The sequence below is a fragment of the Urocitellus parryii genome, chromosome 7, assembly GCF_045843805.1.
Source record: "Urocitellus parryii isolate mUroPar1 chromosome 7, mUroPar1.hap1, whole genome shotgun sequence".
Lineage (NCBI taxonomy): Eukaryota > Metazoa > Chordata > Mammalia > Rodentia > Sciuridae > Urocitellus > Urocitellus parryii.
Window position 1 is genome coordinate 112,882,641 of NC_135537.1, and position 282,687 is coordinate 113,165,327.

At 44.4% G+C, this 282,687-nt stretch overlaps 3 protein-coding genes across 3 annotated transcripts; 1 reads left to right on the top strand and 2 right to left on the bottom strand.

Annotated features, from left to right (window-relative positions):
* Positions 1 to 34,390: 34,390 nt before the first annotated feature.
* LOC144255704 (interleukin-36 receptor antagonist protein) lies at positions 34,391 to 37,252 on the bottom strand. Its single transcript, XM_077800487.1, has 4 exons — positions 37,224 to 37,252; positions 35,588 to 35,673; positions 34,846 to 34,973; positions 34,391 to 34,561 (listed from the first exon to the last, which is right to left on the bottom strand). The coding sequence occupies exons 1-4, from the start codon at positions 37,250 to 37,252 to the stop codon at positions 34,391 to 34,393; spliced, it is 414 nt and encodes a 137-aa protein (XP_077656613.1).
* A 19,367-nt stretch (positions 37,253 to 56,619) lies between these two features.
* Positions 56,620 to 60,999, top strand: LOC144256111 (interleukin-36 beta-like). Its single transcript, XM_077801231.1, has 5 exons — positions 56,620 to 56,665; positions 57,333 to 57,413; positions 57,917 to 58,024; positions 59,744 to 59,883; positions 60,790 to 60,999. Exons 1-5 carry the CDS (start codon positions 56,620 to 56,622, stop codon positions 60,997 to 60,999), a joined length of 585 nt encoding a protein of 194 aa, XP_077657357.1.
* A 24,811-nt stretch (positions 61,000 to 85,810) lies between these two features.
* On the bottom strand, positions 85,811 to 203,914 carry LOC144256112 (interleukin-36 gamma-like). Its single transcript, XM_077801232.1, has 5 exons — positions 203,753 to 203,914; positions 89,397 to 89,451; positions 89,145 to 89,249; positions 88,147 to 88,286; positions 85,811 to 86,020 (listed from the first exon to the last, which is right to left on the bottom strand). Exons 1-5 carry the CDS (start codon positions 203,912 to 203,914, stop codon positions 85,811 to 85,813), a joined length of 672 nt encoding a protein of 223 aa, XP_077657358.1.
* Positions 203,915 to 282,687: the final 78,773 nt, after the last annotated feature.

The following is a 282,687-nucleotide window of genomic DNA, read 5'->3' on the forward strand; positions in this document are numbered from 1 at the left end:
CATACAAAGGTCTTACAGTATATTCAGAGAGTAGCCACGGACTCCCCATGGAAGGATTAGCACTTTTCTTTCCTTGATGTGTCTTTATCTGGTTTTGGTATGAGTGTGTTACTGGCTTTATACAATGAATTTGGAAATGTTCTGTCCCTTTATGTTTCATAGAATAATTTGAGGAGCATTGGCGTTAGGTCTTTAAAGGTCTGGTAGAATTGAGCTGAGAATCTGTCTGGTCCTGGACTATTGTTTGTTGAAAGACTTTATTACTGCTCTTTGTCATCACAAGTTATTGGCGGGTTTAGGTTTTCTATATTCTCTTGATTCAGTTTTAGCAGATCATATTTGTCTAGAAATGTATCCATTTCTTCTAGGTTTTACAATTTATTGGAGTAGAAGTTTTCAAAATAGTCCCTAATGATCCAATGGATTTCTTGACATGTGTGGTGATTTCTCTTTTTTTTTATCTTTAATTTTGTGAATTTGTGTCCTCTCTCTTTTTTCTTTTGGTTCATTTGGCTAAGGGCTTATCAATTTTGTTTATCTTTTCAAAGGACCAAATTTTTGTTTCATGGATCCTTTCTAATTTTTTTTTTTAAATTCTCAAGTTAATTGATTTGGCTCTGATTTTAATTGTTTTCTCCTACACATTTTGGAATTGTTTCATTATTATTTTTCAAGGGCTTTAAGATATATCATTAGGCTGGTTTTAAATTTTCCTCTTAGAACTGCCTTCATAGTATTCCACAGGTTGTTGTTTTATCACTATTCTTATTTAAGAATTTTTCATTTTTTTTTTTGGTATTTTCTAAGAGGTGCTTTGTGACCTAAAATATAATCTACTTTGGAGGAGGTTCCATGAACCATGGTCAAAAATATTCATCTGATGTTGGATGAAATACTCTATAGATCTCTGTTCAGTCCATTTGATTTATAATATCTTTCAGGTCCTAAGAGTCTATACTGAGTCTGTGTCTTGATGACCTATCTAATGGTGAGAGAATTGTGTTGAGATCACCCAGTGTTACTGTACTGGGGTCTTACTAAGGCTTTGAGTAGTATCTCTTTTATGTAATTAGTTGCACCCAATTTGGAGCATAAATATTTGTTACTGTTATATCTTCTTGCTGAATTGTCCCTTTACCAATATGAACCGTCTTTGTCTCTTCTGATTAATTTTGGTTTGAAGTCTGCTTTGTCAGATATAGAGTAGCTACTCCTATTTATTTTCAGGCTCCATGCACATGGTATATCAATTTCATTGTTTACTTTCAGCCTGTCTTTGCCTATTAGGTGTGTCTCTTCCAAACAACATATAATTGAGTCTTGCTTTTTAATCCATTCTGCCAGCTATATCTTTTAATTGAAGAGTTAAGACCATTTGCATTCAATATTATTATAAAGAGATGTTTATTAATTCTTGCCATTTTGATTTGTTTATAATGTTTAATTTGATCCTGTTTCTCATTTGCTTAGAGCTACCCTTCCAGTGAGATTTGTTTAATTGTGAGCTCTGGGGTTTGGTTATTCTGTGGAGTATTTGTATTACCGGTTTAGTAGTATTGAATTCTTCTAGTTTCTGCTTATCTTGGAAGGTTTTTATTTCTCTTTCAATTTTGAGGGATAGTATTGCTGGTTCTAGCAATCTTGTTGACATTTAATTTCTTTCAGAACTTAGACCACATCATTCCAAGACCTTATGGCTTTTAGAGTTTGTTAAAAAATTAGAAGTGATTCTGATTGGCTTACCTCTAAATGTGACCTGATTTTTTTTCTTGAGACTTTTACAATTTTATCCTTGTTCTCTGTGTTAGTCGTTTTAATTATATTATGGCATGGATAGGTTCTTTTTCAGTCATGTCTATTTGGGTTCTGAATGCCTCCTATATCTGGATGTCCGTCTCATTCTCAAGGTTTGGAAAATTTTCTGTTATAATAATTTCCAAATTATTATATTAATAATAATATAATGATTTCCCTGAAAAGATTATCCCCTTTCAGGCTGGCCTCAGGTGACATCCCCCCTCCCACAGGCCCTGGAAAACCTGCCCACTCTCCCTCTCCCCTGTGGGCTGCGAAGGGTCCTCAGAGCCATCCCCGTCCCTAATGCTGAAGCTCGCTCCAAAGCTGCCCTTCTGACATTCTCGGTGCCTTAGGAAGGCGCCAGCATTCAACATGGACAGGACCTGAGCCATGTCGCTGTCCAACTCTGTCCCTCGCATGCAGTTATGGAGACCTAGGAGGAGAGCCACCTGACCTGAGCGATGGAGGGAACCGGAAGCATGGTCACGCTGCATGGCGGGAGGCGCAGATAGATTCCCCCGATGTCAGTAAGAATGAAAGGGGCACCCACAGTGAACGCCTGGCCAGGAGGAGACGCGACAGTTAAACCACTTCCATGGAAACTGGATTTCCTACAGGAGGGATTGGAGGGCTGGAAGAAAAGACCCACGAGAACACAGCAGGACAGGGACTTCCCTGGCTTATGTTTTCACCAGGGCCAGCCCCAGAAGGAGCGAGAGCCACACTGAGGGTCCTGCCCATCACTCCATGACAGATGCCTTCCCCTTCCCCAGGCACTTCAGGGACTTGTGCAGGGAGAGCCCCACCCACACTCTGGAAGGGCTTTCTGCTCAGAGCAGCAGGGCTCCATCACTTCAGCCCCAGGAACCAGGCAGATCCATAACAAACAGGACGCCAGAAAGAAACACAGGTTTTCCTCCACTGCAGCATCCACACAGGCAGAGAACTGGCACGTGGAGGGTACGGTGATGCCAACTGCTGATCACCTGCCTCTCCTGTTTCCTGCGGCCAAACGACGACAAGCGTGCTTGGGAGAACCCACCAATGCTCCCCCCCCCCAAAGACAGAGCAGGCCCTTAAATCAAGACTCAGAGAAGATTCCAGAATAGAAAGTGGGTTCCAATACTTAAGAGCAGAATATCTAGATATACCTCTTGTAGCTTTCCATTTTAAAAGAACCCGTCTAAATTTAAGCTACCATTACTGTCAAATTTTATATCCTTCAATGCTTGTACAATAAATATGATTAAACAGCAAGTCCGCCTTTTCCCTCTCTGAGCAATGCTCTGTCAGGAGACAGCTGCTTCGTCTGTCTGTCTGTCTGCTGGTTGGATTGTAGGCACATACTGTCCTTCTGGATGGTTCAGCAGGAATCTGCTAGGTCCTGATGGTTGGTAAGGTCAAGGTCAGAGAGAGAAAGATGGGCAGAATTACAGCCCCAAGGATTCTATCCCTTATCCCTGGAAGTGTATAATCTATTTCTTTTCAGACAAATGAGGAGTTTACAGATGTAATTCAGGTTCCTAATCAAGTGACTTTAAAAATAGGGAGGTCACCCTAGATGACCTGTGTTGGCCCCATGGAATCCCAAGGGCTCTTAATGTCAGCAGAGGACAGAAGAGGAGGTGAACCACTCCAAGCCGACCAAGGACCCTGGGCAGGTTGGAAAGCTGTTACCTCCACCTGCAGGGGCAGCCCCAGGCCTCCAGGAAGGAGCAAGGCTCAGCCCGTGCATTTATGGGTGCCTGTGAGACCCCACTCAGAGGATGCGGCCTCGCCTCACGGACCTCTGGCAATACAGCTGTGTGAGAAAGTACTTCAGTCTCCTCAGTGTGTTAAGTGGAAACCTGGCAGAATGCTGGCCTGCGCCTCAGAGCTCACATCATTCTCCAGTCACAAGGCTGGCCTGCAGTGCCGACTGTGTGGCCTCCGCTCCTTGGGCGGTGTTGACAGGAAGCCAAACCGAGACCAAAGGGACAGAATAGAATGCCCAGAAGTAAGCCCTGGTGTATGTGATCAAATGACTCTTGATAAGGGACACAAGACCATTCAGTGAGGAAAAGAACAGTCTTTTCAGCACATCATTTTGGGGAAAACTGGACATACATATGCAAAAGAATGAAGTTGAACTCTTACCTAATACAACACCTACAAAAGAAAACATAGGGCAGTAGATTCAGGACACCGGAGTTGACAATGATTTTTTTTTTTTGATAAGATGCCAAAAGCACAGGCAACTAGAAAAAAATAGAAATATTGGACTTCATGAAAACTGAAGTTTTGTTCATAAAAATATAACATCAATCCACTAAAAAAAACCAGTCCATTGGATGTGAAAAATAATGGCCAACCACATATTTTTTGCACCACCACACCAGGTGGGAAGCGTAATTCTTACCAGTAGACTGTGTATAAAACAGGATGTTGACTTTAAAAACCCCAATGTTTTATAATGGTCATTAGTATGCCTGCTGTTTTCTTAAGCAAGGCATTATCTTTTGATGTTTTCCATAATATATTATTTAAAGATCCCTCTACAACAAATACAGATTTCTTTTATGAGGGGTAGAACCATAGAGACGCGAGGAAAATTATAAGAGTGTATAGGAAGTAACCTATAAAATTACTAAAATTTGAGTATGCACCCTATCTCCCCTCTTTTGCCCTGGGGAAGAGGTTTTGTTTCATTTGCCTTTGATGCTCCCAACACTAATTAGTTAAATGTAATCTGTGAATGGTGACAATCTTCACACACACACACACACACAAACACACACACACACACACACACACACACACACACACCCCTACCCTCCCCTCAAAGCTTGCTTAATCTCAGGCTACACATAAACAAGTAGCTAAATGACAGACTCTGGGAGGCCAAGGCCAGGTCTGTGCTGTATCCCAGAATGTTGAATAGTACCTGACACCTAGTAGGATCTCAACATCTCTCTGTCCAGTGTATATAGGACCAGAAATACCTGACTCCCTGTAGAGCAATGTGTTCAGTTGGATGCACCATTTATAAGTGAGATTTCCAATCCATGAAACTACAGAAGGCCTGAGGGCTGACAGCTCAGGAATACATCCTATGAGAAAGGGTGAGGGTACAGATGTTTGTAGCTCACAGATGTGATGGTTTGTTGGTGTCCCTCAAAAGTTCCTGTGTGAGACAGTGCAAGTGAGGAGAGCCTTGACCTAATTAGTGCATTGAACCCCTGGTGGGGACTAACTGGGTGGTAACTGTAGGCAGTAGGGTGTGGCTGGAGGAGGTGGGTCTCTGGGGACTGCCCCTGGGGTTGCTACTCTGTCCTGGTGAGGGGAGCACTCTCTCAGCTTCCCGGGTGTCCTGTCCTGAGCTGCTTCCCTACTCCGTGCCATTCTGCAGTGATTTTTTAAAATAATAATATAATGATAATAATAATAATAATAATAATAATAATAATAATAATTGTTATTTTGTGTGTGTGCAGTGATGTTCTCAACTGTGAAGAGGTGTTTGAAAATCAACTCAAATACGCCGCCCCCCACAGCAAGGAGAATGGCAGGCGCCTTTTCAGCGGTTAAGTGATTTTCAAAAGGGTGTCCCCAGAGTTTTTATTGAAAACCCCGATGTTTCCTGATGCATGTTGTTGTGGGAGATAGGCTTCCGTTCTCCTGTGACCAGGGATTTGTATTCAGCTTGGCAGAGAATGGGATGGTCGCCTGTAAGGAATGTGAAGTAGCATGTGTTCTGACTGCTCAATGGACAGTTAGATCAGAACCTAGGACACGTGAGTGTGTAAAAAGAGTACGTGTAAGAGGTTGTGGTTGCATGTTGCCTAATGCAAGTTATTGAGTTGAAGTTGCATTTGTTAATTCTAAAATATGGAAGGAAGTATGGTGTTTGGTCCACTTGAGGATTCACTCAATAGAGTATCAGACTTTGTTTCTTTTTTGGGGCACTGTGGAAATGTGAATGAGAACAAGTTGGTGACATCTTTCAGGTGGAAGCATTGTCCGAGGACACACTCATCAAGTTGGCCAAGAAGCCATTTTGTCTCAAGAAGCCCCTGTTGTCTCAAGGCTTTGACAATGAATTCATGTATGGAGACGGCAATTCTTCATGGACCTTTGCATTTGGTGAGTCACGGAACGTATCTGAGTAGATAATCATTTACCAACATGTCCACAGTAATCTCACATATTATGCATAACAGGTCATGGCTGGGTAAATATTACCATTTCCTTTTTTGCATTTAAGAAAAGTAATAATGACATTGTATTTTCTCCTTTTTTGCCTTGAAGTATGTCAGTGTCTTAACCAAGCATGATTGTTGGTAGGTAGGCTAGCAAGAACTTGAACTCAGGGATTTTACTGTCATGTAAATCTATTGTTTTTCATTGATTTCTATTAATATATCCAGGTTGGCATCCATTACCTTTTAAGCATTTCACTTTCCCAATTGTGGGCACCCTGACAGCCCTCAACCTTCTGTAAGCACAGACAACTCTATAAGGAACCTGAGGATAAATTTCCCTGTGCATGTCCCCTTGTGAAACTGCTTAAGCACCACCTGGTTTACACACAGGTGGAATTTCTAGGTCAAAGTGTGCATGTTTACTTCTTTGACTAAGCACTGCCAGGTGGCTCTTCTGAATAGCTCTACCTGTGGCCAGGATTGTATTATCTAGCTTTCTAACTTTTGCATGTGGAGTAGATACATAGTGGGAGCACACTGTTTTTGTTGGTATTTTTCTTGGTATCTATTCTGATGCTTTTCACTGGGGGATTTTCTCCTGTGAAAATGGGCTTCCTCTGGATGCCTCTGCCCATTCCTCTACTTGACCTTATTTTCTTCTTCTTTTTAAATTTTTTTTTCGAAGTGACTTTTTAATTTTAGTTTTATTAAAGACATTGTCCCTTGCTTGCATAGTCTATACCTGAAGCACTAATCCTTGCTCCAAGGCCCAGCTTGCTCTCAGCTGCCCCAGGAGTGGAATGGTCTTTGGTGATAGCCAAGAGACACCCCTACAGGGGGCACAAGTGCTCTGGCCCTCTGGTGTCTTGTCAGCAGTGCTTCCCATGCTCACAGAGGGTTTCAGACATTATAAAATTGAATGAGTTCATTCAGAAATTAGAAGTTCTATTGAAAGATATTTGTGTGAGCCAAATAAAACCTATTTCTAGGCATCCTAGTGAAGACAAGGTTTTATCTTTATGTCTATTTTTTTTCTATGTTTTGTTGTTGTTGTTAGAATGAAATTCATATGTTGCCAGACCATTCTATCAGATGTGTAACTAGATGCCATTTAAATTACCCACTTTTAAATGGCAGACATTTTTTTTAATGAACACTGTCTATCTGCACCTTTTTTAAAAACAGGACTGGGCTGAGAAGCCCAAATACCAATGGTTAGCTGGAACATATTTTTCATTTGGCCTGTCAGTATTCCCTGAGGTCATCTGTGCAATCAGCTTCATTACTCCTGCTCCCTCACTGGATTTCATAGAAACCATATGCTATGTATGAATCAGGGACACCAATCCCTATTTAGATGCTACCCTACTTTCCAGAAAAGACTGGGCACACCATGAGTCACACAATGTTGGGACCAGGGTCCAAAAGCTGCTGAGAAGGAAGGACTGGTTGTGAATGCATTTTTGAAGGCTCCAAGCTGGAACTCTAGTGGCACCAAGCAGGGCAGATGCTGGTGGGGGTATTTGGGTAGTTGTTGGTGAACACCTGCGCACCTGAGATGGGTAGGCATGGAGGAGAAATCAGCAGCCCATAGGGCTTTTGAAAGTGGTCTTATGTGAAAAGAGGCTCAGGTATGGGCACAGGAAATGACATCATTGCCTTGACAATGGATCAAACAGAACATAGAACCCTGGTATCCAGGCACCCACTTCACTGACCAAGCCATCCGAGCTCATTTGGATGGAGACACTGGAGTGAGAAGGATGTTCCCCTGTCCTTGCAAACAATGCCGAGCCTCAGACTCCCAGGAATCTCAGGGGGGCCAACTAGCCCTTTTGTGGTTACACTGGGTGAGGCTTCATCTTAGACACCAGATCCTCTGGCAATTGTCGCAGAGGAGCTCAAGAGTAACAGTGAGTAGCACAGGGCAGGTGAGCCCAGCAGGCCCTCTAGTCTGATCCCTGATGAATGGCAAAGGACTCCTATTCTTACTCTGTGTGTGTTTGTGTGTGTGTGTGTGTGTTTGTGTTTGTTTGTGTGTGTGTGTGTGTTTGTACTGATGGGAACTGTCCCATTGTGCTTTGACTCTAGTGTATTGGCACAAGTCATTTTTCTGTTTGTCACCATTTCCATTTTGAACCCACCATTCTTGGTTCCAACCCAGGGTGAAAATGATCAGAACACGGAGGAGCCCTTCAGGGTACAGAGCCTTGAACCTTACAGGCAGAACCAGCTTAGGAATGAGCTCCTGCCTGTCATCGGTGGGAGGAACCTACATTTCAGCAGCAACATGGGGTTAATCTCCTGGGATTCCATCCCCACCCAGCAGGTGCTGGATCTCTTGTTCCCAAGGTAAGCACCAGACCACCAAGCCCAAGTGTGCAGCCCCCTTATGCCTGGGTCTTGCGGCTTCCATGTACCTCTCAGGGACCCAAAGGTGTGTGATACCTAATGAGATAGAGGACAACACTCATAGTGGAATGTCAGCCCCGAATGGGACGAGTCCTGGAGGTGCCTGCCACAGCCTTGCAAGGGGAGTGAACTTTCCCTCTCAGGCAGAGAAACCATCCTGACTCCAGCTGATCCACAGAGGTCCGTGGAGCAGTCCCCACACACTGGGCACCACAGTTCAATGATGTGCACTGAGCTCATTCCCAGGTGGACTCAGCGAGGCCAGGTGGCCTTTCTGGTTGATGTTGGCTTTGTGAAGAACGTAGATCTGTGCCAGAGGCGTCTCAAACCTCAGGCCTTGGGAAAAGCACTTTTGGGTTAATAAAGACATGTTAGTATACATAGTGGGACAGAGCGTCCTAGCTGGGACATAGCTGGACAGGGGCTTTGGACATGGCAGCTCCCACACCCAGAGATATGTGGGAATCAGATATGTGGGCTCATTCACTGATGAACATGGAGAAAGCACCCACTGTGTGAAGACACGTTTCCAGTCACGTTTCATAATTCAGTGAAAAATGGGGTGCAAATGACTGCCATTGTGTCCCTTTTCATGGGGGTCAGCCTAAAACCGCAGGTGCCATGAGTACATATCCTACATGTGACTGCATACCTGACTCCATGAGGCATAACTGCACGTTGTCCTCTTCAGTGACTATGGTGGACCCCTGGACCAACTTCAACATAGAATGGGCTTGGGGTCAAGAGGGTGGGCTCCTGTTTCCAGAATAGGGACCTGCAAGGTGATTTGACTTGGGAAGGCTGAGGAAAGACTGCTCTCCCCAATTCAGTTTTCTGCCTGCAGTGTAAGGTGTGGGGCTTCAACAGTAGGAGGGGTAAGGCGGGGAGTTGTAGGTGGAGTCATGGTCCTCTGGGAAGCCCCTGGGACAAGGGATCCCCCCACACTACACCTCCCTGTCCTCCCCCAGGGCCACAGAGATGTGGTCTGCACTCATGGGAAAAGAGCTGTCCACCGCTACTCAGGGGGACTCAGTGATAGCTCACAGAGAATGAGGTAGCATTGCAGCCCACGCCAGGGGAGGAGGTGTCTCTTGAGCCCCGAGAAGAGTGGGCAGGAGGACAGACGCTCCCGGAAGGTGCATTCCAGGTTGGAGAGCACGTAGCCAAGGGGAAGAAGAGTGTCAGGCCTGCCCAGAGGAGGGGAGAGCTGGTCATACCATGGATCTAACGCTCCTTGGTTGAAGGTTCTTTGCCTGTAGCGACCTGTCCTGTCCCTGCCTGTACAGCCACTGTGTCTTGCCTGAGGTGGACTGGTGTGTTCAGAACCAGGGACGGTTCAGAAGTGTAGGGTCAGAGGTTCTCTCTGAAGGCCATGGCGAAGGCAAGGCCAGGGTTTTGCTGACTCCACACCTGCCTCCCCACAGTGCCTCACCTTCCTTCCTGGGGACCTGGGTGAACTTCTACTCCGAGGCTTCCCATCAGCCTTCAGGCTCTCTGAGTCTGCAGCAGCTGCTGCCATATATGGGGCTCTTGCTGGTTGGCTTGTACCTGGAGCATCAAGCACACCACCTGCTGGCCCCAACTGAAGATGGCATATCAAGCCAGGCAGAGCCTGAGAGCCAGGCGGACCGGGGTGAGTACCTAAGGGTATATGAGGAAAGGTCCGACTCTTGTCCCACTGCGGGGAGTCTGTATGCCTGGTGTTGGGCTGGAAATTAGGATAAGCCTTTGTCCATTCAGGGAGTGACCCCAGTCTGCAAAGAGGTCCTGTGTGGGCTAAGGGCCTGAGTCCTTCCTGGCAGCAGGGGTATTGTCTGTCTGTGCGAAGCTCAGGGCAAGGCAGCATGTTGGCATCTTTTCTCCTCTAGCTACAAGCTCAGTTCCTGTCACGGCTCCTAAGCCAACCCCAGAGCCAGAGCCTTCTCCCTGGGAAGGGGTAGAGCCAGAGTCCAGGACATCAGGGGTCTCCACTGGGTACTCCCCACGGCCCCAGTACAACAGGCGGGTGAGAGGCAGGTGCCTCATTCACGTCTACCTGGAAAATGAAAGGACGACACAGTATAAGAGCATCCTGGTGAGTCTTCGAGCAGGGGAGTCTCCTGGGAGCCCACACTGGGGAAGACTGAGTCCACAGCAAACACCTTGGACTAGGCCTGTCTTCTTGAACTGGAGCTTATGGAAGGTCAGGAAGGAGAGCATAAAATGAGGAAGAGACAGGCGGGAGAGCAGCACCATGCCAGGTCTGGGTGCAAGTGGGCCTGCGTGTTTTGGGGTGTGCAGGTCAGAAGTGCAGAAGTGAGTGCTGGGTTCAGAGGAAGTCAGAGAAATATTGAGGGTACAGGCCATCCTCTACTGATTTTGGTATTGAGGAGGAGTATATTGAACCATGGAGGTTGAAGCAGAGGAGTTGGTAGTCATTTTCTTGTGTGTGGGAGGGGATATGTTGCTGGTTGTTGAAGGGAGCTATTGTAAAATGATTAGGGTGGGTAGGTGTGGGTCACAGACAACTGGGTGCCTTGGAGGGGCCCATTAGTGTCCTAGTTTGCATGTATGTGAATAGAGATTTAGCGGGTCTCTCTGCAGAATTTTCCTGGGTGTGGAGTATCCATCCTGAGACTCTGGTGTCCACCTCCAGGGGAGACTTTTTTGAACCACTGCACCTGCTGGGTCCAAACCTCCTGACACCCCAGCAAGCACTGACACTCTCGAGCCCAGCAACTTCCATGCCTATCATTAAAGAGTCCTAGTGTGTGTTGTGCCCTGGCTGTCAAGACCAAAGCACCTAGGGTTTGTGCCTGGTCCACACAAAAATGCAGCTGCATCCCAGACCAGAGCAGGGATATGGAAGTCCACTGGACCATTCCTCCCATCTTGATGGGACTAGAGTGTGTCTGTACAAAGCCTTTTGGTCCTTATTCCCTTGACCCTGTAGGGCATAGCAGGTTGAAGCAAACTCTTGTACCAAGATTGGACTAGAGGCTCATAGGAAGACCCCACATGATCACATGAAGGCCTCAGGTAGCAGGGTAACAAGATGGTGCCCTTGTGTTGAGAGCTCTCTTGTCTCTGATTGTCCTTGAGCACTGTCCTCTGGGTAGCTACTCCAAAATTCCCTCTCTGATGAGCTTTCTCCAACCCTGCTCAGGTGACCTGCCAGGACAGCACTCCAGTCATCATCCGCAGGGCCTTAGATGCACACTTGCTCCAGCAGGAGGATCCAGAAAACTATGAGCTTCTGCAAATTGTCTCAAACCATCAGAGTAAGTGGAACCATCAGAGGGTAGGGAGCAGTGAGTCACAGTGGGCTCATGATAACTGGGAGCCAAAACACAGTGTGCATTGACCCAATGCCCAGTATGGTGGGACTTGTGCACAAAACAAAATGTAATGATGAGGCATAAATCTGCAGGTTCTTCATGTTCCCCAGGGTCTGTGGACCTGCCTATCATGTGTTCTTACCTTGGCCTGAGGAGGCATTGCAAAGCTATTATCCACATGGGGCCAAGAAGAGAGGCTTCTTTGTCTTGTGTCAAAGAAGACAGACAACCACAGGGTGCCTACTTTGGCAGCCTTTCCTGACTAGACGAGTACATGAGAAAAGCAGTTCAATGAAGAATCATTTCTGGCTTCCAATCTTTCTATTCATTGCAAACTGAGTCCACTTAAGACCAGAGGCCATTTCTAGAGAGAAGTATGTAGTAGAATAGAACCCTTCACAGCTTGTAAACCCGAGAGAGAGAGAGAAAGAGAGAGAGAGAGAGAGAGAGAGAGAGAGAGAGAGAGAGAGAAAAGAAGAAGAAGGAGAAGGAGGAGGAGGAGGAGAGAGAGAGAGAAAAGAAGAAGAAGGAGGAGGAGGAGGAGGAGGGGAGGAGGAGGAGGAGGAGGAGGAGGAGGAGGATGAGAAGGAGGAGAAGGAGGAGTAGAAAAATGAAAATAAGTTGAAGGAGGAGACCATGAATAAGAAGGTCAAGATGACTATAAGAAGAAGCATGAGGAGAAGATGAAGAAGAACAAGAACAAGAAGGAGAAACACAAGCCGAACAAGAAGTATAACAATAAATTGATTAAAAATGTGAATGAGACTTATATTAATGAGGAGGAAATGCAGAAGTGGGGAACTCAAGAGAAATATATTGCTCTGGATGGCACAGCCCTGCTGTGGACACCCTCCACCCACGCTCAACAGACCTCCAAACCACACCCCTCAAATTAGTGTAGCCCTGTATGAGTGGATGAATCTACTGGCAAGGTGGAGGCACCCACCATCAAGTGCTTTTCCCCAAACCCACCTGTGATCATTGCTGCAGTGGGGAGAAAACCTTGAACACATGAGTCTTTGGGGACCAATCCAGATACAAAGTCTAGCTGTTTCTCTTTGGTGGGTCCAACATGAACTAAGAGGTTCTGGGGTACAAGGGGCTATTTCCTTGAAAGGTGTTCCTGTAGTGGACCTCCTGTGCATAGAGGGTCCTCAGGGAGGAATCAGTGGGGAGTCTTTGGTGGAACAGTAGCTGGATTCGGGGGCTCTCAGGTCTGTGCGTGAGACCTGAGCTGGCAGAGGCTCTCAGTTTTGGGGGATGTTGGGTAGTGTATTCCTTGAGTGTCACCTACCACGCCTCTGCCCCTGCCTCTCCAGAGCTGAGGATCCCTGCTGATGGGAAAGTATATTACGACCTGGATGGAGGAGTGGATTATAACTTTCTTCTTCAGGAAACAGCTGCCAGCAAGTCATTGAAGGTCAAGCCAAATGAGGTAAACAGCCACCTTCTTCACTCTTTACTCCTGGTGCCACTCCACATCCTCCAAGGGGACAAGAACCTCAGGTTCTGGATGGATGTTGTAGAACGCCCACTGAACCAACTGCCAGGGTGGGTGGGGTGCAGTTTCTGGGCTTTGCTGATGTTGTCATCCCCCACAGTTCTTGGAGCCTTCTGTGGCAGTGGCATCCATGAACCCAGCAGCTGTGAGCAGCAGCTCTGCAGTGGCTGCAGGATCATTGCCCCAGGCCACCCAAAGCAATGAGTGCTGCATGAAAAAAGTCACCAGTAGCAGCTCCTCACTGCTTCACTCCAGCGAGCAGGTGGAAGACAGCCACTTTGTTCACGTCCTCCTAGAGGGACAGAGCCTGAGGGAGACAAAGTGCATCCTGGTAAGCCCGACAGCAGGACTGCCTCCTGGGTGTCCACACAGTGGAAGGCAGGAGACACAGCCAACCCCGGGGCTGTGGTGGGAAATAAAGAAGAGAGAAGTCCTTCTTAAGGGCTTGACCTGAGGAGGGAGAGCATCAGCATGCCCAGCTCCAGTGGTGAGTGGGCCTGTGTATTGTGGGTTTTGCAGGCCAGAAGTGCAGACGGAAGTGCTGTGGACAGATGAAGGCAGAGATATGTCCAGGGTGCAGGCTGCAGTGCCTAGAACTTGGTATTCTCAATGAGTGAAGTTGGAGCAGAGGAGGTGGCAGTGACTTGTCACATGTGTAGGAGGGGATGTGTTCCTGGTGGCAGGGAAGAGAACCTCCTTAGCACGACTAGGTGTAGGAATTTGGGGTCGGGATCACCTGGGGGGTCATGCCAAAGCTTCGGAATGTTAGCCTTTGCATGTATGTAAATACGGAGCTAAAGGGGTTCTTGGCAGAATTTCTATGGATGTGCAGTAGACACGCTAATGCTGCAGGTGTCCAGTTGCAGAGGCCAGGGCCTCTCAAAGCTATCATGAAGCACTCAAGTGCACACTCTTGTATCTGAGTCTGTTTTGTGTAGTGGCAGTCAGGACCAAAATTTTCAGTGCATCTGCCTCTTCCACCCACAAAGGCAGCCTGCATCCCAGAGCACACTTGGTGCGCAGATCAATGGCCCATTGCTCTCATCTCAGTGAGATGAGAGTGTGTCTGTGCATAGGCAGTTTGGTCCTTTGACATGAGTGGAATGTGGCTCCCCAGGGGGAGGGGAGATGGCAGGTACAGGCAGATATTTGTACCAGGATTGTTCTAGTAGCACATGGCAAGAACCCAGGGGGTATATGGAGGACACATTCGGGTAGCAGGATAACAAGATTGTGCCCTTGTATATGTAGCTGAGATTTCTCCTAAATGTTTGACCACAGGCTTCTGGGTAGCTCCTCTAAAAGCCATTCTCTGATGACATTTGTCCCACCCTGATCCAGGTGACCTGTCAGGAGACGGTGACAAGCCTCATCCGCAGGGCCTTGGACCAAAATTTGTTGCAGCATGAGGATGTGGACAACTTTGAGCTGCTGAGTATGATGTCTGAGGATGAGAGTAAGTAGGACAATCAGACAGTGGGGAGACATGATCCACAGTGGGCTCAGGATAACTCACAGCCAAGAGAAAGTGGGCCTTGGCCCCAAAATACCAAAGTGTCATGGGCCTGGCGGAGACTCTCAGGGGTTGTGGGTGTTTTGTGGTATAATCCTTGAGTGCCACCTAACAATTCTCTCCACTTCACTCTGCAGAAATCAAGGTCTCTGACCACTCACTCGTGTGTCTGTCCATGAATCCGGGAATAAAATATTTCATCTTGAGGAAATGCCCCCAGGTCAAGGGAAAGGAGGTAAACACCTACCTTATTCAAGCTGTACTTGTGCTGCCATTCCACTCCCACCTGAGGAAATAAGAAGCCTCAGCACCTGGACATATGTGCTAGAAGCCCATAGAGCCAACTGACAGGCTGGGGTGGCTTTCTGTTTCTGGGTTTGCTGATGTTCCATCCCCCACAGTTCTCAGAATCAACCTGCAAGTCCTCCAGGCCGCTTTCCCACAAGCAGGTGGGAGACACCTGCTTAATTCGTGTCCACTTAGAAACACAAAGTCCAAAGATGGCCAAGAGTGTTCTGGTAAGCCTGGGAGCAGGGGTGTCCCCTGGTGCTTACACCTGGGTGGGGAGCAGACACTGGTCCAATACCATGAACTACTCATGCCCTCTTGAAGTTGGAGTTTCTGGATGATCAGGAGGATAGATGGGAATCAAGAAGGGAGAGGTCAGTGTGAAGGGCTGGAGCTGAGATGAGGGAGAGCAGCAGCTTGTCCACTGCCATGTCTGAGGGAGTCTGTGTGTCAGGTGGCAGCATGCAGTCCAGAAGGGCAGGGGCAGATATGGGTGACAGATGAGAATAGGACAGGACCTAGGTTGCAGGTTCCCCTGTATGGGATGCTGACGTCTATGGAGGAGGACAGCAGTGTGAGGTTCTCCATGTTCCTTGAACAAGGAGCTGAGAGAGTCTCTCTGCAGAGTCGATATGGATGTGGAGCAAGCACACTAAATGTCCAGGTAACCCAATGACCAAACTTGCCGGATGAGGTGACCTCCTACATCCCAGCCAGCACTGAGCCTCTGGAGGCCAGGAGCTCTCGTGGCTATCTTTCAGCACTCCTGTGTGTGGTCATGTTCCTGGGTCTGTTTTTGGCCCTGGCAATCCAGACCAAAGCCTCTAGGTTTTGTGCCTAGGCCATTCCCAATGCCGCCTGCATCCTCGGGCAGACCTGGGATCCTTGAGGCTATTGTCCCATTCCTCCCAACTTGTGGGATGAGATTGCATCTGTATGCAGGTAGTGGGGTCCTTTCACTCCGAGAGGAGTGCAGCTCCACAAAGAGCAATGGCAAGCCCAGGAAGTCCTATGTACAAGGATTGGGCCAGTAGCCTATGGGAAGAGCCCACACGATGAGCAGGAGGTCAGCCTCAGGTAGTAGGGTCATGGATGTTGCCCTTGTATTTAGAGTGGAGGTGCCTCCGGAATGCCCCTGCCCACTGTCCTTGAGTAGTCACTTCAAGGCCCATTTTCTGAAGGCCTATCTCCCATGCTGCTCCAGGTGACCTGCCACGATAGGGCTCCTGTCGTCATCCGCAGCGCCCTCGACCTACACTTGCTTACTGAGGAGAAACCGGAGGATTATGAGCTGGGCCAAATCATCTCTCGCCGTCAGAGTAAGTGAGACAATCAGATGGCAGAGAGCAAGGGTCAGGATGTGGACTCAGGTCAACTCTTAGCACCAAAGAGTAGTCTCTGATCCCCAAGAACACTCCAACAGGTGTGTTGGGTTCGTGCACAAAGCCAACTGCACTTCTGCTGGTGGAAGGTCTTGAGGTCCAATAGTATACCCCAGTGGATATTGCAGCTCCCCACCAGGTGCCCTCCCCTGGACATGAACAGGCATACAAAACTGACATCATTGAGGAGTGAGGAGGAAAGCCTCTTTCCAGGAGCAGTATGCTTTCATGGTCTGTGATAGGAGTGGTTTCAAAGGAACATGGGAATGCATGGGCTAAAGATGGAACTGGCATTTTGTGGACTGAAGCAGTACTATTGAAAGCCTTCTGTGTGACCAGAAATCCACTGCCTGGGCAGAGCATTGCCAGGATTCTAGCAAGCAGTAACAGGAAGAAATTGGGAAGAAAACACAGCCTGGGAGACAGCCTGAATCATTTGTTTTTGCATAAATTCCATGGTCTTCTGCACCTGAGTCCACTTGCCAAGGAGTGATCACAATAGCCAGGTTGTGAGATCCCTAACTAAAGTCAGATGAGGGCTTCCTGAGCACTTAGCCACAAAGCTCATCTGATAATAATGCCAGTGCTTTTTCTTTGGTTGGTTGGTTGGTTTTTGTGAGCCAAACACCACAGCAGCCATTATCCCAGCCTATGTACCCTGAAGACCACCATCCCTATGATTTCTAGGATCACTTGTCTCCTATCTTAACCTACTGTTAGGTTAGTAGAGTCTATGGAAGAGGAAGTCTGTCTGGGGCCTTGGTAGCCTAAGAAATTCATAGCAGAGATCCCCACATCCAACCCAGAAGTGATGGAGAACAGGCTCTAGGTTAGAGGAGGGCAACAGGAAACAGGTGTTCAGAGGAAGGAGAAGCAGGCTGTTGTATTCCCCAACTCGGGGTCATGGCACCACTGGGCCATACACCATGTTGGAGGGAAGCAGTCCGTTTGCTGTTCTTTGGAACCATTGTTCTCAGTAGGGCAGCATTTGGAATGTGGCCTCCATTCTCAGAAGCCTGGTTCACATGGAGGCGGCCTCCACCAACGCAAAAGCATGGCTCTAATGTGGTATCCGTGCTGGTCAGCCTGTCCTCACTGTGGCCATACTTGAGGAAAATAACTCAGAGGAGGAATCCTAGGCCTTTTCTCTGGGTTTCATAGCTTTCTCTTTGGTTGTGCACTGAGGCTGTCCTTAAAGCTCTAGTGTGTGGCAGTGGAGAGCTCCTCAGCCGTTGCCACACAGGCATAGACTGGGAGAGAGAAAACGAGGCTGGCAGAGAGGGAGAGAGAGAAAGATGGAGAGGAGAAGGAGGACCTCTACTTGGAGAATGAGGATTCAGTGGAGCCAACAGGAACAAGGTACTGTTGCCCAGGGTGCAACCCTATTTAGGTCTTCCTCCAACCATGCTCAACCTTTCTTCCAGGCCCTCCCACCTCCCAGTAGTGTATTCATCTTGAATGAGAATTTCATGTTGACATTAGAGCACTCACCATCCAATGCTTCCCTCCAAACCTACCTATGAAGATGGCTCATGTGGGGACTGAATCTTTGGCACAGGAGCCTCATGTGGGAGATTTCAGATGTAAATCTAGTGGTGTGCTTTGGCAGATGCAAGAGGACCTGAGATGTTCTGGAGTCCAAAGCCTTTGGTAGGAACAGACATTAGGTCTGTTGAAGTGCTCTGCTTAGTTCTTCCTCAGGGAGGACTGTGGAGGCTGTCTTTGTTGGTATTGGTGCTGAATTGGAGAGCTCTCAGGTGTGTGGCTCTGGCCTTTTCTGGCACAGGCTCTCAGATGTTGGCGTGTCCTAGGGAGCACCTCCTGAGTGCCACCTTCTTTTTGTACACCCCTCTCTCCCCAGAGCTGAGGATTCCAGCGCAGGCCAATGTATTTTATGCCAAGAATCCTCACAAAAAATCCAACTTTGTGCTGAGGAAAAGGAGCCTCTCCCAAAAGAATGATGAATGGATCCAGCCTCAACCTCCCTCTCATCCTGCAAAGAAGGCTCCAGCCCTCCTGAGGATGCTTGCAAAACCATTCTGCGGCTGTGTGCCTGGGCGGGGCTGAGGCAGCCCAGGAATATTTACATTGATGATTATTTGCTTCAAAGTTTGAATCTATAGTTTGCCATTGTCCTTGACCTTGTTTAGTAACACAGTTGTTACTCTATCCTGTATTTGTTGTTTCCATTAATATATTATTATTTTAAAATATATATGTTTTTGTTACCTGATCTACTCTGATGATTTGAGTATACTAAATGTAGCAGTGATTCCTAAAGGACACATCCAAACCAACAGGAAGGAATGTTTCATTCTATCAGCAAGAACTTTGGTTTTTAGGAGTTTGGCAGATGGCATTATCTGAGTCAGTTTTCCAATGGGGGCAATGAAGTATCGGCTATCATGGTACAAACACAAACAAAGACACACAAACACACACAAGAGCACACACACTCACTGAAAGATAGATAGACAGATGGAGTTGGTCTCAGCTGAAATACTTTGGAGACGTGGTTCTGATTTCTCCCCTTTTGGAGTATTTTCAAGTGCACAAGGTGTCTTGCAAATGAACCCATGTCTGAGGAAGACATGCATGTGTACTTCACATGCCACTTTTCACATAGCAGGAAAGTCATGTCATGTAATATTTTTCATGCAGCTGTCTTTTGACTGTGAACCATCCCATGAGGTCAGCTGTGGAATTTCAACTTGTAGCATCACAATGGGGATCCACTCTTTGGATTTGGGGATATTTCCGATTTTCTTGATTCAGATTGGAATGATATATATATTAGTTTCTGATGAAAATTCTGCATTTGATGGTAATGAATGCCATGCATCTAGGAATCTGTAGACTGCAGACAATGAATGGATGCCTACTGTTGCCTGGACTGGTCTGAAAAGTCCTGTATCATCTGAGCATGTGTGAGGGCTGTACAGGTCTTGCAAAAAGTCCAGGTCAGATGATCCTGCACAAAGCTGAACTCATAGTGGTCTCCACAACAGTGTAAGGGCCAAGGAGAAACACACTTCCACACAGAAGTTGGGAAGCTACCTTATGAAGGTGATCATAGATACGGGATCCTCTTGGTAGGACCCATTTTCTATTGGGCCAGAACTGTGCTCTGAATGTGGTTGCTAAAAGAACTTGGAATTTTCTAACTGAAGCAGTTCGTGCAAGCTGCTTCCACTTTCAGGAACAAAGTGTGTTCTCGTTGAGCACTTTAGGCTGTCCCTGGTTGAACTAGAGTGTCAGAAGCACTTGTAATGATTGGCATTCACTGTTTCACATTGAAGCCTCTGTGCCATCTGTCAACCAGTGATGGCTGCAAGTGGGGAATGGAAGCCATTTGCTGCAAGCAGTTTCAACTTGCAGGACTAACTTTGTTGTAAGTGGGCACATGGTGTTTTTCCTGTGTGAGCTAGAAAAAAGCAAAACTGCTTCTTACAGGTGATAGGCATGCTTTCACATTGAAGCTTTGGTGCTGTTGATCCAAAACAGTTCACTCATGTGGGTACCAGCAATTCAACTGTATATTGTAAACAAGTGTGACAAATGGATGTCAGTGAGACTTTGGAGAACGGACCTTCTTAGCTGGTCTTCTTTCCTCCTGCAAGTTGGTGATCTCTTTCTGTCACACTTTGTGTTTCATGCCTGAACTGTGCTAAGAATGTGCTTGACAAGAACAGTTTAGAAGTGCAGAAGTGAAGCTGTTTGCAGAAGCAGCTTCAAGTAGCACAAGCTAACTTGTTCTCAGTGAGCACATGGAGACTTTTCCCTGGTTGAAGCAGTGTGAAGGAGAATGGCTTCTCAGAGCTGGTAGGCATGTTTGCTTTTGGCAAACATTGCCATCTGTCACCCAGAGTTCCTTGCATACAGAAACCTTCTTTTTAAGTGTTCTCAGAAAGGTCTGATGAGTGGATTTCCATGGAATTTCATGGAATTGATCTTTTCAGCAGTCCTCATTGGCTTCTCAAAATTGGTGATCCTGGGCGCAAGGACTCTCTTGCCAGCCAACATTGTATTTTGGGCCTGACCTCGGATCTGAATGTGCTTGCTGAGATTAGTTTGGGAGTGCAAAAGTAAAGCAGTCTCTCAGCAGCTTCAACATTCAGGAGCTCATTTTGTTCTCAGTGAGCACATTGGGGTTTGTCACTACTTAAACTAGCATGAAGAACCACCGCTTCTCAGAGGTGGCAGTTTCCCTCTGAAGCGTCTGTACAATTGGTCAATGTGAGTTCAATGCAGGCAGGCACTTGGATTTCAAGTGAATTCTGTGACAAACAATTGAGCAATGGATTTCAATCAACCTTGGGAAATTGCTCTTCCCAGTGGGCCCACAGTTCTCCTCTAGTTGCTGAACCTAGGTCCAAGGGCTCTCTTGCCAGCACTCTTTGCATATGGGCTGAAACTGTGCTCTGAGTGTGCTTCCTGAAAATATTTTGGAAGTGCAAAACAGAAGAATTTTGGCAAGCAGCTTTCATATTAGGAAATGACTTTTTTCTCATCGTGCCCATTGAGCTTTGTACCTGGCTGAAGTAGCCTTACATCCAATGGCTTCTGAGAGCTGGCAAGCCCAGTTTCCATTGGAAGCAACTGTGCTCTTGGTCAATGGCAAGTTGGTTACTGTCAGGTACCTGCAGTTTCAATGAGTTTTTAGAAGAAGGAGACCAAGGGGATAAGATGAAACTTGTGTAATTTATTTCCTAATCAATGTTGGTGATGCTAGACCAGAGTGGACTTTTGCAATGATACTTTCTCATGTTTTTTGCAGGAAATGTGTTCTGAATGTGCATCCTGAGATGCATTTGTAGGGGGCAAATAGAAAAAGTTTGTGCACAAAGTAGATTTGTTCTCAGTGAACACATGGCGGGTTTTCCTTGGTTGAACATGCAGGAAGCAGAACCTCTTGTCAGAGCTGATGGCACCATTTCACTTGGAACCATCAATGCACTCAATAAAGCAGAGGTCATTGGAGAAAGGGTCATGCAACCTCAAGATAGTTTTCAGAATCCGTTTGAGGAATGGATTCCAAAGAATCTTTGAGGTATTGACCCACCCATGAGGCCTATCACTTCCTATCTGAGCAAGTGCTCCGAGGTACAAGGGCTCTCCTGCTAGCACACTTTGGATATTGAGCCTGAACTGTTCTCTGAATGTGCTCAATGAGAAGAGTGTGAAGTGCAGAAGAGAAGCAGGGTGTACAAACAGCTTCAATTGCATGATGTAAAAGTGTTTCTAGAGAGCATATTGGGATTTGGGCTTGGTTGAACTAGTAGGAATTGGAATCCTTCTTAGAGCCAGCAGTTACGGGTTTACTTAGAAGTTTCTGTGTCTTGTATAAAGCAGAGTTTGTTGCTCATGGGTACCTTCGTTTCCAGTGAGTTTTCAAAAAAATTGAGAAAAATATTTCAATGAAACTCTGGGCCATTAATCTTGTCAACCATCCAATGTTCCACGTGAATATTGGTGATGTCCCAAGGGATCTCTGGGTAGCACAATTTGCACTTTGGGTATAAACGTCGTCTGAACGTGCTGGCTGAGAAAAGCTTGGAAGTGCAGAACAGAAGCATTTTGTGCATGCAACTTCCAATTGAAGGAACGGTCTTGTTCTCTGTAAGCACATTGAGGTTTGTTTCTGGTTGAAGCTGCATGAAGTGGAACCGCTTCTCAGAGCCGGCACTCTCAGTTTCTCTCTTAAGTATCTGTTCCATTGGAAATGTAGATTCCCTTCAATAGGGCCTCATCTAGGGAGCCTGCCCATGTGCCTCCCACTTGATTCAAACTTCTCCAGTGCACTTGTTGTCAAAGCAGGGACTCTGAGGAGAGAGGGGCTCTCCATTCTCCACACTGAAATCTCTCAGCAGGGAGGACTCCTCCATGCTTGGATGGCAGGGCTGTGATCACCTGGGAAGGTGAAATAGGAGGCTGGTGGTGTTCCTAGCCAGGATGCTGGTGACTGCAGTGCATTTAATCTATGGATCTCAAGGAGCCTTATGCTGCAGATTTGTGTACTTCTGCATCTGTATGCACACAGTTCTTCATGTGGGGAAAAAGCAGTGTTCTCAAAGTTTGCTTTATATTATACTTAACTGGTAATTTACAAACCCCAGTGTCCCATCTTAGCCCAGAACCATTCCATCAGCCCAGGGCCAGTGGGTGGTCCAGCGGTCAGTACTATGCACAGCTCCCAGGTGGCTCCAGTGTGTATGTAGCTGAATTTGACAGCCAGTGTACTGTAGGATTTTCCCTTGAGGTTAGAATTCATTGACTTCCTCTTATGTCATTTGACTAGTCAGGATGTCTTATTAACTATTTGTGAAATCTTCAAGTTAGCAATCTCTGGTCATTTCTACCCTCTGAGGAACCTGGTTCAACAGTTGGTCATGGTCATGGGTAGTCCTGGGTCACAATGAGGGAGAAGAAGACAATAATGTGGAATGGTGGTGTAGAGAGTCAGGGTGGGGCCAGAGCCCACACTGTGGTTAGGGTAGGGAAGGGATCTGAAGAGACTACCTTGAAAGCGAGCTCTGGCTGCAGTTAACCAGGAATCAGGGCCTGGAATTGGAAGCCATGACAGGGCTTCTGACTAGAAAGGACACATCCTTCTGGGCTGAGTTGGAGGTCCATCCAGGCAGAGGCAAACAGAGAGGATGCAGGAGAGCGGGGGATGATCTAGATCACAGAGCAGCTCCGCCATCATATCTTAGAGAATGGATTTTTTTCTTCCAGTTGTTGGTAAATGCTAATTCATTCACGTGTTACATTCACATCCACCTCGTCCATTGGAAAAGTTGTTCAACTACCACAGGCAGTGATATCTTGGTGGATGTGTGCATTCTAAAAGGAGGTGAGGTTGGCGCCAATAGAGTGTGTGGGTGCTCAGGCATTGGCAAGCTTGCTTTGGAGAGTGAATCCTGTAAATGTTATTGGGATGGCTTTTGAGAGCACCTGTGGTTTGGCTAGACGTAGAATTCTTCCACACAATTTAGCATGGTGTATATTTTAGAGAGCATGATCACTGAGAAGCAGCTTGCCGGTTTGAAGCCGTGAGCATTAACATCTATCAAGTTTCTCACCTGGAGTTGACTACCTACAACTGGTGACAGTGTTTTGCTACTGCTGAGCAATACTGAACAAGTCTCTGGGCCAGTAATCCATTGCTGAACTACATCACCAACAAAAATACACTGAGTGAAGGTGAGGACCAGAAGAGCCCAGGAACCACCTGACAGCAGCCCTGAAGTCCTGAGCTCTGGCACATCATATGCCAACTCAACTGGGTATCAACCTTGTCCTCCTGGGCTCATTAGAACTGTGTGCTTCAACTTTCAGAAGCAAATGCAGAATGACAGAATCTTCTCTGAGGACACTTTTCTAAGACTTGTTTGCAGCATGTCTTCTAAGTCTTATTTGCAGCATGTCTTCACTGGAATGAGTAGGCATTCGGCATTCTGTTGTACTTAAAATTTCATGAGATTCTACCCCTACTTGGTAGGTTGTGTGAAAGTGACTCGGCCTGAATGTATTTTACATCCCAAAATATGGCTTGTCTTTCCTCCTAAACCTATCAGGGCAGTCAGAGCAGCCAAGGAGTACTATAAATTCAGACATAAAATGGCCAGATAGACTGGGATCACTGTACATCTTTCTAGAACCTTCTTTCATGCTCTGGCTTCCCTGAGGTAAAGTGTGGGGACTCTAGGATCCATATTTGTTAGAAAGTAGTTTCCTTGGAAGGCGATGCTAGAAAACTCCAGGTGGGAACAGGAAGTGATTAGGAACTGGAAGACAGGGTGTACCAGCCAGTTGTTGTCACTGAGTGACTAAGCACAGTTCTGATAAGGAGTGCTGGGGGTCCATGTAGATCATGCTACTAATAGAAGCCTTCCTACAGGGTGAGAGAGCTGGGGTTCTCCACCCACTCCTGCCAGCCATGGCAGGATTCTGCTGCTGGCCTTCACTGTAGGCAAATGGGCCATGGAGCTGGGGGCTCTAGGTCAGCTGGGGTGTGAAGAAATGGCATAGTGCTGGACAATGTCATCCAGCTTTAAATCCCCAGACTGGGATCTTTAGCAGGGCAAGGTCAGAGACTGTACTCCATGCAGCGTCTACTTCTCAGCATAGTGCCAGGCACACAGCAGGGGCAGCAGGCAGGGGCACGCATCCAGGGTGTAGAGTCACCCAGGGGCACAGAGTCACCTGCAACAGGCTGCAAAAGCCACCTAGCTCTAACCAGCCTGCTGGAATCCAGCAGCGCCCCAGCCCAGCCCATCCAGCTCCAAGGAGCTCTGTGTCTTCCTCACTGGGGATCAGGAGGAGCCAGCAGGGTTGTGAGCCTAGAGGGGGTGTGTGCCTGTGCGTGTGCACATGTGTGTGTGCGCACACACATGCGCTCACTTATGCCCATCTCTGGTGCTAGCTCTGGGAAACTTGAAGACAGCTCCCCCAAATAACTTAGCAGGACGCTTCCTGGCTGAGAGGGGCTGTGTGACTGAGCCCCACAGCTGGAGATGAACCTGAAGCAGGTCCTGTCCCACTTCCCAGCCTGGAGGTCACCACATTCCTGTCCCCTGACCTAGCAAGGGCTTCCATGTCCCAGAGCCGGAGCGCAGAGGGAAGAGCAGCATGGCTATGAGGCCTCTCCAGCCACCGGCCAGGCAGGGTCTTCCTGCAGGGCTAGGCACACCCTTCCCAGGGACTCATGTTGCTCTGCAGGGCCTTAAAGGAGCCCACCCCCCTGTCCTGGTGTGCTCCCTGTGGAAAACGGGTCAGCCCTCAGAGTCAGAGGCTCCTGCAAAGAGACTGTCCCTGTGAAAGCCCGGGTGCAAAGCTTCACAGGACCCTGCTCCTTCCTCAGGGGGGGTCATCCTACCCCAGAGTGCCACCAGGAAATGACCACCTGCAGAAAGGCCAGCCCAAATTCAGGCATGGAAAGCAGCCAACCGTGAGAATGGCCAGGGCTGCAGTTGGCCAGGGGCGTCTGTGGAGTCCCTGAGCAGCCTTCCTCCCTCTCCCCATGTGGGCCCAGCTAACTGAGAAGGGAAGAGAAATGAGACAGGAAAGAAGACAGGAACACAGGAAATGAGACAGGAAAGAAGCCCAGAGGGCCACCAGAAGGAGCAGGGCTAGAGGGGCAGGGTGATACCCCGGGCATTGGGGCGGCGGGCGAGGGGATCGGCTGTGGCTGTGAGCTCAAGCCCCATGGCCTGGGAGCTGAAGAAGTAGGGCCGAAACCAAGGTGTCCTTGGATCCTGGATCTGCCACTGTCCCCTTGGGCAGGTCACTTTGGATCCCTGGGCCTTGAGGCAAGAGTTGGGGGTTGATGGGAGTGAAGGAGAGCAGGGTAAGGGGGCAGATGCTGGCTGGACACGGGCGTTAGGGTCATCCCACAGCTCTGAGTTGGTATGAGTTCTCCTTGGTCTAAATAAAATGACAGATTGCCCAAATGTCCAGTTATTACGATGCACACTGCATCGCTTTTTATAATATGGTGAAGATGGGAAAAGCCTAAGTGTTCTCAATGAACCTAACAGGCGATTGGTCAAAAAAATTACAGCAATTGCAGTAAAGAAGACGTATGTGTACACTGAAGGTGACATCATCGACGAAGGTTTAGAAGGTGAAATTTTCAAATACACCTGGGAAACACGCAGGTTATGAATAATACGTACATGACAGCACGTCCACACACATACAGAGATGCACACGTGTTAATAAAGACAGCTAGTGTTTTTATGACACTTGTCTATGACCGATAGGATTATGAGTGACTTTTTAACAGCTTTCCACATTTTTCCTATAATAACCCCAAAGTTTCTTTGTAATATAAAGTTGTTTTTTTAATTAAAAAAAAATGTTCAGTCAAAAATCATTGGCTCCCAAACATGCTTGACCACCTGGATCACCTGGGGGACTTTTTTTTTGGGGGGGGTACTGGGGACTGAACTCCGGGGCACTTAACCACTGAGCCACATCTCCAGTCCTTTTTTATATTTTGTTTTGAGATAGGATCTTACTGAGTTTTTAGGGCCTCACTAAGTTCCTGAAGCTGGCTTTGAACCTGCCATCCTCCTACCTCAGCCTCCTGAGCAGCTGGGATGACAGGTGAGCGCCACAGCATCCAGCACCTGGGGACTCTGATGGAGATTATTTCAGGGGCTGAGGGTACTGAGTGAGGCCTGAGGCGGTTCAGTGATGGCCAGCCTTGGGCCTCGGTGTGCCAGCTCCGTCCTTCCCACTGTTCAGTGCACATGCCAGTCACCTGCAGCTCTGGATAAACTGCAGACTGGTTCCCTGGGTCTGGGACAGGGACCAAGACTTTGCCTTTCAAACATGCAACTGGGCAGTTTTCACGCTGCTGTTCCCTGGACCATACTTCTAGTTACAAAGTACCAACCAACACCCAGTCCAGGTGGTCCAAGAGCAGTGTGGCCTAGAGTCCAGCCCACGATGTGCTCCCACCTAGCCACACTGCCGAGGCACCTTTGGTGGTGGCCTCAGATGTGGACAGCCAGTTACGTGCACTGAGATCCAGAAGGGGCGGGCCTAAGCAAAGGGCCTTGTGTGCGGCTGAAGACTGCCCCTCCTGGTCAGTCGGCTCACAGAGCAGGCGGAAGCTCAGTGGTGGTCCAGCCCCACTGAACCCTCTGGTTCTGTAACCCACCCTAGCGGGGGTCCCATGGACTCCATATTGGGCCTCTCTGCCTGGGTCCTGGCTACACTGAGAGGTGGTGAGTAGGGCTGAGAAGTTGGCCGCTGGGAGACCCCTGGGTTGCCCCTGTGCCGAGGCCCTTCCCAGTGCACCTCGAGTTCCCTCCTCAAGCCTTCGCTTCCCTTTAGGCCCCAGATGACCTTGCACTGAACCTTGGCCTCTATCCCTCTTTCCTCCTTTACTACTCCCTGGACATGACCTCTAGCTGTCTCAGACCTCCTCACTTTTCTGCTGGGTCGAATCCCAGTGACCAGTGGTGCTGAGCTCTGTCCATGTCCACCTGCACATCACAGCTGCCCTGGCCTCTCCTCATCCCCCTGCACATCACAGCTGCCCTGGCCTCTCCTCATCCCCCTGCACATCACAGCTGCCCTGGCCTCTCCTCGCCCCTTGCACATCATCTACGTGGAGTCTGTTCTCTCCGAGATGGTGTTAGCTCCTGTGGAGCAACATCCACGGGGTCTGCTTTGACCTCTTGGCTCCCAGGAAGGCTTGACATTGGGTGATGCCCTTCCCACCTGTCCTCTCTGTCTCAGGTCCATTGGAGATTCTCCCTCCTTCTGGAGCTGTCCCAAAGGTCACCACACCATGTCCTGAGCACTTCTGTGCCATGTCCTGTGGAGCTGCAGTCCATGGCTTCCCACCGCAGTGACCTCTTGATCTAATGTCTCCACACCTTGACCTCCAGCCATCTGTAGTACACCCCGCCATTACACTTTGGGTATCCCACCATTGCACTCCACCACCTGTACCTAAGCTTGTGGTGGTCAGCTTCTCCTCCTCCCACCCACTTCCCTCTCAGTTCCATTCCTCACACCTCCAGAATAGGCATTGGGCTCATCAAATTCATTATCAAATTCAAAACCTGAGGAGAACCAAACCTGGCTCCCACCTCTCTGTGTGTCTGCCTTGTCCTCAAATCCCAGTGGATGGCTCCTTTGACAACTCCCGGCTCTCAATGGCCACACAACTCCACTGCATTCCTGCTCTTCTGCCTTCAACCCAGCCCAGCCCTTGTGAGGCCCCTGGACTTGTTCTCAGCTCTTCTCTCACCACGTCCCACCCAGCTCTGGAATCTGAAGTGGCTCCTCGTTTTGCCACCACTTGGCCCCATCTGACTGTTATCGGTGGCACGAGTCACCTCTACAGGCAGCAGGCTCCTTCCTCACCTTCGCAGAGGGCATCCTTAACTTGCTTCTCAATTTCTCTCACCGCTGTCCATCCAGAGCTCTAGTATTAAGATTGCTGGACATTGGTGTCCACATAGAAGAGTATCCAGTTCTGTCCCATTAACTATTCACACAAAGAACCCAGACATGCAGGGTCATGTCATCTAAGGAAACCCAACTGTGACAGCCAGTGCTCAGGTTAACAGCCCGTCTTCAGGGTCAGTGTCTGTAAATCCCAGGGTTAGATGACAGGGCTCGGGTTCTTTCTATGTCAGATTCTCTTTGGTTCCGTGACTCAGAGTTTAATGACCTTCCTTGACTGCTGTAACCCTGCTCTGAAGGCCTATTAAGTGTCACTGTGGTTTAATGTCCATTAAGACATTTGTTCCTCTTGTAAAAGCCGGTAAGCTCTTGAGGTCACGAAGCCTGGCACCCAGCTCTCCCGATGCTCTCCCCAGCCGCCCGGCGGACAGACCCGGGTGCTCATGAGCAGGACATGGGAATGCACACCCCAGGCTGTGAATGGCAAGGCTGGGTTCCAGACCTAACTCGGCCAACTATTTGCCTTGCTGCCTTTTGTGCCTAAACCTCCAATTTACCTCTCCTTGGAATGAGAGGTTGGGCAAGGTCACCAGTTTTCACAGTGAGAGTTTACACAGAAACTACTGAACATACTGCTTTTGCTGAACAGGGTGTGACGAAGACGCGGGGACCCTGCTGGTGTGCCTCTTGTCTACCAGAGCAGGCACTAGACATCCCCAAGGTCTCCCGAGTTCACCAAACACTAGACTTGACCTCACTGGCCTAGATGCTGCCTTCTGGCATTGTCTTGGAAAGTCCAAGGTTCTCAGTATTTAAAAATCTAGACTTGATTTAGCCTAAACCATTCCCCAGATCCCACCATGAGCTGCTAGATCTACCGACCGTCCCCCCAATTCTATGAAGGGGATTCTTTGTTAACCAGATGGCTTGACAGGGGGCACTAAGAAGGGGACATTTTGGGGACATAGAAGAAAAAGAAGAAGGCAAGACGGCCAGCCCACCACTGACCTGCAGATCCGGGCACCTGGAACCCTGGTGTCGGAGCCTCCAACTGCTCTCTCCAGGGCCTCGGCCCTGCCTTTGTATGTGGGTGAGGGTGGGTCGAGCCTGCGGCAGTCGCTGCCATTGATTCCAGGACAGGGAGGAAGAAGAGCCCAGAGATTTCACAATGCCTTTGACACAGTATGGATAATAAGAAGGTGGGGAGATTAATGAGTATTTATCGAAGGGGGCGAGAGTCACCCATAAAGCCCTGACAGAGGCCAGGCACTGAGCCCCACTCTGTGGCTACTGTCATTGGCCATGTTATTATTGGTTTGGCAGCCGGGGACACAGTGTGGGGTCAGACATCAACGGTGACCCACGGGGCTCCATCAAGGCTTGGGATGTGGTTACTTGGGACATAGGGTAGGTCTGAAGATTACTGAAAGCACCTGAAAGGGACATCAGGGGCTGAGAGCATCATGAGTGTGTGGCCCTATTTGGAAAGGTGGGGGGGTGCCTCTGCTTTTCAATAGGTTTAATTAGTTGGCATCACCTTGATGAAACAGATCATTTAAGGAAACCCAACTGTGGAAGCTGTTGACCTTATTATATTCACCCTGGGACTGGCCAGGTGCTATGTGCCCCACACTAACAGGAAAGATGACAGTAAAAGAGGGCAGCACTGAATACCCAGTTCCCTAACTGACATTACCTAACCCAGGCTGTCCACCCATCCATTCATCCATCCACCCATCTAATCATCTATTCATTCCATCATTCACCCACCCACCCATCCTCATATTTCTCTATCCATCCATCCATCCATCCATCCATCCATCCATCCATCCATCCATCCATCCATAGATCCACTTTCCCATCCACCCATCCATCTATGACAAGGGGCAAAGAGGTTGGTGTCATGCCCACTGGAGACTAGCAGCCTTTCTCTAATTCATTTCTCTCTCTCTCTCTCTCTCTCTCTCTCTCTCTCTCTCTCTCTCTCTCTTATCATTTGTAAATTTCCATAGAGGGCTTGATGGGGAGATTGGAGGGGTCCATCCAAGACCCAGACGGTTGCAGGACGAGAAGGGAGAGAAGATGGGCAGGAGGGAGGCCAGAACATTGCTTCTACAGCCAGCGCTCGCTCACTCTCCACTCCTCCCACTCTCCCTCCTCTCTGTGGGAAGGAGTAAAGCATGGGTGTCACATCAGGCAGTAAGTGCATGTTTACCAAGCTTCTATCTGTTCTATGACAAAGACATGAACAGTGCTCAGTTCCTGCTGTTAAGCAGCTTCACAATTCAGCTGGGAGCAAAGTCATAAACACTTGAAAGATAATTTAAATGACCAGAATCTCTAAGCTGTGGACCAAGGGCATGTTGGAGACCACAGTTGCAGAGAAACTCCTTGGTTAAAAAAAAATCTTGAGAAATTAAAATGATCTTGGACATGATGTCCTGGTGTCCCTCCAGATGGAGAGGTCTGTGTTATGGAGCTCTGGAGATGTAGGTTGATGAGACTTTTCCTCCACATCTCTAAGGCCAGGGACTGCACAACCTCTGGAAGAAGCACTAACAATGTTTGTGGAGTTTGTGGTTAAAAATCTGGGCTCATTCAGGAAAAACCGTCTCCACATCATTTCCACCCGTCTATCCTATTTGTGCTTTCTGGAATGACACAACAAGGATATTCTTCTACTCGGCAGAACTTTGGGTATCTGCAGGGCTCCCTGTGTGCTGCTTCTTCAGCATGAAGACCCTCAGCAGCTTCACCTCTTCCCTTGTGACCTGCCCTTGGGACCTCCTCTGCTCTTCCATTTCTGGAGCTGGCATGACCCCCACATGATGTGGAGATTGTGTTTCTGTGACACTGGTCCAGGCCTACAGTTTAATCAGCAATTGCAGAAATCTGAAACCACCAGGTCTTTTTCACTTGAACACCCACGGTGCTAGCACCCACGGCCACACATACCCCAAGGTAGTGTTTAATGTCCTCCTTTTCCTACTGACTTATAAATGCCTGCTCGTCTAGGCAGAAGCCCTTGTGAATCCTGTCATCCCGTAAATGGTGAAGCAAATCACTTCAGGCTGGAGAAACCTTCAAGAATGAAGTGGAATTTAAGCTCCACCCTTAGAGGCTTAGATGGGTGGAGGAGAGGGAGAGAATGTTCCAGGGTGGAGAGAGAGTGGCCACATTCCATGCTCACTAGATTCCAGTGTTTGCCAAGCAAACTTATGTTCAGAAGCCCTAACCTTGAGGTCATCCTGGGGCCACAGACTCCAAGCCAACTTACTGCAAGGGGGTGGACATGAAGCATTGCCAGAACAGATGACCAGGGCTCTCAGTTCATCAGAGGCTTCCTGGAGGACGTGACATCTTAGCAGGGTATGAAAGATGGGCAGTTTCTCTAGACAGGGATGGTGGTGAAGAGCCCCAGAGCAGAAGGGCATCCTAAGACTGTGTCTGGACCCACAGAGAGCGGGAACAGGAACAGGTGTACAGAAACACAGCCTGGTACCTGGAGCCCATGGAGACCTCAGCAGTGCTGAGCTGGAGTTGCTAAGGCCCATGGAGGTCATCCCTCCTGTCCTGACCCTGTACTTGCCACTCCCTCTGAAGGCTTTGAACCTGCCAGTCTGGTCCAACAGGTGAGCTGCATGTGGAATAGCTGAGGCTCAGATATGGGACCCTGTTGTGGCTTCTGTGTTCAATCCTCAGGATACTGGTAGGGACACTGGAACAGACCCTGGCTTGTAGAACTAGATGTGTGCAGCAGTCAAGGATGATCTAACCCTTCCCGAAGCAGAGAACATTTAGCAAATTTTGCACTATAGGCATTTAAATAGACTATTTGGATCAATAAAGGGTCGGAGTTCATTTTGAGAAGGAAAAAATTGGAGAAATTACAATCATAATCAAATGAATGCAGTGAATCCCCCTTCCTTGGGCCTTTATTATCTACACTTCAGAACAAGTTACTCCAGAACCGAGCAATGAGCTCACACAGTCTCTGGGGCAGAACTCTGGACGGCTCTGCTCTCTGTCAGGAGGCTGCAAACCAGCTGTCGGCTGGGCGGCTGTCATCACTGAAGGCCAGACAGGCTGCAGGACTGGTTCCATGCCTGTGGCTGTGGTTTGGAGACTCTGGTTTTTCACATGGGTGTACGTAGGAGGCTACAGAGCCAGCCGGAGAAGAGGAAGAGAGATGGATAGCGAGAGAGAGAGAGAGAGAGAGAGAGAGAGAGAGAGAGAGAAGGCATCTCAAGATAGAAGGCCCAGTGTCTCCTATAACTTACTCTCACAGGCAGCAAGCCATCAGTCACTTTAGCCACATCCCACTGGCCCGGTGTGGGAGGCAGGCATACAGGGTGTGAATTCCAGGAGGTGGGGTCACGGCGGCTGTGCAGCCAATCACCACACACTTCATGCGTCAAACAACAAAGATGTATTCTCTCACAATCCAGGAGGTTGCCACTGTCCTGATGTCCTGCCTTGGCGAGTGGCAGCCTCAGTCCAACCTCCCGGTGCTTCCTCTGAGTCTCTGGGTCCTCTTCTTACAAGGACACTAGTCACAGGAGAATTTAGTCCACGCTAATGCAGCCTGACCCTGTGGCAACCATCCGTAAAGACGCCATCCCAAAGGAAGGCCACAGGCTGAGGTCCAGGAAGGACATGAACTCAGGGAGGACACTATTCATTTGGTACAGCAGCCCTCTTGGGAGCTGATCCCAGATCTTGGACTTCCAGGGACTGTGGGCCATTCCAGCTCCAAGCACAGGATTTTAAAAATTATTATTGACATTTTATTGTTGTTGTGATGATGATGATGACGATGATGGTGATGATGATGATGGTACTAGGGATTGAACTCAGGGGCACTTAACCACTGAGCCACATCCCCAGCCCTTTTTTGCTATGTTCTTTAGAGACAGGGTTTCACTGGGTAGCAGAGGGCCTCACTAAGTTGCTGAGGTTGACTTTCATTTTTTAAAAAAGTTTTTATTATATAGGCTTTTTGTTACTGTTGTTGTTTTTTCATTTGTTCTGTCTGTCTTTTGTCTGGGGTTTTTTCTGCAACTCCCTCACCCTGGAGACTCCAGCCACACAAGCCCATCACATTCCTCTTCTTGGCGCTTTGCTGGGGAGGTTTCTGCCCCTGCATCTGCCCCCCAGAGCAGCTGGGCTCAACTCAGCTTGAGTTTCCGTCCAGGGAAGCAGAGGCTGAGGACAGTCAGAAAGGGTGTCTTTTCCACTTCCCTCAAGGTCCCTCCTAACATCTTTTTTATAATGACAATGGGAACCCATCCTCATGATGGAAAAAGTAGGAAGCAGATTAAAAATAAAAATAGAAAAGTCGCCTATAGCACCACCACCCAGACCCTGCTGCTACTGCCGTTCCTTCCAGAGAGGTTTGATTCAGAAATATATACTTAGGTATTTCTTTTAAATTCAAAAGAAATGGCAAGAGCTCTGACTTTGTAATATGCTCTTCACAACGTGCTGTAAGCATCTTTCCATGGGAGGAGAGACCAGCACTGGAGGTTTTCTTTGTATCTTGGGTTTCTAAAAGAGATGGGATGCCCACCTCCTATCTTCTGAGATGAAGCTGCTTCCCCAGTGACACCCTCCCAGGCCCTCCCAGGCCCAGGGCCAGAGGAAGAGGCAGAGATGGAAGAGGAAGGCCATGGCAGGAATGGGGAGGGGCTGGACCAGCAGGGGATCGTGGTCCATCTACCTGTGGCCACCTCCCTCTCCTGCACCCCGGGGGGTGACAGGACCTCAGTGGGCACCTGGGCGCTGAGTCAGGCACCTTTAAGCATGAAGGAATCCCACATGGTGTTTTAAGGTTCCACAGTAGGACCACCCCGTGGGCAATGAATGTGGGTACTGATCCCCAAACTGAGGCCAGAAGAAGGGAGCATGGCTGGGTGCCCTGAATTCTGAGAGCAGGGACGGTCCCCCTCAACCCTGCCCCCACTGGAGCTGGCGCTGCCCAGGGAGTTGTGAGGGCAACCATGGCCCTAATCATAGGGCTGGAAGTAGAAGTCCGTAATGGGGGCATCCCAGGGGGTGTCCCAGGCAGCGTCCTAGGGGATCTGGGTGAGCCTCACAGGCTGGTCAGCCTCGGGCACTATGCAGAGGAACCAGCCTGGGTAGGCGGCCGACTCGAAGCTGGAGGTGAGTCCCATGTCCCTCCGGTAGAAGGTGAAGCTCTTGGACTCCTTGGCACTGCGGTAGAGCTCCATGATGTTCACCGGCTGCCAGCAGAGGGGCAGGGGTGAGGGGCAGGGGCAAGGGACAGGGGTGAGGGGCAGGGGTGAGGGGCAGGGGCAAGGGGCAGGGGCCAGGGGCAGGGGCAAGGAGCAGTGGTGAGGGGCAGGGGCGGACAGTGGGAGGTCAGAGCTAGGCAGAGCCCTTAGGGAGCAGGCAGAGCCGCAACCAGCAGCAGCTTGCTGGGTCCCTAAGGTGCCCAGAGGCAGTGCCCAGCCTCAGAACTGGCCGGCTTAGTCTCCAGATGGTGAGGACAAGGGACAGGGCTCACCTCCAGTTTCAGAGTTGGTTCCTTCTCTGTCCCACATGACAGGCACTGACTCCCTCCCTGGACACCCAGGATGACTGGAGACAGACTGGCATCCAGTGACCGATTGGGGACAACACTGATCTCCTCACCTGTGGGCAAGAGTCAAGGTACGGGCCTTTGGGGGCCTTTGTTTCCCTCTCCCCATTCTTGGACTCTGGGAGCAGGGCCAGCATGAGGCCTCCTGTCCCCACGCTGGGCAGAAGGGGAATCTTTCAGCAGTTGTCACAGGGGGAAGGCCACCCTCCTGCCACTGACCCAGAGTGGACATCAAGGCACAGAAGCACCTGGTGCCACCTGACACTGCAGCCCCCACATTTAGAGCTGTCTCCAACCTCAAGAGACCCTCCCCAGCACCTCGTTTGAAGCCCAGGCCTCCGTTCTGAGCCCTGTCTTTATGAGCCTCCCAGAAGTGGATTAGCTCCCCCTGCACCCCCCACCCCATGCACACACACACAATGCTCACACACGCAGCAGCACACATGTGCACACTACAGCAGAGGGCCCACTGGCTCCAGTGACCCTTAGGAGTGCCCAGGTGGACAGGTGGACACTGTCAGAGAAGATCCACCACAGCATGTGGGTAAGCACGAGGCCACACAGTGTCCCCTGCTGCTGAGGTCTGCAGGCCTGCTGGGAAGCCTCCTCATGTGCCTCCCGCAGAGGGACACGGATGGGGACCACTCAGGTCCTGCTCTACACCAACCTTTAATGACCTTCCCCGGGTGCAGCCCTCCGGCCAGAAGCTGGTTGTTGTGCAGATAGAGCACCTTCAGGGCCGAGTCCTTCATTCTGAAATGTGAGGAAGGAGGAGGCTGTGAGGAGCGGGGCTCCTGCAGCTTGCCCTGGCCCAGAGTCCCCCAGTCTGAGAGTCTTGCCACCCTCTCTTCCAACAATGCTGGGTACCACAGCCCAGCCTTCTCCCAGGCCTGCTGGGCTCCTACCCTACCAGGGGATGAGCCCAGGCCCCCACCTGAGTCTCACCCTATCCAATCTTTCCTATCCACAGTCCCCACATAGTCTCTCAGAGAGAAGTGACTGCAGCTGCCGTCCATGCTGCTGAGCCACAGGAACAAGTCACCCACCCTCTCTGGGCTCATTTAGCAATGAGTCTCCTCATTGCTAAAGATGGGTTAGGTAGCACCCAGGTCTCTTCCTGATTAAAATCTGTGTCTTCAAGTATTACTGAAGACTTCAGTGGTCATTTACTTCCACTTGGCCATGTATTCCTTTCTGAGTGAGGATTTTCTCTAAATTTAAAATTGATTTATTTTACTTTTCTTAGTTATTGCTTGTATATGAGTTGATTGGTTTTCTGATATACTGTGAGGTGAAAGATGTACTCTGAAGCAGGTTTCTGCAGATATTAACTGGGGAAAAGTCTGCAGTGTAAACGTTGGCTGCATGTTTGCCCTTACATGATTAAACAAGCTCCATTACTTAGTAAGATCCAAAGTCACTGGCATACTGAGTGGCACGGTGAGCTCTTACCAGGACAGGAAAGGCACCACTTGCCGCATGTACTTAATCAAAGAGCTCTAATGTACAAAGAGCCCCATGGGACTGAGGCCCATAGAACACACTTTGAAACATGCTAGCCAGTCGTCCCCCAAGTGCCCAGGCTGCTGGTCCCACAGACGCCGAAATCCACCAGGCTCAAGGCCCCAACACAGACTGGTGTAGTGTTTGCATAGAAGCATCACACGTCTTCTGCCATACCATAAATCATCACTAGATGACTTACAATACCTACCATCATGCAAATGTATGCAAACACTGTCATACTGCATTGTTTACAGAATAATGACAAGATCATCTGCACATGTTCACCGCAGATGCGATATATATGTATATTTTAAATCTGTGGATGTGGAAACCAAGGATATGGAGGACCAGTCAGACGAGACTCAAGTCAGAGAGGGCTGCTCTCCCCCTTCACTGTGAAGTTCACACACAGCTGAGATTCTGGGTCGCTACACACTTGTGGGTGGACAGACCTCTGGAGATTGTTTTTGTTCTATTCCCCCACCCCCAGGGCTGCAGGGAGGAGGTGGCACAGTGGCTGGAGTGACATGAACTCATGGTGTGGGGAGCAGAGCGGAGCTTGGAGGGGGCTCCTGGCTCCCATCTTCCCCATGGTTACTTGTCCCCTGAGGCGGGCTGCCGGGGCCTGTCCCAGTCTGAAAGGGTGGAAGAACGGCAGGGGCAGTGACTGTTGGCCCTGACTCCCAGCCGCCTGTCTTCCAATGGGAGCCCCCGCTGGGGCAGCAGGTCCTTCCCGCCCTCACAAGGCTGGACAGGTCCACCCAGATCGCACTCCCCTCGGAGGCCCACACACTCACCGGAAGCACAGTGCCCCGCTCAGGACCATCTTGAATTCCTCGATGTGCAGATTCCCCTATTTTGAAACAAACAGCAAAAAAATTTTAGGTGCAGACAAAGGCTGAGGGCTGTCAGGGGCCCGGGTAGCAAGCAGGCTCTTGAGCCTCCCAGCAGGTGACCACCTCCACTGGGCCAGGGCTTCTGGGGCTGGGGTCAGGAGAGCCTGCCCTGCCAGCACTCAGAGGACACCTCAGTGGCTCCTTTCCCTTGGCGGGAGCCTGCGGAGTCTGCGGCTCCTTGAGGATGCTCCAGCTTTTTAAGTGCATACTTGATTATTTATGCACTCCTCCCAAGTCGCTGGGAGGAGACTGAAACTGCAAGCCAGGGAGGAGCAGGGTGATGTGACACCCTGGAGCCTCCTGAAGCACCTGCTGCTCCGCCCAGCCTGGGAAGGGAGTTTCTGGAGACAACCTCCCTGCAGCTCTGAGCTGGGCCCTTGGGGCTCTGAGGAGCACACAGAAAAGCAGCTTCTGCAGAGAGCTCTTCCCTCCTCTCCCCTCCCCACCTGCCTGCCTTTGCCAGGGCCATGGAGATGCAGGCCATGGGGAATTCCTACTGGGGGAGCGTGTAGGCTACAGGTCCACTGCAGAAAAACCTGAAAATCCAGAAGAGCAAACCAGGAGAAGAACGTGAATGCTTCCGTGAATGCACCATCAAAAATCCGGTGAGGGAGGACACTCTTCCTCCCCCACGTCACTGCAGACAGCTGTCCTGCTGCAGCGTCACAGAGGCCACTCTCAACCTGCTGCTCTCTGGGGCACCACAGCAGACTCGTTTCCCACACTAACATGAATAATGACTTCCTAGGTTTGAACAGCTCTGCAAAAAATTCCTAAGGGTCTTTTATCATTCATTTATTCCAGCCCATTATTATTGGTCCTTATTTTGTTGGGTTGTGTTGGTTCATTTTTGCTATTGAGCGCTTGGTTGTGACAAACATCTATGATTCCACAGTTGATCTTTCTTAAATATCTCATTGGCAAAAAAAAAAAATCATGATTGTGAATCCATCAATATGCTTTTAAGACTCTCCGTGATGGCTCTGAATTAGTACCCGTCAGTGCAGAACAATTTAACAACATCTTGACCACCATCGGTAACTATTTATTGTAAAAGCATGAATTTTAAAGAAACCATATTCAAACATGTGGGACAAAAAAAATCCTTAAGGGGTTTAAAAATAAATATTGGGTTGATTGAAAGACAGAAAATAACCTCTTATTCACATAAGACTACCAATGTGATAAATAGCATTCAGAAATATAAATTTAATGTAGATGCTGCTTATGCAAAATAATTAAATGCACTATAAATTGGCCAGATAGAAACAACTCAGAAATTACTGCCAATTACAAGAACAAATTCCAGAGTTAAGCTATTGACAAAGTGGTTTTCGAAAAATAGGCTCTTGTCTGCAAAGTGATTGTAGAGGTGGACACCGTTTCCCCTAAATGCCAGGGTGCCATTCTCAACAGTGAATTAGCCCTGTGTGCCCACGGGCTGATCGAGCTCCTTCAAGTTCTGCCCATTCAGAATGGAGCATGCACGTGGCTGGCCCTGCAGAGACGCAGCGAGCTGGCTGGGGTGCCGGGGGTGCCTCTACCAGCTCTGTCTATTACAAAACGTGCTGAAATGAGAATCCAGACAGGATGAATGAATGGGCAATGCACCAATGAGCTCACATGTGGTGCACACCTGTGAGCCCGGTAGCTCGGAAGGCTGAGGCAGCAGGAGGATTGCAAGTTAAAGACCAGTCTCAGCAACTTTGTGAGACCATATCTCAAAATAAAAAAAATAAAAAAAAATTAAAAAAATGGCTGGGGATGTGGCACTGGGATATATCCCTAAGCTTGAAAATAAGACAAAACGACCACAGTGTGGGCTTTCACATTGTCAAACAGGCCCCACTAACAGTTCCCTCAGAAATGGGTCCTTGGTTTGTCTCACTAATTGCTATTGGTTGGCTCCCAGTGCATCCCCACCACTGATTGGGTTAAGGCTCTCATAACCCAGTGATTTCACCTCTAAGCCTTCTTGCATTGTCTGACCCCTGATATTTTGGGGGTCACGTCCAAACCATAATAGTGCTATTTTTTACTATAAAATGCCCTATACTGCCTTGGGACTCTGCAGAGTTCTCACCAGGAACAAAGACCTCACCAGATGCAGATGCCAATCTTGAACCTCCCAGTCTTCAGAACTGTGAGCCAAAAACAAAACAAAACAAAAACAAACAACCAAACAAAACCTCTTTTTCTCACAAATTACCCAGTGTCAGGTATTTTGTTTCATCAACAGAAATCAAACTGAGACACAGATTCTCTGAAGTTAGATGTGAACTAGGAGAAGATTGATAAATTCCAACTTTTTTTTGTCTGATAAACAAAATTTCAAAGGCAGTAATTTTTAAAAATTGTAACTGAGCCAGCCTATTCCAGCATTTCTTTCCCAATGAATACTAAAGACCTTTGTTCCTTGAGCCATCCTTAGATAATCGGTTTTATAATTGTGATTCCCTCACATATTAATAGTAAGCCGTTGACTCCTACTCACTGCATGTGTGTATGAGAGTCAATTTTTTAATTGGGGTAATTTAAACTTTGTCTCCTTTGACAACGTGAAAGCCCACACTGTGGTCATTTTTTCTTATTTTCAAGGGTGGTGCTACTTTGCCCTGACCTCACAGCCTCCGTACGGGGGTTTTGAAGTGTGTTATGGGGTATTAATCCTATAACAGGCAGCACTTCACACCTTCCCTTCAGTGTGGCCTGCCCTTGGCCACTTGCTCCTGATGAATGTGATACCTGGTGGGAAGGGACAGTGTGTCACATCTGAGCTAGGTCACCCTGATCGTGGCTCACCCAGTGGAAGCTAGTGGCCATGGGACGGACCTCAAGCGGCCCTGAGGGGCCCGGGTGGGGAGGAACAAGGCCTTGTGACAGCACCCTGGGAGTGAGCCTTCTGGGGTGCAGATCCTCCATCCCCACAGACCTAGCATGCTGCAGCCCCTGCTGACCCCCACCTACACGTGGGAGAACCCTGCCAGGTGGGTCCTCCTCCTCCCAGGCCCATGGGAAACCACAGGCGTTTCTCATTTTCAGCTGCTTGGGTTGGAGTCATGTTAAGCACTGACAGCTTCCTGCAGCACCTGGGCCCCCCAAGCTTCACCGTCAGTGGGGATCCTCCCTTTCCAGCAAACGCCTCGCTTCCTCATGGGGACCGTGTCCCGGGGCGACTCATCACCACATGTGTGAGATGGGCAGTGTCCTGGGCAGAGGTGGAGGGGAGGACAGTCGGTCAGTGTATCCTCACTAGGAGTTTGTAGGCTCACACAGCTCATGACCCCAGGCGGGAAGCTCTCGTTGGGAACCCTGATTTAATAATGATTAAAATGACCAATATCCTCCAGCGCTCACAGTGTACCTGGAATCATGTTTAGGGGCCTCCTGGATTTTTTCTTTGTACATCTGTTTAGTTACTGATCCGATAACCACTATCATTTCTGTTATGCGGAAGGAGAAATCAGGCACGGAAAGACTAACTACATCACCTGATGGTTGACCACTAACTAGGATTAGAGTCAGACCCGAGTCCAGGAAACCTAGTCCAGAACCAAGGCACTCAGGGTGACCCTTTTGCTACCTGAGTCAGTCCTGTCACTCCTCTGTCCCCACACCTCTGTGAGCAAAAGGCAAGTCTCCAAAGGCCCATGCCACTGGACTCCCATGGGCTCTCAGCCTCCTCCTTCCCCACTAAGGGGACCAGGAGCCAGGTGGACCTCTTGCTCTTCTTGAACAAGATGACATGGTCCTTCTTGGCCCCTCGCTCTTCCTCTACAAGCCAGCGTGGTCCTTCTCAGGGGCCTTCCCACTGGCTCTGCTCCCCACCCGGAAGCTGGCGTTGTCCCCACCTCCCAAGGCCTTTGCTGCGACACCCCTCTCACCGAGGCCATGTTATCCCCTTTGTGCGTCCCTCCCCTGCTCCCACGCCCCCCACCATGCCTCACTTCTTTCCGTGGGGCTCACCACTTAGCAGACTGTGTAATCCACCCAATGTGCCCTGCGTGGTATCTACTGCCTGCTCTCGGTGGTGCCAGGTGCACAGGATGTCTTAGTAAATAGGAGCTCAGTTGTCCACCATCCTTGTTTAAGAAGCCAAGGAGCTGATGACTATTTTTATCTCCGTTGTTTTTATTATGATGATTTCATTTCCCAGAAAGTATTGATGCTTGTGAACCCTCCTTTTTTTTTTCCTGGAACAGTTAAGACCATGGGTTGGCAAAGATTGGCCTGTGGGCCAAGACCAGCCCACAGCTTGGTTTATGAATAAAGTTAGTGGGAGCACAGCCCTGATGACTATGCCACTTTTGCACGGTGATGTCTATGGCAGAGACTGTGTTTACTCCACAGCCTTTTATAGAAAGAGTTAGCTGAGCTCTGGTCAAGACTGTGTGGGTTCGAGTCTTACCTCTGTTGCTTACTAGCATGTACATTTGGTCGAGTTACTTAAGCTTTTAGCTTTTGAGTTTTCATTTATAAAAAGGGAATAAAAATTCTGCTATTGTTATGAGGACTAAATGAGTTCATATACATGAAATGTTTAGGATGGTGCCAGCACATAGTAGGTGTGTACATGTCAACTTTATCATCATTACGCGACCCCTCGCCAGCAAGGGAAACACGACACAGGATTCTTCTTTCAGCAGTTTATTCAGGACCCTTGAAGCATGATGAGAAAACAGGAAAGAGCACGAGCGGTCGGTCTGCCCTAGCTTAAGTACCCAGCCCCGCCAATGAACTAGCACCACGTGGAAAAGTCTAATAGGTACAGTGCAGCGGAAGCAGGCCAGAGCCCAGCCCCACAGCCTTACAAGGAGTTGTTTGCCTCTAACAACTCTAACCGCTAAAGAAGCAGAAGCAGGAAACCAGCGCCATTTTCAGGGTGTGGTCGCCAGCTCCCAACAATTACCACCATCACTGAAGCCAGATTTAAAGTTAGGTAGTCAGTGTAGTTAGGTAAATCGGGTCTAATACCGAGTGAAATCTAAAATGGAGGCCATGCTGGGAATGACTCAGGGAAAACAGGACAACTCATGGAGTGTTAATAAAGTTCCGAAAAGGCCCTAGGCCAAAGTCCACCTGGAAGAAATGTTAATGAACATCCCCCAACAGATTCTCGAAGACAGCCCATCCCAAAGAAATGTTAATGAAGCCCAGGATACAGCCCCCAACAGATTTGGAGATAGCTCATCCCAAAGAAGTGCTAATGAACAGCAAACTTGACGACTAGGGAAATGACCAGATTACTCCTTTGTCCCAAACCCTTCCCACCTACATTCCATCACCAAACCTATAAAAAGGGGAACACATTGCCCGCTAACTGGATTCCACCTTTTGGGTCCCCTTCTTCCTCCGGGAGAAGTCTTTTCTTCTGTCCTTTAATAAATTTCTAATTTCTACTCTGACCTTGCCTCGGCGTGCTTCTTTGGTGTTATTCTTCAACATCGGGGAGCAAGAACTCGTCACCGGTCAACAGCGGTAACATATTGGAGGTCCCATACCGAGATTCTACACCGAGGTAAGTACATGCACCCCATGTCTGTTTGAGGTGCATCTTTCTCTCTTTCTTTCTGGAGGGTAAGATGGGCACCCGTCGGCTACTTAAACGCAACTAGTGCAGCCGCCACTCTACAAGACTCGGGTGAGAGGTTTCTCGGCCTAGGCAGCTCTCAATCACCTGTTCGGTACAGAGCAGGCATGTTGGGTTCTGCCAAAGCCGCTTCCAACTTTTCTGTCTGAGGCCCGGAGAGCAATTGGCGTGAGTACACAGTGTCCGGAATCCCGATCTGCCTCGGATGCGTGGAGGTGGAGGAAGGAGTTTGGAACAACTGCGGAATTCCGGTCTGGGCTACTCTCAGACGAATTCTTAAGGTTCCTTTCTCTTGAGCCCCCTTCCGACAGCCCCCAGGGGTATCTAAGGTGATCGGTAGATGAACGGCATTGAGGGAAAGCCCCAATCACATTTGCCTCCGTATGGGCCATGCAACACTCCCAACCCCGCATCCAATCCCTCCTGGATGCTCCCCTTCCTTCATGGGTCAGAAACGTTAGCAATTCAGGTTGTAAGGCTGAGAGAAAGGCATAGGATAATTAGTAAGATCTGCCCAGGTTCCCTAAGGTGCATAGGTAACTATCACTAGTCTGTTTTACCGCCCAATGTTTAAAATGAGCTGTGTTCCTTAAGCTACCAAGAGAGGCATTTTTTTTAGAATCAACTCCTCCGGTAATCTGCTAGTCTACAGAGCAAGGATGACAAAAGAGCACACAAAGGATTTTAGTGGTCGGGAGGAAAGCAGTAAGGCCCTTAAGTCTGAATCCTCCCAGGGTCTCTGGCACAGGGCAAAACTGAGACCCTAGCACTTTGCTAAAGGGGACCAGAAACCCCTTGGCAAAGCCAGGTGAGAGACGGGTTTTCTGGACCGTTTAGGAGGCTCAAGTATTAGGGAGATCAACAGTTTTCTCCGGCGCGGGCGCCTGAGTTCTGTTTTTTCTCTCCACACTCAGATGGGAGCCTCACTCTCTAATACGTCAGGTACGCCACTTGCCTGCGTATTGAAAAATTGGGATAAATTTGACCCTCAAACACTCAAGAAAAAGCGCCTCATTTTCTTCTGCCGCCAGGTCTGGCCTCAATACAAACTCCCTGATGGAAAAACCTGGCCACCAGAGGGAAGTATCAATTTTAATACTATTTTACAACTTGATAAATTTTGCAAAAAGAAAGAAAAATGGTGTGAGGTGCCATATGTTCAGGTTTTCTTTGCTCTAAGGGAAAATCCTAAATTATGCCAACAATGTAAAGTAGACTTAGCCATGGTATCTGCCATAAAACCTAATTACCCAACTGGAGCACAGGCAGTTCCCAGAAGTGATCCTGAGTGGGACCCAAATGATGAGCAAGACGCTTGGAAAATTAGATATTTTCAGGTATTGATCCTTGAAGCCCTTAGGAGAATCAAACAAAGGCCCATTAACTATTCTAATATTTCAGAAATTATTCAGGGCCCCCAGGAAAGCCCTGCTCTTTTCATGGAGAAACTCAAAGAGGCAATAAGAAAACATACCACCGTGGATCCTGAATCCACAGAGGGCCAACTACTTTTAAAGGACAAATTTATCACTCAGTCAGCCCCAGACATCCGGAGGAAATTACAAAAATTGGCATATGGCCCTGATCAATCTCTAGATAACATCCTCCAAATTGCTACTTTGGTTTTCTACAATAGAGATATAGAGGAAAAAAGGGAGAAAGAGCTTAGAGACAGAAAAAAAACTGAAACGCTGGTATTTGCTCGCAGAGGAGTAAGCTCCCAGGGTGCAGGAGGACGAAATGGTCCTCCGTCCACAAGAGGGACTTGTTTCCAATGTGGAGAGGAAGGACATTTCAAACGGGATTGCCCAAAGGCCAAGCGTCCGCCTCCACGGCCCTGCCCTAGATGTCAAGGCAATCACTGGAAGAATGACTGTCCCCAGGGACGTAAGTCCTTGAAGTCAGATCCCTCTACACATGCCTGACGACGGGTCCCAAGCTCAACCTTGGCTCCCGTGACTCCTATCACCGCATGTGAGCACTGGGTATGCTTCTTCTTAGGGAGCCAAAAGGTCAACTTCCTTTTAGATACTGGCGCCAGTTATTCTGTGCTCACCTCTCATCCTGGACCTCTTTCCTCTAATACTTTAACCGTACAAGGGGTGTCTGGATGGCCTTTTACCAGAAGGCTTACTCCCCCACTGAGTTGTGAATGGGACGGGGTGATGTTTTCTCATGCATTTCTGATAGTCCCAGAATGTCCTAGCCCCTTATTGGGAAGAGACATACTTTCAAAACTTCAAACTGAATTTAAGACCAAGAGGACCATTATGTCTGCCTTTATTAGAATGTGATATAAACACTGAAGTGTGGGCTACTGAAGACAAAATTGGACAAAAAGTGCAGTTCCTATCAAAATAGTTTTAAAGGACCCTTCTGTCTTTCCACATCAGAGACAATATCCCTTACGCCCGGAGGCAAAAAAAGGGTTTATTGAAGATCATTCAGAACCTCAAAAGACAGAAACTTTTAGTGCCCTGCAATAGCCCATCACCAAAAAGTGATACTTAGCTATGATATCTTGGACTCACTGAGGAAAAGAATCAGAAAATTTGGGCTGATCAAAGTACATACACCCTTCCCCCTTCAAGACCTAAGGCAGATAAAAACTGACTCTACTGGAAGGTTAGGAGATATGCAGATTGCCTAGGATTGGATCTATCCAAAGGAGCTAATCTTGCAAGTGAAAAGGAAAACTGAGGAATTCCCAGCAGCTGACAGAGCCTTTTTCGCTTTGGGGAAATTTCCTCATTCTTTCTCTACACTGTAAGGATTACTCCACCCAAATGCAGTAAAGTCAGTCACACTGAGACCCTTGATTTTACACTTATAGTTGCCCCTATGTGAGAACATCTGGTCCACTCATGGGAAATCTAAGGTGCCACTGATAGGAGTCATAATTAAATGGAAGTTCAAAACCTAGAGAGGTATTTTCTTATCTGGTCTATTTTAAAGGTTATTATAGATTGTTTCTTGGGGATAATCTAGGTTAAATGTGTGTCTAAATGATGTTTCATCTGGTATCTAAATGAGTTTGAAGCATTGCATAATCTTGCAGTTAAAAGTTAGGGTTAGGTAACTGTTTAGTTTGTGACAATTCATGCCAGAGAACTTAAATACTTAGGATGGAAAATTAAAAGAACTCTACTTCCAAGTTAGCAAGTAACTCCCAATCAGTTTTATTTTTTTATCAATTTTTGAACTGGGTAGCCTAAGGAGATTTCACTAGGTATACAGTGCATTGATTTAGGCAAGGATAATAAATTATGATTTGGTATCTGTTTCTCTCTGTGTGTAAGATTTAGGAAAAAGTGTTGAATTAAAACGTTGATCTGGCTTATTGAAATGACATTAATTAGCAACAGTCTTGGGAATTTTCAAAACTTAATTTAGATATACATGGTAGTGTGTGGATTTTTTCCAGGTGATTTAATGTAACTTAATACTACTTTAGGAACTTCAGAAAGAAAGTAGCTTAATGATCCTGAAGGAACTTCTTCTGATAGTGGCTTTTATATTATCAAGAAGGATCCTATTTTCAGTTGTGTGAGCAAGTTTTTCTAACATAGGAAGATAAATTGTGACTTATGGTTAAAGTACCTCAGGCATGTGGTTTCTGGTCAGAATTCCAGTTTCCCCAGGTCCTTCCAGACCTCAGCCAGGACTTAAGTTGGTATGCAAACAGAAGCAGCTTGGAGCTCAGGCCCAAGTAAAAAAAAAAGGGGTAAAAGTGTCTTTTTTACCTAAACTCAAACTAGACCAAATCAAAAGGTAAATTGTATGGAATTTACTAATTACTGGCCGGTCAATTTTTTAGGACTTTTGCCTTTTCTTAGATTCTATGTTTTTTTGAGCTCATGATTTTGTTCCTACAGACAAGTTAATGTTTTTCTGATAAGTTCTATTTTTGATCAACTGGATTTAAAAAAAAAAAAAAAAAAAAAAAAAACATTGCAATGAGATTTCACCTGAGAAATCTACAAGGCCTTCACCATTGTGTTATGTGTTACACTTGTGTTACGTGTTGTTTGTATGTCTATGTCTGTATGTGTATGTCCATATATCATGCAGTGATTGACAGACAAATGACAGATGAGGAGTGCTCATGAAAAATTAAAAATGGATCCAAATATCTTTGATTCACATGGTTCAAATGACTCAATTTAAATTTGGTAAATAGATAAAAAGGAGGTCTTAAATTTAGCTTATAAGTTTTTCTAGGTGTTCAAAAAGGCCCTAATAAAATGTTGATGTCTATGAAGTAATCTGCTTAGATTCAAAGGTTTACAGGTATTGTTTCAAAATGTGAACAGAAGGAGGTTAACAGATAAAAAGAAAAACTAAAAGGTTCTAGGTATGGATTTAATAGAGGGAAAGTGTGTTTCTGGATAAGAGTATATGATTAAGCAATTAAGAGGGTTTAAGTAAGTGATATAAAAAAGGTCTATGCAAGTTGTAAGTTTTTGAGCAAGTAATCAAAAATTAAACAGCTGGTTGAACAAGTGCTGTTGTTTTAGAGAATTGTGCTAGGTTATTTCTTTAAAAGTTAAACTTGGTTAATATAAAAACATCAGTGTAATTGGTGCCATTTTTGTGTTCATACAAGTCTGTAAGGTAAAAGCTTTAGAAAGAACATTATATCAAACTGGTGTTCTAAAATCGTATGGTAATTTTAAGCTTAAAAGAAACGTGTTGGAAGTTTATTTATATCATTTGTGTTCTATAACTGAACTTGTTATCAATAAGTTATGTAAAGTTCCATGTTACTTCTTACACTGAGATACAATTTAAATGTATTTTTAAGTTAATGAGAGCCTAATCTATGTAAAGGTTTTATTGCAAAACACAAAAGTACTTTGCTACTTTTCTACAAAAGGTTAAAAGCTTTCAGCCTTTCTTTAATTCTTGTTTTAGATGTGACATTATGTTATGTTTGCTCAAGTTCACAACAATTTATGTAGGCTTTGTAAAATGATGTCCAAAAAGCAAAGATCAGCTTCAGAGCTATAGCATTTAAGACTTATGATGAGCCCTGCCTTACTTGAGATAAGGCTCTATGTCCCATTTCATGTAAAAGTGACTATGAAAGAAGTAGACTAGATTTCAGTGCATTTAAGGTTGTGTCCAAAAGTTGTTTTTTTGTCACGATTGCCAGGACCTCAAACAGGGGATTATAATGTATAACTCTGCCAGAATTCAAGGTAGCTATTACGTAAACTAAATATGTTTTTATCCTAGTTAGTTTTGTAATTTGCTTTTAGATGGTCTAAGGATTGCCTGTTAATGTTTTAAACAGGTACTACTTTAAGAACTCACCCTGGGTTAACTTAAGATAAGAAGTTATCACCTACAAGATAGAGAGATAGGTACTAAAGCCCAGTACTTAGTATAAGACTGCTTAAACTTATTTGCTAGATGTTTAAGATTAAGTTTTAAAATTAAAGTTAAATTAAAGGGCCAAGAAAACCAATATTTGGCTCTTGCCCTCTGAGTCAGTCTGAATCAGGGATAGGGTACTTCTCCAAAGAGCTCTGCAACTCTAGGCCACTAACCTCCTGATTAGGGAGATTAATGAGACCAGTGGAGGACAGAAGCCAATCAGTGCATTTGCTGTAAAGAGGAGGTTCATCAAAGAGGGAGACATCCCTGATGCTTCTGAGGGAAGCCACATGGTCAAGCAAGGCCTGAACCCATCCTAGCGCAAATGGCACTAGCAGAACTGAGAAGCTGCTGTGAAGTTCCCGAGGACTCCCAGGAGAGATTCAGCTGACTGTTAAATAGGTAGTAACAAAGGTCAGTTTGACTTGCTTCATCTTAAACACTTAGCAAAAACAGTTAAAAAGCCAAAACACAGCTATTCCTACACATTTTAAATGATAATAATAGTTAAATGTAACTTCCAAAAATAAGTAGACTAAAGGCTACAAAAGAGATTCTTAGACAGAAATGCCTGATAACTGTCAAAGGGACTGTTAGAGTAGTTTTAGTTTAAGGCCCACAGATATTCCTAACCTACACAGGCAGGCTTGATGTTTGCTAGTATGAGTATCCAGCCCTAAGTAACAGAATTAAAGATTTCTCTATTAGACACAGAGGTCAAACTAGTAAAAGGATTTTGCAAGATCAGATGACATTAAATTATTAAACTATACCTTAAGGAAAAAGACATCTGTAACCCTAAAAGTTAAATGTTGTGTTTACATCCCTGACATTTCTGGTAATGTGACAAATATCCTTAAGGATTTACATACTCAGATAAAAGCCATGTCCTCAGCAACTTTGTCATAGAGTCAATATCTTAGCTTCTGGTTCTTGGTACTTCCTGGTGGAAAACATTGTTAGTCTCTGTCTTTGGTATCATACTTATTGGCATATTCCTATGCTGTGGTATTTATTGCTGCATCAATATGGTTCCAATATTAATGAATTCTTGTTTCTCTTATAGACCGCCCATCGCCCAAATGGCCCTCCAGCCTATCATGGACCACTCGATAGACCCGATTTTTAAAAGGGGACTCCAAACTGCTTGCCCCAACATCGCCCCTTTTGTCAGCCTGAAGAAGCCAGAAAGATCTTCGCCCCCATTCCTTACAGCAGTAAGGAGCTTCCCAAATTAGAGGGGGGAATGAAGCCAGATTTAAAGTTAGGTAGTCAGTGTAGTTAGGTAAATCGGGTCTAATACCGAGTGAAATCTAAAATGGAGGCCATGCTGGGAATGACTCAGGGAAAACAGGACAACTCATGGAGTGTTAATAAAGTTCCGAAAAGGCCCTAGGCCAAAGTCCACCTGGAAGAAATGTTAATGAACATCCCCCAACAGATTCTCGAAGACAGCCCATCCCAAAGAAATGTTAATGAAGCCCAGGATACAGCCCCCAACAGATTTGGAGATAGCTCATCCCAAAGAAGTGCTAATGAACAGCAAACTTGACGACTAGGGAAATGACCAGATTACTCCTTTGTCCCAAACCCTTCCCACCTACATTCCATCACCAAACCTATAAAAAGGGGAACACATTGCCCGCTAACTGGATTCCACCTTTTGGGTCCCCTTCTTCCTCCGGGAGAAGTCTTTTCTTCTGTCCTTTAATAAATTTCTAATTTCTACTCTGACCTTGCCTCGGCGTGCTTCTTTGGTGTTATTCTTCAACATCGGGGAGCAAGAACTCGTCACCGGTCAACAGCGGTAACATCACCATCACCACCATCATCATTTTCACCATCACCCACATTACCACTATCTTCACCATCATCTTCATCACCACCACCTTCACCACCATCATCTTCATCACCACCATCTTCATCACCACCATCTTCATCACCATCATCATCACCATCATCACCACCATCTTCATCACCACCATCATCACCACCATCTTCATTTCCACCATCATCACCACCATCTTCATCACCACCATCATCACCACCACCACTGTCATCACCACCATCTTCATCACCACCATCATCACCACCATTTTCATTTCCACCATCATCACCACCACCATCTTCATCATCACCACCATCATCACCACCATCATCACCACCATCATCATCACCACCACCATCATCACCACCATCTTCATCACCACCAACATCACCACCATCTTCATGACCTGGGAAGTTTATTTCACTGCTCTGATTTGAGGATTTGACCCACTCGTTTCCAATTCCCTGTGAAGAGGACAGTAACAGCCCGGCCCCTGGGGTGTCATGAGGCCTGCATGAGGCGAGGCTGTGCCAAGCCAGCTCAGTCACCCATGTGCATTGTGCTCTGTGCCTTCAGCAGTCCCTGCCTCCCTCCCCCTCCTGGGTACAGTGAGCACCAAGTGCACACTGGCGGAAGCCCACGGCAGCTCAAGACCCAGTGCTTTGTCACATGTGCCTGTGACTCATCCCCAGAGAGGGAAAATGCCAGACTCCATCGCTGCAGGGTTTGCTGTGGGGTCTTAGTGTCTAACGAGGACAGTTAACTTCTGCTACACATTCACTGTGTCAAAATAAGTGTCGCTTTCGTCCCCTCTTGTTGTGACATCAGTCCCACTAGATCAGTACAATTTATATTCCTATTTAAACTGACTGAGGCCAAGGAGGCTTAGAGAGGGTGAGCGACTCCTGCAAGACCACAGAACCAGCAGGAGGTGAACTCTGGCAGTTCAGTCCAGGCCAGGAAACCCCAGTCCCCCTGTGAAACACAAAGGGCATCTTGCTTACAGATGCAAGGAATGAGGGCGGAGCTAGAGCAGGGACCTCCCTGCAAGACTCTCTTTCCATGAAGGACCAAGGGGCCACTGGAAGAGAGCTGGCCCAGGGTGGGGACTCGTCACTCACTGGGGTGACCTCGATAGCACAGAGCACCCAGGAGGGCCTTGCTGGGCACCAGAGATGGTGGCCATGTGCAGAACACCTCTGGGAGCCAGCCGCAGAAGTGGGCCTCCAGTTAAAGCCACATCACAGGGTGACCTGGGGTTCACAGAGAGGGCAGGGCCACCTTGGCTACTAAGACATTTGAGGACCACAGAATGCCATGAGGTCAGAGAGGCTGGGACAGGGCAGGGCACTGTGGCCAGTGCTGGGCAGGGGCCCCGCTTTGCTGCCCTTGTTTGTCTCCACCTGGTTGTGTTGTCCTGTGGCACCTTTCAGCACCTGGGTGGGGGCAGGGGTGGGGGTGGAGGCTGGGGGAGTAGAAATGGCCAGCTCTGCAAGGAGAGCGGGTGGCAACCAGGAGGCAGGTGGGGCCCCATGCATGTCACCCCCACAGGCAGTTTCTCTTGACTGAGTCACCAGGGGCAGGTCCAGAGCCACCAGCAACCTCCTTACCTGAGATCCAGGTGAGGACATCCAGAGCCTGCCCAGGTGCCTGCCTCATCTGAACCTCAAGGCTCCAGAGCCTGACCCCCCTCCCCTGGGGTGTGTGGGTGGCCACTGATGGAGGGGACGAACATGACATTGGAAATAAGTCCAAATGAGAGAGAGCCAAGGGTCAAGAGGGTGAGGGCTGGCTCTGCTGGCCGCTGGGGCACCATCAAGGCACCAGCAGGGACCACTTGGGAAGGCAGTCCCCGCCGCCTGGACCAGAGGACACACAGGCTTCCCATGTCTTCACTCCCTCCACAGGTATCTGGCCAGCTCGTCCAGCGAGCTGATGCAGTTGCAGACAAGCCTGGGCACCACAGCTGCTCCCAGAGGACCCAGGGGGCTCCGCTTCTCTAGGCTCCATCTGGGGGGCATGGCACCAAGGGGATCACCCTCTTTCAAAAGTGCCTCAAAAACGGGATTGTTGTAAACGAGGCTCGTCTCTTTATTATACAGGTCTCTGTACATCTGTCTTTTTTGATAGATTTTTAGTTATCATTTTTAATTACAGGGAAATATACGTAAGATGCAAGTTACCATTTTAACCACATTTACATGAACTACTCAGGGGCGTCATTCAGACCATTGAGCAATCCCCATCAGGCCTCACAGGAACGCTTTCCACCTTGCAAAACTGAAACTCTGTGCTTAGTAAACAATGACTTCCACTGCCCCCACCAGGCCCTGGCCACCACCCTCCTTCCCATCTCCATGACTTTGACTCGCCTGGGTATCAAGTGGAACCTCACAGCACGCGTCCTGATTTGTGGCTGGCTTATTTCACTTAATGTTCTTGGGTTGTGGTTTATATCCGGACTCCAATTCCTTTCCAAGGGTGAGTAATATTCCCATGTATATATATGCTCCATTTTCTCCATCCTTTCACCAGTCAATGAACACTCTGGGGTTGCTTCCACCCTCTCATGACAGAGAATAATGCAGCTATAGCCTGTGGGTATGCAAGTAACTTTTCAGGTCTCTGTGTTTAATTCTTTCTAGTGTACGCCCACAGGTGGACGTGCTGGGTCATGTGGGACTTCTCTTGCTATTGCCACTGGGGTGTTGTCATTGAGCCCCAGGTTCTCACAGCATTGTCCAGCTCTTCTGTCCTGTACCTTCTGGAGACCTGAGTCTGCTTACTTCTCTATCAGTTATAGAGGAAAGAGTACTGAACACACCAGCAAAAATTGGAGATGTGTCTACTCCTCCTGATGGTGCCACCTATTTGGGGCACCAGGTATTTGGAAGCTCTGTTTTGGGGAGTACATGCATAGAAGATCCTTTATGTATTTTTGGCCCCTTTATCATTAGGAATGTTCCTCTTCATTCCTGCTAGTCTTCCTGGTCTCTAAATCTGCTTTGGCTGTCATCCATGCAACTCCAGCTGTCTTCTGTTTAGGGTTTACATGGGACATCTTTCTCCACCTCCTTACCTTTAAACTATCATCGTCTTTAGAACTACATAATTAGATATTGTATGATCAGATCTTGTGTTTTTTAATCCAATCTGGAAAGCACAGTCTTTTAACTGGTGCTTTTGCATCATTTACATGTAAGTGCTGATATGGTTAGATTATTATCTATCATTCTACTGCTTTCTATTTATTCCATGTGTTCTGTATTTCTTTTATCTTCTTCTTCCTTCTCCCGAGTTAAAATATTTTGATTCTACTTTACCTATTATATTGTCTTATTATTTATACCGTTAAATAATTTTTTGCTTACCCTAGGGCTTGCATGTCCTTAATGAATAAGACTAACTTCCAATAACACAACACCACCTTATGGTAAAATAAGGTGCACAACAGTATGTTTCCAATTCCTCCTTCTCACCCTTTGTGATATGGTTGTGACTATCCCTAAAGCTAAGGATAAAAACTTTTCAAAGAATTAGACAGAACAATACCTGTTCCCACCGCTGCTCTGGAAAGACTCATCATTCACAAGGCCTTCACAAAGACTCATAATTCAGAAGGACCTGCTTAAGCAATGGAAAGTAGCTAGGTCCAGATCAAATGCTTCTCTGGTTCTACCTCTCTCCCTGATCTCAGTATCATGCTCCAAAGGATCAAAACCTTTCCAAGTACCTCAGTTGCACCAAAGTATAAAGATGGGGTTCATTCATAGTGATATATAAACACTCAGCACCCTTGGGGAAATGGCTAAATTGGGGCTGGGGCAGGAAGCACATCAGAGTGGCCTATGACACTTGTCATGACAGAAAGTAAAGAAATACCTTAAAAAAGTAAAAAGGAAAGAAATCTGCACTGACGAGGTAGATCGAAGGCAGGCAGGAACTAGATGAAAAACTTCAAGGCCCAAATCAGAGCAATCTGGGAGAACTGGGGGGTCCTGTGGGGGCAAAGCAGGGGAGGCAGAGGGGCTGAGTGTGGGAGGTGGGCGTGGGATCCTGTGGGTGCCAAGAGCCACACCAGAGCTACTACACTGGGTACAAAGTGGAGCCACCAGTGGTTCTGAGCAGGGAGGGTGTGACTGTGTCCATGTCTCTGATCCGGGTCACTGCTTGGTGGACACTTAATTCCAGGGAGGTAAGAAAGACACAGGGTTACCATTTGGGGTTATTGCAACGCTCCAAGGAAGAGAGGTAATGGGGGAGTTCAGAGAGTAGATGCTTGACTACTCATGGAGAGTTGTGTGACAGCAAATTTTGGTACACAGTGTTTGGTACTGGTGTTGAGAATCAGGTCCCAGACTCGCTCCCCAATGTTGAAGATTGAACACCCAAGAAACACCGAGGCAAGATCAAGAGGTTTTATTTAAAGAGAGAAAGACACAGACTCCTCCGCAAAGGGGGGGTCCGAAGCTGGTGCCAGAGGGAGTGGGGGTGTCCTGACCTTTTTATAGATTATTTTAGATTCCCTTTGTTCTCATGCGCACTCCTCCCATCCTGCCTGGGTGACCCAAATGTGGAGTAATCCAAGGGCTGAACGAGCCACCCAGGGGTACAGGCAGGAAGGGAACCACCCAGGGACTACTCATAACAGCTCCTCGCAGGGAGGAACAATTCCCCGGAGGCAGGTAGCCTTGGCAACAGGTGGAGGAGGGAAGTGCTCTGGAAGTATTAGCATTTTAATTTCCTCTAGATTCAGCCCACATCGCATCTTCCTGACCCAATCCCTCTTTATATACACTAACTGTCCTTTTGTCTCCCTGGCCTCATAAGGAATAGGATTTTTTTCATGTCTCCGGCTGAGCAGCAATGTTATGTTTCAGGGGTGATGAGTTCCTTGCATTGCCCCCGCTGAGGCTGCAGCTGATTGTTGATTCAGAGTTAAGGAACCGCCAACCTTCAAGACCACTCCTGCCGTGTCAGAGCTGGGGCCTTCCAGGAAACTGAGGCAATGCAAAGACCACCCACCCTTCAACCACGATTCATGGGACCAAGTCAGAAAGATTTCAGACAGGTCACCCCAAGGGACAGGCATGAGCTTATGGAAGGGATTAGAAGAGGGAAGGAGGATATCTCAAGGGGGAAAGTGGGTCCTCTCAGAGAGGAGAGGGACAACCTGCCTCTCCTGCTCTTCAGTTCTATTAGTGATCCCAGAGAATTTTCCAGAAAGTTCTGCCCAGGTCCACCTCCTGACATCTGACTGATGACAGGTGACATTAGACTTTTCAAGTCCCCACTGCAGTAATTCTAGATCCCCTCTGCCCATGCTGACCAGTTCTAATTGGATTTTTAATCATTTTTACGGATTGCATGGTTAGGAGGAGCTGTCCTTATCGCCCAGGATCTGGTCCATGAAAAGGGTCTTAAAAAATCTTTCCCTTCTTGGGCTCCTCTTATCAAAGTTATTTCCTGCCTGCATTTCCTGACTGATAATGGGTAGTTTGCTGAGGAATGTGGCATACCCTCCCCACTTAAGCCAGGAAGGGCTACAGGTAAATTGCTTTTTGGCAAAGAAAGCATGTGGGGGTCATGACAGTGGGGTGGTTTTATAGAATTTCTCTCTTACCCTTGTATTCCCACCATCCTCATCTGTCTGTCCCCTGACACAACCACGTGAGCCTCCTCCCCTGGACACATAGCAGGTCCTCAGTATCCAAAGCTAAACACAGGACCACCTTTTTCTCAGCTAGCACAGTAAGCAGAGGACCAAGACCTCGAGGAAGCGCGTCACGTAGTGCCTAAGGACCCAGAGACTGGCTTCCACCGTGCTAGGTGTCTCTGGCCGTGTGACTTGGGTAAGTGTTTTCATCTCTCCGGGCCTCTGTTTTCTTATATAAGAAATAAAGATTAATGGCCCCTAAGGGTTATTAAGAGGATTAAAAGGTTAACCAGTAAAGCTCTTAACACTCAGTAACAGCATAAGCTTTTGATATTTCTACAAGTGTGGCATATTTGGTGTGTAAATCCCCTGAGCGGAGGCTGTGATTTGCCAGGTTGGATGTGGCCTCACGCCACTAGTGCGTCAAGAGGGCCATACCCCTGCCTCCAAGGCTGTCTAGAAAGTTGCTCTCCTCCCTCAGTCCAGCATCCAGCCCCCGCCTGTCTCCTCACTCTTGTTTCCTGGTGTCTCTTCTGCTCATATTTCTCAAGGAGCCCAGACCTGACACACCCGTGTTGCTTCCCAGCCACTCATCCAAAGCCTCTCAGGACCTCTGTGCCAGCCCAGCTCCCTGACCAAAGTGGGACACCTGGGACCAGAAGGTAAGACTCCCTCCTTGCTCAGTAGAAAGCCTGGAGGTCCTGACCCGGCTTCCTCTGCCCTTAAACACAGCTGGAGCTGTGACTTTGAATCCAGGATCAAGAATACTTCTGGGCAAAAGCAACTTCTGCTGCTCAGAAGCCAGGTGTGGGGAAACTTCTCTCACTGCTTTGGCTATCTGGAGATGCCCGTGGGCTCCCTGGCCCAGGCCCAGGATGCTGGAGGACCTGGTGCCATGTTTAAGAGCGTGGTTGCTGATTTGCTTGTTCACTGTGTAGGGGTAACTGTGGAGTCAGGCCCTGAGGATCTCGAGGCAGGGAACGTTGAGAACAACTGGTTCTCATTTTGAAGAGTCTGTGATCCTCAGGGAACTGTCCTGGGGCCCTAACAAGAAGCAGATGTCCCTTGAGAGTCAAAATACCTAATGTGGCTGTGGATGGCCACAGGCAGGATCCTTAGAGATTCCTCCTTGAGAAAGAGCAGAGGAAGGTGGGGGCCAAGAGGCTTGCTGGCTGCCAGTCACTCAGGAGGGTTCATCTTAAACATAGCAGAGGAGGCTGCTCAGCAGCTGAGGGAGGCCTGGGCTGAAGACAAGACATGCTCCCTTCCCTCCTCTCGACAGAGGGTCTCGCTGCACAGAAGACGTCCGGGTGATGTTCTGGACCCTCCTAACCCTCCCATGTGTGATGACAGAGTCCCCAGGCATTGCAGCCTGGGCAATCAGGGTTGGCCCAGCCACCAAGGGAATGGAGCTTCCATTCAGGATCTGCTGGCCTCAAAATATGCTCCTTTCAAATATGTATGTGAGAAGCTCTCTCTAAAGAATTTTGACCACGTTCCAGGTGCTGAAGAAGAAGCGGCGACATGTCTTCCTCCTCTCCTTCTCGCCTTGAGCAGCCGCAGACAGGCAGCTTTCCACCACCTCACAGCCCATCCCCAACACCAGCAGCTCCGAAGACCCCATGTTCACCCCGGAGCGTAAGTGGAGAGCCAGAAACCACCCAGCCCCACCAGAGATAGGGTGCAAGGACCCTGAGTCATTGGCTCAGCTGTAAATGTACCTACTCAAAATCTCAGAAATCTACAGTAGAAAATCTCTTTTCTTACTGTCTCTGTTCCGAATTGCTTGTTTATTTTAACCAAGAGGGTAAAAGGGGAAAGAAACCAATGTAACGATGACCAATTAAGTAGTTTTTGTTTCTATAACTACCCAGAGACTTTATCCATCAAGAAAAAATAACCCGAGAAAAAAAGGGGGCGGGGGCAAATCTTTAAATTCTCTTGGCCCCATGAATGTGCTGAGATCCTTTCTGATGCTTTGACCCACAAACTGGTCCCTCCTCATTTCCCTTTTCTTTCTCCCTCTTCTCACAACACTCAGCCTGTCTCGAGAAGCCAGAAGCCAGTATTATCAGGGTGCAGCTGGGGTCCCAACGTTTGCAATAACAGTGCCTGTGTTCTGTGATTCTGTCTTCCGGCAGTTCAGGATATGCCCGTATTCTACACCATTCGTGACTCCCAACAGATGGTGTGGGTCCTGAGTGGAGATGTTTTAATAGCAGCTCCTTCAAGCAACAACGTGCAGCCTGGTAAGTGACATCAGAATCCACAGTTGCTCTGGCCTGGGCCAGGAACACCAGTTCCATGAAGTGGGCTCTGGTCCTCACCAACTTCTGGGCACCAGCCCAACATCCAGAGGAACGGCAGGAAAGAGCAAGATGGTCACCTTCTGTAAAAGGAAACCCATAACTAGAAGCAGGGGTGTAGGGATTGGCAGCTTTCTTACCTGAAGAATCCACTTCAGGTTACTGGGGGACTGTCCTTTCAGGTATGGCTGACCTTGGAGTTTCTCTCCTCTAAATTCCAGCCATCACTCCCTCTGTCAAGCTTCCCCATCTTTCCAATACACATTTCTCTAATTTGGCATCATCTCCTCTAATAATGGGGGCATGTTCCCTCCTTCCACCCAAAGCCAGCTCCTCTCGGCTTCTTTCCCTTTCTGCAGGACTTCTGCGTTGGATGGAGTCCCTCTCTCAGCGGGTACCCCACCTGTGTCCCCTGCGTCATCTCTACTGCTGACAGACACACTCCAGTCTTAACACCTGCTCTTGACCTTCGCTGTCTCTTCCTGTTGCTGTTCCGTTGCCCTGTGTCCTTCAGAGGCCGATTTCCCTGGAGAGTTGCCCACACAGCTTCCTTTTCACAGCAAAACTATCTGACTTCTACACTGCTCTCTTCTCCCCCCTAAGGTCCCTCTTTCCAAGTGCACCTTCAAATGCCAATCCCAAGGGCACCCTTCTCAGCTGTCCTCTGTAGAGCAGTGCAGGTTACTCTCCACACTCCACCTTCTTCTTCTGTAAGAACGCTCCTGGTCCTCAGGTACACTGGCTCCTCTTCTGGGTTCATCTTTATGACTCAACTTTCTCCCCGAAACCTCCAAATCATGAGGTTCTTCAGGGTCCCCTCTGCAACCCTGCAGGCCCTGTGAAGGGGTGGGGAGCAGGTCCTGTGGTTGGGTACATGGCTTCTCCTCTCTTCACCTGACATTTGTGCTCCTGGCACACATCTCTCTGAACGATCTTCTCTGGCCTCTCTAACTTCACATGCCCTGGGGTGGAACTGTGGAGACCTGGCTTCTCTAAACGGAAGACGGCCCCCACTAGGGGCACTGCCCCCTGCTCTACTGGCTTGGGCCAGGAACACAGAAGGCATCTGGATGCCTGACCCCCCTCACACCTTATCCATCCACCAGCAAGACCACTGAGTCTGTATTTCTAAGTCAGTATCATCTCCGGCCCCCGCCCCCACTCTCCTTCCCACTTCATTCATGGAACCTCCAATCCATTCTCCGTAGAGCCTCAGGAGGGACCTTCTTATGTGTGGAACTGAGCAGAAAGGACTTTCCTTTCCCTGTGAGCCCTTCTTTCAAGCCCCGATTTCTCTCTCTTCACTTAGTGGCCTTCCCTGAACTTTAAGGAGCATTCTTAGAAATCCCACCCAACATTTCCACTTCTGGCTCAAGGTTCACAGCCTAAGTGTGTGGCCACATTTATCTGCCAGAGGGGTAGGAAATCTTATTTTTTATTTGGGGAAGCTCTGTGCCCTGGTGAACAATTAGGGTTCTGATATTCAGGAATAAAAAGGAAATGAGTTTCAGAAAAGCGACAAAGGGACCTGCCATGGCTAATGGGAGGAGTCATCTGGGGAAGTCCCTGACAGTCCCTGTTAGCCTCCTGAGTGTCAGGCCATAGGCCCAGACTCCCCTCTGCTGGAGGCCTGACCCTTCTCCGTTCTTCCTGTGTTTCCAGTCACTCTCACCTTGATAGCCTGCAGGGACACAGCATTACACGATGAAGAGAAAGGCAACCTGGTTTTCCTGGGAATCAAGGGCAAAGACCTCAGCTTCTGCTGTGCGGAAGTTGAGGGCCAGCCCACGCTGCAGCTGAAGGTGAGTTGTGCAGTTGATGAGGGAAGCATAGCAAGTGGGCTTTAATCTTAACGGGTGACCGTGAAACAATCTTCCTGCAATCCTGGGTTGTCTCACGCAAGGAAGGAAATCTAACCTGGCTGGTCCCCAAGTCCATCAGTGGTGCCATTGGAGGGGGGGTACCACACTCGGGTCCATGCACAGCATGGCTCCTCGGAAAGCCAGAGGATGCACACGGGGATGTTCCTGAAAAGACAGGGGACATGGCTTCTCTATTCTCTGTCCTGATTTGCTACCCCCTAGAAGCCCCCAAGGGAATGGGAGGCTCCCACTTCAACAGACTATCACATTGACAAGTGGAGGGAGAGGGTTCATCTGGATTTCTGACAGTGTTTGTTTATATCCATGTACCCAAAGGAAGATCAGTAGGTACAAAGCTGAGCCTCTGCTCATGATGGGAAGTGTAATGTCTGAATCCACAGGGAGGTTGGGACTCCAAAGAGTGCCAGAGTCTGCAGATGAAGATACCCTGGGAGCTTCAGGGAAGAGAGCATGCCCATCCCTGTTACAGAGAAGACAGCACCTGTGTTGCAGAGCCAGGCTCCTGGAACCTGCTAGGTCCATGCCCTGACAGCCTGGTCCTACCCGACACCCCGGTGCTGGGAACTGACCCTGGGGAGCTCTATCACTGAGCCACATCCCCAGCCCTTTTTTAAATTTTTTGTTTTGAGACAGGGTCTCACTAAGTTGCTGAGGCTGGGCTCAAACCTGCATTCCTCCTTCCTGGGCCTCCTAAGTTACTAGGATGATAGGCCACCATGCCCTGTGTCCCTAGCCTCCGACCCTCCCTGCTGTGCACAGAGGGCTGAGTTAGCTTAGCTCCCCACTGCAGTCCTCCTCACTAATGAGCCTCTTTCTCACCCCCAGGAGGTCAGTATCATGGAACTGTACAGGGAGAACAAAGCTCGGACGCCATTTCTCTTCTTCCACAGCCTGGAGGGCTCCACCTCTGCCTTTCAGTTGGCCTCCCACCCGGGCTGGTTCATAGCCACGTCCTCCACAGCCAAGCAGCCCGTGACGCTCACCCAGGAGAGGGGCCTCGCTAACACAAACTTTTATTTAGGTCGTGAGAATTAAATGCAGCCTGGTCGGAGGGTGACAGATTTCAGGATATACAATCAAGCTGTCAGAGAATGCTTCTGCTTGAAAATACAGTGCCATCTGACCAGGTCACCATCCCCTACGAGGTCATCCGCAATTCAGCATATCCGTGGCCCACCTCATTCTGTCCCCCCTCAAACCTCTGCCCCTCTGGACATCCACTTCTTCCCCATGTCCCTCGCCTGAACACCATCCCCACAGGAAACCTCAGAGTCGCTTTTTATTCTTTCTTGGTCTCGACCCACTGTCCACTCAGCTGCCACATCCAGCTAAGTCAACCCCACATGCTTCTCACGTGACACCCTCCACCCTCTTCTTTCTGCCAATCATGGCCCGTTGATAAATGCCATCAGTAAATCCCATCAATAAAAGAACGCCATGTAATGATTTGGGGCATGTTTATTTAATACATCATATAATATAAACATTCTGTTTATGCTATAAGTGTTGTCATAATATTAACATTACATCATATAGACATTTAATATAAACATACTATTCATATAACATGTTTACATTATAAACATTATGTTATAATATAAACATCATAATGTTTATAATCTCAAAAGATAAATTGAAAGGATGAGATGAATACATATCTTGATAAGCATGATGGATTCATAATCTAATTGGTTAATCATTCAATACACAGTGTATAGTTTGGCAATGATTAATTATTAACCATGATGAGATTAAATTAATCCACATTTCAGATAATCATTCATATCAGTTAGAATTTCTTCCAGGCAACTTCTCAGAGCTAATCGCACTGTCTTTTTTTTTTCTTTCTAAAGCAGTTAGAAATAGAAGAACATATTAATATTTCCTTATTATCTCCTGGAATTACAGTGGTCTTTTTCAATTCACAGCTTCTCTTGAGGGATAGTTTCAAGCCCGTTGTTCATTTTGTGAGGCTCCTGCAGGTACAGCCTGCACATTCTCTACCGGAGTACATTTAGGGTGCCGTGTTCTAGAACACGCAGCACACGGACATCCGTCAGCATCACAAACCCTCCTCCCTCAGAAGGCCAAGCCCTCTCTGCACAGGACGTGCAGAGGTATCGGGTCTTGTGACATATGCCCACTGCTGAATTCAGTGCCCCAGCCAGGCAAGCTGGGTCCCCTACCCTGTCTTCCAGCATCAACTCCTGTTGCTTCCCTGCCCGGAGCTGTTCCAGAGACTTCTGATCCCCCTTCACGTCCTGTTAGCCTCCCTTTTGATGTGAAAAGATTGGCTCTTCCAGCATTTCATGGCAGCCCCACTGAGCAGCTCTCCCTGAGCCAGGGCTCCTGAGACACCTGGGGAGGACACTGGCAGGAATCTGCCTGGCACTCTCATAGGCATAAACCTAGAAGTGGAAGGGACCAGAGGGACCTCTTGACCCATGGGGGTGGGAGCAGCTGTCCTCCCCACCAGGACAGTCCTGAGTGGCGCAGCAGGGCTGGACTCGAGACCCACCCCTGCAGAGGCTTCCCCCATTTCCTGCTCAACTCCCAGGCCCCTCTCTGGGTCCCTGGACTCACTTTTGGTCACACTGCATACAAACCCTTGTCTCAGGCTCTGCTTTCTGGTGAGACTGATTCTATCAAAGCCAGACCTCTCTGCTCGCCACCCCCATGTTGCACACCTCACCTCTGTGCCCCTGTGTGTGCCTGGAACACATCTGCAGCCCATCTGCCACCATGTACCCCACCTCCCCCAGCTTCTCATAGCCCAAATCTGCTTGCAGGGCTTAGAGGCCTCTCACCTTCCCCATGTCACTTTCTTTTGTTTTAAATCACATTTTTGCCTTTTCATGGGACAATTTCTTTCCTTAGACTTTGTGCCATTCTTGCCTCAGAATAACAGTTTCCACTACTACTGAAACAAATGAATCCTCCTTGCGTGCCGTGAGGTCTGTGATAGCATCTGCCCCCTGATAGGGAAGCATGTCAGGCAGGATCCTGAACTGCAAAAGCAGAAGCAGCCATCGGCTTCGAGGAACATCTGAGGGACTGAGATTCCCTCAAAGAACATGCAGTGGGGAAGCACAGAGAGGTTCTTGGGGCTTGCCTCTTCTGTTCCTCCTCCTTTCCCCCACGCCAGTGTGACCCAGGGACTGTGAGGTGGCTGGGACATCTACTTGGGTGTGCTGCAGAAATGAAGCACAGCCCAGAGCATCCCCCAAGGTTGCCAGCCAGTGTGCACCGCCTGCCTCTCAGAGGGCTCAGCACAAGAGAGTGTGCACTTTTCCCAAGCCCCCCCCCCCCACGCATGCATGCCAGGCACCACTGCATGGGCACACAGGAGAAGAAGCCGGCGGGATTCAAGGCTGCAAATTTTTTCTCTGACTGAGTCAGGACTCAGCACAGGAGGACCCTAATGATGGCTTGAAAGACTCATGACAGTGAAGTTGGGCACATAGTAGTCACAACTGCAGAGCATGTGAGCCTGTAAATAGTGAAATCTATAGGAAGAATGGCGGGTGGTGTTGGAAAACAGTGTCACAGGGATGTGCTTGTAAATGTTTGCTTCCCAGCAACTCCAGAGGCCCTGGAAATGGGCAAGAGACTGGCACCCACACTGCCCCATGGCCTCCAAGAGAGGGGCAAAGACACAGTGGTAGCGGGAGGGAAAAGAGGAAGAGGATGTGGAACCACAGAGGAGTCGGGATATCCCCCTCCCTGGGTTAAGGTGTGGGATGCTCTTTGCTTGAACCTAAGCTAAGAACCAAAGGAGGACGCCCAGGAAAAGGGATTTCTGTTCCATGGGTATCAGAAAGCACTTCCCAAACATTGTGATTCCATGATTTGGGCATCCTGCGGAAATGCTTCCTTTGCAAGGAGCTAGGTGAATCCCTTGTCCATCTGCAGCATGGAGAGAATCATGCCAACATCAACACACAGGAGAAGCAAAGACAGACAGTGGAGAAGGTTGTTCAGTCTCTGAAGCATGGACTCCTATCTCTCTTTCCTCCAGTGTATGATTGGACACAGAGTCCTGAATCTCCCCCAGTCAGCAACCTGGATGCAGGCCCGAGTCCACTTCAAGTGCTCCTACCATCCTTCCTTTCTCCTTTGGGTCAGCTCCATGTCTGCTCTTTCCTTCCCTCAAATCCAGTTCCCTTTATTCTTTGAAAAAGAAACTTTTCAAGAATCTACAAACTTATAATTGAAAATCTTTGCTTCCTAGTCAAGAAGTTTGTTTTTATTTTTTCTGTGACCTAATGTGAACAGGGAACAAGAAAACACCTGTACTGCCAATGAGAAGGAAAGACAAACATGCCAAAGACAGACGGACGGATGGACCGACCGGGTGCTGAGTCCCTTACAAGCAGAAGGTTCCTAATTATGAGAATAACACTGAGCAGTCAGCCTAGGCCATATGGTTGGATGTGACTCTGGAAATAAATGGACATTAAAAAATGAATACATTTACCCAAGTGTCACACTATGGCCCATAAAGACGTTCAACTACTATCCATTAATAAAAAATTATGGCAGTGGAAAGTTGGTGGACCCCGCCTGGAAGCCCAGTCAGTTACTTCTTCCAAGGCAGGATCTCCCAGGCCGAGCAGAAAGGGGTGGCTCTGGTTAGGCCTCTTACCAGCGGCCACCAAGTGGCCACCCTGGGCACTCATTCTCTCACCCCTCTGCTCGTTATCTTGCCAGAAGAAGTCCAAGTCCAAGGACATGGCCAGGACCCCAGCCTTTGAGGCCCTCAGAGCCCCTGCTCACACTCCTGTCTTGACCTGCCATGCATTCCTCCCCCTTCAGAAAATGTTGATCATCAGCTGTCACTAATGAATTGGTTCATTTACTTTGTAAAAAATAAAATAAAATAAAAACTTAAACCATATCAGATAAATCCAAATTCCTTTCCTCCAATCCTGGTTCCTCTCTCCCCACCCTAATGGTAATCATTGTTATGTGCTGGGATCCCTCTGATCTATTTCTCATACCTGGAATGTGAAAATACACAGGGTGGTTCTGTTGGTGCCTCTGTGCATGTATTTACATGTGCTCGCATGTAATCAGTACACATGTAAATCAGTACACCTCCCTGATTGGTGTAACACCACCATGTTTTTCTCTGTGCAATTTTGCATTCAGCATCACGGCTCCCTAGAGGACTCTCTCAGGATGGATGTCCTGATCTTGTGTTTCTACAGCAGCTGCCAGTCATTCCTTCCTACATAGTTAGTTTCCATTTTCTGGGAGTTTCCCTTATAAATAATGTGGCAACAGAGGTCCCAGCGCCTGCCTCCCCCACACACCCACGACTTTCCTTACAAGAGAGAGCAAGTTGCCTGACTGTGGAGCATGCACGTTCTTTATTTTCCAGCCCTCCCTGTGTCTAGGACAACTCACTGTCGTTCCAACTTGCTCATCCCTGATTACTAATAAGCCACCCACCCCTCAGCACACTGCAGTCTGACGCTGACTTCTGACTTCTCCACCCAAGCCTGTCCCGGGAGCATCACAGTGACACCTCTGTTGCCTAATCCAGGACACGGTGCTTTAGGCCCAGCCTGTCCTGTCCTCAATTTCCACGCTCACCTGCAGGCCGTTCTGCAGCAAGCTGCTCCTGGGTTTTCCCCATCTCCCTGGATTTCCCTTCTGGCTCCCATTTCCTGGTTCCTTCCCAGTGACCTCTGAAGGCTGAAGTTACTCAGGACTCATCCTTTAGTCTTTCTACCATCTCTCTGGCTGACACTAGGGATGCTCATGAATTTAAATTCTAGCTGTAACCCAACAAATCAATCTCTGGCCCAGAACTCTCTCTTCACCCCAGATTTGACTGGGGGGCTGCCAGTCTGGACAGTCTCAGAACTTCCAGGATGAATGTGTCACACTTGGAACCCTTAATTCTGCCTCTTCCACCCCCCAGGCTTCTCTATCTCAGCTCCTCGAGACAGACATCTGGGGGTCACCTTCTGTTCCTCCCTACCCTGAAACCCCTCAGTCACTCCATCACACCACCATAGCTGCCACCAAAGTGCACCTGGCCTGCAGATCTGCCTCTCGTCACCTGTCAGCAGTGCCCACTGAATCGGTCCTCCGCGTGGAGCAGGGGTTGCTCCACAAGGGAAATCTCAACCCTGGCATCCCAGTGTTACATGCCCTCCGTGTGGCCATTTGCACTTGGAAAGCAAAGCAGATTCTTCACCACAACTCACAGCTAGAGGACCTGGCCCCTGCACCAACCCTGCTCCAGGTGACTTTCTCTCTGTGACATCTCAGCTATGCAGTCTTCCCTGGAGGTGCCAAGTTCTCACAGCCCCAGGACTGTCACCTACACTGATTCCATTCACAGTCCTTGACCTTGATTGGTTTATTCCAATCTATGGCTGCCTCCTTCAGGTCACCTCCTGATATGTCCCCACAGTGTCAGGCGCTGTGGTCTGGAGATGACTTGTGAGGCAGCAGAGTATGAGAATGAACTTCCTCTGTATTTCCTATCTCCTGCCTGCACAGTTCATTATCAGTGTATTCATTTCCCTTGGTCCTTCCCCACTTGACCCATTGCATTATTCCATTGTTATTTTCTCTCTTTTATTTTGGGGGCTGCTGGGAAAGGAACCTGGAACCTCCCTGGGGATGTGCCCTTGCTTGAAGCCCATAGGCCCTTTTTTCTTCTTGTCTCCAGCCAAGGGATGAGCAGTTTTGCTCTACCATGCCCTTCCGCCATGACGTGTCACTTGGTCACAGGCCCAAAATCATTGGCCCCAACTGACCTTGGATGGAAACCTGCAAAATTGTGAGCCAAAAACCACACTTTCCTCCTAATAAGTTGATTATCCTTCCCTTACCTTCCCTCCTACGCTAGCTCTGTTTTCCCAGGTGGGTTGGCCCTCTATTCCCATGTCCTCCCTGGTGGGGTAGCCCTCTATTCCCATGTCCTCCTGGGTGGGGTGGCCCTCCATGCCTGTGTCTTCCCAGATGGGGTGGCCCTCCATGCTATGGACAGTCCCCCTTTGGAAGTGTCAATGAACCTGACTTTGTTGGGTCACAGAGTAGTCCCTTGTGGTTTCAGTCTAATGGGGCTAAAGCAGCGTGAGGGTCAGGCATGACCCTTCACAGCTGGACCCCAATGGTAGACCCAAGTGTGCGTCATGACATCTTAAATCAATGGGCACACAGGCGGCTGCCCAGCGATGTGCCAGGTGCCCTCCACAGTGCTGCCCTGCCCCCAGGTTCAGCTGTTAGTCCAGCTTAACCCCAACAGTAGGCCTGTCCGGCATGGGGAGCATCCATCCATACCAGTGGTGTTGGCAGTGAACCAAGGATCGGGGTCTGCCATGTAGATCATTAGGTTTTGAGGGGTTGTGTGACGGGTAATGTCCCTCTTCCCCTCTTGAGTATGCACCAACAGAGAATTAAGACAAGGCTAAGTTTATTCATTCATTGATTTATTACAGTAGGTGCTGGTATTGACAGTGTGGACTTCCTACAAACCAACAAACAGAATAAGGCTGTGAGAGTGGCAGGCACACCCAGGCCCAGTGGCTCCACAGTGCCCTGGCCTCCTCATGTGAGGATGGTCCTCCAACAATGACAATCACAAGGGAGCAGGGTGGAATGGACGCTTTCTTCGTTTCAGGTGTCTCCCAGTGGCCAATCCCTATTTTTCATAAGTAGCATGAGCACATCGTTTACCATATTACATGGCACTTTCAAGAGTGGAAGGTGGCCTCAGTAATTATGCTGGGACAGCAGGTGTGCACCAGGATGTATGGACATGCCTCCACTTGGGTAGAGTGAGAAGAAGAAAGTCAGATGTACAGCAGAAGGAAACACCAACAGCAGAGAAGAACTGTTCTCCCCTTATGTATTCTACATTTTAATGGGATCAAGGAAGAGTGTTGGTTGAAGAGGAGTCTGTGTCAGGCCAGGAGCAGGAAGTGGGTCTGGGTCTGTGTCCCCAAAGGTGCACAGGTGAGATGGACGTGGAATTTCACATCCAGCAACCTTTTATCTGAACCTCTGCACCCAGACTGGAAATTGAGGCTGCTTCTTGGTAACAGGGATTCGTATCACTTTAGCATGAGATGCTTCATCCTTCCTATTATAATCCAGACAGTCGAATTTCTGATTTTGTCTGTAGTTTTAAAGAACAAATCCTCTCAGTGAGAACGTGGTAGTCCCTTCACGAAGGAGGTGTTGTGACTCCTTACAACTGGCACGTCCCTGGGAGAAGGACTGCTTCCTGATACTTGGCAGCTGGTCCCCTCTGTGCAGGATTAGTCTGGCCCCCTGAATGGCCTTCCCGTTTTCACTTTCTCTCCAAATGCAGTGTCCCCAGTCCTTCCCCGGCCTCAGCACTGCTGTGAGGTGCAGGGAGCAGGTCCCACCAGCTCGGCTCAAGGAGAGCAGCTGTCCCTTGGTTCCAGCCCAGACACTCCGTCTGTGGTCAGGCCAGGGGCATAGCAGTGAGCTTGGGATGGCAGCCAGCAGCTTCCCAGCATGAGCAGGACTTGGGGGACGCCAGTGTGGACCGGGCCTCCTTGTTCCTGTGAACACCAGGTTGCAGGATGTGACAATCCATATCTATCTCACCTGTATACTTTGGGGGACACCTGGCTTCTCTTCCAGCTCCCTGTGCTCTGACCAGCTTAGAAGGGGCAGGGTGGGGGGCGGTTCAGTCTTTGGCCAGAGGAGCACGTGGAGGTACCTCTCTCTAGAGAGCTGCTTCCTGGTGGGGCAAGGACAGGTGGGGCAAGGACAGGTGCAGCACTGGCCAGACAGCTCAGAGCTGCTGAAATCTCCAGCACTGCAGGAACAAAACAAGTGACAGGAGCACGTGGTGGGACTCTCCCAAGCCAGGCGCCTGGAAATCGTCCCATCTAGATTGTGAGCTCCCTGGGGTCAGGGAACACCCCTCGTGGGGCTGAGCAAAGGAGCTCCAGTAAGCACAACCCCTCCCTACAAGTCCCAGGGAAGGCCACCGGGCGGACACCCAGGTCTCTGAACACTCATTTGGCTGCCTCTTTCAGGAGTGCAGAAAGGGATGCCTCTCCTCCAGGGCCAAAGCTCCAGCTCCCAGCTCCTCTCCCTGTCCTTCCCCAGTGCTGGAAACAGAGGGGAAACACGGAGGCAGTTCTGAGCATCACCTTGATGTATGGACTTTGGGACTCCATTCGGCAGCTGTGCGTTCAGAATTCCATGTCACTACCTTCCAGCTGTATGACATCTGTCAAGCCTTTCACAGCCCTGAGCCTCAGAGTCCCCTTCTGTAAAATGGAGACAACTTTCAGGTGTGGTTAAGGAGCACAGCATGTCAGCTCATTATCCCCGCAGCAGAAAAAGCCCAAGGACCTGCTACCCCGGGCCCCCGCCTCTGTCACACTCCATCATGTCTCTTTCCCACTCTCTCCTGGACACTGAGGCAGCAGCCACGAGGCCCTGGCTCACCTTTTCCCCCCAGTAGGTTCTTCCCTATGGAAACCATGTTTTGGGTAGCAAATGGACTGCAAATGACAGAACAATCAATCATGTCATTATATTAAATTAGAAACTGATGACACTTTCCCAAGCCATTCAAAATCCAAGTGAATTCCCAAATAGCACCAGGTGCCCTAAATCTCTATGCAATACCACAGTGCTTCTGTATTAAAAGGCTACTTAGCTAGTTACTTAACAGTAATGAACTGTTAGGGGGTATTCTGTGTGCCAAATACAGTTCTGTAGAGTATGTCAGACTTGAGTATCAGAAAACATACAAAGTTGTCAGTGTTTGTTCCACATGATGCCTCTTCATTGCCAACGAGGACACAGGGGACAGCACTTAGTGGTGGGCTGTCCACCTTGTTCCCACACAGTGCTCCACAGTAAGCTGGGGGCTGCTGGCCTCCTGTCCACATTTTTGACCATGCTGCTTTTGTGGACCTTCATGAGGTGTCAATGGAAGATTCGTGAACAATAACCAGGATTGTGTTCCTTTAAAAAAAAAAAAAAAAGGCTTTTTGGCCAGGTACGGTGGTGCACACCTATAATCCCAGCAGCTTGGGAGGCTGAGGCAGCCTCAGCAAAAGCATGGTGCTAAGCAACTCAGTGACACCCTGTCTCTAAATAAAATACAAAATAGGGCTGGGGATGTGGCTCAGTGGTGAAGTGCCCCTAAGTTCAATCCTCAGTACCAAAAAAGAAAATAAAAAAAGGCTTTTTGATGATTTATTGAATGAAATATCAAAAGGGGAACATTGGTCCAAACACGTACTTGCACACATGACAACCAAGGCATGACTGTCACCTAGCCCACTGTATGCAAGATGCCATCTACTTTAGTGAAATGCTTCATGATTACAGAGATGCTAAGATGCAAAAAAGCAGATGTGACCTTTAAATGATGAAAAGATGGTGTGCACGGACGGCCAATAACAGACTCAGGAAAACAACCAGAGAAGATACGGCACGTGGGAAACATGGCGTACCCAGCAATTTAGAGCCCAAAGTAATTTAAACAAACCGTGAAAAGTAGTAAGATAATCTGGCTAAAAAGTCATAAGCTAAGTGGAGTTGCCTATGTCTATAATCACAGTTGTTCAGGACCCTGAGGCAGGAGGATGGCTGGAGCCCAGAAGTTCAAGGTCAGCCTGGCCAAGATAGTAACATTCAGTTTCCAAAACACAAACCAAAACAAATGCTATCATAGTAGCATAATTTAAGACCCCTTTCTCAGCAATTGATAGACTGAATAGACAAGATAACATAAATTCAAATATAAAAAGAAAATAACAAAATTCATTTATAAATATATTATATATATTCAATATTTAATAGTAGGCATGATATATCTGTTAATATTAAAGTACTTATCATATAATATACAAATATATAATTCTGTATAACATAATTTTATACCATGTTTATATTACACATAAATAAAAGTCTACATATGTGTGTAAATGTATGTACTTCATACCTAAAAAGCATGGTACTCATTTTTTAGGCTTTCATAGAGCATCTATAAACTTATACACGAAGTCACAAAGGAAATAATAACGAGTAGCCCCAAATCAATATCATACAGGCCATTCTACCTGACCATAGGTAATAAGAGACTAATAGCATTAAAGCATGACCCCTACCCACTTAGACATTTAGAAATAATGCATGTGAACTTCACATAATGGCTGGAAACAGACCACAGTGGAGATGAACCACAGTAAAAGCACATGTCGTAACAGTAAGAGGAGCACGGACAGCCCTTCAGGTCCCGGTCTTGGTTAGGGACCATGCATGCCCAGAGGAGGGGCTTCCCACCATACAGTGCTGCCCCCCCCCTAACCTCTGTGAGCTCTAGGCTGTTTCCTGCAGCGACTGCACCCCGGCTTCCCTGCCCAATCTGCGCAAGCTGCACCCCACCACATCCCACCAAGGCTCTGCGTTTCCCTGGTTATCAGTAAATGTTGGGAAGCTTTTCAAAGGCCGCTGGACACTTCTGTGTCTTCCTGGGAGAAGTGTGTGTTCAAGGCCTTTGCCCATTTCTAAACCGAGTTAACACTGGCCTTTAGTTATTGAGTTGTGTGGGTTTGAGGTCTGAGCCTCTTACCAGACCCAGGGTTTTCAAGTATTCCTCCTGCTCCATACATTTCCTTGGCTCTCTGACCCTGCTTTGCTATACAGAAGCTTTTCCCTTCAACCTGAGTCTCACTTGGCCATATTTGCGTTGGTTTCCTGCCTTGGGGTCAAGTCCAAGAAACCTCGTCGTGCAGATTTCCCCTATGTTTTCGCCTAGGAGTTTCCTGTTTCCAGTCTCCTGCCAACTTCTAAAGATGTGTATTCTTCACTCTCAAGTTCACTGCGGCCTGATGCACAAAGCCACATCATGGAACAACCTAAGTGCCTGTTGAGGGTGGGTAAAGAAAACGTGGCATACACATGCCATGGGATTTTATGAAATCTTAACAAAGAGGAAATCCTAGCCTTGGGGACAGCCTGGATGAGACTGGAAGACATTGTGCTAAGTGAAATGGGCCAGTCACAGACAGTCAAATAAGGACCGCGTGATCCCCTTCAAGACAGGAGCCTAAGTCAGAAAAACTGGTGGAAACAGAGAGGAGACGGTGGTGCCCAGGGGAAGGAAAACAAGGAGCTGCTTTTCCACAGTATCAGGCTTTAGTGCAGCAGATGATGAAGTTCTGGAGACTGTCTGGACTACAGTGAGCTTCAGGTAATGATGCTCTGACACCTAATCATAGGCAGGTGACCACGTGTCAAGGGCTCTTGCCAATGTAAAAATTACAGCATGTATCCCAGGGGGCACTAGAAGGAAAGGTCGTGAGTCCTAAGCATTTATAAGAAAACAAAGAAGAAGAAGAAGAAGTAATAGAAATTCCTAAAGCAATCAAATTCCTTTTAGAAAAATTCCAGGTGACGTCCAAGGTGGCCCAGCTCCTGCACAGCTCTGTCTTTAGGAGACCATCTGCCTCAGGTGGTCCATGAGCATCTCAGTATGTGCCCATCAACCCAGCTAATTATTAATTATTAACCCAGCTAATCAATACCCTTAAGTGTCCTGGTCACCCCACAGCTCCAGGGAAAATCACACAGGGAGAACTAGCCCCTCTTCCTGAAGGAATCCCAAGAAAATAAAAACTCAGAGAGCTCTGTGCCGAGAAAACTGTCATCTCCAACAGCAACACGGCTGTTCAAATGCCAAAAAGAGATGATGCCTGCCAGGCCCAGGGGTCACCAATATCCCCACATCCATGTCCAATGCTTGGGGAAAAGTGAAAACATGATAGAAAGTTAAAAAAAAATAAAGATAAAAAAATTACCATGGGACTATTCAGATGATTTGAAGAATTGTCCTATTGCAAAGGATAAAGTTTCAAGTGATATTCTATAAGAAGAAACTGTGTGTTTAAAAAGACACGGGAAAGAACAGGCCTTCATCCTAATAAACACCTCACAAGGAGGGACAGCCCTATTTGTTTGTGGCTTGTAAGTTCACAGGAAAAGCCCATGGGAGGCTCCCAGACACCCTTGCCAGGGCAGAGAGGGCAGTTTCCGGTGGCTGTGTACCCCACCGTGCACAGAGGTATAGAGTATGATTCTGTGGGTGGAGCCTGCTGTCCCAGCCACCCAGTGTGGGGCCCGGGAGAAGCCGGATTATGAACTTATCACCCTCTCCAACCATCTCGCTGGTCCCTGACTGCCACAGGAGACTTCGTGTGAGCCTACCATAGCGCCTAAAATGCCCTGTGAGGCAAGGAATCAATGTCACAACCAGCTACTCCATTAACGTCACCCACTCGCAACACAGCACCTGCGTGAAAAGACTTTATTCCACAAGTTTAACTCCTGGTGAGGTGGAGCGATGAGACTTCAGGTGAGGACTTTACAGACACCAAACCAGAATACAGACTTCACGGAGGGGAAGCCAAGCCCACGAGGGCTCGGCTTCCTTCTGATCTCTCCTCTTTGTGGAAACTTCCATAGTTGCTTCTTCCTGTCGGGATCCAAAAGGTCTTGAAACAATGCCACAGAGCGACGTATCAGAGAATCCAGAGATCTGGAATTTAAGGCAAAAGAGTTCCATCCTCATTTCTTGGTTGGAGCATCACTAGCATGTACATTAAGAAGAACTTTATGTATTCTCTTGGTGTATCAGCTGTATGGCTGTGGCAAAGGCCTCGATTTCCCCTGGTCATTTTCCAAGCAACCTAGGTCATTGCATGGATGTATTGGGGGGCGCAGCCAGAAATCCTTGGATGGAAAACCCAACCTTTGATTCTCTCTTCCTATCCCAGGCTGAGGTTGTACTGTCTCTCTCTTCCCTTCATCCTGATTTCCATCCTTGAAAACTGGGCCCAGTAGTGGCAACTCTACCTCTCCTTCTTGAAGGGGTTGGTGTGACAATGTTTGTGTCAGAAGCACTTTAGAACTAGACTGGGGAAATCAACCCAAGCCCCAGGCTGACCTCAATTCTGTCTAATCAACTCAAAGTCGGTGAGGTAGGTTTTTCCCACTTCCTGGGTCATAAAGAGTGGACAGTCTCCTTTGGAGCAGACGGCAATGAACCAGCCAGGGAAGGCCACAGACTTGAAGGTCGAGGTCCTGCCGGTCTCACTGTGATAGAAGAGAAAGGGCTTCACAGGCTCGCGGAAGGCATGCAGATCTATTATGCTTCTTTCCTGAAGAGTAAGAAGAGGGCCCCGGGAGAAATGTCACCTCTGGAACTGTCCCATGTTCCTTGCAGATTGGTATTTCTATAATTGCATTGCCCATCTACATTTGCATCCCCAGTCTCTAATACAGGCCTGGAGAGCTTGGTTTCACACCAGGGAATGAGGATCATGAAGACCCTGGGGACTGGCCTGGCCATCACTGTTTCTGAGCTCTTCCCAGAAGCCAGGGGACAAAATCATCCCTAACTTTACAACCACTGTCTCATATCTTATCATTGAATTGAGTGTCTGGTATACTTTTTTTAAAATAATGGGAAAAATCACAATTATTGAAATATTTGTTTTAGAGACCTATCTTTGTTTACTTAAAATGGCAAACAATTTCAAAAAAAATTTTTTTAATCAAGTCATGCCCTTTGTGATAGGTTGGCTAAAAATGTCCTTGGTGATTTTACCCAGTGAGAGAGAGAGAGAGAGAGAGAGAGAGAGAATGTGTGTGTGTGTGTGTGTGTGTGTGTGTGTGTTGGAGTCAGGAACCACTTTAAGAGCCTTTCTCCTTGTCAAAATCCTTTTCCAAAAATTCTTTTTAGTCACATGTAACACCAGGATACACCCTGACGTCATCACAAAAGCATGGAATGCAATCAGCTCCCGTCCAGGCTCAGCCCTCCCCCTGCTAAATCACTTTTGTAAAATAAAATGAGTAATTTTAGCGAATGGATTCAAAACACCACTACCATTTATTTCTTATCCTTTCACAATACACAATACCTTTCACAATACCTTTGGCAACCCCAAAAGAACCAAAAATAAACATGCATAAGAATAGCGAGCTGTCTTCTGAAAGATTCTAAAATCACAGGTTCCTTCAAATGAGCACCTTGAAAGACAGGTGGGCATCTTCTCCCTGTCGGGCAACGGTAGACCCTCGCTTGCTGGCCTTACCTCAAGCTGCAACACTGGTTGCTCCCCGTCCTTTTTACAAAACAGGCAGCAATTGGGCTCCAACAGTCCTAGGTACATGGGTTTCCCTCTGTCCTTCTCAAGGGTCTCCAGGTGTCTGCATGGCATCAAGGTGACGGTGACTGGGAACAATGCAAGAAGTGTGAATCCATTGCCCCTTCCACAGATGGCCTCTCTGTGTAGAAATTGAAAGCAGCAGAGGCTGCAATTGCCTGACCATCTCTTACAGAGTGGCCACCCTGTCCCTCGCCACCCCCTTGTCCCTGAGGAGTTCCTTCCCTTATAAAAGTCAGCCTCTGGTGGATTCAAAATCGAACCTTCTGGTAGATCCCACTCTTTGGTCTAACTCTTTGCAGTTTCACAGAGAAGGTCTTCCACCCTCTCCCTTCAGCCTGCCTGGACTCGTTCCTGTAGTCCCAGACAACCCCAGGACCACCCTCTGTCCATCATTGGCCACAGGGGGCCTTCTCTCTGGAGACCCAGAAACCATACCAACACTGAAATGCAAGGCTGTCCACAGCAGCACTGGCCAAAGGGGCTGCCTGCACCAGGCCTTGGCTACTCACTTGGAACCATCCGTTCCTTCCTTGGGACTATCATGAGGATCTGGTCCTGAAGAACCCATGCACGGTGGTTGAGATCCTGAACATACCTCCTGGATGGTACTTCCGAGGCTAATGCTGAAGAGAAAGTCAAATGCCAATGTGTGCAGCAGAGAATTCAGGGTGCCCCCTTTCCAAGCCCTTGCCTTTTGGTGAAGATCTTTACCTTTGGCCATTATGGTGGTGTTGCTTCAGAACTGCTGAGCTCCAGAACTGTTTCTGTGCTGAGTGAGTCAGTCCCAAGCTACAGTGTGACCCAGGGTTGGAGGGCTGCCCAACAGAGACCCCAGTCAAAATCTGTGCTCTCATAAAGCACCAGGCTTCCTTAACTTCTTGGATTCAGCAGAAGCAGTCACACCTACGACTCCTGCTCCACCTGGGCCTAGACTCCTAACAGGACAGAAGCAAGAGGAAAGCAGAGGTCAGCAGATTTCCCAGGGGCTGGCTATCACTGTTCCCTGCTTATGCAGGACCCTGTGTCCCTGCCTTTGTGAGTTGTGGCTTCTATTGCACTCGGGTGCTTCACCAGGGTCAGGTCTTTTATCCACCCAGGGAAGGAAGAAGGTTCTGCATCATTAGAGCCGGAACTACATGGCAGGTTAGGTAATCACTAGTTCCTGGTGTCCTGGGATTTGCTTAGTATTTATATTAATAAATATCAATTGTAGCATAGTCATGACTTATCCAAGCCTTCTACAAAAGGAGGAGACTTTAAGACCAACAACCAGGAAATAGTGTCACAGAAACTGGCTTTGAGGAAAAGAATATGATGGGACTGTCCCAGGGCAGATCACTATCCTCTTGTGATGTCAAATGACATGCAGCCACATTATTCCTGACAGCAGGATCCACCAGCGGGTGCAAGGTTGCAAGGTTGCATAGGTCTCCCAAGACCTCTACAGCTGCTAGCCAGCCCTAGACCACGGTCACTTCATCTTCTGGCAATCTCAGACCAGGCAAATGCCGACTTCAGTGGGCCCTCTTCCAGCTTCTCAAAGCTACCATGCATGCCGCTTCTCCACCAAAGGAGCCTCACCCACAGCAAGGCCAGCTCCTGGGGCTTGTCCCCCTCAGTGGACTCCTGGTCACTATGCTGTTACAGGGGAAGGGAGCCAGGCTGCCAGGTGCCCCAGTGCTCTGAGCCTGCAGTGCCTGACATCAGGTCTTCCCCAACGAGAAGCTGAGACAATGCTGTTGATGTCTCCCAACCTTTCTGGTGGGTCCCAGCACCAGTCTACTGGTGCATGGACAACTTCTGACAATAGGTGAAGGGACTGGTGGATTAATATCCCAGCCTCTCCGTCCTCTGGTGGGACAATATGAGAGCTCCTCAGACAGCCCATGGGGATCCCAGGACCAGTTACCCATGATGGTAACTATTAGCATTCCCTTTATTGACATTCCCGAGATCATCTCCCAAATGAGATCCCCACACCCAGAGTCTGCCTTGGGAGCAACCCAAACTAACATAGTATTCAGGATGCAAAAGTAAGAGGCTTATATTAGAAAGACATGTTCAGATTTAGGATTTGCAGCCTTCACAATTGTGCACATCCTCGAGACTCAAAGTGTGATCTGTGGGTGAGGCATTGGCATCATCTGGAAGCATGTCAGAAATGCAAAATCTCAGGCCCCAACCCAGACCTAAGAAATCATGATCTGAAATAAAGGAGCATCAAAACTGCTGTATGTTCTGCACACACTCATGCTCAGTAATGTAGTCACACCAGCACAAGAAAGAGGTCAAGGCTCAGGGTGTGCCTGAACTGGGACCGTGACAGCTCACAAGATCTGGACCCGCCTTTGCCTTTCTCCAGGGTTCTGGGAACTGTGGAGTGGGCTGTCCCAGCACAGAACAAAGGGGAAAGATTCAAAGAAGCTATCGCTGGAAAGCTGTGGCCGTAGACACACCTTCACAGGGATTTTCACCTCAGGACTCACAAGTTCATTGAGTCAGGAACTCAAATTTTATTTGGTTTAATGTAATCCAAACTTATTCCATCAAAAGCCAAAAGAAAGCCTCTTTAGAGGAAGGCAGAAACACTCAGATTTTAAAGGGCACCAGTCACAAGTAGTTAAAAATTACCAGGCATACAAGCAAATAAGATCATAAGAAAGAGAACCAAAGAGGGAGAAAGGAAAAGAAACAAACAAAAGGAAACAACAGGTGCATACCCACACAATCTTCAGAGTTTGTAATGATTATGCACTGAGCTTAAAACTACTACCCTAACCACATTGAAGAAACAAATGGCAAACATACAAGTTTTTTTCTGAATAGAAGACCTTGCAAAGTGACAGACTGAAAAAGCCAAGGAGCACTTCTATAAATACAAAAAATCAATAAAGTAAATAACTGTATTCAGCAGCACACAGAAGAGAGTTAGTAAATTGGAAAGTAAATGAGAAGAACACATATTGCATCCCAGACAGAGGAATGCAGGAAAATATAAAAGAATGTGGAGAGAATTTGGAGAACTAAGTGAGAAGGTTTGGAACATTGATTCGAGTCATAGGAGAAAAGACAAATGGGACAGAATCACTATTTGAAAAGAGAATGGCTGACACATCCTAAAACCCAAGCTATAAGATGCCAAGCTACAAGTTCAAGAAACACTAAAAAAAAAAAAAATCCCAAGTACAATAATAAAAAGAAATGTGCATATAAACCCATCAGAATAAAATTTCTATAGGACCAAAGACAAAACTTAAATAGTAGAAGTGGCAAAAAAATAAAAAGATATTTCCTTCAAGGAAGCAGAAGACTGGCAGCTAACTTCTCTACTATAATAGTGGAAACCAGCAGACGACAGATAATACCTTATAATGCTGCATTCCATACTCTGCAAAATTTCTTTCCAGATTAAAGGTAAGTCAAGTTGTTCTCAGAAACTCAAAATTCATCATGAGCAGAGGATGACTTAAGGAAATAACTATGAATATGTTTCCAGCAAAGAATTCTCTATAGCAGAAAAGTGTACATTTTTTTGAGAAATAGTTCTTGATCGACTCCTGGGCCCTGGTGGTGACAGAACACGTGCATAATAAGGAACCAAGAAATTATTAGAATTGTCCATTATGGTGAGTCCTTTCAAACCATCAAATTACAAAGTAAGAAGGAAGCCTCCAGAACTGGGCCTTGCAGGGAGGGCATGTATGTGAAGCATGAGCAGTTATCCCAGATGCCCACCTCACCCACCACGTTGCACCAGTGTCCTTCCCTCAGCTTCAACCTATGGTCATATCGTGCCACACTTCCAGCTGAAAGAGGTGAGAAAGGTCTGTATGCAGGTCACTTCAATGTGGGGATGTCAGCCAGAAGTTAATAGCATCTGCATCACAGCCACACAGGCTAGTTGGGGTGGCCTTGAAAGACCATGAAGCCAAAATATCTTTAACGGGCAAATCTACAAGTAGTGCCACTGGTCATTCACTTGGTATGGAAATAAAGTGGCCCAAGGGGGAAATGCATACAGGTTCCCAGACAGTGCCCAGCTTGTCAGGAGCCTGAAAGACAAGATGGCATGGAGCAGAGCACGTGGATGGACATAAGGGAGTGGGCACACAGTGTGAACCCATATCATACGCTAACTCTCGCAGGAAAGCTCAAGCTGACAAGATGACTGCTGGTTGATGTCAGCCAAACGTCAGGCCCTCCTGGTGGAGCACTGGAAGGCCACTGAAGGCACAGCTGAAGTGGTCTTCAGCTGCCCCAGAACTGGTAGCATGAGCGACGGTGGTGGGGGTGGGGCTGCTCGTGGGTCTAATGGAATACACTCCCACTGGCCAAGGATGACTCACCTGCTGGCAGCAGAGGCCAATGCTGGCCCCCAATAAGGCAGCCATCCTCCAGGAGGCCAGTTAACACTGTGGAAGCAGCTGGCTGTACCAAGCCACATCCTTCTAAGAAGGAGAGCAACTTATCCTCACAGAAATGGATTCCTATTCTGGGTGTGGGCTGACCTTTCCTGCCTCCTGAGACTCACCACTGTCTCAATTCATGGACCATGAATCCCATATAACTTCCAACCAGGGGGCTCCCAAACAACACAGCATGTGTCCAAGGAACTCCCCCTCCAGGGAAGGAAGAGCCATGTGGCTGCTGACTCCAGTCTGTGGAGTGCCAGAGAATCTATAATAACTGGCTTTCCAGAAAGCAAACCAAAACAAAGCCCGGATGTGTGGTGTTTGGCAATTTCCACAGTGTGAATACTTCCAGTATGGGCGATTTCAAACTACCCACAGACTCGACCAAAATCCTAAAAATGTCGCCATTGGCTGCCTCAGGCCTGCATGAGCCTGCTCTACTACTTGCCTGGGCCCACTGGTCAGTCCCGAAGCATCCAACTTGACAGCCCATTGGATGGGCTCCTGAGGTACGCCCGAGGTCCAGGTAGGTGCCAGTGCCCTGGGATGCTGGAATGCCATCCTGCAGGATGCCAAATGAGGAGGCAGCAGAGCTGCTTTCACATTGAGGGCACGGTGGATGTGGTGCCACCATTGTGAAAACCATGTCACCTCTTGGTGTCCCACTTCCTTTATGTAACCTGAATGGACACGTGTAGCAACTCTCAGCAGATGGATATGATACCAAATAGCTACGATCCTCAAGAATTAAGGTTTTGACTGCATGACCAGGAAAGTCACTAAAGCCTGCCACCTGACAGCTGAGGATGGGGGGAGGGGATTTAGAAGGGAGAGGATGGGAGCAAGCCCTGGGCTCAGCTGGAGAAATGGGTGCAGCCACTCGGGAGGCAGGAGGATCACAAGTTCGAGACCAGCTTCAGGAACTTAGTAAGACCCTGTTTCAAAACCAAACGTTAATCAAGGGCTGGAGATGTAGCTCACGGCAGAGCGCCCTGGGTTCAATCCCTGGTTCTGGAGAGGAGGTGGGGGCTGCTACTAGGAGAAGAGCAGGAAGACCGCCTCCACTGCACAGTCTTGGCTGCCTCAGGCTCCCACCGAGGCTCCTCTCCAGCTTGCTGCTCCCAGCCAGGGGCTGAGGGAGGGCACCTGGGGGTCCAGTGCCAGGAATTCCTGCCGACGGGAATGCCTCTGCAGCCAGATGTGGCTGGGGGCTCCGTTGCCCACTGGGGACGTCCTGGGGGCTGTCACAGCTGCCACAGTCCAGGGCTCTTCCTCCCACCCTCCTTCCTTCTCACTCCTCTGTCACTGGTGCCAGTGCACCCTCCCTTCCTGCCCTGTCCCTCCCTGGTCCTTCCTGGGCACTCCTCTTGGCATCTTCTCTGAAAAGCTCCCAAACTGACAGGACATGTCACCTGAATGAATCCCAGGAGCGTGAAGAAGAGGTGAATGAATGCACATATACTGTGATTTCATTTAAAGTGCTCACACGTGCAGACTGGACAGGACCCATTTTCGGGACACATACTCATGTGATAAGACTATCACAGAAGGTAGGACCACAACTAACTGCAAGGGAATGGCTCATCCAACTCAGTTTGGCAGTTCCTCAGAAGGGAGTTAGAAGAATGTGTAGGAGAGACAGGCAGACAGGGCTCCCCAAGGTCCTGGGTCTGCTTCTTCGTCTGGGGGATGATTCGTGTTAGCTCCTTTTATCCAGACCCCAGGTATACTGTTATAAATATTTCTTCATACCTCCTCAATGTTCTAAACCACAGAAACAACACAGGTCCTAAAGAAACTTAAACTTAATGAATTTTCTTAAAAATAATAAAAATTACATAATAGCTATTGCATATGGAGTGTTTATTATAACCTCATTCCTTCATTCAAGTCTTGCAACTTTTTGAAAAGCTGCATTCAATTGTGAATTGTGCTGCTATAAACATTGATGTGGCTGTGTCCCTGTAGTATGCTGTTTTTAAGTCTTTTGGGTATAGACCAAGGAGAGGGATAGCTGGGTCAAATGGTAGTTCCATTCCCAATTTTCCAAGAAATCTCCATACTGCTTTCCAGATTAGCTGCACCAATTTGCAGTCCCACCAGCAGTGTATGAGTGTTCATTTTCCCCCACATCCTCGCCAACACTTATTATTATTTGTCTTTATAATAGTTGACTTTCTGACTGGAGTGAGATGATATCTTAGAGTAGTTTTGATTTGCATTTCTCTAATTGCTAGTGATGATGAACATTTTTTCACTTCTGAGAAGTGTCTGTTCAGGTCCTTGGCCCATTTATTGATTTTGTTATTTGTAGTTTTGGTGTTTAGCTTTTTGAGTTCTTTATATATCCTAGTGATTAGTGCTCTATCTGATTGATGTGTGAGGGGTAAAGATTTGCTCCCAAGATGTAGGCTCTCTATTCACCTCACCGTTTGTTTTTTTTGCTAAGAAACTTTTTAGTCTGAGTCCATTCCATTCATTGATTCTTGATTTTAATTCTTGTCTCACAAGAGTCTTATTAAGGAAGTTGGGGCCTAATCCCACATGATGAAGATTAGGGCCTACTTTTTTTTCTATTAGATGCGGAGTCTCTTATTTAATTCCTAGGTCCTTGATCCACTTTGAATTGAGTTTTGTGCATGGTGAGAGATAGGGATTTAATTTCATTTTGTTGCATATGGATTTCCAGTTTTCCCAGCACCATTTGTTGAAGATCTATATTTTCTCCAATGCATGTTTTTGGCACCTTTGTCTAGTATGAGATAATTGTAATTTTTTGGGTTAGTCTCTGTATCCTCTATTCTGTACCATTGGCCTACCAGCCTGTTTTGGTGCTAATATCATGCTGTTCTTATTACTATTGCTCTGTAGTATAGTTTGAGGTCTGGTATAGTGATGCTACCTGCTTCACCCTTCCTGCTAAAGATTGCTTTAGCTATTCTGGGTCTCTTATTTTTCCAGATGAATTTCATGACTGCTTTTTCTATTTCTATGAGGAATGTCATTGGGATTTTGATTGAAATTGCATTAAATATGATAGTGCTTTTGTTAGTACGGTCATTTTGATAATGTTAATTCTGCCTATCCAAGAGCAAGGTAGAATTTTCCATCTTCTAAGGTCTTCTCTGATTTCTTTCTTTAGGGTTCTGTAATTTTCATTATATAGATCTTTCACCACTTTCGTTAAGTTGATTCCCAAGGTTGTTTTGTTTTGTTTTGTTTTGTTTTTGAGGCTATTGTAGATAGGGTAATTTTCCTCATTTCCCTTTCTGAGGATTTGTCACTGATATGCAGAATTGCATTTGATTTATGGGTGTTGATTTTTAAAATATTTTTAGTTGTTGATGGACCTTTATTCTATTTTTATGTGGTACTGAGAATCAAACCCAGTGCCTCGGGCATGCTAGTCAAGTGCACTACCACTGAACCACAACCCCAGCCTCCAGGTGTTGATTTTATATTCTGCTACTTTGCTGAATTCATTTAATAGTTCCAAAAGTTTTCTGGTGGAACTGTTAGGGTCTTCTAGGTTTAGAATAACCTTACAGAGTTTATATTATTATTGCAATGGTTAGGCCACATGGTAGGCTGGGACTCTACTTCCTCTTCTGCATGATCTAATGTTTCTTTGGAATGAATAACCATCTAGTCTTTGTTGTTCTTAATTTGCACTTGCTTTTCTACAGAATTCATCATCCTCCACATCCCCCACCCCCGTCAATTCCTCCTAACACGCAGGCCTGCCACTTGCCCTGGACCCTCCAACAGCATCGCACTGCCTGGCTGCCTGGGGGTGTCCCAGTGCCCTCAGGATGCAGGCCCCCAGCGTCTCCATGGAGGGAGTCCCAGCTGCAGGAGTCCACATTATTTCTCTTTTGCTTTTTTTCGTTTAAACTTCAGAAATGGGCAGAGCTCATTCTCCAGCAGCTTCTCAAGTAATGTGTATGAAAACAAATTGTAAAAACAGGTTTACTCCACTCATACTTAGTCGACAGAATTGTTTGCTAGAAATTATTTATTTCCCTTCACTAACTGGGAAGCATTGCTCCTATGACTTGGGGCTTTCTGTGCTGCTATAGAGGAAAGCTGAGCCACGTGGCTTCTAGCTGGCTTGGATGTGACCAGGGTCATCTCAGTGGCAGCTTTTAGAATCTTCTGCCTCCTCCCTTCACAACACAACCACATCCGATTTTTATCATCAAAGATGAATGCTGCCCATTCTTGAACTTTTTAGAAGTAAATATGCAGTAGATACCCTTTGTGTCTGGCATCTTCAATATTTTTTACACTCACCTGGTTGAATCTCTATGAGTAATCAATTTCCTTTTGTTGTTAAGCAACATTGAATACACACTACTGATTTATCCATTCACTGTTCATGGAAGCTTGGGTTCTTTCTAGCTTTGGAATGTTATGAAATTTTACTTGGTGGCTTTTTAATTTGAGTCATTTTGTTCAATTCACTTTTCAATCACTCAAGAGGGGAAAAAATCCTTAGAGAAGTAAATACCAACAAAATGAGCAAGACGTATATGTAAGTATCTCTTTATTTCACAGATTATCCCAAGCATGATTAATCGAAGTCTTTTTGCCCATGAAATCCCACTGGAATAACCCAGGAAAGTATTTCCCAAGTTTGGTCCATCAGTCAGTATTCCCTAGTGTCCTGGGGAAAATGTTAATTCTGAGGCCCACCTTGAAGTTGATAAATGCCAGTTTCTAGAAGAAGCTTTTTAATGAGGTGTGTGGGTCCCTGGGGTTTTAGTGCACCACCCAGGGGAGTCAGATGCTATGTTGCGTTTAGAAATACAGTGTGCAATTAGTACATTCCACTGATTACATCATTCCATCAGGGTGTCTGGGAGGCCAGAGATTCCATTTGATGGATCATCTGCTGAAAATTTGCAAATTAAGGGCAACCCCAATGGAGGGAGTGAGGAGGCTCAGACTTGGCTCTGCTGCCCTGCTGGGGTCACTGTTGCTGATTTCTCACGATTCACAATCCTCCCCCCAATTCCAGCACACAGCGCTCTAAAGACCCAGCCTCGAGCCTGCCATTCCTCCAGTTCCATGAAATGCAGTGCCCCTCAGCAAACCCATGCACTCTGTGTACCTCCCTTCCCTCGCCCAACAAACGAAAAGGCTGAAGGTGAGGAAGAGATTCATAAAAATTATCCAAATCCTGAAAAAGAAGGCCTGACCTCCCAGGCGCCTCCGAGGGCGTCTCAACACCTGTGAGTGAGGCTGCACTGGTCTTGCCACTTGGGATTTATTTCTTTGTAGAAAACAGATAAAGAGCTTGCAATTTTTGTAGAGATGCAAATGCCATCCATCGAGTAGGAAAGAGAGTGTCAAAAACTGCAAATTCTTGAAATGGAAGAAAAATGGCAGAAAAAGTGGCCAAATGGAAGCTGCCGAGTGTGTGCAGGACAGGGCGGAGGATGGGGTGGAGGACGGGGCCTTTAACCACAGAGGTGTGTTATTTGGGTAAGAATCTTAAAACCTTTAAAAGAGTCTAAGCAGCAAACGTTCATGTTTATTGACATGACTTATTGACTGTAGTCACTGTGTTCAGTGGGGGACAGCATCTTCTGCCCCTTGCCCTGTCATTCCTGAGGCACCTGGCAGTGTCTTTGGGTCCAGTTTCATGGAATGACCATTAAAAAATAAAAAAATAAATAAAAAGCCGCCCTCGTGCTTCAGCACGATGTGACAGTTCTAATCACTGGAGCACTGTTCATTCCTCCCAGAGTCCAAAAGCCCTTCTTCTGGTGTGTTCATCCTTCTTTAAGGTTCCCCATGGCTAAAGGTCCAAAGAATCCCGTTTCTCAGTGAAAGTTATCCTGGCTCTCCTGCTGCTCAATGCAAGAACGTCTGCTATGGCAAGTGGGTGAAAATCAGGCGTGGAGCAGGCCAATCACCTGAAAATGAGGGTGTCACTCCTCTCAGGGCCTCCCATGGTCTCACACACTGTGACACCACGCACCACTTCTCAGGTGACACACTGGGTAGCTTCTGCTAGAGAGGAGCCTTCAGCCCCAGCTGCCTGCTCTGAGTCACAGACTGCTCTTCAATGGCCACGAGGTCAGCGCTTCTTCCTCCATAAAATGAGCTGATGACAGCAGCTAGATCACCTCTTGCGCTGGCACGGAGCAGCCCTAAGGTGACACAAAGTCCTGCTGGGAGCTCAAAATATGAAAGACAAAGGCCTCTGAGCAAGCGGCCACCTCTACGCTGAGTTCAAGCCTTTAAATTCAAATAGAAGTTAGTGTTGTTGGTGGTCCCCAGGTCGGAAGTGAGGAAGATGGGCTGGCCAACCTGGGAGGAGGCGATGAGCCAGCCTGGGAAGGCCACAGACTCGAAGCTGGAGGTATTCCCATCCCGGGAGTGGTAAAAAAGGAAGGGTCTCACGGGCCCCACCTGGTTGTACAGATCCAAGATATTCTTCTCCTGAAAGGTGGGGCAGAACAGCCAAGAAGAGAAAAGGAAGTTGCTTGAAATGTTCCAAGTAACCAATAAACATCTCAAAGTTCAAGAAAGCCTTCCCCACCTGTGAGCAGGACTGGAAAGGTAAGTTTCCGAGAGCAGCAGAGTCTCCAGGTGGAATCTCACCTTCCCAACCCCACCCTCAAGTCCAGAGCAAGGAAACAAGGGTCAGGTCCACGAACCGGTGGCCGCCCTTGGATGATGAGTTGGAGCTCTTCTTGCACAAGAGACTGAGGGACAAAGATGCAAATTTGCAAAGTTGGCTAATGACCTCATTTACCAAAGCCCAATGGTGAGAGCAACTGTCCCAGCAAAGGACAGCCAGGCTGCGGGAGTGTGTCTCATGTCAATAGCTGAGCACAGGAGAAAGGTCACACACGAAAGATATGGGGTCAAATAAATCAGAGAACTTGCACGCGAGGGAGACACAGCCATCAGAAAACGCCTTCTCTGTTGCATTTAGAAATCATGTCGTATGTGTGTGCGTTTCTATGGGCATTTATTGAATATTTAGGTAAAATAAGCTTTTTAATTAAATTATGCATGTGTAAGACCTCAAGAGAGACCCAGGAATGGTTCAGAATTCCAGCATCTTCCACCCTGAGTAGGGAGTTCTCAATGGGATTCCTTTACTCTGGTAATGACTTTCCATCATTCAGCCAACTCTCTGGGTGGCCAAATACCTAGGAGTCAACCTTGATATCTCCTTTGACCTCCCTCCCAACATATATACCACAGCCTGTGGACTCTACTTCCAAACACTCCGAAACTGAGCTGCTTCTGGTGCCCCCCACCCCTGCCCACACTGCTGACCAGGACATCGCCACCTCTGGCCAGGATGATTACGGTGACCTCCTAACTGTTCTCCTGGAATCTACTCCATTCCCTCTCAGCCATTCTCCACAAAGCAGCTGAGCAAGCTTTAAACTGAAATAAGGACAATAAGTAAACTCATGCTGTCTTTTGGCTTAAACTTCTTGCATAATGTTTTGTTGTACTTACCATGAAATCCACAGGAAGCCTGTCTAAACTACCCGGCCCTCGCCTGCCCCGCTACCCTACCTCTGACCTCTCCGCCAATGCCGATCTGCTCCAGCTACACCTGCCTTCTGCCTTTTGCTCAGGGTTGCCGAGGTGTGCCCGCCCAGGGTCCTGATGTCCCCTGCCTGGACCCTCTGCCCCCACACCTGCCCGGCGGGCTACTCCCTGGGACTCAGGTGTCAGCTCCGAGGCCTGTTCTTAGGGAGAGCTCACTGAACATCCTGGCCAGAGTAACTAGAATCCCACCCTCTCCCACCTCATCTCGTTCCTGGGTCTCTTTCCTCATTATCATGTCACCAGCTAAACTTAGCCGAGGGACCCCTCGAGAATCGCCAGGCCTGGGCATCACTGGTCCTCGATATGTGGCAACGCCCAGCATCCTGCTCAGCAGGGATCTACTACTTCACAAATGGGAGACACCTTCTCATTTTAGACCATACTTCTTCCTCCCCCCATCAGCTCCCTGCTCACTGAGATGACGGGAGTCATCACCCGCAGCCCGGGTTCAGGGTGTCCACCTCCCGGCCTGCTTAGGACCGGGCATCGGCCCCTCCAGGGTGCCAGCTCAGGTGCCCCTCCAGCAGCTGCCTGCTCCCTGTGCCCCACCAGCCTCGCTCAGTCTGTGCCCCGGTTCTCATCAGCACCCCTACTTTCATTACCCTCATCTTTAAAAGTACAGCACGTGTCACCAGTTGACGGGGACATCAGAGGAGAGCATCCTCGGGTGACTTCCTCATTGTGTCACACTGTGGAATGTGCTTCCCAAGGATGGGTAGACGGGAGGTCCAAGAGGAGAAATATGGCACAACCAGACAGAGGACACTTGGGAAATACGGAGAACATTGGAGATTGAAGAGGGATCCTCAAGGAGAAGGGGTGGAGACACTACAGGAAGTGCTGTCGCACACGTGAAACTCATGAGCTAGGAATCAATAGGCTCAAGAGAATGGGAACTTCTGTTTTGATTCTAAAATTAGAACCTTTTACCCAATAAAATTCTCATAAAGAAACATTGGCTGTTTAAACTGTCATTTCTGTCCGCCCCTCACCTTCAGCCACAGCCTGGGCCATCGGTCCACCTCCTCACAAAACAGACACATGTCTGGATCCTGGGTGCCCAAGTAGATGGGAACCCCTCGACCCTGCTCGAGGGACTCAGGGTACTTGAATGGGAGGATAGTGACAGTGGCTGTAAAGACAAGCAGAGGACAGGCATCGGTTTCCTTTTGAAGTTTGGAAAAATGAATGGTTCTTACAGTTCTTCCCGACTGAGAAATGGTGGTTGGCCACACCAGAGCCACCATTTGTCAACCACTGCATCCGTCCTTTGCCGGTCATTCACCACCCACTCATCCCATGTGGCAGTCCCTAACCTAGAAGCTGGAGCAAACAGAGACTCAGATGCCAACCCTGACCTTGAGACTGGGACACTTGCACTTGAACATCTGGAGATGGCTGTCTCCTATCCCAGGCCACTCCTCTGATTCTCGGAGAGCTTTGTCCACTAGCAAGCTCTGTCTCAGGCGGTGCTGAAATTTGCCTTCCTGTGGATGTCCCCACTTAGTCCCTTTAAGACACTTGAGGCCACACAGTACAAGGTACTCCTCTTGCACAGGACAGATCAGCTACCTCAGATCCCTGAAGGTGGCTCTCCCAAGCCCTAGGGGTTCCGCACCCTGCTTTCTTTAGTCTAAAACAAACCTCTCTGGCTTTTCTTGCCAGACCGGTATGAAGTCTTGCCTCTTCCAGATGAGCCCACTGAAAGCCACACTTTTGGACACATACTAATGGTACATATTTACGGGGTGCCATATGACGACTCCATACATGTGCACAGCATTCAGTAGTGACGTGATCAGGTGATGAGTACATCCCTCCCGGTACATTGATCATTTCTTTGTGGTGACAGCAGTCGAGCCCTCTCCTCCGCTCCTTGAGAACACATGTCATTAAATACAGTCACCCTCCTGGGCTAAGGGCTGTCTGTCCTCACACTTTGACAAAAGGCCATGGGGTGAGGGGCAGGTCAGCACAGTGGACCACTCACCTGGAGTCACATTGCTGCTCCGTGGAACCATCACCAGAGTCTCTCCCTGCAGGACCCACACCTGCTGATCCCGATCAGACACCTCCCAAGTCTGAGGCCTAAGTGCTGCCGTTGGGAAGGGGGAAAATCAATGAAGGAATGTGAAAACGAAGGCTGCTTTCTTGACTCTAAAAGAAAGACCACCCAGTCTGGACTTCCATAAGGAGGAGCAGGGGTTACACCCCCCAAACAGGCCACACTCACGTGACTCACCTCCCAGCCTTGCCAGCAGAGCTGTGGGCTCTGGTGAGGAGAGCAGCCCCAGTACCTGGTGTCAAGACCTGGTCACTCTTGGTGGCTGTTGCTTGGTTGGCTGGGGCCAACCCAGCACTGATGAGCAGTGGTCCCCTGCCTCCAGAATCCCCTGGCCCCAGTGGCAGGAAGGGCCATGTGGTAAGGGCCACACACAGGGAGGGAGAGAAACGTTAGGGTGTCTGGAGGATACAGAGGTGATTGCTGGTGGTCTGGGCCTCAAGCACCCCATCCCAACTCATCTGTCCCACAAACTTGTCTCTCAGGGTCCATCATGGTGGTGTTGTGTCAGCCAGGCCCTGCAGGGACAGTGACAGTGACCTCAGGAGACAACCACAGGACCTCCCCAGGACACTGGTACCTCAGACACTCGTTCTCCACTGGGAGCCGGCTGCCTGACCTGAGATGGCGCTCTGGTCAGATGGGCCACCTTCCGGGACCAGAGTTCACAGCCGCCTCAGGGAGGGGAGCTGGCAGCATCTCCCTGCACCCAGCGCCCCGGCCAACAACCTTCCCTCCCTCCCGACCTTCCCTCCCTCCAGACATGACCCTTGACCTTGAACTCCCACAGGCCCTGATGCTGGTGTCTCCTCCTGGAGATCCTTCCTGCTCACTGGCTTCCATTTCTAGGGACCAGGGGAGCCCCATGCCAGGGCAATTCTGCTCACAAACTCCCCAAGGACAGGCAGTGAGCCCTGACCAGGACAAGGCCCAGAGCCACCCTGGCACACCCCATCCCTTCACTAACCCCCAACACAGAGGCTCTGGAGTTAGAGACCTTCCAGCTGTGGGTGGCACCTGCGTGGAAGAGCCCTTACCAAAAGTCCAGTGCACCAGGTCATGGCTCGCGGAGCTTCCCAGAGCAGTGACAGCCTCCTGCCAAGCGGGGTCATCTGTTTGGATGAGCAGAGAGGGAGGCTCCGGTTCCTTTGGTGGGTGTGACAAATGCAAAGCATGAAAGAAATCCAGTTCCTCCTGCCAGAAGGTCAGAGAGGTCCACTGAAGTCACACTCAGGACAGCAAGAGTGTGACTCGTCTGGGTTCCCTGAGAAACAGACGCTGTACCCACGTGGCTGCCACCGGGAAGCAGAGACGATGACAGACCCCAGGTTTCCCAAAAAAGGGGAGCCTAAGGGACTTCCCTGGAGCTTAGCCCTCCTGCTGTGCTGATGTCAAGGGAGAAATGAGGCTGGGTAGATAGAAGAATGGTCCCCAGGTGACCTCCTGAGCAGCACCGCACAGCCACTGCAGGTCTCTGCTGAGAAACTTGCAAGTTATTTTTAAATAGAGACACCCGTGGCCTGCAGTCCATAGGAAATCGGGACACATGTGACCCGGAGTCCCTGGCCTCTCCAAAGAAGGAAAAGTGCCTGATCAATACCTGGACTGGACAGGAGGCTGCCTGAAGGCCTCATGGACACCAAGTGCCTTATCCAGGATGGGGCAGGGGGCTGGCTTCCCCAAACCTATGGATCCACGTAAGCCCTAGACAGTAGCCATCCACTGGCCACCCTCCCGGGTCCCCTCCCAGCTACGGGAGCTTTACTTGGGTTTGTTTTAAGACATTGTTAGACTTGGTTTTCACCTTCTGCTGCCTTTGAATCTCAGTCTTTGACTACACAAGACAAAGGGTCCACCCAACTCTGTGCTCCAAGTTACCTTGTCACCCTGTGGGCAAGACTGGATCTCCAGGCCCCAGCAGGAACACGTCTTCATGTCCTGGCCCTGGGAGCCTGGCCCTCTACAGCCAGGCTAGTCCCTTAGGTCCCAGAAGAGCCTCCTTGCCCAGCCTGTCCCACTAGTCATCCCGCCTCTTTCCCTGCCCATGGAGGAACACCACCTTTTCCTGATGAGGCCCGATCCTACCAGTTTGGTGGATCAATGACCATGGGAGAGCGTGACAATTAATTCAGACACACTCCTGTGTAAAGTCAGGCTTCAGCAGTGTCACTCTCTGGAGTCCCCTCAGCCCAGCTGAACATTCCCACCATTAAGCCTCAGTCAACATATCCCCTTTCTTGGGGCACTCGCCACAGGACAGCAGCTTAAAGATCCCATCATCTGGCTTCCAAATCCCCCTGGGTCTCTGTTTCCTTGGGATCCAATCTGGAAGAGAGAACCTGCACTTGGAATTGCAGACGAATGTAACTGAGTTCAAGGAATCACGTCATCATACGTTGGAGGGCTAAAGGTAAAAAGGGCAGGCTGTGGGATCCTGGATGTAAGGCCACGGGCCGGAGCAAAGGACCCAGGAGCCTAAGTGAGTGCTCTTATAGGATCAATACCTGGATCTCAGGGAGGAGGATCCTCTACCTCCGGTTCTCAGACCCCATGCCATCTGGTAGATGGCAGAGGGCGGGGATCAACCAGGAGATGCTTGCAGGACCCAAAGGACTGATTTTCATTGATTCAAAAGCCCTTGGGCATAATTTGAACTTTTCATGCCCAGGTGAAGATTGCAAAAGCCCATATAGTCTGGTGATATATATATATATATATATATATATATATATATATATATATATATATATATATCCTCCTGAGCCTCAGCCTCTTATTTCATATGACCTTCTCCTTTCAATAGCTTCCTAGCATTCAGGGAATATAGCTTTTCCCAGATTTCCCAGACCTAGGCATCCATTCTGAGGTTCCTAGTTTAAACTTTAATGTGAAAGAGTATAAGAGAAATTAAAGGGAATAGGAATGAATGTTTCCGTTTTCTATTGCCATAACAAAATGTTTGAGGGTGAGTACTTTATAAAGAAAAGAATTAATTTAGCTCACATTTTTGGAAGCTGAAAGTCCAAGGTGGCCCCATGGACTCAGCCTTTGGTGAAGGCCTCAGGTGAATGGTGTCAACAGTGGGAGAAGCTGTGAAAGCAATAGTGTGCAGGACAGAAAGCCAAAATGGAGGGGGCCAGCCTTACTTTTTTTCTAACAACACTCACTGAAACAAACAGAAGGCCCCAGAACTATCAAATCCCTTCTAGGTCATTGCTCCCAGTGACCTAATTGGCTCCCTTTTGGCCCTCCCCCAAAAGGTCCCAACATCTCCCAAGATCACACACTGGGAACCAAACCCCCAGCACATCAACCTCTGAGCGGGGGAGGCGCACATGCAAACCTTACCCAAAGCACAGCACTGAGTGATGGTGATAAGAGGAGATATGAAACATGGGAGTTCATCATCCAAGAGCAGAGGGTCCATCTGCAGATGAAAAGGACCAGAACTTTTATCTCAAAATGGAGGGTGGACATCATGGTTACCTGGTAGCCTGGCTTGACTTGAGCAGACTAGCAATATTGACACCAGCTATAAAAAGCAATCCAGTCACCAGACTCTGTGAATGTTGTGTTTCCATGGAGAACAGTGACAGTGATGCACATCATTAACCTTGGCTTAAACTGAGTTCCAGAATATACTCAGAAGGCCAAATTTCTTAAGACACGGAAAAGATTTTAAAAGAACCTTTAGTCCAGATTCCAATTCTCAAGCCCTGTGATGCAATCAACCATGAGTGTTGGGTGATTAGCTCTGCTAACTTGCTCACTCCCCATGCTCATGAGCTTACTAAGTTGGGAAGACATCAAAGGAGGCAGGTAGGGTTAAGAGTTTCATCATTCACCACCATGGGAATCTCTAGAACTTGCTAACAGATAGCCAGTCCACAGTGCCTTACTCATGTAACCAGGCTTATTATCAGAACTAATAAAACAGAGGGAATTGTTGAGCGGCGAAAGTTATGTGGCCTTCAAGAAGGTCAACTGCACAGAATCAAGTTAGTCTAGAACTCGACTCAGGATCTGTGACTCCCAGGTCCAGATCCAGACCTTGCTGCTGGGAGGCTCCAGTTCCCTGGGGGCTCCAAAGAGGCCCAGACCCTACAAGAGCTTCATAGGACCAGGGCTGGCAGTGTGGTCTGGCGAAGACACCAGAAAAGAGCCAGAACTTGCCCCTGTTGGACTCGTGGGTCAACATGGCATGCGCCATGAGCCACGGAGAACAAAGCAGGTCCATTTGTACTCTCCATGGACTTGAGGCAAAGCCAAGGAAGTTCCTGGGGCAGCCTCTGCAGTGTAGCCCTTGCCCAGTGTTGATGCCACATGGTGATACGTTCAAAGGCTCTGCTCCTCCAGCAGCCCAAACCTTGGCCTGAGACCTGCTTCCCGCGTGCTGGTCCCTCACGTCTTCCTGAAGCTGGTCTCTCTGCAAGCCCAGACTCTCATACCTGAGCCAACATGCTATTTAACATCTTCTGTCTCCCTCATGTGAAAATAAACGACAATGTAACAACCCCACAGCTACTCAACAAAACAGCAGCAGTCAACAGAATCATTGGAAGAATTAAGACAAAGAGCCACACCATCGAAAACCACCAGAGATGTATTGCTGTAAAAATCAAAACAGCTATTGACCAAATTGTCCACTTACCTACTGCAACAACAACAAAGACAAAGCAATAAAAAGCCTTAATTGGACAACACCTAAGAAAGAAATGCTAAATTAAATGTCTACGGTTTGAAATTTCCAGACAAAGAGAAGTTTTAGCCTTTGCCTAGTGGTTCATATTGCTCAAAATGCCAAAGTCATGCAAGAAAAGATGGAAAATTGGGTGGCATAAAAATTTCAGAATTTTGGACAAAACACACCATGAAAGAAAATTAAAAATACAAGTGACCCAGGTGGAAATGTTTGCAACACACCTAACAAGCAAATAATATCTAAAGCTTTGGGATGTTCCTGGGATAGGAAAATGCAAAATAGTTCTATAGAAAAATGAGCATCAGATATAAAAAGCACTTACTGGACAGAAAGTATACATACATGCCTGGAAAATCTAAGTAGATCTAATTAATCACACTAGTAATTAGCAATATGCAAATCAAAGCAATAAATGAGATTGGGTTTGTACCCATCAGGAAGACACAGATTCAGGGACAGCAGGCCATGGTGTGAGGAAACAGATTCCCGTCAGGAGCAATGGGCATCAGAAACTCTAGTGTCTTTTTTAGCACACATTTCAAAGCAGGTCTTGCTCTCCAAATTCCTACTGGCAATTCCCAATCAAGGCTTCTTAGCAATGATCTCTTCAAATTTTTGGCAGCCACCATCAATGTGAAACCGTTCACATGAGTGACTGGTTGAAAATCGTATTTATCATTTTTTTCCTGATGAACAGGGGCTTTCTTACAACGGATCTGGATGGCTTCATGTGTTTAAATTGAACTTCAAGGGTGCTGTTATTCTTTACCTATATGCCTTTTTCTAATTTTTTTTTGAAGATTTTCAAGTTATACTTGGCTGCCATCGCAGCCACCACCAGCACACAGGTCCCCACAGAGCTTCAGTATCCCCTTAGTCTGGAAGCATTGACTCACTGCTGACGATGTTCCTTGCCCAGAGTTTTATTTAGTACTTCTTTGCAGAATAATGTGCTTTGAAACATTTCTTCTTGGTAATTCTAAGTTACACAAGCAGCAACTCCTTCCTAAGATGCGTCTTTTTCTCTCTCTTAATAGCTGCAACCTGCTCGTTTCTGCTTCTGTTCAGGTCCTTGCCCCTTTTGTTGATTGGGTTATTTTATTTTGTTGTTGTTGTTGTTGTTTAACTTTTTGAGTTCTTTGTATACTCTAGAGATTAGAGGTCTATCTTTTGTGTGAGGGGTAAAAATTTGTTCCCAGGGTGTAGGCTCCCTATTCACCTCACATATTATTTCTCTTGCTGAGAAAAAACATTTTAGTTTGAATTCTGTCATCAACAGCTGGGGCAGGAACCAGAGCTGCCTGGAGAAGGGGATGACATGGAGGCTACTCGCCTGGGAAGGTCTTGAAACCTGAAAGATGCTAGGAACAAGGGCAGTGCTCAGCCTTTGGAAAGGACCCCGCTGAGCTTGCACGGGGCTGAATAAACCTTGCTCTCCTACATCCCCAAGTGCCACAGCCTCTTTCCAGTGCCCTAATTTCCCATATTTTTTAATTTGCCCCATTTGTTGATTCTTGAAAAAAATAAATAAGATTGATAGACCACTAGCCATGCTAACAAAGGGAAGAAGAGAGAGAAGCCAAATTACTAGCTTACAGCATGAAAAAGGCAACATCACAACAGACATTTCAGAAATACAGAAGATAATTAGAAATTATTTTGAAACCCTATACTATAATAAAATAGAGGATAGTGAAGGCATTAATAAATTCCTTAAGTCATATGATCTGCCCAGATTGAGTCAGGAGGATATACACAACTTAAACAGACAATATCAATGGAGGAAATAGAAGAAGCCATCAAAAGACTACCAACCAAGAAAAGCCCAGGACCAGATGGGTATACAGCAGAGTTTTACAAGAACTTTAAAGAAGAACTAATTCCAATACTCTTCAATCTATTTCAGGAAATAGAAAAAGAGGGAGTACTTCCAAATTCATTCTATGAGGCCAAAATCACCCTGATTCCAAAACCAGATAAAGACACTTCAAAGAAAGAAAACTTCAGACCAATATCCCTAATGAATATAGATGCAAAAATCCTCAATAAAACTCTGGCAAATCGGATACAAAAACATATCAAAAAGATAGTGCATCATGACCAAGTGGGATCCATCCCTGGGATGCAAGGCTGGTCAATATACAGAAATCAATAAATGTAATTCACCACATCAATAGACTTAAAGATAAGAACCATATGATCATCTCGATAGATGCAGAAAAAGCATTCGACAAAATACAGCATTCCTTTATGTTCAAAACAATAGAAAAACTAGGGATAACAGGAACTTACCTCAACATTGTAAAAGCTATATACGCTAAGCCTCAGGCCAGCATCATTCTAATTGGAGAAAAATTGAAGGCATTCCCTCTAAAATCTGGAACAAGACAGGGATGCCCTCTCTCACCACTTCTCTTCAACATAGTTCTCGAAACACTGGCCAGAGCAATTAGACAGATGAAAGAAATTAAAGGCATAAATATAGGAAAAGAAGAACTGAAATTAGCACTATTTGCTGATGACATGATCCTATACCTAGCAGACCAAAAAAGTTTAACCAAGAAACTTCTAGAACTAGTAAATGAATTCAGCAAAGTGGCAGGATATAAAATCAACACCCATAAATCAAAGGCTTTCCTGTATATCAGTGACAAATTCTCTGAAATGGAAATGAGGACAACCACCCCATTCACAATATCCTCAAAAAAATAAAATACCTGGGAATCAACCTAACAAAAGAGGTGAAAGATCTATACAGTGAAAACTACAGAACCCTAAAGAAAGAACTAGAAGAAGACCTTAGAAGATGGAAGGATATACCTTGCTCATGGATAGGCAGAATTAATATTATTAAAATGGCCAATTACCAAAAGCACTTTACAGATTCAATGCAATTCCCATCAAAATTCCAATGCCATTCCTTGCAGAAATAGAAAAAGCAATCATGAAATTCATCTGGAAAAATAAGAGACCCAGAATAGCTAAAGTAATTCCAAGCAGGAAGAGTGAAACTGGCGATATCGTGATATCAGATTTTAAACTATACTACAGAGCAATAGTAACAAAAACAGCATGGTACTGGCACCAAAACAGGCTGGTAGACCAATGGTACAGAATAGAGGACACAGAGACAAATCCACAAAATTACAATTACCTTATATTAGACAAAGGTGCTAAAAGCATGCAATGGAGCATGGATAGCATCTTCAACAAATGGTGATGGGAGAACTGGAAATCCATATGCAACAAAATAAAATTGAATCCCTTTCTCTCACCATGCACAAAAGTAAACTCAAAATGGATCAAGGAGCTAGGAATCAAACCAGAGACTCTGCGTCTAACAGAAGATAAAGTTGGCCCTAATCTTCATCACGTGGGGACAGGCCCCAAATTCCTTAATAAGACACCTAATTTCCCATGTTTTACTGTACTTTCCATAACACTGTGAGCTGAGTACAGCACTAGCCTCTGTTGATTCCTAAATTCACAGTGAACAATTTTTTCCCTCGCTGGTCTTTGGGATCCCACAGTTTCAGTAATAGCTCTGGTGGAGGCTTTGTGTGCACAAAGTATCCTGAGGCCACATCCCTTCACTTCAGAGTCCCAGGGGTACTGCCAACTTCCACAGGGCTCAGTCACAAGCAGTTCTACCTCATACCTGTGAGCATTAATGGTGGCCCTTTGCTGCCGGCATCTGGGATCAGTTACATAAAACATACGTGTTTCTCATTTTGAAGTTGCAGGCATTTAAAAACAATCATAACCCTAATTTAAAAATTAAAATCAATTTTGTTTAAAAATTAAAATGGAGTATTATACAGTTTAAAGTGTCTTTCTTGTGACATTTATAAATTACAAAGAGAAATATAATACTTTTTTTAACAATTTAGTAATTGTAACTCAGCAGATACCACCTAGACCAAATGATCAGTTACCATCATCAGAACTAGGACTCCCTGATTCCATGCCCTCAGAAGATTATGCTGCTTCTGTGGTGTTCTTGCCAAAAATACTTGTCCTCCATGTAATTAGGGGAAACATCAAAGTCATTCGAGACTTTGTGTAAACCAGTCAAGACTCTTCAAAATGTCAAGGTCATACAAGATAAAGACAAACTGAACAACTGCTACAGATTGGCGGAGTCTGAGAAGCTACAACATGACTCTGGAGGAGGACACAAAGTTTGAGGCCGAGCTGTGCAACCTTGGGGGACCCTGTTCTAAAATAAAACAGAAAGGGCTGGCCTATAGCTCAATGGTAAAGTGTCCCTGGGTTCAATCCCCAGGACCAAAAAAAAGTGCCAAAAAAAGATACAAGTAAACAGACAGAAGAATTCTTAGGATTCTTGAAGAGGAAAAGGACATTAGGAGGAAAAATTGGTGACATTTAAGTAAAATCTGTAGTTTAATAATTAGTATTTTACCAAAGTTAATTTCTTGGATTTGGTCATATACTAGGGTTAAATTTTTTTTAACACTCGAGGAGGGCATGAATGGTATATGTGGATGCTACTGTTTTCTCAAGTTTTAAAATAACTATTTCAAAAAAAGTTTAAAAGCAAAGATGTGTGTATTCAGATGAACTGCTGGAGCAGTTGCTGTGGCACTATTGGCCCTTCTGATATTTTTTTTCATGCAAATAAGAAATGCTGGCTAAAGAAGAGAAGAATTTAGAGGGTATACAACTATCTACCAACTGGGACACTCTAATATATGTCACCTACTTTGAGATTTAATTTTTTTTATTTTCTTTTTGTTTTTCCTTCAAACAAAACAAACCATGATTATCTTGTAAGTCGATTCCCAACTTTAATCAAAAGTTATCTATTACACTGGCCTGAAAATAAATATCCACAAAGCAGCAAATCTATTCACACATAAAGTATATAAAGTCCTTTATGGCTTCTGAGACCTAATTCTTTCTTTCCAGTGCTGGGGATCAAACCCAGTGCTTTATGCCTGCACTCGACCATGCAACCAGAGAACTCATTCTTAAGCACTTGTGTTATTTTTATCCCTAAGGATATTTCAAAACAAATCACATAAAAGATGTAGTGAACTAAAAATGTGGTGACAAATTTATTTTGTCAACAATGGAATTTTCTCAAATACATATTCACAAGATATAAATACAATATTTTGGAAACCCAAATGATATTCTGAAGTCCTAAGACTAATGTTCCCCACTTAATGAATTGGTTTAGTTAGATTACGTCTGTGTACTTACTCTTCTTTTTCAAAGTTAACTGAGTATGAGAAGACCTTTAGAATATAGATAATCAGAGATACTTTTAACTTTAGAAAAAGTTTATTGGGTTGTTTAAAAAAAAACAGCGGCTCAGGAAGCTGAGGCAGGAGGGTCTCAAGTTCAAAGCCAGCCTCAGAAATTTAGCAAGGCTCTAAGTAACTTAGCAAGACCCTGTCTCGAAATAAAATATAAAAAAGACTGGGGATGTTGCTCAGTGTTTAAGCATCCCTGGGTTCAATCCCCAATACAAAAAAAAGAGATAATAACCCAACTGGAATTTGGGGGTAATACATTGAATTTATAAATTAATTTGGGGGAATTTGACTATTGGATAATATTGTCATTTCATTAAAGACATTCCTCCATTTATTCAGATTCTCTTCTAAATCCTTTCTTAGATTGTAAAATTTCTTCACATAGGTCCTGTGTATTTTCAATTGTCCCCCACCCCAGACATTTGCAATATTTATTGCTATCATGAATAGCATTTCTGATCATAGACAGGGGAGTCTTGATTATCAGTGGCTTACTCCCTGATAAACCCATTGTAAATTGAAAATATCACAAGTCACAAGTGCACCCAAAACACCCAACATGCAGAACACCCCAGCTTGGCAACACCATGAACTGCACAGAGCCAGGCTCTGCCCTGGGGACCCTGTGGCTGCCAGGGCACTACCACCGGCCCTGGCTGCCCAGCATGAGAAGAGGACACCCGAGGAAAGGTAGAAACTCAAAAGGTTTTCTGCCGAACCCATATTGCTTTTGCTTTGGTGGAACTACCCAAAGTCAGGACCATTTGTGTTCCTGCTGGTTCTCGAACACAGAGAAATGCTGTTGGCAGCTGCTTAGTGTTCTCTTCAAGCAACAAATTCACCCAACTCTCATTGGTTCTAGTAGTTATTATTGATCTACCCTTGTCATATAATTTGCAAATAATGACATGTTGATCTCTTTCTTTCCAGTGATTACATCTCTCAGTTCTTCTTATCCCAAAGCCGTGCCCAGGAACCTCACATCAAACAGTAATGGGCTCTTCTTTCTCGTTCCTGATCTTAAGAGGAAAGGATATAGAGTTCCTCAGGTTATGTTTGATATAGATTGTGCTATCCAGCTCTTCACAGGCTAAAGAAATATTTTCCTCTTATTACTAATGTTTAAAAAATTTTGTAAAGTCAGAAATAAATGTTGAATTTTATCAGATATTCATTCTGCATCTATTGAGGTAACTGTATCCCTTTTGACTGTTTGTTAATGTAGTAATGTGATATATTTTCTAATGTTGAACCTCCCTAGTATGTCTGGGATAAAGCTACAAGGTCATGAAATGTTTTAATGCCTCATTCGATTTGGAGATTTGATATTTTATTTAGAAATTTCCCTTGGCATCTGTAAGGGAGGCGGTACTGAAATGTCTACCACCATCGCCATCACCCTCTCTGCTTCTGAAGTCAAAATCATCTTCTCCTTATACAGATGAGTGGCTTTTCCTTTTTCCTTTTTTTTCCTGGGCCAGGGGGAAAACAATTGCATGTGATTGGAATCAACTCTTCCATGAAGGCTTGGTAGGATTTCCCCTAAAATTACCGCCTTCCAGGGTTCAGGGGGAGGAGATCCTAGAGTATGTTTGGACTCTCATATTTTTGAGGGTGCTTTTTCACTCTCTCCCGTTTTGAGATCTCTGTGGCGTCTGTGGTCTTGTCCATGTCCTAATGTCAAGGTGAACACTTAGATAAGCAGTTCTTGCTAATGACACCTGACACTTGCCTTTTCCTCACTGAATGACTCGGGCATGGCTCCAGGGAGAGTTGGCCCAGAGATAACCCTGGGTGAGTAAATGGCGGAGTGTTTTCAAAATCATTTCTCTGCTTCGAAAACCCCACTATTGCTCCCTCCCTGGGCCCTGGTGATTCTTCCCCTCTACTGGGAGGAGTATGGCTCATATCTTGAGGCCCTGGGTTCTGCCTGCAATGGTGGAATAAAAAGAGGGGAATTATCTTTGGTCGGCTGCTTTCCTGAAAGTACACCTGCAAAGAGCTTGTCCTGTTTATTTGGTCCTAGATACCTGGGAATGCCTGACTCTCAGGGTAGATTCAAAATAGGAGCCCTAACCTTGCTGACAATTTCTGAGTAAATAGGAGTGGAACACGATTCCTTTCCTGGACCATGAGCTCATATAGTGTACGCAGATGAAGTCTTCATTTCTGTCCTAAGTACGTGCAGGGGGGCCTGGCAGGGAGAGCAGGCATTGATGGAGTGAACCAGGACTGGAGCACAGACACGCAAGACCTAGAAAAGCAAGTGAAATAGCAGAAAACACACAGAACTCGAGGCCACACCACGAGGAGTCCAGAAGCAAGCTGGAAGGTGAAAAGGCTCTTCCACAGGAAATCAAGACACTTTTCTCTTGGACAACTTTTAGGTCCAAGAGTTTACATGCAAACCTAAATTGCAGATGGAAGAAGACAAACAAAAGGAGAAGGCTTCAGTTCAGAAGGTACAGGGCATAGCTAAAGTTGTGTCTCAGGAAACGTCAGAGCCTTAAACACTCCATGGCAAAGAAGGAAAAAACAAATACCAGGTAGATGCAGGTGGCGTAAATACAGTAATTCTACCAAAATGCGGTGATCTGATTTCAATGCCATTTAATTATTCTGCAGCATAAGAAAGGAAGGAGATGCCCAAATTCTTATTGTGGAATGAGTAGAAAATACCAAAAACTGACCAAGATGGCACATAAACACACAGAAAGTTTCATTTCTAAAATATGCATTGTGTCCCAAGTGAGATTTATTTCATAAATACACACATGGTCCAGTATTAGGATATCTAAAAACATGATTTGTTATAACAGCATGGGGTTTCCCCAAGCCAGGCCAGACTTTCCACTCTTCCCAGTCCCTGATTCCCCTCCGTAATCCAAGAAACGTGCTGATCACAGGCCACTGGGACAGGTGGCCTCTGGGGAGGCAGAAAGACAAGATCCTGGGAGCCATGCAGGTTTGAAGAATTGGAAGAAGCCAGAAGCTGGAGTAGGGATCCGACCACACTACCCCTGGCTGACACCACTCACCTCCAAACACCTAATAGGGGACAGTCTTGGGATGTAAAGTCACATGTGAATTTCAGGTCAAATTAAAATATTCAGTGCTCATTACCTGACCCTGATGAACTGGCGTCAGCTCACAAACCCACAGCAAGGACCTCACTCATCGCCACTCAAGGGTGGCCCTGATGTTGGATGCGCAGTCTCGGGCCCCACCCCAAACCACTGCATCAGAATCCATGCATATTTTAACAAGGCCCCTAAGTGATTCACACATAGAAATGTGAGCACGTCAGGGCAGAGTCACTGAAGAGACAGTTACTCAGGTGTGCAGAGGACCAGGCCACTCTGCAAGTCCCACAGAGACCCCTCCTGAGGGATGGAGACAGCTCAGGGACAGAAGAGAGGCTCACGTCACACTGAAACACCTCCTTGTTCCACGTCACTACAGCATTTCCCTACCTTCCACCTCCAGGAACAAGAGCAGACAGGCTGGAAACCAGAGACCCACTCTTCCATCCTGTCCTGGTGCTAATGCCACAAAGCCCTCTGGAAGCCACTTTCTCTTTTCTGTGACTTGGTTGATTTACCTGTGACCAAGGCACCTGGAGTCGCTCATCTCTAATTACTGAGCTCCACGGAGGGTGACTGAACAGCAGGGTCCAGCTCTCGGTGACCCTCAACTCGATACAGTACCTCTCTGGAGACAGAGGGTGGCAATCAAGTGCCCAGCACAAGCTGCAGGTGACCCTGCTGTGCCAACTGGCATGCTCTGCTTTTGTGGAAACAGGAGGGACATAGTGGTGGGATTAATGGACCACAGACGAGATCATGGGCCCTGGGAGGAGGTGAGGGAGGGAAGGTTCAGAGCCAAACCCTCCCCTGCATGCCATTCTCCCCCTAGACACCAGCCCAAGTCCCCACTGCCCACAGAGCCCAGCACCTGGTGACTGTCTCCAAATCTCAGGAATCCAGGTCAGGTTGAAAAATATTTCTCCTACTGAGAATACAGCCATCAGTACGTATCACCCCTCCTCTCAGTAGCCATGCTTAGCAATGTGCTCTCTAAATTCTGGGGCCCAGTTCAATCACCAGTTTTGAACTCTTACTCTGCGCCTCCTAGAACACATACTGTCCTAGGTGCCACAGGTACATTCAAAAAGAATCACCCCTTTCAGAGATGACATGGGTATTGGACCAAAGTAGGCAAAAAATTATTAAAATGAGAAAGACACTGATGTATTTTATTTGACGATATCAAGTGCTTTGGGGGAAAAATGTGGTAGATTCTGTGCTGCGTACAAATGGATTTCACATAAACTGCTCCTGGGAATCACTGTGACACCTGTGTATCTAAATTCCTAAGGGGTACCTCGGGGCTGGTGTTTTCAAAGCCTCCTGGTGTTCTGAAAGGTGGAGACCAGGGCTCTGCCAGGTGTGAGGAATCATTAGCAAGGGCAGTGAGAACTTCCTGGGGCCCTGCGAGGGAACAGACCCTGGAATCCTGCAGCAGGCAGCTGAATCACTGCTCGGCCTGGGCTGGGAGCCACCTGAGGAATCTCTTCTGGTGACCTGCCTGATAAATGCTCCACTTGAGACTCTGCGTTTCACACCTGATTTTCTGGCCTCCCCTTGGATGGCCACCTGCTCTCTTGTGCCCTGTCCAGGAGCACAGAGGAGGCACTAAGCCAGGCCTCTGCTTGTCTGGTGGCAGCATGTGGAAAACATGGCGATAGGCCTGAGGAGCTGCCTGCCACCTACCTACAGACTGAACAGTCCCTGAAAAACCCCCATGACAATGAGAGCCTAGGAAAGGAGGGGCAGGAAGCTAAGCATTAACCCAACGAAGGCTTTGGGGGAATCTCGCCAGAATAATAAGCTTTTTTAAAAACACCAGAGCAACCATGTCAAAGTGCTGAATCACTAATAAGAAGAGCTGAGGTGTTGAGCACTTCCTGTGGGTTATGTAGTCATAATTATATGAAGCTGTAAAGATAGGGCCATGTGGTCCCATGTACCCTTCCCTGAGTCCACCCAAAGAGTAATATCTTGCTTAATTACAGTGAATCTCAAAAACATAAAATTGACATTGCTGCAATCCACAGACCTTATTCAGAGCTCATCAATTTTACACACATTTTTGGGGGTGTCACACGTGTGTGTAGTTCCATTCACTTAGCATAGGTGAAGTTACCCGTAACAACCACAACCTGTCAATAAACAGCAATCCATCAAAGCCAAGATCCCTCATGGTGGCCTCAGCAGTCACCCATCCCCAGCCTGGCCCTATCCCCTGTCCCTGGCCACCACATTGCCTTCTCCATCTCATTAATTTTGTGACTTTGAGACTATTGCACAGATGGAATAAATATACAAATGGAGGTTTCAAGATCTGCTTTCTTCGCTCAGCACAGTTCCCTGGAGATTTTTTATTGCTGCATAGCCTCCTATTTCTCCATTGTCCATTGAAGACCTTTGAGTTGTTTAAAATTTGTGTCTGTTTTGAAGAAAGTTGCTTAAACATTCACGTACACATTTCTGCATAAAGGTGAGTTTCTGTTTCTCTGTGACAAATGCCCGGAGGTACAATTACTGTGTCGAATACTCCAACTTGTTTTCCAGAATAGCTGACATTTTACATTTTACATTTTTTACATTTTACGTTTTTTACATTTACATTTTACATTCCCAGCAGCAACAGGAGAGAGCCATTTTCCTCGATCCTGGCCCATATGAAATTGTAATCACTCTGTTGAGAGAGGTAGGCACTTAAATCTCTTTGTGGTTTTAATTTGCATCTCCCTAATAACTCCACCTGCCAGGGGGAAATGGGCTATTTATTGGAGGAGAAGAGAGTCCCATGTTGTAGAGAAGGCTTGGGCTCACCACTTTGCAGGCTGTGGAAATAACCAAAGACCACTCAAGCGAGAACCAGCAAAGGCTGTTTACATTTGGAGCTTTCTACAGCAAGGAGTCAGCCAGCGATACTTGCTTTTGGTGGAGACTCAGAGGCAGGCAGAGAAGCAGGACAACCTGATATCAGGAAAGCAAGGAAGGTGTTGGGGCCCTGATTGGAGGCCACTGGCCTGGGGGAGCTGGGGGAGCTGACCAGAGGCAAGGCACCCCATGTGGCTGGCTGAGGGTGCATTTGGTGCTTTTTCTGATTGCTCTTAAATTGAAAGTGGGTTCCTGGGCTGGCTACTTTACACAATGGGTTGCTTTCCTGAGCTGACTGCAGCAGACTGTGCTACCCGAGTATGAGTTTATAGTTCAGTTTTTCTTTCTGCCAAAGGTGAAGGAAAACCCAGGCAGTTATTGGCAAAGGTCTAACTCTGTGCCCCCCAGCACTGCAGTCATCAGCCACGGTGGACATTGAGCACTGGAAATGGGGCTGGTCCAAATCTTGATGTGCTCTCAGTGTGAAACACACATGAGATTTCAAAGACCTAGTACACTGCCTGGCTTTAAGCTATCTTACCAATCCACAGTCATCAAAACAGTTTGGTACTGGTATAAAAACAGATACGGGGAGCAATGGAACAGAGGAGGAAAGCAGGACATCAGCCCATACCTGTACAACCAACTAGTCTTGATTAGGTGCCAGGAACACACAGAGGAGGAAGGACCGACTCTTCCAGGAGTGTTATTGGGAAAACCAGATATTCACATGCCAGAGAATGAACTTGGATCCGTGTCTATGGTGGATGGTAAAATCAACTCCAGGTGGATTAAGGACTTACAGGTAAGATCTTAAACCACAAAACTCCTACAAGAAAACACAGGGGAGGACCCCTTCATATAGTATTAGCAATGACTTTTCGATCTGACACAAAAAGCACAGGCAACAAAACCAAGACAAACAAGTGGGAATGTATTGAAGTCAAAAGCGTGCAGCTTTCTATACCAAGGAGTCAGCCAGCAGAGTGGAGATATATCCTGCATAGGAGAAAATATTGGTAAAATATCCAGCAAACAAATAATATCCAGGGTACGTAAGGAACACACACAGTCCAATGGCAGAAAAACAAATAACCTGATTTTTAAATAGGCAAAAGATCTGCATAAATATTTCTCAAAAAAGTCCTACAAATGACTCATGGGTATATTAAAAATGTATTTACCATCACTAATCATCAGAGAAATGTAAACGAAAACCGCAGTGAGATATCATCTTACGCCCAAGACAAAAGAAGAGTTGGCAGCTTTGGAGAAAAAGGGATCCTAGAACATGCTGATGTGAACATAAATTATTACCGCCCCTGGAAAACAGGGTTCCTGGCACGGTCCCTGATCATCCAGGGATGGTGTCAGAGGTTCAGAGAGAGCCACACAGGTTCACTGCAGCGTTGCTCACCAGAGCCAAGGAAGGAAAGAAGAGTACCCATCAGTGGATGAGCAGACGGAGGATAAAGAAATGTAATTCGAATGCTCGTTAATTCATACCAGTCAGCCTTTGACGAAGACGGAAACGTCGTCATCATTTGTGACAATATGGGTGAGCTTCGAGAACAACAGGCTAAATGACATAAGCTGACACAGGACGACAAACAGCATGCTCTCACCTGCACGTGGAATCTAGAAGAGTCAAAGTCGCAGAGACAGAAAGTGCGTGGGGAGTGGCCAGAGATGGGGAGCCGGGGAGTGGAGGGCTGCAGATCCAAGGGCACACAGCTGCCCCGGCAAGAGGAACGGGCTCCAGAGGCCACTGGGCAGCACCTTTGGTGCTGGATCGCCATGGGCTTCACATGATGTGCAGGCGGATCCAATCATTGTGTTCTGTGTCCTGAAGAGAGACAATCTTTACTTTTCAATTAAATATGTTAAAGCTAAAAGATAACAAAAAAGGTCAAACGTCTCATGATGACCCCTTGATTACATGTTGAAGTGACAATATTTTAGATATTAGAATGAATATATTTTTAAATTAGCTTTACCTATTTCTTTTTACTTGTGTGTGTGTTTTTGTTGTTGTTGTTGTTGTTGTTGTTGTTGTTGTTTTTTTTGGTCATTGGGATCAAAAGACCCAACATGAACACCCCAGAGGAGGAAAATTTCATTTTCCTGCGATCCCTTTTCCTTGGATGAATGGAGATGAGGTGTGGAGTCCTTACTTTTCTTCTTTGCAACACCCTGAACCTCTACCTTATTCTCAGTCTCTGATAACTTTGGGGGCCTCCACTTGCATAGAAATCAGATATATTTTAATGTACCTAAAGATATTTTACCATCAGACTATGATGACATCAATTTTGTTCTGTTATATCCTGCCAGTTGAGTAAATCCCTCAATAATAAAATAGTCTACACATAGTCAACAATATTCCAATAGGAAGCCTTTATTACTGGCTAGGGCTCATTTAAGAACAAAGAGTAACCCCTACTAATATTAGGACAGGGTTCACAAAGAAAAAAAAACAGAAAGCTACAGTTTGGTGGCATTTTCACTGGTCTTATCAGCTTACAAAGACTGTAAGAACCTCAGCAAAATCTTGTCTCAAAATTAATTTTAAAAAGAGGCACAGGAGTGCATGCATATATTATAAAGAGATTGCAAATAAAGAAATTGCAAATCTGAAAAAGAAAGAAATTTAAAAACTTATGAATAGAGAAAAAGAGGTGAGAAGAAAGCTACATTAGTATAGTGCTTGCCTCATGTGCACAGTGCACTGGGCTCAATGCCCAGAAGAAGTACACAGTCAAACACACACACACACACACACACACACACACACACACACACAAATACACAAAAGCTGGAAATATAGCTCAGTAGTTAAGCATCCCTGAATTAAATACTCAGTATTATTAAAAAAAATAAATGTTAAAAGCAGAATTTCCATTCATTTCATACTGTTTTACCTCTCTCCCCAATTGGAATAATATGTTTGAGCAAAGACTTACAAAACTTCTAGCATGAACTTGAAATAAACTAGAAAAAAGGCTAAGAACTGAATTAAAGAAATTAAGAAACAAAATATATTTTTTAATTTCTCATCAGAGAAGAAATTTTAAAATGGATATGTTTTATTACACACATATTAATAATGCAACATGCTATGGATACTGCAACCAGAAAATTGTATCTGTATTACAACATTCTTGTAAATTGAAGCTGGGTGCAGTGGCACATGCTTGTATTCCCAGTGGCTCTGGAGGCTGAGGCAACAGAATTGTGAATTTAAAGCCAGTCTCAGCAAGAGTGAGGTGCTAAGAAACGCATTGAGAATATGTCTCTAAATAAAATACAAAATTGGTCTTAAGATATGACTCAGACTTCAAGTGCCTCTGAGTTAAATTCCTGGTCCAAAAAAAGAGTCTTTCAAATTGAAAATATGAAATTCCACATAAGAAAATGAAAGGGAGAAGTAAATACGGCAATGTTTGTGATCTATAAAACAAATGATACACAAATCTCCACTATAAGAATATCATCTGGGAGTATAACAACAACAACAACAACAACAACAAAAATACAAAAAAAAAATGATACTTTTTGGAACTTGCTTTAAATCATAGGATTTGTATTAGCCTCAAATTACAAATTGTTTTCAGGTATTTGGCTGCTGTGCAGGGGCTGAGACCCAGTAAACAAGGTTTAGGGCTCCAGAAATTTTAAAAAGATGTAAGGAGAAGGTGTGATAGTAGGATTGCTTTATTTGAAGGCAACAGTTGTCTCAACCAGACTCTAGCTTCTAGACCTCAGTCCCCTAAATTATTCCATAGAACATTTTTTTTTAACTGCAGGTCAAAGAAGACACATTGCCAATACTTTACCGAAGTAAGTACATAAACTCAAGCAAATATTTATGACCTTGAGTTTATACACTGAATAAATGTGTTTATGACCTATGCTATCTACTAAAATCATAGCCCTCTGAAAGCCCTGCCACCTTGTAAAACACTCAGTCACATTTGGCCCTATAAAAGCCTCATGGCATTGAATATTTTACAATTCTGCTGTAAAAAGCAGTGCTAACTTCTCCATTTTCAAGGCACTACACAGAATGCTATTAATCTCTAAACCATACAGACATAAAAACAAAAGAGTCAGGGGATCTCTTGCCCAATGCTTAATTTATTTTCATAAGTCCACAAATTCCACTTGATTGGTAAAATGTGATGAAATTGGATACCTGGGACGGCCCTGCCAGTAGTTCACTGGAGCAATTGGCTGCTCTTGTTTCATTTTATGCATCACCATTGACTGGATTTCCTGGCCTTTATTTTCCGTCTCCTTCCCTGACTCAATCAACACTTTGGGGAAAGTTTGATGGGTATTTTCAAAGTACAGAGATCCTCCTCTACTGATTGTGCTCTGGCTTTATAAGCTTCTTGTTTGTCTTATGATTTTCTAATTGTGTCAATCTTTCATATATTTTTGTAAGTTTTTTTCTTTGTTGTTGTTCATTTGTTTTCTTTTGTTTTGTTTTGTTGGTAATGGGGATTGGACTCAGGCAGTTAACCCCTATGCCATATCCCCAGCCCTGATTTTTATTTTATATAGAAGTGTGGTCTCATTGAGTTTCTTAGCACTTCACTTTTCTGAGGGTGGCTTTGAACTCAGGTTCCTCCTGCCTCAGCCTTTTAATCAGGTGGGATTACAGGTGTGAACCACCACATCTAGCTTTGTGTCAGTTTTTTCTGTCACATAAATAGAAATCACTCATACTGTGCCCCTAGCACCTGCACATGGTCCTTATGCTATTTCTACAAGTCATCAATGCTATTCCTGACAGTTTTTTCATAGCCAGTGTCTAAGGCCTTTGCTTAATCTAGTTCTTGACAGTTAAACTTGTTGGGTTCTTTTAAACACACAGTGCAATCAGAAGCCTTCCTTAAGTTTACAAGAAATGTATCCCTTCATATCTTAACTCTTCATAAGTGTACATTCTAATAGGATTGTGGACACTGAATGCTATATGTTTCTTGATTTCCATAGGTGCTCCCTGCTCCCCAAACCATCACCACTAATATATCAGGGCTCAGGTATCTCTCAACTGCAAAAGATCCTAAAGACTATGCCAGTTGCTTTGTGGCAGATCAGATCCAGAAAGCAAGGGTTGGGTCTCTATCAGTTGAAATATATCAGGCACAGTAGGCATAGTAGTCATGCTTATGAAGAGGTGGCCATAGCCTCCTGCATCATTATATAGGACACATATAAATCTCAAAAAAGAAGGCCAAATTCAAAACTTTTACATAGTGAATACATGCTGAAATACAAATATTTATGACCTTGAATACATGTACTGAATCAGGGTGTTTATTACCTTGAATACATAATTAAAACCAACCTGCTGGAAGCATCAGCAAGACAGCATATCTATAGCCATCTTGGGCCTGCCCAACAATCCACATTTTTAGGATCCCTCATCATGAAATCCAAACATCTGAAGTTTTCTGTAATAATCCCTTAGTAAGAAGGCCAGAGTTCTGCATCCCCAGACCAAAACAATGTATGCTGCAAATTCATTTGACCAGAACACAAGACCCCTGCCTAGGATTACTAAAAGCCACTTGCAGATGTTACCCAGACAAGCTTATCATTCATGCAAATTATCATTGGTCAGTTGTTTGTGTCTGCAACTTCAGAAAGCATATGTACTGAAGACATACTAATATTATTTTAATCATCTAGAATATATGCAACTAAATATGTTACATATCCTTCACTGTGCTGCTGTTAACAAACAAAATGTCATGTGATTATGCAACACAATATTATATATCTGATATATTTATTTTTTCATTCAGTAGAAATAGATCCTTCAGTCTGTGATGTAAGGCTTGTGTTGTATGCCCTCTCAAAGCAATTATCTGCATCTTAGTCACCATGGATGACTTTTAAAAAAAGAAAAGAAAGAAAGTACGTCATCCTTGGGAGTAACTAGACTTACAGGAATGCACCATTAGGTGAGTTTGTATACTCAACTTTAAGAACGTTACAAAATAGCCATGTACACGGTCATGCACTTCAATATTGGTGATACAGGTTTCTGATGCTTGAGGATCAAAAGTTTGAGATTAGCCTTGACAACTGGGAAAAACTCTGTCATGAAACAAAGAAGAAAAAGAACTGGGAAGTAAACTCAGTGATAGAGGAGTTATGAGTTCAATTCTTCATGTTCCTAACTAAGTTAGAAATATGAAACAAAAACATGATTAAAATTAATACTATTAATATTTTATTATATAGACTTCTCTCTAGCTGTAAATTCATCATAATTTTGCACAGGCATTGAAACCAGTGTTATAACAGAAAGCAGAGAAACCACAGAAATATTACAGGATAAATTATATTTTCAAATTAAATCAAATTTTGAACTGTAACAAATTGTATAAATAAAATGAGAATCAACAGACTCCTGATTAAAATAGTATTTCCTCATTATGTGTCAAAACAAGTCCAATATTTAAGTATTAGGAAATAAGACACCATTTAAGATGGGGTGATTTTAACAGGTCTATTTCTGTTTGACATCTCAATTCTGCCTTTGTATGTACTAAAAAGAACCAGTATGGTGATGTGTTTCTGTAATATCAGTCACTCAGGAGATTTAGGCAGGGAGATTTCACATTCAAGGACAGCTTCAGCAACTGAGTAAATACTAAAACAAACAGACACACAAACAAACAAACAAACAAAACTACGACTGTGTTGGGCAAGGTGCACACAACCGTAATCCCAGAAGGATGGAAAAATGAGTCAAGAAGATTGTAAATTCAAAGTCACCCTAAGCCAAAGTGAGAGCCTAGACAACTCAGTGAGAATCTGTCTCTAAGTATAATACAAAATAGGGCTGGGGATGTGGCCCAGGGTCAAGTGCCCCTGGCTTCAATCCCCGGTACAAAAAAATAAAATAAAATGGGGCTGGAGGTGTGACTTTGTGTTTAAATGCCCCTGAATAAAATCTCTGGTACAAAAGAAACAAAAATTCTGCTCTTTTGAATAAGTATCACTATCTAACATCCAAGAGAATATGAAAATATTGATAACTCATGTAGCCTAGAGGAGGTGAGTTTTGGCTTTGAGATAAGGTAGAGTTGAACCTCATTTCCAGTAAAGTTACATACAAATATTCTTGTGAGACTTAGCAAATATTCTTTCACACTGAACACCTATGTGAACCTCATCTATTTTAAAAGGTACAATAATCATAAATGCCAACATGTAACAATTCTTCAGCTTCATCTATATACAGAAAGTAGATGATATGTTTTTACTCTGTTGAGAGCCACAATTTAGTCAGAATGATGCCTGGCATTTTTGGGAGAGGGAATGGTTGAAAGATGACCCTGCTCCGGGATTAGGATGGCTCTGGTATTAGGGCGGATCCTGCAGCTTGGGCGCCCACTACTTTGGAGTTCCCATTGAGTTCTCGCGGGGTTCTGAGAGAATTGATGTACAGAGCCCAGTGGAGGCAGTGTGTTCCCAGGAAGTGTGTGTAGAGTGCCGGTGAGAGTTCAGTAATAAAGATTGCTGTTTGAACCTTCAAGGCTGTGTGGCGGCTTGGTTATTTTGTGCCCAGCCAGACTGTGGCATTACTCCTACTCTAGAAAAATGTAGAATGTGTCTCCAAAACTTTGAATATGGTCTCTTATTATTTTTTATGGATTATGTAATGCTGTAGCTATGAAAGATTATCAGTCAGGTATCTGGTAAAGAAACATTTGAATGTTTTTTTTTTTTTTTTTTTTTTTTTTTTGCTTTCAGAACACTGTTACCTCCATGAGAACAAGCCCACAATACTTGTTTAATCATGAGTTATTTTGGGAAAAAAACATCAGGGTGTTTTATTGGCAGCCAGATTACACTCTAAAGTTCAGTGTACTTACCAACCATCAGCTAATCATATGCAGCAAAGATTCCAACTGAACTGAGCCTAAATTGACGACCATCCCAAATATGAGCTAATAAGTTTTAGAATGAGTTAAATAGTGACAGATAATTAGTTAATTTATTCACTATAGGCTGGATGCCAGGAATCAATCATATGATGTGCAAAGGTTGTATGAAAAACAGCAGTCATCTTATGGACAGTGATTTATTTTTTCTTCATTAAAATTTTGTTGACTCTATTAATAAACTGTATTGAACTATAGAAAAATATTTATAGACATATATGCCTTTAGTTGTGAAAATATTCTCCCACTACCTTATAAATTTGGTATGAATATTAGCACAATTATAAAAGCCAAATACCTCAATCCTGCCTCTAGTGTCAAGGTAAAATTGCAAATAAGTTTCCCTTTAATGTATTTATATTGTAGAGTCTGGGCTACCAAAAAATCTGAAGACCTGGCACCATGCACTTCCTGTGACACCAATTCTTTATGTTACCATGTGGGATCTGAAATGGGAATGAATCTGTTCTTAGAATCTAGTGAGAAACAATGCCCACATTTGTACTGTTCTGGGTTGGAGCTGCCAGCTGTCTCAATGTGCACTGTCTCTCCTGTTCTTTGACCCTGTTGAGAATATGTCCAGGAAGTGTATTCCATCACCTAGGACATAAAAATGAGTGGTTCAGGCCTTTCATCTTGCTGATGTCAATGAATCCATAGCTCTCAATGTGAAATTTGAATACAGTAAACTGAGATATACCTGAGACTTCAGATAAATGGTGAATATTAAGATAGTTTTCCAAAAGTGCATGTATGTATTAATAAATTCATAGTGTCAAGCCATGATAATATATTGAATATAGTGTTTTAGTTACAATTTGTTTAAGCTCTTATTTTCTTCTTCTCCTTCTCCTCCTTTTCCTTCTCCTCCTTCTCCTCCTTCTTTTTCATTTAAGGACAAGGTCTTACTGAGTTTCTTAGTGCCTTACTTTTTGCTGAAGGTAACATTGAACTCACAGTTCTCCTGCAACCACCTCCTGAGCCACTTGGATTACAGGTGTATGTCACTGTGCCTGACTTTTGTTTTTCATTTTTTATTTGAATAGAAAAAACTTTAAAATTATACTTGTGAGTCTCTTTTTAGGGGTGAGAAATGTGGGCACTCCTAGGCCTCGAAGCTTTTGAGTGGCTTGTTGCAGTGGCCAATGTTTTGGCCATTCTTGAAGAGATATGATGCTAAGGTCAGCACCTGTGTCCAGCAGCCCATTGAATTCATGACCCTGAATATTTAGTTTTAGCATTGGGCGAGAATCTAAATTTAAAGACAACATAGCCCAATCTACACCTGTGGAGCCTAATCCTCTGGAACCTCTTTCTACATTAAGACTAGAGAACTTATTATGTAGGCTGGGTATTATTAACAACTATGTTATTCTATCTCCAGGTGAAATTACTGATATACCTCCTGGAGAACTAGCTATAATTTTTATTTCACCTACATAATTGGGATAAATTACCCCAGGACTTATCATAAGTCCTTTTAATGTAGATGAACTACGTCCCAATAATAAGCCTACTGTTCCTTGGGGAAGAGGTCCTTTTACTCCTGTAGGAATGATTTGAACTCCCATCTCTGGAGTTAATACTGCTCTGGCAGAGGCGCAGATGTCCAACCCTGTGCTCCCTCAGGTTTATCTGATGGGGGATTTAATGGACAATGTGTCCTGGGCACCACCCTGATGGTGTTGCTGGGTTCCTCCACTGCCCTGTATATTTGTGGTTGTGGGCCCCCCAGTCCTTTTTTTGGCAATGAAGCCTGATGCCTTTCTCCATGATATCGTGGGTAAATACCTGATCCTTGTCTGTTTTTTGATAAGGGAGTACCTTCTATGGTGGTTTGAGAACGGCATTCATTAGCCCAATGTCTCCCTCTATGGCATCGTGGGCAAATACCTGGTATTCTATTCCTTTTATTTCTAGTTTTGTTAAACCCTCCTCTTATGGGGCAACTCCTTTTAAAATGTCCTGTTTGTTCACAATTATAGCATGTTTCTGCCCTGGCATCTAAAGCCTGTTGTACTGCAGCTGCCAAGACTTGCCCTTGTTCATTAACATCTCTACATAATTTAATATATGTGTTTAAATCTTCATGTCTCCATGGTCTAATAACCTCTCTGCAGCAATGATTTGCTTGGTCATAAGCCAGTTGTTTTATTAATGGCATTGCTTGTTCTGTGTCACCAAAAATTTTGGCAGCTGTCTGAATAAGCCTATCTACAAAGTCAGCGTAAGGTTCATTAGGTCTCTGTATTACCTTAGATAGCTGACCTTGTAAGTCTCCATGTCCTTGTAAAGTCTTCCATGCCCTAACTGCATCTGCAGCAATCTGTGTATATACAGCAGGATCATATTCAATTTGTTGCCGTTGACCCTCATAAGGTCCTTTTCCTAACAACATATCTAGATTTCTTTGAGGGTAACCGGCTGCTGCATTTCGCCTAGCTGTCTCCATGCAGAATTCCTCATTGGCAACCTCCCATAACAAATATTGTCCTCCCTTTACCACAGATTTACACATGCTAGCCCAATCTGCTGGCGTCATGTCCAAGTTAGTAATGGACTCGACCATGCTTACCGTGAAGGGAGCTTGGGGACCATAGGTTGTTACAGCCTCCTTTAACTGCTTCACTGTTTTAAAATCTAAAGCATGGTGAATTCACTGCCCTCCTACCTGTTCAAATACAGGGCATGCTAATCTTTGAGGTCCTGTCTCAGGATCCCACTTATCAACTATGGGGTTTGAGGGCCACTCAGCTGTCTCCATTGGTGGGGCTGTTGGTTGAATTACACCCTCTGGTAATAAAATGGAGTTACTAACAGCCTCTTGTTGTGGCCTTTTTCATAATAACCCCACAATGTGGTTTTAGGGAAGTTCCAGGTTTAAGATTATTGCTGCGAGGAATAGGGCGTTTCTGCTGCCTGAGTTCCCGCTGAGTTCTCGTGGAGAATAAGTTTTTGGGACGTGAATTTGGTGGGCAGAACTTGGATTTTCCCCAGAACGTGTTTGTAGAGGCCGGGAACACCTTAAATTTGTCTTAAACCGGGAACACCTTAAATTCAAGGATCGGGAAACTTCCTCAAACCTGATCAGCTCTAAAACCTGGATCCGCCCTGGTCTTTGAGCAAGGTCACCTTACTAAAGCATACATGCAATGTCCCATCGAATGTCCTCTAAGCAGCATGGGGTACACTGGCAAGGAGATTTCGATGCATCATTCCTACTTGGCAATGGCCCTCAGCACTCTCTTTCCAAAATTATACTTATTAATCTTCACATGAGAGACTCCATTTTCTACAGAGGGCTTATTTTTTTAATATACAAGAACCCCTCTCCTCCCCACTAAACTTACTTAGAAAATTACACTGGTTTCTTGGGGCTTCTGCCCAAGTTTCTTCCTTATGAACCATTGATATTTCTGCAAAACTCCTCTAAATATTGTGAGAAATAGAAGTGGCTTTTTATTTGGAAAAGTAGTTGTGATTTAGGATTATCAGTGGAACCCCTTGGGGCCTTATTGAATCACTTCAACAGCTGTCAGTAATAATATGTCCTTTGCTGGCCACAACATAATGTATTGATATGTATAAAGCAATGTTATAAATTGGAAAAAATATGGTTTTTTTTAATAATTTATCAGCATTATTATGCCACAAAATAATTCAGTCTTATGAATAATACAGAGATTTTTGTGAGCATTATGGTGCTCTAGATAATAAACTTACCCTGTTCTCTGGCCTGCTAGGAGAGTTGTAAAGCAGAATATATTAGTTCACCTTTGTGATAATAAATAATTTTAGTGTGTCAGTAAGTTCTAGCTAACATTTACTTCTGATGTCTTAAAGAATAGTGTGTTCTATATGCTTCTGGGAGTGTATATACTGGCTCTGACTCTCCTGGGTAATGTTTCAGTGAGTGATATGATCAGATAACAAGTGGCACTATTTCTCAAGTATTGACATTGTGATATCTCCTGTAGTTTTATTTCCTGTAGTAGCTGATTTTGTCCTAACTGGATCTGTAGTTTTTGTGTGTATTTTTAATATGATTTTTTAAAAGTGGTTTATGAACTTGTGCACCTTTTCTAAGTGATATCACCCTTCTTTCTCAGTTATTTTTGCATGGATCAGGAATCAATAAGTCCTTACTGTTCTTGTTTTATCTTCTTGACAAAATACAGATACCCTTATAGAAAACGTTTCTCTTGAAACTGAAATAGCTATCAATTCATCACCTCCTCATGTGTTCCAAATGGTAACAAGACATTTGCATTGGTAGCAAATCATAATTGATGATATAAATATAATTTAGGGTAACATGTTTACATAAACTTTGTGAGAATAGCCAAGCTTCCTGTGTTTATTAATTTCTCCTACACTAAAGTAAGGGTGGTGATTTTTGCATAGGAAGAAAAACTCTGATATTCAATCATTCTTTTGGCTGATAACATACAACTGAATTTTTAACATGTTGTAATTTCCTCACAGGATAACAAAGAAGAAATAAATTTATAAGAAGCACTTTATTGAAAGTAATAGCTTTTCTACAAGATGTGAAACATTTCATTTTGTTTTTATTTTCTTAAAACTGCATAGACCAATTCTGAGAAAGTACTTAAGCACTTTCTTTATTTATATACATTTTTGGATGTTGATGGGTCTTTTTTTGTTTATTTTGTTTATATGCAGTGCTTAGATGAAACCCTGTGCCTCATACATGCTAAGCAAGTGTTCTACCACTGACTCACAATCCCAGCTGTAGGCAAAAACACAGGTCTTTCAGCTCTTTCTTGATGTGAAGAATTTCTCACCCATGCCTCTGCTATCTTGATCTAAGTATTGATACATTTACGTCACAATGATACAGTGATTTGATGCACATACACAATACCATTTACTGCAACAAAACAGCATGGTTTATAACTTAAATCCATTTTAAGCATTCAAGCTAATTAGAGTCATAAAGCTATAAGAATAGGGCCTTTTAATCCACTGGTATATTAATCTATATAAGATGGGTGGGCTTTTTATACAAAAATCCTGAAGTAGTCCTGAAGAATATTTGGATTGAAACAGGTGGAAAATAATGGTTGAGGTCCACTGCTCTTTTGTGTTGCACTAATATTAATGCAGAGACCATTAGGAGCAGCACACTAGCTGAGCTGAATAAAGATGGCCACTTTCTAAGAAAATCAGAATTTATATAATACAGGACCTTTTAGATCACATCAGGTTGACTCCTTTGGAAGGCAAATGTGTAAGCCTTGCAGCTCACAAGACATGACATGGCTCATCCACATTCCACATGGCTTGTGAGGCCTCTGTTTGGCAGCAGAAGACCCTCAACACTGGCTCTCAAAAAAAAAAAAGATTCCTGCAGTCCAATATTGGCGTTAGAAAAGTGTAGTTTTTAAACTATGGTGAGAGCAATTTTGAAGACAGATGCCTTCTGTTTATTTCCAGAAAAAAAGACAGTAAGGAAAATATGAGTGATAAAGTCCTTTTCCATGAACTCCTTTTTGTTTTGCTTTGTGAGCATGCCCTATAGAAGAAAATAGAATTCTGACTGTGAGGGGAAATCTGGAACTCCAGTGATTGTTATAGAAGAACAGGAAATGCTGACACCAAGAGTATGCTATGAAATATTTAGCATAGGACTGCCTACTTCTTTGAGAGAAGGCTCTGTGGCAAATAGAAAATGCTTGTAAAATCTTTTCTTTTGGTTTCATGAAACCTAGAGTTTTATTTGATGTTTGAGATCCATTGTGCTTTGAAATGTAATCTTCTTAGCATCCCTGCCATAGGTTTATATGAAAGGTGATTTAACGAACTGTGGTGGGCTAACATCCATTGCTTTTTTCATGGGAAACATTTTCTACTAAAAAAAATTTTAAATTGCCAATACTCTTTAATAGGGAATTTTATACATCATTGAGTGGAGGCTTTCTTAAAATGCTTTTATTCAAACACATCTTTTTTTAGAGAGAGAGAGAGATTTTTAATATTTTTTTTTTAGTTGTTGGCGGACACAACATCTTTACTTGTACGTGGTGCTGAGGATCTAACCCAGGGCCATGAGCATGCCAGGCGAGCGTGCTACTGCTTGAGCCACATCCCCAGCCCCCCCAAACACACCTTTTATTTAAAATATAGAAATGACTGGCTTTACAAAGCCAGTCATGTAAAAAAAATTCAGACACTTTAAAATAAAAGTAAACAGATCACTCACATTATATTTTCTTTTTTTTAGAGAGAGAGAGAGGAAGAGAGAGAGAGAGAGAGAGAGAGAGAGAGAGAGAGAGAATTATTTATTTTTTAGTTTTCGGCGGACACAATATCTTTGTTTGTATGTGGTGCTGAGGATGGAACCCGGGCTGCACACATGCCAGGCAAGTGCGCTACAGCTTGAGCCATATCCCCAGTCCCAGGTTAATACATTCTTAAAAAGAAAATGCAATGTAATAACCATAGCAATGGTATATTAATTTTAAAGAGCTTTTTAAGCTACACTTTTTTTAAAGAGAGAGTGAGAGACTGTGAGAGAGGGAGAGAGAGAGAGAGAGAGAGAGAGAGAGAGAGAGAGAGAATTTTAATATTTATTTTTTAGTATTTGGCGGACACAACATCTTTGTTTGTATGTGGTACTGAGGATCGAACCCAGGCTGCACGCATGCCAGACGAGCGCACTACCGCTTGAGCCACATCTCCAGCCCTAAGCTACTCTTTTAATACATATTTTCTTTTATCTTTCTAAAAACCTCTAGAATGTGTAAATTTATAAATATACACATTGAGAAATAAGAGATCCTATGGCAATAAGTAATATATCAAACTGACAAAACCTGATAAATTCAGTGCTAGAATTAACAGTTTTCCTGAATTGCAGGTCAATAATCTCTAATGCAGATAGTAAGCAAAGCATTAAAATAACTAAATAACTCTAATTGAAATGATTCAGCAAACTATTTGGCATGACCATATATGTCCTCGATTTTAATCAAATGTATATTAGATTTATTTCATAATATATAGGTTAATTTATTCCTTTATGATAATTATCTCTTTTTTGATAAAAGACCTCTAGTAAACATCCTCATTTGGCCTCAGAATGTGTGTACAGTAAGAAAAAAAAGTCTCAAGAGTTCTTTCTATTATATTCATAATATATTTTTCACATATCCCCAAGGCCTTTCACATACTGGTCAGTCACACACAGCAAGCAATATGAAAATTCATGAAGTTTTGCAGTATAACATTGTTATCCTCCCAAGCTATTTCTAAGAATTCTGTGTGTTTTATTGAAAACATCAAAGAAAATAAATATGTCTTTTTAAACCCAGAACTTGAAATGACACTGGACTCAAGAGATCAAGTTTATGAAGACAGGAGTTGTGTGTTATGGCTTCTGTTTATCTGCAGAAGAGCTGTCAAGGTGAAAGGGGTTGTGTGAGAATGGCTTTAGGCCTGAGCCTAAGCAACTCCTGTAATGCCAGATTCATGGGACCCCAATAGACCTCCAGGAGCTGAATCTGATGCAATCACACAAGAGTGTTTATTGTTAGCTCAAGCCTGGACTCACAACCATTTCAGATGCAGTGGTACCAAAGGGTGAGTCTCCACCCTTAGTTCAGTGAGGATTAATAGATTTGGGGGGATACTGTATGCATCACAATATCACATAGCCAATCACTTCACATCACAGAAAAGTCAAACAACAACTCTTAACATTGATTAGCACATTCATTGGCAGGAACAAGTTGGGTAAGGGTGATTGGTTAGTTCAAGTTGTGGATACATTTGAACTAATTGGTTTAAGCCATGAGGGGTTGCAGGAGTGTATATGATAAACTTGCAGGGTTGCCTAATCATGTTACCAATCAACAAAACTACTTGGAAGGTCACCTGGCGGTTCAGGTATTTTCTCTCTCTCATGCTTTTTGTGGTAGCTAGGGGGTTGCAATGGGTCCTAACCTAGTGTAACTGAGTCAGAATCACTTGGCATGGAAGATCTCTCCAGTTATTTACAAACAAACAACTCATCAGGTTGCGTATGTGCCTAGGAGCACTCTGGGGTTTTCCATCCACAAGGGTAACTCCCCCATTTGGACAGGCTTTGCTCTGAGGTAGAGGCTGGTTTCTCAAAAATGGAGTCACATCAGTTTCTCACTCCATTTAAAAAACTCCATTTTGAAACCTGAGGTCATTATTAGAGGTCATTTATCACCAGGCACACCCACAGAGCCCTCTAATATGGCCTCAGACAAATTACTTCCCCTCACCCTGATAAACTGAATAAAGCCTCTGGCAAGCTTTCCTCTCCTGATAAGAGTGAAAGGTGAGAATATCAGGATGGAGACCACCAGATCAGATATTTCTGACCTCAGGGTAAATGATGTCATGGAGAAATCGGGTGGCACCTGATAAGAATTACAAGGTGTGGTCAAAAAATCCCAAAATTTAGTATAAAAAATAGAGTGAATAAACAGGGATTCAGCCAGCCTAAACAAGTATGTACTCCAGTTGGAGAGCCTGATGAGGACCTGCACTGACATTCCATCACTTGCCATCATTTTCCGATTCTCTGTGTGATCCTCACTGCTCTCAAACTCTACCGCCTTGACGGGACCTTTGTGAGAGCTGCAACTTCTCCCTGTGACTCTCTCCTCAACTGGTCATCTACTCCACACCAGATGCTCATCAGTTCACAACCTTGTAGGTGGCAGAGGAGATTGAATAAGCCTTTAATCTCTGATACTCTTGGCTGTGCCCTTCCAAAGCCTGATTTTAGGTAGATTTACTGAGTCTCTGGAAACCAGGAATTGAGAAACAGAATGCATCAGTGGAAAGCTTTCCAACACTCATCCTGGTGAATATATGAATAGACTGCTACTTGCTTTGCAGATGGGCAACACCTACTATGTTCCTAAGTTTCTGTATTTTTCCAGAATTTTGGCCACTCTCCAGAAGGGGCTCGTGATTTTGTGTCCAAGATATGTACCAGCTCCAAGCTCTGTGAAATGGCCATGTCCTGGATTGCTGAAAAGAATGCCAAGCATCTCAGAAAATGCAGAAATCAGTGTGACCTTTAAGTCTCTCGGTGGAGAAACCCTGCTTTGCTAAATAGCAACCCAAATAGCATGATCAGGAACTGTCAATGCCCTAGTGTTCATCTTGTGGAAAAGTCTGTCCCCAGGCTTCTTTCTTACCTTTGTTCAATTCCCCTGCCGTCAGGAAGGTCTTTGCCTCAGGCCACCCCTTTGTGAAGCCTCAAGAAAACAATTTCAAAATGGAAATGAAGGGGCCTCTCCTGTGGCTCTTTGGTAAAATGCTTTGTGAAGAGATATGTCTGAATCAACCTCTTGGCACTGTGTGAGGCTGTGGATTAGATTCTCAGAACCCCATGAAACTAAATAAAGATCCCATGTGTCCATCCAAAACTATAATTTCAGAAAAGAACAGTAATTTTGGATTAAGTCTCTTGCCTTTTTCTGGTAAGGCTCCTGACCTCCATTTAGTGAGAAAAGGGATTCTTTGGTCAAATGAGTTGTTCCAAGCCCTGCAGTAGCTAGCATATATGTGGTTGGGTTTTTTCATGACTCCAAGACACATAAAGATTCTACCCCAAGCAGTCAGTAGGCCTCTAATTTGAGAAATAGGGCAGTATTAAACAAAGTCTCGTACTTAATCTCATCTAAAATTAGTCAAGTTCCCAATGAAGCTACAGAAACAAAATTTTTATCAACATTCTCTGTTGATAGAAATTTTTATTTGCCAAAGTCAGTTGTAATCATATCCTATGGAGTGATAGTCATATCCTTTCACTAACTTTAGCATCCCAGATCTGGTCTCTTTATTTGTCAAAGCCAGCTTCCCAGTTTCTTCTCTGCCTCAAGGCCTCCCATTCCCATGGGTGAGCCCACTGTCCCTTGTCTAAGGCAGTGTACTCTCACTTGAGTAACTCCTCGTGCTCTGTCTAGTGAGTGTCTCCTTCAATTATCTGTTCACAAAAAGAACATGGAACTACAAACTTTGTCATTGCATCCATCTGGCAAGAACACCTTTCATGATTAGAAGTTGAAAACAACTAGAAATAGAAGAAAGAAAAACAGCTGGATGATATGGTGTATACCTGTAATCCCAGCTATTCAAAGTCCAAGGCAGAAAAAACATAAGTTCTAAACCACCCTCAACCCCTTGACCAGATTCTGTCTCAACATTTTTTAAAGGATCAGGATTTAGTTCTGTGCTTAGGAGAATGCCTACCTAGCATGTGTGAGACCATGAATGCAATTCTTGATACTGAAAAAAAAAGAAAAATGCAAACAACAACAAAATAAAGATCACACATAAGAAATGACCTTCTAATACATTAAATAATCAAAAAATAAAATATTTTTCCCAAAATGGGAAGAAGACGAATTTACGTGCTTTCACTTGTTTTTTTTTTTTTTTTTTTAATATATTGGAAATCCTGGCCAGATCAATATGCAAGAAGTACAGGAAGAGAGCATGCCAAATGGAAAGGTAGAAGTATAATAACCTCTGTTTATAAGTGAGATAAAGTTATATCTGGAGAATCTCAAGATTCTCCAAGAAAATAATCACCACAATGAATAAATTCAGCAAAGGTTTCAATACAAAACCCCACACACATAAACTGTGTTTTTCTATACACTAATAATAAAAAATATATAATAATAATATAAAAATATAAAAAATCAAGAAAACAATTTCATCTGACAAGTAAAATAAAATGTAATACTAGACCCAATGTAATACTACCCAATCAAGTAGATCAAACGTGAAGATTTTAAAACAAGCAATGAAACTTAGAATAATACCAAAAAGTGAAAAAATATCAAATGATCATGGGCAGAAACACTTAAACTTGTTAACATATCAATACTACCCAAAGAAATCTACAGTTTCTGTTCAATCCCTAAAAAATTCCTAACTTATTTTTTTCATGAATACCATTTTTTACATTTTCATTTAGTCATATTCATTTTATATGAAAGTAGAGAATATTTTAATTTATTCATAAAAAACATGCAATACATCTTATTCTAATTAACATCCCAGTCTTCTTGTACATGATGCAGAGATTATTCATTGCAAAAATTTAAAATTCCATCCTAAAATGATAGGGAATGTGAAAGCAAACAATTTCAGAAACATTTTGGACAAGAACAAAATTGGTGGTCTAACCTGTCATAATTTCAAAACTCCATGCTATAAAGTTACCAGTCATACAAACACAAAAGATAGAAATGTTGATTAATAAAACAGGGTAAGAAATCCAGAAATGAAAAAAAAACACACATAAGTTCTCAATTGATTTCTGACAACAGCATTCCATGGAAATGGACAGTCTTTTCCACAAATACTGTTGAGAAAACTGAATAGATAGCTACACAACAAACAAGGAAGTTGGGCCCTTATCTGACACCATGGACAAAAATTAACTCAACATAAATAGAGGACCTAAATATAAGATGTGAAATATAAAACTCATAACACACAAGAGAATAAGCCCATTATAAGGGATTTTGACAGGGACTTTTTGAACAGCACATCAAAATCACAGGCACCAAAAGGAAGAAATAAACTGAACTACATCAACCCCAAAACTTTGATTCATCAATGGACATAGTCAATAGTGAAAAGATGAATCACTAAATGCAAGAAAGCATTTGAAAATTATATTTCTGATTAGAAGTTAACATCTATGATATAAAGAGCCCTTATACCTCAACAAGAAGTAAACAACAACCCAATATTAAAATGGGCAAAGGACTTCCACAGATGTTTCTCCAAAGAAGATATGCAAATGGCTGAGAAGCTCATGGGAAGATGTTCAATATCAATAATAAGTGGAGAAATCAAAATCAAAATCAAAATCAAAATGAGATCCAGCTCCAAAGACATGGTGAAAGAGAAAGAAACAGAAAACAGAAAAATCCCTGATCGGCTCCCATTCTCCAGTCCAGGAACAAAGAGGCACATCCACCCACCACCACAACTAAAAAAGAAAACACCAGTGCTGCTGAGAATGTGATGGAGCCAGAACCCTAGTGGGTTAGAATGCAAAGTAGTGCAGGCTCCATGGGAAACTGATTGGTGGTTCCTCAAATTATCAAAAGGATCATTCAAATGACCCTTCAATTCTACTTCTTTTGAAGAGATTATATGCTTATAATTGCTACAGGATTATTTATTATACTCAAGGGTACATTGAGGAAGAATATTTTTATTTTTAGCTGTGCATTATAGTTATACATAAGCATGGAATATAGTTTGTTCCAAGTCAGTCTCGAGAACTTGCCCTTTCTCTCCCTTCCTCCCTGACCCAGTTTCCTTTCTTGTTCTATACTGGTCTTTCAACCATGTATTTATAGTTTTCTTAACTCGTGCTTTACAGATATACATAAAGGTAAAACTCACTGTGGTCTCTTTATATATGTATATAGGATAGTATAGTCAATTTCATTCTAAAATTTTGCCCTTTTCCTATCCCAAGGAAGATTTTTTTTTTTACGTGTAGCACATGATGAAGTATTATTTGGTCTAAAAAACAAAGAAAATCCTGGCCAATAGTAGAGTAGGGATGGACCTTGAGAATACAGACTGTACAATTCTACTTATATGAAGTACAGTACACAGAGTAATTAAAATAATACAGAAAGGAGAATGGTGACTTCTTAGAGCATGAGGGAAATTGATGATTACTTTCTAACAAATGAGCTTAGATTTTGCAAGATGAGAAAAGTTCTGTGGCTGCATGCTGGTTTCAAAAGAATGAAAAAAATAAGTGTAATGAACACCACTGATGTGCCTTTCCAAATAGCTGACATGGCAAAACTTTGCTGTGAATATTTGAAAATGTATATAAAATTAAACTCATTCTGCTTATTTCCACACAAATAAAAACCAAGTAAATTCTCCACTAGTAGAAACTTATTAAAAGGAAGTTCTCTATGAGTAGAAATGTGAAAGGATCATTCAGGTTGAAAGGATGGATCACTCACTTGGTCATGCTAAGAAATAAAGAATACAATGAGGGTAGCTCCTCAGGAAAATTTAAAATAGGTATCATTGTACAATCAGTTCTTAACTCCTCTCCTAATCTGACTGAGGTGCAGTTGTGTAATAATTATAGAGCTTGTGATGTTGCCAGAGCATGCACACCATGAGGCCAGTCATGTGCACATATGGGCCAAGGACACCACCAAGCTGGGAGAGCCCTGTGGAGACTTGTGCTTAGGGTCTCTGTCTTTGTCTTGGCAGAGGGAAAAATGCAAGGGAGGATGCAACCGGTGGGCAAACAAACAACTCTCTCAACAATTGTCCTTGGATCCGTGAAACTCCTGGCAGTTTCCTTCCAGAGTCAGTCCCTTTGAATCACAATGGCCATACCTCACATCTTGGAGGAAAAGCTCCCCTCACCACTCCTGAGGGACCATCCCTGATAAGCTCCCATCCGCCAGCCCAGGATGCAAGAGGTACATCCACTCACCACCACAACTAATGTAGACAGATGTCAGATAAGAATGAGAAAGCAGAAATCACTGTTGGAGCTCCAGATCAACAGGAACAAGCATCAGTGCACTTGTGAAAGGCTTGCCATCACCAATGTGTTCCTGCCATCCCTTACAGCCACAGATGCCACATGCCACCCAGGCACAGAGACCTGTGAACACCTCTTGCTGAGGCATGTACATGTAAAGATGCACACTCATTACAACCCCTTCCACCATAGATATCATAAAAACACCTCACATTTAAACAGGTGCATGACCCACAACTCACTGCCATCCCACCAAAAACACAGATGCATAAATAACCTTTATCCCTGCTTTCCTTGAATACACACACCACCACTTCCTTTCTAAAAAAATATACTCTATACATACCCACAAATACACATGCCTGTTATCACCCATGTACTGACAGACATGCAATTATATGTATACTTTTTTTCCAAATGCAGGCTTATACATTCCTATATACTCTACACTTCCTGAAAGCATGCACATGATATAACCAAATACTGAGTATGCATGCACACAGAAATACAATATACAATCCCCCTACATACACACAAAAAAATAAACCCTATTTGTTACCAGAAGTCACATAAACAAACCCTAAGTACTCTGGAAAATCTCACAGACTTGATCCTCTCATCATAAATACAATATACACAAAAATCTCTTTGAACTTCCCCAAAATTGAGTGCAACCAGAAATACCCTGATTACAAAAATGTAACATCCTTAACCCTAAATGACACAGGTACAACCACCAACATACACACATAAACATGAGTCCATATTCCCAGAATCACTTGATATGTAAACACCAACTCCCAAAAACTCATAGTTTCCCAACCCTCTCCAAATGGACACAACAATGATGTCACATACAATCTAATGATTGTCATTTCCCAAAAGATACATAACACATGTGTGGCCTTAATACATATATTTTACCCTGCACTCTAATGTCACACCCTTCCCTAAAAAAATTAAATTATATTAAAAAATCAATATTTTGTGAATATCAGAAAGTATTCACCAAAATACTCAATTCAAACACTCTTCTTAATAATTATTCATAAGTTCCACCATGTCATAATAACCCATATACACTGTCAGTACCCAATCCTCCTAACTTGTATTCCCATATAAATATAACTCTTATATTCTCTCAGTGGAAACACACACTACCCATTACAGTTTGAGAATGAATACTCAGCCATCACAGTTACTAAATACATTCACAGTCCTAGATTATACAAGTCTGGGAACACACGTGTCTGTCTGAATCTACAAATCCACAGTACTCCCACAGACCCAAAGTACATGCAGCCACTCTCTCACTATTAAAGGGCACAGAACTCACTATTAATGTACAAAACTTGCTCAGACTTTCTGATATACTCAGTCAACAGCACACAACACTGTGGAGCTCTGAAAACCTCAATAGCATAAACTTCCTATCTTCCAGATGCCTGACTGTAAACCCAGAGTTCCTCATGCCCAAATTAAAAAAAATACACAGTAAAATCCAAACAATTCCAATCAACAACCTTCTTCACAAAGTTTCATACATATTCCAGTCGCCTCCAAGAAACACTTAAAATAGATATGAAGTAGGACAGAAAAGGTTGGATACCAGTGGAATTTTCAGAAAGCAGGTTTATTGGCTGTTGCCAACTGTCCAGAGTGTGGCTCATGCCTGAAACATTCTATGGACAGATAATTTCAAAATATTTTGCTTTTTATAACCCATGGGGGAAAAGGACTTGAAGATTCACTTGACAAGTGTTTTTCATTCCATTCTCTAGGCCAGACAGAGGTTTCACACGTATTTACAAAAAAAAAAAAAAAAAAAATCTGGCATTTACAAGAAAGAGAAAGCTACCAACCACAGTAACCTTTTCATTCTTGCTGCTGATCTGACAAGAGAAGAATCTTAATTATGGCAAGGGTCTTTTGTTTGAGAGTATCTGGTGTGCTTCAGGTACACATACCTTCAGACCACACACCAATCAGTATCACCCAAAAAGCAATCACAAAAACACTCCCTCAGTAACTGAATGGAGCAAACAAATTACTTATTAACATGACAACAATTTGTATTCTCAAATGAAAACATATACAATCACCTCTATGTTGCCAACATGCACATACACAGAATGCCTCAGAATATGAAGTTCAACAACAAATCTCAGACATAGACACTGCTAACTCCTCCGACATACTCATATTTCCAAGAATAACATGATCACCTCAAAGCCCTAAACAAGAAAATACACAGCATTCCACTTGAGACATTATCAACAGAATCTATACACATCTATGTGCCACATATACATAATTACAAACACCTCAACATACCCCATGATTCCATTCTCTCCAAATCTCTGAACACCAAAGATTATGTCCCTAAATTCTGTCCTAGACATCATGAACATACACATACATTCTAAAATCTGAAAATGCACAGATCCAACACATAATGGTAAGACAACATCCTAACTCCTCTCAAATGCATTCACAATAGTCACGTACACAATAGTCCACAATACCAACAACACCTACAGACGCGCCACTAAAACCCTAAACACATGTCCTGCCAGAAAGGTACTCTGCCAACACTGACCAAAGAAATCACTCAGAAAATATTTACACAAGACAATCAAAAAGTTCCACACAAGATAATTTATGGTGTCTTGTTTCATATCCTTTCCATACTTATACACATGAAACACATGAGAGCACAAAGTCCTGATGCTAGAGGGACAAGTTCTTGTGTTCTCTCTCTCTCTCTCTCTCTCTCTCTCTCTCTCTCTCTCTCTCACACACACACACACACACACACACACACACACACACAGAACATTACATACATAATCTGAACACTGACACAACCAGTTCAAGGATATTATCTTGTGGGCCCTGCACACAGTGGTAGAGGGGTGAATATGCAGATTTCAGTCACATACCTTGTTGAAAATGTAAGAAAATATAAAAGTGCAAAGGAAACAGCACATTCCCTCCTATAAAACTGAAAGGTACTTGCCAGCCACTCAATAACTGCTCAATATAGAGAAAAACTCTTCAAATAATAAGAGAGTACTCTCAGATAATGCTTCTGGAGATGAAGGTACTCTGGGACACTTAAGGGGTTTCTAAAGGAGAGAATCACCCCAAATCAATTCTTTTGAGTATCCACTGTCAGCCCAGATAGATATCTTCTAGCTGGAAAGCCAGACCATTGTGCAATGTGTGTTCCTATGCCAGGGCTGGGCTTGTTCACCTGGGATCCCCCGTAAGCCACATCAGCTCCAATTTCTGAATGGGGTCTGCAGTGTTCTCACATAAGAGACCTTTGGCATAATTACATGCCCAAATTCTAATCCTAGGATGCATTAGTACTTCATTCATACTCATGGTTGAGTAATATTACATTGTATGGATATACCACAATTGTTTATCCATTTGATTGTTTTTGAACTTGTGGATTATTTCCACCTTTTCAGTGAACATCTGTGAAAAATAATTTTTTGATGGAGAAAGTTCCTATTTTTATTATTTTTTTCATATGATAATTTTGTGGTTAGCTTTTCGGGGGGACTTCTAGACTTCCTTATCATATTGCTGTGCAGAAATTGATCATGTGTTTAAAGGACTCAACTTGCATCCTGAAGTCTTCTGCCTACAGTCCTGCCAGGTATTATCTGAGTGGAAGCATTTAGAGCCTTGAAATGTGCCCTAACTGTTCAGCAGTGAAACCCTGGATGGACCGTGAAGGAGAGTTTGGTGCAGCATAGGACAGGGGTGGAAAGTCAAGACTCAGCCACCCATCCATCCACTGATTAACCATCCACTGATTCACCATCCACTGATTCACCATCCACTGATTCACCATCCACTGATTCATTAGTAGAATGTCTATCACATACCTACCTCACACCAGTCCCTGTGCTGGACATGGGAAGACGTGCATAAGGTATAGGTGACTCCTGAAGGGCTTATGACCTTGGGGTGGGGGAAACAGACACACAAATGACAATCAGGCCATGCGTGGTGGCCTCCACCTGTAATCCCAGCTCCTCAGGAGGCTGAGGCAGAGATCACCCAGCTCATTTCTGGGAAGGTAAAGCAAGTGAAAGCTAACAGGGGTCTCTTCTGGGGACAGGGCTGGGTCAGGGATGTTGTTCTGCTCGCCTCTGTAACTTGAGAGCCCAGCACATAGTAGGTGCTTAGTATTGCCTGGCATATAGTAGTCACTCAGTAAACGACTGTCAGTTGTGTGGATTCATGTTTCCAGGGAGTGACCTGACCTTTAGTTTTCTGCCCTTCTCTGTGGTGGTGATTGGTTCTCATCATGGGTGAATACAAAACAAAGGTGATTCTCAGTTTTTAAGTGTGATCCTTCGTCTTCTGACCTTCCTCACCCATCACTGTGCCCAGGAGGATTCCAGCTTCCATTCACATGACGATGTGCAGCCATCAGTACAAAAGTGTTGCTCTGAAAAACGGGGAGAGAACTGGCTGGCCAGCCACAGGTCTGTTTATTTAAAAGGGGAAACTCCCGGCAGGTGAGCGAGGGCCTCCCAGCCTCCCTGCCTCCCACCTCCGCTCTGGGTTCTGCGCGGGAATCTGGTGCCCAGGGCTCTACCAGGCCCCAGGTCGCCTCACAGAATGAGCCTGGCAGGGGATGGGGAGCTCCTGGCAGGGACGGGTGGTCTCCACCCACCCAGGCAGGACCTCCGAGACATGCGGGGAGGCCACGTGTGTACCCTAGCCTCAGCCGGGTTGGCTTTTCTGGGGCAATTTCATCCCTGCCACAGTACCACGGACGGGACCTTGGATTCCCCAGGGGTGGGTGTGACCAGAGTTGGGTGCCGCAGTCCAGTGCAGCAAAATAACCAGGGGGTGACAAGCAACTTGTGTAGATTGATACAGCAGGAGTGGGAGCTGTTTATTGTAGGACAACAGAGGTATTGATACATTCCACACAGCTTATCTTAATTAGCATAAACTAGGTACAGCAGTCAACCAATAAGAAATATCCACACTTAATGGCTCGCTGGAGTTACTAAACAAACCACTCCCTCTGGCAAAATGCCAGGCGCCATCTAGACTTGTGTACAGACCCTAACATTTGCCAGGTGCCATCCTGACTTGTTTACAGACAAACTCTAACAATTCCCCCTTTTGTTTAACTTAAATAACGACCATAGTGGTTTTTACACAAACACCATAAATAATCTGCTACAAGCAGAAGGGGAGGATACAAAAATGCCACAATACCAAGCCAATTGATGGCTCCATGCAAGAAAGTCCTTGGAAAAATTATACCAGCAATGACATCGTTAGCAAAGATACCGAGTTACAATTTGTTTTAAATTAAAGTTTGTTTTCTCAGTCCAGATAAAGCAGTGTCTCAGCAGATTAACTCACAGTCCAGGTAAATCACAGTCCAGGTAAATTCTGCAGGCAGCTAGCTTAAATAAGTTCTGCAGGCAGCTAGCTTTGGGGACATGTGTCTATAACCTCATGACAGACAACTGGGTGGATGGGCAGTTCTCAAAGGGCCTTCTCCCTCCCCCAAGGTGAATGCTCCATCCTTTATGGGCTAAATCAGGTCCCCCCAACTGCCACCAAACCCTGTGTTGAAGTCCTGACCCCAGTACCTCCGAATGCGACTGTGTTTGGATTTTTCAAAGAGGTAACTGAGGTAATGTGAGGTCATAGAAGACAGCATGGCAGGTTCTTCTATGTAGAGCAGATCTAAAAAGGAGACACAGTGAGGGAGTAGGTGGCTTTCTACAAGCCAAGGAGAGAGGCCTCCCAAGACGTCCACCCTGCCAGCTCTTGGCCCTGGGTTTGCAGCCCCCAGAACCAGGAGAACATAGATCCCCATTGCTCCAGCCACCCGGCCCAGGATGCTCTGTTACAGCAGTGCTCGAAGACTCATACGGCCCCGGGAGTCAGTTTCCTGGTGGAAGACACAGTGAAAAGGTTGGTGCCTCAGTGGGCCCTCAGTCTGTCACCCAGCCAGGGGTAGGTCGTTCCGACCTCCTGGGGGTGACCCCACTGTGAGGCCTGAGTGTAGCGGGAGTCACCCTCAGGTGGTTCCCCAGAACCAAAGCCCCAGGCTGCCTCCAGGACAGCCATTGCCAGTCCACCCCGGAGCACTCCACCAGCCCCACCTTGTTCTCCAGATGGGCACCTTCTGGGTTGACCAACAGGGGACAGGTTTCCCTGAGCTCAGCTCAGAAGGGCCTGGCTAAGGCTGTTTGAGTCATGCTTGGGGGGGGGGTCTTTAGCCTCCCTGGGGGTTACCTGTGCAGACACTGGCCCAGGAGATCCCCAAGACGAACTTGCCAGCCACACTGTCACCTGCAATGTGTTATGTAGATAAGTGTCCAAGTGTGACTGTACCCAAGGCCAGGGCGGGGCCAACAGGGAGAAAAATACTGATAATTATCCCCAAATAAATAGATGAATAAAACTGCCCCACCCACATGACACTCAGTCATTGGGTCAAGAGAATTTAGCAAAGCCCAGATCTGGGGTCTGAGGGACCCCAATCGACCCACTGTTGTCACCCAGGAGTTGACATCAAACAGCCACGCCAGCTCTGTGTCCACAGGGCCTGTTAGGTAGCCCTAGATAAAGACCAGGCACAGCTCTTCTGTTAGTCTCCTGGGGGACCTTCCCAAGCCCCAGTGTCATCAGCACCCCCTGGAATCTGGAGGTGCAGAGGGGGTGCTGTGGGCCTCCTCTCAGACCCTCAGTGATGTCAGCTCATTCTTGCCACAGGGCCTTAGCACAGGCCGCTCCCCTGGCCTTCACACTGAGACTTCTAATGCTGCCTGCGGTCTTCACCCTCCAGCCGCCTTTCTGACCGGGCTGCCCTCCTCCCCTACCCTCATGGCTCCTCTTCACTTCCTCAGGGTCACTTATTGAATCTTCCAATTTGACTTCCATGATGTCTTCTTTGCTCACTGTAGGTCCTCCCACTCAACAGGGAGCCAGCAGGGTCCAAGATGTTACCGCACTATTCCCCAGGGCTCCAGGGCTGACCACAGACCTAGCATGTAGGTGCTCAATAAAACGACTGCTGGTGAACTCACTGATGGGCGGAGTCAGTGCTCGGGTCTCTGTGCTGTGGGTAAAGGAGTGAGTGGCCGTAAGGTGTGTAGAAAGGTCAGTCTCCTGTCCGTCACATGAGCTGGCACTGACCGAGTGCCCAGCCCAAGGCCTGACCCGGAAGGAACTTTCACAGTTACTTATTGAGTTGTCTTGCTGCTTGTGCTGTGTAGACTGCAGAGTAGGCTCCGCACAACTGAGAACTGCCAAGTGGACACAGCCCTGACACACCCACAGGGACACAGGGGACAACGACGTCCAGAGGCCTCCAGGTGGTCTGAGGTGAGGAAAGCAAGGCTCAGAGAGAGTGATACACTGCCCCAACGACACACAGCACTCTGAGACAGGTGTGTACAGGAGTTGGAGCTCTGGTCTTCATCCCCCGTGGTGACCATGTGTCTCCAAGAAGATTCCTTCCCTTGTGGCCCTTGCTACATGGCCATAAAGGGTCTGGGGGCTCCAGCAGGGTTGGAGAGGTCAGGCACACCCCTGTTCCTAACCCCAGACCTCTAGCCTGCCTCATGGTGATCCGTAGTGGCCGCTTGGTGGCACTGTGGAGTCACCACTGACTGGCAGCCACCCCGGCGACCCCAGTCCAGTCCAGCTTGACCGAGAGGCCTCAGGGGGTGCTCTGTGCTGACCTTATTCCAGACGAGGAGGGGGAGACGTGGAGAGGGGCCAGCATCCCTGCCAGAGCCTCAAGGCTTGTCTGGGAGGAAGGAAGCGGTTTACTGAGCACCTACTGCGCGCTGCTGGGAACCGCCCCCACAACAGGGACCAGGGAGCTGAGGCCGAGGACATGCAAGGGGAGATCTACTCTGGCTCCCAGTTGGAGGCTGGCTCCTCTGCTTCAGCCAAAGGCCAGGGAGGCCACGCAGAGGGCTGTGCCGATGGGCAGCAGCCAGCCCAGGGCCCCTGGTGGGTGGGCGGGGGAAGGACCCCTTCACGGCATGTGCCCAGCAGCCATTAACTCACCGAGCTCCATCAAGGTAAGAAACCTCATCTCCTGTCCCTTCCCCAAAGCCACCTCTGAACACTGCTGCCCCAGGGACCAAGCCTTCCACCCCGGGGACCTCCTGCCCCGGTGTGGGTCACCCACCCCTCACTTCCACCCGGGGCAGGAGCAGTGTGGTCCCCCGTCTGTGTCCCTGGAGACACAGGAGAGGTGACAGGAAGGACCTGAAGACAAAGACAGTCATCGAGATACAGCGGGCCATCTCAGCCCCACATCCCCCACAAGCCCCAGACTTGGACACCAGTAAGGACCCACCTCACAGGGGTGAGGACACGACCCGGCCAGGACGTCCTGCTGCAAGGAACGTTCCTTCCCAGAGGGGACAGGCTGGCTCCCCCTGCCCCACCCCTGGCCAGACCCCCCAGGCCAGCAGGGACGGCTGGACAGGTGGGTGCCCCGGGGCCCACCAGGAGGCTGGGTGCAGAGGGGTATCCACTGCTCCCTGAGCCTACACACACACACAAATGGTAAGCCCACCAAGAATTGTTTGTATTTGTTATAGTCCTTCCCGACCTCAGCTATGCAGGTGTGCATACAGGGGTGATCGCGAACTCACACAGATGTGCAGCTAATATCGGGCTCTGGTGGCCCCACCTGCACCTTCAACAGCATCTGTGCCTTCGATGAGGGGTGCTGATGTTAGCTTTGGTCCTCACATGAAACAGAGCCTTCCCTAACCTGGGCCTCCAGAGCCAGATGCCTCTGGATTTCCATCCCAGCCTTGCCCATTCTACGCAGAGCACCTTTGGGCAGCGGACTCGTGCTCTCTGAGTTCCGACTTCACTCCCTTCCCCCTGGGCTTGCTGGAATGTGGCACAAAGCAAGTGGAAATGAACATGTCCCACAACTAGGAAGCAAGAAAAGCAGGCCGCAGATTTTCACTGCTCTCTCTCAGAACAGGGCATGGAGCAGGACTGAGGGCCAATCAGTTTCTGTGAGGTCTCTCTGAGGAAGGCAGACACCAGACTGTCCCCAGGGATGAGCAGTGGGCTTCAGGGGAGGGGACTGACTTTTCTAAGTGCTCCCTTGGGCCCCACACAGTGCCAGGCATGCTCCAGGCCTCAGCTCAGCCCATCTTCAAAGTAGTTCCAAGCGCAATTAGGGATCCCCTTTATCAGTGAGAAAACGGAGGCCCAGGGAGGAGGATTCACACTATGAGTCTGTTCTGATTCTGGAGCCTGCTGCATGGAGTCAGCCAGACCAGAGGGGGATGTCAGGCCAAGAGGCAGCACAGGGGAATGGACAAGTGGACTCCTACCAGGGGAGCAGTGTCCCAGTAGGAATTCAGACAGTGCCAGAAACCCCAAAGCCATTTTCTAACCCTGGGAAAATGGCCTAGAGTTTGGGCTGGCATGCTCTGTGTGGAGGCTGTGGGAGGGGAGCTGACAAGGCCTCCTCCCTGCCCCATCCCAAGACACCCTGAATGGGTCACAGAACTTCAGCAAAAGGGAGGCAGAGGAGGCCTTAGATATCTCCCTCTCCCAGCCACTCACTGGAATCTCCTCGTGTTGGACACCCTGCTCCCCACCCCAGAGAAGGCCCCATGTTAACAGATACTGACTTCAGCCATTTGGGGTAAGGTCTGGGCATTAGGAATTTCACCGGCTCTTGAGGGAAGTCCAATGCTCATACTCAACTGCTCCTACTTTGCTTTCCACACCACACATGATATTTTACAGTTGCAGAAGCAGAGGCCCACAGAGAAGAGGCTCAGCAGAGGACACTCTTCCTTCAACTCAGGTTTATGAATCTGTTTAGGGCTCAGTCACATGGAAAGGCCTTCCTCAGAGGACCAACAAGGGAGGTGAGAGGGTCCTCAGAGCTACAAAATAGTGTGAAGATGAGAGTCCTGATTGGCAGGAACTAAGAGCACACCGTACTGTGCTGGAGGCCCCTCGCCCCAGGTGCAGCCTTTGAACCTAGAGCTTCTCCTGCATCTGGGGGCTGGGAAGAGCCTGGGGCAAGGAATCAAGAATCTGGATTTAGGTCTCACAGCAGCCACTAGCTCTTTTTGGATCTTGGAAGAGTCCTTTTTCCACTCTGGGCCCCATTGTTACTCATTGACAAAATGGAAGGAGATTTAAATATCCCTTAAACAAGGATTGTTTTTCGAGTTCTGGCATACTCCAGTTCTAGAATAGATAACATTTAAATAACCTGCATTATGGGTGGTGCACACCTGTCATCCCAGTGGCTCAGGAGGCTGGGGGCAGGAGGATTGCCTGTTCAAAGCCAGCCACAGCAACTTAGTGAGACCATATCTCAAAAGAAAAAATAAAAAGGGCTGGGGATATGGCCCAGTGCTTAAGTGCCCCTGGGTTCATTCCCTGGTAGGGAAAAACAAAAAAACAGACGGGATTGTGATTTTTTTTTGGGGGGGAGGGGTGTTACCAGGGAATGAACCCAAAGGCACCTAACCACTAAGCCACAACCCCAGCCCATTTTTTTCCTCAGCCACCCCTTGATTTTATATTTTATTTAGACACAGGGTCTCATTGAGTTGCTTAGGGCCTCATTAAGGAGAATTGTGATCTTAACTCTACATTCAACATGTCTGAGCTGCAGCTTCCTGTTCTGTAGAATGGAAATCATTGCTACACAGTCTTGGCTCCCTTCCTTGCTCCTCGTAGAGCTATATTCTCCCTCCCCTAAACTCAACTGTGTGGGGACATGGAGAGGAGGGGCTGCAGGTGACTCTACTCAGAAGCTTGGGTGTCTCTGATTCTCATTCCAACTGTTGCTTCCCACCACTGAGCCCAAGACTAGGGTCAGATGGAGGGGAGGCTTTGAGGCAAATGGATCAAGCCAGGTTGGAGGGAGAGCTGTAGGCAGGCTCCGTGTATCCACTGAAGGCCATCTGTGAGAGGTTGGGCCTGCAGCTGCTCCCTCCCTGACTCAGTGCCACCTCAGAATTGCTTTCACAAGCCAGGCATGGTGGTGCATGCTGCCTATAATCCCAGCTGTTTAGGAGGCTGAGGCAGGAGGATCGTGAGCTCCAAACCAGCCTTAGCAATAGCAAGGTGCTAAGCAACTCAGTGAGACCCTGTCTCTAAATAAAATACACAATAGTGCTGGGGATGGGACTCAGCAGTCCAGTGTTTCTGGGTTCAATTCCTGGTACCAAAAAAATCCTTTCATAGCCCCTACTGTTATGTGGAAATTAGGAGGTAAGTTAGCAAGCTGGCTTGGGGACAGGAACAGAGAGACAGCAGGGCCTGAAACTTGGAGGACTAGAGCTCTTGCTCAGCTCTGGTGAGGAAGAGGGTGAAACCAGCTTTAGGTGTGTGAAGGAACAGGCTCTGGGAGTTAGAAACCATAGGCTTCTCTTTCTCTCACTGGGTCTCAACAGCACTTAGAATGTCTGCCACCCTTTTCCATTGACCTTCTGTGAGCCAGGTGATTTGTCCCTGTGGTTGTGTTGAATGCCTCCAACAGCCCTGAGAACAAGGAGGGAGTCTTATTAGTCTCATGTTGCACATATTGCAGAAGAAGTTGCTGGAACTCAGAGAGGGAAGAGAGTTGCCCAAACTCACACAGCCAGTGCCACACCATCTAGAGTGCAATAAGGACAGGCAAATATTTCTTTCTTTCTTTCTTTCTTTCTTTTTTTTTTTTTTGGTTCCAGTGATTACACCAGGGACACTTAATCACTGAGCCACATCCCAGCCCTTTTTATTTTTTTATTTTGAGAAAGGGTTTCCCTAAGTTGCTGAGGCTGACTTTGAACTCACAATCCTCCTGCCTCAGCCTCCCAAACTGCTGGGGTTGCAGGCATGTACCACCATGCCTGGCCTGGGCAGATGACTTCTGAGCATCTATCTTTTCAACCCAACCCAAAGGCCTCCAACAATAACAATAGAATTGACACAGTATTTTCTACGTGCAAGACACTGTCCTAAGTGTTTCCTGTGGGTATATTTACTCATTTAATCTGAACCTCAATACTATGAAGTGGCTACTATCATGAGGTACAAAGGAATAATTGGAAGGTCAGAGTAGTCAAGTCACTTGCTCCTAAAGGCATACACAAATCAGCTAATACACAAAGCAGGCCTCAGGGCCACACTTATCCTCAGCACAGTGCATAACAGGCATTTCTATAGAAGGGTTAGGCCTTAAAGAAGGATGCAATCTCACAGGCACAAACATCCTCTGGGTGCCCCCCACTCTACACAGCTCAATTGAGGCTTGTGCTCTCCCCCAGGTGGCCCTTCAAGGTTGTGTATCCTTGTGCAAGCCTGTCACTTCAGCCACCCTTCTCCGAGCCTTGGTTTGCCCCTCTACAATGGAATGATTGGACCCGCTGATCTGTAAGAACATCTCCCCAGCTCTGCCATATTACCCCAGTCAAGGCCCCCTCTGTGCCTCTGGTCATAGGCTAGGGCCTCAAGACACCTCTTTTCCCTGACCCAATCAATCTGTCCTTTCCCATGACTTCAGTCACTAGAGATTCAGGTTTGGTCTGCACAGAGGCAGAGGAGATCCAGTCTGGCCAGGTCTAGCCACTGAACTACTCAGTTCATCTGTTGGGCTGTGTGTGTGTGAGGGGGTCTGGAGAGCCACATGCCAGTCTCCCAGCCTCAACACTTAGAGCCCTCTTCCTGGGCTCTTTCCTTTCACTTGCCCAGCAATCTATTCCTAAGTTCGTTTTCAGCTTTAATTATTTTTTAAAAAAATTTGGTGCTGGGAATTGAACTCCAGGCCTTGCACATGTTTGGGAGTATTTTTACACTGAGCCACACCCTCAGCCCTCTTTTTTTTTTTATTTTGAGACAGTGTCTTACTAAGTTGCTGAAGTTTGCCTCAAACTTGGAATCCTCCTGCCTCAGCCTCCCAGGTTGCTGGATTGCAGACATGTGTTCTTGTGCTGGGCATTCCACTTTGATTCTTTGCTTGCCTCAAGTCTGTGGCCAGTCACTATTCTGATCATGTCCCTCTTCTCTTTTCTGAGCCGTTAACAATAGCAGCTGTCACTAATGAACAAAAATGAACTCCCTGCTATGAAGGAGACACTCTGGCTACAGCACCCAAAGAACATACTTTTCAATTGAAGAATAGCAATATAGCACCCTGGAGACTAGCCTGAATCACATCTTAGCTGTTTAGTTCTGGACAAGTCCCTCAGCCTCTCTGAACCTCAGATTCCTCATCTCAACAATGAAAAAGACATGATTATTATCTCTCTGAGCTTCTGGAAGGAGTCAGTGATATGGCAGATGATGATCTCAGAGCATGGTGCCTGGTAGATGGTAGGAGGTCAATAAATGAGTCTTACTTTTGACTTTCACATCTGTGTGGTCTTGGGCAAGTCAATGGATCTCAATTTTCTAAGCTAAAAAACAGATTCAAAATAATCGTCCAATGAGATATTTTATAAGGAAAAAATGAGATAATCAATGTAAAATTAGCATGGTGTCAGGCAGATGGTAGGAAATAAAAAATATGTTTTCCTGCTCCACCTAGATCCATACACAGAGAAGAGACTATTTGCCTCTGAACACATCTAAGTGCATAAAACTATGTGTTTGTAACGTTAATATTACACATAACTTCCAGGAATAGAACAACAAAAAAGAATATTTCTTAGCTCTTTTTCAGAGGCCAATCAAATAACCAGACAAATCTCGATACTAAAACCAGACAAGGGCATTTCAAGAAAGGAACACTTTCAGACCAATCTGTCTTGTAAACATGGATGCAACATCAAAAAAACAAAATATTAGGGAATGGAATTGGAGAACATATTAAAAGAATGATTCATCATTACCAAGTGCGGTGTATTCCAGGATTTCAAGGGTAGAAAATCAATGAAAGGAAAGAGCTGGTTCTTTGAAAAGTCAATCAAATTGACAAATCTCTAGCAAGACTGACAGAAGAGAGAGAGAGAGAGAGAGAGAGAGAGAGATAACAAATTACCAATATCAGGAACACAACAAGGGATACTGATAACAGACCCTAAATGCATCAAAAGAAAAACAAGGGAATACTGTGAATAACTCTACACAAATAAAATTCAGAATTCAGAAGAAATGGATCAATTCCTCAAAAACCACAAAAGATTATAACTCATCCAATATGAAATAATTTGGATAGCCATATATCTATCAAACAAATTGAATTTGAAATTTAAAACTACCTGAAAAATAAATCTTTAGGCCCAGTTATTTTCACTGGACAATTCTACCAAGAGTTTTTAAAAAATAACACAAATTCCATATTATCTCTTCCAGAAAATGGAAGACCAAATTAAAGACAGTACACAAAAGAAAACTGCAAGTTGGGTGTGGCAGTGCACACCTGGAGCACTAGCAACTCAGGAGGCTGAGTCAGGAGGATTTCAAGTTCAAGGTTAGCATGAAAAACTTAGCAAGACCTCATCTCCAAAAAAACAAAACAAAAACTTATAGATAAATGAAAATAGAAAAATTATCAACAGAGTATCAACAATTATAGTTCAGCAATATATTAAAAATCATATATTACATGCAGTGTAACCATATACAGTTTTGGTGCTTAACAATATTGATTTTTTAAAAATAAAGGATATTTATTTTCAAGAGGGGTGGAGGGAAAGGGATGCGGAAGGGAATTAGCAAGGATGGTGGAATGTGATGGTCATCATTATACAAATACATGTATGAAGACTTGAATTGGGTGTCAACATATCTTATATACAAATAGAGATATGCAAAATTGTGGTATATATGTGTATTAAGAATTGTAATGCAAAAAATGACAATGTATAATGGCATAAATTGGTGTGAATATACTTTATATACATAGATATGAAAAATTGCACTTTATGTGTAATAAGAATTGTAATGCATGACACTGTTTTCGTGTATTTAAAAATAATAAAATAAAAAGATATTTATTTGAAAAAAAATTATATATCACATCCAACAGGGGTGTATTCTTTTCTAAAAATATTTTTAGTTGCAGATGGACACAATATCTTTATTTATTTATATGTGGTTCTGAGGATCAAACCCAGTGCCTCACACATGCTAGGCAAGCGTTCTACCAATGAACCACAACCCCAGCCCCAAGAGGACTTCAAGGCTAGCTTAATCATCAGAAATGAGTGAGTCTAACCCTCCATATTAACAGACCAACAAAGAAAAATCCCACAAATTCATCAATTGATACAGAAAAATTATTCAACAAAATGCAATGCCCTTTTATAATAACAACACTAAAAACAAAACAAGGCGGTGGGTGAACTTCTGCAGTTTGAGAAAGACCATCTTCAAATTCTTACTGCTGATATTATACTGCTATATTACTGGTGAAAGACTCAATACTTTTCCCCTTAGATTGGGGAACAAAACAAAGATGTCATTGCTTTTCTTTGAAATAATCCTGGTAGATTTAAAGTCATAAAGAAAGCAAAGCAAGGGACAGAAAAGAAAGGGCACGTGGATTGGACCCTGGATAGGAAACAGTCAACCCCATCCCTTTTTTGATACTGGAGATTGAATCTGGGGCACTTAACCATGAAGCTGCATCCCCAGACCTTTTTATTTTTTATTTTGAGACAGGGTCTCTCCAATTTGCCGAGGCTGGCCCCAAACTTGCCATCGTCCTGCCTCAGCCTCCCAGTCACTGGGGTTATGGGCATGCACCACCTCATTTGGCTGTAAATTGGTTCTTATTTGTGGAAGACATAATTGTTTACATAGAAAATCTGAAGGACTTTACAAAAACTCTCCTAGAATGATTGAAAAAGAAGTTCAGCAAAGTCACAGGATACAAGACAAACATAAAAATCAATTATATTTCTATATGCTACCAATGAATGTGTGAACATAAAAATTAAAAATGTGATGCCATTTCTAATCTCTCTAACAATAACAAAAATTAGGTTTCAGTCAGGTGTCACCACACTTGTAATCCCAGTGGCTCAGGAGGCTGAGGCAGGAGAATCTTGTGTTCAATGCCAGACTCAGCAACTTAACGAGGCCCTAAGCAACTTAGTGAGACCCTGACTCTAAATAAAAATTAAAAGGGCTGGAGATGTGGCTCAGTGGTCAAGTGTCCCTGGGTTCAATCCCTGCTACTCCCCTCAACAAAATTAGGTTTCAATATAACAAAACACATTCAGGACTTGTATGCTGAAAATCACAAAATGCTAATGAAATCAAAGAAGATTGAAATAAATGGAGAGGCACATGCAGGTGTTCATGGGTTGCAAGGCTGTACATAATAAATATGTCAATTCTCTCAAATTGATATACAGTTTTAATGCTATTATTACCAAAATTCCAACAAGCTTTATTTTCGTAGATATAGACAAGATTATTCCAGAATTTATATGAAAAGGCAAGGGAATTAAAATAGCTAAGACAATTTTGAAAAAGAAGAACACAGTGGGAGGAACCATTCTACTTGATTTTAAGTCTTATTACAGAGCTACTGTAATTAAGTCTGTGGTACTGACAGAGTGATGGATAGGTCAGTGGAACAGAACATAGAACTCAGAAACAGATCCACATAAATATGCCCTACTCATTTTTTTTTGGGGGGGGGTGTACAGGGGATTGAACTTAGGGACACTTAACCACCGAGCTACATCCTAGCACTTTTAAATTTTCAGACATGTTCTTGCTAAGTTGCTTAGGGCTTTGCTAAATTGCTGAGGCTGGCCTCTAACTTGTGCTACTCCTACCTCAGCCTCTCAAGCCACTGGTATTACAGGCGTGTGCCACTGCCCCTGGCTGCCCAACACATTTTTGACAAAGATGCAGAAGCACCTCAGTGAGGAAAGAGACTTCAACTAATGAGGCTGAGGCAATTGGACATTTACCAGGAAAAAAATCTTGGCCAAGACCTTACAAAGAAATTAACTGAAAACAAATCACAGAATTAAACATAAAACATAAACTGGATGCAGCTGGGATTTAAAGGCCCAGCTCCTGGGGAGGCTGAGGCAGGAAGATCACAAGTTCAAGGCCAACCTGGGCAATTTAGTGAGACTCTTATCTCAAAATAAAAAAAAATAAAAATAAAATCTCTGGGGATGTAGCTCAGTGGTGGAGAGCTGCTGAGTTCATTCCTCAGTACTAAAAACAAATTAATACATGACAGCTTTTATCAAAAGCATTGTCCATGAAAGTAAAAAGATGGATAAATTGGACTTTATCAAATTAAATAGTTACACTCTGCAATTGAAAATGGATGAAAAGACAAACTACAGACTGAGAAAAAAAATATTTACACACAATGTATTGAAATAGGACTCATATCTAGAATATATAAAGAACTCTTACGACTCAACAGTAAAACAAAACAAAACAAGACAAGATAAAACAAAACAAACAAGCCAATTAGAAAATGGGCAAAAGACATGAAGACACATTTCACCAAAGAGGATAGACAGATGGCAAATAAGCACATGAAAAGTTAGTCAACATCATTAATGCAAATTAATGCAAATTCAAACCACAATGAGATATCACTACATAGCCATACCAAATGCAGAAAAACTAGAACAATCACACATTGCTTGCTGTTGGAGATATAAAATGGTACACTCTGCAAAAAACAGTTGTGGAAGTTTCTTATAAAATTGAACATGCAACTACCATGTGACCTAGCAAGTGTACTCTTAGGCATTTATACCGATTTGCTTATTTACTTATTTATCAGTACCACGGAATGAAACAAGGGGCACTTTACCACTGAGCCATATCCCCAGTACTTTTTTTTTTTTTTTTACTTAGACACAGGGCTTCACTAAGTTGCTTAAGACCTCATCAAGTTGCTGAGGCTGGCCTCAAACTTGCAATCCTCCTGCCTCAACCTCCTGAGTTACTGGGATTACATGTGTGTATCACCATGCCAAGCTATACCAAAGATTTTAAAACAAACCTTCACACCACAATTTGTGTATGAATGTTCATGGCAGCTTTCTTTATTGTAACCCCAAACTGGAAACAGTCCACATGTCTTCCAAGAGTGATTGATTAAATAAACAATGGCACACCCACATCACAGAATATTACCCAGCAATTAAAAGGAAATTATGTGACAGCTTCCACGAATATCCAGAGAATTTTGCTGAGTGAAGAAGCAATCACATTTTGGTTACATGCAGTTATGATACCATCATGTAATATTCTTGACATGACAAACTTTTGGAACTGGAAAACAGATTAGATTTAACCAGGGCTAAAAAGGATGCAGGATCAGGCAGGAAGTACATGTGGCTATGAAAGCCATCTGAAAGGGTCCTAGTGGTGATAGAACTGTTTTGTAACTTGACTATTTCAATGCCAATATCCTGGTTGTGACATATTTTTGCCAGATGTTATCCTTGGAAGGAACTGAGAAAAGGGTACATAGGATATCCCTGTATTGTTTCTTGCAGCCAACTGCATTAGAATTCACAATTACAACAAAATAAAGTGAAATTTAAAACATCAGCAAATAGCATCCAGCAATATATTCAAAGAATAGCTCCTTGTGACCAAGTGAGCTATAATCCAGGAATTCAAGGGTAGTGAAATGATAAAAAAATCAATCATTATAATTCATATAATAGGAAAAAAGGGGAAAATTATGATAGGTGTATAAAAAGTATTTTACAAAATTCAATGTTTATTTATGAAAAAAGTCTTAGCACACTAGGAATAGAAGAAAGTTTCTTCAACCTGATAAGGAGTAGCTATGAAAACCCTTCAGCAAACAACATACTTAGCGGTGAAATTTTGAAAGCTTCTGCACAGTGAGACGGGGTACCCACTCACCATTTTTTTTCAATATTTTGCTAGAGATTCCAGCCCACAGACCCAATAAATACATGAATTGGAATGAAACATTGAAATTGCTTGCTGGGCATGATGATGCATGACTGTAATCCCGTGGCTTGGGAGGCTGAGGCAGGATGATCTTGAGTCCAGGGCCAGCCTTAGCAACTTAGTGAAGCCCTAAGGAACTTAATGAGACTCTGTCTCTAAATAAAATATAAAAATGGGCTGGGATGTGGCTCAGTGGTTAAGCACCCCTGGGTTCAATTCCTGGTACCAAAATATTGCTATTTCTATTTAACATGACTGTGTACACAGAAAACCTAAAAGGCTCTGTAGAAAAACAGAATTGATAAGTGAATTTATCAAGACCAATGAATAGAAGGTCGATATGCATGCTGGGTGCATTGGCTCATGCTGGGGATGTGTCTCAGTGGTAGAATGCTTATCTAGCATCCCTGAAGGCCTGGGTTCAATCCTCAGCACCAAGAAAAGAGGTTAATACGAAAAAATCAATTATATTTCTATCTAGCAGCAGAAAATAGAAAAAGAAGGCTGTATAAACCCTTCCATTTCTAACAGCATACATATCAAATTCTTAGGAAGAAAACCTAATGGAGGATGTAGAAAATCTCCTCACTGAATGACTTTCACTTTGTGGTTATTATAATCATGCTGCTGTGAATATTTGTGTTTTTGAGTTGACTTCTGTTTTCTTTTGGGTAGATACTTAGGATTGAAATTTATGGGCCATAAGTAACTTTTCATACTGTTTTATAAGGTGACTCTACCATTTTATATTCCAATCAGAAATGTTTGAAGATTCCATTTCTCCATATCTTTGCCAACATTGTGCCATGGTATTTTTCCATAGTAGTCATTCTAACGGGTATGAAGTGGCATTGCATTGTGGATTTGATTTGCATTTCCCTGGATAACTAATGATATTCAATATCTTCTTGTACTTGTTAGTCATTGTTTACCTTTGTTAGACAAATGTCTTTTCAGATTCTTTACCCATTTTAAAAAATTGAGCTGTCCTTTTCTTGTTTAGTTGTAATAGTTCTTATGTATTCTGGATATACACAAATGTACACTTATCAGATATATGAAGTATATATTTTTCTTATTCTATAGACTTTTCATTCTTATAAAGCCAATAGGTTTTTTGTTCAAGTCAAATTTACCAGTTTTTTGATTGCTTATGCTATTTTCTCTGAAATTTTCTATAAGTTAAAAAAAACAGACCTTATTTCTCAACATCTTCCATTAATTTGTTTCTACAGAAACAATGATCATTTAGTTAACTACACAATGGGTTAGAGATATTAAAAAATATTTTGTTTTGAAATATTTTCATCACATTTAATGGAAGAAGCCCAAATTTTCTAACCTGATATCCAATGCACTTTTATAAACTCAGAAAATGTCTTTGATTTTTCTGCTTAGCTCAGAATGCACACATTATTCTGTAAATATTTACAGGTGTCTAATGTAGACTGAGGAATTGACTGGGCATGGAGATCCAGAGATGCTTGGAACATGGCCCTGTTCTTAAGGATCCAGAGGTCATGTGCCAGGCTACAGATTTCTACAGAGGGTAGTGGCACCAGTGGAGGAAGAGGGGCACTGTCTGGGTGAGAAATCCTCTCAGGGAGTCAGTGCTGGTGCTCTGTCTGCAGAGATTCATTGGTGATCAGAACCTTTTGTTATAGTCTATGGTTCTTCCTTTCAGATATTTGCTGCTGCTGCATTATGTACATTGGCACCAGTTATTTGTAACAGCAATATTTAGTTATATTGTTGTAATGAAATGTAGACATCAATGTGATGACTTTGATACCTAGAAGCAAGCCTGAAGCAAGCCATATTTTCTTTGATTTTTTTCAGGTTTTCAAGAATGGGAACTTTCTACTTACTAATTAGTCAGTATGGTGGAGGTGTGTATCTGAACTCCAGCCCAAACCCAAGCAGATTTGGGTAGTCAGAGCTAAAATTTGAGTCAAGGAGGAACAGAGGTTTGACTGGAGGGAAGATTGTGTATAGAGATTTGGGAGAGTCCTGTTAAGGAATTTAGATCTTTATTTAATAATGGAGAGCCATTGATGAGTTTGGATGTGTTTGGAGAACATGGTCCCTCCTGTTAACTGTACAACAGAAGCTTGTTTTGAGAACTAGAGAAAGGAGACTTGTGGAGCTGTGGGACTAGTCCAGATGAGAGCTTATGATGACCTGAACTAGGGACTGCTGATAGAGGTGGACACACAGACTGGAAATGTTTCGAAGGTGCAAGTCAGGATGCTTGGCTGCAATCAACCATTGTAAGTTAAAAAGAGGATTTCTGAAGAAGGCAGATTTCTGGAGAAAGTTTCAAAGGAATGAAATGTCACAGAAGCCATCATAATTTTAGGCCCTTGGGGGCTAAATGACAGGGCAGGAGGCCATGCTCAGGCTCTTCCACAAGAGGGAAGAAAGAGGATCTCCTCTGAGCTGTGCTTTTAAAAATCCCAAGATAACTATTTTTTTTAATTTATATATATTTTTTTAGTTGTTGATGAACTTTATTTTGTTTATATTTATGTGGTGCTGAGATCAAACCTGGTGCCTCACACATGCTAGGCCATTGCTTACCACTGAGCCACATCCTCAGTCTTCAAGAGCACTCTTAGACTTGGGTTTTGTGCCTCCTACTCAGGCAGACGCATTGCTGGGAGCTCCCTGCCCTCATCACTAGCATTCACAGAAGTGGGGAAGGATTGTGGAGGAGAACCATCTGTTCCTCTTTGGTCATTCAAGCTGGCTTGGGCAATTGTTAAGATCTGAAGGGGAAGGTTGCAAATGCCTCAGAAGTTTGTGGCCTGGGTAGCCTGTGACAACAGCATTTCTGTGTAAGGACAAGGTTCACAAGTGAGTAGACTAGAATGCAGGAAGTAAACAGAGTTCACTTTTAGACCAGCTTAGTTTGGGATGTGACTGTCCATATGTTATGTTTCTGTGACAATTCACTTGACTTCATTCACTAATAGAAGCCCCTTGAAGGATTGGTTATTTTCTTTGCTATGACTTTCCAGAGACTAGCATGGATTTTCAGAGGTACCTTTATTAGCTCTTATAAAAAGTAATTAAAATTCATTTTATACAGTCCATCTTATTCTGTTTTTGTGTTTTCTGACTTTTTTGTACCAGGAATTTAGTTCAGGGTGCTCAATCACTGAGCCACATCTCCAACCTTTCTTTTTCTTTTTTCTTTAGACAGAGTTCTGTTAAGTTGCTTAGAGCTTCACAAATTTGCTAAGGCTGTGTTTGAACTTGCAATCCTCCTGCTTCATGTTTACAAGCCACTGAGATTATAGGTGTGTGCCACCAACCTGGCTGAGGAATCTTTCTTAATGGACAAAGAACAGTAGATTCTGTTTATCTGGTTCTTGCTCCTATGTTAGTGAAGTCTGAATTGACATTTATTTCTGCATCTCAAAGAGTATAATATAGTGTACAGCAATTCTAAAAGGGTGGAAGTTATATGGTTTCTGTAAAATTCTTTTCTGGATGTAATCCATGAAACATCAGTGTGTGTAGCAGTTAAATAGGAATTTTGATCAGAGGACAGTGGAAGGTTGGGCTGGCACTACACTGTTCCTCCAACAGCATCATTCAAACACGAGCATTCTGGGCTGGGGATGTGGCTTGCCTCACATGTGTGAGGCCTTGGGTTTGATATTTAGTTCCACAGACAACTCATTGTTCTATTTTTTCATTAATGAAATATAAACTCATTTTTGGAGGAATGAAGGATAAATTACTAATTTATATATCTTATGTGTTATAACGTGACAGGAATCATTTGCTTATGTGATAAACACTGCTACATTTAAGATCAGAATTGTTTTGAATATGTAAAGTCACTTTAAACATGGTCAGGAGTAATAATAGAACTGCTGGTAAGGCCGTTCCATAGATGTCATTTTACTAAAGAGATCTTGATCTTGCCTGGCTTTGCATGATATGACAATAAAGGCTTGCTGAATGCCAAAACTTGGAAAATAAATTATTGCCCACACCAGCTCTGCCACTATGTTGTTTCTCCTCCATGCCAAGGCACATAATCAGATTAAGGTGAATTAGAGAAAAATAAATTTTCTGAGATTAAATGGGAGGTACTCATAGTGGGATGAATCCATATTCTCTGGCAGGTGTGGTCCCATTTGGGGCCCTCTTGATAAAAGATTCAAGATATACTCTGTGCTGTTAGTAATGGGAAGTAGCTCAGTGACCTTGGACAAGTATATTAAGGTCAGTGACACTCTACCTGTCTATAATGTTCTCCATCATATCATTGTTTTGAGGATGAGCAGAGCTGCTGCATATTGACTGGTAAGCACAGTGCAAAGCACATTACAAATTATAAGTAGTTCTTACTCCAGAAAACAGTACTTTTTCTTCAAAGTAAAATACAACAGGAGGGCAGTAATTGACAGCAGAGGTTTCACAAGGAGCCACAAATTGGCTCTTAGCTTCAATGGAACTCAAGCTATAGCAGGTGTTATTTCACAATTTTAATTAAAATCAGTATCAGAGGTGAGATGTAAATTTTCATAATTTTAACTATAAACAGTTAAATGTCTGTGCTTTTTTTCACCAATTTACCTAAAGCAAACCATTTTCATTTGTAAAACTACAAAAATCAATAAATAGAAGATGCAATAACTGAATACTATGGTTGTTTTCATCTTTTGTTTAGTGGATATTGTTTCTCAGTGAAGCTGAAAATACTTAGATATTGTTCTTGCAGAGCTCATGGTCTGGGTTCCATAGTTACTGAACACTCAGGATTAGTAGTATTTAATGTAAATATGAATTTGGGTATGATGTTTTTGGAACATGTGCAGAGTAATCATGTCAGTCAAAATTCAGTAAAAGCTTATGGTTTAGCAAAATTGTACCTTTGAGAACACAAAACATGGCAGTTCTGAAGAACCTGAAAAATTTAGAAGAAGAGTAACTTTCTAAGGGAATCCGAAGCACATGCCATCCACAGTTATTGCTGACAAGTGATTTTTATAGATTTTGGTGGATGTGGCATGAGTTTGTTTGGTTCTTTTTTTAAAAAAATTATTCATTAGTTCTAATCAGTTATACATGAGAGTAGAAAATGCTTCAATTCATTGTACACAAATAGAGCAGGTGTTCGGTTCTTTTAGAGAAACAACCTTAAAGGGTAGTATCATTGCAAGGGAAAAAGATAGTGGATGGTTCTCAAATGGATGTCCTTGATAAGTTGTAAAATGTCTCGAATATTGTGGAAGAGCTATGGATAGTTATATTTATGATGAATAATTAAGGTTGTATCTTCTATAAGATATAGTAATTTCCATTCTTGGTCCAGTTAGCTGAGCTCAGTAATGAAGAATATGCTGTTAGAGTGTTATATTTGATACCAGCTGTTAGAATATTTACTTAAAATTTCCTACTTGTTATTATTATTTAAAAAATCATTTGGGGTCTGTCTTCACATCCTTTTATATTTCTAAGCCAGAATGACCTCTTAGAGCTGATAGAATCCATATTGCTGTGTGTGGAATAATTTTATCTTTTTTCTGAGTTCACTTAAGATATGAGAGATACTTGTGATGTTGGAATTCTAAGCTGTTATGATATAGTTCTTAAGTCATGTTTTCATTGAAATTTATTATTTTAACCTTTAATTAGAAGAGTCACTGTTCTATGCTGTGGCCTGTTTCCATTGCTATTCCTTCATCATGTGATTTAAGTGTTGCTAGACTTTATAATTTATTTCAAAAGAAGACATGGAATAACTTTGTAATTTGGTAATGTCTATTCTGTATGAACTCCAGCACTTTCAACAGTGCCATATAGAAAACACATGTGCCATAAATATTTATTTGAATTAGAGAATTGCTTTAGGGCAGCTTTTAAGAGTAATGTTTTCAGTATTCAATGACTGATCCTTCAGTACTGGTAGTTAGCTAAACATTCAGACTTCATTTGAAGCCAGTAAACAGACAACTGTGCAATCCAGGGAGACCAGTTTGTTCATGTTTCTATCCAATAGTAATTTTCATTTACACTCATGTTTATATAGAGTAAAGGTCAAAGGAAAAAGTGTATTTGGACCAGTTACATGAGTAAGTTTGCTAAAGTGAAAGATTTTCAGTATACTGATTGAAAAGGGACAATTTAAAATAGAAAGTATAAAATTCAGGTAGCTCTTTTTAAAGAAAGTTTTTTTTTTGAGGTCTAATTGACATCCAATAGACTTCATGTTTAAAGTGTATGATTTCATCAGTTCTGACACATGTGTACACCCAGGAAACCATCGTCAGAATAAGGAGAATGAGCAGATCCATCACCACCCCAAATATATTTGTACTTCTATCCTCATGGTTCTCTGTCCCTTTCTCCAGGCAGCCACTGTCCTCCCTCTCTGCTGTCACTGTAGGTTAGTTTGCTTATTCTAGGGTTTTATATAAATGGAATTCTATCACATAGACTCTTTTTTGTTTCTTTAATTCAGTGTAATTATTTTAATATTTTTCTCTGTTTCTGATGATATCAATAGTTTATTCTTTAAGTGCTCAAAGTATTCCATTGTATGGATGTGCCCATTCACCACTGACAGCCATTTGGGTGTTTCCAGTGTTGGCTCTTAGAACTAAATCCAAGCTGAACACCTGTATTACAAATCTTTGTGTGGACTTAGCCTCTCTTTTCTCTTTGGAATATACCCTGAAGTGTGATGAGTAGATCATGTGGTAGGTATATTTTTAACTTTTAAAAATGGCAAACTGTTTTCTAAGTTGTTGTTTTCTTTTAAATTCCTACCAGCAGTGAATGATGATTCAGTTGCTCCAATTCTCTAACTTAAAAACTTACTGGAGTAGTCTTTTTAAATTTTAGTCAACTGTTAGGTATATAGTATTACTTCACTGTGATTTTTTAAAAATTTTTTTAGTTGTAGATGTACACAATATATTTATTTTATTTATTTGTTTATGTGGGGCTGAGGATTGAACCCAGTGCCTCATACATGCAAGGCAAGCACTGTGCCACTGAGTCACAACCCCAGCCCCTCAATGTGATTTTAATTTCTATTTTCCTATTGGCTGTTGATTGTGTCAACCATATTTTCATGTGCTTATTTGCCATTCCTTGGTAAAGTATCAAATATTGTATGTTATTATTTATTGAAGTATTTGTTTTCTTATTAAGTTTTAAAAGTTCTTTATATATTCTAGATACAAATTATTTATTAGATTTATGATATTTTGTCCCAGTCTGCCATGTTTTACATTCCCCTATCAGTGTCTTTTAAAGAACAGATGTTCTTAATTTTGATGAAGTTTAATTTATGATTTGTTCTTTAATATATTGCTCTTTTGATATCATACTAAGAACTCTCTGCCTAACCCCAAGTCACAGAGGTTAGCTCCTATTTCCTTGAAGAGTTTTATTGTTTTAGGTTTTACACTTATGTATATGACCCATTTTGAGTTAATTTCTGTGTGTTGTGAAGGTAGGGGTCAAAGTTCATAGTTTTTGTTTATGGGTATTTAGTTCCAGTACCATTTGTTAAAAATGAACATTATCTCTTTGCTGAATAGCCTTTGTACCATTACCAACATCAGTTTGAAATCAGTTTTCTGTGTATATGTGTCTATTTAGGCCTCTATTTTGTACCATGATCTACTTGTTTATCTTTATATCAGTACCACATTGTCTGAATTACTATACCTTTGTAATAGTGTTTGCCTTCCAGATTTTTTCTCTTGCAAAATTCTTTGGACTATTCTGGGTCCTTTCCATATCCATTGGAGGTTTATAATCAGCTTACCTGTTTATACAAAACAGCCTGCTGAGATAATTAGATATTGGATCTACGAATCAACTTGGAGAGAATTGACCTCTTAACAGCATTGAGTCTTCCAGCAAATTAACATGTTATTTCTTCCCATTTGTTTAGATTTACTTTTATTTCATTCAGCAATCTTTTAAAGAAAAAATCTTGCATATCTCTTTCAAATTTGTCTTAAATATTTGACATTTTGGTGTTATACTATTTTTAAAAATTTCAATATAAAATTTTTCATTACTGACACAGAATGACAATTCAGTTTTGTATCTAGCTCTTATATCATGCAGCTTTGACAATCTCACCTTCTCTTAGTAGCTGTTTTTGTTTAGATTTCATTGGATTTTTCTGTATAGGTAATCTCATTTTAAAATAATTATAGTTTGAATTCTTGCTTTCTATCTTGAATGTCACTTTTTTTACTTGTTAAACTAAGCAGAGGGCTGGGGATGTAGCTCAAGCAGTAGCGTGCTCACCTGGCATGTGTGCGGCCCGGGTTCGATCCTCAGCACCACATACAAACAAAGATGTTTTGTCTGCCGAGAACTGAAAAATAAATATTAAAAACTCTCTCTCTCTCTCTCTCTCTCTCTCTCTCTCTCTCTCTCTCTCTCTCTCTTTTCTCTCCTCTCTCTCTCTAAAAAAAAACTAAGCAGAATATCTGGTATTGTTGGATAGGAATGAGGGGAGTGGTCATCCTTGTCTTGTTCCTTAAATTAAAGGAAAAACATTTAATCTTTTCTCATGTGTGTTGTTAACTGTAGGGGTTTTTGTGGATTTTTTTTTATCAGAATGAGAATGTTCTATTCCTAAGGTTTTTATTGCTGTTGTTTTTGAACTAAGAATGGGTATTGGATTGTTAAATCTTTTTATAAATCTATTGAAATTGTTTAATTTTTGTTTGCTAATATAGTGATGTGCATTGGGTTTTGTTGTTGTTGTTTTTAAAGTGAACTTACACCCAGTGATTAAAAATTTAATGATGTAAGAGAGTAAGCACTCATAAAGTAAGTAGCCTAATTAACAATGAAAAATTGATCCTGATTTTACAAGGTTTTTTTTCTTTGCCTAAAAACATGAACACATAAAATATTGTGAGAAATCATTTTGAGTTTTGTTCAAAACATAGTACCTCTCTTGATATTACTTAAAATTACACAGGAAGAAATAATTTTTCTTGGTGGCTGTAAATATTGTAATACACTATTTCTTTATACTGAGGCTTAGTAGACTGGGTCTCTACTAAGAATGAAGTTCCTCAGCTCAGCAGGACCTGAAGACAATTGTCTTCTTCATCAACCCATCAGGACTCAAAGGAGTAAATCCAGGTTTGCAGTACAAGACTAAGCTGGGGCCTTTAGCAGGAAAACTTTCCCTGAAGCAAATCTGGGGAAAGTAGCCAGGGGAGGGAGACAGGCATTGTTGACCTTCGCTCTTGTTTTTCAAGCATAATTTGATTTTTTTTGTGCTCAGAGAACTATGGGGAAATTCTCCTTTGTCTTAAGTTTAACCTAGAAATGGCCTCTCAAAAACCAACTTGTTAGGAAACTTGATTTCTCAGCCTTTAGTGTATTCACAGGTAACCACCTTCAAAATGAGTTGTCACTGTGCTTTATTATTTTGCCTCATAGCTATTTCCTTTCCAATCCTGAACTTGAGCACTTCATGATCCATCTTTTTAGCAGCCTTTACCACTGTACTTGTGTGTGTGTGGTTTTTTTAAAATTTATGGTTGTGTAAGTCAAGATTTGTATGGGAGGAAGATGAAATTGAAATATATCTGTTACCAATGTGTTTACACGCATGCGTGTGTGTGATAAAATGTATATTTATTCAACATCCACCTCAGTATGTTACAGACAAGCCAAAAATAACAATGTGTAGTGAAATGGCATATAGTGCCAGCAATGGGTGAGTAAGTATTTAAAATTCAGAGTATCTTCATTTTCATTATGCAGAATAAATCATTAAAGCTAAACATTGGTGAACCACTCACTGCTTCTGCTTTTTGACTTGCTGGTGTTCCACTTTCTACAATATCAACATACTCTCCACTTTTTTTGTGCCATAAATACACTTTACTATGAGTTATTTTCACTCTGCAATAATCTCCTTACCCAAGGGAAGAAGGATTCCTTTTGAAAATGCTCAATTCTCTGGTACACAATGATTGCACAGTAAACACAGTTCCTGAGACAACTTAAGGAAGGTTAATTTTCCTGGTATGCCCACCCCATAAATACTTGTTCCTTTGACATCAAAATTGGAACAGAATTGTCCCCTTTAACACACCTGGAGTTCCCTGTAATTTTTTTAAGCAAGTTTAATTATTAGTTTACAAATTGACTCATCTCAATTATTTTATTATTCTTGATTTGACTTTAAAATGTAGCTCCATATTCCTTTTTAATGAGATGTGGGATAGGTTATTACTCAAAATGCTTTAATATCTGAATAAAAATTTTGGCAGCCTAATAAACTTTTTGTTAGTAGTAGTAATATAATTTGCATTTGTTGAAGCTTTTTATGCATTCTCATTTAATCCTCAACAAAACCATAAAGATACTCAATCTTGTTTTAAAGAATCAAAGCTGAAGTACAGAAAGGTTAAGTAATTTGCCCACAATCACCCATAGTAAATGGTGTAACTGTTCAGAAAAAAAGTAGTCTGAGTCTAGAGCCCAGGTTGAAACACTATGGACAGATGTTTGAAAGGAGAAGTTTGTGAGACTGGTTTGTGTCCACTTTCATATATGTAAGTATAAATATGCTCTGGAAAATGCAAATTGGTTTTCATTTTTTTGGCAAATATATTTCTACATCTCTTTGACCAACTGTAAACCTCCAGGTCCTTTACTTTCTCCTAAAACAGTCTTAACATCTTTCTGATTTCCTCATTAATTCAGTCAAGAAGAATATTTTACTTCTGTTTTTTTTAATTTTAATGAGACTTAACTTTTTGAAAATTATACTTTGCAAGAATATTGCCAACATGAGCTCATATAACTTCCATATATTAATGAGACACACTTCCAACTTCATGCATCTTTAAGTTCAACTTGGCCAAGTAGAAGAGAATAAAACACAAACATACATATATGTTGTGTTAGATATATATAATTTCTTAAATATAAAGAGAAGTATAATTTGGTACTATGACATTAATATATTAAAAACTGTAAGTTGATATTAATTTTAAGAACTAAAATTTTAAGAGGCTGGCTTGTTGCTCAATGGACTCTCATTCTAATATTTCAAAAAGCCCAGTGTTTGATCTGAGTTCCTCCCTTGTGGAGCCATGGATAATCTATGGGTGTTAAAGATTTGCTGATAAGAAAAGAATTTTAAGTATTCTCAGGGATCCATCTGCGTGACCAAAATATATCTACATGAGAAGAACACAACTTTCTTAGGACTGGAATGTAAATAAAATTTATGATTTCAAAGGGGTGTCCTGGGATTAGTGAAAATAGTAAATAAACCATATCTAATGAAATGGTGTCATAGCACATTTGAAAGGAACCCGCTCCTATGATTTTCTGAAGTGTGGTGTCAATTAGATACTGCCTTTGCCTGAGTGAGAGATTTGCATTTCCATGCAAATTTATTTCTGGCAATGGTGACACCTGGCAGCTTAGGAGAGAAGAAAATTTAGTAAAGAAGCTTGACTGGGCAGGTCTGTCCAGCATCAACCATTCATTGCATAAGGTGAAGAAGTATCTGGGATTGATGCTGTAACAGTCTCTGCTACCCAGGGATGCACAGTCTTGTCATAAGGAGGCATCAAAACTAGAACATGAGTAAGCCGAATGAAAATGACACAGGAGAGATGTAAGTGCTCTGGAGGTCAGAGGAGGAGGGCATATCCACATAGGGACCATGAGGGTCCTTGCAGCAGTGGTGGAAGTCCAGACAGGTCTGAAAGAACAACTAGGATTTAAACAGACAAATGTGAGTGGGACCTTTGTTTGAGTCCACCAGCTCAGCAAAGATGTGTGGAAATAGAACAATGGTGTTTAATGACTTGTGAACAGTGAGGCCAAAGCAACCTAGTGGGCCCACCTTGTACCAGGCTTCCAAGGGATAGGAAAAGATGTGACCACAAAGTCCATTTGAGTTTTAAATGGAAAGGAACTACTATTAATTGAGCACTTATGGTGTGCTAGGGACTTGGTAGTTGTTATCATAACTTTATAGCCAGGAGACTGAGACTCTGCAGAGATTGAAAAATAAAAACCACAGCAGAAATAACTACAAATTCAAATCACAAACCTCACCTTCTTTCTCCCACTCCTTACTGGCTAGCAGGGAGGAATGGTGGGGAGATCACTGCAGAAGCCACTGTACCAATCCAAGCAATAGGCAATGAGGGCAAGAAAGAGGAATATGGCTTCGGAAATATAAAGAAGTACAAAAAGACTCATCCAAGAAGGCCGGTCTATGTGTCAAAGGACATAGATGCCTAGTAGGAGTCTAATTAATGCCCAATTTTGAAGCCTGGACTCAGAAAATGATGGGAATATTTAACAGGAAAAAAAGAAAGTCTAGAGAAGGGTCTGATTTAGAGGAAGAAGGATAAGCTCAGTTTGATAGTTACTGTGAGATGGATCAGGCTTCATTTCAGATGGAAGAGACATCTACACAGAAGTGAGAGGTGAAGGCTTTGAATAAATGGCTAAGGTGAAGGAACATGGAAGGACCAGCAGACAGCTTTAGACAATGCCCTCCTTTAGGTGGAGGATAGAGACAGAACTAGGGGAAGAAAGGGAGAGGGAAGTGAATCACAGTAACCAGCCTGAAAGGCAGGAGAGAATTTTAAGGCATTGACTTCAAAGCTTAGGATTCCAGCAGCCCTAGTGATAGTGTCCTCAAGATGTACCACAGAGCACACTGGTCATCCTGGGTCATACTGGGACATACTCCAACCTGAGATGCTGAGAAGCCATGGGGGAAGGTAAAGATGGGGAAAGAGACTGGGGTGAGGCCCAGGTGAAAGGTGACTTTGTTCATGGGTGATGGGGATGTAGGAGCAGAGCAGATTGGGAGATCAAAAATGCCCCAGAGAAAAATAGACAATTGGGCTAAAGTTCAGAGCTGGAGGTAGAGAAAATAAATAAAAGTGGCCATGCTTTTCTTCATTTCATACCTTCAGAAAACCTGTTTATGTATTTATTTGCCTCTTCTTAAAGACGAGCATTTATGTTACCAGGCGTACCTCCAACTTGGAACAGAACCACAAGTCACAGTGAAAAACAACTAGCACTTTTCTGAAGTCTTCTATTTTAACAAAGCAGTGGTGCTGTTTGGCCATGAGGGCTGCCTGTAAGTACACTGGCTGGGGTAAGGCCTAGAATCTCTCTGTTTGTAAGCCAGGTTTACAGCTTTATTATTATTTAAACCATGCCTTTCAGCAAACCCTGTGGTGGCTAATGGCACTTGAAGCTACAAGCTGAGGTTCAGTGGCTCTCCCCAGTCAATCCCAAGACTTGGTAAGGATTTTTATTTTGGTTGTGCTGAGCTTATTGTAACTGGGGCAGATTTATTCTTGAGACAAAACACTTTGCTTCAATGCATTGAAACAACTGATAAATCTATGCTTACTTGATTCTGGCATTAATTCTATTTGAGACAACACCCTTCTACCCCATCTCCACCCCCACCCCCACACTCCCATTAGGACTTGTGTATAGGAATATGAATTGGGCCAAGAAGGCATTGGCTAAAAAACAAATAATAATGCAACTTTACTTTTTAAACCTGGGGCTTTACAATTCACAGATTTGAAGGCTGTTATCTTGAAGCCTGGATAGCTGCAACCTAGGGGTGGTCTCCAGCTGGGGGAAGGTTCATCCTGAAGCAGTTATGTAGTAAATTGCTCCAGTGTGGGCCTAGGTTGAAGGTTGTGACTCACACTTTGAGCTCACACCTCCTTGCAGGTGGGGCTGACAGGATGCAGGATGAAAGGACTTCAGCTGCAGTCTCCTATTCCTCTTGTACATCTGCAAGTCACCCTCATCTGCCCTTGAGGTGTGGGAAAGGCAGACTGTAGCTCCACTGCATGGCCACTCCTGGTCTCACCAGTAGGGGTCCCCATTGAGTCGTGAGTCCTAAATTCTTTAGGCTGGAGTCACAGGACACTTTAAAGATAACTATGCTTTGATTGGGATGTCTCTGCCCTGGATTTCTTGCCTAACCATAACATGGGAAAACATAAAAGATGCCTGAATTCCAACATGACTCATTCATTATAAACAAATGGAGGAAAGATTCACTGTCTCTTTTTGGAACGGAGTTTGTGCCCCAGGACAAGTGTGAGTCAAAAGAGAAGTCCTGAGCCTTGTTGATCAGAGCATTCTCCCTCCAGCCCCACCTCCCCAGGAAGAGGTGCACTGGGGAGTGTAGCGCTGTGGGTTTCTTAAATCCTATCAGAGACCTCGTGTTAAACCCTGGGCTTCTAAGTGAGTCAAATCCCCTCAAAACCAAGAAGCCTTCCAAGTTAAAGATAAAAAATTAGTCATATCTACAAAGAAACTCATTTTGTAAAGAGAAATGTTTGTAAACTTAGGAGTGATGATTTCTCAGCATATGTCAAAAATCAATAAAGGACACATTAAATATGTATAGTTTACTCTATGTAAATTATACTTAAATTATTTTTTAAAGAACAAACAGAGGGGGCTGAGGTTGTAGCTCAGTGTTTGAACACTTGCCTTGCATGTGTGAGACACTGGGTTCAATCCTCAGAACGACATATAAAAATAAATAAGTAAAACAAAGATATTGTGTCCATCTACAACTTAAAAAAAAGAAGAAGAAGAAATATAATTCACAGACTATTGGAGGTAAAAACACCTAGCCACAATCCATCTTCAGTGTGCTGTACCTTGAAGCTCCAGGTAGCTCTTCTTTTTCCACCCATACCCATGTGTGTGGGTGGAAACCCATAAAAGACACCAGCCTGCAGGGATACTGATGTTTTATCATAAAACACTGATCCCAGTCTCCCAGAGAGTGTGTTGGTAAGTGTTTTACTTATTTTTTCACTCAACACCCCACTCTCCAAAGGGAATTGTAGCAGCAGGAATTGGTGAAGCCCAGGTTGGCAACCAATGTGGAGTGGTGGGGGGAGATGTTAGGTGGCAAAAAAAAAAAAAAAAGCTTCTGTGGATTCTGACCCACCCCACCTCAGGCAGCCACGGAATGGCTTTCTGTGCCTTTGTGTTCCAGTGGAGGCAAGTCATGTCAAATCGACAGCATGACGGCACTCTGAAGCTGACTGTCAGTGGTTTTGGCACATGAGAAATGACTTTACACTTGGAGACCAGCTTACCAGGAAGGATATTAATTTAGGGGAAAAAACAAGGCACTTAGATGAAAAACAAAACAACAACAAAAAATGAAGTAGTTTGGGGCTGGGGATGTGGCTCAAGCAGAAGTGCTCTCGCCTGGCATGCATGTGGCTAGGGTTCGATACTCAGTACCACATACAAACAAAAATGTTGTGTCCACCGAAAACTTAAAGAAATAAATATTAAAATTCTCTCTCTCTCTCAAAAAAAAAATGAAGTAGTTTGGCAAGTGGAATCACTCAAAGAATGAGTAGTCATAAGCAGAGGGACAGTTCAGATTTTCTTTTAATATAAATAACCTGAATTGGAAAAATATGAACATGTGTCTATGGATGAACATCCTATGACTTCCTGAAAAGTATGTGGGAATTTTCACCTTTTGGATAAAATGGCCTTAATGGACAGGAAATGAGACTTTTCCTTTCTCCTTATAGAGGTATGCTCTTGCAAATATCTGCTTTTGATCAATAACCTTATGGGAAAGGTCTGGATTTCTTTTATTTTGTTGGCTAAATTCAACCCAAAGGACTAAATTATGTCTTTCATTTTCCCTTTGGTTTCCAATATGATCAGCATTAGACCCTGATGATCTTTTCTGGCAAAGAAATTCAAGGTTTGCATCCTAGCCATCTGGAGAATTTGTCATTTTAACAAGAGGGTCATATATATAGGGGGGCTTTGTTAGTCTCATAAATGCTCAATCAGTGGTGTGTGTGTGTGTGTGTGTGTGTGTGAGAGAGAGAGAGAGAGAGAGAGAGAGAGAGATGTATTGTTGCATCCTTTCCCTTAAGTCACCCCTTCCTCATCAGAGAAAGCCACCCAATCAGGGACCTTGGGAGATACTGAAAACTTGGGTGAATGTTCAAGTAGGAGTCACCACTGAGACACTCAGAGCATGGTAATTAAAAATGCTGCAGCACTCAGCAGGACAAGGGTCTTTATAAACATTCATATAGTAAGTTGAAAAATCCTTTTGGAAGAAAAAAAGTGAGCAAGAATAGCCAAGAAACTGTAACTATGCATGGTAGTACATGCCTGTAATTCCAGTGACCAGGAGGCTGAGGAGGAAGTATCCAAAGTTCAAGGTGAATCTCAGCAACTTAGTGAGACCCTGTCTAAAAAAAAAAAAAAAAAAAAAAGACCATTAAAAAGGATTGGGACATAAGCCCTGATGTGAAAGACACACCAGACAGATTAACAGATTAAATAATTTAATGTAAGACAGTTCTCCCAGAGTCATAGAAAATATTGGTGAATGCCACATATCAAATTATCAGTTTCTAAGCCTCTTAAAAACAACAACAACAAAAAGCTTCCCTGATGTACTGATGTACCTCTATAAATACAAAACATCGAGTCGCACCCAGGGAAACCTAGTGGTGGTGGAAGCCACTGTGATGCACCCTTAATTCTCAGAAGGACACAAGCCCATTTGTGAAAGAGCAGAAGGCAGTTTGTAGAGGAGATAAGTGGTGACTAACAGAGGATTTTGGACCACCAGAGCCACTGCAGTTCTGTCCATCAGGGACTTGGGCTGTGCTTGTATTGGAAAGGGGCAGCCTGCTGCTGCCCAGGTATGACCAAGAGGGTCTGGGTCCACAGGGGGGGCAATCACTGGCCATCACTCTTGCCCTGGCAGTTGTGTTCCAGAAACTGGCTGGGGTCCCTCCGAGGGACTTTCCTGACACACCCCTGCATTTCCTGTGGGCTTCAGCCCACTGTTTCATAGAGGGTACAACAAGGCCCTCCTCAGGGCACCTGCAAGCCCCACCCAGGGTGCCTGCCCTCTTAAAGGTCTGCTGGTAAGTGCCTCCCTGATGATCATTCTCTTCCTAGGGGGCAGCTGGCAGCTGTTCTAAGGTTGAGGCAGGGTGTGTGCTCTGATAGACCTGGAGGGTCCTCTGTGCCATGTAATTACCTGCAGGTATCTAAAAGACCCTGGCATCCATTTCATCCTGACAGTTGGGACATTGGGTTTCTGGACTTAGTTTTCACTTCTATGAGAAGAAAACAACTTAATCTGAGGTTTTATTATTTGAATCATTAAAAATATTTTGGTTACAAATTACCAAAAATGCAATTCAAACTGGTTAAGTGGAATTTATTGCTCACATCACCAATAAATTTTGAGGTTGTAGATGAGGCTCAATCTAGGGACCCAGATGGTAGCCCTGAAGTCTAGGTGCAGCTCTGCCTGCCTGCTTACCTCCTTACCCTCCTGGTCACTGACTTTCATGCTCTGGACCATTCCACCACTTGGTCACATAATGGAATCCACAGCCAGTGCCTCACTGCTTCATCCAGGGGACAAATGGTGCTCTTCAGAACAGAGGGAAAGCTTTCCCCCAAAACCTCATTGGCTCTGACAGGCTGTCCAGCATGGCCCCCAAGCTGCTGTGGCCGTGAAGTGAAAATCAGTGTTTGAAGGAGCCCACAAGGGCTTATCCCAGAGCTGGAGCAGAGCTGATTGCACTAGGCTTGCAGGGTGCAGGGTGAGAACAGGGAGCTGCAGAGACCTTTCCCAGGACAAGAGAGGGGCAGGGAACATACCACAAAAATCCAGCACCCACCTGCATCCACCTTGCACTGTCAGTAGGTGGCCCTGAAAATTCTCTGTGCATGATGACAGGGATTTGGACTGTACTTGTACTGGAAAGGGGCAGCCTGCTGCATGACACAGCCTCAGTTCCTTGCTAAACCAGACAGCTTTCCATAACTCTAGACATGCTTTGTCTCTCTGGGTCATTTTCTTGGTGACCCTGTGATGTAGGGACATCTGTCCCACTTAAGAGATGGAGAAACTAGGGCACATGGTGGCTTAGTAAGGCACCAGGGTCACCTGGCCAGTGTGCTATGTGGTGAGGCTTGATGTGGCTGTGCTGCAATCTGTGGGTGGAGGCAGCTGAAGGTCCAGGGTAATGGGATGCTCTCCAGGGCTCAGCACAGCACATTGGCCATGGCACCTGCAAGAGGGTTGGTGCAACAACCTGTCCCTTGGCTCCCTGACTAACCCCTTTGCCAGCTGGTCTATCTTTACTTAGGGGATAGCTCATTGCTTTTTAAAAATTTTTATGTTCATTTTTTATACCAGGGATTGAACCCAGAAGCACACTTACCTCTAAGCCACATCCCCACCCCTTTTTATATTTTATTTCTAATATTTTTTTTCTTTTATCTATTTATTTATTTATTTAAAGAGAGAGGGACAGATGGGGAGAGAGGGAGCGAGAGAGAGAGAGAGTGAGAGAGAGAGAGAGAGAGAGAGAGAGAGAGAATTTTTAATATTTATTTTTTTAGTTATCAGCAGACAAAGCATCTTTGTTTGTATATGGTGCTGAGGATCAAACCTGGGCCGCACACATGCCAGGCAAGCGTGCTACCGCTTGAGCTACATCCCCAGCCCTAATATTTTTCTTTTAGTTGTAGATGAACACAAAACATTTATCTTATTTATTTATATATGTGGTGCTGAGGATTGAACCCAATGCCTACATGTAAGGCAAGCACTCTACCATTGAACAATAACCCCAGCTTTATGATTTGTTTTGAGACAGGTTCTCAGTAAGTTGCTGAGGGTCTTGCTAAATTGCTAAGGCTGACCATGAATTTGCGACCCTCCTGCCTCAGTATCCTGAGCCACTGGGATTATAGGCATGTGTCACCCATGGTTCTCATTGCTTCTTAAAGCCACAGCTTCTGTTGATGGGAGCCTCTCCCACACACAACACCTGTTATCTGTCATGCTGTCTGTACAGATAAGGAAGCTGATCTGGACAGGTGTGTCAGTGCTTTCAGTGCATGTCCCTGTGGCTCTGCCAGGAGGCCCTCCCACAGAAAGGCTCTGGTGATGCCAGGTTGCTAAAAGGATGTGCCAAGCACCTGCCAGGTGAGAGCCTCAATGTCCTCTGTGTAGCCTCCTCATAGCCCTTACCTGCTACAGGAAGTTGTCAGCTGGCCCTGGGGGCTTGGGGAACACAGAGCACACACCTGTCAGGCTCTTCCACTTTGGCCTCCATAGGCAACTTCACTGCCCACCTGCCTTTGGTGTTTATGTACCATTGCCCACTTGCATGAGGACTGATCTTCCCTTTCTGTGTTGCTGGCCTGTCACTATCCCTGATGCTGCACCCCCTTGTTGATGTTGAAGTCTCTCCATTCCTTGTATGGAACATGCCATGGGACTTGGCTTCTCTTTGCTTCTGTATATACCTTGGCCTCCTGCCCCTGTCCTGCTCTGTCAGCTCATCCTTGATGCTCCACTTGTCCTAAGGCAGAGGCCTACAGCAGGTGTTTGCTGAGTACGTGGAGTGTCTTTTCCATGCCCACCTGTCCTTACCAACCCTGGCTCCCAGTTCCCATGTGCCTGTGACCTACTGTGTCCCACTCAGAGGTTCCCTGGTTCAGTTATTCTGCACTCATTGCTGCCCCCAAGTGCTTCCGGCATCACTGCCTGTGTCCAGGCCCCACTCACATCGAGATCTGTTGCTTGCACTGGGTGAGGGCAATGAGCAGGCGTAAACCTCATAGATTTTTCCTGTGCTGGATTTTAGCTTTCATTCTAGGTGAGCAGGAGGCTTTGGAAAGAAGGGCTCATTTTTGTACACAAAGACCTGGGTGTCCTGGTGAAGGAGAGCAGGCTGGGTTAGAGATTCTGCATCTTTCAGACTCAGCCCCAGGCTGCCTCTAGGAAGCCTCTGAGTCAGGGTGGCCTCTGACCTCCCACTGTGCCCTCCTTGCTCTATTTGTCCTTGACATGTCTCATGATGTGTCTTAGCCTGCCTCCGCCATGCTTCCAGTGTCATGGGATAGGGCTCTATTGTGCCCTCATGTCCTTATGGTCCATGGGTCTCAAAGAGGCCCATGTCACTTAGTGGCTCAGGATGGAGACAGCACCACTTGGGTTAAAGGCTGACATTTCAGAAACTCTGGGAAGGGCTGAGAGGTGTGTCCCTTCCAGAGCCTGTGCTGGTCTAATGTGGTAGTTTCAGCAACTTCTTGGAACTATCAGGATGCTTCTGGAGACCATTATTGTTAGGAAACCCCAGCCTGTCCAGTCAGTGTCAGGTTTAGAGGTGACCCTGAGGTGTCAAGGAAGGTACCACCAATTGCTACAATATCTTGTGTTCATGACTGGGCCTAGGCTGGTGGCACTGGCCTTCAGGGAGCTTGTGGAAATGAGGACCCTAGGGCCCACCATAACTATCAAGACACTCCACATGTTAACAATGTCTTCAGTGATTTGGTGGCCCTTGGGAGATGGAGAAGTTCCTGTCTTTAAATCTTCTTTCTTGTGTGAGGCCCTGGGTCCTATTCTGAGCACCAGAAAAAGAGAAAATCTCTTAAATCCTTTCTACTTCACACAGTGAGCACTGACTCGCAATCAGGCTAGGAGCCCTCTGGGTGCCTTGGGGGCTGCTGCAGGCATCTGGGAAGTTCTGTAAGAAGGTCAGCTAGGGTTCTTGGAGGAGCTGCAGACTAACCCAGAAGGAGGCTGGACACCTCAGGCACAGATGTACCAGAGTTCGTTCTTTCTCCTAATGGCTTAGCCCCAGGATTGGGGATGCAGGGGCAGGTACAGGTTCACCCCCAGCTGTCTGGGTGAAGGAGCCTCACCACATACAGCAAGGACTCAGGATGTACAAACCACTTGCCTTCGGTGGCCCATCGGCACCTCCTCTAGACCATCAAAGCCCTTGGGACCAGTGTCCCAGTGGCCTGCTCCTCAAAGGCAGTGTTCCTCTTCCCAAGGCCGGAGCCTTACCTGGGAGCTGCCCAAGCCTTCCAGGGCACAGGAGCAGCCTCTCTGCTCCTCTGCACACTTTAGTCTTCTCCTCTCCTTTATTCTCATTTTTCTGCTTGTGGCACATATGATGAAGAATGTCACATGGGCAGCCCATGAATGTTGTAGTGTCCAAGAGTGATTTCACAGTGACATCTCCAACCACTCCACAGGAGGCTTTCTGCCTGGCCTCTTGCTCCTCTGCTAACCCACCCTCCATCCTTGGTTTCTTAATTCAGTTCTGCCCACAATAAAGAAGTTGTAGGGGTAAAAGATGTAAGCTAAGCTTGCTGTACTTAAGAAATTGAAGGGTTGTGGAATGGGAGGGAAATGTGGGGCAAGCTGTAGTAATCCTAAGAAGTAAGATTGGTATCTTCGTTCTTTTTATTTATTTTTTTTCCATTTTTATTTGTTTTAATTAGTTACACATGACAGTACAATGATCTTGACATATCATACATTTGAATCAGATGGGATATAATTTCTAATTTTTCTGAGTGTACAAGTTGCAGAATTACATTGGTCATGCCGTCACATATATACCCACAGCAATAATAATGTCCATTTTATTCTGCTGTCCTTCCATTCCCCCCATCCCCTCTCCTCCCATCACTTCTCTCTACCCAATCTAATGTGACCCACTTCTTTTTTTTTTATCTGTGTGTCTTCTATGGTGAAATGTTTGTGCATGTCTCTTTCTAAAGTTCTACCCAGATTCCTTTTTAGTGTTGAGTATTGAAAGTTCTTTATGTATTCTAGATACAACTTCACTGTCAAAATGTGGTCTAGAAATTTTTCTCTAGATTGTAACTTTCTTTTTATCCTCATGATAGGATCTTTTCCAGAGCAAAAGTTTTGAATTTTAAGAATGCATAAATTGTCTTTGTTCTTTCTTTCTTGTAGGGATTGTGCAACAATTGCACTGGTTCTGTGTAACATTCACTGCTTTGTTATTAATGAACACAGCATAGCTTTGTAAGCTCTCCAATGTGACATGCTCATAAGTTGGCATTTAGAATTGATATGGCATACATAAAGATGAATGTTAGAAGTCTTGATAAAAATTACAAGGACAATTAAAAGAAAAACAAAATTTACCATGACATGTGAAGAGATCACAGAAGAAAGAAATAGATTTCTGTGGCATGATGTCAATTGTAGAGGTCACCTGATTTTATACATGGAGTCAAAGTTTTCATTTTGCATTGGGCCTGACAAATTACACAAGTTTCCCTAAAAATACCAGTAAAAATGTGTATATTTCCCTGGAGAAAATGATGATTCTAGGATCTGGTAAGATAAATTAGAAAATGAACCTGAATATAGAAAGAGAAAAAGAAAGAAGAGTAAGAGGAGAGTATCCCAAGATGTCCCACATGTGGATTCCTGACAAATGACATGAGAACTAAAGTAAAAGATCCTGAAAGAGTGAAAGCTGGAAAAATATCAGCAATAAAATAAAAACCATTATCAGTAAATTATAAGTGAAAGCAACAAATGAATATATATTTGCTGATAAAACATAATTGACTTCATTGATAATAAGTGATGGGAACAGACAAATATTTCATATAGAAGAGTTCAAAACAATGCAGGAGAACAGCATCCCCTCCTGCATGTGGAGCTTAGTATCCTTGCCATTTTATGGGTGGGCATATTAAGTGACTTGATTGCAACAAATAGTGAAGGAAAAAGAGTATATTACATTCCCAAAGGATGAACCTGGCACAAACTACCTTGCCAATGGTGGACTGTAGCGCTTCAAATATTTCAGTGACCATCAGATAACCTCTTTCTACTTTGACAAGTCATTTCAAATGCATACTATTCCTTCCAAAATTATTTAATAAGTTCTCTTTATAGGTGACTAACAATAACCATTTTCACAAGCAGGAAACAAAACAAAAGGATACTCTCTCCCTCAGTGTTGAGTGCCTACCTTTCAGTGATCAAATAAAATAATTAGTTTTAATTTGTTTTTAATTAACAAATATTTATTGTGCATGTTAATGGAATTGAACATAATATTTCCAAATGCAAGGTACACAGTGATCATATCTAATTGTCTATCTTCTACTTTCATCCCTTGCCCTGCCCCTGCACCCTTCCTACTCTCCAGAAATTACTATTGGGCTTCTATATTACTTCTAAAAAATCAACTCTAGGGTGTAGGTGGCAAACGTGGTAATAGAAAAAAAGATTTCTGCAGCCACAAACAAACATTTGCAGAAATAAACTCTTCCCACATTTCAGAGGCCATTAATGTTAACACGTGGCTGAGTCTCCCTTTATCTCATTGTACACAATCAGAAAAAAAAATCTCCAGCTATTGCCTTCACTATGCTGACCTTAATTTTTCCAAAAATCTTCCATTTGGCTTCAGTTTCCAGCACCTGAGGACAGGGGCTCCACTGAAATCATCAGAAACCACTATGGCACCAAATCTCAAGGTCCCTCCTTTGTCACCCTGTAGTTCACTTTTTAGTGGTTTTTAGAAAAAGAGGTTCTGCCTTTATTTTAAAATCATCTCTTGCAGAAATCCACGTCATTACATTTCTCTGGTTTTCTATCTCCTTAACTGGATGCCCTCACTCTCTGTCTCCTTCATATAATTTTCTTCTCCGTTGCTCAATATAGGTGTGTCCTCAGCTCAGAGAAATGCTACCTGTACTCTATATCTTCACCCACACCCAGGGTCTGCTCAGTCTCATTGCAGTATTTTGCACATTCCCCTGCCTTCCAAATATTCATTTTCTTCCCAGTCCTCTCCTGTCACATTCAGATATGTTTATGTGAAAATCAAGGGCAAATTGCAAACATCAACACAAAAGCCTTCTTTGAGACTAGCACTCTTTTCCCTGCCTCATGTGGTTTTTATGCTCCATACAGGATTGGGTATCAGCAACTACCCTGGAGTGCTCAAGTCAAAAATTCAGCAATTGTCCTTGATCTTTTCACCATTACACTCACACCAATCCATACCCAAACCTGCTTATCCTAAAGACAGTATTATAAACATATACATGTGAAAGAGAGATACATGTATTCAAAATTATTGTTTTATAAGTATATATTTATATGTACATTAAATATTTATAAAATATATAATTATAAATAAATAAATCAGGTTAAACCACTTTTATTCCTGTTACCAAGTCATGCCATCATGCCATATAATACATATTCTATTGATAATCATATCCATGATATAACACTTGGCATCTCTGAGATATATTTATTTTATTTAATGGCTTATAATAACCACAGCATAGAAAAGAGAAAGAAATACCTGCAATATTAGTAATGATTCCTGAAAAATCCCAGGAACAATAGGTGTAGGAAGAGGCCATGACTGAATTGAAACCCTTATCCCACTTCTGAATAAATTTTGAAAAAAATATATATGTTCATACACACACACACACACACACACACACACACACACACATACACTGGATAGTTAGTGTACTACTCCCTTTCATAGCCGGATGATTAATTTCATACATACAATTAATGAATATTCGTATGAAAAAAATTAAAAAGCTGCTTGTAAAAGAAATACTGAAGGGCTTTCTAAAATGTTTCTTAACCAAGCCAGCCAATAAGTAGGCAGATACTATAGTGGACACTAGAAAAAAAAAGTCAAAAGTAGAGTTCTGGCGCCATCTAGTGTCTGATTAGGAGTTAGCACTTATAACAATGGGAAAGTACCCACATTAAGCAGAACAGAAAGTACAAGTAGGGATGAGATAGGAATTCTTGAAACCTCAGAGAGGGTTGGGGAGATGCAACTGAAGAAGCCAGCAAGGGAGGGATCCTTAAGGAGGCCTTTATCTCACAGGTAGAAAAGGATTGGAGCAGCTAAGTGACATGGTGAGGGGTGTGTTTTAGAATAATTGAGAAGGTAAAACATTGCCATGGATGGTAATATTAGATCAGATGCCTAAAGGGTGTCAGTACTCCATGTCCCTTTAGTGCCTGAATTCTTGCTTCAGACCAGGGTAATAGTAGCCCCCACAGAAATGAGAGCAGAGATTCCTTGCTGTTTTGTACATATCTGTGCCCTCTTTGCCTAGAACAGAGCCTGGTACCATATTTTTTTTATTTTAAAATGCAAGGAGTTATGTTTCCATATATAAAACTAAATGAAGGTTGTGGTTTTTCATAGATGTAGAGTGTTCTCCTATTACATATGAGGTTCAAGATGAGGTTCAAGCCTCACCATCACATAAAAATGAAATAAATGTATTGTGTCCACCTACAACTAAATAATAAATGTTTAAAAGAAAAAAAAACCTAAATGATAATATTGTCAAAATAGATCCCCTGCCCCATCCATGCCAAATTGCCTTTCAGAGAATCATGAAGCTGGACCAGCCTGAGAGGCAGGCATCACATCGTGTTCTACTTTAGAGATCCTGCTTCCCCACTGGGTCCACAGTGTCTCCTGACAGAATTTCCAGATGCCTCACCTGACTCCATTTGCCTCCTGTGGACACACCCACCATGCCCTCTGCTCCTGCACCACTGCGCCACCTGGTTCCTAGGCTGTGCTCACCTAAGGAGTGCTGGATGGGGTGCTGCCTCCCACATGCTTCCCCTGTCTCCTCCCCACCCACTGTTCTTATGGGTTGGGCTCCACTCACTCAGCCTGACTCTGCCTCACCATCTCTGCCCAATATTCAAGCCCCACTAGGTCCTCTCCACTTTATTTCAATGGGCTCCACCCAACATCTTGCCTCTTACCTGCTCTCTTATGCAGAGCCAGGCCCACTCCATCCACTTGATCCTCTGCATTCTGTCCACATGGCTCAGCCTCCACTGATATATTTAACAGTCTTGGATTGCAGGTTTTTTCCTCTAGCTCTGGAATATTTGCAGTCTGGCTTGGCCCAATTCCACCAACATCCACTAACATAAAAAATGGCTCTGCCCTTCTTCATTAGCCTTGCTTTTCCATCAAGTTCACTCCTACGGCAGCCTCCCTGTGCCACCTGGCCTCTCTACTGCTCCTTGAAATCTCAATCTGAAATGAAAAAAAAAAAAAAAAACAGATCTTGCAGAGATGCCTATGGTTGTGACATCACTGAGTCTAAGGGACAATTACCTTTGGGATTTGGTCACCTTTGAACCCCACATCTTTAATGTTTGACCTTGAAAAACTCTGCTAACCTAAGTCAGAGTATTTCCATTTACAAAATTCAGCTGATGATAATACTTTATTTGCATAAACGTGAACACGTTTTCAATACTATCTGTGTATTATGGATGCAGAAGAGGCACTGGCAAGCAACTAGTAAGGTCCATGCCCTATATGTGAAAGTGCCCAGCCAGAATTTAAAAAGCATGTTTGCAAAGGATATGGCCTTCTGTTTTTCATTAGCTCTGTGGCCTTAAGTACCTTCTCTTACCCTTTCAGCACAGGATGGGCACAGCTACTTGGCAAATAAGAGTCATCTGTAATCTCTTCTCCAGCCAGCCTGGGGAATCTCAGAATGAGGGTGCATAAGTGTCTTATCATGGCCATCTTTTCTCAAGGTTGAGTCTCAGAAGAAAAGACTCTTTGTAATGACTTATGTATATTTCTTGTTTATTCTGACAGCCCGACTCAATGCTGTAGAGATAGGGCAGCAGTTGGGGACTTGGGTTTCAAGCTGCAGAAACTGAACTAGCTGCTTTTAAAAAAATGCTCTAGATGATACTGGGGAGGTCAAGGGAACCTGATGGCAAAATTCAATAAAACCAGGAACTGGGTTTTGCCAGGTGATCTCAGTGCCCAAAATCCCTTTATAGTATTTCCTGGACCCCACTCCTATATAAGCACACTGGAAGCCTTTCTGCTGTTGCTTTTTTGCTGCTCAGATTCTTAGTCTTCAGAGAAGGGGTCTGGATGGCTGGGTATAGGTATTGGCTGAGAGTATGAATTCTTCACATTAAAGTAGGTATTGAAGAATGAGTTGAAGTATGCTAAAGAACAAATGGAAGGACATTATAGGAAAGAACACCATTTGTTACCTCACAATGAAATTTGTATCTTCTCAGAATCACACAACGACACCATGCCAGGTGCTTTTCTCATCATGTCATTGAATGTCCACAAACTTTTCAAAAATAGTGCCATATTTTGGGAAATTGTTTGCATTGTTCTACAACAATGCTAAGGGCTCCTAAAAAGAATTCAAAATATACAGTAGAATACTAAAAAACTGGCCAAAGGGTGGGAATCCTACCAAAACCCAGTGCCCAAAACTCCAGAATTAACATTAGTTAGCATTATTTCTCAGGCCTTTTTACTCACATATATTGGAGGGTAAATAAAAAAGCAAGGGTGGGTAGAAAGAATGAAAAGAATTTTATTAAAATGGGGTTAAATGTGGGCTGGGTTTGTGGCTCACTGGGAGAATGCTTGCCTAGTGAACACGAGGTGCTGGGTTATATCATCAACACCACATAAAAATTAAAAAAATAAAATAATGGAAAAAATTATAAAATATATTAAATATGGAAACAAACCATTTTCGCTTGAATTTAAGGAAAAAAATCAGTAAAAGAGAAGTAGGTGCTAAGATGACATGTTTATTTTGTGACCAACGTGCTTGTTTGATATAAGAATACACTAATATGGTGATTATCAATGTGTCTCAAAAGTAAAAAAATAACATTAAAAAAATCTGAGGATGAGGCTCAGTGGTATGTGCCCCTAGGTTCAAACCCTTGTATAAAAAAAGAACTAAAGAAAGAAAATAAAGAAAAAGAAAAAAATGTGGTTCCTTTTTCTGATGTTATATATTGCAATTTTAGCATTCATTTTCACCTGTTGTGGAGGCTGTGAAACATCAGTCTCTCACACAAACGTCTTTGCCCACATCTGACATTTTGCTCTCAGGCTATTGTTTCATGTCAAGGTCTATACTTTACCTGCCACCTCACTTTAATTCAATTTTTTTCAAATCCTATGCTTCTCTGGAGGCAGGGTTCATCTTCAGTCCTTGGACCCTGGCTTCTTCCTTCTGTGTTCATCTAGATTCAAGTCTTTTTTGGAGAAGACCCACTTCAAAAATGGGAACAGTAAGGCTTGATTAAAATCACTTTCCCAATGGCCCATCAGTGCAGGAATTGAGATTGGGACCAGTGTTAGCCTGTTGTGGAACAGTTCTCAGGAGAGCCATGGGAGCCATAAGTTTTTGGACTTGACTGTTGGCATCAAAAGAAAAGATACTCATTTTCTGAGAACATTCTGGGGCAGGTGAGAGATCATGGAGATGTTTCAGGCCTACCTCTGCCCCAAGGGCTCAGATAAGGTACTGTAGAGGTTTTGTGTTGTACTTTCTTTCCATCCCCAGAGACCAGAATAATAATTGGTGATAAAGATGGCTGGTTCTCTTGGCCTACATTATTCCTGTACCTGAGGACAATGAACAGAAAGTAGAACAAGGAGAAAAATCAATGCATCTGTCTTTCCACTGCTAGAAAAATGTACCCATCAAATACTGAAAAAGATTTCCTTTTACTTGAAAATCAAAAAGCCCAGTGGTTGGCAGTCTGGGCTGCTATGGCTATGCAGCTGTGCCAACATGCCTCAGAACACTTTCTGTTTTTCATTCTGCAATTCATTCAATACAGCAATCAGGGGAAAGGGAAGAAGGAAAAAAAACAAAGATCTAACAGGCCCAGTGGCTTCCACTGATATCTCATTGGCCAGCACAGAATCATAGAGACCCCTACCTGCAAATAATATTGGGGAATACAGTTTGTTTTTCATTTTTAGTTTGAGTTTGGTTCTGTTTTTTGGTTGTGGGAACTGAATCTAGGATTTCTTAAGCACTGAACAACCATCCCCAACCCTTTTTATAGTTTATAGACAGTGTCTCTCTAAGATTTTTAGGGCCTCACTACATTGCTGAAGCTGACATTAGACTTTTGAGCCTCCTGCCTCAGCCTCTATAGTCACTGGGATTATAGGCATGTGCCACCAGGCCTGCCTGGCTTTTTATTTTTTTACATGCTGGAGTTGGATCCTGTGGGAGGCCATCCTTACATGTGATTTGAGTTACCTCCCTGCCTGGGTGAGAGGTGCTTAAACACAGCCTGTGTTAAAAAGCCTTCCCCACCCTTTCCCAGGTCCGAGGGCTTGTCCTTGCTGAGCCGTGCCTGGACACAGACCTGAAGACCCAATTGCCAGCCCTGAACTTGGGATGCTGCCCCCCTTATCCTTCACTGGATGGGATTTTCCCTTGAATTTTTTGTTCCCCAATAAAAGCTCACTCCCTGGCATGCTCTCCCTCTCTCCCTAGTCTGTTCTGTAAACCTCACCACCACATTAGGTGGCTGGAGGCGGAAACTAGGGGAAGCTATCTTGGAGCTGTGCTAAAGATAACGAGAGTCTCTTTAATTTAAAACTCACTAGCAATTTCTTAAGCACTGAATCGTCTTTCATGAAGCTCACGCTGGTCGAGTGGCAGGGGAACCCAGAGCCAGTCACATGGGACACACTCATTTTACTACTGAACTGTACTTTCAGCACTAAACCTTTCATTTTGAATTATTAAAAAAACATTTTATAAAATATAAGGTCCCAGTGGAATGAATTAGTGATACCTGTACCTGGACCTTAACTACCAGTTCTGCCTGCGTTGCTTAGTGCAGGCCCAGTGCATAGTCACACGGTGGCATGAAAGAATGGGCATCAAGTGAGGAATGTGTCCTCATGGGCTGTTGAAGGAGAAATGCTGGATAGGTGACAGGCTGAGATATTGTTCTTTCATGTGTGTTAGAGTGTTCATCCCAGATAGAGAAGGGGTACAGGGTGAGTGCATTTGTGTGGTTACCCACTGAGATACATCACCAGTTTTTAAAATATTTTTCTTTTTTGATAGATCTTTATTTTGTTTATTTATATGTGGTTCTGATAATCAAACCCAGTGCCTCACACATGCCATGCCATTCAATTGTGCTACCACTGAACCACAGGCCCAGCCTCATCTCTAGCACCTTTTATTTATTTATTTGATTTGGCCCTTCTGGGATTGAACTCTTGCATACTCCACCACTGAGCAACATCACCAGCCTCATTTTGTATTTTATTTAGAGTCTCACTAATTTTCTTAGTTCATCTCCATTGTTGAGACTGACTATGAACTCTTGATCCTTCTGCCTCAGCCTCTTGAGCCACTGGAATTACAGGTGTGTGCCATTGTGTGTGGGTCCCCTTTTCTTTCTTGATTTTTTTTATTATTTTGATAAAGGATTTAATTGTTTCTCAGGACCTCACTAAGTTAATGAGGCTGGCTTTGAACTCTCAATACTCCTGCATCAGCCTCCACATCCACTGGAATGACAGGCCTGTGCCACTGAGCCAACTCTAGTACAATTTTTAAAGTTACTTATTCCATGGTAACATGAATATATTTAAACTTACAATCCAAAAACATACATATAATATATTCACTTATTATACAAAATTTATAAGAATTAGCATATGCCATTTTTATAAAAAACGATGTCAAAAAATTACTCCCATTGACCAAATGTGATCCATAAAATCTTGAAAACGTGGATATTTGAATTATACATTTTTATTCTTTTTCCAGATTTATTATTATAGACAATTTCAAAACACTGAATGAGTGAATGAAAAGAATTATGCCAATTTCCCAAATTATTAGTTGAGGATAATATTTTATTTTTCCTAGTAATGACATTTATTTTCCCACAAATTAAAAAGTTGATTACACAGAAACTGAGACAGAAATGCTTCCCAGATTTATGATAAGAATGAGAAAGAGATTGATTGTGTGTAAGGAGTGCCAAACACAGTTAAGACTAGAAAGTAACTCTTAGGTTTTATAGCACAATAAGGTGATTACATTCTATAATAACTTTTTTAACAAATCAAAATAGCCAGAAATTTGCAGGTTTCAAACAAAGAATAATAATTTTAATTAGATGAAAATTACCCTGATCTGATAATTACACACTATATACACATGTTGAGTTACAATAGTGGGTCTCATATCCAAGTACAAATAGTAGATTCCAGTTAAAAATTAAAATAAACAGAAATCAACTCTTTGATGTTTTAACCAAATATCTACATTACCTCAGATTTTAAAATGATATACTGTGTTCATAAATGTTTCACTATTTTTTTACTGTCCTGTCTTTTATATATCTAAAAGGTCTAAAGTGTCATGGAATGATTTAGCCTCATCCACATGGTTTTCTGGTGACTGCTATTTTTTTTTTCAAAAATTGTTTACACTTTATTTTATTATTTTATTTTTTATGTGGTGTTGAGGATTGAACACAGTTTCTCACATATGCTAGGCAAACACCATACCACTGAGCCACAATCTTAGCCCTGATGTGTGGTATTTTTTAATATGTGGCCTGAAGCAATTTAAAATACATACCTACTATTTCAGACAATTGACTTAAAACACAACATGCCATGTATAGAAAATATTCCATCATATTAACATCAAATTTTCTGTATCAATTTTATTTGTGGTTTCTTTACTGAAGAAATGCATTGCTTCCTTCAAGCAGATGAATATTGGGATTTTATGGAAGTTCATATTTAGGCTTGGGTCAAATTCTTGTTCTTTAAATAATAACCTTAAAATGAAATGACTTTGAGTCTATCTGAACTGTGACTTTAAATACCACCTTTATTCCAGCTTACTGAGGAGAAGATAATAATAAAATATTTCTACTGATATTCAATAGCTGGACTTTGAACTTAAGATATTTTTTTCTGGTCATACTAATAACATATATGCGGGGCTGGGGATGTGGCTCAAGCGGTAGTGCACTCACCTGGCATGCGTGCGGCCCGGGTTCGATCCTCAGCACCACATGCCAACAAAGATGTTGTGTCCGCCGAGAACTAAAAAATAAATATTAAAAAATTCTCTCTCTCTCTCTCTCTCTCTCTCTCTCTCTCTCTCTCTCTCTCTCTCCTCTCTCAATCTCTCTTAAAAAAAAAACATATATGCAAGGTGGATAGCTACATCAGGGATTCAAAGACAAGCCTAAAATACTGCCAAAGAGCTTTCTACACATATTGCTAGAATATTTTAACATTATGAAAACAATTTGAAGCAAAAACATGTGTAGCCATTATTAAAAGAAAAGATTTAAATCTATTAAATCACATATATGAGGAGCTGCATAATTAAAACATAATGGCCAGCATTTCTACTGAGGAATTTTTATTTCAGAAACCCATCCATATTTGATACTTTTATTCTTTCATACACAATAGCTCTAGAATATATGTAATGTGACTCCTCATATGTCATACAAGATGATCAGATTTAGTATCAAGGTAACACTTTAACTCAATAAAAGGTTATAAATACAAATTTTAAAAAAAATCATTAGAGGGCATGATTTTCAGTGTCATATTAGATAATATATTAAAGGCATTAGTTCTGGTAATAAATGTCAAAAGACAGCACTAAAAAATACATCTATGTGCACACCTACTACATTAAGATGCCTTTTTGAGAAGGTTGAAATTCTTTACTTTTGTGCAATCCTTCCATTTCAATTCACTGAAAATTGTAGTTTTCAATATGTTCCTACTACTTAATCAAGAAGAGAAAGATGAAATCAAAGTAACACACTACCCCAGAAAACCTCAAAATGAGATTATATCAAGAACTCTTTTGATAATATATGGTAATTCTGAATCTATAAGAAAGCCTATGTGCAGTGGGAGCACAACTACCATTACATAATCCAGACATAATTTGGTAATAATATTGGAATGGCACATGGAGGATATTAGAGGGACTTGATAACTGAAGTGAGAAAATGTGTTTTGGGTGAATCCACATATATCCCTGGTAATAGGATGGGCTGAGATTGATGAAGATGACACTATTTGAAACAAAGGCTTCTGCTTCACTTTGTCCTAAGATATATACTATTAATATGGAATATGAAAAAAAAGATGAAAAAGATCAACAAACTATATTATTTTATTAGTAAAAGAAACATTTTCCTCTGAAGTTTGTTTTTAGATTTTAGCTAACACCATAATTTTCTTCTGAAACTTCACATTCCTTTTCTAGCACAAGATCTAGCCCAAGAACTTTTCCATTGGTATCTTGGCCCTAATACATCTAGGGATGCTAATAATTATGGGGTTCATAGTTACATATGTTTTGTCTCATAATTTTGGAGACAACATCAAATAAAAATTAACAATTTACTTTCACAAGTTTTTTTTTTTTTTTGGGGGGGGTGCTTCTCCATTTGTACCACCTGCCCGGCTGAGTGTTCTCTATGACATCCTCTTCAGCCCCATAAGCTCCTGCTTGGCAAAGTTCAACCATCAATTTTCACATCAGAACCTGTGATTCCTTGTTCCTTGTGGGTATTCTTCATGTTCTTGAATGTTTGATTCTCATTCTCTTCTACTGCCAATATTAATGTGGCCTAACATGATCTTATAATTATTAGTGTATGCTGAACAATTGCACCAATGTATTACTTTCTAAGGCATTTATTTTCAATATTGGGGGTGTTCCAGGAAGGCTCATGTCCTTGGGTCTTTCTAAAAGTCAATAAATTGATAAATCTCTAAAAAATAAATGATGTTATCACTATTAATACATGAACATTAAAATAAATGTATATTTACTGAGAAATATTAACTACATTGATAAAAAGTGATGGGAAAAAATGTTTCATATACAAGAGTTCAAAACAATACAGGAGAATAGCATCCCATCCCGCAAGTGGAGCTTAGTATCTTTGTCATTTTGTGGGTTGGCAGAGTCAGTGACTTAATTGCAACAAATAGTGAAAGAATAAGGAAAATATTACAGTCCCAAAGGATGAACTTGGCACAAACTACCTTGACAGTGGATGGACTGTAGCACTTCAAATATTTCAGTGACCATCAGATAACCTCATCATGCTGTGACAATAAGGCACTTCAAAACCATACGATTACTTCCAAAATTATTTAATCCGTTATCTTCATAGGTGACTAACAATGACCATTTTCACAAGCAGGAACCAAACCATAAGGATACTCTCTCCCTCAGTGTTGAGTGCCTACCTTTCAGTGATCAAATAGAATAATTAGTTTTAATTTGTTTTTAATTAACAAATATTTCCTGCACATGTTAATGGAGTTGAGCATAATATTTTCAATTGCATGGTACACAGTGATGATATCTAATTATCTATCTTCTACATTCACTGATTGCCCTGCCCCAGCACCCTTCCTACTCTCCAGAAATTACTATTGGGCTTCCATATTACTTCTAAAAAATCAACTCTAAGGTGTAGGTGATAAACATGGTAATAGAAAAAAAGATTTCTGCAGCCACAAACAAACATTTGCAGGAATGAACTCTCCCCACATCTCTGTGAACATAAATGTTAACACCTGGTTGAGTCTCCCTTTATCTCATTGTAAACAACCAGAAAAATGATCTCCAGCTATTGCTTTCACTATGATGACCTTAATTTTTCCATAAATCTTCAATTTGGCTTCAATTCCCACTACCTGAGGACAGAGGTTCCACTGAGATTATCAGAAACCCCTATGGCACCAAAACTCAAGGTCCCTCCTTTGTCACCCTATGGTTCACTTTTTAGTGTTTTTTAGAACAAGAGGTTCTGCCTTTCTTTTTAAAATCACCTCTTCCAGAAATTCATGTCATTACATTTTCCTGGTTTTCTATCTCCTTAACTGAATGCCCACACTCTGTCTTCTTCATATTATTTCCTTCTCCGTGGCTAAATATAAGTGTGTTCCCAGCTCAGAAAAATGCTCCCTGTACTTATATATCTTCACCCAAACCTGAGTCATGCTCAGTCTCATTGCAGTATTTTTCACATTCCCCTGCCTTCCAAATATTCATTTTCTTCCCAGTCCTCTCCTCTCACCCTATGTGGATATCAAGGAGAAATCACAAACATCAACACAAAAGCCTTCTTCAAGACTAACACACTTTTTTCCTGCCTCATGTGGTTTTTCTGCTCCATGCAGGAATATTTTTGCCAAAAAGCTCTGAATATTCACTTAGGCCTACAGATGCCCAATGGACAACTACAAGTGAGATAACACTTGGCATCTCTGAGATATATTTATTCTATTTAATGGCTTTTAATAATCACAGCATAGAAAATATAAAGAAATACCTGCAATACTAGTAAGGACTCCTGAAACATTCCAGGTACAACAGGTGTAGAAAGAGGCCATGATTAAATTGAAATCCTTATCCGACTTCTGAATAAATTTTGAAAAAAATGTGTGTGTGTGTGTATATATATATATATATATATATATATATATATATATATATATAAATATACACTGGGTAGTTAGTGTAATACTCCGTTTCATAGCAGGATGATTAATTTCATACATACAATTAATGAAGATTTGTGCAAAAAAATAAAAAAGCTGCTTGTAAAGCAAGTACTGAAGAGTTTTCTAAAGTATTTCTTAACCAAGCCAGCCAACAAGTAGGCAGATACTCTGGTGGAAGATAGAAAAATGTCAAAAGTACAGTTCTGATGCCATCTAGTGTCTAATTAGGACTTAGCACTTCTAACAATGGGAAAGTACCCACATTAAGCAGAGAAGTAAGTACAAGTAGGGATGAGACAGGAATTCTTGAAACCTAAAAGAGGGGTGAGGAGATGCAACTGGAGAAGGAAGCAAGGAAGAGATCCTTAAGAAGGCCATTATCTAACAGGCAGGAAAGGATTGGGGCAGCTAAATGATATGGAGAAGGGTGTGTTTTAGAATAATTGAGAAGGTAAAACATTTCCATGGGTAGTAACATTAGATCAGATGCCTAAAGGGGGTCAGTACTTCATGTCTCTTTAGTGCCTGAATTCTTGGGTCAGTCCAGGGGAAAGGTAGCCCCCACGAAAATGAAAGCAGAGATTCCTTACTGTTTTGTTTATGTCTGTGTCCTCTCTGCCTGGGACAGAGCCTGGTACTACAGTTTTTTTTTTTTTTTTTTAATGCAAGGAGTTATGTTTCCATATATAAAATTAAATGAAGGCTGTGGTTTTGCCTAGAGATAGAGTGTTCGTCTATTATGCATGAGGCATTGGGTTCAAGCCTCACGATAACATAAAAATAAAATAAATGTATTGTGTCTACCTACAACTAAAAAATGAATGTTTTAAAAAAATACTAAATGATAATACTGTCAAAATAGATCCCCTGCCCCATCCATTGCAAATTGCCTTTTAGAGAATCATGAAGCTGGACCTTGGCCTTACACCAGCCTGAGAGGCAGATGACACTTTGTGTCCCACTTTACAGACTTAGGGAGTGTCCCAAAGTAGCACCTGGAAAGAGTCAAGGCCTCTTCCCTCATCAATGCATTTTTTATTGCCCAGGTGCTAGGAAACCCCTGCCTGTGAGAGAGTGAGTGAAGGGGACTGTGCGATCCACATCAGACTCCAGCAAGTGTCGGCTGCATCACAGGCTTACCCTCTCTGGACTTCAGGGTCTCAATATGTAAACAGCAGGTACCAAGAGAAGTCTCTGTGAACACACAGGAAAAAAATTATTGTTCCCCAAAAACAAAGTGTCTCAGGCGATATCCAAAGGACCCCTTCAAGAAACCCCATGGGACCCAACCAACCTGAAAATATAGAAAGTGCACAGCATACAATGAGTGGGAGGAAGAAAGAAAGGCTGCGCCATGGCATCTTCAGCCTCCCTCCATTGCCTCAGTGGGTAAGAGGGGAAACTGTTGCCCCCAATGGAGCAGACATTGAGGTCGAATTACTATCTCAGAGGCCAAAGACCCTGCTTCCCCTCTGGCTCCACAGTGAATTCAGACAGAATTACCGGATGGATGCCTCTCCTGACTCCATTTGCCTCCTGTGGATGCACCCACCATGCCCTCTGCTCCTGCATTACTGTGCCTCCTGGTTCCTAGGCTGTGCTCACCTAAGGGGTCCTGGGTGGGGTGCTGCCTCCTACGTGCTTCCCCTGTCTTCTCCCCACCCACTGTTCTTAGGAGTTGGGCTTCATTCACTCAGCCTGACTCTGCCTCACCAGCTCTTCTCACAAGGTCCTCTCCACTTTTTTTCATAGGCTCCACCCAGCATCTGGCCTCTTACCTGCATTGTTCTGAGAGCCACGCCCACTCCACCAATTTGATCATCTGCATTTTGTCCACACGACTCATCCTCCAATGATATATTAACACTCTGGGATTGCAGGTTTTTTCCTCTAGCCCTGGAACCTTTGCAGTATGGCTTGGCCCAATTCCACCAGCATCCACTAGCATACAAAATGGCTCTGCTCTTCTTCATTAGCCATGGTTTTCCACCAAGTTCACTCCTACACCAGCCTCACTGTCACCTGGCCTCTGCACTGCTCCTTGAAAACTCCATCTGAAATGAATGAAAGAGATCTTGCTGAGATATCCATGGTTGTGACACCACTGAGTCTAAGGGACAATTACCTTTGGGCTCTGGTCACGTTTGAACCCCACATCTTCAATGGTTCACCTTGAACCACTTTGCTAACCACAGAGTATCTCCATTTACAGAATTCCAACTGATGGTAATACTTTTTTGCATAAATGTGAGCATGTTTTCAGCACTGTCTTTGTATTATGGATGCAGAAGAGGCACTGTACAGCAACTAGCAATGTCCCTGCCCTATTTGTGAAAGAGCCCAGCCAGATTTAAAAAGCATGTTTTCAAAGGACATGGCCTTCTGCTTTTTTTAAGCTCTGTGGCCTTCAGCACCTTCTCTCCCCCTTTCAGCACAGGATGGGCACAGCTACTTGGCAAACAAGAGTCATCTGTGATCTCTTCTCCAGCCAGCCTGTGGCATCTCAGAATGAGGAAGCATAGGTATCTGGTCAGGGCCATCTTTCTCAAGGTTCAGTCTCAGAAGAGAAAGCCTCTTTATAATGACTTCTGTATAACTATGGTTTATTCTGACAACCTGACCCAATGCTGTAGAGACAGGGCAGCAGTTGGGGACTTGGGCTTCAAGCTGCAGAAACTGAACTAGGTGATTTATTTAAAAAAAAAATGACACTGGGGAGGTCAAGGAATCTGATAGCAAAGTTTAATAAAACCAGGAGCTGGGTTTTGCCATGTGATTTCAGTGGCCAAAATCCATTTATAGATCTCACTGAACCCCATTGCTATATGAGCACACTGAAAGCCTTTCTGCTGTTGCTTTCTTGCTGCAAAACAACAAAGAAAAGGGGTCCAGTAGGCTGGGTATAAGTATTGGCTGGGAGTACAAATTCTTCACATTCAACTAGGTATTAAAGGATAAATTAAAGTATGCTAAAGAGCAAAGGAAAGTACATTCTAGGTAAGAACACCATTTGTGATCTCACAAAGAAATTTGTGTCCTCTCAGAATCACACAACCACACTATGTCAGGTGCTTTTCTCATCATGGCATTCAATATCTCCAAACCTTTCAAAATTAGTGCCATACTTTGGGAAACTTATATCATTGTTCCACAAAAATGCTAAAGGCTTCTATAAAGAATTCAAAATATATAGCAGAATACTGCAAAACTGGGCAAGGGGTGGAAATCTTGCCAAAACCCAGTGTCCCAAACACCAGAATTAACATTAGGCAGTATCATTTCCCAGGACTTTTTAGTCACATAGATTGGAGGGTGAATAAAAAAACAAGGATGGGTAGAAAGAAAGAAAATAATTTGATTAAAATGAGGTTAAATGTGGGCTGGGTTTGTGGCTCAGTGGGAGGGTGCTTGCCTAGTGCACACGAGGTGCTGGGTTATATCAACACCACATAAAAACAACAAAAAAAAATAATGGTTAAAATTATAAAAAAGTTATTAAATATGAAAAAACAGCATTTTCATTGAATTTATGGAAAGAAAAATACCAAAATCAGTAAAAGAGAAGTAGTTGCTAACATGACATATTTATTTTGTGACCAACGTGCTTGTTTGATATATGAATACCCCAATATTGTGATTAACAATGTGTCTCAAAAGCTAAAGAATACCATTAGAAAATCTGAGGATGAGGATCAGTGGTTATGCTCCCCTAGTTTCAAACACTTGTACAAAAAAAAAAAAAGAAAAGAAATTAAAAAAAAGGAAAAAAAATGTGGTTCCTTTTTCTTATGTTACATATTACAATTTTAGCATTCATTTTCACCTGTTGTGGAGGCTGTGAAACATCAGTCTCTCACACAAACGTCTTTGCCCACATCTGACATTTTGCTCTCAGGCTATTGTTTCATGTCAAGGTCTATACTTTACCTGCCACCTCACTTTAATTGGAAATCTTTTAAAATCCTAGGTTTCTCTGGAGGCAGGGTTCATCTTCAGTCCTTGGACCCTGGCTTCTTCCTTCTGTGTTCATTTAGATTCAAGTCTTTTTTTGGAGAAGACCCACTTCAAAATTGGGAACAGTGAGGCTTGCTTAAAATCACTTTCCCAATGGCCCATCAGTGCAGGAATTGAGATTGGGACCAGTGTTAGTCTGTTGTGGAACAGTTCTCAGGAGAGCCATGGGAGTCCTGGGATTTTGGACTTGAATATTGGCAACAAGAGGAAATATACTCACTCTCTGTGAACATTCTGGGACAGATGAGGGATCCTGGAGATGACTCAGGACTAACTCTGTCCCAAGGGCTCAGATTAGGTACTGTAGAGGTTTTGTGTTGTACTTACACTCCATCCCCGGAGGCCTGAAAAAGAATTGGTGACAAAGACGGCTGGTTCTTTTGACCTGCATTGTTCCTGAACCTGAGGACAATGCACAGAAAGTAGAGCAAGGAGAAAAATCAATGCATCTGTCTTTCCACTGCTAGAAAAATGTACCCATCAAATACTGAAAAAGATTTCCTTTTACTTGAAAATCAAAAAGCCCAGTGGTTGGCAGTCTGGGCTGCTATGGCTATGCAGCTGTGCCAACATGCCTCAGAACACTTTCTGTTTTTCATTCTGCAATTCATTCAATACAGCAATCAGGGGAAAGGGAAGAAGGAAAAAAAAACAAAGATCTAACAGGCCCAGTGGCTTCCACTGATATCTCATTGGCCAGCACAGAATCATAGAGACCCCTACCTGCAAATAATATTGGGGAACACAGTTTGTTTTTCATTTTTAGTTTGAGTTTGGTTCTGTTTTTTGGTTGTGGGAACTGAATCTAGGATTTCTTAAGCACTGAACAACCATCCCCAACCCTTTTTATAGTTTATAGACAGTGTCTCTCTAAGATTTTTAGGGCCTCACTACATTGCTGAAGCTGACATTAGACTTTTGAGCCTCCTGCCTCAGCCTCTATAGTCACTGGGATTATAGGCATGTGCCACCAGGCCTGCCTGGCTTTTTTTTTTTACATGCTGGAGTTGGATCCTGTGGGAGGCCATCCTTACATGTGATTTGAGTTACCTCCCTGCCTGGGTGAGAGGCGCTTAAACACAGCCTGTGTTAAAAAGCCTTCCCCACCCTTTCCCAGGTCCGAGGGCTTGTCCATGCAGAGTTGTGCCTGGCCACAGACCTGAAGACCCAATTGCCAGCCCTGACCTTGAGATACTGACCTCCTTATCCTTCATTGGCTGGGATTTTCCCTTGAATTTTTTTTTGTTCTCCAATAAAAGCTCACTCCCTGGCATGTTCTCCCTCTCTCTCGAGTCTCTTCTGTAAACCTCACCAACAGATTAGGTGGCTGGAGGCGGGAGCTAGGAGAAGCCTTCTCGGAGCTGCATTAAAGGTATGAGAGTCTGTCTCTTTAATTTAAAACTCTCTAGCAATTTATTATGCACTGAATCTTCTTTCATGAAGCTCACACTGGTTGTGTGGCAGAGGAACCCAGAGCCAGGCACATGGGAAACACTCGTTTTACTACTGAACTGTACTTTCAGCCCTAAACCTATCATTTTGAATTATTAGAAACCCATTTTATAAAATATAACGTCCCAGTGGAATGAATTAGGGATACCTGCACCTGGACCTTAACAAACAGTTGTGCTCGGGTGGCTTAGTGTAGGCCCAGTGCATAGTCACACAGTGGCGTGAAAGGATGGGCATCAAATGAGGAATATGTCCTCATGGTCTGTTAAAGGAAAACTGCTGGATAGGTGGCCAGGCTGAGATATTGTTCTTTCACATGTGTCAGGGTGGGCATCCCAGGTGAAGAAGGGGTACAGAGTGAGTGCATTTGGTTGATTACCCACTAAGATACACCTCCAGTTTTTTAAAATATTTTTTCTTTGTTGATAGATTTTTATTTTGTTTATTTATATGTGGCTCTGAGAATCAAACCCAGTGCCTCACGCATGCCATGCAATTCAATTGTATTACCACTGAACCACAGGCCCACTCATCTGCAGCACTTTTTATTTATTTTATTTGGACCTTCTGAGATTTAACTCTTGGATACTCCACCACTGAGCAACATCACCAGCCTCATTTTGTATTTTATTTAGAGTCTCACTAATTTTCTTAGTTTATCACCATTGTTGAGGCTAACTATGAACTCATAATTCTTCTGCCTCAGCCTTCTGAGCCACTGGGATTACAGGTGTGTGCCACTGAGTCTGGGTCCTCTTTTCTTTCTTGTTTTTTTTTTATCATTATTTTGATACAAGATTAAATTGTTTCTCAGGACCTCACCAAGTTAATGAGGCTGGCTTTGAACTCTCAATACTCCTGCCTCAGCCTCCACATTCACTGGAATGACAGGCCTGTGTTACTGAGCCAAATCTAATACAATTTTTAAAGTTATTTATTCCATGGAAATATGGATCTATTTAAATTCACAATACAAAAATTTACATGTAATATATACACTTATTATAAATAAATTTATAAGAATTAGCCTTTTGGGGTTGCCTTTCAGCATGGGTTTTGACTCAGCTCCATGTTCAATCTTCCTGTGATCTCCTCAGCCTGTGGCCCTCAGTTCTTTTTCTTCTTCTCGTTCTTCCTCCTCCTCCTCCTCCTCCTTCTCCTCCTCCTCCTCCTCCTCCTCCTCCTCCTCCTCCTCCTCCTCCTTCTTCTCCTTCTCCTTCTCCTTCTCCTTCTTCTTCTTTTTCTTTTGAAATTTCAGATTAATTTTAATATTTTACACAGAGTCTGAATCACAAAAAAGCCAGTTTAGAAATGGTGGCATGCAGAAACAACACTACCCAGAAACCAGGTTCTTCATGTGAGAAAAAGCAAGGGAAGAGGAGCCTATCACACATGATAGAGAGAGGACTCTTAGAGCCATGGTGTAACCATGGGAGGTGCCAGAAATCCCTCACCCCAAAGATGAGGCATTGTAAATTGTTTAATTGGACTTGACTAATTTAATCTTATGATCAGAGTAATAGCAATTTTGTTTGGACATGATTCCAATTGAGATGCCTTTCCAAATATGTCCAGAAAAAAGTTTGGAGAGCAGCTATCCCAGGATTGCTGTTATCCACCAAAGAAGAAGTAAAATTAAGAGACAGCTTACGTGTTTCACTGAGAAAGCCACAGTTATGTGTTTATCAGAAAGATTTTTGTCATATTTCTCTAGACAATAATATTATAGGCCTGCAGAGACAGAACTTAAAGATGTCTTTCCTTAAAACCTGCAACTCTTTAGGCTATTACCTGCACCACATCATCCTTTGACTCATCCATCTGGATATGTGCCTCTGCATTCTTAGATTCAGAAGTAGTGTGCAGTTGGGTCATGGAAAGGCTGTGGAAGGAGGAAATTTTAGCATACTAGTGAGGTTTCTTGTAGATGCAGAAGAGAGACTTCAGCTCCAAGAGTTTTACTCAATCCAGAGGACTGTGTTCTGTGTGATACATTGAAGATATTTTCTTCTAACAATGTTTGCTTCTTTAATTTGTATCCTCTTAAAATGAGTCATTTTTCAATTGGTAAAATGATTAATTTTAGTTTTCCATTTGTTCTAACTTTAATGAGTTCTAGTGATACAACTTACATATGGAATGTCATCTAGAGATTTTAAAAATTACTTATTTGTATACATATCATAAAAGAAGACATGAGTTTTAACTTGATATTTTATAAACTTTTATTTTATTTTATTTTCATGTGGTGCTGAAGATAAAACCTAGGACCTCCCACATTCTAGGCAAGTGCTTCACCAATGAGCCATATCTCCATGTGTAATTTAGGATTTTTTATTTACAAACTTGTTTCTGTAATATTAAAAAATAAAAAAGAACTACTATTGATGTGAATTCTATAATTTGAGTAATTATAAGTTTTTTAAATTTTTAGAATGAAATGATATTCTATGTTCAAAACTTCATTTCATAGAAGGCAATATCACAATGCCATAAAATACTTGTATTTCTCATAAGGTCTTTGGATCCAATTTAACTCAAAAGATTAAAAATTTCCTGATACTCTACTCTTTCAGTTAGGAAATGACAAATGAGAGGATCATGATAAAAGGGTTTGGAAGCACACTGAATATTTTTGAAAATCAAATGAACGTACTAGTAATTTCCCATTCCTGGATTAAAAATACACAGGAATATAATTTCCAAGTTTAGAGGAGGAATATTTGTGTTCATTCATTCTTTATATATTAGTTTCATGTGTGTATATATATATGTTACTATATACATACATATATGCCCTTTCCCATTTCTGTCACAATGCAAATGTCTGAATCTAATTTTTTCTTAAAGGAACACTTAGGTCAGTGGAATCTCATCATACCCTTATCACTGTACTTAAATTTATGATGTTTTCACAACCTCAGTTGTTTTTTAGTTCTTTTATTTATCTTGTTTCTTTGATTTTTGTCTTTAGCATGAAAAAATAATTGTGAACCTATCTCATTCTCTGGTCACTGAAACACAAAGAACAAGATGACACAGAAAAGCCAAAGTTGTAGGGAAGAAAAGCAGGACTTGAATTTTACATAACTACATCAATCAGAGGAACAGACTGCCCTCTAGGACTCCTTGGGTTTCCCAGTAATGACAGCTTGACATCTGTGAAGAAGCACCTCTCTGGCTTCCTATTTCTTTACTTTAAGTTTAAGCAGATCTTAACTTTATGAACCATATAAATTTATTTATCATCAACTATGTGAAAACTCTAAGGCTAGACTCTGGGATGAGGAGTTCTTTAAGCCACTGTGCATTTTCTAGCTTGCATGGTAATTGGTCTCTAATTTAGAATCCGTATGATTACCAAGAGTTTCTAAAAAAAATTCTAAAATTAGAAAGAGGCATATAACTCACATAAGTATATATTACATTAATACATGTGAATAAATGAAGCATGTGAGATCACAAAACAAAAACATAGACCTAAAACTCCTCACACAGCTGTAAAAAGTGCTGCAATTACAAAGCAAAATAACTGTCTTTTAGGTCCAAAGGTCCATGTTTAGGTCCATGTGATTTCAAAGTCCTGTAGGTAATAAATGCCTATACCTTCTTTATTCCAAATGTATTGCTGTGCATGCATTATCATAATTTGTTTGAAGGATCATGTGTTGATATAGTGTTTCATTTCAAAAAACTCTCTTAAAAGAAATAAGAATTTTTCTTGTAACATCCATCACTAATTGTATTAGTACCATAGTTATATGGTGAATTGTTAGCCTATAGGAGAAGTTTACTTAAAATTTAAAAATTCTGTTTCACTGAAAAGGTAGGAGATATATTAAAGCTGACCTTATTGTCTAGGAAATAGAAATCTGTCAAAGGAAATATATCCAGGTATTTGGTCATTTTTTGAGGTACTGATCTGTGTATAATAAGTAAAATTTAATTGTATTTGCAGATTTATGGAACTGTGTTTCAAAATAAATGTGCCTTGTGAAATAATATTAGTGTATTTAACTTCTACATCTATGTCTAGAAAATTTACATAATATCATAAAATTATATGATTTGTGTAGAAATGCTATTCACTGTATAGTATTTTATGGAGATTCATGGATTTGGTATTTTTGCTTCAAATATATTTTGTCAAAAATAAAGAGAACTTGGTTATAAATCTTTTTGTTTTATATTATAACATCAATTTATGGTGATATTATTATTCTCTTTCAAGCACAACCATATAAAAAAAAATAGTGATTCTTTTTCTTGGTGTCATCTTATCTTCCAAAATTCTTATCCTTTGTGAAAAACAATGAAATTTTGTAGTGCAGAATTACATTCTAATGAAGCCTATTTTATTTCCTCCAATTTTAATCATGGATCTAAATTCATATTAAAATGTATTGAACATTTTTGATTGTGTATTATATGCCCATAAACTAAGCTAACTATTTGACTTAGAGAAATGGATCTTCAATTATACAAGTCTATTATACCGACAATGAATTAAAGTAACAGTAAAAGAGAAGCATAAAATGAGATAAACATCCACAATGAAAAGAGGAGGTAATCTCCAGTGACAAAATACTTCAAAGTACTTCTGGAAAACAGAAAGTCTGGAAGTAGATGAAAGATGCATTCGAGTTCTAATTAGGGCTTCAATGTGGGGATGGGAAGGACAATGGAATGAGATGGACATTATTGCTTCACATACATATACTACTGGTGTAACTCTACACCATGTACAGCCAGAGGAAGGAGAAGTTGTTCTCCATTTCTGTAGAATGTGTTAAAATGCATTCTAGTGTCATGTATAACAAATTAGAACAAACTATAAATAAAAAAGGACAGTTATGAAGTTAGCTATTTTATATGGTTTATTTTACTTTAACTTTATAACAATGAAGTGAAATTGGTGTTTTACAGTTGAAAATACTAAGAATAAAAAAACAGACAATTAGAATGGCAGGGTGAGTAATCAACATACAAATGTCATAGCATTCTTATACAGCCTCAATAGTAAGAATGCTTTGGAGCTTAGACTGGGGCTCAGTTGTAGAGTGTTTGCCAAGCACATGCAAGGTTCTGGGTTTGATTCTTAGCACCACATTAAACAATAGTGAGAATGCTTCATTTTAAATCACATAACATTTAAAACCAAAACTAGAAAGCAACTTGGAATAAATCTAGAAAAATGACTCCATCCTCAAATGTGTAAAACCACAAAAAATTTACTGGAATGCATACAAAAGAACTTAATAAGAAAGATTCAGCCCATATTCATGGATAGGAGAACTTAATATTTTAAGATGTCAATTCTTGAATTCATCTGCAAATGTGAGCCAACTTCAGTAAAAAAGTTACACAGGTTTTCCCAGGATGCTAAAATGTATATGAGGTCTGGAGATGGAATTCAATGACAAGAGTGCTTACCCAGTAAGGACAAGACTCTTGATTTAATCTTCAACAATAAATCAATAAATAAATTTAAGAAAATAAAATGTTTGAAAAAGAAGAGAACAAAGTACTTAAGAAAGTTCAGAAGAAAAATAAGAGAAGAGAGATTCATTAATACACACAAAACCTACACAAAAATGGTGATTGAGTACAGAGAAAAGACAGTGACAAAAGGTACAAAGGGAAAGCTTAGAGACAGATAAAACATATACATAATATTATGGCAAAAGTCTTGATACAAAATTGAGGAAAAAATATTTGATATGTTGAGCTAAAAATGAGCTAGAAATAGGAAAACTGGTGAAATTCTCTAATTACAACCATTTTTTTAAAAATACCAACTTAAATGAAGTTTTGATTGACTAAAATAATTTTATTATTAGAAGCAAATATAGGCAATTGCCTTTCTACCTTATAATTAGAAAATTCTTATTTACTACTGTACAAAAAGTTGCTGTCTGTATAATGAATCAATTAGAAAAATTAATAGGAGAAAGACCAATAGAGGAGAAGAATGTGGTAAGGTAAGGGAGTGAGATGAAATGGGATAGTAGTGAGGATAATCCCAGTAAAATAATAATAATAATCAATAAAAAATTTTAAAAAAACTGATGCACACAATATAAAATGATAAATTCAACTTATCACAATTGAGAATTCTTGTTCATTAATACATATTAAATATAATGTCATCTACCAGACACTAGGAGAAAATATAACACATATAACAATGATAAGGAAATAGCTAGTATATGTAAAGATTAAATACAAAATTAAATAATAAAGTAATACACCTCTAAAAATATGATCCAATGACAACCATGCCTAGAAGAGGGAGTTATCTATGGCCAATGAAAAGATGAAGATACTTCAGATATTATTAGTATTCATTGGAATGAAAATAAAAGAAAAATTAAATGCTAATTATACAAATTTATTATCTGAACTTAATTAGAGCTTGAATATCCCATGTTTTAGAGAGGAACAATGGAATTGCCACCTTTTGGGGTATAGTTTGGTATTAATTTAGCTGAGAAAATTGAACTTTCATTTACTCCTGCTTGTGGCCAATCTGAAAAGGAGGATGAATTTACACTCAGAACATTAACTGATTGTCAATACTGATGATTCTACCCATAAAAAAAAAAGAGTATATGAAAATTACATTTCCTCTATAATGAGGCTTTCTGGGGAAAGAAACAAAGTTTCTCTAAGTGGGTCCAAGCCTAGCCAGAGAAAACAGGGTAAAGCAATCAGATTGGGGTGTTTATCATGCTTAGTGCTGGTGCTCTGGCAGAAGTTTTCTACATGTGGCTCCAAAGGAGGGAGCACCAGATTTGCTTATGAGATTCCCCAGATATTGGAGACAATGGAAAATTGAGGCTTAAGTGTTTTGAATCAGTCATATATCAAAACGATGGAACATGATTTCTCATTATAAAACTCCCTCATGTTTTATGCATGATTGAAATGGGGCAGGCAACACTTCAGTGATTTCGAACTTGTTTTGAGTGAGTTCTAGGAGGCTCTAGGAGACCTGAAGTTTAAGACTGGTAAAAGAGGTGATAAATCCATTGAATACCCTGTTTAAAAACTGAGAATTTGCGTGCTCTAAGGAGAAAAATTAGTATCTTGGCAACTCTCAGTCATTCCTGAATAACCAAAAGGCATTAGGATTTTCTCTGTGAGGCCTTACATTATGGAACTAATATGTGAAGAAACATGTGTAATTGTCATTATATTTAGAGCATCTGTGAGTATGTTGGTCAGATTTCTGTCACTGTTCCAAAATACATCAGGTAAACAATTTTAAAAGAAAGCATGAGGAACTTCACTGTAATAGCCATTAGATTGAAGTGGGTTATGAACTCCCAAATTTACCCCAAATGCAGATTGCAGAATCACATCGGTTACACATGTAAAATTGTGGATGTGTAACCGACGTGATTCTGAGTTCACTCTTAGATGATATAAAAATTAAAGAAATCCCAGTGGCTTGGGATGCTGAGGCAGGAGGATCATGTGTTCAAAGCCAGCCTCAGCAAAAGGAAAGCTAAACAACTCAGTGAGACCCTGTCTGTAAATAATATACAAAATGGGGCTGGGGATGTGGCTCAGTGATCGAATGCCCCTGAGTTCAATCCCTGCTTACCTTACACACACAAAAGAAGGAAGAGGAGGAGGAGGAGGAGGGGAAGGGGGGGAGGAGGAGGAGAGCCATTCAGAAATAGCTTACCCAAATCAGTGGGAGATTGATTGCTTTGGCATTCATCTGTAATGGAGTGTGGCTCCCTTGAGTTCTACTCAAAAACTGGTGACAGGGTTTTCACTAAGTCCTGTGGTGGCAAGTGTTTGCAGCTTTTGGAAAGGAAGGCTGCCTATAGGCAGATGTCACCACTAGGTGTTGTCCAGCTGCTGATCTTGTGCTGTTCTCCCCTCCCCCTGGTAGCAAAGTGGCATCAATCAGAAAACACATCACCTTGTTACCTGCTTAGGTAGAGCCAGGGAGGTTTTCATGCCAATCTGGCCCCCATCCATTTGGTATCCCTGACCCAATCCTGTTGTTCCTGCCATACCTTCCTCTGCATCTCTCTGTTCTTCCTCCTTCGGAACCTGTGGAGTATTTGTTTCCTTTCAGGGAAAAGTACTTGGATCCTTTGTTGTTATCCCCAGCCTGTAACTTATAGCATGACAATGAACTCCATAATTGTAGACACATGGATTGATTATTTGAAATGTGCTATTTCTCCACCACAAGGTTCAAAAACTTCCTTAGGATATTAAATAACTAAAATTGCCTTTCTTGCCCTTGGTCTAGATGTACCTGTGTGTGTGTGTGTACGTGTGTGTGTGTGTGTGTTGTACTCTACCACTTAGCCGTGTCCCCAGCCCTTTTTTATTTTTTAAATATCAAGACAGGATTTTCCTAGATCCTAAGGCTGACCTGGAACTTGCAATCTTCCTGCCTCAGTCTCCTGAGTCACTGGGATTATAGGCTCATGCCACTGTGCCTAGCCATGGCCTCCATTCTTAAGGCGGGAAGTATGAACTGCCCAGAGGTCTTGGTGGGGCAGAAAACCACAACAGAGGAATCTGTTGACAATTCTAAAATCTCTGTCTTCAGAGCTTCAGATGCGTGCCTTTGAACAAACATATCCATTTGGATGTCCTCTTTTTTGCCTCTAACTAACTAGTTTCTCCTCCTGAATTCTCTATATTAACATGTGCTCTATTAGGAAAAAATTTGGGAGTCCTTCTTTGCCTCAAACTCTACTCCCTCCCAGCTAATTAATCATCAAGTTCTAGATTCGTATTTGTTGTCAATGACCCATTTCAAGATATTGTTAACAACTTCTTTGTCCCTAGAGTTTCCTAGTCTCAGCACTATTAACATTTTGGACCAAACAACTTCTTGTTTTGGGATGCTGTTTTGTACATTACAGGATTTTTAGTAGCATCCCTGACCACTTCCCTGTAGATTCTTTTTATTTTTCAGTTGTGACTGGACACAATATCTTTATTTTATTTGTTTCTTTTTATGTGGTGCTGAGGATCAAACCCAGGGCCTTGCTCGTGCTAGGCAAGCGCTCAACCACTGAGCCACAATCTGTAGATTCTAATAGCACCTACCTTGGAGCCTGAAACAACAACAACAAAAAATTAAACCAAAACATCCTCTAATATTTTAAACCACATAGGAAATTTCTGAAAAGTTCTACAATAATGACAAAGAAGACTGAATTCAGTCTAATGCCGATATGAAATTTGAAGAAAAAATAAAAAGACATTCAGAAACAGCTTGAGTGAAACTTTGAAGACCCAGTGCAAAATAAAAATACAAGGCCCCTTCTTTAAAAAATTATGAAGAATTTCCAGTGGTGGCAGTGCATTGAACCAAGTGTGGAACCCTCCTAAGTATGGGGTCCTCTGTGTAACTGCCTGAGTCTCATGAGTTTCCCCTGAAACCAACGTTATCCAATCTTTTCACTTGCTTTTGTCAATCCTCATAAATCTGCCTGATGGGAAACACAACATTCATTTGGGCCCTGGGAACCGTAGACTGTTCAGAAACAACTGCCTTCTTGCACAATAGCACAGGCGCCTAAAACAAACAACAGCCTGCTTTTATTTACAATATTGAGGTTTTGTTCGTTTTGGATTTTTTTGCATTAATTTTAACTTTTAAAAATATTGCAGCTAAGCAAATTACTTCACAAAAGAAGAAATACAAATGGCCAATAAATACATAAAATAATGTTCAACATCTTTAGCAATTAGTGAAATGCAAATCAAAACTACATTGAGGGGCTGGGGCTGAGGCTCAGCAGTAGAGCGCTTGCGTAGCACGTGCAAGGCAAGGCGCTGGGTTCGATCCTCAGCACCATATATAAATTTAAAAAAAGATATAAAAAATTTACTTAAAAAACTACATTGAGATTTTATTTCACTCCAGTCAGACTGGCATCCATCAAGAATACAAACAACAATAAATGCTGGAGAGGATGTGGAGGAAAAGGAACACTCTTACACTGTTGATAGGGTTGTAAATTAATACAAGCACTTTTCAAATCAATATGGAGGTTCCTCCAAGCACTAGGAGTGTAACCACCATATGCCCCAGCTATTCCACTACTTGGTATTTATCTTAAAGAATTAAAGTCATCATGCTAATAGTGATACATGCATACCCATGTTTATAGCAGCACAATTCACAATAGCCAAACTATGGAAACATTCTAGGTGTCCATCAAACAATGACTAGATAAAGAAAATGTGGTGTATATACACAATGAAGTTTTATTCCACCAAAAAGAAGAATAAAATTTTATCATTTACAGGACAACGGCAAGAACTTGAGAACATTATGTGTTTTAGTCAGATTTTTCGCTACTGCAACCAAAAGACCTGACAAGAACAATTTTAGAGAAGTTTATTTGGGGGCTCATGGTTTCAGAGGCCTGAGTCCATAGACAGCCAACTCCATTACTTGGGGCTCAAAGTGAGGCAGAACATTATGGCAGAAGTGTGTGGCAGAAGAAAGCAGCTCAGAACTTGGAACCAGGAAGCAGAGATAGAGAGCTTCACTCAACAAGGACAAAGTATATATCCCAAAGGCACATTCCCAGGGATCCACCTCCTCAGGTCACACCCGACCTCCCTACAATTACCACCCAGTTAATCACTTGTAGAGGAGTAATGCACTGATTAGGTTAAATTCTCATAACCCATCATTTCACCTCTAAACCTTCTTGTATTGTCTCACACATGAGCTTTTGGGGGATACCTCATATTTAAATCATGACAGGCCTCTTTGCTTAAAACTCTTTATTGGGACCCCATGATCTATAGAACACAGCAGACACTGCTTGGTATAACATTCATTACCTTCACAGGCTACCTTTCCAATCTCCCCTTGTGGCATACACATAGAAGTCCTATGACTGACTCTTACACATCTTTTAAGACTCTAAGTTGTCGTTGCTTCTAGATACTTTTCTTAAACACCTAGATTAAGCTAAGTGTCTGTTCTTTGTCCTCCCACAGCACATTGGGTATGCCTATATTAGTGTTGACAACATAGTCATTGAAAAAAAATGTTTATGTGAATGTCTATCCCATCCATTGGCAGGAACCTGGGGGATGATACTATCTTTATTCTCCTAGTCCCTGTTAACAATATCTGGCAAACAACTGCTCTAATAGTGTGCAATGAACCGAGCTGAACTGACCCTTATGCCATTTTGTGAAAATCTGGTAAAAATCCAGAGAGAAATCCATTTTGTGAAAATCTGGTAAAAATCCATACAACCTCAAGTAACAGCTAGAGTGTACGTACAGAGGAATATACAGCTGAGTTCCAAATTTCTTGAGGTTCAGGGACTGGCAGACTATTTTTCAATTATCTGTATTAGTTTAATGCTTTATAAAATGCAGAATTAACCCTTAGTATGTTCTAGGTGACCTCTAGAGCCTGTTGGTAGCCATATCCATGTAAGCTGTGAAAGAATAGAGGTAGAAAAGAAAAACTGGAAACATCAGTTAAAGTAAAAATGCAGTCAGAAAGAAAGAACAATACGTAGAATAGAATGATCTAAGATGATGTGGGCAGGGGTAAAAAAGGAGAAAAATTTTCTTAGATTCAGGGGAAAACTGTTCTCAAATAAAACATAAATATAAAAGTAAAGTGCTTCTCAGTTTTTTTCTTTGTTTGTTTGTTTTGTTTTGTTTTGTTTTTTTTGTTTTTTTCAAACAGGGTCTCGCTATGTTGCCCAGGCTGGCATCGAACTCCTGTGTTCAAGTGATCCGGCTGCCCCAGCCTCCTAAGTAATTAGGATTACTCCACTGAGTTACATCTCCAGCTGTAGAAAAATTCTTCAATAATTTCTATTACAGGGCTGGGGATGTGGCTCCAGCTGTAGCACTCTCGCCTGGCATGCGTGCGGCCCAGGTTCGATCCTCAGAACCACGTACAAACAAAGATGTTGTGTCCACCGAAAACTAACTAATTAACTAAATGAATAAATAAATATTTTAAAAATTCTCTCTCTCTCTCTCTCTCTCTCTCTCTCTCTCTCTTAAAAAAAATAATTTCTGTTACATGGAAAGTATTTCAAGAAATCAGTTGACTTCATTGCCTTAAAATAGGTTTGAAGAATCATTTGATATTATAAAAGGAACACACTAAACTTCAAAGTAAAAGGCTACCATATGAATCAGTTTAAGTAAAATTTGTTTGGATAGTCAGCTCCTGAGGTCATGGAAAAGGGCTGGAAAAAATGAAATTCAGAGAACAGAGTGATCTGCAATCTGGCATGGAAAATGTTAGATGTCTTATGGGATGGATTAAACCAAAATTCTGGCATAGAAGTGTTGTCCATCAAATTTAAAGGAAGCTACATGGCAGTAGTTTTAAATTTCAATATTTCTGAGAAAAAAATGTATTTGTAGTCTATTTCCAGTATACTGATTTTCATCATACATATTTGATGTTTTCCCACTCCTTTTAATCTTATTTTTTTGTTATTTTCCACACCTTCACAAGCAAAACTCCTGTTAGAGAAATTTGAACATAACCAACATCATTGAAATTATGACTTACATGTTTATGGAAAAAGACTGGACTAGATACAGAGATCCTGCTTCAGGGAAGGACTTCTGTCCTTGGCTGTGGAGAATGAGGTGACCAGACTGCCTCCACTGTCAATTCCGTCAGGGCTTCTCTGAACTGCTGCCACACCCAAGCACATGCCCTTCCTGGAGGCCTACATCCAACTGCTGATGTACTGATGACATCCTGAGTAAAGGCCCACCTGCTTCAGGTCACCATGGGACAATTCTGACCTGAGTCATATGTGCTTGTTTGTAATTCTTTACCTCGATTATTAATCAAGCAAGAGCAAGAATACGGATAAATAGAAGTAGATATACCTACACCTACATCTATACCCATATGTATATTAGTGTTGACCCTTTTAGGCATGTGGCACTATCTTTCTCTTCTTGACACAGAAAAATTCTAAAATTTTCCAATCCTTACCTGGTAATGGAATCACAAAATTATATTCAGAAGCAGTATTAATTCACTCATTCATTCAGTAAATATTTGGTGAATGTCTACTCTGTGCCAGGCCCCTTGGCTTCCTAAGATCTAAGGATTAAAAGTGTATACGACATACATTCTGTTCTCTAAGGAATCCCACCGACTGTTGAAGAAAAGCATTGCTAAAGGCTGCCATGGAGGAAAACTCTGATTATAGACACTGAAGGAAGTGCTTCCTTTGGCTTTTGCACATAGAGAGAAGCCACATAGCAAAAGTTTTTTCATACCGTAGAAGAGAGTACGTGGTAAACAGGGTGGCACTGCAGCCATTCACCATAGAGAGAATTGTACACATGCAAAGACGGGACACAGGAAAGGAATCAGCACATTTGGGGAGGGATAATCTTTAGGTCTGGTAGCCTTCTCTTGATGCCAGTCTTTCTATAGAGTGTTTGAAACATTCTTGACCCTGATTTTCACCCAGATTAAGTCCTTATCCTTCATGTCTTTGTTGGACATTGATTCCTCCAGGAATTCCAGTTCCCTCAAGATGGAGGTAGGTGAGTCTGGTACATGGTTCCACAACATCTAGATGTATTTCTGTCTATCACCGCATTTATCACATCATGCTATAATTGCCAATTTACTTGTCTATGTTTCCCTCTGACTAAAACATAGCCTTCTCAAAGGCTAGGGTTAGTCATTGTTGATCAAGAGGTATCAACACAGTGTTGAAAGATAATAGGTTCTGCTCATTGAATGAATTAATGAATGCTTCCAAGCGAAGTGGAGTTAGAAAAGCATGTTTATGTGGGGCTGGGGTTGTGGCTCAGTGATAAAGCACTTGCCTAGCCTGTGTGAGGCACTGAGTTCAATTCTCAGCACCCCATAAAAATAAAATAAAGATATCATGTCCATCTACAACTAAAAATATTTAAGAAACATTTATTCAGTACTATTGTGTGCTACACATTTCTATGCACTGAGCCCAACTGGAATGAATAGAAACCTCATGGAGTTTACATTCTAACAGGGAAAGACAGGCAGTAGACAAACTGCTATAAAGAAATATGGGGCAGGATCAGAGAGAAGTTTCTTATTTCACATAGAGTGGTCTGGGAAGACCTATTCATGAAATTATATCTGAATAAAGACCCAAAGGAAATGAGGGAGTCAGCTATAAATATTTGAAAATAGGGTATTAGTAACATCATCAGAAATACTTAAAAATTTCCTACCAGTGTTGGTTCCATTTCATGTCGGTTCTCTCTCTCCTACTGGAGTTAATATCATGAAGGATTTTTGCTAAACTCTCACTTTTCTCTTGGTGCTCTCTTTAAGTACTAACAAAATATCTCAAGTTTCTTCTAATTCAGTGTCATTGTATAAGGGTCTCTGTAGTGATCAGGAAGTCTCTTTGTTTCTAAACTATTTTGAAATCACTAACTAAACCAAATAATATATATATATATATATATATATATATATATATATACCAGTACAAGCATTTTTATCTGTTGTTAACTGACAGGTCTGCCCAAGAGCAATTAATGTGACCACCTGAAATTATTTAGTTTCTGGATGAAGCTTAAATCTCAAGAGAAAATTCAATTTTGAAAGCCTAGCCTACTTAGCAATCTTTGATCTTTCTTTTTAACTACGAACTATCACAAAATTAAATCAAGGATACTTAAGGTAGTCTCAAAGGAATGCAAAGTTCCCTGATAGGAGTTAAGTAATCACAAGGCTCTCCTTTTTCAGTAAAGGAAGGAAATTGGCTGGGCTCATGAGCATTGGCAGTGATATGGGAAGAGCGAACAGCCCTCACCTCCAAACATAGTTCCCCGCTGTCCCTCAGCGGCCAGCCCCCATCTCCTACAATAGGTCCCCGCTGTCCCACAGCGCTCAGACCCCACCTCCACCCATAGTTGCCCGCTGTCCCTCAGCACTCAGCCCCGCCTCCTACCATAGTTCCATGCTGTCCCTCAGCGTTCAGCCCCCTTCTCCACCCATAGTTCCCTGCTGTCACTCAGCGGTCAGCCCCCAACTCCACCCAGAGTTCCTTGCTGTCCCTCAGTGCTCAGCCCCCAACTCCGCCCTTAGTTCCCTGCTGTCCCTCAGTGGTCAGCCCCACCTCCATCCATATTTCCCCAATGTACCTCAGCGGTCAGCCCACACCACCACCCATAGTTCCCCACTGTCCCTCAGTGGCCTGACCCCACCTCCAACCATAGTTCCCCGCTGTCCCTCAGCGGCCAACCCCCACCTCATACCATAGTTACACGCTGTCCCTCAGCGGTCAGCCCCCACCTCCACCCATAGTTCCCCACTGTCCCTCAGCGGTCGGCCCCCAAATCCACCCATAGTTCCCCGATGTCCCTCATCGCTCAGCCCCCACCTGCACCCATAGTTCCCCGCTGTTCCTAAGTGGTTTACCCCCACCTCCATCCATAGTTCACCACTGTCCCTCAGCGCTCAGCCCCCACCTCCTACCATAGTTACCGCTGTCCCTCAGCGCTCAGCCCACAACTCCACCCATAGTTCCCCGCTGTCCCTAAGCGGTCAGCCCCACCTCCACCCATATTTACCCGCTGTCATTCAGCGCTCAGCGCCCCCCCCCCCCACCAATAGTTCCCCACTGTTCTTCAGCGGCCTGCCCCAACCTCCAACCATAGTTCCGCACGTTCCCTCAGCGTCCACCCCCACATCCTACAATAGTTCCCCGCTGTCCCTCAGCGGCCAGCACCCACCTCCACCCAGAGTTCCCCACTGTCCCTCAGCGGCCTGCCCCCACCTCCAACCATAGATCCCTACGGTCCCTCAGCGGTCAGCCCCACCTCCACTCAGAGTTCCCGCTGTCCCTCAGCGGCCAGCCCCCAACTCCAACCAGAGTTCCCCGCTGTCCCTCAGCGGCCAGCCCCCACCTCCAACCAGAGTTCCCCGCTGTCCCTCAGCGGCCAGCCCCCACCTCCATCCGTATTTCTCGCTGTCCCTCAGTGGTTTACCCCCACCTCCACCCATAGTTCTCCGCTGTCCCTCAGCGGTCAGCCCCCACCTCCACCCAGAGTTCCCGCTGTCCCTTAGCGGCCAGCCCCCACATCCAACCAGAGTTCCCCGCTGTCTCTAAGCGGCCAACCCCCACCTCCACAGAAAGTTTCCGGATGTCCCTCAACGGACAGTCCCCACCTCCACCCAGAGTTCCCCGCTGTCCCTCATCGGCCAGCCCGCAACTCCACACAGAGTTACCGCTGTCCCTCAGTGGTTTACCCCCACCTCCACACATAGATCCCTGCTGGCCCTCAGCGGTCAGCCCACACTTCCTACCAGAGTTTCCTGCTGTCCCTCAGCGGTCAGCCCACACCTCCACCCAGAGTTCCCCGCTGTCCCTCAGCGGCCAGTCTCCACATCCACCCAGAATTCCCCGCTGTCCCTCAGCGGCCAGCCCCCACCTCCACCCAGAATTCCCCACTGTCCATCAGCGGCCAGCCCCCACCTTCACCCAGAGTTCCCCGCTGTCCCTCAGCGGCAAGTCCCCACATCCAACCAGAGTTTCCTGCTGTCCCTCAGCAGTCAGCCCCACCTCCACCCATAGTTCCCTGCTGTACCTCAGCCTTCAGCCCCACCTCCACTAACAGTTCCCTCATGTCACTCAGCGTTCAGGCCCCACCTCCACACAGAGTTCCTTGCTTTCCCTCAGAGCTCAGCCCCCAACTCCGCCCAAAATTCCCCGCTGTCCCTCAGTGGTCAGCCCCACCTCCACCCATATTTCTACACTGTACCTCAGTGGTCAGACCCACCAACACCCATAGTTCCCCGCTGTCCCTCAGTGGCCTGCCCCTACCTCTAAACATAGTTCCCCACTGTCCCTCGGCGGCCATCCCCCACCTCATATCATAGTTACCCGCTGTCCCTCAGCGCTCAGCCCCCACCACCATCACCCATAGTTCCCTGCTGTCCCTCACCGGCCTACCCCCACCTCCACCCAGAGTTCCCCGCTGTCCCTCAGTGGTTTACACCCACCTCCATCCATAGTTCCCTCCTGTCCCTGAGCCCTCAGCCCCCACCTCCACTCTAGTTCCCTGCTGTCCCTCAGCGCTCAGCCCCACCTCCACCCATAGTTCCGCTCTGTACCTCAACGGCCTGCCCCACCTCCAACCATCCTTCCCCGCTGTCCCTCAGCGGCCATCCCCCACCACCTACTTTACTTCCCCGCTGTCCCTCAGTGGTCAGCCCCCACCTCCACCCATAGTTCCCTGCTGTCGCTCAGCGGACAGCCCCCTCATGCACCCATAGTTCCCCGCTGTCCCTCAGTGGCCCGTCCCCACCTCCACCCATATTTCCCCACTGTCCCTCAGTGGTTTATAACCACCTCCTACCATAGTTCCCCGCTGTCCCTCAGTGGTTTACACCCACCTCCACCCATAGATCCCCGTTGTCCTTCAACAGCCCCACCTCCACCAATAGTTCCCGCTGTCCCTTAGCAGCCAGAGTTCCCCGCTGTTCCTCACCGGCCAGCCCCACCTCCTCCAAGAGTTCCCCGATGTCCCTCAGCGGTAAGCCCCCACCTACACCCATCGTCCCCTCCCATAGTTCCCCGCTGTCCCTAAGCGGTCATCCCACACCTCCACCCAGAGTTCCGTGCTGCCCCTCAGCGGCCAGCCCCCACCTCCACCCAGAGTTCCCCGATGTCCGTAAGCGGCCAGCCCCCACCTCCACCCAGAGTTCCCTGTTGTCCCTCAGTAGTCAGCCCCACCTCCACCAAGAGTTCCCCGATGTCCCTGGCGGCCAGCCCCCAACTCCACCAAGTGTTCCCTGCTGTCCCTCAGCGGCCAGCCCCCACACCAACCAAAGTTCCCACTGTCCCTTAGTTACCTCCAACCAGAGATCCCTGCTGTCCCTCAGGGCTCAGCCCCCATCTCCTACCAGAGTTTCCCGCTGTCCCTCAGCGCTCATCCCCCATCTCCACCCATAGTTCACTGCTGTCCCTCAAAGCTCAGCCCCACCTCCACTCATATTTGCCTGGTGTCCCTCCGCGCTCAGCCCCCACCACCAGCCATAGTTCCCCGCTGTTCCAAAGGGCCTTCCCCCACCTCCACCCATAGTTCCCCGCTGTCCCTCAGCGGCCAGCCCCCACCTCCACCCATAGTTCCCCACTGTCACTCAGCGGCCTGCCCCTACCTCCACCCATAGTTCCCCACTGTCCCAAAGGGCCTTCCCCCACCTCCACCCATAGTTCCCCGCTGTCCCTCAGCGGCCAGCCCCCACCTCCACCCATAGTTCCCCGCTGTCACTCAGCGGCCTGCCCCTACCTCCACCCATAGTTCCCCGCTGTCCCTCTGCTTCCTGCCCCCACCTCCACCCATAGTTCCCCGCTGTCCCTCAGTGGCCAGCTGCCACCCCTTCCATAGTTCCGCGCTGTCCCTCAGCGGTCATCCTACCCCTCCACCAAGAGTTCCCTGATGTCCCTCAGCGGCCAGCCCCCACCTCCACCAAGAGTTCCCCGATGTCTCTCAGCGGCCAGCCCCCACCTCCAACCAGAATTCCCAGCTGTCCCTCAGCAGCCAGCCCCCACCTCCAACCAGAGTTTCACACTGTCCCTCAGCGGCCAGCCCTCACCTCCTCCCGTATATCTCGCTGTCCCTCAGTGGTTTACCCCCACCTCCACCCGTAGTTCTCCGCTGTCCCTCAGTGGTCAGCCCACACCTCCACCCAGAGTTCCCCTCTGTTCCTCAGCGGCCAGCCCCCACCTCCACCAAGAGTTCCCCGATGTCCCTCAGCGGCCAGCCCCCACTTCCACCCAGAGTTCCCCAATGTCCCTCAGCGGCCAGACCCCACCTCCAAACAGAGTTCCCCGCTCTCCCTCAGCGACCAGCACCCACCTCCAACCATAGTTCCCCGCTGTCCTTAAGTGGCCAGCCACCACCACATACCATAGTTCCCCATTGTCCCTCAGCGGTCAGCCGCCACCTCCACCCAGAGTTCCCGCCGTCCCTCAGCGGTCAGCCCCACCTCCACCCAATTTCCCCGCTATCCCTCAGCAGTCAGCCCCCACCTCCAACCATAGTTCCCCTCTGACCTCAGTGGCCTGCCCACACCTCCTAAAATTGTTGCCCGCTATCCCTCAGCGGCCAGCCCCGACCTACACCCAGAGTTCCCTGCTGTCCCTCATCGCTCAGCCCCCACCTCCACCAAGAGATCTCTGCTGTCCCTCTGTGGCCAGCCCCCACCTCGTCCCAGAGTTCCCCGCTGTCCCTCAGCAGCCAGCCCCCACCGCCAACCAGAGTTCCCCGCTGTCCCTCAGCGGCCAGCCCCCACCTCCAACCAGAGTTCCCGCTGTCCCTCAGCGGCCAGCCCCACCACCAGCCAGAGTTCCCCGCTGTCCCTCAGCGGCCATTCCCACCCATACCAGAGTTCCACACTGTCCCTCAGCGGCCAGCCCTCACTTCCACCCGATATCTCGCTGTCCCTCAGTGGTTTACCCCCACCTCCACCCGTAGTTCTCCGCTGTCCTTCAGCGGTCAGCCCACACCTCCACCAGAGTTCCCCGCTGTTCCTCACCGGCCAGCCCCACCTCCTCCAAGAGTTCCCCGATGTCCCTCAGCGGTAAGCCCCCACCTACACCCATCGTCCCCGATATCCCTCAGTGGTCAGCCCCCACCACCAAATATAGTTGCCCGCTGTCCTGCGGTGCCCTGCCGCACCTCCAACCATAGTTCGCCTCTGTCCCTCAGAGGCCTGCCCACACCTCCTAAAATAGTTGCCCGCTGTCCCTCAGCGGCCAGCCCCCATCTCCACCAATAGTTCCCCGCTGTCCCTCAGCGTCCAGAACCCACCTCCTCCTATAGTTCCCTGCTATCTTTCAGGGGTCAGCCCTCACCTTCACCCAGAGTTTCCAGCTGTCCCCCAGCATTCAGCCCACACCTCCACCCAGAGTTCACGACTGTCCCTAGCGGTCAGCCCCCACCTCCACCCATAGTTTCCCGCTGTCCCTGAGTGGCCAGCCCCCACCTCCAAGCATAGTTCCCCGCTGTCCCTCAGTGGTTTACCCCCACCTCCACCCGTAGTTATCCGCGGTCGCTCAGCGGTCAGCCCACACCTCCACCCAGAATTCCCCGCTGTCCCTCAGCGGCCAGCCCCCACCTTCACCCAGAGTTCCACAATATCCCTCAGCGGCCAGCCCCCACCTCCAAACAGAGTTCTCCACTCTCCCTCAGCGGACAGCCCTCACCTCCAACCATAGTTCCCCGCTGTCCCTCAGCACTCAGCCCCCATCTCCACCCACTGTTCCCCGCTGTCCTTCAGCGGCCTGCCCCCACCTCCACCGAGAGTTCCCCGCTGTCCCTCAGGGGCCTTCCCCGACCTCCAGCCAGAGTTCCCCGCTGTCCCTCAGCGTCCAGAACCCACCTCCTCCCATAGTTCTCTGCCCTCTTTCAGGGGTCAACCCTCACCTTCACCCAGAGTTCCCAGCTGTCCCCCAGCATTGAGCCCCCACCTCCACCCAGAGTTCACGACTGTCCGTCAGCGGTCAGCCCCCACCTCCACCCATAGTTTCCCGCTGTCCCTGAGCGGCCAGCCCCCACCTCCAACCATAGTTCCCCACTGTTCCTCAGAGGTTTATCCCCACCTCCTACCATAGTTCCCCGCTGTCCCTCAGTGGTTTACCCCCACCTCCACCCGTAGTTCTCCGCTGTCCCTCAGCGGTCAGCCCACACCTCCACCCAGAGTTCCCCGATGTCCCTCAGCGGCCAGCCCCCACCTCCAAACAGAGTTCCCCGATGTCCCTCAGCGGCCAGCCCCCACCTCCAAACAGAGTTCTCCACTGCCCTCAGCGGACAGCCCTCACCTCCAACCATAGTTCCCCGCTTTCCCTCAGTGGTTAAACCCCACATCCAACCATAGTGCTCCGCTGTCCCTCAGCAGTAAGCCCACACCTCCACACAGAGTTCCCTGATGTCCCTCAGGGCCCAGCCCACACCTCCACCCAGAGTTCCCATGTCCCTCAGCAGCCAGCACCCACCGCCACCCAGAGTTCCCCGCTCTCCCTCAGCGGCCAGCCCCCACTTCCAACCATAGTTCCCCGCTGTCCCTCAGCGGTCAGCCCCCACCTCATACCATAGTTCCTCACTGTGCCTCAACGGTCAGCCCACACCTCCACACATAGTTGCCCGCTATCCTTCAGCGGTCTACCCCCACCTCCAAATATAGTTCCCCTCTGTACCTCTGCGGCCTGCCCACACCTCCTAAAATAGTTGCCCCCTGTCCCTCAGTGACCGGCCCCTACCTCCACCCAGAGATCCCTGCTGTACCTCATCCCTCAGCCCCCACCTCCACCCAGAGATCCCTGCTGTCCGTCTGTGGCCAGCCCCCACCTCGTCCCAGAGTTCTCCGCTGTCCCTCAGCGGCCAGCCCCCAACTCAAACCAGTTTCCCCGCTGTCCCTCAGCGGCCAGACCCCACCTCCACCCATATTTCTCGCTGTCCCTCAGGTGTTTACCCCCACCTCCACCAGAGTTCCCGCTGTCCCTCTCCGGTCACCCCCACCTCCACCCATAGTTCCCTGCTATCCCTCAGCGGTCAGCCCCCATAATCACCCATAGTTGCCCGCTGTCCTTCAGTGGCCTGGCCCCAAGTACAACCATAGTTAGCCGCTGTCCCTCAGCGGATTGGCAACACCTCCTAAAATAGTTGCCCGCTGTCCCTCAGCGGTCTGCCCATACCTCCACACATAGTTCCCCGCTGTCCCTCAGGGGCCAGCTCCCACCACCACAAATAGTTCCCCACTGTCCCTCAGCGGCCAGCTGCCACCCCTCCCATAGTTCTCCGCTGCCCCTCAGCGGTCAGCCCACACTCCACCCTTAGTTCCCGATGTCCATCATCGGCCAGCCCCCACCTCCAGCCAGAGTTCCCCGATGCCCTTCAGCGGCCAGCCCCCACCTCCACCCAGATTTCCCCCATGTCCGTCAGTGGCCAGCCCCCACCTCCACACAGACTTCCCCGATATCCCTCAGCAGTCAGCCACACCTCCACGCAGAGTTCCCCACTGTCCCTCAGCCCTCAGCCCCCATCTCCTACCATAGTTCCCAGCTGTCCCTCAGCGCTCAGCCCCCATCTCCTACCATAGTTCCCAGCTGTCCCTCAGCGGTCAGCCCCACCTCCTCCCATATTTCCCCGCTGTCCCTCAAAGCTCAGCCCCCACCTCCACCCATATTAGCCCGCTGTCCCTCAGCGCTCAGCCCACACCACCATCCATAGTTCCCCGCTGTCCCTCAGCGGCCTGCCCTCACCTCCTCACATAGTTCTCCGCTCTCCGTCAGCGGTCAGTCCACACCTCCACCCAGAGTTCCCCAATGTCCCTTAGCAGCCAGCCCCCACATCCACCTAGAGTTCCCCGCTGTCCCTCAGCGGCCACCCCTACGTCCTACCATAATCCCCCGCTGTCCCTCAGTGGTCAGCTCCCACCTCCACACATAGTTCCCCGCTGTCCCTCAGCGGCCAGCCGCCACATCCACCTAGAGTTCCCCGCTGTCCCTCAGCGGCCAGCCCCCACCTCCAACCAGAGTTCAACACTGTCCCTCAGCGGCCAGCCCTCACCTCTACCCATATTTCTCGCTGTCCCTCAGTGGTTTACCCTCACCTCCACCCGTAGTTCTCCGATGTCCCTCAGCGGTCAGCCCCCACCTCATACCATAGTTCCCCACTGTCCTCAGCGGTAAGCCCCCACCTACACCCATCGTCCCCGCTATCCCTCAGCGGTCAGCCCCCACCACCACCTATAGTTGCCCGCTGTCCTGCGGTGCCCTGCCCCGACCTCCAACCATACTTCCCCTCTGTCCCTCAGAGGCCTGCCCACACCTCCTAAAATAGTTGCCCGCTGTCCCTCAGCGTCCAGAACCCACCTCCTCCCATAGTTCCCTGCTATCTTTCAGGGGCCAGCCCTCACCTTCACCCAGAGTTCCCAGCTGTCCCCCAGCATTCAGCCCCCACCTCCACCCAGAGTTCACGACTGTCCCTCAGCGGTCAGCTCCCACCTCCACCCATAGTTTCCCGATGTCCCTCAGTGGTTTATCCCCACCTCCTACCATAGTTCCCCGCTGTCCCTCAGTGGTTTACCCCCACCTCCACCCGTAGTTATCCGCGGTCGCTCAGCGGTCAGCCCACACCTCCACCCAGAATTCCCCGCTGTCCCTCAGCGGCCAGCCCCCACCTCCACCCAGAGTTCCCCAATATCCCTCAGCAGCCAGCCACCACCTCCAAACAGAGTTCTCCACTCTCCCTCAGCGGACAGCCCTCACCTCCAACCATAGTTCCCCGCTGTCCCTCAGCGCTCAGCCCCCATCTCCACCTATTATTCCCCGCTGTCCCTCAGCGGCCTGCCCCCACCTCCACCGAGAGTTCCCCGCTGTCCCTCAGAGGCCAGCCCACACCTCCAGCCAGAGTTCCCCGCTGTCCCTCAGCGTCCAGAACCCACCTCCTCCCATAGTTCCCCGCTATCTTTCAGGGGTCAACCCTCACCTTCACCCAGAGTTCCCAGCTGTCCCCCAGGATACAGCCCCCACCTCCACCCAGAGTTCACGACTGTCCCTCAGCGGTCAGCCCCCCACTCCACCCATAGTTTCCCGCTGTCCCTGAGCGGCCAGCCCCCACCTCCAACCATAGTTCCCCGCTGTCCCTCAGTGGTTTATCCCCACCTCCTACCATAGTTCCCCGCTGTCCCTCAGTGGTTTACCCCACCTCCACCCGTAGTTCTCCGCTGTCACTCAGCGGTCAGCCAACACCTCTACCCAGAGTTCCCCGATGTCCCACAGGGACAGCCCCCACCTCCAAACAGAGTTCTCCGCTCTCCCTCAGCAGACAGCCCCCACCTTCAACCATAGTTCCCCGCTGTCCCTCAGCGGTCAGCCCCCACCTCCACCCATAGTTCCCCGCTATCCCTCAGCGGACAGGCCCCTCCACCACCTATAGTTGCCCGCTGTCCTACAGCGCCCTGCCCCTACCTCCAACCATAGTTCCCCTCTGTCCCTCAGCGGCCTGCCCACACCTCCTAAAATAGTTGCACGCTGTCCCTCAGTGGCCAGCCCCCATCTCCACCAATAGTTCTACGCTGTCCCTCAGCGGCCAGCCCCCACCTCCACCCAGAGTTCCCTGCTATCTTTCAGGGTTCAGCCCTCACCTTAACCCAGAGTTCCCAGCTGTCCCTCAGCATTCAGCCCACACCTCCACCCAGAGTTCCCCACTGTCCCTCAGCCGTCAGCCCCCACCTCCACCCATAGTTTCCTGCTCTCCCTGAGCGGCCTGCCCCCACCTCCAACAATAGTTCCCCGCTGCCCTTCAGTGGTTTATCCCCACCTCCTACCATAGTTCCCTGCTGTCCCTCAGTGGTTTACCCCCACCTCCACCCATAGATCCCCGCTGTCCTTCAGCGGTCAGCCCCACCTCCACCCATAGTTCACCGCTGTCACTCAGTTGTCAGCCCACACCTCCTACCAGAGTTCCTGGCTGCCCCTCAGCGGTCAGCCCACACCTCCACCCTTAGTTCCCCGATGTCCCTCAGCGGCCAGCCCCCACCTCCAGGCAGAGTTCCGAGATGCCCTTCAGCAGCCAGCCCCCACCTCCACCCAGATTTCCCCGATGTCCCTCAGCAGCAAGCACCCACCTCCACCCAGAGTTCCCTACTGTCCCTCAGCGGCCAGCCCCCACCTCCACCCTGAGTTCCCCGATATCCCTCAGCGGTCACCCCACACCTCCACCCAAGTTCCCCGCTGTCCCTCAGTGGTCAGCCCCACCTCCACCCAGAGTTCCCCGCTGTCCCTCAGCGTCCAGCCCCCACCTCCTCCCAGAGTTCCCCGCTGTCCCTCTGCGGTCAGCCCACACCTCCAACCAGATTTCCCGCTGTCCCTCAGGGGCCAGCCCCCACCTCCAACCAGAGTTCCCCGCTGTCCCTCAGCGCTCAGCCCCACCTCCTCCCATTTTTCCTAGCTGTCCCTCAAAGCTCAGCCCCCACCTCCACCCATATTTGCCTGCTGTCCCTCAGCGCTCAGCCCCCACCACCATCCATAGTTCCCCGCTGACCCTCAGCGGCCTGCCCCCACCTCCACAGAGAGTTCCCTGCTGTCCCTCAGCGGCCAGCCCCCACCTCCACCCATAATTCCTCGCTGACCCTCAGCGGCGGGCCCCCACCTCCACCAATAGTTTCCCGCTGTCTCTGAGCGGCCAGCCCCCACCTCCAACCATAGTTCCACGCTGTCCCTCAGTGGTTTATCCCCACCATCTACCATAATTCCCCGCTGTCCCTCAGTGGTTTACCCCCACCTCCACCCATAGTTCTCCGCTGTCCCTCAGCGGTCAGCCCCCACCTCCACCCAGAGTTCCCAGATGTCCCTCAGTGGCCAGCCCCCACCTCCAAACAGAGTTCTCTGTTCTCCCTCAGCGGACAGCCCCCACCTCCATCCATAGTTCCCGCTGTCCCTCAGTGGCCAGCCCCCACCTCATACCATAGTTCCCCGCTGTCCCTCAGCGATCAGCCCCCACCACCACCTATATTTGCCCGCTGTCCTACAGCGCCCTGCCCCCACTTCCAACCATAGTTCCCCTCTGTCCCTCAGCGGCCTGCCCACACCTCCTAAAATAGTTGCCCGCTTTCCCTCAGCGGCCAGCCCCCATCTCCACCAATAGTTCCCCGCTGTCCCTCAGCGACCAGAACCCACCTCCACCCATAGTTCCCCGCTATCCCTCAGCGGTCAGCCCCCACCACCACCCATAGTTGCCCACTGTCCCTAAGCGGCCTGCCCACACCTCCTAAAATAGTTGCCCGCTGTCCCTCATTGGTCTGCCCACACCTCCACCCATAGTTCCCCGCTGTCCCTCAGCTGCCAGCCCCCACCTCCTCCCATTGTTCCCTGCTATCTTTCAGGGGTCAGCCCTCACCTTCACCCAGAGTTTCCAGCTGTCCCTCAGCATTCTGCCCTACCTCCACCCAAAGTTCCCCACTGTCCCTCAGCGGCCAGGCCCCACCTCCAACCATAGTTCCCCTCTGTCCCTCAGTGGTTTATCCCCACCACCTACCATAGTTCCCCGCTGTCCCTCAGTGGTTTACCCCCACCTCCTCCCGTAGTTCTCCGCTGTCCCTCAGCGGTCAGCCCCCACCACCACCTATAGTTGACCGCTGTCCTGCAGCGCCCTGCCCCCACCTCCAACCATAGTTCCGCTCTGTCCCTCAGCCGCCTGCCCACACCTCCTAAAATAGTTGCCCACTCTCCCTCAGCGGCCAACCCCCATCTCCACCAATAGTTCCCCGCTGTCCCTAAGTGGCCAGAACCCACCTCCTCCCATAGTTCCCTGCTATCTTTCAGGGGTCAGCCCTCACCTTCACCCAGAGTTCCCAGCTGTCCCTCAGCATTCAGCCCCCACCTCCACACAGAGTTCCCCACTGTCCCTCAGCCGTCAGCCCCCACCTCAACCCATACTTTCCCGCTGTCCCTGAGCCGCCTGCCCCCACCTCCAACCATAGTTTCACGCTGTCCCTCAGTGGTTTATCCCCACCTCCACCCATATTTGCCCGCCATCCCTCAGCGCTTATCCCCAATCACCATCCACAGTTCCCCACTGTCCCTCAGCGGCCAGCCCCCACCTCCACCCATAGTTCCCCGCTGTTCGTCAGAGGCCTGCAGCCACCTCCACCCATAGTTCCCCGCTGTCCCTCAGCGGCCAGCCGCCACCTCCAACCAGAGTTCCCCGCTGTCCCTCAGCTCTCAGCCCCCATCTCCACCCATAGTTCCCTGCTGTCCCTCAGCGGTCAGCCCCACCTCCACCTATATTTCCCCGCTGTCCCTCAAAGCTCAGCCCCCACCTCCAGCCATATTTGCTCGCTGTCCTTCAGCGCTCAGCCCCCACCAGCAGCCATAGTTCCCCACTGTCCCTCAGCCGCCAGCCCCACCTCCACCCATAGTTCCCCGCTGTCCCTCAGCGACCTTCCCCCACCTCCACACATACCTCCCCGCTGTCCCTCTGCGGCCAGCCCCCACCTCCACCCATATTTACCCGCTGTCCCTCAGCGGCCAGCTGCCACCCCTCCCATAGTTCTCCGCTGTCCATCAGCATTCAGCCCACACCTCCACCCAGAGTTCTCCGATGTCCCTCAGCGGCCAGCCCCCACCTCCACCCATAGTTCCCCGCTGTCCCTCAGCGGCCCGCCCCCACCTCCAACCAGAGTTCCAAACTGTCCCTCAGCGGCCAGCCCTCACCTCCACCCATATTTTTCGCTGTCCCTCAGTGGTTTACCCCCACCTCCACCCATAGTTCTCCGCTGTCCCTTAGCGGACAGCCCCCACCTCCAAACACAGTTTCCCGCTCTCCCTCAGCGGCCAGTCCACACCTCATACCATAGTTCCGGCTGTCCCTCAGCGGTCAGCCCCACCTCCACCCATAGTTCCCAGCTATCCCTCAGCGGTCAGCCCCCACCAGCACCCATAGTTGCCCACTGTCCTTTAGCGGCCTGCCCCTACCTCCAACCATAGTTCCTCTCTATCCCTCAGTGGCCTGCCCACACCTCCTAAAACAGTTGCTTGCTGTCCCTCATTGGTCTGCCCACACTTGCACCCATAGATCCCCGCTGTCCCTGAGCGGCCAGCCCCAACCTCCACCAATAGTACCCTGCTATCTTTCAGGGGTCAGCTCTCACCTTCACCCAGAGTTCCGAGCAGTCCCTCAGCATTCTGCCCCCACCTCCACCCAGAGTTCCCCACTGTCCCTCAGCGGTCAGCCCCCACCTCCACCCATAGTTTCCCGCTGTCCCTGAGCGGCCAGCCGCCACCTCCAACCATAGTTCCCCGCTGTCCCTCAGCGCTCAGCCCCCACCTCCACCCATATTTTCCCGCTGTCCCCCAGCGCTCAGCCCCCATCACCATCCATAGTTTCCCGCTGTCCCTCAGCGGTCAGCCCCCACCTCCACCCATAGTTTCTCGCTGTCCCTGAGCGGCCAGCCCCCACCTCCAACCATAGTTCCCCGCTGTCCCTCAGTGGTTTATCCCCGCCTCCTACCATAGTTCCCCGCTGTCCCTCAGTGGTTTACCCCCACCTCCACCCATAGTTCTCCGCTGTCCCTCAGCGGTCAGCCCCCACCTCCACCCAGAGTTCCCTGATGTCCCTCAGCGGCCAGCCCCCACCTCCAACCAGAGTTTCCCGCTGTCCCTCAGCGCTCAGCCCCACCTCCTCCCATATTTCCCTGCTGTCCCTCAAAGCTCAGCCCCCACCTCCACCCATATTTGCCCGCTGTCCCTCAGCGCTCAGCCCCCATCTCCACCCATAATTCCCTGCTGTCCCTCAGCGGTCAGCCCCACCTCCACCCATATTTCCCCCTGTCCCTCAATGCTCAGCCCCCACCTCCACCCATATTTTCCCGCTGTTCCCCAGCGCTCAGCCCCCATCACCATCCATAGTTCCCCGCTGTCCCTCAGCGGCCTGCCCACACCTACACCCACAGTTCCCCGCTGTCCCTCAGCGGCCAGCCCCCACCTCCACCCATAGTTCCCCGCTGTCCCTCAGCGGCCTGCCCCCACCTCCACCCATAGTTCCCTGCTGTCCCTCAGTGGCCAGCCCCCACCTCCACCCAGAGTTCCCCGCTGTCCCTCAGCGCTCAGCCCCCATCTCCTACCATAGTTCCCCGCTGTCCCTCTGCGCTCAGCCCCACCTCCACCTATATTTCCCTGCTGTCCCTCAAATCTCAGCCCCCACCTCCACCCATATTTGCCCGCTGTCCCTCAGCGGCCTGCCCACACCTCCACCCATAGTTCCCCGCTGTCCCTCAGCGGCCAGCTGCCACCGTACAGTGGACTTTCACGAGCAGAACACGCCTGCCTTTCCAGGAATTCTCTTCCTGCACCTTGGGCCCACCGCTGCTGCCTGCTCCAGGGGCAGCCACTGCTCTGACCATGACCCCACCTTGGTTTTTCCTCTTGGAATTCTCACAGTAGAGTCTTGTGGGAGACAGTCGCTGGGCCTGGCTCTTCATCCTAAGATCTGTCACATTGGTGCAAGAAGTCACAGTTCAGTGTTCCTTGCTGCCTTAGAGCTTCACGTGTAACACCTGCTCAACCACGAGTCCCTGCATGGTCTGCAGCTCCCAGCTGCTGAGACATTGCTATTCAATATTTAGTCCACCAATTCCCTGTTTTCCAGAGTGTTACCATTTACAAGATGACGGGCATCACCATTCCGCAGCCCCCGGAGCTGATGGTGAATCTCTGTTGCATGTTATCTTTCCAGATGGGGAATTCAGTTTCCCTCTGAAATCTGATGTGCATGTTCCTGATGGTAAAGTCGGGTGCCTTTCACTGTGTTCATTGGCCATCTTGGCCTGTGTTTTTTCCCAATGATGTTATATTTTTTATTTATTTTTTTTCTTTTTATTGTTTATTTTTTATTTTTTTTATTGTTGGTCGTTCAAAATATTACATAGTTCTTAATACATCATATTTCACAGTTATGAACTCCCAATTTTACCCCGTATACAGATTATTTTTTTTAAATTTGATCAGATGTGTTATATTTTCGGGTGTGAATCTTTTGTTGGATGGGCATGTGGCAAGTATTTTTTCCCTTGCTCTGGGGCTTATCCTTTGGCTCTTTCAACAGTGTCTTTTGATAATCACAAGTACTTAACCTTATTGTGTCCAAATTCTTCAATTTTTTTCTCTTTTTTAAGAAATCTCTGCTTACTCCAATCATAAAGCTGGTCTATTGTTTCTTCTAAAAACTTTGGCTTTATTTTTTACATTTAGATCTGCAGTGCACCTGCACTTACCTGTGAATTGATAGGGATAATCAGCTTTCCCTGTGGACGGCACATGGCCCCAGACCCTCGCCCTATGCTGTGCACATGGGGAGCAGACCGGCCCCACACAGATCCCACCTGGGGACACACTGGTGCTGGTAGCCTTCAGGGATGTGGCTGTTTTCAGTGTCAGGTCTTGCACACTTGCGTTTGATTTATTTTTGTATGTTTTATACATGTAGTTATAATTTTTTCCTACTATGCATTTTTTATTATATGGGAATTTGATTGATTTGTGCAGAGAGTAACCTTGCTAACTTGACTTTTAATTCTAGTAGCTTGCAGAAACTTCTGAACTTTCTAAACTCGTAATCATGTCATCTGCAGAGTAATTTAGTTTTAAGACAATAAATACATCAGCCGGATTCTAGGCAAAGAGTGCTGAAAAGTGTGAGATGGAAAGAGTTCACTCTTATCCCTCTACCTGTGTTTCTTTTATAAACTCTTCTTCATTCGGGAAATACAGAGAGCACACAGACACACATGCGCTAAAATCTGCAGGTGTGCCTGGAGTGGAAGAGGACACAGAGTAAAGCTGAAGAGGGGACTTGGGCATTTCTGTTGGCAACTTCTGTGAGCTGTTTGATTGGCAATGCAGTGAGATGCTGCAGGGGAGATGAAGGGGCTCGTGTGCCTGAGACGGCATGTGGTCCACTTTGCATCTGAAATTCCTTCCCATCGTCATGAAAAATGCATATTCATGAGATTGATCTGCATGAGAATATTATGGCTCTCCTTTCTCATAGAGGAAATAAAATCATAAACTTTATAGCCATTCTTTTTTTCTGATTATCGTTACTTTTAATTAAAACATCTTTGGGGATTTTTCCTGATAAGGCGATATGAAGAAAACCTAGGACTAAGGCCCGGGGCAGGTAGCACTTTTCTCAGATATTTACCTTAGGGTCTTGCATCTGGAGCCTGGAATTGCTTGGGGATGGCACAGTGAGCAGGAGATGCAAGTGGACCAGGGACCACCATGTCCAAGTGCACGTGTACTCGGCTTCTCTTGGGAGATGGAGTGTGCCGCTCAGCTGGCGCCTTCAGGTGGTCCTGGTCACATATGTATCCAGATCTCCAGGAGGCCCAGCACTTCAACACAGAGTGCTCGGTGCTGAGACTCCGAGCAGTGGAGCAGGGCCCAATCCTGGGCTGGCAGCTCGGCAGACAACTTGGAGGGCCGGTTGCTCCACACTATTCTCCTGGAGCCTGGTAGCTTTCTCCATGAAAAGTTGATAGAAAAGGAAAGGAGAAGAGGGTAAGGGATGCTGTGGGCACTACAGGAGGACGGCGAGGAAAGGGAGGACATTAAACTTGCTGTTAAGTAAGAAATAGGACCGGAGCAGCTCAATGAAGAGCACTTTCCTGGCACACATAGCCCCGGCCCATCCCCAGCCCTGCAGGTGCACACATGCACACACGTGCACCAGAGAGAGGGCACACATGCACACATACACATGCTCAGGTGAACAGAGACACGCACACACATGCACACGCACAGGTGTACACAGACACACACATGCACACACGCATTCACAGGTGTACACAGAAAGATGCGTACACATGTGTATGTGTACACATACATGCACGTGTACACGTACACGCACATGCACACAGAGACACATTCACACACACACATGCACATACACATGCACAGGTGCACATAGAAATGCAAACACATGCACATGCACACACATACACGCACATGCACACAGAGACATGCACACATGCACACACATGTGCATGCACACATGTACATGCATGTGCACACAGAGACATTCACACACATATGCACATATACATGCACAGGTGCAAATAGAGGTGCATACCCATGCGCATGCACACACGTACACGCACATGCACACAGAGAGACATGCACACACATGTGCACACAAGTATGTGTGTACATACATACAGGCATGCATACTCATGCACACATGTGCTCACACAAGCACACATATGTACACACATGCATAAGGAGGCAAAAAGAACCATAATCCCTTCAAAAGACTAATGAGCATTCATCTCTCTCCTGTTTTGCCGAAGGGAACCATAATTTGGACAAACATGAACAGAAATCCTAGAAAGAAGTTGACTCTGCCCGGCACATAAGGCCCCCCAGGCTACCCCACCTGCCTAGTGAGTTCCTGTTATTGTTTTCTTCTGTTTCATCTTATTGGTTGTTTGTTTATTTGTTTTTTGGCATTTTCCAGAAGATGCCTCTGTAGGACTGTCAAACAATTAATTATAGTGTAGAAAAATATAAAATGTCATTTCTATGTCCTTAAAAATAACTGGACATACAAGGAATAGGAGAAAAGTTCCAACTTCAAAATAGAAGTGGGAAAAAGACCCTTTATTGGATGAGAGCAGTGAGTGATGGCCCTTCTCTCTGCAGCAGGCTTGTGGGGCTGCTCTCTGGGGTTCATCTCATCTGGTTAGACATCAAGAGGGACCAACAAGCGTGGCCTTTGAGGGTTGCAAGAAGAAGCTTAGGGCAGATCCTGGAGGGCAGTCTCAGAGTGGGGGTCCACTCAGGACAGGGAGCATGGTTAGTAGTCCTGGAGGGATGGCCAGGGTGCATAGCACAGCCTGGTGACTGGCACCTTGGGGAGGGACATGTGACACTGAGTCCTCACAGAGCTTCGGTGGGCAGCCTTAGAGGGAAGAGCGTGTAGGTGCAGGGAGCAGAAATGTCAACCCAGGAATCCTATGGGCAGGTACAGCATCAGGGTCCTCCACGCCAGGATGCCTGGCTCCGGTGAGTCAGGGAGTGGGGAGGATGTCCCTCTCCACCCCAGAAATGCCCCAGCCACTGGGGCCACTGTCCTGCTTCTCCAGGGTTTCTTCTGGCCTGATTCATAGTCAGCTGGTTTGTCCAAGCCATCCCTGAGAAAATCGCATGCATTTCCCCATCAGAGACCAAATCGCCCTGAAGGCCTCCATGATTAGAGCTTCTGTCACTTTGGGTACATCGTCTTAAAATTTGGTGAATCCTGTCTATTTTTACTCCCCAAATTGTGAACACATGCCCACCCCACCCCCGTGTGCTGTGCTAGGTCCAGAGACCCTGGAAGACCTGTGGGGTTGAGGGTCTCGGTCACAGCCGAGTGTTTTATATGCTGCCTATAATTCAGGGCACGGTGACTGTGGGCCCAAGCACTGCCCACTCTACTGGTGGCTGGTGCCCAAGTGAAGGACCCACAACGCACTCCACCAGGTGTAACCACACATGACTTCTGGGTTGACATTCGAATTTGTTCTTCCCTGGTGTGGTCAAAATGCTTGTTTTTACTTCATAAATAAGTAAAAAAACAAAAATGACAAAAACATTGCATTTCAAAAGCCTTTGCATTTTGCCCTGTGACATCACACCCTCATCCATCATTGACTTCTCCATGCTAGGCTTTGGATCCTGTCCCCACAGCATGCCATCGGGAGGTGCCAGCCTTTGGTCCCTGGGGCCTGCCTCTGAAGGGACACAGACCCCAGCCCCTTCTCACTCTCTCGCTTCCGCGCCAGGAGGGTGTGGCTCTCTGCCACCTGCTGCAGCCTTGGTGTGTCATGCCGCCCGGGCCTCGAGGCTAGTGGCCACCTGATCACAGACTGGACCCACCACAGTTTTCCTCATAGGCCGATGTGGCGGGTGCTTATTGTGGTTCCAGCACAGTGAAAGTGACCATGGGGCAGTGAAGAGTGCTGGACAGCCTGACCCATGCATCTGCTGAGCTGGGGCAGGTCCCCTCCCTGTGCAGAGATGGTCCTGGAGAAAGTGGCCTATGACACCCCCCCTGACACGGAGTCCAGCCTTCCATGGGAGCTCAAACTGAGAAGGTGGTGCAGAGAGCCGATCACAGGGTTCAGTACATGCCAAGCCTGGGCAGGTGCAGATCAAGATTGGAGATCTTTCTTAAGAGAAGGGAGTTCAGAAAAAAAGGCTGACCAGGAACAGCCTTCCCTGAGAGTAGCAGAGCCCTGTCTGTGCTCGGGTGGTGAGGTTTCTTCGTATGCACCTGATTCCTGTCCGACAGTGCAGTGCTGTGGCTCAGAAGGATCGACCCTGCGTGTGCAGAGCCATCGTGTCACCACCTAGTGCACATCTTGTCTTCCTGTTGGGTGCAACCCTGCAGGATGTACATGCCCTACAACTTGGTGATCCAGATACGTGACTGGGCATTAGGCTCATGAGGGGCTACAACATTGACTTTGACACTGGACCTTCCTACCATGACACTGATGAGTCACTGTTAAGTGGTTAATGTCAACAAATGTTCCTACCACTTCTGAATTCTTGCCAAGCCTAGAAGTTTCCTGGGGACTAATGTTCAACAACACCAATTTCCAAGAATTTCTTCAAGTTATAGAAGGACTCCTTGTACTTACTGAATCTGTGAAACCAAATGACTTCATTTGTGTACTTTTTCTTTGGGTTTCAGATGTGAGGAAATAACACAAAAGCAACAATTGTGACTAAGGTGGGTGTGATGGTCCTGGACAGGAGACAGGCACAGACAGGAGCCCAGAGGGACTGCATTTACTGATATTTCATCACTCAGCAAATGCCCTGAGCTGGCTCCACCATAAGGCACCAGAAAATAGAAATTTTGGGAACTGCAGGACCCACCTAGTATCCTTCCCTCCCAAAACCATTTCAACCAAGATCTGGCTCTGGGGGAGGAGTCTCTGGCTTTGTCACTAAGTGAAGTTGGGCAGGGACATCCCCTGTACCTTTGCAACCCCTAGAGAGGCATTCAGACCACAATTGACATTTCACCTCCCTCAGGGACAGCCCATGTGGCCTGGGGACGTTGCTCTGGGTGGCTGACTTTGAAGGACACACAGGGACATTGTTTCAGGAGGTGGATGGGTTCTGCACCTTGTCAGGAGGTGGCTGCATGTACACACAGGAAAATCCAACACCTGGATTCACAGGTACATTTTCCACTGCAGGTCAATGGTGTCTCAGGGAAGTGGTCAAATGGCTGCAGGCAGATGTTGCAGGTTTCCTGTGGTGTGTGCAGCCAGAGACTGTCTGTGGCCCAGTCTGGGAGACTGGTCCCATAGTCACGCTTAGCAGTGACCTCTTTGGGTTAATTACATTCATACACACGAGTTAATGGTTTACAGCAATGTTCATCTTCCCATGTATTATTTATATAGCAATTTTATTAACTTCATTTGTCCATTATTTTATCCATTATATGAAAGTCTACTCTGGCCCAGATAATGCAGCAATCGCTGTGGAGGCAAAAGTGGCTCCGATCTGGCCGCTGTCCTTGAAGCACTTTGCAGTCAGTAGGCAGATAAGGACAGGCATTGTGCAGTTGCCCTCTCTGTGGTCCAGCAGGCACCAGAGGAGGGGTCAGAGAGGGTCATTCTAAGGCACCTGCAGAGGAGGTGATACTTACGTGAGGGGTGGAGTAACAGAATTTTAATGACAGATGCAGAGGTCAGGCAAGTGGGTGAATAATGAGAGATGATAATAAGACAAGGTTATGTGTGTGCATGTCTCTGTGCGTGAACACAGAAGAACACACACGTGAATGTGCACATGAACACACATCCACGTCCTCGAGAGTGTGGCACGTTTGCAAGCACACCAGTGAGTACACTGGCAGAGATGTCCCCACTGGGTCCTGAGGTCAGGTTCCTGGCTGGCCTGGTCAGCAGCAGGGCCTGGCTGTGCTGGGGTGGAGAGGAGAATGGGGCTGTGGGCTGAGCGGTGGGAATATCCTGAGTGGCAGGAGCTGGGGCATGGTACACGGCCGCCCTGAGCCCTGGCCTTTGGGGCCAGGAGGGGTAATGGGGCCCAGGACCCTTGGTGCTGCACTCTGACCTGAGCCTCTCATCATTTCCCCTGAAGGCAGAGAGGAGAGGTCTACTTTTCCCCTAGGGTGTTTGGGGCTGCATCTGGCTCCCAGGATGCTGTTCTGGGAGGCAGGTCTTCAGGCTGGATCAGAGATGTGGGTTTTCAGGTTTTGATGATAAAAGGTATTCCTTAGTAATTCAGTGCTTCTCGGGGTCAAGCTCCTGCACAGGTATTGTCTCTAGTTTTCAAAAGCGGCTTGTGAGATTGACTTAAAATTTTAATGATACAGTGGAAGAAATGTAGGCACAGAGATCTTTCTTTGCCCAGAGTGACCAAGTGACAAGGGCTTGCCTAGGGACACAGCCCTTGTCACACTGCTACGTTTCCAAACTCAAATTGCAGGCTTCTCAAGACCCTCCTGTGTGAGTCGGCCTGTTCCACTCCTGGTCCTTGCCTGGCACAGCACAGAAGGCCCAGTGACACAGGAGATCAGTGACACAGGAGGCCAGTGAGGTGCACCCTGCCTGGTGGCCCTGGCCCTGTTGCTCTCCAGCCCTCCTGAGGCTCAGCCAGGAGCCAGGTTGTACAGTCTCTGTGACGAGATTTCACACTCTGTCCAGCGGCTCTCAGAGTGGCCCCTTGGACGGGAAGCTGCCCTGCCTTGCTAGGGGAAAGGGGCCATTCACTCCCTTCCACCCCATGTTGAAGCACACTCTGGACTGTGGCCATCGTCCCTGGTCACACTCTGGACTGTGGCCCTCACCTCCCACTCACTGAGAACCACTGAGAGCCTTCTCCTAAGTCTGCTGCTGGGGGTCATGTCCACAGCCCTTCCCTGGCCTGGAGGCTGAGCCCGCACCGCCCACTCAGAGGGTCAGGGTTCCCTTCCCACCCTGCACATGAGGCCTCAGGGCACGCACGTAGTGGCCTTGACACAATCCAGGGAGAAGGAAGCATTGCCCACTTCACAGGTGCCTGGCAGTGGTGGGGGGTACGTCTCACCTTCCTGGAGGAGCTGGAGGCAGGCCTCAGACTTGGCAGGTGCAGACCACCACTCCAGGTGGGTTCCTCTCAGGAAGAAAACCGTTTATTCCAGGTCAGCTTCAGCTTTAATCTGTGTCTATTGATTAACTTTAATGTGTGTATCCACTGTGGGAAAATGATCAGATCTCTCAAAAGATTGAAAATCCAATCAGAGACTAGACTACGGGTCTGGAATTGGGACCAAGGAACCTCATCTGCAGTGGACTAAATCCTGGAAAGACTATTGAGGTCTCCCTGGAATCCGATGCCATCGCGGCCTCTGGTCTGGAAAGCCACGGCCGGCTCTGCCCCTTTAGCATCACACAGCTGGGAGCTCGGGGGCCACACAGACCTCCTCGGTCCTCAGCATCTTGGTTTCAGCAGAAAGGTCAGGCAGCACACTGACCTCAGGGTGAAGGGCAGGGATCCCAGGGCAGGGCTCCCAGGGCAGGGATGGGGCAGACTGCGGAGACCAGAGGGGACTCTGGCCTTGCAGGGCCCACCAGCCCCTTACCAGGCCTGGGGTCCCCTCTTGGCCTGCATCTGCAAGTTCAGCACCCTCCTCCTCCAGTTCTGGTGCACAGTCAGTGTGGACCAAGAAAGGACTAAAACTGAAGGGACCTGAAGAGACCCCCTGGGCCCAGCATCTCCCCTATTGCCGCCCGAGAGAGCACGGCCGGAGGGTCCCAGAGGAGAGCCCTGGGGTTCTTCAACCAAACCTGGCCAGACCTGAACTACCTGGCATTGGAGAGGTCAGGTTGAAAGGCAAATGCACTAACCTAAACAAAAAAGTGTCCACCTTGAGAGGGCCCCCCACCTGGTGACCAGGCACTTGCCACCAGAACGGGGTCTTTTTGTTCTTCTTTCCTCTCTCTCTTACTTTCTGCATTCTTTGGGAAACTGTATCTGGTTTTAATTGAAATTTCAAGGAAAATACCAAAATTTTGCTTTACTTGTCTTTGTCCAACTTCCTGGGAGTCTGTGAGTGTGTGCTACCCTACTTTCATGACCCCTGCATCGCCTGTGTGGAGTCCTTCCGTGGGGACTTCCCAATTGTCAGAGCTGAGCAGCTACAGGCCCACTGCTCAGATGATCAGCAACTTACCAAAGTGTCTGCATATAGCTGTGGGGCCAAGAGCCCCCACCCCTTTCAGGGCCACCGTCCTCTCAGCCCAACACTCTTAACTCAATAAACAGCCATGTTCCATGAAATAAAATGTGAAGCTCTTGTATGACTTAAAGTGCTCATAGGGAGTTGAGTTTGGACTGGAAGCACTGGACCACGGCCATGGGGGGGGGGGTGGCAAGGCCTCCTTCCTCTTCTCCTCTGAGCCCTGCTGAGACCCCTGGGCTCACCTGGTAGCCCAACCAGCAAGCAAGGGTCTCGGGGAGGAGCCTGCCTCTTGGAGTCAGGGCCTGCGCTCACCCTTGCCCTCCTCCTGGCCACACTTGGCTTGTTTGGATGCTGCCCCCCACTGTCTGACCAGCCACCACCCAGGGCTGTAGCTGGGAAGATGCTGGTGTTGGTGCCCTGGGAAGCAGCCCACCAGTGACTAGGTGTTCAGGCAGTCCTGGTGCTGCCCACATCCAGGGCTCCTGCAGAGAAAAGCGGTAGAGCCATGAGAGAGGCCATGGCTTTGCCAGGCCCAGGGGAATCAAGGGCCTAGGCTGAGACAGGGCAGAGACCTGACCTAATAACCTGGCAATGCCCCGAGGGCCTCACATCCCACTTCCTGTGGCCCGCATAGGCCAGGGGTGAGGTGGGACCCTGTACTTCTAACGAGGGAGACTCTGGGTAAATCGGCTGAGAGGCAGCGCTGTGTGCTCCCGGTCCTAACTGGCCTCCAGCTCAGTCTCTGCAGCGCCCCTGAGAGGAGACCTGCTCATTGTGTTGTGCTCTGAGGCTCTGCTGAGAAGGGCCCCACAGAGCCTCTGAGTTGTCCAGAAAGGAGGTTCTCGGTGCTGCATTGCCGGGGCCTGTGCCCCAGAGCCGCAGATTTCTATGCCAGCCCCATCACCTGAGGCCGGGCTGCATCTTCCAGAAGAGCAAGGCATCCGGAGATCCTCAGAAATCCACTGCTGGGTGGGCACGTGCTCGGGAAGCAGAAGGAGCACTGAGCACTCAGAGGACCTCCAGAGAGGCCACCCCCAGCCCTGCTCCATCCCACGCTGCTGAGTGTGGGGGACATGAAAGGAGAAAGGGTTGGAGAGACACAGGAAGCAAGTGCGGATCTCCAAGGTCCTCCTCAACCTGCCTCTGGGAAGGGACTCTGCAGCATCCCTGGACCCCTCCCTGTGGCTCAGAGGTCAGACGTCACTCTGTGTCCCAGCGGGCAGCATGAGAAGCTCGCTCAATCTCCTCGTACCACGTCCAGAGGACGAGATCTCTGGGCCCCTGGGGCCTGATCTCCTGCCCGAGACCCACAGGCGCTGGCTCCCCACCTGCCCCGGCCCTGTTGGAGGGAGGTCTCCTTCATCGTCATCTGCTCTGACCTTACACGGAGGAAAAGGAAAGGGTCTCCCCGGGCCAGAGGCCAGCTGTGCATCTGCTGCAGGGCAGATCAGGCCTGGGAATCAGGCCTGGTGCTCTCCTGGAAGAGGCGGGAGGCCTCTGCTTTGCTGTTGCAGGAATCCACTGCAGGAAAGAGACATCCTCTGCCAGTGCGAGCTCATTAAATGGCTTCTGCCGTATTAATCTTTTGTTTCTGCTTAATGGAGGTTACGGTGCATAGGAGGAGGTAAGTGTGGAGGGCAAGGCTCAGTGCGGAATCTCCATGGGAACGGCAGCTGGGTCTCCAATTGGTGGCTAGCTCCCTGGCACCCACCCCCGCACCCTCTTTATGAGACTTGGGTGGGCAGCACCCCACTCAGCAGCCCACAGGTCGCAGCCAGGGAGGTCACCAGCTACGGAGCCCGGCCCACCAGCCTGCCCAGGGCCTGCCCTCCACATCCCCAGGGTTTTCACCAAGTCAGCAGGAAAGCGCTGAGTCAAGAGATTTCCTGTGAGCAGAGAGCATGTCTGCTCAGTGAAGTTTTCAAAGAGGGGAAAGAGGACTTCTGCCGAGTAGCAGCAGGCTCTGCAGGGCCCGCCAGGCCAGGGCAGGACTCCGTGAGGAGCAGGAGCATCCCTTGGAGCTCCCAGGAGGCTGACCGTGGCCTGGGAATCAGGACTTCCCGCAGTGCTGCTGGGGTCCAACAACCCCCGGATGAAGGGGCTCCAGGCCACCCGGTCTTGAGTGGCCTTCCCAGAGGGAGCCAGCGAGCAGGACCCAGAGGAGACCGGGAGGCCAGGGAAGGCCAGAGGCTGAGAGGAAAATCTGGCAGTTCTGGCCAGGGGGACACATCTTCCCCCCCCCCCAGAATATTTTAGCTTCATAGCCTCTATAAATGTTCTCTTTTCACATTCTGGGGTGCTGGGGTTGCGGCTTCAACATATGATCTGGGGGAGACACAACTCAGCCCAGCACTGTCAGGCTCCTTTGTGAGACCTGCTTCCCTGCCTGGTGGCACTCTGGGTCCCATTCCGGCTCTCCTCTCTGCCCACTCGAGCCCTCTCCAGACCTCTCGGCCACCTACTCAAGCGTGTGGTCTGTGGTTGTTGGGAGACTTCTCAAGCTCCACGCTTTCAACACCAAAGTGAACCCTGGTCCTGAAAGATGTGCGTCGGCTCCTGACTCTGTGTTCCGTGTCTCCGTGGATTCAGTTAAGAGTTCACCCACCCTCCGTCTACCCACCCCAGCAGTATTTACCAAGCTCTGGGTCTGGACTGCCTTTACACACAGAGCTCCCAGCAGAAGGGGAATGTCAGGTTTGAATTAAATAATCTCATGGACCAAGGGGAAATGTCACCAGCAGCACCACCAAGAGACAGAGAACAGACCCACAGGGCACAAGTCTGGGGAGCATGGCCAGGACACTTTCCAAGGGACCGGGGATAGTGTGGGAAGGACTGGGGAGCCACAGGAGCACGAGGGAGGGTGTCTGCTGAGGACTAGGGCTCTCCACTGTAGTGAGTACCCAAGAGCCGTCCTTCAGCTTGGATGAGTGGTGACTGGGTCAGGGGGACAGAGACCAGCCTGGAACAAACCCAGGGGAGTGGGAAGAGCTCTCCCAGGAGGCACACCTTTGTGGGGCAGGGTGGAGGGGCAGCCAGACGGAGCTGAGGTCAGGAAGCTCCTGAACTGCACTCACCTGTCCTTAACAGGTGAAGAGAGGCCGTGTCTGGGTGCCGCCCACCCCTCCACCCAGCCACCTGTTGCTGTAGCCTGAGTCCCTCCTGGGCAGTGCCCTGGTTGCAGAGAGCTCTTTCCTGCCTCACCGCCCTTCATGGGACATCCTCAGCAATGGCTGGCCACAGCAGGGCTATCAGGGCCCAGCTCCCTTGCCTCCAGAGCAACCCAGGACATCTGCTATCCGGTCTGGAGCTTTGTTGGCCACTGACTGCACTCCTCACAGTGCTGACCCTGACACCACTGCTCCCAGGCCACCCTCCCCATGGCACTAGGCCAGCGGCTCCTCTGCAAGGGACACTCTGGTCCTCTGTTCTCTTTGGTACACAGGGCCTTCCTTGCCTTGAGGAACAACAGGAGGCTGAACTCAGTGCTCCCTGGACCCCCTGCCCCCTCCTCATAGCTACTCCCTGTGCAGCTCATGGGCAGCTTGCCGAGGGACCACAGCGCTGCAGATCTTTGAACCTACACACGGTGGGTAGAGGTGCCAACAGCGCCCGGGCTGCCTTCTGACCCTTGGGCCTGCTGCAGTCGAGTGCATCCTGCAGCCACAGCCCTCCTCCACTTCTACCATTCCCTCTGCCTATGACAGGCAGTTTTGATGCATGAGGGCTTAAAAAAATACTTCTCTTGAATGTGCCAAAATGAAATGAAGAAAGATTATTAACCTGCATGAGAAAATTCAAGCTTCACAACTTGAGGTGGCTTCAAGAAAACAACCTAAGAGTGAAGGATAGGGCAATCAGTCAGCAAATAGGATTTGGAGCAAGCCTTCAATAATGAGAAGTACATCATCCACACCTCTCATCCTGGGAGAACTGAACAGCCATCACATGCCCCAGACCACCTAGGTAAGAACATGGCTCAGAAACGTTGGTTTTATTGGGAATTCAAAACTTATTGCTGCTGGGCATGGTGGCACATGCCTGTAATCCCAGCAACTCGGGAGGCTGAGGCAGGAGGATCACAAGTTCAAAGCAGCCTCAGCAACTTAATGAGATCCTGTCTAAAATAAAAAAAAATTAAAAAGGGGTTGGGGATGTGACTCAGTGGTTAAACACTCCTGGTTTCAATCGTTGGTACACACACAAAATAGTTATTGTTATCCTGAGGGTAGATTGTCAGACCCACTATTTGTAGGTACTTATTTCCTTGTTGACAGATTCTATGTGTGCTTGATTGTTGTGTTTGTTTTTTGACATTTGCCTATTTGATTACAAGGGGAATTGTACAGGGTCAGGACTGTTCATGCCTAATATCTACCTTGGCATAGGTAGGTGCTTAATAAACATTGGGCTGGGTGAATTGGTTGGATGAGTGTATACATGGATAGAAGGGTACATGAATGAGAGGGTATACCGATGGATTAGTGGATGAATGTAAGATGGATGGAAGAATGATGGAAAAAATGGTTGATGGGATAGATGGATGGATGGATGGATGATATGTAGATGGGTAAATGAAAACAGAGCTGGGTGGATAGATAGAAGAATACATGTATGTATATGCCCTCTTAAATTTTGAAAAGTGACTAGTGAGACAAACTGTCAGCATGCGCACACGTGAATTATCCACACTCTGGGGATTAGGGGCACTAAGCTTCTATATACTGGATATGATCACTGCTATAATCTAACACCTAACTAAAGACAGTCTTACTTTGGATGGTCTCCTATCCAAAATCAACCCATTTGCCATAACTATTGATTATTTCTTTGCTCATTCCTTCAGGGGACCAACATGATATGTATTTGATGAGTTTGACAACCTGGGCTCTGCTCTGATGACTTTGGCCATGGTTGGAAGATGGTCTTACATATCAGTCCCCCCATCACTGGATTCCTTCTCTGTTTAGACATGGTTACTCTCCTTCAGGTGCCAACTGTGAGCTCTGCCAAGCTGACCTCCTGCACACTCAGGCTGGGAAGCACATTACTTTATACTAGTGTTTTGTCTGTCCTTACCAAGAACTGACTTTGCCAGACACCTTACTAGATGTTTCATCCCGAAGGAGTCCTTGTCTCCAAGTCACAATGGCCTGTGCATATCAGTTGTGAAAACTGTGGCCTGGATAGATCAAACCTTCTTGAATAGATGTAGACAGATAAATGGAGAGTTGGAATCCTAATCAGTCTGATGCCAAGCCAGTTCACTAGGCTTAATTAATCTACCACCATGCAAGGGAAATGGATGCTAATTCACTGGGCAGTTGCTTTGTTAAGTCTAAGCACTAGAAAGAAAAGAAAGACTCGCTTTGTGAAACTAGTTTGTGGACACAGTGGTGTACGTGACCTGTGCAAGCTACACAAGACACAGCTAGTGATTCTGCTCCAACACACAGAGGAGAGGTCACACCACTATCCACCAGGGTGTGGGTCTACTGCAGGGTCTGACCAAGGGCTTGCTCCTGCCCCACTTCACGTTGCTCTTGGAACACACTTAGCTCTGCTGACAATGCCAGGTGCTCACTCCCCAGGTCCCTCTCCAGTCAGACAGCCTCAGGGAGAGGAGAGTGGCATGTCCACTTCATTTCTACCACCTGTGGACTCCCCAAGGGCATACCCTGGCTCCTGGGGAGACCAGGGGAAGAGAACACCCAGGACCTGTCATTTCAGTTCATCCACCACCAGCAGTTTGGGGAAACTAAGTCATCTCCTATTACATCAGTTCCACTTGAAAGAAGACAGAATACCAACCTGGAGAGGTCACTGCCTCCGTGACATGAAATACCATATTAGAAATCACAATATAAGCCAGATGTGAGGGCGCCCCCTGTAAGCCCAGCAACGCAGGACGTTGAGGAACAGGGCTGCAAGTTGAAGGCCAGCCTCAGCAACTTAGCAAGACCCTGCTTCAAAATAAAAAATTAAAAGGGTGGTGATGTGGCTCAGTGGTCCAGCACTCCTGGATTCAATCCTCAGTACCAAAAAACATACTGCGTTATGAGTTCTGGAGTAAAGAATGGTGCATTATTGTGAACTTGGCTTAGCAGTGTGTCACATCACAGCTTCTCTCCCTCACCAGGAGCACAACCTGTTAACTCCAGGGGTTACAGAGAGAAGAAGCAGAGACGTGCCACCTGTCCAGAGCTCCACAGATTTGCAGGCCCAGTGTCTACATCCACTCCCTTTAAACCAGGTGGTCCTGGCACTAGAGAGCAGCCTGCTGCCCAGCGTCAGGTTCGGTCCCTGCTCCATGGGCCTCCTCCTTTGAAGCTGGTGCTGGGGGCTCTGCTGAGGTCCACAACCCAGATCCCACAGTCAGCTCTTGTCCTGGGTTATCCCCAATCTAGGTCCCCCAAATTAGGCCAGGGACTGCCACCAGCCCCTCCTCAGCCCGGCGGACTTCTGCCTAAGAACCAGCCTCTGCCCTGCTGGCCCGGTTTACTCAGCTTGGAGCACCCTCAGGGTCCCTCCTACACAGTGTCTTCCTTCCCACAATCTAAATGGGTCTTGCTTTCTATTGGCTCCTGCTTCTCTCTCCTCGGAGACCTGTCTCTGCTCTGAATCTGCCCGTCAGGCCCTGGTCCTTAAAAGTCAGCATGATCTGGACACATGGACCCATTGCACTTCGGTGGTCCCTAGAGATGGGCAGAAAAAGAGCCACGGGCAGCAGGTGTCTCCACAGGCCGCCTCCTGCAGACAGAGGGAGGTGAGGAGGTGCAGCTGCACTGGGTCTGACCGTTCAGGCCTTTGTGGTTTGCATCTATCTGAGAGCAGTGTGCTCTCCACCATAATTCCCCTCTGGCCCTCGGTCTCTCACTTCCCTGTACTCTCGCCCCAGCAAGTTCCTGTTGCATTTGTGTGGAGTGGTTTTTGCTACTCACAACAAGATCTTGTTCTGTAGAGAGACAGTCAGCCCAGGAGGGCCACAGGAAGACAGGGATTGCCATGAGGGCGTGTGTCTGGCTGTTGGGTCGTCCTGGCACAGCAGGGAAAGGAGCCTTCAGGGGGACACAGGTGTGTCATGGAGGGAGAACCCCCGCCTGTGAGCCACCGGGCCGTGGTCTCCTTCACTGTCCTGGCCCCGTTTCCCGATCTGTAAAACGAAGCAGCTGCCCTGAGTTATGTCCAGTGACCCTGAAGTCTCCAAGGTCAGGTGGGTGCCACTAGCCCCTGAAGGTACCCAGGCAGTGCCATCTTCAGCCTTGAACGTGACACCCCTGCTGCACAAGAAGTGCCAACCCAGGAAAGCACACATTGGTTTGGGAATGGCACCTCGCCTGTCCACAGAAGTTTATGCTGACCCACAGTCCACTCTCTCATCCAATCCTAACCCTAACAGGCAGCAGGAAAAGCTCTTACCCCATACTGTGGTTCAGGAAACCAAGACAGAGACATGACTGCTTTTTCCAAGGTTTCTGCATAAATAAAACTGAATTTCAGACTGGAGCAGGTCACCCTGCAATCCATCTTTCAAAGAGCGCATGCCCACCCTTTCCCTTACCTTGGAGAGGGTCAGCAGACCCAGGCTGGACGTCAGTGCCCACAGGGAGGGCCGTGCTGCCTGTCCTGTGGGCTGGGCCTTTGCTCTCCCTGCTCACCTGCCTGGCCTCCCTTGCAGGGCCAGCTCCTCCCCTGCTGGTCACTGCCAGTGCTCCCTGGGGAGTGTCCCCTGATTGTCCTGATTATTCTGAGACTTTAGTTAAAGCTATTCATTCCACCTTGGCAGTGGCTCAGGAGCCCTCTGGAGCGACAGCCACCTTGCCAGCCTGTTGCCTGTCCCATTGCTCTAGAGCCACGTTGGCCATGTAAAGAAGGGCTTGTCACCCAGTGGGCTTCCCTTCTTGTGGCAGCTGCTGCTCCTTTACGCACCAGGGACCAGGGCGACTTTGCTACCAGAGTAGCTCAGCCCCGAGCTTCTCAGACTTCAGTTGCTGCGGTGCCCACCCTGCCGTGCCCACACTGCCATGCTCACCTCGCCATGCCCACCTCTGGAGCCACAGCGGCTGTGGAGGTGAGCTCGCTACCTGGGCCACCACAGGTGTGTCTCTGGATTGGCGTGGTGTATTCACCCTGCTGACAGAGTGCACAGCTGTGAAGCTTGGTCAGATGTTCCAGGATGTCAGGTTGATGTCTCTGAGAGGAGTCCCAGGTTCTTTCTCTTGGGGTGCCGAGATGGTCCTGGGGCTCCAGGTGGTTCTCCTGTCTGATTGACAATGTCTTCTAGGAAAGAGGCTGAGAAATTGGTTTCCAGGTACCCTCCATAGTGGGGGGCTCTGCAGATAGGAGGTGGGAGCTGGACATTGGGTGAGAGGCTCGTGTACCTGTTGTGCAGAGACATCGTCCACTCTGGGGTCTAGACATCGTCCACTCTGGGGTCTATGTACCCCTGGCAGTTGAAGCTCATGCCTACAAGGACAATAGTGCCATCACTTCTGCCTTGAACATTTTCACAGCTCCCAGAGACCTTCACGTGACGGGCAGCCTCTGTAGTGGGCTCACAGCCCCCGGTGGGCTCTGGTTTCCTGATGCCACACTGACTGCAGTCTGTTTCACCTCTGTGCGCAGCACAGCCCTGGGCAGGTGCTCCCCCTCTCAGAGGTCTGCTTTGCTCCCACCCTTGCCCATGTCCCCATCCTGCCAGCCATGAAGTATGAGTGGCTGCCCACATTCCTGGTGATCATAGGCCAGGGGACACTTAAGCAGTAAAAAAAAAAAAAAAAAAAAAAAAAAAATCACCCACCATGGGGACAGTCAGGTGCCACTAGAGGTCTGTCCTTACCAGAGATTCCTTCAAAGCAAGTCTGAGACTAAAACCAAAAGCCTCTCTTTGCTCCTGGCTCAGGCAGGTTTTCTTCTCCACTGGAGGGTGTGGAAGTGCCTGGGCTGTCACCGCCCAGGGGAGCTGGTGCAGCCAGCACAGGAAAGAGTCCCCATGGGAACCAGATGGACTGCTTGTGCCCCGTCCTGGCCTGGGGGTGTGAATAAGACAGGGAGGCTTGTTCCCAGGGTGGCCAAGGCCAGCTCCAGTTCATCAAGTTCAAGTGGAAAGCTGCAGTAGCCACGCCTACCACCGAGGCTGCCGGAAGGTTCTAAGGTGCTGCTGCGGGCAGCGGCCTCCACAAGCATCAGCCCCAAGTCTGTCCCTCTGTGTGTCAACCTGAGTGCAGTCCCTGCCCAGGGCCCTAGGGGAGGGACAGGGCTGAGAGGTCAGCAGACACTGGACTGGCCCATTCTGTGTTTCTCAAGATGCAGCATCTTGCTGAGAACTAATATTTTCAATATCTTCCCTTTCAGGGTCCCGGAACAGAAATATTACAGAGAGAAAATAAAATGCATTAGAACATTTCCTCTAGTGATGAAATTCGGTGCCTGTGGGATTTTCTGGGGAGCTCAGTCACCCACAAACGTGGCTGTCATGGTGCTGGCTAATAGGGCATCAACTACAAATTATTGGAAAGATAATTAGAAATCTTGCATCTGGGGCTAGAGCTACAGGGTCATCAGTGTCCTAATCTTGCAAAGCCACAGGCCCCAGGGCCCTGGGGCTCGGCAGGCCATGGATTAATTTTCCAGGTCCCAGTCCAGGTCTCCACCAAAGACACCATTGGTTCTGGGAACACTGAGCACTGATTCTAGACAGTTTACCCAGGAGATGTCGGGGTGTCTCCAGAATGAGCTCCCCCCGAAGCCCTGCAGTGTTCAAGGAGCAGGACCAGCCTGCTTCCGAGGTCTGTGGAGCTTGTCACTTAGAGGTGGGCGGGGCAGGCACAGGGACTCAGGCCCTGACCGCAGCTGGACCCTGAATGACTGCTGCCCTCAGCTGTGCAGAGTGGACTTTCCCAAGAGAAGAAGGCCCCCTTAGGACCCTCTATGACTCCAGGGACAAAAAATAGAGTCTTCTGGAAGCTTGTTAGAAATGCAAAATGCCAGCCTTACCCCAGACCTGCACCTAATCAAAATCCACATTCCAACAGGGTCTCGGGAGCCCTCTGTGCCCCTCGAGGCCAGGCAGCCCTGACAGGGAAGGCCTCTGCTGGGCACTGCTGAGATGTTCATATTGCATTTGTCTTTTGGGTTCTCCAATTTTCTGTCCAGCCTTTAAAATTACTAGCACCATTTTTCTATTTTAAACCAATGTCACCTTCATCAGAAGTTTACCCTGCCCTGCCCTGGATTCTGGGGGTGGCGTGGGAGGAGGAAAGGAGGCATCTGCATGTTCCCTCTGCTCAGGTATCAGGAGCACCTCAGCTGTCTGAAATAGCTGAACTCCCCCTGTGCAAATTGCAGGTACTGAGTGCAGAGCCTGGCGCTGGGCTGGCATTTCCTTCTCAGACACTCAGCCTGCAGAGGGAGGGGCTTACCGAGGAGGGAGAGCGGCTGCTCTTTGTCCTTGAGGAGGAGGCAGGTCTGTGAGGCTCCTGTCAGCCCCCCTCTCCTCCTGCCTGATGCACCCGGCCCAGGGCAGGGTATTCAGAGGATAATGAAGGAGCAGCCCAAGGCCATTGGGAGCTGTGCAGGATGAGCACAGGCCCAGAAAGACAGGGACAGCCTTTCTTCTTAGAGGAAGGGCCAGAGGTGGTTCTGTTGCTGACTTCAGAGGCACCCCCCTTGCAACCCCACATGCAGGGACAGCCTCCACCTCAAAGCTGCAATCCTGAAGGCACCCCTGCTTCACCAATCCCACCTGCCTGCCTGCCAAATCCAGCCCATGCCCTACCACAAGCAGCGTGTCCTGGGAGGGCACTCAGCCAGTGCCAGTACTCACCTCCCTGAAGGCAGAGCCACCTTCAGAGACCCACAGTCCTGGGTGTGAATCTGACTGCAGACCTGTCGGGTGCGTGTTGTGCTCTGATACAGTCGTTCAACTCTCCAACCTTTACTATTTTGTCCTTAAATAAGAATCAAAACTAATCAATGAGTTTCTTTTCTCACTTCAAGTGCCCACACACTTTCCTTTAATTTTTTAAAAGCAGGAGGGACTACCAAAGAGGCATGTGGGAGAAGGAGATTTTCTGGAACCATCCAATCTCATTCCCCTCCACAAGTGCTACTAATTTCCAATGATTTCAGCTATCATCTGAGCACTTTCATCTACTTTCAGATTGCTTTTGATTTTTCAGGTGTGATTCCAACAAATATTGTTCACTGAAATTTTCTTCTCAAACATTTTTAAGAAGCAATTGAATTTTCTGCTTGACTATTTTGTATTTGCTTTCTTTTGGGGGAGTTCTGGGGATTAAACTCAGTGGCAATCAATTAATGAGCCACATCTTCAGCCCTATTTTGACTTTTACTAACAAAAATAGTCTCACTAATTTGCTTGGTGCCTCACCATTGTGGAGGCTGGGTTTGAACTTGTAATCATCCTGCCTCAGCCTTTTGAGCTGCTAGGATTACAGGCATACCTGGCCTAATTTACTTCTTTAGATTGTGTTGCTTCAGACAACCTGTTTACACTTTTTCCATCTAATTGTTTTAGTAAAAATATTAAATAAATGTCAGAGTAATTATTGTACATACATTTTAGGCACATAGGCAAGAAATTTATTTGGTAATTTTCCTTTTTGTATAGTTTGATTTTGCTGTCAGCACTGAAAACTGAACCCAAGAGAGTTCTACCTCTGACATGCATCCCCAGTTTTTTTTGTTTGTTTGTTTAATATTGAGATAGTTGCCCATCCTGGCTTCCAACCTTCAATCCTTATGCCACAAGCCTCCTGTGTTTCTGGAACTAAAAGGATATATCACCCTGCATAGCTCATTAGGGGATGTCTAATGAATACTTACCTATCCCAAGAATTCTCTACCTGGCACAGTGGGTCACACCTTTAGTAATACCAGCTACATGGGAGGATGGAAGATCACAACTTTGAGGCCAGCTTCAACAAATAAAAACAAAAAATAAAAATAAAAAGGTCTGGGGATATGGCTTCAATCCTCACTACTTCCAAACAAAAAGAAAAAAAATCATTGAGAAATATTACACATATTGAGGAAATAATACTTATATAATTTGATTGCACATATCTTCATAAAAGCTAATCACTTCATAAAGAATACATAAATACAGTGCAGTCTTAATATGAACAATACATACATTACCCCAGACAGCTACTTAGTTTCCTAAAACATGTCTAGATTATGTACAGTTCTTCTTAGAAGTCCTATCATTGGACTTATACTTGTCTTCTATATTTATCAATATTGGAATAATCCTTATTTTACTATATAGTACAAATATTTTCCCTATGTGGATAATTACAATGTTGTTCGTATAGCCACTTAAGTCTACATATAAGATTAAGATATTTGGGCTGGGGATGTGGCTCAAGCGGTAGCGCGCTCGCCTGGCATGTGTGCGGCCCGGGTTCAATCCTCAGCACCACATACCAACAAAGATGTTGTGTCTGCCGAGAACTAAAAAATAAATATTAAAAATTCTCTCTCTCTCACTCTCTCTCCTCTCTCACTCTCTCTTTAAAAAAAAAAAAAAGATTAAGATATTTGACTATGATGGCTTGACTCAGCCTAAAGCCACAGCTACATTTGTCACTGATCACTCACTAGATCTCTTGACACTTGACAAATGTGATTAAGACCAATATGTATATTCTAAATACATATAAAGTCTTAGCCCTAATTGTGAAAGAAATAATACTATACTGCACAGTAAAAAACACTCAACTTAAAAGTTACTTTCTTTTAAAAATATTTTTTAGTTCTTGATTGAAATTTATTTTATTCATTCAAATTTGGTGCTGAGAATCAAAGCCAGTGCCTCACACAAGCAGGGTAATTGCACTTACTTGCCCACAAAAAATATTTTCTTAAGAAGTTAAAATAACATGAAACTTTAGAGCAATATCATGCATAAAATTATTACATAAATAAATCAACAATTAAAAGACTAATATTGTGTGTCTCTAAAAGTTCATTTCAAAAAGTAAGTTCTTCTATCACATTGGTAACTCAAGATTTCACTGTGAAATAACAGATAAATTTTCCTGTCTATCTATTCAATGGAAATTACCTGAATAACATAAGAAAGATATTTCTCCAAATTTTCTGGAAAGTTGATTACACACACACACACACACACACACACACACACACACATTTAGCCATAAGATATTTTATTTTTGTGAATAAAATGTATATATAATGCTATGACCAGTTCAAAAACTATATTTCAGATTTCATAAATTTATTTTCTGTAAGGCTCAGGAAGTTTTTGCCTTACCTTTAATAATTCAAAATAATGAAAACTGTCACCAGCATAAGATGAGGGAGGAAAGACATAACGAACTGCTTCCTTAAACTCATTAGCAATGGACTGCAAAGCAAAAAATGTAATAATGTTCCTCTGACATCAAAGATACATAATCACCATTCCTAATAAATAGTTTTTAAACTATATAATACAAGACTGTCAAAACTATAATGAAAAGATAAGCTACACTGAAACTCAAGTACCATAAATTAAGTTTTGCCTCTCCTTTTCCCACTTCATTAGAGATACCTTCTTTTCCCACTTTATTATTTAAAATATATACATTTTATCCTTTTGGGTAGGGCTAATAACTCTCACAAAAGACTTCTGAAGGTTTTCTTTAAACACTTGAGCTTCCATATACCCTAAAGGAATTCTAAAATGCTGAATACTCTCTTGCACATTTTCATGTTGTAATTAGAAATGTTTGAAATTTAAATACCAATAAAGGGTGTATGTGAAGAAATGATGTTTAATATAAATGTGACTTAAGTATATTTTACCAATGAGTGAATAAATTTCAGACTAAAGCCATTTAACTTATGAAATATTTGTTATATAATTTAATTGACAAAGCCAATCTTCATTGATATAACAAGTGGACAGGTCAGATATTTGTCAGAAAGCCTTAGTTGATTAGATTTTAAAAAACATATTAATACCCTCGTCTCAAGGAATAAAAGCATAAAGAAGGATCTAAAATTGTTTCTACCATAGTAATCCAGGAATGAGAATTGTCCATGCTTTCCCTCTTAAATATAGTCAATAAATAATGAAGCACTCTTTTTAAAAAGTTAATAATCATCTTTGAAATCAAATCTTTTTCTTTATTTTTTAGTTATACATGGATGCAGTACCTTTATTTTGTATATTTACTTTTATGTGGTGTGGAGGATAAAATCCAGTGCCTCACATGTGGGAGGGAATTGGTCTACCACTGAGTCACACCCCAGCCACCCATATATTGTTTCTTAATTCATAGGTAGTCAGATAAATGTGACAAGGCAGAGGCACATATGGCATTTAAAGGTCTGAGGTATGGTAATGGATGCAAAAGTGGTTACCCTCGCAGGGATGAACTAGAATAGAGCAGGACTGGAGCAGAAGTTATCCCTGCAACCAGTGGAGGGTGGGGAGTGGTTTGAGTGGGTGTCATGCCCTCCACAGGCCTCCAGGCGGCACTCTGGTCCTGCCATGGGCGGGCTCAGGCAGCCCAAGGGGCGCAGACTCACGAAGGCCAGGATCTTGTCTCTGGGTGTCGCAGCCCCAGGTTGGGAACGTGGTGCTTCAGTGGCGGTGCAACTGGCGGTGGCGGTGGAAGCGTGAGACCTGGAGAAGGGGAAGGGCACTGGGAGAAGGACGCCTGAAGGAAGTCAGGCCTGGAAGGTGCTCAGCAAAGAGCGGGCTGTCCTCTCAGGTACTGGGCCTCCCTGGGCCCATGATGGCAGGCCGAGCGGGAAGCAGCGGGTGGCCAGGGAGGCAGAGAGGCTGCAGCGCCAAGGGGCTGGTGGGCTCCCGCGGGATGGAAAGTGCTTTGGATGAGTGATTGGGGTGTCCCCCAGGCGGGTGGCCTCTCCGGGTGGTCCTCTCGTTCAGGAGGCTTGCCTTTCCTTCCTTGTCCCTAGTGGGGATGTTTCAGAGGGTCAAGTGTCAGTCATCACGCTCGCTGTCCAGTTCCTGAGGTGGCTCTCCAGGCCTGTGGCTTCCAGGAAGGGATGTGCGGCCTTCACACAAGACTCCCCTCATGAAATGTGGTGAGTTTCTTCTCTGGCTGTGATCTCCACCCTGGAATCGCCTTCAGGAGCAGAAAAGGGGACAGTTTATCCAACGTGATCTTTCCAGTTTGAGGGGCATTCTTAGGATGCATCTCTCCTGTTTTCTCATATGCATTCAGAATTTCAGATGTTCTAATTTCCTGATTCTTAAAAGTAGACATTGACTCCCTTATTGCACATATCAAGTCATGGCTTTTTGAAACACTGGGTGGAGTGATTGTCATCTCACCAGTGCACCAGGTTCTCAAGTAGTTAACTGACCTTCTTCCATAGGTAGTCCAATTTTGTAAGGAGAGGGAATGAATTTGAAAGTGGGCTGTGTGGTGATAATGAACTCTGACCTGAATTAAAGACGAAGGAGGAAATGCTTAGATAGAACATACTGCTTCTATCATGAAGAAGCGTGAGTGCAGCCACCAGGTAGGTCTATGTTGTTGGCAGTATGAAGCAATATATGCCCATTACTGCTTTGGGGTAGCCAATAGTATTTAAGTGTAGGTAGTTTTGACTAATCATCCTCATGTACAGGTTTATATTTATTTCTTCAGGCTAGGTTAGAACAAAAACCAGGACCACAACCTAATTCTTGATCAGTGCTTTAGTCCTATTATGTAGCATCATATATAGTACTCAATTTTTTTTTTTTTTTTAGTGGTTATGCTCATTTTAAATACTTGATTAAGGAATTGTCTGCTAGGCCTTTCATTTATGAGTTACTCTTTTCCATTTTGTGATTAGTGAAAGACTTGTAAGGTATTTGGGGACTCTGTATCTTAATCATTATCATGCTTTAAATGTACTCACATTTATTTTAATATAGACTTCTTGAAACTTATTTTATTCAGTGGGATGTAATCCATTATTTCATTATTTAGATTTTCAAATTGTGCCAGATATGATTAGTAGGAAATCTAAGTTGGCTTCTCAATTTGGATCATTGTTTTAACACTTTACTTTCCTCTTTGTTTATTTTTTAAAGTATAAATTGGCAAATTTTATTTGTATATATTTATGATGTATGAGGTGATGTTATAGTTTATATACACAGTGTGAAATAAGCTTACTAACATATACATCATCTTAAATACCAGAGTATTTTTGTGGTGAGAACATTTGAAATTTATTCTTTTAGTAATTTTGAAATGTATAGCATATTATTATTTATTTACCGTGGTGTGCAATAGTTCTCAAAAAACAGAAAAATCTATTCCTTCTGTCTGGTTGAGATATTGTACGCTTTGACCATTTTCTTCCCATATCTCCCATGCCACAGCTTCTAGTAACACCATTCTACTCTATGCTTCTATTAATTTAATTATTTTTCATTTCACATGTAAATGAGAATATGTTGTATTTGCCTTTATGGAATACTTTCTTTTGACAATAGATATTTCAGGTTCAATGTACTCTTTATTGGCTGTTCAAACTCTGGTATTAGTTGTTTCTCTAAAAACCCTGGTTGCTTTTAATGTGGGCCTAGCACTTAGAATCCTGAATCTGGGTTCTATATGAGTTCATTGCTGTTTGAGTGTCACTGCTCTGGCATATGTGTGTGTAGGCACACATGCATACACTTATTTGTATATCATTTATATTTCAATGTTTATTATTCATTTGTTCTGAAATGTTCATACAATGAAATGCATTTTAAGTCAAAAGTGGTTGAATTTCAATAAATCATTATAATCTAAACTGCTTTCAAGATAAAGAATGTTAAACCACACCTGAGAAAGTTCCCTTTCTAATTTCCTGTGTCCCTTCTAATTGATTTTTTCCCAGTGATTAAAGGCAGTATTCTGTTTTATCCTACCATTGAGTTTTTTATTTTGTCTTTTTAGAATTTTGTATAAATCGATTCTTCTTAAAAAATTAGTTGTCATCGGATCCTTATTTTGCTTATTTATATGCTGTGCTGACAATCAAACCCAATGCCTCACACATGCTAGCAAGTATTCTACCATTGAGCCTCAACCTAGAAACATAATGGGTACTTACACTTTTTTGTTATTGTTTTTGTTTCTTGTTTGTTTTAGTAAAAATTGAAGGAGAAGTTTTATTGTTTTCCTAGCAATAGAGAAACAATGGGACTCTTGTCCTGGAGGCTATTGATTCTGCCCATCAGGAGGAATAGGGTTTTTTTTTAAAGATACAATTCAAAGGCTACATTCCACCTATTTTCTGTTCAAGGAGTTGTAACTCATTTGTTAATTTAGGAGATATTCATTTCTGAGATCTTCTGGTGCGGTCTTCAAGTCTGAATTACTTCATTCTTATTATGGATGTGAGTCTTATTAGGATGAGTAAGAAAGTTATGGGATCTTACATTCTGTGTCTGAATCAATATGCTTTTGAGGTTCATCCATGTTGCTTGAATCAGTGTTTTGTTTTGTTTTCTATTTTATTACTGCAGTAGTATTCATTTTATGAATATATCATAGTGCATTTATTTTTTCCATTGAAGGACATGTGAGTATTTTCCAGGCTTTGAACTTTATCTTACTAGATGTATTGGGGAAAAATATGTATGTGTATGTGTATATGTGTGTGTATACAAACATATATATGTATGTATGTGTATTTCATTTAGGTAAATAACTCAAACCGTGGAATGGCTACCACATAAGGAAGATCTCTGTTTTGTTTTAAAAGAAACTGTCAAAAATTCTGAACATTGTCATGAGCAATATATGAGAGTTCCAATTGCTGCATATCTTCACATTGTTTAGTGATGTTAGTCTTCATACCTTAGCCATTTCTGCTGGGTATATAGTGGTATCTCATTGTGGCTTAGGGTTGTACTCCATGTTGACTAATAAAGTTGACAACATTTGACTGTCTTTTATTGGCCAGTCATTCTTTTTCTGTGAAGAATAGATTTGGATCATGTCTATTATTTGTCGAGTTATCCTGTTATTACTGAGTTGTAGAAGTATATTTAGTAGGACTGGATATAGTCCTTTTTCAGAAAAATGTTTTGTAATGGGATTACAGGTATGACCTACTCAAGTTTTAAACGTTTTTTTTTAAACTGAGCCACTACTGTTTCTATCAAATCCATGTTGCCTGATCACTTAATGCTGTATAGACTTATGCACAGAATTAGATAATATTCTGAAAAGGTTTTTTTTTTTGTGTGTGTGTGTGTGTGTGAAGGATCCTCAAAATCAGGGGGCACACCTGAGACAGGAGGATCGTTTGAGTCTCAAAGTTCCACTGGATTTGTGTGCATTATTTTTTTAAGCTTTATTTAAAATAATACTTGTAGGGCATACTGAGAAGTAAAAGTAGATAAATATTTAAATAATGTTGTATTATCATGTCCATTTTTATTAGGGTAGAGTGACATACACCTATTTTGTAATATAATTTTGTTCATGAAAGCATCATAAATGGTATTATCAAATATTATTGGAGCGTGACAAAAATGAAAAATTCAAATTGTACAAATCTCTGTAGATAAATGTCTTTTAATTATTGTGTTTGCTGAGATTGTTTTTGTAAAACACAAATACATAGTGAAATGTGTATTTTGAAATAAAATAAAACTCAATTTGACAATGGAAAAACTTAGAAAGGATTATTTAGACTTGGTTTACCATGAAATTAAAATACTTTTTTTTTACTTGAACAACTAGTCTGAAGATTTTACTCCTTAAGAACAAACATATTAGATGATTGGATTCTGTCTCTGAGTAATGCAAGTATAAGAAAATCATAAGAATAATAAATAAGCATCAAAAGTCAGAGAATCATAAAATGAATGAATTCTGGGCAATAAAATTTCTGGAATCAATTTGATCTGAAGTCAGAACTTATCAACATTCTAACTGACTAGATTTGTTAGAGATAGCTGATTCATAAAGGAATTCTGGGTCACAGAATATAAATGACAATCTGTTCTTGCTACATCAGCCTTTGCTTATGCTATTCAAATGCACAGAGCATCAAATCTGGATGTTTTATTATATTACAGAAAGGAAATCTGAATTCCAAGCAAAGACTTGAGAATTGAGTGTCTACAATTAGGTTGAATTACAGAAAATTTTATACTTACCCTGTGTCTATCCATCTGTCTCTGTCACAGATTTCCAGTATGACTCCCAAAACAAGAACAATGAGGAAAAAGTTTTTGACTGATTTTATGTAGGACTTAAAACACCTAGAGAAAGTGTTCAGCTCTGAGCTAGGAAATTCTCCCCGCCCCCTTATCCTCAGATGAACATCACTGTCCTTTGTCAATATCTATCTATCTATTTATTTACTTAATTTATTTTGGGAAGGGGATTGGGGATTGAACTCATTGGCATATGACCGCTGAGCCACATCTTCAGCCCTATTTTGTATTTTATGTAGAGACAGAGTCTTAATGAGTTGTTTAGGGCCTTGCAGTTGTGGAGGCTAGCTTTGAACACACAATCATCCTGCTTTGGCCTCTTGAGCTGCTAGGATAACAGGCAAATGTCAAAACATTCAGCTGACAATGTCCTTTGCTCAGTAGTTAAGAAAAAATTTCTCAGGATTTCGTGTCCACAAAAAACATTCCAAAAATGTTGATGTCACACTTCAGGCATCATGTTCTGGGTTTTATAATGCCCTGCATGATACAACTTAGCTTTGAACATCAAATGCAGTTTTCACAATTTTGAAACCAGGCGATTAAGAAATGAAGGTGTTGAACAGCAAAATGCAGTACATCCTGTTGTCAAATACACACGTGTGTGTGTGTGTGTGTGTGTGTGTGTGTGTGTGTCTGTGGCTGCTTACAATGAATAGACAGCTGGAGGCCCATCCATAACCTTGAGTCCCTGAGTCCCTGAGCCTCCATTCATGACCTTGAGCCCCTTACCCTCCAGAGGTTTTGCAGAAACAAGAATGTAGCACACAACACCTCCCCCATAAACACACTATATTATTTACTAGACAGGCCAGCTGAAGTATGGTGTGCCTTTCTAACAATGTGTGGTTCTATTTGCATATATATTACGTCTGTATTAGAGAATACTAAGACAGAACCTGATGAAGCAGAGTTGCTCTCTTTCTCTTAAAATAAAACCACAGTCTTGCACCCTTTTCAAATCACTGGTTTTGTAACATCCTGGTTTGTTACATTTGTGAAACCAAGAATAAGAATGATGTAAGAATTATGTAAATTAAAAGCCCACAATGTAATGCATCCATCTTGCCAGCAATTGTTGTAAGGATGCAGGTGTGTCTCTCCAAGGAAAAGCAAGCCTTTCCCCAGCCACAGTATGAAAACTCAGAAACTTACCTTTCCCGGGACCTTTCTTCAAATCACTCTGCAAGGTGCTTTTTCTCAGAGAATTAGGGTTTTAACAGCTAAGTTAAAAACAAAGTATGAGAAGATCTCTTCAACTTCAGTATTTCTGGTTCTCCTAGGCCTCAGCAAGACTCAGTCTTCATCTGGGCATGGTGGTATACAGCTGTCATCCAAGCAGCTGGGGAGGCTGAGGAAGGAGGATCACATGTACAAAAACAGCCTCAGGAACTTAGCAAGGCTGTAAGCAACTTAGCAAGATCCTGAATCAAAATAAAAAGATTTGGGGATGTGGCCTAGTGATAGAGTGCCCCTTGGTTTAATCTCCAGTAACAAAAGAAGAAAAAGGAAGAAGAGGAGAAGGAGGAGGAGGATGAGTATGAGGAAGAGGAGACTCAGTCTTGGAGTCAGACTCAGTTTTTACTGTTTGTAAATGTTAAAAATTACATCATTTAAAAATGTTTTTTAAATGATAATAGATATGCTTACTGAATGCTCACCATAGTGCTCTAAACCAGATACCTTCACTGAGTTTTGCTGTTATTGCAATAATAAACCGACTGACCATACTAAGATGTCACCTCTCTTAATGGGTGTTTATTTGGGAGCCTCTGGTCAATTACTCTCTCAGAACACACGTGTATTAACAACCCCTGCAAATCCGACTAACTCAGACTCTGTGAACAGTAGCAAACTATGAGCAGTCCCCAAGTAGGCACAAAGACATTTGTTCAAACTCCACTGCAGGTGTGAACCTACCTGTTTGCCTCACTGCTCATCAGTTCTCAGGCTAGGGCAGTGGTCATACCCATGGCACATGGGGCCTGTCTAGAGGCATTTTTGATTGTTAAAAAATTTAAGGTGTGGTCATAGCATATCTAATATGTAGGGAACAAAATGGCTACACATCATATTTATGGGCAAGCACCTCACCACGAACAACCCTATGGTGTCTAAGGTTAACCATGCTGGAGCTCAGGAACCCTGGGCTAGATCACACATGCTGCACATGAAAGCACTGGACCTGTCTAGTTCCTTATTTTTTTCCCAGTGCATTAACCACAATGATCATCTCCTTACTAGGTGTCTCCTACTGGTAAGGAAGGGAGGAAAAAAAGAAGGGAGAGAAGGAGACACCCAGTATATTCTCAGGAGAAACTGAAAGCCTGCATACAGGAAAATTGCTAATTTGGGCCTGGTTGTAGTGCTACAGTCTCTATGTCAAAGAGTTCTGCAATTCATCCCAAAGTTTTCCAGGCCAAGTTCAGTTGTTGATGTCAAGTCAGATGTCCCTCCTTGAACATCAGGCAAGATTATTCCTAAGCTGTAATCCCCATTGAGAAAGTAGTCTTTCCCCCTCCTCTATCACAAGCATGTGTTGGGGTAGGGGAGGTACTGAAGATTGCACACAGGAACATTCTACAGATGATATACACCTGAAAAAGATCCTTAGCCCTTTTTTAAAATTTTATTTTGGGACAGGGTCTCATTAAATGGCACAGGCTGGCCTTGAACTTGCAACCCATCTGCTTCAGTCCCATGAATCACTTGTACCCAGGGCATACCTTCCTAGATATAGCTAATTCCCAGTCAGCCATCTCCCTAGCATGTTCACCTCATGCAAATTAGGCAATCAAATTCTCACACTACCAGTCCCCTATTAGGCACCCAGCCTCATAGGCCTCTTTCTGCCTGCTCCAAGCACAGCAGGTCCAGGTACCAAAGAACCAGGGTTGACCCCTGCCCACTAGAGCCCACTGAAATGACTAAAATATACTAACCCTAACTAAACCTGCTTCTGCTGCCTTGTCGTTTCTTCCTGAACAAATACAGTAAAGTCTCTTTCCCATGTTCTCCATCACCTTCTGCCCTTTCTGCTCCTAACCAAACCTGACACTTCCCTCATGGCCCTACAGTGCTGTTCATAGAAAACTGTAGCTCTCTGTGACAGTCATATCTATTTCTGTGAGTCTTCCATATCTGATTAAGACAAACCGAAGGCACTCTTACAATAAAGCCAAACCTGTAAAGCTTCTCCATAGGATCAGGGCAACTGCATATATAGCCTTCAACCCTGAGCCTGGGTCCTGGGGGTGTACCAGATTCCTGTTAGTCCCTCCCATTTTAATGCTGGGTAATAGAAAAGGCTGTCAGTGGTGAAAGCAAAGGAAGGACACTGAATTTGTGAAGTAGGAAGTGTGCAAGCACTGTTACTGTTGCACACACTCTCTTCTTTCAAAGTGGGCCACAGGAGAGACCCAGGAGCAGACAAAAGCCCACAAAAGATGGGGATAGAGCTAGACTTGGACCCAAGAATCAAATGTTAGTTCTCTTCCAGCTCCTCAGTTATTTTCCAAATGAATATTTTAAAACATTAAAAAAGGCAGGCCATATGTTCTGGGTGTCCTTACATTCAAAGTAAACTTTTTTACCAGAAGAAAATAGACTGTTGCCACTTTATGTCACCACTCCTCTCAAATTGTATTTAGGCCTGTGACAACAACTGTGCCACCTCCTGAACTACAGGCTGTGGGGAAATGGTCAGGCTGACCTTCAAGGGGAGGAGGACTTGTAACCTTCCAAAGGATTTTCCTGCTACAGTACTATAGTCATTGCTCCCTCTAGTCAAAGCCCCTGGCTTCATATCTGTTCCTGGGCACTGCAGTAAAATCGGCCTGAGCACAGGCACACTTCAAGGACTGTGATGGGAGCGGCTCAGAGGAGCTAGCAGGAAAACGCATGCTTGCCCTCTCGTGGTCTCAACAAGCAACAGCATGTATCTGAACCAGGATCTTCATATAAGAAAACTGCAATCTTTCCAATTGTGGTCAGAGCACAGTGACAGTGGGTTTTGATTCCATCTTGGAAGAGTAGTAAAGTTCAAAATGTTCACAAGGTTTTGACTATCTGGTGTGGGCGTTGTCATTGAGAGTCTTAAAGGGGTCATTACAACAGGATTCCCTGGTCTCCTGAGCACTAGGGAACTGTGGTGCCCACCCCTTTGGATCTCAGGGTATTTCCATCTGCACTGGAACTGGACAGTTTTTGATGTCAGCATGTGGTGAGTGTCAGTCAGTGAGGTCATCTTAAAAAGTTTTTTTTTTTTGGTTTTGGTTTTGGTTTGTAGTTTGTTTTTAGTAAAATGGTGAAAAAAGATCTTGTTCTTGGAGGAGAGACTAAGTCAGACCATAGGTACTCAGCCCCAAACATGAACCTGAAGGTATCATGAAAATTAAGATTCCTGAGCCACTCCAAGTCTAATACTTATACTGTCTGTTTGTGACCTGAGAATCCACATTCATGTCCAGTTCTCTGTTGAAATTGTTGTTGGTCTGCGCTCCAATCTTTGGGACCCAGTCTCAACCATAGCATGACTTAGGCTATGCTGAATCTTCCTAAATGATAGGGGACAGGTGTGAGTGGTGGGAGAATGAGTTTCAGGGAATAATTCTATAAAGTGGGCCCACAATGTTGAACCTCACCATGTTGTGTTTTCCAAGAAACAATTTACCTGCAGCCCTGCCTTGCTAAAGTGGACGGGATATGTCACACTCCTCAGCAAACTATTTGTTTTGTGCAGGAGAAAAGCAGGACTGTAATAATGTTGATAAGAGGAACCAATTTCCATGCAAGTTAAAAACTGCACATTGCCTCAAAAAACTCCTCATCTCAGAATCTAGCCTGAGGATTTTCACATAGTACATGCTCAATAAATTTATGTGGTTTATAAAGTTAAGATCTGGACCTCCCTTCTCCTCAGAGTAATCTCAAAAGGACAAACTAGAAGCTACTGGATGGAACAGAGATAGGTGATGAAAGGTGGGGGCTGAGAAGAGCCATTCCTTGGCCTGAGAGCTGAGGGGAGCCTAGCTGTAAGCCCTGCTCTCTCCTTCACTATTTCATATAGTATCACTGTACAAAAGTAAATCTTTCTTGAGGCTGTGACTCACATCAGCTTAACACAGTGACCCCAGGTGATTCTTGTGAACCTGGCTGGGAGGAACAGGAGAATGCTGATAAAGGGTCCTGCATCTGAGGGGATGGAGCACAGGAGTACTCAATTACTTGTTTTCCTTAATATTTTAATTATTCATTTTTTCTTGCAGGGTTAAAGTAGGAGAAAAGCTATTTGAAAATTTGAAAAGTACATGTATTAAGACCACTAAGTTATTTGTTACATTGTGATGGCAAAACCAGATCTGGTTGTGGAATGAAGTCATAAAACTGTTATGGTAAAAATCCTCCGCCTCTTTTGGTGCCAATACCATCCTGTTGTTAGTATTTTTCTGTAGGGTCTGGTATAGCAATGCCACCAGCTTCACTCTTCATGCTAAAGATTGCTTTAGCTATTCTGGGTCAATCATTTTTCCAGATGAATTTTATGATTGCTTTTTCTATTTCTATGAGGTATGCCATTGGGATTTTGTTCGGAATTGCATTAAATCTGTAGAGTGATTTTGGAAATATGCTTATTTTGATATTAATTCTGCCTCTCCAAGAGCATGGTAGATCTTTCCATCTTCTAAGGTCTTCTTTGATTTTTTCTTTAGGGTTTTGGAGTTTTTATTATAGAGCTTTTTCAAATCTTTGGTTAAGTTGATTCCCAAGTATCATATTTTTTGAGGATATTGCAAATGGTGTAGTTTTCCTCATTTTCTTCTCAGAAGATTTGTCACTGATATACAGAAATGCCTTTGATTTATGGGTGTTTATTTTATATCCTGCTACTTTGCTGAATTTATTTACTAGTCCTAGAAGTTTTCTGGTGGATCTTTTTGGCTCTTCTAGTTATAGAATCATATTGTTTGCAAATAGTGCTAATTTAAGTTCTTCTTTTCCTATACATATCCCTTTAATTTATTTTTTCTGTTTAATTGATCTGGCCAGTGTTTCAAGGACTATGTTGAATAGAAGTGGTGAAAGTGGGCAATCCTACACCTTTTCTCTATAAGTATATATGGAACTCTTTATAATTATGTATTATATACAATATGCACATATATGATACATACAACACATAAACAAAACATTTTATATACATTATTGGTTATAGGGCTCCCTTTTAAGTACCCAGTGAAGTCCTAGTTTAGTTTATAACAAAGAAGACACCATCCAAAACTAATCTCAACCCTCCTTTACAAATGATTCTGAGGCTGGCATCAGACTTGTGGTCAGATTTCCATGTCATTTTATAAACACAGAAGAACATAAGTGATAGAGGGATTGGGCAGAGAACTATTTCATTGAGGAGGACAAGGAGAAATATAATTAGTTGTGTCACTTTGCATCATCAGAGAACTGGAATCTGAAATTCAGACAAGGAGGATTCAATCTTTTATACTTGGGCACTTGGATGACATGGGGCCTATAGTGAAATGGTTATTACAAGCTTTTGAAAAAAATCATATGAGTGGCACGTAATGGCTAAACAATCAATATGTACACAGTGTCTTCCAAGTGGTTTGTGAGCTGTGGACGAAAGCACATACATGTATTAGGAGCCTTGATGAAATTACCCATCAGAGCCCTCTACAATTATTTGAATTGTAAAGGTGAGAAAACACAGATTTCTGGATAATAAATGGTAAGTCAGCAACACACATAGAACTACACAGAGACAGAACTCTATAGAACCCCTTCACAGGCTATTTTATTCCTCATATAAGAAATGTCTTTCTGGAGAAATATTATTTTCTCCCCATTTTGAAGACAGTGCCCAGAGAAGACATCCCAGGAGCAACATAAATGTTTTTCCTTCTTTAATTTTAAGGAACTCTTCAAATAAAGTGCTATTATCCCAGATCCATTATGAGGATAAACACTTGGAAATTATAAAGTGCAAAAGAGCATACCACAGGCCCAGATGCTAAGTATGACTCAGGAAATAAATAAATCAAAAAGACATATAAGACATTTAATAATTCTGTAACTATTACTAAAAATAAATGTCCTTTTATTCAATAAACTATAAAGTATGTATAAATATTTCAAGGATTTGCCAAATCTTATCCCATATGATTTTGCAATAAACTCCAAAATCAAGATAATAGAATGCATAATTCAGTGTCAAAAACTTTCAAGGAAAAAAAAAAAACAAGCCTTCAAGGAAGAGGAGTGTATATTTTAGTGAATGTCATTCAACAATTTATTTACTAAATGATTTTGTGGAAATAGGTTTATTTTCCTGCAGCCTTAAGGAAGGGAGATTTTCCACTATTTATTTTTCCTGTTGGAATTTCCCAAGATAAGCCCTAGAATTCTATTGGAAATGACCTATAAAATAAAACAGAGAAAAATACAATACATACTGAGGGGAAGCAAAAGTGCAATTTGTTTTTATTAATTAGTAAAATGACTTTTTCTTGAAATGAAACTATATTTGCCTTTTGGGTTTAATTTTTTTAATCCTTGTAGCCAGGTACCACAACAGAAATGCAGGGAAGATCCTTGAACTTCCAATTCATACAGGAGATGCTCTAACTATTCAATAATCATAAAAATTCAACATTTTTAGCATTTAGAGAAATATAAAATGAAATTTAATCAGACAAAATTAAATAGTATTGATGAAAATACTAAACAAATGAATACTTGTAAACTCAAGAGCAGTTTATGTGATTATTATCTATTTGTGGAAACTGTATTTCTTTTGAAGATACATGACACTCCCCATCAATGAGACTTACTTCTCAAATCACAGCATATGTGACCATGAAAACATGAAATACCACAACAGTACTCTTCCAAACACTTGAAAGAGATAAGTAATAATCTGTGGGGTAAATGAACACTAGGTGCCGGTCTCATTTTTGGTTATAGTATATCCAGTTTGAAAATAGTGTAAAACACTATGTTTAAGGTTTGTATAGGTGTAATATTCATGTGGTAATTCACATGTACACAAGTTTAGAAAAAATTATTTAGGAATTGTGAGAAAATAAAAATTATCAGAAACACATAAAAGACTCAATTACACATTCCATATGTAGATGATAAAACTCATCATTATAAAGATGTGAATTTCCCCGAAATTAACCTACAATATATTACCACCCAAACTGCTTTGTACATATATGAATATATCACAGGCAATTGTACCTTTATGTGTATCTATAAAGCAGTAATTCTTTAAAACTATAAATCAATGGAAAAGAGGAAAAGGTAGAAGAAGAGTGAAAAGGGAATTACTGGTAATGAAGTGGAGCAAATTATATTCCATGCTTATATGATTATATCAAAATGAACTCAAATAATATGTAACTTAATGCAATAAGTTTAAAAATCAACATGCTTTTCTTTTAATAAAATAAATAACCAAAGCATACATTCTTAAATTCATATATATATATATATATATATATATATATATATATATATATATAATTAGATAAGAAATTTTTCAATTGTAAGAGCAAAAGAAATACTTATCACCTGACATTCATGTATATTATGAAATTATGCTATTACAATAATCATCAAGGAATCAGTATAGGAATCCACTTGTAAGTAAAAATTACATACTTAATTGCAATTGAAAAGTCTAGATAAATCCAATCTTAACAAGACCAATCTCAGCAAATTAGCTAGACCCTATATCAAAATAAAAATTAAAAGTTCAAGGTGTATAGCTCAGTGGTAAGTATCCCTTGGTTCAATTCCCAGTAATGTTTAAGAAAGTAAAAATGAAAACTAGCTAGCTGAGGAACAAGCAAGGTTCTATAGACCACAGGTCCTCTCCTGAAGGAAAAGGGCTTGTAAAGATTTGATTATTATAACCATCGCACCTGTCTATAACCAGTATCTGGCAAAGCCAATGTTGCAGGTGCATTCCTGCTAGATAGTATTTCAGAAAGGGACTGAGGATGCCCTGCAAGGATAAGGAAGGCTGTGAGAGGTCTCTGCCACTCATGTGCTCCCCACCTGGATGAGCCAGTAGGATTGGGGGTGTACTGCCCCAGTGGAGTGCTTAGAACTACAATCTACAGAGACTGCCTGGAGTCCCAGTTTGCCAGCACCTGTTCCTGCCACAACCAGGCCCGTCTCCCTTCCCCAGCTTCCAACAGTCTCCCTTCCCCAGCTTCCCTCCTCAGACTCATGATTTCATAGCACACTAACCATTTCCTTGTGCTTAGGAGCCAGGCCTGCTCCATAGGGATCTCCACCACCTGTACATCAGAGCAACCTGGGACTCCCAAGCATGAGAGTAAAGCCTGGAGTTGAATGCAGACATGGCAGACTCAAGAGAAAAGGACCAGATTTCAGATTCATGTATATTATGAAATTATAATTATGTATATAATGAATATTATGTATATTTACCAAATCATAATTTGATTTATAATTTGCTCCTGGGCTGCATGCAGGATTGGATAGTTCTCACTAAGTGCTCTTGATTGGAATAGGGCTTCACACTGTTCCCTACCAGTCTGAGACCAGTGAGCCTTCTTTTTGAGTGACAGGGAATTGTATCCATTTCATGCATGTATAAGGCCAGTTTTAAACGTTCTTGGTTGCAGCTTTTTTTTTTTTTTTTTGAAGTCTCAGATTGCACACCAGAGCCTCAAGCTGCTGCTATTTGGGGGGCAGGATACCTGAGATGGAACTCAAGGGCACTCAACCACTGAGCCATGTCTCCAGCCCTATTTTGTATTTTATTTAGAAACAGGGTCTCACTGAGTTTCTTGGCAGTTATCTTTTGCTGAGAGTGGCTTTGAACTCCTGATTCTTCTGTCCCAGATTCCCAAGATGCTGGAATTATAGGCATGCATCATGCGTGCCTAGTCAGGCTGCTGCTATTTTATGGCAAGATTTCCTTCCAGAAGTTGGATCTAGCCCAACAAGTAGAACAAACCTTGTATAATAAGTAATTTCAGTTTATGGATTATATATGCTGTATATTATTCATGAAGGAAAATAATATAATGACAATTATTACAAAAGTTCACTTAACTCTTGTGCCCTCTCTTCTTCTTAGGACACAGATTTCATGTTGAACTAGGAAGCAACCACTTGAAGTAACAATGTCCAATGCAAAACACATAAGGCACAGAGTAATTTAAATATTTCTAGTATTCCATTAACAAAATAAAAAGAAACACTTGAAAGTAGTATTAATAACATAACTATCCTACCCAGAATATCATCTTTCTGTGACAGATAAAATACTACTAATGAAGTATGTGTGTTTTGGGAACTACAACCTGGAGTTTGACTTTCTCTGTCATCTCAGTTCATAGGAACCACATTCCAGATTTTAGAGCTAGGGGTCCCTTAACATCAGGAACAAATAAGGACCTGATCATCTCTTTACATGATAGAGTTGAGGGATAGAGTGCCCTACTAATATTTCTCCTCATGCCTCCAAATTAGGAGAAACAATGTCCTGATTGGAAGCAGGAAGCTCCAATCAGTAAGTGTCCAAAAGGAGATAATTTTTCCCACTTCATACTGATTACAAGTTCTTTCCCATTGCAGACATCAGGTGGAAAAAAAATGGGGTTCCAGGAGGTTAGGAACACATCACTTGCAGTCTTCCATGGCCTTGATTCTATTGTTTAAATACATGAAATACAAACTTTTGGGGAAATTTGGGCTTAGACCAAATGGCCAGGCTGTAATATCTGTTTTCTCCTGTGGACAAATTCTCACAACTCATATGCAGGTGGAATGGGACTAAAGATGAGCTGTATCTGACTCCAAATCCAAAACACCTGCACAATATAACAAGACTCTTACAATATTCCTTATGCTTATCACACTTGGGAAGTAACAATTATTTTAAAATGCAGGAATTTTAGTGTATGCATATAAAATCCAGCCCTATTACATAGTATAACACAAACAGAACATGCTCATATATCTGTGTCATCTCAGGGTTTCCATTTCAGGATCCAAGGAACCTTGATTCAGTTTACATCAAAAGCAAACACCAGCTAGAATTTAACTCTACACTCCTTTCTCTATTAATATACAGGTTGATATTGAATATGTGGTAAGTTTAATCAGGGGTTACTGATTATGAAACAGGCTGATCTACAGGGATGTTAAGGACCACCAAGTGCTATGCTTTTCCAACAAAGAGGGACATGGACTATAGAGGTATGCAGCACAAGTTTTTTTTAATTGAGGCCAAGATAGGACATATAGTTATTGGCAGTACCATGAAACATCAGAGAATTGGAATGTGGATTTCAAACAAGGAAGTGTTCACATATTATATTTGGGTGTGTGGATGACCTGAGTGCCAATGATGAAAACTGTTAAAAGGTTATAAGCTTCTGAAAGAAAATTGGGTGAAAATTTGTCTCAGTGGTAGAGTGCTTGCCTAGCATGTACGAGGCACTGAGTTCAATCACCAACTTCACCCATGCAGATGACAACCTCACCCCAGAGTAGCAATAAAGGGTATTTTCTGAGAAGCCTTTGGCTTTGACAGGTCCACCCATGCCTACTGGGCCTCCTTGAGCCCAGGAGGAGGCAAATCTATGGTGGAAAGGAGGAAGGAAAGATATCTCAGACACAGATTTTGACCAGAGGAAGCTATCACACGGCTGTCACTGTCAGGGTCTTTGGCACCTCCAGTTATAGAGCTTCTGCCTCCTCCTCTACTCTGATGCCTGCATCAAGGTCCAGCCAGGCCCAGAGGCCAGTCCAGCAGAACAGGTGGTACAGAAGAGTTGTGAGCTATGTCTCAGGAAACCCTTCACTCCAGCAGGACCCAAATCCAGACTACCAGAGACACAAGCACAGCTGGCCTGTGACAGGCTGGTCTCGCAGGAGGGGAAGGGGAAGGACTGGGAGCTGAGAAACCAGAGATGGTAATGAGGATTGATAACCTGGAACCTTTGCTTCCATACAGCATACACAAGGCAGGTTGCCATTTATACAGTCACAGGACTGCTATAGCAGTCCCCTAAATTGCTTCCCATCTGCCCTCAAGGTCCTCCTAATCTAGCCTGAGACTTTGGCCAACACATGTAGGTACAGAAGGCTTCTTAACAGCAGAATTCACACTGTGGAAGGTGAGCTGATCCCAGGTCCCCAGAAATGAAAGGATGATACAGACACCTGACATCACCTCTTCACACAGGTGTGTGTGCACAAGGGAGGCTGCCATGACTGCCCTGCCCTCCCTGAATGTCAGCATGTGCACTTATGCATACCCATCAAGGTGCCACCAGATAGATGAATGTGGCCAGCAGGAGAGCCTATTGGGGTGGTTACAGAGAATTAGAAAGGCTGAGGGGAAAGCCTCTTTGGCATAGAGTGACCAAACTGAGCAAGGCCCTCAGCTTCCAGGAAACTCAGTCGACCTCCTTACTTCACCACTGTTCTCACCCCCTCCCACACAGCCCGTGCTGCCCATGCCTAACCCAAGATGGCTGTGCTGGCTGCTATTGTGGATGGGGCTGTAATGCAACCATGGGACAAATTGTAGCCTCTAGGAGAAAGGAGGGTTTGTCCCAGCCTATACCAGTCCCACTCCCACTGCAGACTCAAATGCTTAGGGGTCTAACAGAAAGACTAAGATGCATAGACATGGGGTAATCCAGTGAGTTATAAGGGGGTGTGGAGAGGGAGGAGATAGAAGGAGGAGGAAAGTCCAAAGCTTATGGAAAGAACCAGTCAGGGGTCTGGGGTTGTGGTTCAGTGGGGCCTATCACATGTGGGGCCCTGGGTTTAACCCTCAGAAGCACAAAAATAAATAAATAAAATAAAGTTATTTTGTCCAATTACAACCAAAATATATTTACAAAAAGAACCAGTCAGTATTTCCTGTTGACTCCCCTTCTCTTGGGAGACGTTTATTACTTTGTTATCTTTTGCTCCTGCAATAAACATGCTGGGTTTTATTTATTTGTTTGTTTAATTATTTGTGTCCTGTTCTTCAATTCTCTGCAGAGGGGAGAAAATGGACCCTTCAGTAACAGAGGAAGGAGGATCCTCTGAACCTGGATTCTAGGTTCAGACTAAAGAACACAGAAACCACCATCTACCTAAAGACAAAAAAATGAATGCAGCCTTTGGATCCCATAGGCAAGCAAAGTGGTGGAAGGCCTCTGGAAAAGTGCTTCCATATTGGTCAGAGAGAGAATGGGCAGGTAAAAAATGGAGATTTGGCCTCCCCCCTTTGAAGCCCAGCTCCAGGTGCCCAGGCCTCAGGCTTCTGAGCCACCCCATCTAACATCTCTGGAACATGCAGTCCCCTATACACCCCCTGCAGGGCAGTTCTCAGGTCTGCATGGAGTGGGGAATCCACTGATAGCCTGCAGGAGGGCAGAAGGACCAGTCCAGCTTTGATTATACTTGTGGCGCCCAGGGCAGAGGTCGTTCAGATCACCTCCTTCTTTTCACCCCATCCTGGCCCTGGATTTCCAGTGCCTAGTGGATTAGCTGTAGCTTGGATACTTTGTAGCATTGTGCTGTCAATCTGGCCTCTCTTCCTTGGTGGGTCTGGTTTGGGCCCACCAGTGGAAGCAGGTGTGGGGGGGTGGTCTCAAGGCACCATGGTTGAGCGGCATTCAGGCACCAGGGGCAGGGTAACAGGGACAGGACTTTGGAGCTTCAGAAGGGCAACTGGGTGGGGGTCTCCAGGGGCTTAGAGGTCAGACCTGAAAAGCAGAGAGCAGAACCTTCCAGGAAGTGAACATGCGGCTAGAGCCTCACCCTGGAGCTGTGTGCTGTGAAAGGTAGGAGAACCAGGTGGGGTCCACTACAGTCTGGAAGCCCAACAACCCACCTGTCTGCACAGTGCCCCCTTCACCCCAGGCCAGCATATAACAAGCAGCTCTTTTCTTTCCTTGCTTAAGGGTCCCATCTGAACTCCACCTAACCTATCTTTCCCCACAGCTGATGGTGCAGTAGGGGAGGAAAATGGGGTCCTGAGAGGGCTCAGTCCCCCTCCATGGAAGGTCAGGAGCCTCCTTCACTAAAAGGGCCAGTGAGATTCTCACTATGTGTAAGCATTTAATGGATTGTATGTGTATAATATCAATAATATCAAATACAATGCATGTTTGTACTTGACCCAGACACACATTATTGAGACGATTATAGATTGACCATGTTGGGTAGATTGGCTTACTTCACGGAGCATAATAGTTTCTAGATTCATCCACTTACTGGCAAAAGACATAAAGTCACTATATCATGATTATTTATAAAGATATATTTTTAGTTGTTGATAGGACTTTCTGCTTATTTATTTATTTATATGTGGTGGTGAACCTAACCCAGTGCCTCACAAGTACTCTACCACTAAGCTACAACCCCAGAGAACACTTGATTCAGTTTGATATTTTTCTGCCTATATTAATATGTTATCTTTAAATAACATTTTAATGTTGAACTATTACTTTTAGTCTTTTGCTCCTAGAAATTCATGGTAAATATCTCTCACACTTACTTGGAATGCATAGAACTATTTATTTTGTATTACAAAGGGTGTTCTGTAAATATGACACTTTAAGTGTTTCATCAGAAATTATTAATTAATCATCTGTTCATTGCAAACATGACAGTAAAATCATATTGGGACAATAATCATAAATATATAATTAAAGTTAACATTGTACAGCTCTGCAATGATATTTAAATTCATATAAAACATTGAATTCAGAAATTGTTGGTACTGGAGATGTAAACAAAGACCTCACACATCCTGTGCAGGTGTTCTACTATGAGCTATAAACCAACCTGCTCTATTCAAATTATTAATCTATTAGAATGGTTAACCCACTGATGGAAGTCAGGGCCCTTGTAATCCAGACTTTTCACCTCTTAAAACTTCAGCACTGCCACCTGAGCTTTGGGGGACATTCTAGACCCAAACCATGACATTTATGAAAGAAAACAAAACTAAAGTAAATGGGGAAATCTTTAGAACCTAAGATTAAGCAAAACATTCCCAGATTTGACAATGAAATGAAACCTAGAAAAGTGAAGATGAATAAATTAATAAACTTCTGTTCAGTGGAAGCCCTGATTCATTGGATAAAAATATAAGTTAAAGACTCAATGAACATGCAAGCTGCATGTGGTGGCCATGCCTGTCATTCCATAAACGTGGGAGGCTGAGACAGGAGGATGGCCTATGACTCAATTCAAGGCCAGCCTCCACAACTTCCTGAAACCCCATCTTAAAAATTAAAAAAAAATACTGGGGATGTAATTGCCCTAGGGTTCAATTCTCAATAACCCCCCACTAAAAGAAAAAAAGAAAAAAATATATATAAACTCCACTTTGAGCAAAGTGGGGTTTATATATTTTGAATGTATAAGGTATTCTCCAAACTCAACATAGAACAAAAACAAACAATCCTAAAAGAAAAAGGCAAGACTGGAGGGCATTATGCTCAAAGAGAATACAGTCACAGGGAATATGTTCAATGTACTTTGCCATAAGAATTCCTGAACTAAGATGAGTGGGTCAATGGTCAAGGCATGAGATTGGTGCATCCATGGACCAGGCTACCACTTAACAAAGAGAAAATACACTGCTGACACACAACAGCTTGGACAAGTCACCAGAGTCTCGTGCTGAAACTCTCTGAAAGGAAACATACCACCTGAGTCCACTGAAGCAACACTGGTCAGATGACCAGGTCACAGACACAGAAGACAACTTCAAGGCTGTCAGGGGTGAAGGATGTGCCAGGACTGGGAGGGACAGAGGTGAAAAGAAAGGGAGACAGGCCAGCTGCTCAACACCAGAGCCCTTCTGCACCCTGACTGTGCTGCTGTCAGCACCTGATGAGGCCACAACATGGGGTTTCAAGATGAGTTCACCCAGGAAGGCTGGGTAAAGGGCAAAGGGTCTCCCCACCAATTCCATCTCAGTGTGCATCTGAAATTACCTCGATATAAAACAATTAGCCCTTTTAAAGAGCTCAGGCTTCAGGATAAAACTAGTAGGCCCTGCTCACAGGATGAAAAATACTGAAATAACAAAGTTGAATGGTTCAAGCACAGGGCCAACAGCAGCTGTGAACCACTGGAGGTGACCCCAAGGGCATGGGCAAGAGGGCTGAACCCTGTTCCCTGCTGAAACTTCAGCCTGATCTTCCGTGGTAACTATGGCACCCCGCTCTGGAAATCCACACTTCGCCTCCAAAACCCTCAATGTGAACTTTGAAAGTGGCTGCGTCTGTAGAGAAAGCACCTGGCCCCACCTACTGTCTGCCCATTCGCCAGCACCCCTGTACCCACCTGTACTCACACAGAGTCAAAACTTCTTCTCTAGGGGCAATTTCCTCAGCCAGCCAGAGTGCACTAATTGGCTGCTGTCCATGCTGCCTGTGGTGATAGACCTGAGCGCAGAGTCAGTTGCAGAGGCTGCGAGAAGAGACCTGGGCAGGCTTGTAAGCTCACTATACAAGGAAGTCCTCAGCACCACGACCCCCTGGCCAGCTGCCTTATGCATATATGAGGACCTTCAGGCCTTCCACGGAAATAACCCCTTCCCTCTGAGAAGGAGGGGGTGATGCTGAATGCCCCCTGAGCCTCGAGGGTCGGGGTGGAGTGACTCTGCATTTTCTAAACCATCTGAATGTTAACCTACATAAACACTATGAACAGTTTAGAAATCTGCATGGTTTGGCTGGGGCGGAGGCGTGTGATGAAGTCAGGTGCACCCAATTCATCTTTCCCTAGAGGTTGGTCTTCTGCATACCCGCGGACATTTTTGCAACATTTTTGCCATCAAGACTGGCAGTTAGTTGGGGATAGGTCAGATTAATACAGAAGCTCCTCTGGGTCTAATTTCCTTAAACAAAAATCCTGGATTGTTGGTTACAATTCCATGTGGAAACAGAGAGTCTTGGAGGGATAATGTGGCTCCATGTCTTCTGTGCACACATCCTCCTTCTCTTGCTCTCCTATCCCCAATGCTACTGTGAAATGAACCTTCATTTGCAACCTATTTTAGTATTTAGAGGATTGAAATGAAACTAAGCATATTGTTTTTTAACAGAGAGTCCCAGTCAATCACAGTAGGGAGGTCTGAATTGACCAAATGAGACAAACACCATTTGCAACATGCAAGGCTGACTTTGTAACCAGTAGAGTTGTTTTTGTACCTCACATATCTTTTCTGTTTGTAAGTGCCTCCTGATCCTGTGGCCCTATTCTTCTACTTTTGTGCTGCTGGATTGTGAATTGTTCTTTTTTTTGTTGTTGTTGTTGTTGTTGTTTTTTAATTTTTATTGGTTGTTGACAACATTACAAAGCTCTTGACATATCATATTTCATACATTAGATTGAAGTGGGTTATGAACTCCCAATTTTACCCCAAATGCAGATTGCAGAATCACGTCGGTTACACATCCACAATTTTACATAATGCCCAATTAGTAATTGTTGTATTCTGCTACCTATCCTATCCCCTACTATCCCCCCTCCCCTCCCCTCCCATCTTCTCTCTTTACCCCATCTACTGTAATTCATTTCTCTCCTTGTTTATTTTCCCATTCCCCTCTCAACCTCTTATATGTAATTTTGTATAGCAATGAGGGTCTCCCTTCATTTCCATGCAATTTCCCTTTTCTCTCCCTTTCCCTCCCATCTCATGTCTCTGTTTAATGTTAATCTTTTCTTCCTGCTCTTCCTCCCTCTCTGTTCATAGTTGCTCTCATTATATCAAAGAAGACATTTGGTATTTGTTTTTTAGGGATTGACTAGCTTCACTAAGCATAATCTGCTCTAGTGCCATCCATTTCTCTGCAAATTCTATGATTTTGTCATTTTTTATTGCTGCATAGTACTCCATTGTGTATAGATGCCACATTTTTTTTTATCCATTCATCTATTGAAGGGCATCTGGGTTGGTTCCACAGTCTAGCTATTGTGAATTGTGCTGCTATGAACATCGATGTGGCAGCATCCCTGTAGCATGCTCTTTTAAGGTCTTCAGGGAATAGTCTGAGAAGGGCAATAGCAGGGTCAAATGGTGGTTCCATTCCCAGCTTTCCCAGGAATCTCCAAACTGCTTTCCAAATTGGCCACACCAATTTGCAGTCCCACCAGCAATGTACAAGAGTACCCTTTTCTCCACATCCTCGCCAGCACTTGTTGTTTGACTTCATAGTGGCTGCCAATCTTACTGGAGTGAGATGGTATCTTAGGGTGGTTTTGATTTGCATTTCTCTGACTGCTAGAGATGGTGAGCATTTTTTCATGTACTTGTTGATTGATTGTATATCCTCCTCTGAGAAGTGTCTGTTCAGGTCCTTGGCCCATTTGTTGATTGGGTTATTTGTTATCTTATTGTCTAATTTTTTGAGTTCTTTGTATACTCTGGATATTAGGGCTCTATCTGAAGTGTGAGGAGTAAAAATTTGTTCCCAGGATGTAGGCTCCCTATTTACCTCTCTTATTGTTTCTCTTGCTGAGAAAAAACTTTTTAGTTTAAGTAAGTCCCATTTGTTGATTCTTGTTGTTAACTCTTGTGCTATGGGTGTCCTATTAAGGAATTTGGAGCCTGACCCCACAATATGTAGATCGGAGCCAACTTTTTCTTCTATCAGACGCAGAGTCTCTGATTTGATATCAAGCTCCTTGATCCATTTTGAGTTAACTTTTGTGCATGGCGAGAGAAAGGGATTCAGTTTCATTTTGTTGCATATGGATTTCCAGTTTTCCCAACACCATTTGTTGAAGATGCTATCTTTCCTCCATTGCATGCTTTTAGCCCCTTTATCAAATATAAGATAGTTGTAACTTTGTGGATTAGTCTCTGTGTCCTCTATTCTATACCATTGGTCCACCCGCCTGTTTTGGTACCAGTACCATGCTGTTTTTGTCACTATTGCTCTGTAATATAGTTTGAAATCTGGTATCGCTATACCGCCTGATTCACACTTCCTGCTTAGAATTGCTTTTGCTATTCTGGGTCTTTTATTTTTCCATATGAATTTCATGATTGCTTTATCTATTTCTACAAGAAATGTCGTTGGGATTTTGATTGGCATTGCATTAAACCTATAGAGAACTTTTGGTAATATCGCCATTTTGATAATGTTAGTTCTGCCTATCCATAAACAGGGTATATTTTTCCATCTTCTAAGATCTTCTTCTACTTCTCTCTTTAGGGTTCTGTAGTTTTCATTGTATAAATCTTTCACCTCTTTTGTTAGGTTGATTCCCAAGTATTTTATTTTTTTGGAGGATATTGTGAATGGAGTGTTTTTCCTCATTTCCATTTCAGAAGTTTTGTGGCTGATATACAGAAATGCCTTTGATTTATGCGTGTTGATTTTATATCCTGCCACTTTGCTGAATTCATTTATTAGTTCTAGTAGTTTCTTTGTAGACCCTTTTGGGTCTGCTAGGTATAGAATCATATCATCTGCAAATAGTGATAATTTAAGTTCTTCTTTTCCTATTTTTATGCCTTTAATTTCTTTCGTCTGTCTAATTGCTCTGCCCAGTATTTCGAGAACTATATTGAATAGAAGTGGTGATAGAGGGCATCCCTGTCTTGTTCCAGATTTTAGAGGGAATGCCTTCAATTTTTCTCCATGCAGAATGATGCTAGCCTGAGGCTTAGCATATATAGCTTTTACAATGTCAAGGTAAGTTCCTGTTATCCCTAGTTTTTCTAATGTTTTGAACATAAAGGGATGCTGTACTTTGTCGAATGCTTTCTCTGCATCTATCTAGATGATCATATGGTTCTTATCTTTAAGTCTATTGATGTGGTGAATAACATTTATTGATTTCCTTATATTGAACCAGCCTTGCATCCCAGGGATGAATCCTACTTGATCATGGTGCACAATTTTTTTGATGTGTTTTTGTATTCGATTTGCCAGAATTTTATTGAGGATTTTTGCATCTAGGTTCATTAGAGATATTGGTCTGTAGTTTTCTTTCTTTGAGGTGTCTTTGTCTGGTTTCGGAATCAGGGTGATGTTGGCCTCATAGAATGAATTTGGAAGAGCTCCCTCTTTTTCTATTTCCTGAAATAACTTGAAAAGTATTGGTATTAATTCTTCTTTAAAGGTTTTGTAAAATTCCGCTGTATACCTATCCGGTCATGGGCTTTTCTTGGTTGGTAGTCTTTTGATGGCTTCTTCAATTTCATCCATTGATATTGGTCTGTTCAAATTGTGTGTATCCTCCTGACTCAGTCTGGGCAAATCATAAGACTTAAGAAATTTATCGATGTCTTCACTATCTTCTATTTTATTGGAATATAGGTTTTCAAAATAATTTCTAATTGTCTTCTGTATTTCTGTAGCATCTGTTGTGATATTGCCTTTTTCATCCCGTATGTTAGTAATTTGAGTTCTCTGTCTTCTTCTCTTCGTTAGCATGGCTAAAGGTCTGTCGATCTTATTTATTTTTTCGAAGAACCAACTTTTAGTTTTGTTAATTTTTTCAATAGTTTCTTTTGTTTCAATTTCATTGATTTCTGCTCTGATTTTAATTATTTCTTGCCTTCTGCTACATTTGCTGTTGTTTTGCTCTTCCTTTTCTAGGGCTTTGAGATGAAGTGTGAGCTCATTTATTTGTTGGTTTTTTCTTTTTTTGAGGAATGACCACCAGGCGATGAATTTTCCTCTTAAAACTGCTTTCATTGTGTCCCATAGATTCCGATATGTTGTGTCTGTAGTAAGAATTTTTTGATTTCCTCCTTTATGTCTTCTGTAACCCATTGATCATTCAGTAACATATTGTTCATTTTCCATGTGACGTAGGATTTTTCCTTCCTTCTTTTATCATTGATTTCCAGTTTCATTCCATTATGATCAGATAAAATGCATGGTATTATCTCCACCCCTTTATATTTACTGAGGGTTGCCCTATGGCATAATATATGGTCTATTTTTGAGAAGGATCCATGTGCTGCCGAGAAAAAAGTATGTTGTGTCTGTAGTAAGAATTTTTTGATTTCCTCCTTTATGTCTTCTGTAACCCATTGATCATTCAGTAACATATTGTTCATTTTCCATGTGACGTAGGATTTTTCCTTCCTTCTTTTATCATTGATTTCCAGTTTCATTCCATTATGATCAGATAAAATGCATGGTATTATCTCCACCCCTTTATATTTACTGAGGGTTGCCCTATGGCATAATATATGGTCTATTTTTGAGAAGGATCCATGTGCTGCCGAGAAAAAAGTATATCCAGTTGATATATTCTATATATGTCAGTTAAGTCTAGGTTATTGATTGTGGTATTGAGTTCTATAGTTTCTTTATTCAACTTTTGTTTGGAGGATCTGTCCATTGGTGAGAGAGGTGTGTTGAAGTCACCCATAATTATTGTGTTGTGGTCTATTTGATTCTTGAACTTGAGGAGTATTTGTTTTATGAATGCTGCAGCGCCATTATTTGGTGCATAGATATTGATAATTGTTATGTCTTGTTGATGAATGGTTCCTTTTAACAGTATATAATGTCCTTCTTTATCCCTTTTGATTAACTTAGTCTTGAAGTCGATTTTATTCGATATGAGGATGGCCACCCCTGTTTGCTTACGAGGACCGTGTGTGTGGTATATTTTTTCCCATTCTTTCACCTTCAGCCTGTGTATGTCTTTTCCAATCAGATGTGTCTCCTGGAGGCAGCATATTGTTGGATTTGTTTTTTTAATCCATGTTACCAGCCTATGTTGCTTTATTGGAGAGTTTAAGCCATTAACATTCAGAGTTACTATTGATATATGGTTTGTACTTCCAACCATGTTTGATTATTTATCCTTTTTTAAAAAAAATTTAGTTTGTTTCTCCATGATTATCTTTCCCCTCGCCCTCTGTCTTTACCGACCGAGGCACTTCCCTCTGATGGTTTTGGTTATTGTTTTTCATTTCTTCCTCGTGTAGTGTTTTGCTCAAAATGCTTTGCAATGCTGGTTTTCTGGCTGCAAATTCTTTTAATTTTTGTTTATCATGAAAGATTTTTATTTCGTTGTCATACCTGAAGCTTAATTTTGCTGGATACAGAATTCTTGGTTGGCATCCATTGTCTTTCAGTGTTTGAAAAACATTGTTCCATGACCTTCTTGCTTTCAGCGTCTGTGATGAAACATCCGTTGTTAACCTAATTGGTTTACCCCTGAATGTAATCTGCCTCCTTTCTCTTGTAGCTTTTAATATTTTCTCTTTGTTCTGTATATTGGATATCTTCATAACAATGTGTCTTGGCATTGGTCTACTGTGATTTTGTGTGCTCGGTGTCCTGTATGCATCTTCAATTTGTATATCTGTTTCCTTTTTTATTTCTGGAAAGTTTTCTGTAATTATTTCATTCAGCAGGTTTCTCATTCCCTTGGTTTGAATCTCTGTACCTTCTTCTATCCCGATGACTCGTAAGTTTGGTTTTTTTATGTTATCCCATAACTCTTGGATGTTTTTCTCGTGATTTTTTACCAGCCTTTCTGAGTTGGCTAGACTCTTTTCAAGATGATATATTTTGTCTTCATTATCTGACGTTCTGGCTTCTACTTGATACACTCTGTTAGTGATACTCTCAATTGAGTTTTTAATTTGGTTTATCGTTTCCTTCATTTCTACAATTACTGTTTGATTATTTTTTATAATCTCTATCTCCTGATAAAGATGCTTAACTTCTTCTTTTATCTGTTTATGTAACTCATTCTCAATGTGTTCTTTCGCTGCTTGAATTTGTTGTCTCGTATCCTCTTTAAGGTTCCATTCCATCTGTCTAAGGTGTTCCATGAGTTCTTTATATGACCATTTTTCTGATGACTCTAGGTCCTCCTGAATATTTAGGTTGTCCTGCATTTTTTGTACTCCTTTTCTTCCTTGCTTTTTGAAGCTGCTCATGTTACTTCTTGTTCTGTTTGACTGCTGAGTTACTGTTTACTCCTATAAATTTATTTGATGCTTGGGAGGAAAGGTATTAGAAGGGAAGGGAAAAAGTCACTAAAGAGAATGAGAGTAAGCAGGTAGAATTCAAGGAAGGGGGGATAAGATAATTGAAAAGAAATGAAAAGACAAAAGAAGAAAATAAATAGGAAATAAAAAAAGAAAAAAAAATTTAAAAAAATTAAAAAAAATTAAAATTAAACTTGGAAGAAAAAAATTAAAAAAAATTTTAAAAAAATAAACAACAAGAAAGAAAAATGAAAATGAAAGAAAAACCCAAATCAAAATTAAAAAAATTAAAAAATTTAAAAAAAGAGAAAAGAAAAAAAGAAAAAAAAACTAATAAATGCAGTCTTAGAGTTTGATTAACTTCTATTCCAGTAGGTGGTGCTGTGCCCACCAGGCCAAGTTTCTCCTGTCAATACGCGGGAACCAATCACTGTGCAGCAGCTCTTCCTCCCAGACTGGGCGAGTCTCCAATCCTGAGTGCCTAGGGCCTCCTCTTGTGTCTAGTCGCTTCCCCACTTTTCCTCTAGCCAGGCCCCTCTCACGGGTGCCGCTCACCACAATACTGGGTACACGCCAGGTCTGCTGCTCCCGGGAGCCCTGTTGTCATGAATGACTGGGCACACTCTCCCTGTTTGCCATTCCCTCAGACCCTAAGTTTGTAGAGCTTGGGGCTGAGAATCCTCAGCGAATTTTACTGCCCCTCCGGTAGCCACGCCCCCAGTAGCTGGTGCAAGAGACCTCAGCTCTCAGCACTGGTGGGAGCAGTAGTTCCCCGCTGCTTGGTCCCGCGCCACCTCTAATTCCCTCGGTCTGGCTTCCGCGCTCACAGGAGCGCTGGGAGGGGCCCTTAAGGTTTCTCCGATGTGTGGAGAGGGAAGGCTAGGGGATTACACACCTGTAGCCGCGGGATTCAATGAAGTTATCTCCTCCGCCGCAGTCTGATGACGTCAGTTCTCTGCCATGGTGGTATCTCTTGCAAATGGCGACAGTTCGTTTCCCTTTGCCGGGTGACCAATGCAACGGGTGGGTCCTTACTGTCTCTCCCAAGCCCCGTTTCAAACCTGTGGCCGCTACCTATGAAGGCTCGGTAGGCATTTACCTCCGTAGGATCAGAAGGGCTGACCAGTTGTTTCAGCCGGATGGATCAGTGCTGAGTCGCAGCTGTTTGTCTTCGGGAAGCAGGCGAACGGGAGCTTGAATTCAGCCGATCTGGGCTCGGTGTGTGTTCTGAGAGGCCCAGACTGTTCGCCCCAGATCCACGTCAGCTCAGCATTGCCTAGTGATCCTGAGCAAACAGATTTAGGCTGTTTATGACTCCCAATGCCTGCACAGCTGAAGAGGTCAGAGACTTGATCTCTCCGCTCCCGCCGCCATGTTCGATCTCCCGTGAATTGTTCTTTAAAAAAAAAAAATCATTCAATAAATTGCTTCGCTTCACTTGGTGAAGTTTCTTCATTTAAAAATGACTTTTGGGGGAGTATCAAGCTGAGCCTCCATAAAGACTAGGGGGAAACCAGAGACACCTCACCTCCAACCCCTCCTCCCAGTAGCAGCCAAAACGAAACCTGGCTAGCCAGCGCTGGGGGAGGGGCAAGCAGAAAAAATCAAAGTGATAGAGTGCCAGGGATCCCAGCAGCCTGCAGCAGGGCCCCGGAGATCCAGGCCAACTGATTCGCGTGGCCTGCCCTGCGGCTACAGAAGGCGTGGCGCCTCAGTGAAGCCATTAATTAGCAAGCAGGGAGGTTAGGGAAGGCCATTAGGTGGAATCCCACCAGCCAAGCCCACACGGACCCTTGGGCCGAGCACGGGATCTCAGAAGGGGAAGGAAGCGGTACAGTCCCATCCCCCACAGCGGACACTCCACCGAGGCAGTCAGCGGCCACCATCAGGGAAAGCTGAAGGATACACCGCCACTCTCCTTCAGAGTGCAACATCAAAACAGGTCGGTGTCATTCAGCTCACCCCCCAGACAGCGGGAATTCGCATAAAATCTCTCCTAGGCTTGCCAGGAGAGGGAGTATCAAGCTGAGCCTCCATAAAGACTAGGGGGAAACTAGAGACACCTGACCTCCAACCCCTCCTCCCAGTAGCAGCCAAAACGAAACCTGGCTAGCCAGCGCTGGGGGAGGGGCAAGCAGAAAAAATCAAAGTGATAGAGTGCCAGGGATCCCAGCAGCCTGCAGCAGGGCCCCGGAGATCCAGGCCAACTGATTCGTGTGGCCTGCCCTGCGGCTACAGAAGGCGTGGCGCCTCAGTGAAGCCATTAATTAGCAAGCAGGGAAGTTAGGGAAGGCCATTAGGTGGAATCCCACCAGCCAAGCGCACACGGACCCTTGGGCCGAGCACGGGATCTCAGAAGGGGAAGGAAGCGGTACAGTCCCATCCCCCACAGCGGACACTCCACCGAGGCAGTCAGCGGCCACCATCAGGGAAAGCTGAAGGATACACCGCCACTCTCCTTCAGAGTGCAACATCAAAACAGCGGACACTCCATCCAGGCAGTCAGCGGCCACCATCCGGGAAAGCTGAAGAATACACCACCACTGTCCAACAGCTTGCAACATCAAAACAGCCAGCAGCAGGAACCCGGAGATCCAGGCCAACTGATTCGCGCGGCCTGCCCCGCAGCTACAGAAGGCGTGGCGCCTCAGAGAAGCCATTAATTAGCAAGCAGGGAGGTTAGGGACTGCCATTAGGTGGAATCCCGCCAGCCAAGCCCACCGCCCACGCCCGGAACAGGCCCAGCGACCTGCCAGCATTGTAGTCACGACACCCCAATTGGAATAGGGACAGAACAGAGCCGCCTTCCACTCCCGGAACAGGCCCAGAGAGCCGCCAGCGTGGTAGACACGTCACCCCAATTGGAGTAGGGGCACAGCCGCCGCCCGCACCTGCAAGGGAGACTTGTCAAGTATACAAGAGCAAAATAAATAAATAGGGGGTAAATTTCAAAACACAAAAGTTGCACCAAGCAGAAAGAAACGCGAGCAGTATGAAAAGACAAGGAAAGAAAGGACCACAAGCAATGCAGGTCAACTCAACTTTAGAAGAGGTAATAGCTGCAACAGATGGAATATCAGATAAAGAGTTCAGGATATATATGCTTCAGATGATCTGGAGTCTCAAGGAAGACATGAGACAGCAAAATCAGACAATGAAAGATCACATTGACAAACAAATCCAGGAAGTAAAAGATCAATTTCACAGGGAGATAGAGGTAATAAAAAACAAACAAATAGAAATTCAAGAAATGCAGGAAACAATAAACCAACTTAAAAACTCAATTGAGAATACTACCAGCAGAGTAGATCACTTAGAAGAGAGAACATCAGACAATGAAGACAAAGTATTTCAACTGGAAAAGAACATAGACAGCTCAGCAAGTCTGCTAAGAAACCATGAGCAGAACATCCAAGAATTATGGGACAATATCAAAAGACCAAATTTAAGAGTCATTGGGATACAGGAAGGCACAGAGCTCCATTCCAAAGGAATAAACAGTCTATTCAGTGAAATAATACGAGAAAACTTCCCAGAATTGAAGATTGAGACAGAATCCCAAATCCTAGAAGCCTACAGGACGCCGAATGTGCAAAATCATAAGAGATCCACACCTAGACACATTATAATGAAGATGTCCAACATGCAGAATAAGGAGAGAATTTTTAAAGCTGCAAGAGAAAGAAAGCAGATTACATTTAGGGGTAAACCAATCAGGAAAACAGCTGATCTCTCAACACAGACTCTGAAAGCTAGAAGATCCTGGAATAACATATTTCAAACACTGAAAGACAATGGGCTCCAACCAAGAATCGTGTATCCGGCGAAATTAAGCTTCAGGTTAGAAGATGAAATTAAAACCTTCCACAATAAACAAAAGTTAAAAGAATTCGCAGCTAGAAAACCATCTCTTCAAAAAATCCTTGGCAAAACATTACAGGAAGAGGAAATGGAAAATAACATTGAAAACCAACAATGGGAGGTAGGACAGTAAAGGGGGGAAAGTAGTCAAAGAGGATAACAAATCAGGTTTAGTAACATCAATAAACAAATATGGATAGAAGAACAAACCATATCTCAATAATAACCCTAAATGTTAATGGCTTAAACTCACCAATTAAGAGACACAGGCTAGTAGAATGGATCAAAAAACAAGACCCAACAATATGCTGTCTACAGGAGACGCATTTGATAGGAAAAGATATACATTGACTGAAGGTGAAAGGTTGGGAAAAATCATATCACTCATATGGACCGCGGAAACAAGCAGGAGTGTCCATACTCATATCTAATAAGATAGATTTCAAGCCAAAGCTAATCAAAAGGGATATAGAAGGACACTTCATACTGCTCAAGGGAACCATACACCAACAAGACATAACAATCATAAATATATATGCCCCAAATAATGGTGCAGCTGTGTTCATCAAGCAAACTCTTCTCAAGTTCAAGAGTCTAATAGACCAACATACAATAATCATGGGAGACTTCAACACACCTCTCTCACCACTGGACAGATCTTCCAAACAAAAGTTAAATAAGGAAACTATAGAACTCAATAACACAATTAACAACCTAGACTTAATTGACATATATAGACTATACCACCCAACATCAAGTAGCTACACTTTTTTCTCAGCAGCACATGGAACCTTCTCAAAAATAGACCATATACTATGTCACAGGGCAACTCTTAGACAATACAAAGGGGTAGAGATAATACCATGCATCTTATCTGATCATAATGGAATGAAACTGAAAATCAATGATAAAAGAAGAAAGGAAAAATCAAGCATCACCTGGAGAATGAACAATAGGTTGCTGAGTGATCAATGGGTTTTAGAAGACATCAAGGAGGAAATTAAAAAATTCCTAGAGTTAAATGAAAACACAGACACAAAATATCGGAATCTATGGGACACATTGAAAGCAGTTCTAAGAGGAAAATTCATTGCTTGGAGTTCATTCCTCAAAAAAAGAAAAAACCAACAAATAAATGATCTCATACTTCATCTCAAAATCCTAGAAAAAGAAGAGCAAAACAACAGCAAAAGAAGTAGAAGGCAAGAAATAATTAAAATCAGAGCTGAAATTAATGAAATTGAAACAAAAGAAACAATTGAAAAAATTGACAAAACTAAAAGCTGGTTCTTTGAAAAAATAAATAAAATTGACAGACCCTTAGCCATGCTAACAAAGAGAAGAAGAGAGAGAACCCAAATTACTAGCATACGGGATGAAAAAGGCGATATCACAACAGACACTTCAGAAATACAGAAGATAATCAGAAATTACTTTGAATCCTTATACTCCAATAAAATAGAAGATAGTGAAGGCATAGATAAATTCCTTGAGTCCTATGATCTGCCCAGATTGAGCCAGGAGGATATAGAGAACCTAAACAGACCAATAACAATAGAGGAAATAGAAGAAACCATCAAAAGACTACCAACTAAGAAAAGCCCAGGACCGGATGGGTATACAGCAGAGTTTTACAAAACCTTTAAAGAGGAACTAACACCAATACTTTTCAAGCTATTTCAGGAAATAGAAAAAGAGGGAGAACTTCCAAATTCATTCTACGAGGCCAACATCACCCTGATTCCGAAACCAGACAAAGACACATAAAAGAAGGAAAACTACAGACCAATATCTCTAATGAACCTTGACGCAAAAATCCTCAATAAAATTCTGGCGAATCGGATTCAAATACATATCAAAAAAATTATACATCATGATCAAGTAGGATTCATCCCTGGGATGCAAGGCTGGTTTAATATACTGAAATCAATAAATGTTATTCATCACATCAATAGACTTAAAAATAAGAACCATATGATCATCTCAATAGATGCAGAAAAAGCATTTGACAAAGTACAGCATCCCTTTATGTTCAAAACGCTAGAAAAATTAGGGATAACAGGATCATACCTCAACATTGTAAAAGCAATCTATGATAAGCCACAGGCCAGCATCATTCTGAATGGAGAAAAATTGAAGGCATTCCCTCTAAGATCTGGTACAAGACAGGGATGCCCTCTCTCACCACTTCTGTTCAACATAGTCCTCGAAACACTGGCCAGAGCAATTAGACAGTCAAAAGAAATTAAAGGCATAAAAATAGGAAAAGAAGAACTTAAATTATCACTATTTGCAGATGATATGATTCTATACCTAGCAGACCCAAAAGGGTCTACAAAGAAGCTATTAGAGCTAATAAATGAATTCAGCAAAGTGGCAGGATATAAGATCAACACGCATAAATCAAAGGCATTCCTGTATATGAGCGACAAATCCTCTGAAACGGAAATGAGGACAACTACTCCATTCACAATATCCCCCCAAAAAATAAAATACTTGGGAATCAACCTAACAAAAGAGGTGAAAGATTTATACAATGAAAATTACAGAACCCTAAAGAAAGACATAGAAGAAGACCTTAGAAGATGGAAAAACATACCCTGCTCATGGATAGGCAGAACTAACATCATCAAAATGGCGATATTACCAAAAGTTCTCTATAAGTTCAATGCAATGCCAATCAAAATCCCAACAGCATACCTTGTAGAAATAGATAAAAGAATCATGAAATTCATATGGAATAATAAAAGACCCAGAATAGCAAAAACAATACTAAGCAGGAAGTGTGAATCAGGCGGTATAGCGATACCAGACTTCAAACTATACTACAGAGCAATAGTAACAAAAACAGCATGGTACTGGTACCAAAACAGGCGGGTGGACCAATGGTACAGAATAGAGGACACAGTAACCAATCCACAAAACTACAACTATCTTATATTTGATAAAGGGGCTAAAAGCATGCAATGGAGGAAGGATAGCATCTTCAACAAATGGTGCTGGGAAAACTGGAAATCCATTTGCACCAAAATGAATCTGAATCCCTATCTCTCGCCATGCACAAAAGTTAACTCAAAATGGATCAAGGAGCTTGATATTAAATCAGAGACACGGCATCTGATAGAAGAAAAAGTTGGTTATGATCTACACGCTGTGGGATCGGGATCCAAATTCCTCAATAGGACACCCATAGCGCTAGAGTTAACAAATAGAATCAACAAATGGGACTTACTCAAACTAAAAAGTTTTTTCTCAGCAAAAGAAACAATAAGAGAGATAAACAGGGAGCCTACATCCTGGGAACAAATCTTTACTCCACACACTTCAGATAGAGCCCTAATATCCAGAGTATACAAAGAACTCAAAAAATTAGACAATAAGATAACAAATAACCCAATCAATAAATGGGCCAAGGACCTGAACAGACACTTCTCAGAGGAGGACATACAATCAATCAACAAGTACATGAAAAAATGCTCACCATCGCTAGCAGTCAGAGAAATGCAAATCAAAACTACCCTAAGATACCATCTCACTCCAGTAAGACTGGCAGCCATTAGGAAGTCAGACAACAATAATTGCTGGCGAGGATGTGGGGAAAAGGGCACTCTTGTTCATTGCTGGTGGGACTGCAAATTGGTGCAGCCAATTTGGAAAGCAGTATGGAGATTTCTCGGAAAGCTGGTAATGGAACAACCATTTGACCCAGCTATTCCCCTTCTCGGTCTATTCCCTAAAGCCCTAACAAGAGCATGCTACAGGGACACTGCTACATCGATGTTCATAGCAGCTCAATTCACGATAGCAAGACTGTGGAACCAGCCTAGATGCCCTTCAATAGATGAATGGATAAAAAAAAAATGTGGCATTTATACACTATGGAGTATTACTCTGCATTAAAAAATGACAAAATCATAGAATTTGGAGGGAAATGGATGGCATTAGAGCAGATTATGCTAAGTGAAGCTAGTCAATCTTTCAAAAACAAATACCAAATGACTCCTTTGATATAAGGGGTGTAAACAAGGACAGGGTAGGGACGAAGAGCTTGAGAAGAATATTTACAGTAAACAGGGATGAGAGGTGGGAGGGAAAGGGAGTGAGAAGGGAAATTGCATGGAAATGGAAGGCGATCCTCAGGGTTATACAAAATGTCATATAAGAGGAAAGGAGGGGTAAGACAAGAGAATACAAATGGAAGAAATGATTTACAGTAGAAGGGGTAGAGAGAGAAAAGGGGAGGGGAGGGGAGGGGAGGGGGGATAGTAGACAATAGGACAGACAGCAGAATACATCAGACACTAGAAAGGCAATATGTCAATCAATGGAAGGGTAACTGATGTGATACAGCAATTTGTATACAGGGTAAAAGCGGGAGTTCATAATCCACTTGAATCAAACCATGTAATATGATGTATTAAGAACTATGTAATGTTATGAACGACCAATAAAAAAAATAAAATAAAATAAAATAAAAATGACTTTTGGATGTTTATTATTTCATTTTTTGCCAACCTTTCCCATCTCTCCTCCCTTCTTTCTGCAGCTTGTGGTAACTACTAGTCTACTCTGAACTTCTGTTATTCTTCCTTATTAGGTATTTTTAGAATTTTATTCATCTAAATGAACCTTATAGTTTTACACAAAGTGCTCAATTTTTAAAGAAATCATGTTGGGATTTTAATAGAACATGTATGAAGCTGTATAAATTAATTTGGAATAAAAACATTGTAACAAAAATATATATTCCTTATTACTCAGCCATAAAGAAGAATGAAATTGTGGCATTTGCTGGAATGGATGTGTTATGGGGAGGCACTCCAGGAAACACTCTAAGTTTGCATTTCAAATCAAAAGAGAGTTTTATTTACCTTGCCAGGGAATGTCACCCACCATAGAGACTCAACCTCTGTAGGAGGACAGCAGCTTCCTGTTCCATCCAAGAAGAATATAAGCACAAAACCTATGACTTAGTGACTTGCTGATAATCATGTAAGCTAGACAATCAGAGAAATTAAAACATTAATATGAGGGACCTGTGGGCTCTAGGCACGACTGGGAATTTCCAGTCAGCAAGCAAGTGATAAACATAAGCACTAATAAGTAGTTGAATAAGAAATAAACATATAGAAATAAATGTTTTTTATATGTATTAATGATAACCAATTAGGAAAAAAAACATATAGGTAAAAACATTTCCTTCATAATAGCTACAGCAAAATTATAATACATTAAAATTTTATTGATCTGGAAGAAAATTATAAATCTTTTTACTGAGATGCTTAATAGACCACAAGTCCTCATAGGAGGGAGGACACAGTCTGGAGAGGAATGCCGTAAATATCTGTTTTTTGTTTAGTTGATACAGGGTCTATGTTGCCCAGGCTGGCCTTGAACTCCTGGGCTCAACTGATCCTTTTCCCTCAGCCTCCCAAGCAGTTGGAACAACAGGCATGCAGCACCATGCCTGGTTAATAAACCTTTCATGGCCCTGATTCTGTTGTATATTTTCTTTATAGATAACTTCTTACTTTTTATAAGTTAAAAAATACTAGAAAGGTCGAGCAGCATAGGCCCTCTCTTCATTCCCTGACCCCAACTTAAGCCTCTGGAGATGGGGCTGCCCAGGGGACTCCGCTGCACAGCCAGATTTGGCAGTGACTCAGAAGCCACTTTTTTGCAGAACAGAGACCTCTGAATTTCTTAGCATTCCTGCCAAGGAATAGATTTCAAATAAACACTTAATTTAAGACTTTTAATTATTCAAACTATTGAATGATCTGTACTTACACAATTTCAGCATTGTCTTCACAAAATAGTTTTGTGCAATACTGTCTGAATTATTTTCCTCTATAGTGAAGCTGCATAAAAGATTCTACAACAACCAGGATGCTTAAAAGTGAAACAGAGATAGTTCCATTACAAATAAAAATTGTGCATAATATAGTCATTTAAAATATACCTATATAATTATTATGCTTAATGTAAAACAAAACACAAACAAATAATTGTTTCTAATGGCACTACTACAGGCAAGGCTAAAGCTCTTTCTTGAACAGTGACAAAAAATCTTTATTTTTATGTAAAAAGCACAAATATACATATAGTACATAGATTGATGGTGAGCATATGTTGGTATGAAAATTTCAACAAAGAAGCCCAAAAATTTAAGAAAAAAAAGTGTTTCAATGAGGATTTGGTCATTGAGACATAATGAACACATCTTTGAAGAAATTCTATTTATGATCTTTAAATATCAATATTGGTATAAGACCAGAATTACATGAAAGTTTCTGTAAATAGATGGATTTCACAATAATTAGTATTTGACAATTTTGCACGAAGAAGTAAAATACTGAGATTGGATAATAAGTTCAATATCAGTCTGGGGGTGGGTATGCACCTCAGTGGTAGAGTGCATGCACTAGGCTGAGGATAGCATGCATTGGTTCAATACTACAAAACAAAACCAGTACCAAAAAAAGTACAATGTTTTTCTTCAAATTAAGGCAAATGACAGCTCACTCTATCAGATTATTTCAATGTGAACTGGTCTCTTCCCTGGATCCTCATTATGCCTGTATGTACATCATTTTTGTCTCATAAAGTTTAGGAAAAGTTGATTGCCCAATTTCATCATATTATTCTCCTGCCTCAATAAACCTAGATCAAAACACCAAATACAAAAAGAAAGTCCCCAAGACCTGAAAAAAAGTTATTTTGATAACAATTGTGGTTATAAACATGCAGAATTACAAGCTGGAAAAGATCTACTTTTTCCTTAAGTACCTATAAATCCCCAATATCTGGAAATTCCTGCTGTCACATTGTTCTTTATATTCAGGAGACCCCTCCTATTGCAACTGAAGTTTACTTGGTATTGCTCCTCCTTCAGTATAAGAGTACTCATAATTATTTATTAAACTGACAATCTCTTATTCTGAGAAGGAAACTAGAAACTTTATCACAATACACTGAGACTGACTTGTTGCTCATGTGGCCCCAGACTCAGTGAAGACTACCCAGTCACCACCCAGTTACCAGCTCATTATGATCTCTCTCTCCACCTTTGATAAGCAGGAGAATAAGGAAAACACACTTGAACACACAATCTGATCTCTGCAACCGGAGGCCTGACCAGCAACCTACACTTCTGGGAAGCTAAGTGTTCCTCTCTACTTCCTGTTACTGTCTTTCTTGCAGCAACCCTTCCCTAATGGACTTGCTCCATCACTGGAGCAAACTGAGGGAATGCAACAGCTGGTGAAAGCTCCAGGAGATGAAAAACAAAGTGCCCGAACCCATATGCCTTTGACAGGAAGGAAGGTGGAGAAGAGAGAGGCTGCCCTGCACCACCACTTTGGCTCCTGGGAATATACTACACAAACCTACAAAAGAAAAAGGAAGATTTGGTTTTTATGTTTGATGTCAAGAATCTCTAGTCACATAATTGGACCAAAAGTTCTCTCTGGAAACCATCTCAGCCTACATTTTACCTTACAGAAGAGGAGAGATGTCACCATCTGGACCTGCTAAGCTAAACACAGTCTCCCAGTTAAAGAATTTCAGGAGGAATACAGGTCTCCCAGATTCTGTTCCACTGTTTTTCTTACTACAGTCGTCCCCTCATCCACAGGTTCAGTGCTTGCTTACTGGTTAAATAAAACTTGAACATATTAATAGGAAATTCCAGAAATAAACAATTCACAAGTTTTAAGTTATGCTCCATTCTGAGTATTTTGATGAAATCTCACCGTCTCCTTCCATCTCGTTCCATCAAGCCCAGAACATGAAGTATTCCTTTGTATAGTATACCCATGCTGCATGTACCACCTACCCATTAGTCACTCAGTAACCATATCCACTACAGAATTGGTATTGCAGGTGCTTATGTTCAAGTAACCATTAATTGCCCCAAAGTGCAAACTATTAAAGCGTATTATTATTATTTTACATATTATTATTAATCTTTTACTGTGACTAATCTATAAATTAAAGTATCATAAATATTAATGTACATGGAAGAACCCCAGCCTATATTCAGAGGTTTTCACTTGGGGTTTTAGAACATATCACCCAGAGTTTAGGGGGAGTACTATAAAATCATAGTGACTCCTTAACTAAGGAAAATTTTTAGAAAGTAAAAATTTAAAAATGCATTGCTTTAACTTCTGAAATCAGAAAGCTTACAAATGATTGTCAGTCATGTCAAGTGTGAGACTGATATAAAACTGCAACCACATGGTCATCCTCTCCATTCACTTGCATGGCTTTTTCCACCCTCTAAGTTTGTTTACTTCCTGTCCCAAATGGATTTTGGCTCTATGAAGATGTGTATTTTTATTTGTTTTGCTTACTGCCATATTTCCAGGACCCATCACAGTGCCTGGCACATAATAAGTCTTCAAAAACTACTTATTGGGTGGCTGAATGAATAAATACATGCACCTTCTCTTAAGGGGAACCACTTCCACTTAAGTGACATTCGTAGATATCCTGACTGAAACACAGGATCATCATACTCAACAGATAATCCAAAGCCTAACAAATCATGTGTGTGTGTGTGTGTGTGTGTGTGTGTGTTTATTTTTATCATCCCTCTTTGTCCCTCACTGGAACCTACTAGTTTGGCCATGCTGGTTGTGGCATCACACAGTGGACGATGGGCACTGATATTGCAAGAAGTCAAAAAAAGAGCAGGCCATAACATCATGTAAGCAAAATACGGAAGCATGCATTGGGCCTAAGTCTAAAGCAACCAAAAGGGAGGTGTCAGCACTAGACTGAGAACTCCAAGCCCTCTGCTGAAGTGTCTACACCAGCTGAGGATTTAAAATAATTTTCTCATTCCAATACCCAAGACTATGACTCTAATGCCTGGATTTGGATGTTGTGCCATTTCCAATTTCCCCACATTTATTTTACACAGCCAGTCATTGTATGGCTATCTTCTACATTGTGCTAAAAATCCTAACACCAGTGATAATTATAAACAACTGGTATTACCCATAAAGCCTTCATCAGCTTAGGTGACAAAGTATTCTACATTGTGAGTAGTGTTCCAAGACACATATAGAATATAACTGCCCCTCTTCCAGTATGCATGGCTTTATTTCTGTATCTTGACACATGCTTTTATAAAAGTCTTTCACTGCAGTATTTCGTTATGGATATTCCAATTCACTTCCTTTAATAATAATCCAGAAGCAACCTGGATTTACAATGTGTAAAATTTTTAAAAGACAGATAAACAATGCATAATTTAAAAGTAGAACCATAAAATTATAAACCTTACAATCATGATAACTACTTTTAATATAAGTGAGCAAACAAATTCTTAACAAGTAATTTTGTCTTAAATTGTTAGACCAAAGGTAAATCCCAAATTGTATAAGCAACAATAAGTAAGTCATTTTCAGTGATGTGCAGAGATGCCTGTTATCTCCATATTTTGAAAATATCCATAATTATATTTACAAGCAGGGGTCACAGCTATATTTTAACATTTTTTTTAAAAAAAAGGAAAAGTAAGTAGGAATACATGTATATTATACTCATATTAAAAAAGAAGTAATGATAAAAAAACAAAATAAATATAAACTATTACCTATAATGGAACAGAGAATGAATTTAAAGAAACAGAATCAAAGTCAAACCTGTTGGAATATATCATGTTACATGTTATTGTTATTAGAAATCCAGATTTCATTGTTAGAAACAAAATAAAAATACAAAAAATTAAATTTGAATTGACATTATAAGAATTCATGACTTTTCAAATGTATTTCCTTGTTCTGCCTAATGAAAGGGCTTAGAAGCAATGTTGTCCTAAATGTTGAGATCCTAAATGCCAAGAAGCAGAAACACAGGTATTTGTAGTCATATTACTCCTACTTTTCCAATTATTTAAACATTTTATATTAAAAAATGTAAAAAAGAATATTGGTGGGCTGGGGATGTGGCTCAAGTGGTAGTGCACTCCCCTGGCATGCACAGGGCGCTGGGTTCGATCCTCAGCACCACATAAAAATAAAATAAAGATGTTATGTCCACTGAAATCTCAAAATAAATATTAAAAATTCTCTCAATTTTCTCTCTCTTTCTCTCTTAAAAAAAAAGAACTTTCAACATTCTAATTCTAGTAATGATATCTGCAGGTATCAATTGTAAACCCTGGGGCAGGGGTAATGATCTGAAGTCACTGAAGTGGTACTCAAAGCAGACAGGTCCTAAAAGACATTTGGTTCCTCAAAGAAGGAAACCTCACGAAAATCCAGATTTTTGTAGCTTTTCCCAGAGGACCTCCCACTGCTCTGACTCCATTTTCTTTATGTTGGAGTGGTGGAAAGGCTCTTTTTTTCTCTTTATCCCCATCTCCTGATGGTTCACAATTGCCTCAGAGTCTATGTATAAGCTTTTCCTCTACTAGGATATTAGTTTCTGTCAACCCACCTCCAAAGTGTAATGAACATATAGCCCTATGTGATCCCCAATCTTAAATAGGATCTTCTGAGTGAGACATTTCCTGACTTCCCAAACTTTATCTGGTTCTGTTAAGATAAAGAAAGCTTATTACAAAAATCCGGAAAACTATTGTAACACACGCTTCCCATACTACTGTTTACTTCCTCCTATTTTCTGGTGATAAAGGGATACACCAATTAATTTTAAGAGGGAAATATCTACCAAAATATTCAATAAAATGTTTAATTAAATTTAGTTACATTAAGATAAGGTGGTTTCATTATCCTATGATTTGAATTTTCCCACCTACTTTTGAGAAAATGGAATAGACTTTCTGCTATACAAGAGTATAGAATATATGGATTGCATTTGCCTTGAAATGTGGTTACTGCTTGCTACATTGAAGTGTGATGCTTAACATTATGTGTCAACTTGGCTTGAATAAGTCTCAAAATTTTGATGAAATTCCCTTACAGAGGTTGTTATGAAGATTTCTTTAGATGTGGCTGATATTTAAAAACATTTTCAGTAAGACAAAATACCTGTCATAATTTGATCCAATCATCTGAAGGCTTTTTGAGAAAAGACTGAGTTCTTCTAAAGAAGCATGATTCTGCTGCCAGACTTCCTTTAGACTGAAACTACATCATCATCTCTTTTCTAGCCCACAGGAGTGCTCTGCAGATTTTAGAATTATCAATCTCAGCAAATGCCTAAAACTAAAGCTGTATCCCCTCTCCTTCCGATACCCCTCCCCTCCCCCCCCTCCTCCTCCTCCTCCTCCTCCTCCTCCTCCTCCTCCTCCTCCTCCTCCTCCTTCTCCTTCTTCTTCTTCTTCTTCTTCTCTCTCTCTCTCTCTCACACACACACACACACACACACGCAAACAATCTATTGAATCTGTTTTTCTAATGAACCTTGACTAATGCAGAGAGAATAGAGGGAAGTAAGAAAACTAATTTAACAAGTGCATGAATCACTCTTTCTATTAGTTATTTTAATTCCCCAAGAAACCCTAGAAAGTAAGTTTAATTATTATTGTAATTTAAGAAGAGGAGAAAAAATGAGTCCCAGAGAAGATCAGAGTTACTTTCCTGTGTAATGGGAAACCATGCAAAGAATCTAGCATGACAGTCTTCATGCCTTCTGCCATTCTTAGATTACCTGTCTGTGAGAGGCACTGGCTAGGGAAACTTGTATTAGCCAGGGACAGCATTATGCTCCAAAAATAAGAGAGACTCTTTGGATTAGAGAAGGGCAAAAATAAACCTCATATTTATTGTTGGTAAACTGTGATTGTTGCTGTGGTTTTATTAAGCAATAATTTTTTTCTGACATTGTGCTGGTTTTCAAAGATTATGATAGTCCCCCATTTTAAAAATAAAACACAAAAATATATTTCTTCATTCCATTAGTGAGCTGAGAATGGTTTTTATTTTCTTTCAAATTTTTTGTTCAATTTTCTTGATGCAGCCCCCACATTTGTAAGTTTCACTGAGGCTAGACCAGGACAAACCTTTGTCCTCCAAATGGAGCATGTGTTTCTATGTCAAAGTCTGTGGCCCACGTGTACCTTGGGTAAGAACAATGAATGGAAGAGATGCCAAAATTATAGTATCCTAGGGGAAAAGCAATGTAGACTAATTGTACTCTCTAAATAGTAAAATAAGGAACAGGCTTCTTTGCTCAAAGCAAAAATTATTTCTATATATCTCTAGTATTTAAAAGTTCCCAAGAAAGCATCCCAAATTTATTCTTAGGACTATCGAATATGATGGCCTTAAGGCACCACACTAGAGGTAGAAATGAGTTTGAGTGGATGACATCGTATTAAATAGAGAGAAAGAGTTTTTTTGATGTTAATATAAATGTGTATTTTGATTGATTTTTTGGAGACCCCTCAAAATATTTTAGATGAAAACATGAGTCAGTTAAAATATGATAATAAAATCAAATCTTTTGTACATATTTATGTCACTATATTTTTATTTTGGAACTGGTTTTAAGACTTAACTTAAATTTTATAGCA

Excerpts from the sequence above, each read along its gene's own strand:
- LOC144256111 (XM_077801231.1), top strand. The coding sequence starts at position 56,620 with ATGCCCGTGGGCTCCCTGGCCCAGGCCCAGGATGCTGGAGGACCTG. Across the intron at positions 57,414-57,916 it reads CCCCATGTTCACCCCGGAGC|TTCAGGATATGCCCGTATTC; the intron begins GTAAGTGGAGAG and ends GTCTTCCGGCAG. Across the intron at positions 58,025-59,743 it reads AAGCAACAACGTGCAGCCTG|TCACTCTCACCTTGATAGCC; the intron begins GTAAGTGACATC and ends CTGTGTTTCCAG.
- LOC144255704 (XM_077800487.1), bottom strand. The coding sequence starts at position 37,252 with ATGGTCCTGAGCGGGGCACTGTGCTTCCG. Across the intron at positions 34,974-35,587 it reads CCCGGGGAAGGTCATTAAAG|GTGAGGAGATCAGTGTTGTC; the intron begins GTTGGTGTAGAG and ends TCTTGCCCACAG. Across the intron at positions 34,562-34,845 it reads AACCAACTCTGAAACTGGAG|CCGGTGAACATCATGGAGCT; the intron begins GTGAGCCCTGTC and ends CTCTGCTGGCAG.
- LOC144256112 (XM_077801232.1), bottom strand. The coding sequence starts at position 203,914 with ATGGGTGTAGGTGGGGGCTTACCGCTGAGGGACATCGGGGAACTCTTG. Across the intron at positions 89,250-89,396 it reads TCTGCTGGCAAGGCTGGGAG|CACTTAGGCCTCAGACTTGG; the intron begins GTGAGTCACGTG and ends TCCCAACGGCAG. Across the intron at positions 86,021-88,146 it reads GGCCCAGGCTGTGGCTGAAG|GAGAAGAATATCTTGGATCT; the intron begins GTGAGGGGCGGA and ends CCCACCTTTCAG.